Genomic DNA, 284,104 nt, shown 5'->3' with positions numbered 1-284,104 from the left:
GAGGAAAGCATACTACCACCTCTATATGTTTGGAATGTTATTGTTTTTAATAAGAAAAAAGTCAATGTTTAGATTTTCATTATGTACAAAGGTGAAATGTAACAATAAAACAAAAAATCTCCCCTGTTCACACCACTGATGATAATTGCATGGTTCATTATGATATTTTTAAATTTTACTATTTTCCTTTTCAATAAGCATTTGACTCTGAATCTTTTAAGATTAAAATAGGACTCTGCTGAAGATTACTTCTGTCAAATCTAAAATTTTTCCTCTAGAGTCAGATCCTGTTTGTAGGTGATCCCAGAAATGAAAAACAAAAAAATTCCTTCCATGTAATTTAAACCCACATCAACTCATTTGTTTACCTACTATACTTATACCAACAAATCACTAATTATATTATTATAGAAAGTTTGTAATTAATATTTTAAGAGAAAAAATCAAACAAGAAATTAAGAAAAGTGTGTATCATATTTCTAATGCTTTTCTTTATAGGTTAGAAAACAGTATATATACATATAGCTGTTCTTTTTAATGCTTTTATTTACCAAGTTTTTTGTTGTCTTGATCAGTTTTTATTGAGCATCTACTAACACAAGTTATTTGCTCTAGTTAGCATAAAAATATAAAATATGGTCCCTTCAGAATTTGCAATTTGGTTTTATTATTATACATAAAATAGGTTTTTTCCATTTTTATTTTATGCCAGCTTCCTCAGAGCAAGGGCATTCTGTTCTGATGTTTATGTAATGTAACTTATTTTTTACAGTATATTTACCATAAACTTAATGGAAATATAATCCAAGTATTTAACATACTAAAGTATATTTAATATATTTAAGTAAGAATTTAATATATATTTCCCACTTTTTAAAAAAAAGTCATATTCCATTTTAATTGGTGATATTTGAAAGTATTTTTCTGTCATACGTTAAAGTGGTATGTATAGGAAAACAGTCATTTGTTACTCTATCCAGAAAATTCCTCCATGTCCAGGAGTAAGAAACTTCCAGGGAAGTTTAAAAAGAGTGCTGTGAATACTTAGATTCCCTCACTAACCTCTCTTTGTGAGCTACTCTATGTCATAAAGAAATAAATGGACTCTCTCCGACAAATCTCTTTACTGCAAATGTCTTTGGTTTCCATGTATCATACTTTTTACACATATGCTTATTTTAAAACAAAAATTTAACAACTCTTGTAACAGAAAACTGATGAGAATTTTAAGTTTATCCCTAATACTTTCAGCAATATAAATTCTGTAATGCCATTCCTATTCTAAAATTAATAATACCTTTTGAGGTTATGTCAGAAATAAATGTTTTATTTTGTTTTTCTACTTCTGAATATTAGGGTCTTGTTGAAAAAATTCAGGCTTCCAAGGAATCATGAATGTAAGTTGCATTTGCGTGTTTTTACTACTTTGAAGCTAACGAATTTAATAATTGTTTATTTAGACATATTCTAAATTTAGACAGTTATTGTCCAGACAGTCTGAAAACTGTAACACAGTTTGTTACATTTAAGACAGTTGGAACATTTTTCTTCCTATTTACCAAAAAAATGTAACTTTATATGCCATTTCACATTAAAAAGCACTTAATAAAAAATGAGGTGAAATAATGGCCAGGTTTTCAGTAGAAAAACTTTCCCTCATGAATTCTAAGCAAGAATTTACAGTAGTTTCTGTATCTAAATTTATTTTAATTATGAGAAAAATGACAAATGTAATTTTTCAGGTCCCAGAAATAGTTGACATGATATATAATTTCATTTAAAAATGTTTACTGACAAGTTTTTAATGCAAAAAATATATGTATTTTACAGTTAAATAGTTTTTATGTCAGTACCTACATTGAGTTTAAAGTCAGGCATATGACATTTTTTATAATTTTCAATTTGAAATTTAATTTAAAATTAAATTCTAGAGTCCTCAAAAATAAAAGAGAAAGAAAAATAATTCTATCACAGGTTATTTCGATTTATACATTTTATAATAAAGATGCTATCATTATGGAAATGTTTCCTGCAAAGATTTATTTAACCTATACTAGATTCATCTAAGAACTGCAAAGGCATTTAACATTTATTAATAAATGTTTATAATATTCATAAAGAATTAAAGTGATAATCAGTCTTCAATTTTTTTTCAATTCAATTCAGGTTATTGGTTCTGTTTAGGCAACTATTATATAAGTACAAGCACAGTTGACATTTAAAAATCCTACTAGATAATAAATTAATATTAGTGTTTCATAGGGATTTTTCTTTTGTATTCTTCTCTCTACCCATTTTCTTAGAAACATCTCATATTTTCTGTCTCCACCTGTTACCTCTGTAACAGTGATTTCCACATCTCATCAGCAGACCAGTATTTCCAGCTGCCTTCTGAGCACCACAATTTTGGAGGTCCCGCAGGCATTTGGAATAGTAAATTCCCCCCGATATGTGCTCTCCTGTTGTATTCCCTATCTCACATATTGGCTTTCCTTTTACTTTAGTCTCCAAAGCTAGAAACCTTGGCTTTTTCCTTTCTCATCCTCTTCTCTCATAAACAAATCCTGTTTATGTTACATCCTACCTACTTCTCAACAGTGATTTTTCTTCCCCATCCTCATTCTTACCTTTGTTCAACCTTCATCAGCCCTTAGTACTGTTCTTTGTAGCCTCCATTTCCAGCATCTGCACTTTGTTGCTTTCTCCTTCACATTGTAGACAAAAGGTTATTTCTGAAATGTCACCTACTCTGTACTTCATCCTCTCTCCCAATCCCTTCATACACAATAATTAGGTTGGATGAGTTCATGGATATTGTTTTCTTCTCTATTTCTCCATTGTATACACCTGAAGTTAAATGGTCATATCTCTTCAAAGTCTTAGTTATTATCTACACTATTTTCCATATCATTTTCACAAGCTTCTATACTAGGGCTACCCAACAGAAATATAATGTGAACCACATATGTAATTTTCTGCTAACATATTATAGAAAGTAAAAATAAACAGGAAAATTAGTTTTAATAACATATTTTAATTTAACCCAATACATCAAAATATCATGTCAGCATGTAATCAATATAAAAATTATGATATTTTAATGTTTTTTCATACTGCCTTCAAAATCTAGTGTGTATTTTACATTTACAATGCATCTCACCTCAGACACTATATTTTCATTGGAAATGCTTGATCTGCATTTAGACATCGTAAAATATTCAGTTGAAAAATAAATTCATATAATACCCAAATTGTTATAAACGTAAATTTTCCAGAAACTATAGATTATCTGTTTTCCATTGAAATTTAAATAAGACAAAATTTAAAATTCAATTTTCAGTCACACTATCCACATTTCAGGTGCTCAGCAGCCACATATGGCTGATGGTTACCATATTGAACAGTGCAGCTCTACCCAATTACATTCAACAAATATTTATTGTACTGCATATTAGTCAGGAATTCTACTAGGTGATTTTTTTAATAAATTGAATCATATGAATTGCCAATATTTTTTCATCTACAAAAATAGCAATTTCATATGGATCAATCTAATACTTTATATCATATTATCCTTTGTGCTCTTGAAGGCAGAAACCACATCTTATTCTTATTATAAATATCCCTATTTTATTAGGAAATTTAGTAGGAAATTTTTTGTTTAAATTTGATCCTATATATTAATTTTGAAAAATTATATTTCCTACTAAAATAAAATATTTTTTATACCTCATATTTAAAAGACGTTTTAGCTACTCAACATTGAGAAAATCCTTTGTGCACAAATATTCAAAGAAAGTATAAGTCTCAATAATGTTGAAATTTATCATTTAAATGAAAGTTTGAAAATAAAGTAATTCAAAGAAAGCTATAAACAATTATTCAATAATATTATGTAAAGTGTGTACATAAGTGTGGAGAAGAAGGTATTGAAGCAGAAGCATTTTGAACATCATTCATAGATTCTTTTCTAAAACAAATCTGGAAACAATTATTTGTGCCCTAGTGTTGCATACAAGAAACCTGAGACTCTCTTTTATTTTTGAAGACCTATAAAGATGATTACGTAGGAATTTTTTATAAAGATATCAGTTTTTGAACACTGAATATTATTTTCCATCACCCAACAAATGCTTCCCAGTAAAACCTAGCTTTATTACCTAATGTTTTTTCCTAAATACAATGTCTAGTAAATGCCATCTTGTCCTTTTCTCAATTAAATATTTATGGATAAAATAAAAACTGCATTTTAGGAAAATTTTTAAAATCCCCACCACAAAGATATAATAAACTTTTTATTTTCTATTTTCTTTTTTGACCTTGTATTTATGTATACCTAATAGTCTGTGGGAATTCTGTGTTCTGCTTTTGTCACACACTGTTACTTTATTTCAGTGCTATGTAGTCTCTCTCATTCAAGTCATCAGTGAATGTTAAATAAACTATGATATACCATGTTAGTGTATGGTATATCATAATTTATTTAACATTCTTCCATTTGAGGCATTTAATTTACTTCTGACTACCTGTTATATTCTTTGTAAATGAAACTTTTTCTCCTCTCAATTATTTCTGTAGCCTGAAGTCTCATTAACTGGATCTTGCAGTAAAACTATTATTTTTTTACTGAGATATAATTGACATATAAGATTATATTAGTTTTGGGTGTACAACATAATGATTCAGTGTAAGTATATATTGCAAAATGATCAACACAATTAATCCAGTTAACATCCACTACCACACATAGTTACAATTTTTTTTTCTTGAGATGAGAATTTTTAAGATTTATTCTTTTAGCAACCTTCAAATATGCAGCAGAGTACTATTAACTATAGTCACCATACTGTACATTATGTCCCCATGACTTACTTATTTTATAAGTGGAAGTCTGTTCCTTTTGACCACCTTCAGCCATTTCTCCTACCTCCTAGCCGTCCCCTGGCCCAACATCTGGCAACCATCAATCTGTTCTCTGTATCTGTGAGTTTGAGTTTTTTTTCCTTTTTTTAAGTATTAATATTTTTATGTCTGTCACCCATAGGTATTGCTTTATAGCAATACTTTTGCTGATTTATGATTTCAGCAATTTTAGCTTTGCTTTTTGGATTCATGTTTTAGGCATATTTAACCATATTACTTAAGCATAAAATGGAAGACATTAACAGCATATTTAAGTCTCCAAAGAAAATAAAGATACATGGAAATATTTTGAAAAGCTAATAATATTTCTATAATATTAGAAAAAAAGACTAAGTCACACAAAGTGGGAAAAAATAACAGATACAAAGTTGATAGTAATCTATTCATTCCTAGTAAATTAAGTAACTTTTTCAAATAAAAAGAGAAAATAACATAAGGCAAACAAGATGTAACATTCTATTTATTTATTACCTTTTATTTAGATTTATTCTGTGTCTGCACCTCATTTTGATTTTAACTCATTTTCTTTTGATATTAATGAAATTGAACATCTTTTGACTTTAATATTTGTACTACATGTGTAAATTAAACTTCGGCTATTTATTTATTGGGATAAAACTACACACTCTTCCTAAATATAGGGATTACCCCTCTTTGCAAATGTTTTTCTAATGTCATAATTCTTTTTTATATGGTTTCATTAAATTTTTTTTATATATATGTATATGGATTTTTGTGTGTTGCTAAATCTGACCATTTTTACTTTTTATATGTGTTGTTTTGATACTTTGAAAGTTGTCTATCTTCCATAGTATTTTAGAGATTTTTTTTTTCTGCTAGCTTTTCTATTTTATTTTTATTCTTCTTTATAGCATCCATGTGTAGTTGTATTGATATAAATTAGAGGTTGGTATTTGGTTTGAAGTAATTAAATTTTCTCCATATTTCTACCTAGTGATCTCAATAACAGCTATTAAATAGTGCTTTTCATCCTTGTTTCATAATTTTTATAGTGAGTTTTGTTTTTTTATAATACATTATGATATCTGATAAGGTTAGCTGTCTTGCTCTCCTTTATGAAAGAATATTCTTTTATAGTCTCATACATTAATTTTTCCAAATTAATTTCAGAAGAGTTTGTTTCTCCCTTTTATTCTCCAATTCATGTTATACCACAAAGAACAGTTTGTAGCCAACTCCTCTTATGAAATTTTATGTTTCAGTATTTCTGCTGCTCTAGAGAATCTTTATCCCCCAAAGCACAATCTTTTGTTCTTCATTTTCCTCCTCATTTTTTTAGGGAGCAGATTTTGCTGTGTCTCTGTGACAAATAGCCCTCATCCTCCAAAGTAATGGTTAATTGAAGTATGATATCCTCCCACATTCCACCTGCCATGCCACCTCAGACAAGGAACAGAGATTTCTGTATTGAAATGTAACTGTGATGTTTTCAGTATTGTTAATGTTTATTTGATAATCTTTTTAGGGGAAATGGAGCTTTTCATTATCTTACAAATGATTTTTTAATCTCTATGTATTAAAGAATATATAAAATGAATAGAACTTAAGGGGACCAATAACACCTGGCATTTAAATTATGTTAAGAAGAGGGAAAGAGGAGGGGCATGGGAATGGGCCAGAGAAAAAGGGAATCTAAGATGCCTGGATCAAAACTATATGCACTTAGTACACCATTTCTTATAAGGACAGCAGGATGGAGAAAATTCAGAATTCAAAGACTGGGTATCCCAAATGTATAGGCAATATAGTTCCTAACAGATTGTCCTGAGGAATACTGACCAAATCTATGAAGAATGTGGCTACCGAGACACTTGTAGAGACGTAAAACTAAGGAAAATAGGCGCAACTGTGTCTTGCTCTCTCATTATCTATTTACTAATTTATTCATCTAACAAATGTTAATTACACTAACCACTCGAATCTCTCTTCTCCTTTCTGTATTTATGCCCATTTCTTTTAATACTCCTGTATGATGATAAGTATTTGTTTATGAACAAGAGAACAGATAAAAATGTAAGAGATGATTATAGCACCAATCCAAGGAGGAACACTGTCTTATAATTAATCTGAAACCTTTATAATGCACTGGTTACACTGACTCTTTTCAGTAACAGGAAAACAAGAGATAACTTCTATTCTTTTTATAAATGACTCTTTTCTGACCTTTTGGCTCTGAAAGGAATACGATGAGTGGTAAATGTCAGTGTAATAATTCAACCAAACTTTCTGATATTCGGGAAAAAAATGCTAATTTTCTGCCTAAGTTGTTTCTTTGTCTCCAATTTGCCACTGAATTTTAATACTTTGGAATTTATCATTAGCTGCTTTGCAATTAGGTCTTGTGGAAAGAGAAATCAGCGACTTGCTTCGAGGGATACATCGAGTTCAAACTCCCCAACAAGGAAGGAACAATGAAAATGCACAGATTGAAGAAGATGGTTACATTAAACAGAAGGAAATTAGTTCAGATGATATATGCTCTATTTGTCAAGAAGTACTTTTAGAGAAAAAGGTTCCTGTCACCTTTTGCAGGTGACATGATTTTTCTTTGGATTCTAGAAACTTAGGAAAAAATTCTAATTTAATATATTTGTAATATGTTATGAAACGTTGATAGAAAAATAATACATATTTAAACAATTATACTTAATTGGCCACCTTTTATTTCCTAACATGTTGTGAGAGGTCTTGTTCTAACTCTAAATATTTCTGGGCTACATTTTAAAGGGTGAAAGTTAAAAAATAACTCCACTTTATTTACTTTTTCACTTTAAGTTATTAAAGTAGATAATTTTCATGTTTCTGTTTTATACACATGAATAAATGCCACGGCTTAGAGTAGTTACAAACAGTTTTTCTGAAAGTGAAGATTATTTTATTTTAAAATGATAAAAATTCTCTTCAGCTTTTCTAAATTTTATCTTTAAAACTAAATAATTCAAAATATCACTTATACATAAATGTTTATTGAGAGTATTGTACTTAACTATGCTTCAAAGGCACTGTAAATTTGGACTTGGAAAATTTGGGCAACCATTTGGTATTGAACTTTTCAGTTCTTTTTTTTTCCTGATTATTTACCAAAATTTTCATCCACATTGTATTTTTTTCACATAGCTGCTTCTTTTGCATATTTTAAAGTTACTATTTCCCAAAATATTATTTCTCTCAGCAGATATTTATTGGATACAACCACATTCATATTGTGTGATTTCTAGAAAAATAAGGTGACACCCCTGCTCTCAGTGATGCTTTTTATTTAAAAATAATAATTATTGTTATACTTTTCCTTTTTGTTAAGACTATATGCATTCTCACTTTAAAAATGAAAAATATTATAATGATGCAAAATCTTTTACCATCATTTCATTGAAATGGGAAAGATTTTGTTTGGAATTCTGATGTACTAAATTAAATATGATAGATTAGATTAGATAGATAAAATAGTGTTTATGTGTGTAATCAAGCTATATCTGGATAATCAGTTCAGAATCTATTTTTATAGGAAATAAAGATGGTAGCACAGAAAACATTTTATATATATATGTATAACTTTGCTGTACACAAATGGTAAACTTGGATTTTATTTCTAACAGGTTTGGCTGTGGCAATAGTGTTCATATAAAATGCATAAAGATCTTAGCTAATTATCAGGATAAGGTATCACACACTTCCATGTTGAAATGTCCCTTGTGTAGGAAAGACTTTGCACCATTAAAACTTATTTTAGAGGAATTCAAAAACTCTAGCAAACTTGTGGCTACAGCTGAGAAAGAGCGACTAGACAAACACCTTGGAATTCCCTGTAATAACTGTCGACAGTTTCCAGTTGAGGGGAGGTGTTATAAGTAAGTATCAATCAGTAATATTATAAATTTGTAGTCTAACTTTTTTTTTAATTTTAGGAAACTTTGAACATTAGAGTACTAGTCATTTAGCCTTCTTCTTTTCCTCCTTTATATAGTGTGTTAGCCTTAAAGATGGCTACGTATTTAGGATTTTCAGACTAGTGATCTGTGTCAGCCCAGTACCTTAAGAATTTCAGTAATTTTATTTTCTTTACTCACACAGAGTATTGGCTTTGTATTCCAGTCTAGATTGAGAGTCTGAAGTAGCATCCTTTCTTGGAAGCTCTGAACACAGGCTTGGTAGTTTGGCCTAAATGAGTTTCCAAGCTCAGAGCCCTGCTAGATAGACCTCTCACCCCCTGTAACTTTCTTTGAACCACCAATGAGGTCATTGCCAAAAACTCCTAGGACTGAGCCAGAGGGATATTGACTAGATCAACTGAACTTGAGTTCCCCAACTCCAAACTGCAATGATGCGTGTTTTGTTTTCTTTCACATCTTATACCTTAACAACAACAAGATACTTATTAGAGAAAGAAATTTTCATTACTTTTTGAGTATTCCTCAAACTTTCCCACAATTCCACAATAAAACATCAATTAATTGCTATGCTTGGGATATTGTGCTTTCTTAATTGAAATCTTAATTGTATGTTAAGAAGAAAATATTTTGCTTCAGTCTTTGTTAAAATTTTTTCTAAAATGCATCAGTTTACTTTTCAGTCTTCCTGGAATTACATTATGATGAGTCTAATTAATATTTTTAAAACCCTCTCATAAAACCGTAAAACTGTTTTTAATCACCCCCAAAGGTGAATGATACCTTTCTCCTTTAAACTGTTTTAGTCCTTTGTTTTCTCAATGTGTCACATAGAAGTAAATCAACTAGAGCACCATTAGCAAAAGTCTTTATTGAAAACAGCAAGCCTCAGAAAGCTCACTTGAGGAAGAAGGGCAGAATTTTTATAAAGTTTAGTAGGAGGTGTTCAGCTAGTTTCAGGAATGTTGGTTAAAGAGAGTTCTAGAAAAAGGAAAGACTTGATATTTGGCATTAGCAGCCATTTTGGGGGCAATCTGAATTTTTTCAAAAGGGGTGGGTAAGAACAATAAGGGGCTAAGGTAACGTGTGGAAAGGTGGGTTGGGAGGAACAGCTGGGGGTGACAAGGACAGGTGAAAGCCACTGTGTAAAATTTTCAGTTTTTATAGTGATGTATTCCTCAAATTGTTAATGCGTGGGTGGCTTTGGTAAATTATCTCAAATCTTGCTTTTAAGTATTTTGTTAATGACAGTGCTCTCCTCTGTCCCTCTGACTGCTTTCTGTCCCCAAGGGTGATTCTTCCTACTACCCCTCAATACAGGCATTCTCCACTGTTCTGCTTCCTGCCTGCTGCTCTGCACTCTCCTTTCAGAATAACTTCTCTATGCATTTGGCTCACAATTATTCACATCCATATCTCCTGCCACTCCCTCAAATGCTAGCATTTCAGCCGTTAGCCTGAAAAAACTATTTCTGGTAGTTTTAGTAATGGTTTGAGTAGGAGATAAGGTAAACTAGAAAGCTTTTCAGTTCCTCTTCATTAAAGTTTCATAATATAGCTACTTACCTTTTAAGAAGTTAATTCCAAAACTATCATATATATATATTAAAATATAGAGATACTTAACTTTTTGAAGCCCAGCACAATTTGATGTATTGAATAAACTGCACCATTGCTTTGATTGGTTGATGTTAATTATTAAGAATCTTCCCTGTTTGTATAAACAATAATAATGAATAAATTAATACTTGCTGCTTCTAAGATGTCTGAAGGATATATTTTCCCAGATTTCTCTTAGAAATAGTCTTCTAATTCTTTGATAACTTGAGTAAGAAAATAACTTTATTTGCTTGAAATGTTATTTTTGGTGAATATTGCTGAAAGTAAATTAAAATTCTCTGCTTGTGGCAAAATTTTTATAAGTGATACATGTTTAGATTGAGCTTTGTGGAAAATGAAGTTTTTTAGTATATCAATGATTTTTATTGCAAACTTTTTATACATATACCTTTTTCTATTTTGTGAGGACAGAGAAGGAATATAGTGCAATTCCTGTTTTCAAGAAGTATTCTGCTAAGTATAACTCTAGCATTCATGAAATAATAGGAAAACACTGGGTAATCAAATGATAGAATGTCCAATAGGCTGTACATCCTAAAGGAACTTAGAAAAAGAGATAAATGAAAGATAAAGCATTCCAGGAAGACATCATGGTAGGGATATGTGGTAGGCAAAATAATGCCCTCCCAAATATATCCACATCCCCATGCCCAGAACCTGTATGTTAGGTTACATGTTGTAGGGGGATTAAGGTTGCAGATGAAATTCAGGTTGCTAATCACCTGACCTTGAAATAAGGAGGTTATCTTGGATTGCCTGGGCTCAGTGTATAATCACAAGAGTTCTTAAAAGTGGAAGAGGGCAGCAAAGAAGAGAGTCAAAGGGATATGTGAATATGGAAGAAAGGCACAGAGAGATGCTGCATTGCTTGCTTTGAAGATGGAGGAAAGTGCCACAAGCTAAGCTAAGGAATGTGGGCAGCCTCTAGAAGAAAGGGCAAAGAAACAGATCTCTATAGCCTCCAAAAAGAAATGCCATTCTGTGGACCCCTTGATTTTAAACCCATTGAGACCCATGTCAGACTTCTGACGTACAAAACCGTAAGATAATAAAGTGTTGTTTAAGCTGCTAAATTTGTTGTAATTTGTTTCAGTAGCAACAGGAAGCTAATATGGGGTGAGATTTAAGATGGGCCTTGTCATATCTGCATAGTTCCCAGGAAATCTTGGCCAGAATTTTTCACCAAAAACAATCAAAATAATTGGATTTTTTCTTGTATGTTTTGGTGTTTTGCATTTTTAGGTGTACCAAATGTATAGAATATCACTTATGCCAGAATTGTTTTGATAGCTGCTGCCATCTTTCTCACTCATTTACATTTCGTGAGGTACAGTATCCATCTTGAATTTCGTATAGTGTTTGTATTTTCCTATTGTAAATCTAAGTAAAATCTAAGAATAGGTAACTCTCTGGAATAGAGCTGACTGTGTTTGAATAAAAACCAAAGACCATAATTTTTGGAGAACTCTTTTTCATAAGGATTTATAAGCAATCAATTCTTACATTGGTAATTTATAAAATCCAACACAATAACAAATATGTAATGATATCATACATAAATCTTAAGGACAGAAATTACAGCCATCAAGCTTGAAAATTCATTTTAAAAAAAGATCTCAACACTACAAAATGACTTATAATGCTACTGACAACCATTTACAGTTTTAAAATTTCTTACATCATGGAATTTTATTGCTATCATTTGAATCTAACAAGTAAATAAGTATCTCCTGATGTTGAATAATAACGCTACCTTCTATTTACTACACAAGATAAAACATCCACAATTACCATTATTGATTAATAGATAAATATTTTTACCTTAAAAAGTAACTGTTATAGTAGCTGTGCAACAGTATATTAGACTCACTAATAATTTGCAAATTCTTTAATGTGTTAAAAAGCTATCTTTTAAAATGATTAGTCTTTATTTACATTATTATGTTATTGGTACACAGCCTACTGATTTAATGCACAAGATAAAAGCTTCCACAATTTACAAAGTAACATTCACCTTTTACCTATTACAGAAGAGAAATCAAAAATGGAGATCGTTGGAAAAAAGATCAGATGAAACTGTAAAATATATAGATATTAAAGATGAGATAGAAAAGATGCCACATTTTCAAGAAAAGCAAGGGTGAGATTCTCAGTGAAATTTATATTTCTTAGGATATTTAAACAATTTTTCAGTTCAGATAAGTTTTATTCATTTCTTTATTCAATAAATATGTATTGAGTACTTATGATATATACTAGGTGACATAGTATTCAAGCGAAGAGCAAGGCTCTGGAGTCAGAATGCTTAAATCCAATCCTAGTACAACCATAAGTTGGCTATGCAACTTTTGGGCTAGTTACTTCACATCTCCTTGCCACATTTTTATCTTTAAAATGGGGATAATTATAAAACCAGTCTCATAGTAATGTTGTGCATATGAGATGAATTAATACACACAGTAAATATTCAAATAATGCTGTCTATTATTATTATTAATTCTACCAGAGATTGTACTAGGTATTAGGGATATCTAGTTTCCTCAGCAATTAAGTGATCATCTAAATAAATGTAAAATTAAAACTGATACATGTTATGTAAAGAAAAAATACAGGGAGCTTTGAGATTTGCTTTGAAGTAAATGACCTCTATGGGAAGGAAGTCTTTCTTTCCTTATTGCCCTCTATTCCACCCCCAGGGAAGGAGAGTGCTAAGGGTATTGGTTGTATTTCAAAACCCTGACTAGTGGACAGTCGTCCAGACCTTTTGCCATACTTCGTATCAATTAAAGAAAATTAAACGCACTGTGTATAATTAACATATTAGGTACACTATAAAATATATACAAAGCTCATTTTAATAGGATGGGATAAAATTGAAATATTTTTTAAAGGACCATTTCAATGAATTAACCAAACAAAAATTGTGCTTGTTTATACATATATATGTGTGTATATATGTATTTCTATCCCACATATATATAGTAGTTAGATAGATAGATAGATTTCTATCCAACCCAGTGGATATCTAGCCCATGCCCTGTGGGTGCTCCACACACTTCAGAGACCACAACTCTTGTGGAGCATAAAATGCTTTGTGGGTATGAAAGGAGCCTATACAAAGGCTCTCCATCTCCATTTCCCTTGGCCCTGGCTGGGTATCACACTTCAACCTATTAGAATGATAAATTGTATAACTAATTGTTTAGGAGATATTGTAGGGGGAGACAAGAGAATATTAGGGGTAGAAGGACATTCTAGGCAGAGAAAATGGAATAAATAAAAGGAGAGAGTTTCAAGATTTTTTTTAAAAAGTGATTAACAACCTGAAATAATAGAAACACGCAGATTTTTTTTAGTTGACAATTAAATGACCTTGGTAAAAGCAATTTTTGTAGCATTATGACAGTTTATCTGAAGAGTAATGAGAAGTATAAAGTTGTCTAAAGAATATATTTGAACTTTATTCTGAATGACTTTTGAATAATAGGAATGCATCTAACCTTTTAACCAAGATTTTGTTTTTAAATATTTGTTTTACGTGTTTTATCAGTTGCTAGTGGCATCAAATTTACATTGTGTAATCTTAGTTATGTTTGTTGGTACTTTTGGTACAAAAATGGGGTTTGTATCTTTAGAGTTCATTAACATGGTCTAACAATACAAAAGTAATAAGCATATACCCCAAGTGAAATAAGTCTTCTCATAGATTATGACCTACCAGTTTATAATAGTAGCCTGGAATATTTAATATGGTTTACCACGCATCTTACTTCCTACCAGATGACAGAGTGAATTGGGTTGTATTTTTCTAAACACAAGCCTGTGTGTTGGCTCAGTCTGAAATAATTTGAGTATATGGTTCTCAAAATTATGTTCTGGTTTCATTGATGCTAAAAAGTGCAAATAATTTGAGTATATGGTTCATTGATGTTAAAAAGTGCAAATAATTTGAGTATATCGTTCTCAAAATTATGTTCTGGTTTCACTGATGTTAAAAAGTGCAAATCAAAAAAATTCAGGTTAGTATTTTTATTTGAAATGACTAAATTAAATTTTGTTCCTTATGAAGTTGATGTTGAAGTTGGATCCATCTTGTTCAAGATCAATACAATAGATTTTGTAACTTTATAATGTACGAGATTTATTATCTTCAGTTCTAGAAAGCACTGGGTTCATTTGCATTATTTATTTGGAGGTTATTACCTGTACTATTGATTACTTCCTTATCTACGATCACATATGACCATTCATGTCTCTCTGTTTATTCTCATTTAGCCAAGTTTACACACCAAAACACGTGGTAAGGTCACTGCCTCTCTTACTGATCACAAAAAATAGTAAGCTGCTTGCTCCAGGCTACCAGTGTCGACTTTGTTTGAAGGCATTTTGTCCTGGTCAGCATACAAGATTGCTACCATGTACTCACAAGGTAGAAGTCACATCATTTTAGTTTGACTTTCCCTGTAGGGCCAGTTTTCACAAATGAAGTGGCAATTTAAGTCTCTCCTTTTACTTTTTAGTTGAATTATGAGCAGAGATGTTCAAATTGAACAGTGTGTGCAGAAAGCTAGAGCAGAGACTATTGAGAAGGCAGCTCTGCCCCCCAAGGATGGATTCCTATTAATTAGGATTCATTTGTGTATAAACTATTGAGGAAAGATAAAATGGCACTTTAAGTTAGATTCTTTTATCTACTTTAGTTACCTGTAAAAGGAAAAGGCTTATAGAATACTAACTTTTTAATGTTATTTTTATGATTTTTTAGATGAAACAGAAATGCTTAATTTGACATAGTTTATTATTATTTCAAATGAACTTACTGGAATCAGTCTAAAGTTGCTGAATCACTGTGTAGTGGTAACCAGGTTTTTTCTGAGATAAAGTTGTTTTAATAAATAAACTTTTATAGCTTTAGAGTCACCCTTACTTATAATGACTGATAATTTGTTTTCTTCCCTAGAAGGTGATTTGTCACATTATGTCTTACCATCATCATATCAATTTTCAACTCTAGTTGGCTATGACATTTTTATTAATAATTTTCATTCATTAGAAAGCAACAGTGAAATTAATGGCTTGAATAAGTAGTGAGTTTTTAATGAAATTGAAAAAATGACATCCATAGAAGGCTTTTCATTTTAATGTGGAAAATGAAGATCAGTCTCTAACCAATTACATTTTTAAGAGAACTTCAAAATATTTCCATAAAACTTGATGAATTTTATTACCTTCCAATATTAAGAAACAGTGTTAAAAGTAACACAATAATGAAAGTGGGGAAATTTTACGTAGATAGTATACATTATAAACAAGATAATATATCTCTGATTAACTTATAACTTTTTTTTAAGTTTCATAGGAAATGTATTGACAGTTGGTTACTCCACAAGTGCAATGCATGCCCTGTTGATGGACAAGTTATATATAACCCTTTAATCTGGAAAGATAGAGTAGTGAATGGACATGCACATCAATCTGTTTCAAACACAAACATCATTCATCTGTCAAAACAGGAAGAACCAGAACTTTTTATTCCTGGTACTGGATTAGTATTAAAACAAAATGGACTTGGAATTTTACCTATCATACCTCAGCGTAATTCTGAAAAGTTGAATGCACCTCAAAGTCCAATAGATACTTATCAGAATATAACAATAGATGATCTGTATTCTGTCAAAGTAGATGATTCAAATTTAAGAAAATCAATCTATGAATATAAAATTAGCCAACATTTCCCCAACTATCTCCAAGATTTACCCACTGGATCCTTTGGAAAAATATCATCTCAAACTTTTTTTCCTTCTATTGATCACAAGAATATTATATATCCAACTGGAGCGGAAAAGCCATGTATCAGTAAAAAACACCATGCCAGTCAAAGCCAGAAGATAAACAAAGACTGTAAACGTGTTAACCACAATTCAAAGAAGACTCTTGGTAATAAAATAAGAGAGGACAACACGAGACCAAATACTTTGCTTCCAGAAGATTTAAATCTTATTGTCAATTGGGGTACAGCTAAGCTTAGTTTGTCTAAGAGGTATAATAAGTGTATGGGGAAAATTAGACCAAAATGTAGTGATTTATCCAGAAGGCCTATATCTCACCCTTTAAGTACAAAACGTACTGAGCTATCTTTAATATTGGAAGGAGTTCAGTTATAAAAATGTATTTTATTAAAATCAGAAAATATTTGAATATTGAACATAAAATTTTTTTTTGTAGAACATAAAAACACTATATACTCTTGACAAATATTCTCTGTTGTTATTTTGCCTACTTGTCTATGAATAATGACCTACAGCTAAAGGAAATGGTCTCATTCCTTATAAGACTTAAAGAATTAGGTATCTTAATGAGTATGTTCAGTATGTTATGAATTATAAATAATTTTTAGAACTTTCACATATGACTTTACACTAATTAAAATAATTGTTTTTAATTAAGGAAATAGATTTTCCATGCCCTGAGTCACTATTTTCAAACATTTCACTTGATGACATGTAACATACAGGGATTCTTTCCAGGTATTTTTACATTTTCTTGCACTAATAATCACCACAAACCTATAGGAAAATCCAGATGGTGGTTTTCTTTTTTACTTTATTCCTTAAAGGAGGTTTCTTGTCTAGGAAATGAAATAAAATATCCTTACAATGCTATAAGCTATGCCACATTTATAGTGGTTTTACTGGGTTTTTTTTTTCATCAAGAAATATATAAGTACTACCAAAGTCCCCCTTTTATTGAAGTATAGTTGATTTATAATATTGTGTTAGTTTCAGGTGTACAGCATAGTGATTCAATATTTTTGCAGATTATATTCCAGAATAGGTTGTTATAAGATAATGAGTATAATTCCCTGTGCTATTCCATTATAGATTATTACAAGATAATGGGTATAACTCCCAAGTATAACCTTGTTGCTTATCTATTTTATATATAGTAATTTGTATTTGTTACTCCTACATCCCTAATTTGTCCCTCCCTGCTTCCTCCCCACTTTGGCCACCACAGTTTGTTTTCTATATCTGTGAGTCTGTTTCTATTTTGTATATATATTCATTTTATTAGTTTTTAGATTCCACATACAAGTGATATCATGTAGTATTTCTCTTCTCTAACTTATTTCACTAAGCATAATATTCTCTAGGTCCATCCACATTGCTGCAAATGGCAGTATTTCATTCTTTTTTATGGCTGAGTAATATTGCATTATATATATATATATATATACACACATATACACACACACACACACACACACACACACACACAAACACATACCACCTCTTATTTATCCAGTCATCTGTTGATGGGCACTTAGACTGCTTCCATGTCTTAGCTATTGTACATAGTGCTAGTCTGAACATTGGGAAGCATGTATCTTTTCAAATTAGTGTTTTAATTTTTTCTGGATATATACCTAAGAGTGGGATTGCTGGATCATATGGTAGTTCTATTTTTAGTTTTTTAAGGAATCTCTTCCACAGTGGCAGCACCAATTTACATTCCACCAAGTGTACAAGTGTTCCCTTTTCTCCACATCCTCTCCAACATTTGTTGTTTGTAGACTTTTTGATGACAGCCATTCTGAAAGGTCTGAGGTGATACCTAATTGTGGTTTTGATTTGTATTTCTCTAATAATTAGCAATGTTGAGCATCTTTTCATGTGCCTGTTATCCATCCGTATGTCTTCTTTGGAAAAAATGTCTATTCAAGTCTTCTGCAGATTTTCTGATTGGATTATTGTTTTGTTGATACTGAGTTGTATGAGCTATTTACATATTTGGATATTAACCCCTTGTTAGTCATATCATTTGCAAATATTTTCTCATTCCTTAGGTTGTCTTTTCGTTCAGTCAGTAGTTTTCTTTGCCATGCAAAAGCTTTTAAGTTTAGTTGGGTCACATTTGTTTGTTTGTTCTTGGCTTTTTTGGATTGATGAATTGAATTTTATTTTGTTGGAGTAAAAAACTTTCCTTTGAGAGCATTTGTTTTTGTTCAACATGTATTTGTCAAGTTTTCTTTTAATGTAAGATGTTGGAGTAGAAGGACTTGAGCTCACCTCCTTCCATGAAAACAACAAAATCACAACTAACTGCTGAACAACCGAACAACCACGAATAAAAATGACTGGAACCTGCCAGAAAAGATGTTCTACATCCAAAGACAAAGAAGAAGCTACAACGAGACAGTAGGAGAGGCCCATTTGCAATAAAATCAAATCCCATAGCTGCTGGGTGGGCAACGCACAAACTGGAAAATAATTATATTGCAGAGGTTCTCCCACAGGAGTAAGAGTTCTGAGCCCCACATCAGGCTCCCCAGCCTGGGTGTCTGGCATTGGAAGGAGGAGGAGAATCCTGAGCATTGGGCTTTGAAGGCAAGTGGGGCTTGATCACAGGAACTCCACAGGACTGGGGGAAACAGAAACTCCATGCTTGGAGTGTGCACACAAGGACTTGTGTGCACTGGGACCCAGAGAAAAAGCAGTGACTTCATAGGAGCCTGGGCCAGACCCACCTGCTGCTCTTGGAGGGTCTCCTGGGGAGGCAGGGGCAGCTATGGCTCATTGTGGGGACAAGGACACTGGTGGTGGAGGTACCAGGGAGTACTCATTGGCGTGAGCTCTCCTGGGGGCCACGATTTTGACACCAAGACCTGGCCCCACCCAATAGCCTGTAGGCTCCAGTGCTGGGACACTTCAGGCCAAACAACCAATAGGGTGGGAAAAGAGCCCCACCCTTCAGCAGACAGGCTGCCTAAAATCTTCCTGAGTCCACATCCATCTCTAAGCACACCCCTTGACACGGCCCTGCCCACCAGAAGGATAAGACCCAGATCCACCCATAAGGGGACAGATACCAGAAGCAAGAGGAGCTATAACCTCCGAAATGGAAACCACAATCACAGAAGGTTAGACAAAATGAGATGGCAGAGGAATATGTTCCAGATAAAGGAACAAGATAAAACCCCAAATGAACAAGTAATGAAGTAGAAATAGGCAATCTACCTGAAAAATAATTCAGAGTAATAATAGTAAATGATCAAAGATCTCAGAAAAAGAATGGAGTCATGGACCAAGAAAATACAAGAAATGTTTAACAAAGAGCTAGAACATATAAAGAACAAACAGAGATGAACAATATAATAATTAAAATGAAAAAATACAGTAAAAGGAATTAAAAGCAGAATAAATGAGGAAGAAGAATGGATAAGTGAGCTGGAAGACAGAATGGTAGAAATGACTGCCATGGAACAGAATAAAGAAAACAGAATAAAAAGAAATGAGGGCCGTTTAACAGACCTCTGGGACAACATTAAACACACCAACATTCGCATTATAAGGGTTCCAGAAGGAGAAGAGAGAGAGAAAGGGCCTGAGAAAATATTCAAAGAGATAATAGCTGAAAACCTCCCTAACATGGGAAAGGAAACAGTCACTCAAGTCCAGGAAGTGCAGAGAGTCCCATACAGGATAAACCCAAGGAGGAACATGGTGAGACACATAGTAATCAAACTGACAAAAATTAAAGACAAAGAGAAAGGACTTTCCTGGTGGTGCAGTGGTTAAGAGTCTGCCTGCCAATGAAGGGGACATGGGTTCGATCCCGGTCCAAGAAAATCCCACAATGCCACGGAGCAACTAAGCCCATGCACCACAGCTACTGAGCTTGCGCTCTAGAGCCCACAAGCCATAACTACTGAGCCTGAATGCCACAACTACTGAAACTTGCACGCCTAGAGCCCATGCTCCACAACAAGAGAAGCCACTGCAATAAGAAGCCCACACACCGCAACAGAGTAGCCTCTGCTCGCTGCAACTAGAGAAAGCCCACACACAGCAACAAAGACCCAGTGCAGCCAAAAAATAAATAAATGAATGAATAAAATTTTTAAATGCCAATCAAAATATTTTTTTAAAAAAAGACAGAAAATATTAAAAGCAACAAGGGAAAAGCAACAAATAACATAAAAGGAAATCCCCATAACGTTATCAGCTGATTTTTCAGCAGAAACTCTGTAGACCAGAAGGGAGTGGCACAATATATTTAAAGTGATGAAACGGAAAAACCTACAACCAAGAATACTCTACCCAGCAAGGCTCTTGTTCAGGTTCAACAGAGAAATCAAAAGCTTTAAAGACAAGCAAAAGCTAAGAGAATTCAGCCCCACCAAACCAGCTTTACAACAAACGCTAAGGAAACTTCTCTAGGCAGAAAAGAAAAGCCCACAACTAGAAACAAAAAAATTACAAATGTGAAAGCTCACCAGTAAAAGCAACCATACAGTAAAGGTAGGAAATCATCCACACACAAATATGATATCAAACCTAGCAATTGTGAGAAGAGGAGGGTACAAATGCAGAATATTAGAAATTCATTTGAAATTAAAAGACCAGCAACTTAAAATAATCTTGTATATATATAGACTGCTATATCAAAACCTCATGGTAACTGCAAACTGAAAATCTACAATTTATACACACCAAAAAAAGAAAAAGGAATCCAAACACAACCTATTTGTTTGTTTTTGCTTTTATTTCTTATGCCTTAGGAGACTGATCCAAGAAAAGTTTGCTACAATGTATGTCAAAGAATGTTCCACCTATGTTCTCTTCTAGGAGTTTTATGGTTTCACATCTTAAATTTAGGACTTTAAACCATTTTGAGCTTATTTGTGTATATGGTGTGAGGAAATATTCTAATCTCATTGTTTTACATGTAGCTGTCCAGTTTTCCCAGCATGACTTATTCAAGAAACTGTCTTTTCTCCACTGTATATTCTTGCCCCCTTTATCATAGATTAATTGACTGTAAATGCATGGATATATTTATGGGCTCTCCATTCTGTTCCAATGATCTGTGTGTCTGTTTTTATGCCAATATCATGCTGTTTTGATTGCTCTAGCTTTGTAGTATAGTCTGAAGTCTGGGCGTTATGCCTCCAGCTTTGTTTTTTTTTCCCCCCCTCAGGATTGCTTTGGCAATTTGGGTTCTTTTGTGGGTTCCATAGAAATTTTAGGATTACTTGTTCTAGTTCTGTGAAAAATGTCATGGGTATTTTGATTGGGATTGCATGAAATCTGTAGATGACTTTGGATAGTATGGCCATTTTAATAATATTAATACTTCCAATCCAAGAGTACAGGATATCTTTCCATTTCTTTGAATCATTTTCAATTTCCTTCATCAATGTTTTATAGTTTTCAGAGTATAGGTCTTCCATCTTCTTGGTTAAGTTTATTCAAAGGTTTCTTTTATATGATTTTAAATAGTATTTTTTTTTACTTCCTGATATTTCATTATTAGTGTATAGAGATTTCTTGTATACTGCAACCTTGCTGAATTCATTTATTCTAATAGTTTGGGGTTGGAGAATTTAGGATTCTCTATATAGAGTATCATGTCATCTGCAAATAGTGACAGTTTTACTTCTTTCCAATTTGGATACCTTTTATTTCTTTTTCTTGTCTGACTGCTGTGACTAGGACTTCCAGTACTATGTTAAATAGAAGTGGTGAGAGTGGGCATCCTTGTCTTATTCCTGAATTTAGTGAGAAGGTTTTCAGCTTTTCACCATTGAGCATTATGTTGGCTGTGGGTTTGTCCCAAGTGGCCTTTATTATGTTGAGATATGTTCTCTCTATACCCACTTTGATGAGAGTTTTTATCATAAATGGATTTGAATTTTGTCAAATGCTTTTTCTTCATCTATTGAGATGATCATGTGACTTTTATCCTTTCTTTTGTTAATGTGGTGTGTCCACTTTGATTGATTTGAGTATGTTGAATCACCCTTGTGACACTGGAATAAATCCAAGTTGATCCTGGTGTATGATCCTATAGTTGAATTAAGTTTACTTATAGTTTGTTGAAGATTTTTGCATCCATATTCATCAGAGACACTGGCCTGTAATTTTCTTTTTTTTTGTAGTGTCTTTGTCTGGTATCACGGTACTGGTGGTCTTGTAGAATGAATCTGGGAGTATTCCCCCCTCTACAGTTTTTTGGAATAGTTTGAGAAGGATAGGTATAAGCTATTCTTTATATGTTTGGTCAAATGCCTCTGTGGAGCTGTCCAGTCCTGGACTTTAGTTTTCTGGGATTTTTAAAAATTACAAATTCAATTTCACTTCTAGTGATTGGTCTGTTCAAATCGTCTTTTCTTCTAGACTCAGTCTTGGCAGGCTATCTTTTCCTAGAAATTTGTCTATTTCTTCTAGGTTGTTCAATTCATTGGCATATAACTGTTCATAGTATTCTTATGATTTTTTTGTATCTCTGTGGTATCAGTTATTATTGCTCCTCTTTCATTTCTTATTTTGTTTATTTGGGCCCTCTGTCTTCTTCATAAACCTGGTTAAAAGTTTATCAGTTTTATCTTTTTTAAAAAGCAGCTTTTGGTTTCATTGATCTTTTCTGTTTTTTATCTCTATTTTATTTATTTCCTCTCTCATCTTTATTATTTCCTTCCTTCTGCTGACTTTGGGCTTTGTTTGTTCTTCTTTTTCCAATTCTTTTAGGTGGTAGAGTAGGTTGTTTATTTGATATTTTTCTTGTTTCTTGAGTATCACTATGAACTTGCCTCTTCTATGCTTTTGCTGCATCCCATAGATTTTGGAAAGTTATGTTTTCATTTTTATTTCTCTTGAGGTATTTTCTGATTCCCTTTTTGATTTCATTGTTGATCCATTGATTTTCTAGTAGCATGATGTTTAGTCTCCACTTTTCTGTTCTTTTCCCATTTTTCTTTCTGTAGTTGATTTCTAGTTCATACAGTTGTAGTTAAGAAAAATGCTTGATATAATTTCTATCCTCTTAAGTTTGTTGAGGATGGTTTTGTGACCTAGAATGTGGCTTATCCTGAAGAACATTCCATGTGCACTTGAAAAGAATGTGTATCCTAGTTTTTTGTTTGCTTGTTTGTTTGTTTGTGTGGATGTAATGTCCTGTAGATATCTATTAACTTGAACTGGTCTATTGTGTCATCTAAGAACACTGTTCTCTTACTGATTTTCTGTCTGGATGATCTATTATTGATGTCAGTGGAGTATTAAATTAAGTCTCCCACCACTATTATTGTGTTATTATCAGTTTCTCCTTTTATGCCTGTTTGTATTTGCTTCATGTATTTAGGTGCTCCTGTGTTGGGTATGTGTATGTTAATGAGTATAGTATCCTCTTCTTATATTGATCCCTTTATCATTATAGAATGCCCTTCTTTGTCTTTTGTTATAGCTTTCATTTTAAAGTCTGTTTTCTCTGATATAAGTATTGCTACCCATGCTTTATTTTGTTGTTTCCACAGGTTTTTGATTGGTGGTTACCATGTTGTTCACATATGCTAACCCATAATTATATCAACTTGCTTTAAACTGATAATCATTTAAGTTCAAACACATTCTAAAAGATCTACATGTTTTACTCCCCTCCAGCACATTTTGTGTTTTTGATGTATCTTACATTTTCATGCTTATCCCTTTACTGTTTATTGTAGTTATAGTTGCTTTGCTATTTTTTTTTTTAATCTATGTACTGGCTTATTTAAGTGACCTCAATCCTTACTATGTATTTGCCTTTCCCATTAGGATTTTTCCCTTTCCTGTAGATTCTTACTTCTTTTCCATTTAGAGAAGACTCTTCAACATTTCTTTTAGCATAGGCTTAGTATTGCTGAATTCTTTTAGTTTTTGCTTCTCTGGGAAATTCTTTATCATTCCTTCTATTCTAAATGATAATTTTGTTGGGTAAAATATTCTAGGTTGCAGGGTTTTCCCTTTCAGGACTTTGAATATATCATGTCACTCCCTTCTGGCCTTTAAAGTTTCTACAGAGAAATCTGCTGATAGCCTTATGGGGTTCCCTTGTATATAGCTCTTTGTTTTTCTCTTGCTGCCTTTATCTTTAACTTTTGCCATTTTAATTACATGTCTTGGTGTGGGTCTGTTTAGGTTCATATTGTTTGGGACCCTCTGTACTTCCAGTACCTAGATATCTCTTTCCTTCTTTAGGTTTGGGAAGTTTTCAGCCACAATTTCTTCAAAAATATTTTTGATTCCCTTTTCTCTGTATTCTCCTTCTGGAACCCCTATATTGTGAATGTTGGCATGTTTTATGTTATTACATAAATCTTCTCTGTTTCTTGTGCTTTTTTTTCATTTGTATTTGTCTGCTGTTCTGATTGAGTGATTTCCATTATTCTATCTTCCAGATCACATGTGCATTCTTCTGTGTCATTTAGTCTGCTATTAATTGCTTCTAGAGTGCTTTCTATCTCAGAAATTGAATTATCTATTTTTAATTAGGTCTTCTTTATAGTCTCTTATTCCTTGTCAAAATGGTCTGTGCTTCGATTCTCTTTCTTAATTGTTGACATTTTTATTACCAAATTTTTAAACTCACTGTCTGGTAGGCTGATTATCTCTTTCATTATTTTTTTTTCAGAGTTTTTCTATTGCTCTTTCAATTGAAAAGGCAGGTAGTTCCTCTGCCTCTTCATTTTACTTAACTTTATCTGCCTTTATGAATTTAGGTGAAACAGTTATTTATTTTGGTCCTGAAAGAGTTTTTATGTGGTAGCATTCCTCTGTAGACTGCTTGTGATTAATGACATTGGTGTGAGGGTTGGATTTGACATTGATGCCAGCCATGTCGTTTCTCAAGGTGTACTGTCCACTATCACCTTGATAGGAGGTGTGGCTGGTGTTAGAGGAGCTGGAGTGTGTTCAGGGTCTCAGGAGGGACTTCCTCTCTGGTCAGTGACATTTGCCACCCTGTCAGAAGTGGGGTCTGCTCCCAAGTTGCTGGAATGGAAGCCCTGAGGGTCAGGCTTGAGCTGACTCTATTCCCTTTAAGTGTATGTTTTTCCTTCTCCCCACATTGGGACATTTGCTGGAAAGGAGGGGAGTGCTGAAACAAGTGGGGCTTGTGCACTACAGAGTTCCAATGTACTGCCTGTATAGGCATCTTCAGCTCCACTCAGATGCAGCCCAAAGTTGCATCTTTTCCTGTTGTTGTCATCTGACATCAAGTGTGAGGTTGCAGTGTAGAGTGGGTAGAGCCCAAGGATTTGCTCAGCTGAAGGTGGGATCATGGTGTGTTGGTCACAAGAGTTCAAGCAGCCATGCTGCTTCAGAAGTCTGGGCTGCTTCTGAGGCACAGTCTGAGAAAGTGTCAACAATGGCCACAGCTGCCCCACCTGGACCACTCCCTGGGCCCCCAGGTTGCCTCTGCATCCCTAGATCAAGTCTTTTCTCAGGTCTGGCTGCCCTAGATCCAGTGCCAAGCTGTGCTGTGGAGTAAGTGGGGCCCGGGTATTTGCTCAGCTCAGATTGGGGAGTGCAGCAAAGTGGCAGCCACTAAGGCAGACCTCTCTCTGCCATATCTGGTGGCAAGCCAGCACTCACACACTTCTCACAAGTGGAGTCTAGACTTCTCCAGCCTTTCTCTCTGTCCCAGCGGTTCCCCAAGCAGCCGAGGGTGCTTTTCTCCTCAGCATAGGGCCCCAGGACTGGGACTTGACCCACTCACTCCCAGGGTGAGTGTCTACCCATGTGATCACCCTTTTCCTCTTAGTTCCCTTGCAGGGACACAAGTCCTGACCCAGTGCTTTTCTTCCCATCCTACACAATTATGTGGGAATCTTTCTTGCAACCTTGGTTGTATAGGAGTTCTTTTGCCAGTTTCCAGTTAGTTTTCCATGAGAATTGTTCCACATGTAGATGTATTTTTGATGTGTTTGTCAGGGGAGGTGAGCTCCATGTCCTCTTACTCTACCGTCTTGATCCCCCCCCAAAAAAATTTCTTATTATACAATCACTATTAAAGGATCTGTTTTTTTTTTAACTGGCTCTATTTCCAAAATAATTAACCATTGTTTCAAAATGTTCATTTGAAAAATATAAGCCTTAGATTCTTACTTTTTCATTTTTAAATTCTGTGGCTCCGTAGCTTTTTAATTTTATTATTTTTTTAAATTGATGATTTCATTGATTTTATTATCTATAGCAAAGGAAAAAAACCTCACATAATATTTGTCATGATGGTAATGGAATACATAGTTCTATGAAACAAATCTTGAAGAGATCAGAAAGGGAAAGTTCTTTGAAAACAGCATTTGAATTTAAAGAAATGATTGATTAAATTGAGGTTAATTACAAACAAAAAGTAATTACTAAAATGTAGTTAGTCACAGTAACTAACTCTAATTAACAAGAGTTAATTAGAGCATGAGCAGAATTTTACAAACAAATGGAAAGTTTGACTTGTTTCTGATATATAAAAGTAGGGCCAAAAATATACATTGTAAGAGTTCTTTCTCACCACTGTCTCTTGAAGCCACTAGTGAGGCTACAGGGCAGTTGGCCCTCCATCCTCAATTTGTACCCACATATTCAGCCAAACCATCCAGAAACAAAGCCCAGATTTTTTCTCTTTCAGCTGGTCATAGATATTAGCCAAAGGAGGGGCACTGGTCCAACATTATCTAACATTGCTGGCTAAAATGGAGGTCTGGGCCCTCTGTCATGCAGCTTGCCTTCTGATACTGCTCATGCCGTCTGGGGTACCACTTCCATCTTATGCTGGATTGCTGCTAGGCCTAACCAACTTTATGACATGATGAATCTGACCCACCCCAGCTCATGATTGGCTTTTGTGGATACATGATCCATCTATTGGTATCTCATGGTCAGGGGCTCCATCTCTATCAGGGCATGCTGTGAGTTGTTTTCCAAAAGGCAAATTTCATGGCCTTGCTCCAAAAACCTCAGGAACCCACATATGATTCCCCCATGTGGGCTTGCCATAAGTTCCATAGCTCATCTGTATCATCACCAATACCTCTAACACCTCGAGACTGCGTGGCCTTAGCAGCAGAACTGCTTACATTATACTCTAGACCTGTAGCAGAAGTCCTTCCTGCTCTAGGTCCCACCAAAGCTGGTAGCCATTAGTGTCATCCAGCATATGGGCCACCAGCAGTATTCTCAGGTTTGGAATAGTGGAATATGCTGCCTCCATAACTCAAAGATACTGACCAGGTTAGTTAAGCTTCCTTTTTTGTTGTGCAAAGTGCAACACATGATAATTTGTCTTTTATTTTGGAGTGGATATCCTGGCATGCCTCTGTCCATAGGAACCCTAAATGAGAAGGCTTTGAATCTCTTTCAGTTTATCTCCCATCCTCTAGAACACATATATCTTACCAAGGAGCATGATAGCAACATCTTGCTTATCTTCCCCAATTAATGTAATGGCATCGATGTAGTGAATCAACTAGTAATGTTCTGCAGGATGTTCAAATGGTGCAGAAGGCAGGAGAACTAACATAGCCCTAGAGCAAAAGAAGAAATGTATATTATTACCTATTCCATGTGAATGAGAAGTCCTTCTGATCCTTTTTTCTCTCTGGAAGAGAAAGGATGCATTCACCATATCAATGCCTTTATATCATGAACCTGAGGACATATTGATCTTCTCTACCAAAAATATCACATCTTGGCATGGCCATGCAATTGGGATTATGACTTTGTTGAGTTTGCGGTGGCCTGCTGTCATCTTTCCAAGATTCTTCCAGTTTTGGCAAGGGTCATAATGGTGAATTAAATGGAAATTTGATAGGGACCAACACCCCTGCATCCTCTAGATTCTTAAGGTTGACACTAATTTCCACCATCCCCCTTGGGATGTAACATTGTTTTTGTTTTATTATCTCAGCTGAGTTTGGGGAGCAGTTTTAGAAGCCTCTGCTTGGGTGTAATTATCCTTATCCCATAGACCAAGAACTCAAAGTGGAGCTTGTGCTAATTATTTAGTATGTTATTCTCAATTATACTGTCAGGGACTGAGGAAAATAACTGCTGGATAGATCTGAAGAAATAATGGACCCATCACAAGCCAGATGTTTTTCAGGACTCAATTAATTACCTGACCCCCACGTGCCCTCACTCTAATAGAAGGACCATAATAGGGCTTCAAGCTTCCGGGTATCACTGTCAGTTCAGACTGTGTCCAACAGTTCTTGAAATATTGGCTATTCCCCTTTCTGCAACATATAGTACTGAAGTGACCAGCTCATCCCAGCTTGCTCAGGACTTTTCCCAATTAAAAAAAAAAAATGTTCAATGTCCCAAGAAACCCCTGAATTCTGGGAAATCTGTGATTGTTAGCCACTGTAACAGTCACCCAAGTATACAATTTGGGGGCAATAGTGGGGAAATCATTACTGAGCATATTTTCTGTGCTATTGCAATTTCCTTCCTATTAGGGACTTGGCCTCCTCTTCAGTAGAGGGGTTCTGCGTCTGAAAACAACCTCAGATCCAGAAACTTGGCACTAGATTGTAACTTGTAATTAAGGCAATTGCCCTTGGCCTCCTGGTCATCTGTTCTTCATTTCTTATGATACTGCAAGCTGATTAGGATACCTTTGTTGGATTCCCATCTATTTTGCCCCTAGTGACAAAACAGACATTTAATCTGATTAACCATCTCCAACTATTGTGTCAGGCCTCCTGGCTGCTACTTTGATGCTACCAGTTATTACAATATTTTTATCCACCTGGATTTTGGCGGTTAAGTGCTACCACCTGGCCTTTATTTGGGTCCAATCATCCCCATTGGTATAAGTGATCCTAATAGTAGGAGCCTATCCTACCATCAGCCTTGGGTTATAGAAGAGAACCACCACTGAACTCTTAGTGATCCTAGTGCCCCACACCAACACATTATTTATGGCTTTGGTAAATAATGTATTGCCTTCCCATAGAACATAACCATCTGGTAGGGTTCCTAGACTTACAAAGTATATTCATTCCAGCATGCTGGCTTCCATGGGTTTTTTAATCCCCTATTCTATTGTCTACTACGGCATTCTGGCATAGCAACTTCAATTAGCTTTAGCCATTGCTTTTTCTAGGCCTCTAGGAGTCATCTCAGTAGTGAGTATGCACCATCAGCTGGAGTCCTCACCAAACTGTTCAATCCAATATCAGTAGAAAGCTCCTAAGTAAATAAGCTCTCTTGACCAATCTTATTGTCTAGTCCACTTAATTAAGCACTCTTAGAATTCAGACCCACAGGTTCTCCTCCAGCACCTGACAATACACAATGGCTAAATTTTGTTTCTTCTTTAGGTTATTAGGTATAATTAACACCAGTGTATCAATGGCTGAGTTATGCTATGACTTAACCCTAATTATATACACTAACGGCCATAACAGAAGGTAAAGGCAAATCCTGAAAGGCAGGAGGCACATGATATTTCTTGGGGAGAGAACTCTGCTTTGCCTTCAAGCAAGGCGGGGTGGGGCAGGCTAGCCCTCAAGACAAAGGAAGGAAGGGTGGCTCAGTTCTGCATTACAGAGTTCAGAAGAGTCTGGAGGTTCAAAATGTTCAGGATCATCCACCCAGATGTTCTCTTTCCAAATGTCAGGATCCCATTTTATCCCAGCCAAGCCCTGATCTTGTCATAACCAACCTGCCTTGATTGGGCATTTAATCTTATCTGAAGCTCTACCACTCCATTAACTCCTGGTCTTCAGCTTCTTCTGCCTTCCTGCTGCAGGAGACTGTTTTTGTAAGCTATCAGGAAGGTGACTGCGTTGACTTTCACACTTGGTGATCAATTGCCCACACCTTTCCACGATCTTTTTCTAGGGTATCAATGGGCTTAACAATAGACATTCATTCCCATTATTTTTAAAGTTTGTTTCCCAGTTCTTCTCAGAGGTCTGATACTTTACACAAGCTAATGCATACTCCCCTCCCCCAGTGGTATACATCATAATTCACCAATGGAGAGAGTTTTAATAACTGGACATCCACCTTATGTCCGGACATGTCTGTGTTCCCCTTACCAATGACAGGTTCCTCATCGCCAGCTGGGCTGAAAGTGATCTTACTCCCAACCCTCATCTTATCATCTGTTTTCAGACACCTCCCATTACCAACTGGCATAAGTTATTTCTTCCAAAAACAGATGCTTAAATAGAATTTGATGTACAAGCTATTTATTAAGCATTAACACCTGTGGGAAGGAGGCGCCTGATTCTGTTTTTATTTAAAACATTGTTGTTTTGTTCATCATCTTTCCTCACCCTAGTCCCTTCCCTGGGGAAAGAAAACCAGATTTGTTGGAGAAAGAAGTAGAACTGTAAAGCCTTGGTCATACTCCTGCGACAATCAATCATGGGATGTTGCCATAGCAGGAAGGGTGTGATCTTGGCCTAGGTAATACTCTGCAGCTGAGGCAGATTCGGGAGATGCTGACAGCTGCAGGCTGTCTTCTAACTGCAATCCCAGCAGCCCAGGCAACAAGTCCTTCTGGGAAGGCCGATTTGTGGGCAGTGCATCTCCTGTTTACTGTAAGTATAGATGGAGAAATTACTGAATTAAAGAAACATTTAGAGGTTGTTGGCAAGGGAAAGGAGGAAAAAGAAGTCTAAAATAATTCTTTTTGTGGTAGATATTACTCATGCTCATCAATATCTGGTTCCTTTCTGGGCCTTTGGGAAACCACACTCCCCAGCCCCATTGTAGTCAGGTAGAGCTCTGTGACTAGCTCAGGACGAATGAAATGTGAGAAAAGCTGAAGTACATCACTGCCAACCAGAGATAGTCTCACCATCCAGTCTCTCTTCCCCAGCTACGGTATTTGGGAAGCCACATATTCCATGTGGTACAGCAACGAAAGAGTGGATCCTCCAGCAGCCTGCATCCTTGAGGGAAGCACTTAAATGTAAGTTTGGAGCTCAGAAGAGGTCTGGGTTGAGATTTTAAATTTAGGCGTTATAGGCATGTAGACGAAAATTGTAAATTGTGTGACATCTAGTGTGTCAGAATCAGCTATCAGCTAAGGAGTGAATACAGAGTAAACAGAGGGCATTGGACAGAGCTCTAGAGAGCTCCAACATTTAAAACTCAGGAGAAGGGCTTCCCTGGTGGCGCAGTGTTTGAGAGTCCACCTCCCGATGCAGGGGACGCGGGTTCGTGCCCCGGTCTGGGAAGATCCCACATGCCGTGGAGCGGCTGGGCCCGTGAGCCATGGCCGCTGAGCCTGCACATCCGGAGCCTGTGCTCCGCAACGGGAGAGGCCACAGCAGTGAGAGGCCCGCGTACCACAAAAAAAAAAAAAGAAAAAAACTCAGGAGAAGACTGTAGCAAAGGAGGCTGAGAAAGAGTGAGAAATACTTTAATCTGGGATCTAATATAACTATTCTACTATTTTCATAACACTTTTGAAGGCTATATGACATTACTTAATCTCTCCTCCCTTAAAATATAAGGTACTTAGGGGCAAGGGCCTGGTTGTTTTCGCTGTTAACATGCTCAACATACATGCTTGACATACATGGATATTCTATAATATTTGTTGAACTATTGAATTATAAAGAAAAATGGCCAGATAAGAAGTGGAGGGGAAAGTAAAAATATATGGTATTAGAAAACCAAAGAAAGAAAGTGTAGTCAGCTAGCAGGGACTGGTCAATAAGAACAGCACTGAGGGATGCAGTTTTGCTTTAGCCATTAAGAGGGCATTTCTGATCCTGGCTAGGAGACTTTTAGTGGAGTGGTGGGAGCAAAGTCCAGGCTGGGTTGGGGTGAAGACAGAATGGCAGGTGTGGACACAGAACAGGATGTATAGGTAACTATCATTATGAATAAAGGGATAAAAGTAACTGGAAGAGGGTGTTTGTTTCAGGGGTTTTTTAAAACTAAGACTCAAACGTTTGAGTCACTGAAGATACAGCTGGTGATAATTGATACTAATGAGGATCTAGAGCACAGGTGCTGGGTTAGCCTATGGTAGGATGCAGGGACGTATCCCCTATAACAGAAGGAAGATGGGGGGCAGGGGGAGGGTATTACAGATGTAGGCAGGTTTGGATATTTGCTGGCAGGAGGTGGTAAAGTTGTAATCTAGGTCAACAGAGAGTGAGTAAAGAATGAAGAGGTTCACAGTCATCGAAAAAGATTAAAGAAGCTTTTACTTTCCCCAGAGAAATAGAAAGTGAACTGACTACTGACCCATGACAGAAATTCACGCGATTTTAAAGTCCTTTTAAGTTTGTTGGCTATGAATTTATATAGTTACCAATCTGACTTCCTTGCAAGACTTTTAGCTGCCGAAACAATCTTTGTGCAAGCACAGAGAAGTTGAAGAGTTGGAGTCACTCACAGTTGCAGTTTTGGTAGGCAGTTGGAATGAAAGGAAAATGGACAAGAAAGTTTGGGGCCTCAACAAGGGTGTGATTGAAAAGAGAGACTCAAAATCTAAACTGGATTAGAAGAGAACCCAGAAGAAGGCTGACCCATAGGTAAAATAAATGAGCAAATGAATCAGAGGACAAAGATTGGTCAAAAAAGAGTGCTTAGGCCGGCAAGCTGCAAAAATAGGAAGTTTGGATCAGAGAAGGTAATGCCTGAAGAAGAGGTTTCAGAGGTGGGGCAGGTTTGAGTGAGGTCCCAGGTGTGGCCATGGGTTGGGGGAGGTAACAGAGAGGGCTGCAGGGGTGAAAACACAAAGGAAACTGAGCAGCAATGGCGATAACTGGGTCAGCCTCTTGGACATTACATCCTTCTTGATAACAGGAGTTAGGGAGGAAAGAAAGTTTGTAAACAAGTTGCCAAAAATCCTCAGTGATGGAATGTCTATAATGTCTACAGATGAGGGGATATAAAGGGAGAGTAAAAAATGGTAAACCCCTCAAAGGAACTGGCTTTTTTCTTTTTTTCTATTTTTTCTTTTTGCGGTACGCGGGCCTCTCACTGTTGTGGCCCCTCCCGTTGCGGGGCACAGGCTCCGGACGCGCAGGCTCAGCGGCCATGGCTCACGGGCACAGCCACTCCGCGGCATGTGGGATCTTCCCGGACCGGGGCACGAACCTGTGTCCCCTGCATCGTCAGGCGGACTCTCAACCACTGGGCCGCCAGGGAAGCCCAGAACTGGCATTTTTATAAGAATGTCTGGAGCTGTGATCTGAAATAAGAGGAAAGAAGATGGGACTTAACTTGAGAAGTGACAGAGAAATGGGAATTTGAGGCAGAGAGAACAGGTCATTTCAATGATTATTAAGAGTTTTAGCCCCTGCTGGGTTGTGGCTAGGTGGAGAGATCCACAGGTGGATGTGAGCTTTAGCACTGTATGCTCCTGACCCTCAGTCTGTCGGCAGCAAATATGAGGCCCAATTGTGTTGCCAAGTGTTACGGCAGAAAAACATATAGAGAGACAGCAGGAGCCTAAGTGAACAGGAGGCTGGTGGTCAGCAGAGCTGAGCAACGGTAAAAAGGTCCAAGAGGGGATCACAGTAGGAGACTTGGGTGAAAGAAGACTGGAGGCCAGCGTCTGGCTCAAACCCTTTTCTGTGGTCTCCTGATTTCCCTTAGCCTTTCGCCAGAGTCACAAAGTTTAAGAGCTGAAAGAATTTTTGGAAATCCTGTTTTCTTTATGAGGAAAATGAAGTTTAAAGGGCTTTAATATTTTACCCAAGATAAGTAGCCAAAACTATACCCCAAAAATCCACATTTCCTTGCTCCTAGTTTGATGTTCTCTCTCTCTCAACTTTTTCCTTCTCCCTCTTTCAATCTCTCTCAGCTTTAAATTGAGGGAGTGTTGTATTATCCCATTTTAAACTAATCTTTCTTATTATGGCTAGATAATGTTTTCTGGAGTTTGTAAAGGCAAAATTTTGCTCTTAACAGTGGTGTGTAGTTAACTTTTATAGAGTCAGTTTTATAGTGAATAAATACCTTCATTATCATGATTCGTATACATATATATGCTTGTACATATGGTAATAAATATTTTATTCAAATAAGCCATTATAATGAAATATTCAGCGACATGATTGCAGGAACATTTCAAAAAAGCAATTAGAGGATCAAAACTGAGGGAAATGCTTTTTTCTAAGTGATGAGTACTGTGAAACAAGTTCTTTTAATGTGCTCTTTAAAGAAGATGACCAATTTCTTTTAAGTTAAAATGTCATTATTATTGGGTGAGTGACTGATCTCCCTGGAGTAGAGGAAGCATTTTCAAATTTGAGTAGAAAACACTGATTCATCTAAAAGACAATTTGGCCTACCACAGAGGTTTAAATCACTGAAAAGGCTCTCGTGTTTAAAAGCTGGATTTCAGTTTCTAAATAAATTATACTGTTTTGCGGCCATCTGTTTCATAATTAAAATACATTTCCAAAATGTATGCTTGTTCAAACATTAAAATCCTCAGAATAAGGACTAGAAGATGTAATACTAAGGATGAAATTGTGCTTCAGATACAACTTTAATTTAGTAGTTGTGTACTAGTATATTATTCTTATAGTATAAAGGAGCAAGATAAGAAAGAAAATGTAAATTTTTTAAAGTAGTTGCTTTTATTGGAAAAATATCAACCATGGACTAGAGGTATGTTTCAATGATATTTCAGTAATATCTGAGTAAAACAATCAAAGTATACTAATAAAAATTCCTCTCTCCAAAAAAATACTACTATATGAGTTACAAATTTAGGAGAAACATGTTCAAGCTAGAAATAATAACATATGTTCCTTTTATACCTTATAAAAACACTAGACTATAATAGTTAATTTTCCAAAAATTTACATGCCTGTCACTGGTTAATTAAAACAAATAATTTGCTTATTAGTTTTTTCTCATTATGAATAATTAATAACTTTAAAATGCTAAAATTCTGAATGTTCATTACAGAAGAAAAATAGAATAAGAATCTAATAGTCAAAGTTTTCAAACACAAAATTTCAAAAATCAGTTATTTTGAACAAAAGAAGATTATTAAAATGACTAGATGCTCATTATTTCAATTTGTAGTACTAATTATATAATTACTTTAAAATAAAATAATAAAACCATTATAAATATGACACAGATTTTGAAAATAAAATATGGAAACAGCACTAATTTGTATACTTTTGTTTATAAGAAAACTTTAAACAAATGTAATTTAAAAAATCGCAGTTCCTGATTTTACTGTACACTGTAGACTGCTAAGGGATCGTGCGTAAAAAAAAAAACAACAAAAAAGAATATGATCATGATAATTCTCAAATGTAATATTTTTAACCTTCCATTGATTATTTTGGCACTAGGGAGTTTTAAAATGTATTATTTTTTTGAAATATAGTCGATTGATTTACAATATTATATCAGTTTCAGATGTACAACAAAGTGATTCAATATTTTTACAGATTATAAACCTTTTAAAGTTATTATAAAATATTGGCTATGTTCCCTGTGCTATACAATATATCCTTGTAGCTTATTTATTTTATACATAGTAATTTGTACTTCTTAATCCTCTGTCCTTATCATGCCTGTCCCCCGCTTTCCTCTCCCCACTGGTAACTACTAGTTTATTCTCTATATCTGTGAGTTTTTTTCTGTTTTGTTATATTCATTCATTTGTTTTGTTTTTTAGATTCCACATATAAGTGATAACATACAGTATTTTTTTTGTCTTTCTCTGTCTGACATATTTCACTAAGTGTAATACCCTCCAGGTATTATGTGGATGGCCACATTGTTGCAAATGGCAAAATTTCATTCTTTTTTATGGCTAAGTTGTATTCTATTGTGTACATGTGTTATGTGCCATGTGGTATGTGTATCTTTATCCATTTATCTGTTGGACACTGAGGTTATTTCCATATCTTAGCTTGGCTATTGTAAATAATGCTGCTACGAATATTGAGATGTATGTATCTTTTCAAATTAGTGTTTTCATTTTATTCAGGTGTATATCCAGGAGTGAAATCCAGGAGTGAAACAAAAACAAACCTATTTTTAGGTTTCTGAGGAATATCCGTAATGTTTTCTACACTGGCTGTACCAATTTATATTCCCACCAACAGTGTACTAGGGTTCCCTTTTCTCCACATCCTTGCCAACATTCATTATTTGTGTTCCTCTTGATGATAGCCGTGTGAAGTGATATCTCATTGTGGTTTGATTTGAATTTCTCTGATGATTAGCAGTGTTGAGCATTTTTCATGTGCCTTTTAGCCATCTGTATGTCTTCTTTGGAAAAATGTCTAGTCAGGTCTTCTGCCCATTTTTTGATTGTTTATTTGATATTGAGTTGTGTGAGTTGTTTATATATCAAGGATATTAACACTATATTAGTTATATCATTTGCAAATCTTTTCTCCCATTCAGTAGGTTGTCTTCTCATTTTGTTGATGGTTCCCTTTGCCATGCAAGCTTTTTTCAAAATTTTTATTGAAATATAGTTGATTTACAATGTCGTATTAGTTTCAAGTGTACAGTAAAGTGATCCAGTTATACAAATATATATTAATATATACTCTTCTACATTCTCTTTCATTATAGTTTGTTACAAGATATTGAATATAGTTCCCTGTGCTATACAGTAGGTCCTTTGTTGATTATCCATTTTATAGATAGTGTGTATATTTTAATCCCAAACTCCTAATTTAACACCCCATTTTTGTAACCATAAGTTTGTTTTCTATGTCTGTGAGTTCTTCACAACTATATGATTTATAATCTATCATTTTATAATCTGACCTTAAACTACTTGTTCTGCCTACATTCCCGTCACTCATTTTCTCAATCAGCCTTTATTCCACTCCTGTTTAACATCTTATTATTTCCAAATATTCATTGTTCATGTTTTAGCATGTGCTACTCTCCAGGGTTTTCACTGCCCCTTTTGTTTTGTGTGTATATTTTAATCCCAAACTCCTAATTTAACACTTTCTACCTCCCCTTTCGTAACCACAGTTTGTTTCTGTCTTTGAGTCTATTTCTGTTTTGTAAATAAGTTCATTTGTATCCTTTTTTTAGATTCCACATATAAGTGATATCATATGATATTTGTTTTTCTCTGTCTGGCTTACTTCACTTAGTGTGATAATCTCTAGGTCCATCCGTGTTGCTGCAAATGGCATAATTTCATTCCTTTTTATGGCTGAGTAATATTCCACTGTATATCTATATATACCACATCTCCTTTATCCATTCATCTGTCGATGAACACTTATGTTGCTTCTGTGTCTTGCCTATTGTAAATAGTGTTGCTATGAACATTGGGGTGCATGTATCTTTTCAAATTATGGTTTCCTCCTGATATATGCCCAGGAGTGGGATTCCTAGATCATATGGTAGCTCTATTTTGACTTTTTTAAGGAACATCCATAGGGTTCTCCATAGTGGCTGCACCAATGTACATTCCCACCAAGAGTGTAGGGGGGTTCCTTTTTCTCTGCACCCTCTCCAGCACCTACTGTTTGTAGACTTTTTGATGATGGCCATCCTGTCTGGTGTAAGGTGATACCTCATTATAGTTTTTTGTTTTGTTTTGTTTTAATTTTTATTTATTTTTGTCTGTGTTGGGTCTTCACTGCTGCACGCAGGCTTTCTCTAGTTGCAGCGAGCAAGGCTACTCTTCATTGCCATGTGCAGGCTTCTCATTGCAGTGGCTTCTCTTGTGGCAGAGCATGGGCTCTAGGCATGCAAGCTTCAGTAGTTGTGGCTCATGGGCTCTAGAGTTCAGGCTCAGTAGTTGTGGCACACAGACCTAGTTGCTCTGCGACACGTGGGATCTTCCCAGACCAGGGATCAAACCCATGTTCCCTGCCTTGGCAGGCAGATTCCTATCCACTGCGCCACCAGGGAAGCCCCTCATTATAGTTTTGATTTGCGTTTCTCTAATAATTAATGATGATGAGCATATTTTCATGTGCTTTTGGCCATCTGTATGTCTTCTTTGGAGAAATGTCTTTTTAGATCTTCTCCCCATTTTTTGACTGGGTTGTTTTTTCTTTTTTATATTGAGCTGTATGAGCTGTTTGCAATTTTGGAGATCAACCCCTTGTTAGTTGCATTGTTTGCAAATATTTTCTCCCATTCTGTAGGGTGTCTTTTTGTTTATGGTTCCCTTTACTGTGCAAAAGCTTTTAAGTTTAATTAGATCCCATTTGTTTATTTTTGTTTTTGTTTCCTTTGCCTCAGGATACAGGTCCAAAAAAAAAAAATTGCTGCAATTTATGTCAAAGAGTGTTCTGCCTATGTTTTCTTCTAGGAGTTTTATGGTTTCCGATCTTATGTTTAGGCCTTTAATCCATTTTGAGTTTATTTTTGTATATGATTGAGCAAATATTCTAACTTCGTTCTTTTACATGCAGCTTTCCAGTTTTCCCAGCACCACTTGTTGAAGAGACTATCTTTGCTCCATTGTATATTCTTGACTCCTTTTTCATAGATTAATTCACCATAAGTACCTGGGGTTATTTCTGAGATGTCTTTTCTGTTCCACTGATCTATGTGTCTGTTTTTGTGCCAGTACCATGCTGATTTGATTACTGTAGCTTTGTAGTATAGTCTGAAGTCAGGGAGCATGATACCTCCAGCTTTGTTCTTTTTTCTCAAGATTGCTTTGGCAATTTGGGGTATTTTGTGGTTTCATATAAATTTTAGAATTGTTTGTTCTATTTCTGTTAAAAATGTCTTGGGTATTTTGATAGGGATTGATTGCATTACATCTATAGATTGCTTTGGGTAGTATGGACATTTTAGCAATATTAATTCTTCAAATCCATAAACACAGGATATCTTTTCATTTCTTTGTATCATCTTCAATTTCCTTCACCAGTGTTTTATAGTTTTCAGAATATAAGCCCTTCACCTCCTTGATTAAGTTTATTACCAGATATTTTATTCTTTTTGATGCAATTTTAAACAGGATTGTTTTCTTGTTTTCTCTTTCTGATATTTCATTATTAGTGTATAGAAAAGCAACACATTTCTGTATATTAATTTTGTATCCTGAAACTTTACTGAGTTCATTTATTAATTCTAATAGTTTTGAGGTGGAGACATTAGAGTTTTCTATATATAGTATCATGTCATCGGCAAATAGTGACAATTTTACTTCTTCCCTTCCAATTTAGATGCCTTTTATTTCTTTTTCTTTTCTGATTGCTGTGACTAGGACTTCCGATACTATGTTAAATAGAAGTGGTGAGAGTGGTTATCCTTGCTTTTTCCTGATTTAAGAGGAAAAGCTTTCAGCTTTTAACCATTATGATGTTAGCTGTGAGTTTGCCATACATGGCCTTTATCATGTTGAGATATGTTCCCTCTATACCCACTTTGATGAGAGTTTTTATCACGAATGGATGTTGAATTTTGTCAAAAGCTTTTTCTTCATCTATTGAGGGGATCATGTGATCTTCATCATTCCTTTTGTTAATGCAGTGTATCACATTGATTGATTTAAGTATACTGAACTATCCTTGCATCCCTGAGATAAATCCCGCTTGAATATAGTGTATGATCCTTTTTATATATTGTTGAATTAGGCTTACTAATATTTTGTTGAGGATTTTTTGCATCTAAATTCATCAGAGATATTGGCCTATAATTCTTTTTTGTAGTGTCTTTGTCTAGTTTTGGTAACAGGGTAATTGTGGCCTCATAGAATGAATTTGGGAGTCTTCCCTCCTCTTCAGTTGTTTAGAATAGTATGAGAAGGGTAAGTATAAGCTCTTCTTTATATGTTTTGTAGAATTCACCTGTGAATCCATCCAGTCCAGGCCTTTTGTTTACTGGGAAATTTTTTATTACTAATTCAATTTCACTACTAGTGATTGGTCTGTTCATATTATCTGTTTCTTCCTGATTCATTCTTGAAAGGTTGTATATTCTAGAAACTTGTCCATGTCTTCTAGTCTGTCCAGTTTGTTGGCATATAACTGTTTGTTTTATTCTCTTATGATTTTTTGTATCTCTGTGATATAAGTTATTATTTCTCCTCCTTCATTTCTTATTTTGTTTATTTTGGGCCTCTCTTTTCTTCTTGATGATCCTGGTTAAAGGCTTATCAGTTTTGTTTATCTTTTCAAAAATCAGCTCTTGGTTTCATTGATCTTTTCTATTGTTGGTTTTTTTTTGGGGGGGTACCTATTTTGTTCATTTCCTCTTTAATCTTTATCATTTCCTTCCTTCTGCTGACTTTGGGCTTTGTTTATTCTTTTTCTAATTCCTTTAGATTTTATGTTAGGTTGTTTATTTGACATTTTTCTTGTTTCTTGAGAAAGGCCTGTATCATTGTAAACTTCCCTCTTAGAACTGATTTTTTTCACATACCATAGATTTTGGAAAGTTGTGTTCTTATTTTCATTGTCTCAAGTTATTTTTTGATTTCTTTATTAACCCATCAGTTTTTTAGTGGCATATTGTTTAGTCTCAACATGTTTGTGTTTTTCCCACTTTTTTTTCTGTAATTGATTTCTAGTTTCATATCATTGTGGGTTAAAAAAAATGCTTGATATAATTTCTATCCTCTTAAATTTATTGAGACTTGTTTTGTGGCCTAGCATGTGATCTGTCCTGCAGAATGTTCCATGTACACTTGAAAAGAGTGTGTATTCTGTTGTTTTGGGGTGGGATGTCATGTAGATATCTTTAAGTCCAACTGGTTTAATGTGTCATTTAAGACTATTGTTTCCTTGAATGTAAATTGATGCAGACACTATGGAGAACAGTACGGAGGTTCCTTAAAAAAACTAAAAATAGAATTACCATATGATCCAGCAATCCCACTACTGGGCATATATCCAGAGAAAACCATAATTCAAAAAGACACATGCACTCCAATATTCATTGCAGCACTATTTACAATAGCTAGGTCATGGAAACCATCTAAATGCCTATTGACAGAGGAATGGATAAAGAAGATGTGGTACATATATACAATGGAATATTACTCAGCCATAAAAAGGAACTAACTGGGTCATTTGTAGAGACATGGATGGACCTAGAGACTGTCATACAGAGTGAAGTAAGTCAGAAAGAGAAAAATGAATATCATATATTAATGCATATATGTGGAATCTAGAAAAATGGTACAGATGAACTGGTTTGCAAGGCAGAAATAGAGACACAAATGTAGAGAACAAACATATGGACATTAAGGGGGGAAGGCAGGGGGGTGGTGTGGTGGGATGAATTGGGAGATTGGGATTGACATATATACACTAATAAGTATAAAATAGATAACTAATAAGAACCTGCTGTATAAAAAATTAAATTTAAAAAAAAGATATCTACAGATCACTTATGTGCTTTTTTGTGTCACCTAGTCTGCTGTTTATTCCTTCTGGTGTGTTTTTCATTTTGGTCATTGTATTCTTTAGCTCTGACTGATTCTTTTTCATATTTTCTAGTTCCTTATTAAAATTCTCACTGTATTTATCTATTCTTTTCCCTGGTTCAGTTAGCATTCTTATTACTAATGCTTTGAACTCTTTATCTGGTAAATTATCTCTGTTTCATTAGTTGTTTTTCAGGGGGTTTTTTTCTTTTTCTTTTATTTGAAACAAACTCCTTTGTCTTCTCTTTTTTTTTCCACCTTCTCTCTCTCCATGAGATTAGGTGAAACAGTTACCTATCCCAGTCTCAAAAGGATGTCCTTGTGTGGGTACATCCCTATACAGTCTGAAAGTGCCCAGTGTCTTTGGTGGAAGAGCTGGATCTGAAGTGAGCAAGACATGTCTTCCCCCAGGGTGTGCTAGTGGCTATCACCTTGCTGGGAAGTGGGGCTGGAGATGGAGGGGCTAGAGCTAGAACCAGGTGTGAGTCAGGACTTCTCCTATGCTTAGTGGCTGACACCATCCTACTGGAGACAAGGTCAGGTCCCAAGGTGCTGAAGCAGAAGCCCTGAGGCTCAGGGGCTGGCTCTGTTCCCTCTGTGTGCTCTCCCCCATCCCAGCATTGGCACCTTTGCCCCAGAAGAGAGCAACATCTGGAGAAAGAGAGGCTGGATTGGGCACCCAGTGCATGCTACTACACATGCTGGGGTGGCCCCAGCACACCAGTCAGAATTCCAGGCTGCTCCTGATCTGCTGCCTCCTAGCATGCCAGCAGTGGCCACCCCTGCCCCCTTCAGATGTACTGCCAGGTCCTAGACAGCACTATCCCTCACAACTGAGCACTCTCATCAGCAGTGACAACCTTCACCCTAGTGGGGAGCTGCATCATGGAGCAGGAGGGGCAAGACTGAGCACTTGACATGGGCAAGAGCATGCGCTGGGGCTATCACAGGAAACTGGCCAGAGTCCCAGGCACTCTCAACCTGCTTCCTCTACCTTGTTTTGGGAACAAGCAACCATGTGTATGCTCTTTATGAATGAAGTTCATGTTGCTCAAGCACCCCTGACAATCCCACTAGTTGTCAAACTAGCCAAGGGGACTAGTTTCCTAGTGTTGAACCCCAGGACTTGGGTACCCCATATGTGTTTCAAACTGCTTACTCCCCAGGGAGGATATCTGAACCTGTGTAATCCCCCATTTCTGTGTCCCCTCCTAGAGGTGCATAGCCCTACATGATCACTTCTCTTCCCTTCCTACCTGACTCCAAGTGGATATTTCTTTACAGCTTTCTTTGTATAAGAGTCTTTCTCCCAGTTTCCAGTTTGCTTTCAGTAAGAATTGCTACATATGTAGATATATTTTTGATGTGTTCATGGGGGAAGGTAAGCTCAGCATCCTCCTACTCTGCCATCTTAATCTCCTCCCCTAAAATATATTAACTTTATGTTGTAACCAGTGTAAATTCACTCATATTACCTCTAGAAAATTAGTATTTTATCTGATGTTTAAAGCATTTTAAAAAATTAAATCTGAAATGCATCATATCTGCATGTATTCTCTAACTATCCAAATGCCTTCAGTATTTTTGAAGGATGGTATAAAAATGACAATACCTGATTTCCTAGAAGCCAGGGAGTCCTGGACTTTAATGAGAGAGTATTATATAATTTAATGGGAAAAATGTTGTCTAGAGAAAAATATAACCAAAGGAATATTCAAGAACATATCTTTAATATTCTATATGAGAATTTAGCTATACAATTCCTAGTAGTTCTCCACATAATTCACTAAAGATTAACTTTATTTTTTCAGCTTTATTGAGATATAATTAACAAGTAAAATTGTAAGATATTTAAAGTGTACATCATATGTTTGTCAAGGTATATGTATTGACAGACATATATATTGTGAAAGGATTCCTCCCATCTAGTAATACATACATATATATGTATGTGTACATATATATATATACACTTATGTGTATTTACATATACACATACATATATAAACATTTAAGTTTTACTCTCTTAGCAAATTTCAATTATATGATACAGAGTTATCAACTATAGTCACCATAACATGTTATTTTTGAGGAACCTCCAAACTGTTTGCATAGGGACTGCACCCGTTTAATCCGAAAACAGTGCACAAGGGTTCCCTTTCTGCCACAACCTTGCTAACACTTGTTCTCTTTTTGGTGATAGCCATTCTAATAGGTGTGAGGTGATCTCTCATTATGACATTGATTTGCATTTTCCCTGATGATTATTGATGTTGAGTCCCTTTTCATGTACCTATTGCCCATCTGTATGTATTCTTTGGAAAAATGTCTATTCAGATCCTCTGCCCATTTTTTAATCATATATTTTGTTTTACTCTTGAGTTTTGTGAGTTCTTTATATATTTTGAATATTAACCCCTTATCAGATATATGATTTGCAAATATTTTCTCCCCTTTAATAGGTTGCCTTTTCATTTTATTGCTGGTTTCCTTTGGTGTGCAGAAGCATTTAGTTTGATGTAATCCCACTTGTTTATTTTTGCTTTTGTTGTCTTGTCTTTGGTATCAAATGCAAAAAACTCATTACGAAGATCGATGTCAAGGAGCTTACCACCTATGGTTTCTTCTAGACATTTTATGGATTCAGGTCTTACATTCAGGACTTTAGTCTATTTTTGAGTTGATTTTTGTGTATGGTGAAATATGGTGTAACATAGTAGTCGAGTTTCATTCTTTTTCCCAACACCACTGATTGGAGACACTGTTATTTCCCCATTGTGTATCCTTGCCTCCTTTGTCATAAATTAATTGACAATATATGAGTAGGTTTATTTCTGGGCTCTCTGTTCTGTTCCACTTATCTATGTGTCTCTTTGTATGCCAATAACAAACTGTTTTGATTGCTATAGCTTTGTATATACTTTGAAATAAGGAAGTGTGATACTCCATATTTGTTGTTCTTTCTCAATATTGCTTTGGCTCTTCAGGGTTTTTACTGGTTTTATACAAGTTTTACAGTTATTAGTTTTATTTCTGTGGAAAAAAATGCCGTTTAATTTTTATAGGGATTGCATTGATTCTGTAGAATATTTTGGGTAGTATGGACATTTTAACAATATCCTTCCAATCCATTTGCCTTATCTTCAGTTTCTTTCATCAACATCTTATAGTTTTCAACATACAGGCCTTTCACCTCCTTGGTTAAATTCATTCCTAGGTATTTTATTCATTTTGATGCAATTGTAAATGGGATTGTTTTCTTAATTTCTTCTGACAGATTGTTATTAGTGTATAGAAATGCAACTGATTTTTGTATATTGATTTTGTATCCTACAACTTTACTCAATTTGGTTATTAGTTCTAACAGTTTTCCGGTGGAGTCCTTAGAGTGTTTATACATAATATCATTTCATTTGCAAACTATGACAGTTTTGTTGCTTCCTTTCTGATTTTGATGCCTTTTATTTCTTGCTTAATTGCTCTGGCTAGAACTTATAATACTGTACTGAATAAAAGTGTTGAGAGTGGGCATCCTTGTCTTGTTCCTGATCTTGGAGGAAAAACTTTCAGCTTTGCATCAATGAGTACAATGATAGTTGTGGGCTTGTCATATATGGACTTTATGTTGAGGTATGTTGCCTATGTATCCACTTTGTTGAGAGTTTTAATTGTAAAGAATGTTGAATCTGATCAAAAGGTTTTTCTGTGTCTATTGATATGATCATATGATTTTTATCCTTCATTTTATTAATGTGATGCATCACATTGATTTTGTGGATATTGAACCAATCTTACACCCCTGGAATAAACCCACTTGATCATGGTATATCATCCTTCTAATGTATTGTTGAATTCAGTTTCTTAATATTTGGTTGAGGAATTTGTATGCCTTTTGTCCAGTTTTATTGAGATATAATTGACATACAACACTGTATAAGTTTAAGGTGTACAGCATAATGATTTGACTTACATACATGGTGAAATGATTACCACAATAAATTTTGATAACATTCATCATCTCAGATACAATAAAGGAAAGAAAAAGAAAAAATATTTTGTGCCTTGTGATGACAACTCAGAATTTACTCTCTTAACATTTTTCATATATACCATACAACAGGGTTAACTTTAGTCATCATGTTGTACATTATATCTCTAGTACTTTTTAATCTTATAACTGGAAATTTGTACCTTTTGACACCTTTCATCCAGTTTCCCCTCCTCTCACCTCTGGTAACCACAGGTCAGATCTCTTTTTATGAGTTTTGTTTTTGTTTGATTATACACATAAGTGAGATGACACAGTATTTGTCTCTTTTAGACTTGTTTCATTTGGCATAATGCCCTCTATGTCCATCCATGCTGTCACAAATTGCAGGATTTTCTCTTTTATTCATGTTGGATTAATATTCTGTCATATATATATATATATATATATGTCTCACAATCTCTTTATCCATTCATTTGTCAAAACACTTAGGATGGTTTCATATCTTGAAAATTGGAAAGAATTTTCCTATAAACATGGAGGTGCAGATATCTCTTCAACATAGTGTTTTTCTTTCCTTTCAGTATATTTGCAGAAATAGAATTGCTTGATCATATGGTAGTTCTACTTTTAGTGTTTTAAGTAACGTCCATGCTGTTTTCTATATTGGCTGGGATTGGCCACTTTGCAATCCCTCCAACAGGCATAAGGGTTCCCTTTCTTCCCCATCCCCACCAGCCATGTTATCTCTTGTTTGTTTGATGTTATCCATTCTAGCAGGTATTAGGTGATATCTCACTGTGGTTTTGATTTGCATTTCCCTAATTTTCAGTAATGTTGAGCATCTTTTCATGTACCTGTTGGCCATTCATATATCTTATTTGGAAAAATATCAATTCATGTCCTTTGCCCATTTTAAAATTGGATTATTTGGGGGGGCTTTGCTATTGAGTTATATAAGTTCTTTTTATATTTTAGATATTAAGCCCTTATCAGATATAGGCATACCCCAGAGATATTGCAGATTTGGTTCCAGACCACTGCAATAAGGCAAATATCACAATAAAGCAAATCACACAAATTTTTTCGTTTCCCAATACATATAAAAGTTATGATTATTATCCAGTAATCCCACTCCTGGGCATATACCTGGAGAAGAACATGGTTCAAAAGGATACATGTCCCCCAATATTCACTGCAGCACTATTTACAATAGCCAAAACATGGAAGCAACCTAAATGCCCATCGACAAAGGAATAAATAAAGAAGATGTGGTACATATATACAATGGAATGCTACTCAGCCATAAAAAAGAATGAAATAATGCCATTTGCAGCAGCATGAATGGAATTATCATACTAAGTGAAGTGAGTCAGACAGAAAAAGACAAATATCATATGATATCACTCACATGAGGAATCTAATTTTTTAAAAAATGATACAAGTGAACTTATTTACAAAAGAGGAAGCAGATTTACAGATATCGAAAACAAACTTATGGTTACCAAAAGGGAAATGTGTGGGGTAAGTGTGACTCAGGAGCTTAGGATGAACATACTCACACTACTATGTATATGATAGATAACAAACAAGGATCTACTGTACACCACAGGGAACTCTACTCAATATTCTGTGACAACCTATATGAGAAAAGAATCTGAAAAAGAATGGATATATGTATATGTATAATTGAATCACTTTGCTGTACACCTAAAATTAACACAACATTGTAGATCAACTATAGTCCAATAAAATTTTTTAAGTTATGTTTACACTATATTGTAGTCTATTAAGTGTACAATACCATAATGTCTAAAAAAAGTATATACCTTAATTTAAAGATATCTTGCTAAAAAGTACTAATCATCATGTTAGAATACAGGGTTGCCACAAACCTTCAATTTGTAAAAAAAAAATCCATATCTCCTAAGCATAACAATGTGGAGTGCAATACAATAAGATATGTATGTACATGGGTTGCAAATATTTTCTCGCATTCCATAGGATGTCTTTTCATTTTGCTGATTGTTTCTTTTGCAGTGCAGAGGCTGTTTGATGTATTTCCAGTTCTTCATTTTTTATTTTGTTACTTGTGCTTTATATGTTATGTCTAAATTATCATTGCCAAAACTAATGTCAAGGAGCTTTTCTTCTTTTCTTTTTCTTTTTTTTTTCTTTTTTCTTCTTTTCTACATTTTCTTCTAGGACCTTCATAGTTTTTCATCTAACATTTAAGACTATAATCCATTTTGAGTTAATTTTTGTAAATGGTGTACAATAGGGGTCTATTCTATTTCTTACATGTGAATATCCAGATTTCCCAGCATCATCTATTGAAGAGACTTCTACTGAGTATTCTTGGCTCCCCTGTCAAATATTAGTTCACCATGTATACATGGTCAACTAATATTGACTAATATTATTTCTGTGCTCTTAATTCTATTTAATTGGTCTATGTATCTGGTTTTGTACCATTACCATATTGTTTTAAAAACTGTTTAAAAATTGTTTAAAAACTATGTTATAAAACTGTAGTTTTATAATATAGTTGGAAATAAGGAAGCATGATGCCTCCAGCTTTGTCTTTTCTTAGTATTGCTTTGGCTATTCAGGGACTTTTGTGATTCCATACAAGTATTAGAATTGTTTGTTCTATTTCTGTGAAAAAAATATTGGAATCTTCACAGGGATTGTATTGAATATATAGATGGCTTTGTGTAGTATGAACATTTTAACAATATTAATTCTTCCAATCCATGAACATGGGGTAAATTTTTGTCTTCTTTGATTTCTTTCATCAATGTCTTGTAGTTCTCAGTGTAAAGTTTTCACATTCTTGGTTAAATTTATTCCTAAGTATTTTATTATTTTTGATGCTCTTTTAAATGGGATCATTTTCTTTATTTTTTTATCAGATTATGTATTGTTATTGTATAGAAGTGCTAATGATTTGTTTTGCTAATACTGTATCCAACAACTTTACTGAAATCACTGGGTAGATATAATATTTTTTCTGTGGAGTCCTTAGAATTTTCTCTAATAAAAATCATGTTGTCTGCACATAGACACAATTTTACTTTTTTCTTTCAAATTCTGACCTTTTTTAATTTCTTACCTGATTACTCTGGCAAGGGCTTCTACTACTATGTTGAATAGGGGAGAGTAGGCACCCATGTCTTGTTCCTGATCTTTGCAGAAAGGCTTTCCTACTTTCACCACTAAATATGTTAGCTGTTGGCTTGTCGCATGTGGCTTTTGTTATGTTGAGGTACATTTCTTCTATACATAATTTTTAAGAGTTTTTACATTAACTGATCTTGAATTTTGTGAAATTTTTCTTCTGCATCTATTGAGATGATTATATAATTTTTTTCATTCATTTCATTAATGTGATATCACATTGATTTTGTGAATGTTGAATCATCCTTACATTCCAGGGATAAATCCCACTTGATCATGTTGAATGATCTTTTAAATGTGTTGCTAAATTTGGTTTGCTAGTATTTTATTGACAATTTCGCATCTATATCCATCAGGGATACTGGCCTGTAGTTTTCTTTTCTGGTAGTGTCTTTGTCTACTTTTGGTATCAGCTTGCCTTGTAAAATCAGTTTTGGTGTATTCCTTCCTCTTGGTGTTTTTCTATGTCTATGAGTCTGTTTCTGTTTTGTAATTAGGTTCGTTTGTATCATTTGTTTTAGATACCACATATAAGCAATATCATATGATTTTTGTCTTTCTCTATCTGACTTACTTCACTTAGTATGATCATCTCTAGCTCCATCCATATTGCTGCAAATGGCATTATTTCATTCTTTTTTAATGGCTGAGTAATATTCCATTGTATGTATATGTATGTATGTATGTGTATATATATATATATATACCACATCTCCTTTATCCATTCCTCTGTCAGTGGACATTTAGGTTGCTCTCATGTCTTGGCTATTATAAATAGTGCTGCAGTGAACATTAGGGTGTATGTTTCCTTTCTTTTTTAAAAAAATATTTATTTATTTATTTGGCTGTGCTGGGTCTTAGTTGTGGCATGCAGGATCTTTACTTTTGGCATGCAGGATCTTTTCTTGCAGCATGCAGGATCTTTAGTTGTGGTGTGTGGGCTCTTTTAGTTGTGACATGTGGGATCTAGTTCCCTGACCACAGATCAAACCTGGGCCCCCTGCATTGGGAGCACGAAGTCCTAACCAGTGGACCACAAGGGAAGACCCACATGTATCCTTTCGAACCATGTTCTCCTCTGGATATATGTCCAGGAGTGGGATTGCTGGATTATACAATAGCTCTGTTTTTAGTTTCTTAAGGAACACCCATACTGTTCTCCATAGTGGCTATACTAATTTACATTCCCACCAACAGTGTAGGAGGGTTCCTTTTTCTCCACACCCTCTCCAGCATTTATTATTTGTAGACTTTTTGATGTTAGTCATTCTGACCAGAATGAGGTGATACTTCATTGTAGTTTTGATTTGCATTTCTCTAATAATTAGTGATGTTGAGCATCTTTTTATGTGTCTGTTATCCATCTGTATGTCTTCTGTGGAGAAATGTCTATTTAGGTCTTCTGCCCATTTTCTGATTGGGTTGTTTGTTTTTTTAATATTGAGCCACAAGAGCTGTTTGTAAATTTTGGAGACTAATCCCTTGTCAGTCACATCATTTGCAAATATTTTTTCCCATTCTGTGGGTTGTCTTTTTGTTTTGTTTGTGCTTTCTTTTGATGTGCAAAAGCTTTTAAGTTTAATTAGGTCCCATTTGTATATTTTTATTTCAATTAATCTAGGAGACGGCTCAGAAAAGATACTGATGTGATTTACGTCAAAGAGTGTTCTGCCTATGTTTTCCTCTAAGAGTTTTATAGTATCCAGTCTTACATCTAGGTCTTTAATCCATTTTGAGTTTATTTTTGTGTATGGTGTTAAAGAATGTTCTATTTGGTTTTTTACATGTAGCTGTCCAGTTTTCCCAACACCATTTATTAAAAGAGACTATCTTTCCTCCATTGCATAGTCTTGCCTCCTTTGTCATAGATTAATTGACCATAGGTGACTGGGTTTATTTCTGGGCATTCTATCCTGTTCCATTTATCTGTATTTCTGTTTTTGTGCAGTACCATACTGTTTTGATGACTGTAGCTTTGTAGTATAGTCTAAAGTCAGGGAGCCTGATTCCTGCAGTTCTGTCTTTCTTTCTCAAGATTCATTTGGCTATTTGGGGTCTTCTGTGCCTCCATACAAAGTTTAAGATTTTTGTTCTAGTTGTGTGAAAAATGCCATTGGTAATTTGATAGGGACTGCATTGAATCTCTAGATTGCCTTGGGTAGTACAGTCATTTTCACAATATTGATTCTTCCAATACAAGAACATGGTATATCTTTCCATCTGTTTGCAGCATCTTGGATTTCTTTTATCAGCATCCTATAGTTTTCAGAGTACAGGTCTTTTCCCTCCTTAGGTAGGTTTATTCCTAGGTATTTTATTCTTTTTTATGTGATGGTAAATAGGATTTTGTTTTCTTTAATTCCTCTTTCTGATCTTTCATTGTTAGTGTGTAGAAATGCAATAGATTTCTGTGTATTAATTTTGTATCATGCAACTTTTCTGAATTCATTGATGAGCTCTAATAGTTTTCTGGTAGCATCTTTAGGATTTTCTATGTATAGTATCATGTCATCTGCAAACAGTGACAGTTTTACATCTTCCTTTCCAATTTAGATTACTTTTATTTCTTTTTCTTCTCTGATTGCCGTGACTAGACTTCCAAAACTATGTTGAATAAAAGTGGCAAGAGTGGACATCCTTATCTTGTTCCTGATCATAGAGGAAATGCTTTCAGCTTTTCACTGCTGAGTATGATGTTAGCTGTGGATTTGTCATATATGGCCTGTATTATGTTGAGATATGTTCCCTCTATGCCCAAATTCTGGAGAATTTTTACCATAAATGGTGTTGAACTTTGTCAGAAGCTTTTTCTGCATCTATTGAGATGATCATATGGTTTTTATTCTTCAATTTGTTGATGTGGTGTATCACACTGATTGCTTTGCAGATATTGCAAAATCCTTGCATCCCTGAGATAAATCCCGCTTGATCATGGAGTATGATCCTTTTAACATATTGTTGGATTTGGATTGCTAGTATTTTGTTGAGGATTTTTACATCTACGTTTATCAGTGATATTGGCCTATAATTTTCTTTTTTTGTGGTATGTTTGTCTGGTTTTTGTATCAAGATGATGGTGGCCTAATAGAATGAGTTTGGGAGTATTCCTTCCTCTGAAATTTTTTGGAATAATTTCAGAAAGAGAGGTGTTAACTCTTCTCTAAATGTTTGATAGAATTTACCTATGAAACCATCTGGTCCTGGACTTTTGTCTGTTTGGAGTTTTTTATCACAGTTTCAGTTTCAGTACTTGTGATTGGTCTGTTCATATTTTCTATTTCTTCCTGGTTCAGTCTTGGAAGGTTATATACCTTTCTAAGAATTTGTCCATTTCTTCCAGATTGTCCATTTTATTGGCATGTAGTTACGTGTAGTATTCTCTCATGATCCTTTGTATTTCTGTGGTGTCAGTTGTAACTTCTTTTTCATTTCTAATCTTATTGATTTGAGCTCTCTTGCTTTTTTTCTTGATGAGTCTGGCTAAAGGTTTATCAATTTTGTTTATCTTTTCAACGAACCAGGTTTTAGTTTCATTGATCTTTGCTACTGTTTTATTTGTCTCTATTTCATTTATTTCTGCTCTGATCTTTATGACTTCTTTCCTTCTATAATACTAACTTTGGGTTTTGTTTGTTCTTCCTCTAGTTACTTTAGGTGTAAGGTTAGGTTGTTTGTATGTGATTTTTCTTGTTTCCTGAGATAAGATTGTATTCCTAAAAACTTTCCTCTTCAAACTGCTTTTGCCATGTCCCATAGGTTTCAGATTGTCATCCTTTCATTTTCATTTGTCTCTAGGTATTTTTTGATTTCCTCTTTGACTTCTACAGTGATCCATTGGTTTTTTAGTAGCATATTGTTTAGTTTCCACATGTTTGGTTTTTTTACAGTTTTTTTCTTGTAGTTGATTTCTAATATCATAGTGTTGTAGTAGGAAAAGATGCTTGACATTTCAGTTTTCTTAAATGTACCGAGGCTCGCTTTGAGGCCTGGCAAGTGCTCAATAGTGGAGAATGTTCCATGTGCACTTGAGAAGAATGTTTTTTTGGATGGAATACTCTATAAATATCAATTAAGTTGATCTGGTCCAATTTGTTATTTAAGGCCTGTGTTTCCTTAGTGATCTTCTACCTGGTTCATCTGTCCATTGATTAAAGTGTGGTGTTAAATTCCCCCACTATTATTGTGTTACAGTCTATGTCTCCTTTTATGGCTGTTAGTATTTGCCTTATATATTGTGGTGCTCCTATGTTGGGTGTATATATATTTACACTTGTTATATCTTCTTGGATTGATTCCTTGATCATTATGTTGTGTCCTTCTTTGTCTCTTGTAACAGTCTTTATTTTAAAGTCTACTTTGTCTGATATGAGTATTACTACTCCAGCTTTCTTTTGATTTCCATTTGCATGGGATACCTTTTTCCATCCCCTCACTTTCAGTCTGGATGTGTCCCTAGATCTGAAGTGGGTCTCTTGTAGACAGCATATATATGGGCCTTGTTTTTGTATCCATTCAGCCAGTCTATGTCTTTTGGTTGAAGCATTTAATCCATTTACATTTAAGGTAATTATCGATATGTATGTTCCTATTACCATTTTCTAAATTGTTTTGGATTGTTTTTTGTAGGTCTTTTTTCTTCCCTTCCTCTTTTGTTCTCTTCTCTTGTGACTTGACAACTAACATTAGTGTTGTGTTTGGATTCCTTTTTCTTTTTGTGTGTGAATATTTATTGTAGATTTTCAGTTTGTGGTTACCATGAGGTTTTGATATAGCAGTCTGTATATAAACAAGATTATTTTAAGTTGCTGGTCTTTTAATTTCAAATGAATTTCCAGTATCCTGAATTTATGCTCTCCTCACAGTTGCTGATTTTGATTTATTTTTGTGAAGATGATTTCCTACCTTTACTTTATGTTTGCCTTTACCAGTGAGCTTTTCCATTCATAATTTTCTTGTTTCTAGTTCTGGCCTTTCCTTTTCCACTTGAAGTTGCTTTAGCATTTGTTGCAAAGCTGGTCTGGTGGTGCTCAATTCTCTTAGCTTTTGCTTGTCTGTAATGCTTTTGATTTCTCTGCTGAATCTGAATGAGAGCCTTGCTGGGTAGAGTATTCTTGGTTGTAGGTTCTTCCCTTTCATCACTTTAAAAATATTGTGCCACTCCCTTCTGGCCTACAGAGTTTCTGCTGAGAAATCAGCTGATAACATTATGTGAGTTCCCTTGTATGTTACTTGTTGCTTTTCCTTTGTTGCTTTTAATATATTTTCTTTGTCTTTAATTTTTGTCAGTTTGTTTACTGTGTGTCTTGCTGTGTTCCTCCATGTGTTATCCTGTATGGGACTCTGCTCTTCCTGGACTTCAGTGACTGTTTCCTTTCCCATGGTAGAGAAGTTTTCAGCTATTATCTCTTCAAATATTTTCTCAGGTCCTTTCTCTCTCTCTTGTCCTTCTGGAACCCCTATAATGTGAATATTGGTGCATTTAATGTTGTCCCAAAGGTCCCTTAGACCAGCAGCCCCTAACCTTTTTGGCACCAGGGACTGGATTCGTGGAAGACAATTTTTCCACGGACCAGGGCAGGAGGAATGGTTTTGAGATGATTCAAGTGCATTACATTTATTGTGTACTTTATTTCTATTATTACTACATTGTAATATATAATGAAATAATTATACAACTCACAATAATGCAGAATCAGTGGGAGCCCTGAGCTTGTTTTCACTTTCCACTCACTGATAGGGTTTTTATGTGAGTCTGCAAGCAATTGATTTATTATGGTCACTATGCAGTCAAACCTCTCTGCTAATGATAATCTGTATGTGCAGCCACTCCCCAGCACCAGCATCACTGCCTCAGCTCCACCTCAGATCATCAGGCGTTAGATTCTCATAAGGAGCATGCAACCTAGATCCCCTGCATGCACTGTTTACAGTAGGGTTTGTGCTTCTATGATAATCTAATGCCACCACTGATCTGACAGGAGGTGGAGCTCAAGCGGTAACACGAGTGATGGGGAGAGGCTGTAAATACAGATGAAACTTCACTCACTCGCCCACTGCTCACCTCCTGTTTTGCAGCCTGGTTCCAAACAGGCCACGGACTGGTACTGGTCCGTGGCCCAGGGGTTAGTGACCCCTACCTTAGACTGTCTTCATTTCTTTTCATTCTTTATTCTGTTCCATGACAGTGACTTCCACAATTCTTTCAGCTCATTTATCTATTCTTCTGCCTCAGTTACTCTGCTATTGATTCCTTCTAGTATATTCTTCATTTCAGTTACTGTATTGTTCATCTCTGTTAGTTTTTTCTTTAGTTCTTCTAGGTCTTTTTAAAATGTTTCTTGCATCTTCTCAATCTGTGCCTCCATTCTTTTTCCAAGATCTTGCATCATCTTCACTATCATTACTCTGAATTATTTTTATGATAGATTGCCTATCTCCACTTCATTTAGTTGTTCTTCTCAGGTTTTATCTTGTTTCTTCAACTGGGACCTATTCCTCTGCCATCTCATTTTGTCTAACTTTCTGTGATTGCATCTTGCATTCAGTAGACTGCAGGATTGTATTCTTCTTGCTTCTGCTGTCTGCCCTCTGGTGGATGAGGCTGTCTAAGAGGCTTGTGTAGGCTTCCTGGTTGAAGAGTTCCTCCCCACTGGTGGGTGTGGCTGGGTCTTGTCCCTTTGGTGGGCAGGGCCATGCTCAGGAAGACTTTAAGGAGCCTGTCTGATGATGGGTGGGGCTGTGTTCTCACCCTGTTGGTTGTTTTGCTTGAGGCACCCCAGCACTGGAGCCTACAGGCTATTGGGTGGAGCTAGATCTTGGGAAGGAGATGGCAGCCTCCAGAGGGCTCATGCCAATGAGTACTCACCAGAACTGCTATTGCCAGTATCTTTGTCCCCACAATGAGCCACAGTCACCCCCCACCTCCACAGGAGACCCTTCAATACTAGGAGGTGGGTCTGGCCCAGTCTCTTATGAGGTCACTGCTTTTTTCCCTGGGTCTTGGTGTGCATGGGACCTTGTATGCACCCTCCAAGAGTGGAGTTTCTGTTGCCCCCAGTCCTATGGAATTCTTGCAGTCAAACCCAGCTGGCCTTCAAAGCCAGCTTCTCTGGGGTCTCTTACTCCTGTTGCCAGAACCCCAGTCTGGGAAGCCTGATGTGGGGCTTAAGACTTTCACTCCTATGGGAGAACTTCTGTGGTATAAATATTTTCCAGTTTGTGGGTTGCTCACCCAGTGGGTATGGGATTTGATTTTATCATGGTTGTGCCCCTCATACCATCTCAGTGTGGCTTCTTCTTTGTCTTTGCATGTAGGGTATCTTTTTTGGTAGGTTCCAGCATTTTGTTGTTATTGTTGTTGATGGTTGTTCAGCAGTTAGTTGTGATCTTGGTATTTTTGTAAGAAGGGGTGATCTCACGTCCTTCTACTCCATCATCTTGCTGGCCACTGTAGCACATCTTCTTTATCCATTATGTGTTGATGTATATTTAGGTTGTTTCCATGTCTTGGCTATTGTAAATAGTGCTTCTATGAACATAAGGGTGCATGTATCTTTTTGAGTTACAGTTTGGTCCAGGTCTATGCCCATGAGTGGGATTGCTGGATCATATGGTAGCTCTATTTTTAGTTTTCTGCGGAACCTCCAAACTGTTTTTCATAGTGGCTGTACCAACTTACATTCTCCACACCCTCTCCAGCATTTGTTATTTGTAGACGCTTAATGATGGTCATTCTGACCAGTGTGAGGTGGTATCTCATTGTAGTTTTGATTGCATTTCTCTAATAATTAGTGATGTTGAGCATATTTTCATGTACCTACTGGCCCTCTGTATGTCTTCTTTGGGGAAATGTGTCTTTATGTCTTCTGCCCATTTTTCGATTGGGTTTTGTTTTTTGTTGTTGAATTGTATGAGCTGTTTGTATATTTTGGAAATTAAGCCTCACTGGCTGCATCATTTGCAAATATTTTCTCCCATCCCATAGGTTTTTGGTTTTTTTAATTGTTTCTTTTGCTGTGCAAAACTTGTAAGTTTTATTAGGTCCCATTTGTTTGTTTTGGTTTTATTTATATTGCTTTGGGAGCAATTCCTAAGAAAACATTCATACAATTTATGTCAGAGAATATTTTGCCTATGCTCTCTTCTAGGGGTTTTATGGTGTCATGTCTTACGTTTAAGCCTTGAAACCATTTTGAATTTATTTTTGTGCATGGTGTGAGGGTGTGTTCTAACTTCATTGGTTTACATGCAGCTGTCCAACTTTCCCAGCACCACTTGCTGAAGATAATGTCTTTTTTCCATTTTATATTTTTGCTTCCTTTGTCAAAGATTAATTTACTGTAAGTGTGTGGGTTTATTTCTGGGTTCTCTATTGTGTTCCATTGATCCTGTGTCTGTTTTTGTACCAGTACCACACTGTTTTGATTACTGTAGCTTTGCAGTATTGTCTGAAGTCTGGGAGATATATGCCTCCTGCTTTGTTGTTGTTGTTTTCTTTCAGGATTGTTTTGGCAATTCTGGGTCTTTTATGGTTCCATAAGAATTGGGGGATTATTTGTTTTAGTTCTGTGTAAAATGTCATGGGTAATTTGATAGGGATCACATTAACTCTACAGATTGCTTTGGATAATATTGCCATTTTAACAATATTAATTCTTCTAGTCCCAAGAGCGTGGGATATCTTTCCATTTCTTTGCACCCTCTTTAATTTCCTTCATTAATATTTTACAGTTCTCAGCATATAAGTCTTACCTCCTTGGTCAGGTTTATTTCTAGTTTTTTGTTTTGTTTTTGGTGCAGTTTTAAAAGGTGTTGTCTTTTTACATTGCCTTTCTGATATTTCATTGTTAGTGTAAAGAAATGCAACTGATTTCTGAATATTAATCTTCTATCCTGCTACTTTGCTGAATTCATTTATCAGCTCTAGTAGTTTTTGTGTGGAACCCTTAGGCTTTTCTATATATAGCATCATGTCATTGGCATATAATGAAAATTTTACCTCTTCTCTTCCAATTTGGATATCTTTTGTTTCTTTTTCTTGTCTGATTGCTGTGGCTAGGACTTCCAATACTATGTTAACTAGAAATGGTGAGTGTGGGCATCCTTGTCCTGTTCCAGATTTTAGTGGGAAGCCTTTCAGCCTTTCACCAGAGTATTATATTGGCTGTGGGTTTGTCATAAATGGCTCTTATTATGTTGAGATATGTTCCCTCTATACCCACTATGGTTAAGAGTTTTTATCATAAATGCATGTTGAATGTTGTCAAATGCTTTTTTCTGCATCTATTGAGGTGATCATGTGGTTTTTGACTTTTCTTTTTTAATGCGGTGTATTACATTGATTGATTTGCTTTTTTTTTTTTTTTTTTGGTGGTATGTGAGCCTCTCACTGTTGTGGCCTCTCCCGTTGTGGAGCACAGGCTCCAGACGCGCAGGCTCAGCGGCCATTGCTCACGGGTCCAGCTGCTCCACAGCATGTGGAATCTTCCCAGACCAGGGCATGAACCTGTGTCCCCTGCATCGGCAAGCGGACTCTCAACCACTGCGCCAACAAGGAAGCCCCTGATTTGCATATTTTGAACCATCCTTGTGAACTTAGGATGAATCCCACTTGGCTGTGGTGTATGATCTTTTTTATGTGCTGTTGGATTCAGTTTGCTAATATTTTGCTGAGAATTTTTGCATCTATATTCATAAAAGATAATGGCCTGTAATTTCCTTTTTTAGTGGTATCTTTGTCTGGTTTTGGTATCAGGGTGATGCTGGCTTCATAAAATGTCTTTGGGTGTGTTCCCACCTCTTCAACCTTTTGGAAGAGTTTCAAAAGGATTGGTATACATTCTTCTTTGTATGTTTTGTAGAATTAGACTGTGAAGCCATCTTGTCCTGGACTTTTGTTTGTAAGGAGTTTTTTTGTTTGTTTATTACAGATTCTGTTTCACTTCTACTGATTGGTGTGTTCAAATTATCTATTTCTTTTTTATTCCGTTTTGGTGGGCCGTATGTTTCTAGGAAGTTGTCCATTTCTTCCAGGTTGTCAAATTTGTTGGCTCATAATTGTTCATAGTATTCTTTTATGGTCTTGTATTTCTGTGGTATCAGTTGAGATTTTTCCTTTTTCATTTCATTTATTCATTTTCATTTATTTTGTTTATTTGGATTCTCTCTCTTTTCTTCTTGGTGAGCCTGACCAGAGTTTTGTCAATTTGTTTACCCTTTCAAAGAACCAGCTCTTTGATTTTTTTTATCTTTTTCTTTTTTTTTTACTCTCTATTTTATTTATTTCCTCTCTGATCTTATTATTTCTTTCCTTCTGCTGAATTTAGGTTTTATTTATTCTTCTTCTTCTAATTCTTTAAGGTGGTAGGTCAGATTGTTTATTTGAGATTTTTCTTCTTTTTGAGGAAGGCCTGTATCGTTATTAACTTCCCTGTACAAACTGCTTTTGCTGCATCCCATAGATTATGTACGGTTGTGTTTTCATTGTCATTTGTCTGAAGGTATTATTTAATTTCCTTTTTGATTTCCTCCTTGAACCATTGGTTTCCTTTTTTTAACATCTTTATTGGAGTATAATTACTTTACAATGGTGTGTTAGTTTCTGCTTTATAACAAAGTGAATCAGTTATACATATACATATGTTCCCATATCTCTTCCCTCTTGAGTCTCCCTCCCTCCCACCCTCCCTATCCCACCACTCTACGTGGTCACAAAGCACCAAGCTGATCTCCCTGTGCCATGTGGCTGCTTCCCACTAGCTATCTATTTTACGTTTGGTAGTGTATATATGTCCATGCCACTCTCTCACTTTGTCACAGCTTACCCATCCCCCTCCCCGTATCCTCAAGTCCATTCTTTAGTAGGTCTGTGTCTTTATTTCCGTCTTACTCCTAGGTTCTTCATGACTTTTTTTTTCCCTTAGATTGCTTATATATGAGTTAGCATATGGTACTTGTTTTTCTCTTTCTGACTTACTTCACTCTGTATGACAAACTCTAGGTCCATCCACCTCACTACAAATAACTCAATTTCGTTTCTTTTTATGGCTGAGTAATGTTCCATTGTACATATGTGCCACATATTCTTTATCCATTTGTCTGATGATGGACACTTAGGTTACTTCCATCTCCTGGCTATTGTAAATAGAGCTGCGATGAACATTTTGGTACATGACCCTTTTTGAATTATGATTTTCTCAGGGTATATGCCCAGTAGTGGGATTGCTAGGTCATATGGTCATTCTATTTGTAGTTTTTTAAGGAACCTCCATACTGTTCTCTATAGTGACTGTATCAATTTACATTCCCACCAACAGTGCAAGAGTGTTCCCTTTTCTCCACACCCTGACCAGCATTTATTTTTTCTAGATTGTTTGATGATGGCCATTCTGACTGGTGTGAGATGATATCTCATTGTAGTTTTGATTTGCATTTCTCTAATGATTAATGATGCTGAGAATTCTTTCATGTGTTTGTTGGCAGTCTGTATATCTTCTTTGGAGAAATGTCTATTTAGGTCTCCTGCCCATTTTTGGATTGGGTTGTTTGTTTTTTTATTATTGAGCTGCATGAGCTGCTTGTAAATTTTGGAGATTAATCCTTTGTCAGTTGCTTCATTTGCAAATATTTTCTCCCATCCTGAGGGTTGTCTTTTGGTCTTCTTTATGGTTTCCTTTCTTGTGAAGAAGGTTTTAAGTTTCATTAGGTCCCATTTGTTTATTTTTGGTTTTATTTCCATTTCTCTAGGAGGTCGGTCAAAAAGGATCTTGCTGTGATTTATGTTTCAGATTGTTCTACCTATGTTTTCCTCTAAGAGTTTTATAGTTTCTGGTCTTGCATTTCGATCTTTAATCCATTTTGTGTTTATTTTTGTGTATGGTGTTAGGGAGTGTTCAAATCTCATACGTTTACATGTACCCGTCCAGTTTTCCCAGCACCACTTATTGAAGAGGCTGTCTTTTCTCCACTGTATATTCTTGCCTCCTTTATCAAAGATAAGGTGACCATATGTGTGTGGGTTTATCTCTGGGCTTTCTATCCTGTTCCATTGATCTATATTTCTGTTTTTGTGCCAGTACAATACTGTCTCGATTACTGTAGCTTTGTAGTATAGTCTGAAGTCAGGGAGCCTGATTCCTCCAGCTCCATTTTTCGTTCTCAAGATTGCTTTGGCTATTCGGGGTCTTTTGTGTTTCCATACAGATTGTGCAATTTTTTGTTCTAGTTCTGTGAAAAATGCCAGTGGTAGTTTAATAGGGATTGCATTGAATCTGTAGATTGCTTTGGGTAGTAGAGTCATTTTCACAATGTTGATTCTTCCAATCCAAGAACATGGTATATCTCTCCATCTATTTGTATCATCTTTAATTTCTTTCATCAGTGTCTTATAATTTTCTGCATACAGGTCTTTTGTCTCCTTAGGTAGGTTTATTCCTAGGTATTTTATTCTTTTTGTTGCGATGGTAAATGGGAGTGTTTTCTTAATTTCATTTTCAGATTTTTCATCATTAGTGTATAGGAATGCAGAAAATTTCTGTGCATTAATTTTGTATCCTGCTACTTTACTAAATTTATTGATTAGCTCTAGTAGTTTTCTGGCAGCATCTTTGGGGTTCTCTGTGTATAGTATCATGTCTTCTGCAAACAGTGACAGCTTTACTTCTTCTTTTTCAATTTGTATTCCTTTTATTTCTTTTTCTTCTCTGATTGCTGTGGCTAAACCTTCCAAAACTATATTGAATAAGAGGGGTGAGAGTGGACAACCTTGTATTCTTCCTGATCTTAGAGGAAATGGTTTCGATTTTTCACCACTGAGGACAATGTTGGCTGTGGGTTTGTCATATATGGCCTTTATTATGTTGAGGAAACTTCCCTCTATGCCTACTTTCTGGAGAGTTTTTATCACAAATGGGTGTTGAATTCTGTCAAAAGCTTTCTCTAGATCTATTGAGATGATCATATGGTTTTTCTCCTTCAATTTGTTAATATGGTGTATCATGCTGATTGATTTGCGTATATTGAAGAATCCTTGCATTCCTAGAATAAAACTCACTTGATCATGTTGTGTGATCCTTTTAATATGCTGTTGGACTCTGTTTGCTGGTATTTTGTTGAGGATTTTTGCATCTATGTTCATCAGTGCTATTGGCCTATAGTTTTCTTTCTTTGTGACATCCGTTTCTGGTTTTGGTATCAGGGTGATGGTGGCCTCGTAGAATGAGTTTGGGAGTGTTCCTCCCTCTGCTATATTTTGGAAGAGTTTGAGAAGGATAGGTGTTAGCTCTTCTCTAAATGTTTGATAGAATTCGCCTGTGAAGCCATCTGGTCCTGGGCTTTTGTTTGTTGGAAGATTTTTAATCAGAGTCTCAATTTCAGTGCTTGTGATTGGTCTGTTCATATTTTCTATTTCTTCTTGGTTCAATCTTGGCAGGTGGTGCATTTCTAAGAATTTGTCCATTTCTTCCAGGTTGTCCATTTTATTGGCATAGAGTTGCTTGTAGTAATCTCTCATGATCCTTTGTATTTCTGCAGTGTCAGTTGTTACTTCTCCTTTTTCATTTCTAATTCTATTGATTTGAGTCTTCTCCCTTTGTTTCTTGATGAATCTGGCTAATTGTTTATCAATATTGTTTATCTTCTCAAAGAACCAGCTTTTAGTTTTATTGATCTTTGCTACTGTTTCCTTTATTTCTTTTTCATTCATTTCTGATCTGATCTTTGTGATTTCTTTCCTTCTGCTAACTTTGGGGTTTTTTTGTTCTTCTTTCTCTAATTGCTTTAGGTGCAAGGTTCAGTTGTTTATTTGAGATGTTTCCTGTTTCTTAAGGTAGGATTGTATTGCTATAAACTTCCCTCTTAGAAGTGCTTTTGCTGCATCCCATAGGTTTTGTGTCGTCGTGTCTCCATTGTCATTTGTTTCTAGATATTTTTTGATTTCCTCTTTGATTTCTTCAGTGATCACTTCGTTATCAAATATTGTATTACTTAGCCTCTATGTGTTTGTATTTCTTACAGATCTTTTCCTGTAATTGATATCTACTCGCATAGCGTTGTGGTCGGAAAAGATACTTGATACGATTTCAATTTTCTTAAATTTACCAGGGCTTGATTTGTGACCCAAGATATGATCTATCCTGGAGCATGTTCCATGAGTACTTGAGAAAAATGTGTATTCTGTTCTTTTTGGATGGAATGTCCTATAAATATCAGTTAAGTCCATCTTGTTTAATGTATCATTGAAAGCTTGTGTTTCCTTATTTATTTTCATTTTGGATGATCTGTCCATTGGTGAAAGTGGGGTGTTAAAGTCCCCTACTATGAATGTGTTACTGTTGATTTCCCCTTTTATGGATGTTAGTATTTGCCTTATGTATTGAGGAGCTCCTATGTTGGGTGCATAAATATTTACAATTGTTATATCTTCTTCTTGGATCGATCCCTTGATCATTAGTAGTGTCTTTCTTTGTCTCTTGTAATAGTCTTTATTTTAAAGTCTATTTTGTCTGATATGAGAATTGCTACTCCAGCTTTCTTTAGATTTCCATTTGCATGGAATATCTTTTTCCATCCCCTCACTTTCAGTCTGTATGTGTCCCTACGTCTGAAGTGGGTCTCTTGTAGACAGCATATATATGGGTCTTGTTTTTGTATCCATTCAGCCAGTCTGTGTCTTTTGGTGGGAGCATTTAATCCATCTATATTTAAGGTAATTATCGATATGTATGTTCCTATTCCCATTTTCTTAATTGTTTTGGGTTTGTTATTGTAGGTCTTTTCCTTCTCTTGTGTTTCTTGCCTAGAGAAGTTCCTTTAGCATTTGTTGTAAAGCTGGTTTGGTGGTGCTGAACTCTCTCAGCTTTTGCTTGTCTGTAAAGGTTTTGATTTCTCCATCAAATGTGAATGAGATCCTTGCTGGGTAGAGTAATCTTGGTTGTAGGTTTTTCTCCTTCATCATTTTAAGTAAGTCCTGCCAGTCCCTTCTGGCTTGCAGAGTTTCTATTGAAAGATCAGCTGTTAACCTTATGGGGATTCCCTTGTGTGTTATTTGTTGTTTTTCCCTTGCTGCTTTTAATATGTTTTCTTTGTATTTAATTTTTGACAGTTTGATTAATATGTGTCTTGGCATGTTTCTCCTTGGATTTATCCTGTATATGACTCTCCGTGCTTCCTGGACTTGATTAACTATTTCCTTGCCCATATTAGGGAAGTTTTCAACTATAATGTCTTCAAATATTTTCTCAGTCCATTTCTTTTTCTCTTCTTCTTCTGGAACCCGTATAATTCAAATGTTGTTGTGTTTCATGTTTTCCCAGAGGTCTCTGAGACTGTCCTCAGTTCTTTTCATTCTTTTTTCTTCATTCTGCTCTGCAGTAGTTATTTCCACTATTTTATCTTCCAGGTCACTTATCCGTTCTTCTGCCTCAGTTATTCTGCTATTGATCCCTTCTAGAGTATTTTTAATTTCATATACTGCGTTGTTCATCATTGCTTGTTTCCTCTTTAGTTCTTCTAGGACATTGTTAAATGTTTCTTGCATTTTCTCTATTCTATTTCCAAGATTTTGGATCATCTTTACTATAATTATTCTGAATTCTTTTTCAGGTAGACTGCCTATTTCCTCTTCATTTGTTAGGTCTGGTGGGTTTTTATCTTGCTCCTTCATCTGCTGTGTGTTTTTCTGTCTTCTCATTTTGCTTATCTTTCTTTGTTTGGGGTCTCCTTTTTGCAGGCTGTAGGTTTGTAGTTCCTGTTGTTTTTGGTGTCTGTACCCAGTGGCTAAAGTTAGTTCAGTTGGTTGTGTAGGCTTCCTGGTGGAGGGGACTAGTGCCTGTGTTCTGGTGGATAAGGCTGGATCTTGTCTTTCTGGTGGGCAGGTCCACGTCTGGTGGTGTGTTTTGGGGTGTCTGTGAACTTATGATTTTAGCCTGCCTCTCTGCTAATGGGTGGGGTTGTGTTCCTGTCTTGCTAGTTGTTTGGCATAGGGTGTCCAGCACTGTAGCTTGCTGGTCATTGTGTGAAGCTGGGTGTTGGTTTTGAGATGGAGGTCTCAGGGAGATTTTCGCCATTTGGTATTACGTGGAGCTGGGAGGTCTCTTGTCGACCAGTGTCCTGAAGTTGGCTCTCTCACCTCAGAGGCACAGCACTGACTCCTGGCTGCAGCACCAAGAGGCTTTCATCCACACGGCTCAGAATAAAAGGGAGAAAAAGTAGAAAGAAAGAAAGAGCCTAAAATAAAATAAAATAAAGATATTAAAATAAAAAATAATTTAAAAAATTTCTTTTAAGTAAAACAAAACAAACAAAAAAAACGGATGGACAGAACCCTAGGACAAATGGTGAAAGCAAAGCTATACAGACAAAATCTCACACAGAAGCATACACATACACACTCACATAAAGAGGAAAAGGGGAAAAAATAATATATCTTGCTGTCCTCCTCCTCAGTTTGGAATGGTTCGTTGTCTATTCAGGTATTCCACAGATGCAGGGTATATCAAGTTGATTGTGGAGATTTAATCCGCTGCTCCTGAGGCTGCTGGGAGAGATTTCCCTTTCTCTTCTTTGTTCGCACAGCTCCCGGGGTTCAGCTTTGGATTTGGCCCCGCCTCTGCATGTAGGTCGCCGGAGGGCGTCTGTTCTTTGCTCATACAGGACGGGGTTAAAGGAGCCGCTGATTCGGGGGCTCTGGCTCACTCAGGCCAGGGGAGGGAGGGGCACAGAGTGCGGGGCGAGCCTGCGGCGGCAGAGGCCGGCGTGACGTTGCAGCAGCCTGAGGCGCACCGTGCATTCTCCCAGGGAAGTTGTCCCTGGATCCTGGGACCCTGGCAGTGGCGGGCTGCACAGGCTCCACGGAAGGTAGGTGTGGATAGTGACCTGTGCTCGCACACAGGCTTCTTGGTGGCGGCAGCAGCAGCCTTAGCGTCTCATGCCCGTCTCTGGGGTCCGCGCTGTTAGCCGCAGCTCGCACCCGTTTCTGGAGCTCCTTTAAGCAGCGCTCTTAATCCCCTCTCCTCGCGCACCAGGGAACAAAGAGGGAAGAAAAAGTCTCTTGCCACTTCGGCAGGTCCAGAGTTTTCCCCGGACTCCCTCCCGGCTAGCTGTGGCGCACTAGCCCCCTTCAGGCTGTGTTCACGCCACCAACCCCAGTCCTCTCCCTGCGATCCGATCGAAGCCCGAGCCTCAACTCACAGCCTCGCCCGGCCCGGCGGGTGAGCACACAAGCCTCTCAGGCTGGTGAGTGCTGGTCGGCACTGATCCTCTGTGCGGCAGTCTCTCCTCTTTGCCCTCCCCACCCCTGTTGCTGTGCTGTCCTCCGTGGGTCTGAAACTCCCCCCTCCGCCACCCGTAGTCTCCGCCCGCGAAGGGGCTTCCTAGTGTGTGGAAACCTTTCCTCCTTCACAGCGCCCTCCCACTGGTGCAGGTCCTGTCCCTATTCTTTTGTCTCTGTTTATTCATTTTTCTTTTGCCCTACCCAGGTACGTGGGGAGTTTCTTGCCTTTTGGGAGGTCTGAGGTCTTCTACCAGCGTTCAGTGGGTATTTTGTATGAGTTGTTCCACGTGTAGATGTATTTCTGATGTATCTGTGGGGAGGAAGGTGAGCTCTGCATCTTACTCTTCCACCATCTGCCCCCTCTCCCATCCCCATTGGTTTTTTAGTAGCATGTTGTTTAGCCTCCATGTAATCGTTTTTTCTCATTTCTTTTCCTGTGGTTGATTTCCAGTTTCATGCCGTTGTGGTCAGAGAAGTTGTTTAAAATAATTTTATACTCTTAAATGTGTTGAGGTTAGTTTTGTGCCCTAGTATGTGGTCAATCCTAGAGAATGTTCCATGTGCACTTGAAAAGAATGTGTATTCTGTGGTTTGTTTCAATGTAATGTTGTGAAAATATCAATTAAGTATAACTGTTCTGTTGTATCATTTAGGATCTCTGTTGCCTTATTGATTTTCCATCTAGAAGATCTTTCCATTGATGTGAGTGGGGTGTTAGTCCCCTACTGTTATTGTATTCCCATCAATTTCTCCCTTTTTGTCTGTTAGTATTTGTTTTATGTATTTGGGTGATCCTCTATTAGGTTCATATATGTTGACAAGTGTAAAATCCTCTTATTTATCCTTTTATCATTATATGGTGTATTTCTTTATGGCCTTTGTTTTAAAGTCTATTTTGTTTTAAAATCTATTTTGTCTGTTATGAGTATTGCAACTCCCACTTTATTTTCATATCCATTTGTATGAAATATCTTTTACCATCCCTCATGTCCAATCTATGTGTGTCCTTTGCCCTAAGATGCGTCTCCTGTGGGCAGCATATTGCAGCCTCTTTTTTTATTGTCAGCCAGTCTGTCTTTTTTTTTTTTTTTTTTTTTTTTTTGGCTGTGCCACGTGGTTTGTGGGATCTTAGATCACTGACCAGGGAGTGAACCCATGCCCACTGCAGTGGAAGCGCAGAGTCATAACCACTGGACTGCCATGGAATTCCCCACTCTATGTCTTTTGATTGAAGCATTCAGTCCATTGACATTTAAGGTAATTATTGATACATATTTATTTATTGCCATTTCAAACCTTGTTTTCCAGTTGATTGTATGTTTATTCTTTGTTTCTTTTTCTTTGTTTCTTTTTGTGGTTTGATGATTTCCTTTTATTTAATGCTTGTGTTCTCTTATTTTTGGTTTTTGTGAATCTATTGCATGTTTTTGATTTGTGGTTGCCCTGTTTTTCAAGTATGTTAACCCCTTCCTATATCTCCTTGCTTTAGACTGATAGTCATATAGGCTCAAACACATTCTTAAAAATAAGAATCTATATTTTCATACTCTCCTTCCCCACAGTTTATGATTTTGATGTCATTTTTTACTTCTTTATATTAATTCTTTTGCTGTTCCTTGTGATTATCATCGCTTTCCAAATTTTTTTTTTTTTTTTTTTCTGATCTATATACGGGCTTATTCAAGTGATTTACTTTCCAAGTGTGATTTCCTCCTTCCTGTATCTTCTTCTTTTCTATTTAAAGAAGACATTTCAATATTTCAACACTAAACCTATTAGGATAGGTTTAGTATTGTTGTATTTTTTTAGTTTTTGCTTGCCAGAGAAATTCTTTATTTCTCCTCCTATCCTATTCTAAATGATAATCTTGCTGGGTAGAGTATTCTAAGTTGAAGATTTTTCCCTTTCAAGACTTAGAATATATTTTGCCATTCCCTTCTGGCCTGCAGAGTTTCCATAGAGAAATCAGCTGATCACCTTATGGGGGTTCCCTTGTAATTAACTCTTTGTTTTTCTCTTGCTGCCTTTAGAGTCATCTATCCTTAACTTTTGCCATTTTTATTATATGTCTAGGTGTAGGTCTTTTTGGGTTCATCTTGATTGGGACTCTCTGTGCTTCCTGTATCTGGATATCTGTTTCCTTCTTTAAGTTTGGGTAGTTTTCAGCCAAAATTTCTTCAAATACATTTTAAATCCCATTTTCTCTTTCTTCTCCTTCTGGAATCCCTGTTATGCATAGATTGGCATGCTTTATGTTATCCCATAGGTCTCATATTGCTTTCCTTTTTTTTTTTTTTTCATTTGGCTTTCTGTCTGCTGTTTTGATTGGGTAATTATTCTATCTTACGGATCACTTATTTCTTCTGCATTATTCATTCTGCTATTCATTGCCTTTAGCTCGGCTTTCGTCTCAGCAAATGAATTTTCTAATTTTTCTTGGCTCCTCCTTTTAGTTTCTAGTTCCTTTTTACATTTCTGTTGATAGCCTTTCTTAATTTCTTCAGTATTTTCATTACCTCCTTTTCGAAATCAGTGTCTGTTAGATTGAAGAGGTCTGTTTCACCGTTTGTTCCTCCAGGGGAATTTTCTTGGTCTTTCATCTGGGAGTGGTTCCTCTGCTTCTTCATTTTGCTTATATTTCTTTTACTCTGTGAGCTTAGGAGAGACAATTATCTACTGTAGTCTTGTGGGGCTATTTATATGTGGGAGCGTCCCTGCCTAGCTTGTGTGGGTTTAATATTTTTTTCACATGAGGGCTGTTTTTGGTTTGGATGCTGGCTGTCTCTTTCCTTAGCATGTGCTGGCCATTATTCCCTTGATAGGGGCTGTGCAGGTGAGTGGCCTGTGCCTGCCCCCGGGAAGGTGGGGGCAGCAAGTGACACCTACTCGCAGGACCCTTGGCAGTGACAACAGTCTGCACCCACCTCTGGAGTCTGAGATGGCAGCAGCGTCTTGCACGCACCCCTGGAGCTTGTGTAGGCAGTGCCCTCCTGCCTGAGAGTGCACACACGCAGAAAAAGAAACTCTTATGGTGGTCCCGCCCCTCTCCTTGCACACCCTCCTCTCCTTGCCTCTCTGGCGGGCCCAGGCTTCTTCCCATACTCCCTTGGTTGGGGCGCACCATACCCCAGGCCCCTCAGGCTGTCTCCACACAGCCAACCCCAGTCCTTTCCCCAGGTCTGACCTCCACAGCCCGAGCTTCAACACCCAGTCCCCACCCACCACAGTAGATGAGCAAGCATCTCAGGCCAGGGAGTGCCAGGCGGTGACACAGACCGTCTCTGCAAGTCTCTCTCCCCTTTGCCTTCTGCAAACTGGTTGCTGCACCCTCCTCTGAAGCTCCAAAGCTCCCCCTCTGTCCTGGCTGATCTCCCCACCAGTGAGGCAACTTCTCAGTGTGCAGAAACCTTTCCTCTTTCACAGCTCCCCTCCAGGGGTGCAGGTCCCATCACAATTCCTTTCTTTTTTTTTTTTTTTTCTTTTGTGCTACCCAGTTTCATGAAGATTTTCTTGCCCTTTCAGAAGTCTGAGGTCTTTTGCCAGCATTCAGTAGATGTTCTGTGAGAATTGTTCCACATGTAGATGTATTTTTGATGTATTTGTGGGAGAAGGTGAGCTCCATGTCCCACTCCTCTGCCATCTTGATCTGATCCAAAAAAGAAATAATTCTTATTCCCACCTGGTGGCATCACAATGCCATCTCCCACAGTACTTTCCCCCCACTTTCACTAGGACAGGACAGCAATCCAATCATAGAAAGAGATGTCTGTGTCCCCTTATTGTAGATACCCCCAAACTTCACTGGTGATCCTCTTGTCCCCCCACTGAAACTTCTTGGAGGAGTACCAGTAAAGTGCTCCTTTCACCACCACAGGGGATGAGGTGAGGGGTAGCTCCCTTCAGTGACAACTCTCCCCAGAAAGGGCACTTCTCTGCTTCCCCATCTTCCTCTTGCATTAATGAAATGGGGTGGGGGGTGAAGTTAGCACCAATTCTGCAAAAAAGCTGCTCTCAACAGACACTTTGAAGAGATGGTTGACCTGATAACTGAGGGTTCTCTGGACTGAAAACACATGTGTTTTATTCTTCTTCTATGGACTTGATTCTTCAGGCTACCAGGAAATCTACTCAATGTTTTGGTCCATTTTTTACAAGTTTTAGAATACATTAAAAATATCAGTGAAGAGATCAAGAAAAAGTTTTCTAGAAACGATCTGTTTCTGAAGGAAACTGTATAATTAAATACTTCTAGTTTGTATAACATATATTTCAGATTAATAAAAATGTAGGAGAAAACTACTAGGGTGAGGATGTTTAGAAATAACTCAGGTTCCTTTGATTCATGAATCACTGAATAATGGTGATTTTTTTATGCCCCTTTGATGGTTGTTGCTAAATCATTCTAGATAGCTGAGCAGTTATTGAGTTATATGAGACAATATGAAGTATGGGAGGCAGGATATGCATGAGAGCCGTACCCCAATTTATCAAATTCCCTAAATAATTTGAGTGGTTCTCTTCTTTCCCCAATTCCTAATGGTCCTAAGTGAAAAAGCACAATAGTGGCTGTAAGGAGAACTCTGGCATCTGGAGGCTACACTCTGATAATTAGCTATCAGTGATATAGGTGTTAGTGTGCAGTGATAATCAGCTCTTAATTGGAGATAATCCTATTGGTTAAAAAGGATTGAATCACAAAAGTGACCCCTTGTAATTTGTAAATTCATCAAACGTAGTGCCATAGGTCAATAACTAATATTTGCCAGGTCTGTGCTTTTCCTTTGTACCACCTTCAGTCTTACAATATTACTGTTCTGAACATTGTCAGAGCCAGGTAACATGAGGAAACTGAAGTTTACTAGAAATGTGAAGTGTCATGGCTTGAACCCAGATCTCCTAACGTTTGCTCCATTACTTGTAAAATATTTATTGAAAATCTACATTGTGAAAATGCAAGATAGAAAAAAAGAACAAATTTAGTAATGAAGAAATTGACTTATCTGCCACTTATTTTTAAATAAGATTCTACTTACAAAAATTAAAATTATATTCAACTTGAGATGTAAAGTGAAAGTCGTATCTATGAAATATAAAAGGAGATGCTGAAGTCACTGTCTTTTTTACTTTCAACTTAAATATATACACATCAGTTTGTTTGTAAAACCAATATTCTTAAATAGAATTGATATTTTACTTATATTTTTAAGTTTTTTACATAAATAATTTAATGACATCAGTGGGAGTCTTTTCTCACCATACATACTCTTTCTTGACCATCTCACCTTCGCCTGTAGCTTCAAACAACCATCTGAAATTCTCCAAATCTCTACTGCCTGCATATCTAACATCTGATGTGACCCTAATAGCTAACCCAAGATGGATTCAAAGGTGCACAGGAAATCTCCTAGATACCACACTGATCCTTTTAACTTGGAATATCCAAAAGAAAGTGACAGATCTCCTCTCAAGCCTTCCTGCAGTCACCTAGTTACCCAAATAATCAGTAACAAACACCAAATTAAAAAATTAATAATGAGAATATATGTAAAAGTACATGTTAATAATTAAACATTTCTGTATTTAATGGACACAAGTCTTTCAGCAGTTATCTAAGTTAGAACTCAGGGTTTCAAGATAGTATTTATTTCAGAATGCTGGATATTAGAGATAAATTTAAGCTGAATAAACTTACTTTAAAAATATTTTCTACATAAAACCAAAAAAATCTTTATTTTCCAGACTGAAATATGGGGATATATAAAATAAAAATTATTTTGAAAAAATATATATCTACTGCACATTACTTAATAGCTACAATTCTACTTTTCAATACAGTATTTAGGAAATGTTCTTAAACAAGATGTTCAAGTGTAATAAGGCCAGAGACTCCTGGGAATGTAATTATCTGGTTTGTTTTGAATTAGAATGTCTGCAGTTAGCCTAGTGTTTTAATACGGTCTATAGGGATTAAAACCAGTCAACATATGAATTATGAAACTTCTAGTCAACCTGAAGAATATAAGTAGAAAAAAATAGACTAAATCATTTGGGAAACTGGAGTATCCCTACCGGACTGTGGAATATTATTTACAATTGTAACAAGTGTAGGTTTGAAAACCAGGAAATATAGGGTTCAACCAAGAAAAGTTTTGCCACCAAAGGTTAAAAAAAATACCATATGCTTCTTCTCAACACGTGAACTTTCCCAACAGAAACAGGCAGATATTCATCTACTATAGCAAACACAAAGTGGAGAAAAGTTTTACTGCAGTGTTTTGACAAACACCACAGGTAATTTTAAAATGTGATCTTTAAGCTTAGCTATCTTAGGAAGAAAGTAATTTATCAAGAAAAAGAGTTATTTTTCCCTTAAGAAATTTTTCATATATATCTGATGAAAATGTTTCTCCATCATTTGTAATTGAGTTAACTTTTGGTATTTAACATTATAAATTGTGATTGTCTAGAAATCAATTTTTTTTTAATTTTATTTATTTTTGGCTGCATTGGGTCTTCATTGCTGCACGTGGGCTTTCTCTAGTTGCAGCAAGCAGGGGCTACTCTTCGTTGCAATGTGGGCTTCTCATTGTGGTGGCGTCTCTTGTTGCAGAGCATGGGCTCTAGGCACATGGGCTTCAGTAGTTGCAGCACACGGGCTCAGTAGTTGTGGCTCATGGGCTCTAGAGCTCTGCCTCAGTACTTGTGGTGCACGGGCTTAGTTGCTCCATGGCATGTGGGATCTTCCCGGACCAGGGATGGAACCCGTGTCCCCTGCATTGGCAGGTGGATTCTTAACCACTGCACCACGAGGGAAGTCCTAGAAATCAATTTTTCTCTAGTCAAACTGAAAATGTTTTTATAACGAGAAAATACTAAGTCAATGGTGAGAAGTGCACAGTCCCAAATTAGAGGCCCAAAATAAAGGAAAAAGATAAGAAAACAAGTCAAAGGAAAAATATTTATTTATTTATATAAATTTATTTATTTTTGGCTGCGTTGGATCTTCATTGCTGCATGTGGGCTTTCTCTAGTTGCGGCGAGCGGGGGCTACTCTTCGTAGTGGAGCACGGGCTCTAGGCACATGGGCTTCAGTAGTTGTGGCTCGCGGGCTCTAGAGTGCAGGCTCAGTAGTTGTGGCTCATGGGCTTAGTTGCTCCGCGGCATGTGGGATCTTCCTGGATCAAGGCTCGAACCTGTGTCCCCTGCATTGGCAGGCGGATTCTTAACCACTGTGCCACCAGGGAAGCCCAAAAAGTATTTATTTTGATGGAGAAAACATATCCAAATCTAAGACAATAGGGCTGATTTTGCAAAAGAAATTAACTCAATTTATTTAGAGAGAGCTTACTGTTGGAATCAAGCTATCTCACTGTAGCTTATGATAAAGAAATCCACCTATAAAAAGGCCAAAAGATGATTTTATGAAGTCTAGATAAAGCAACACTACCATATAGTTTAACATTTTTCCAGCATGTAGTTCAAAGGAAGGGTCCCTGATTAGCTGTCACAATTATCAAGAACTGATGAGTGAAGACTTTTGATAAACTTTTAAAAATACCTACTAACTCCATTCACTTTTTTTCCTGTAGTTCCTACATATCCGTCTTCCCATATTAATTTCCCTTGAGAATGTGATGAACAGTTCATGAACTTCAGTCTGTTTGGAAGCTAAATTTCTGATTGTGATTTATGAAATCTCTTTTCTGTTACAACCAATTCCATGTGAGGTTGGGTCCTGCATGACTCTTCCAGGGGCTGCATCATTTCTATTAAGACTCCACACTCTCCTAGATGGAGACCAGGCCCTGAAAAAGGTGGCCATAGCTGGCTTGCACTTGGGGATCCAAGCGGAAGTGTCTATTTCAACACCAATGTTGAGGGTCATAATCTCCACTGTGTTTGTGAGTAGATTCAGAGCCCAATTCCCATTAGAACTGACCACAGGTATTTCTAGTACCATATTTATTTAAGTTGTACAAAATGTCTAAAAACATGAAGTCAGGATAATCATCCTAAAAGATCTAAAGCCCCAAAATACAGACGGCATGAACTTGGGCATTGTTCAATTAACTGAGCAGAAAGGTCTTGAAGGAGATCTAACTCTCTAAGTGTAAACAGCCTTTGTGTCATCATTTAGTCTTTGGTTTAAAGTCAAAAGAAATTTTTTTGCAGGGGCTGTGGGAGGGTGTATTGTATCATTTCTCCTTTAGAATATAAAACTGCAACTACCTAAATATCTATCAGATTATCTTGAAAAGTATTCTCATGAATGGAAAAATAATGTCTATACTCAGCTTTAGTAGTAAAAATGTGAACCTTGGAGAACGTGAAATACAAAGAGAAATGAAGTTCATTATATAAACAAAGGGTATTCAAATATGTTTATTTTACTATAGGGAGTGTAATAAAGAAAAAATAATTGAATATCCGCTATATTAAACAACAGTTTGGGAAGGAATGTTTCATAGTTTACCCAAAATAAAACAATGCATCAAGTACATTTTTAGATTTATTTTATTATCTTTACCGAACTATGTTTAACATTTTTCAAATCTTCAGATTGTTAACAGTTTTCAGCAGTAAATATCCTAGTAATGGCACTAAGTACACTGAAATGTGAGATTCCTCTGATGAAAAAATACAAAAGATAGAAACACTTGGAAACAAGAGAGCAAAATGTCAACTCTAGGTCTGAGATGGAAATTAACATAGTCAAATTCTTTACAACTCTAGTACATGGAGAAATGAGTCTTCATTCCCTATAAATGAATACGTAACTTTGAGCTTCACCTTCCTGGGAAGTTTTGAGGGACACAATTTGACCCACAGACCCCTAAAACTCTATACTATGTATTGATACCAGAGGATTCAAACACATAGAAAGTGATCTGAAAATGACTGCCAAAGCAAAGAAGTGCTTTTATTCCTCAATACTGGTGACCTTCGTGGTATACTGTGTATTATAAAAGGGCGTAATCCCTATACAACTGCATAAATGTCATAAAAATGGATTTTATAAATTCAAGATCATAATATGTATTCAAAAATACATATAGCTGTGCTTTAGTAAATGAACCCATCAGTTAATTAAGGGATAATTTTGCCTTTAAGATATATCCAAAGTATATATAAAGGATCCACAGATGTTAACATTTGTGACCAAAATTCTCAAGGTTTTCATTTGCAAAAAACTGTTGGTTTTCAATTTAAAAATTTTAAGAAAGTTGTGAATATTGCAGGTTTATTATCACTTGGGTTAAGAAAAAGTAGATGGCTTCAGCTTTTTAACAGGAAATCTGTGAACTACTCACATTTTGTTTGGATCATTAGAAAAGATAAATTGCCTATACTTCCCAATTGAGAACAGAATGTGCAGTGTATAAAAAAATAAGACTTTATTCTGAAACCAAAAAAAGTATTTCTAGAAAAGCCCTTGGGGATACATCTTCTCATTTCCTTTACACAAGAATGAGTAAGTGGCATACCTGAATGGTATACCCTTATATAAATGTGTGTATTCCATTACCAAGATAAGAGATTAAACATTTTTAAGGGTGGGGAAAATATACACTTAAAATATTGAAGTGCAATATATTACTATATAGTTTCTAACTTCATTCCAACATAAACAATGTATCAATATAAACTGGATTCAAAAAATAATTAAACACACAAAGAGATGTCACTGGCATGCAAAATTCATTGTTCCAACGTGAAACACGAGGTCTATATTTTTAATTAATAAAAACGGCACATCTGTTTAATTTGGCTAACAGAAAGAAAATGCACATTTAAGAAAGATGTTATCATATCCTTCTAATAAAGCAAGTCTATATCAAAGGCACTTCAGCAGAGCACTAACTCCTTAACCTTTTCCAAATCATTTTCATTTATGCCGCTTTTACTACATCTTTCTGTGTAAACCAGTAAGAAGCCGCTTCTAATTTTGGACCTTATCACCCCCCCCAAAAAAAGTAAATCTAGGTATTATCCAAAACATTTATCTCTTTCATGGATTGGGGTAGAATATAGCAAACTTTTGCCTAGGTCTTAAATTCTTCGGGTTAATACAGAAAGGTAAGAGTGTTATCTGACATGTTAGATGCTTCAGAAATGGTTGCAGGAAAAAACTGGCTGAAGTCTACTGTCTTGGGGAAAATGCTGTTGCCTTTTGTTGTATATCTATATAATTTGACTGAAGCTAATGTGGCTAATTTTAGTTCTTTAAACTTGTTTATGTGCCTTGGGTCTCTATGTTGCTTCCAAGTTAATTAGTAGGGCATGAGAAATAAAGCAATTTAGTTTCATTTTTTCCCCAGGGGAAAGGGGAAGCTGCTTCAGACATCTGTCTTTATGGAAATTAAGAAAAATGGGATGAGCTGATTTTAATTAACAAAGAGCTTCATTTTTAGGACATAGGAATGATAATTTGGAGTTGAAAACACATAATTAAAAAGAGCTGTTGAATGTGTTCACACTGAATTCTTTGCTATGATGAAAAGAATATGAATATATGACTTCCAAACTTGGAAAAAATGTTATATAACTTAAAGCATTTAAGTGATTTAAGAAAAATCTTTTACTTTTCCCATGAAATTGAAACTTTTTCCCAAACATTTTTTATGAATGTCAACTGAAAAAAAAGATCTGGATATACACCTAGTATCATGAAGGTATTTTTGAGTCTCAGGGAAATGGCATTTTTTTTTCTGCTTGACATTTCAGAAAATATTGAAATATTTACTTCCTTTAGCTCCACATATTTTAATTTTGAGTGTTCATAAGAAACTTTCAATTCATTGATTTTTTAAATCAAGTTTAATAGTGTTTAAGTGACTAAATTTTTTTAAATAGAAGAAATACCTTATAACTGATTTTAGCCTACATGTATCAGTGAGTCTTAAACTAAAAATTGGGGAGGGAGAGGAATGTTTGGGTTTTTTTTTTTTTTTTTAGATTGGTAAAAAGTTTTCCTTGACAGCTAAGTTCACTTCACTTTTGGTGATGGGGAAGGGGTAAGAAATTTTTAAATAAAAATTCAGTATCAGGGCATTCATTTCTCAGATTTCTAAATAAACTAACACCTTTTTATTCTGTGACGTTGTATCCAAAAACAGCCAAAGAGCTGGCATTTCCCTCTCTAACAACCAAGTACCTTCTTGCCCATCTTATGTGAGTATGGAATTTACTTTTGGGTTGATAACAATACACATGCTGTTTAAAAAAAGAAAGAAAATGAGGTTTGGCCTTTGAACTCTAGAATAACATCAATCCAGAATATTTATCAAGTTATTTTCAAGTATAGGCAGTGGAGAACATAATAGTAACATTTCACAAGAATATGATGCCTGAAGAATACAGTTTCATTTCTAAACATTTCACAGGGGTAGTCATCAAAGCAGAAGCAACATTTTTGGAAGCAACTTTAGGAGTACACTTTTCACTGTTATTCTTCAGAGTCAGGACTCAACTTGCTGACTGAGCAACATTTTTGGATAACTAACATCTTGAAGCTATTTCACATTTTGAACTCTTGGATACTTCAAATTCATCACCCAAAAATAACTGAAAAGAATAGGCCAGAAAAAGCATTCCTTGGTATCTTTCTCTCACTACTGAATTACCATTTTACTATTTACTCTGCTTGAGACATGTCCAGGGACCATGAGATTTGCTCAGTCTCAACTTCTGCAGAAGTTCATACGGCAGTTTACAACAAGCAAGAATAAACAGCACGAGACAGCAGAGACACAACCACTCTTGCTGTTAATTGATGGGAATCAGTGGGCGTTCCTCTCGCTTCTTCCAGATATTAGTCTTGCTATCTTTTTTGACTAGTGGTGGTCTTCCCCTTTTTTTAGTGGGGGATATATTGGCTTCAAAATCTTCAACGGTGCTTTTTCTTCCTGGGGACTCTTCCCCAGGGTGCTCCATGATAGCTCCACTCCCTCCATCTAGGAAGTGCCTTAAAGCTGGGTCCTCGGGGGAGCAGACAGTGGTTCCACTCTCACTACTGCTCAGGTCTAAATCTTCTAAGTAAAGGATCTTAGGCTGATGCATACTTTTGATGAACGTTTTTTCCCTCTCCAGTTTTCTACTTGAGTGGTGCTCATTCATGTCTACCCCAGAGTCCAGACTCGTGTCGTTGCTCTGGGCTCTCTTGCCCTTTTTCAGGTCTATGAAGGAATGCCTCACTTGTGCGACTGGCTTTCCATCAAGAGACACAAACCAGGCTCTGGGATGGGGGGAGGGCTTTCCTTTGGACAGTTCTAGGAGGGTCTGTTCTGAAATTCCTTGAAGTTCTGATGAAAAGGGAGTCATTACAACAGCTTCATTTAGTGTTCCAGGAACAGAAACAGATTCTAGTAGGCTGTTTGAATACCGGCTCCAATCTGAAGTTTGGGATGGCAAGCTCTGTTGACCTTCGAGTGGGATATTCTCTTCCCTGGCATCTGGAGGCTGTACATGAGAATGCATTGGCATTTTGGGCAATGTCTGCGTAAAGTTCTCTCTATTTACTGGTTCCATCAATTGGCCATAGACTAACTGTCCCTTTCTTGGCAAAGTAGCTGACTTAGCAGTATGTAACTGCTCTGGAGTGGAGAAGAGGTCAGATGTCTGAAGGATGGCAATGGGCTGGCTGTAGATATGCATAAGCTGTTCTGGAATGTGAGAATGCCCATACACATCTTCACTACCTGTGAGATACCTCTTTTCCTCTTGAGCATCACCTAGAGATGAAGATATATTGTTGTTAATATGTTTAGGTTGTTTGGACCCTACATTGGGCTCCAAAGACTGAGCTGGGTTTCTTGAGTAATTATTTTGATTGACTGACAGAAATGAAACATCTTCATTGTAGATTTTTAAACTGTCCCGAGTTTTTACCATGGAAACTCTTTCTTCTGCTTCTACCTTTGATGGTTCCTTTTTCTGAGGGTTGTACGAGGAGCTTTTGGCACTGAATAACTGTGACTTGTCCTCGGTTTTTAATGCAACTTTGACTGAACTGATGTGATTTATGTGAGTTGTTGAAGTTGTCTGGTCTCTCTTGAGGACCTCAAGTTTAGTGATATTTCTTTCTCTTTTCTGTGGAGTACCACACTTATCCCTAGAGTAGAAGAGAAGGCAAAAAAATGTTTAAAACTTATCTAGAAGGTTTCATTTTAAAAAATCGTCTCATAATATGTTTATTAATATATGCAATGCTACTCTAAGAATATTTTTATTTTAATCTACATATTTTAAAGATCAAACCATTGATTTCTACTAACATTGTAATACACAGAACTGACATGATGCTATAGTCTGATAGTTTCTGTGTTCATACACATTAATATTGTTCTTACCTGCAATAACAAAGAAGTACAGCAAAAAATCCAATGACAATAACTATTGTTCCTCCTAATATGGCTGAAAGAAACACTGTGTGGTAGGCAGTTATGTCCTTTGAATCTCCATTTATACCTGACCCTAAATGGTTCAAAATAAACAAAGAGAAAATATATTATTTTAGGTCAAATTTTCAATGTCCTATCTTGGGCAAGGCAGACTAAATATGTGTATACACAGTTGTATTTATTTGCTCCCCTCCCATGGCAGGCTTCCCTGTGGGTGGAGATTACTTTCCCTACCCCCTTTGGGCTTAATCAATTGACTTGCTCTGCCCAGTGAAATGTGAGCATCTTAAATGAGGCCGCCTGAATGGCCTGTCCTCTTGCTAAGGCCCTCTATTATGTGAATAGTATATCCCAAAGTTTTGCTGTTCCTTCAACCTAGGTTCTGGAACGAGAAAAAATGTTGAGCTGAACCAAGCCAAGCCCAACAGTCATGAAGTGAAAGCAACAAACAAGTGTTTGCCATCGTTAGCTGCTGAGATAACAGGTTTATTTGTTACTTATGGCTGAGTATTGCAGAAAGTGGCAGCGAGATGCTGAAGTGCTGCTATGACAAAACCTAAAATGTGTGACACTGGCTTCCAAGCCAGGCAGTGAGGAAACTGTTGCAGGAGGCAATAAAAATGGCGGCCCAAGCCATGTGGTAGCAAAATAACTGGGAGAAAATATTTCTAACGAGAGCTTTGTGCAAAGAGGTTTTGAGATAGAATGTAGTGAGTGTTGACTATGATTAGCTGCATTTGATTAAAAAAGAAATTTTAAAGATAAATTCAAAAAGAATTTGCCAAAGTAAGCAGGGATGAAAAGGACCAAAGAGAATGCAAAAACTGGGGGACCTGAAGAATTAAAAGTTGCGACTTTTAATTGCAGGCTGGACTCCAGAACAAGACGACGCTATGATCCCAGCAAGCTAAGCCCAGCAGCGGCACAGGTGAGCCATTATTCTTCTTCATGAGCACATATATACAATGAGCACACATATACAGTGCTGTTGTAATTAGCTTAACTGCAGTAAAAGCAGACTAAGCACTGGGATGATCAGGGCAGGCTATGAATATTCTGCATGAAAATAAATGCAACTTATCTTGAGGTAATGTTTCAACATCACTAAGACCTAATTTTGCTCAAAAATGTATGTAACAACAACTCTACAGATCAGTATCAACTGGATTTTAATATGTATTCAAGGTGATGAGACACCCGATTTTCTGGTCATCTTGACCATGAGAAGATGTCCAGCGTGAAGCCTTCAGCTTCACCAAGGACACTGGAAAGACTAAGGATCATGAGGCTTTAACTTTTGCATCATCTAAGTTGATTAAAGTAATAGTAATATTAAAGGATTTGGAGAAGCAGTGTTGTGGTTATGCATTCAGACTTTAGAGCCAGAATACCTGAACTGGAATCCTGGCCTCACCCTTTCTTCCTGTGAGGTATTGGGCAGGCTTCATTTACTTGTGTCTCAGTCCATAACTGTCATACCTCACCCATGTGGGTTGTTACCAAGATTAAATGGGTCAATATGTATAAATATTTACGACAGTGCTTAGCACATGATAAGCACTCAGTAAGTGTTAGCTGTATTATACCACTGTTGTTAAATGAAACATCAAGGTTATAGAAGAACAGGCACTTCAGTATTGACCATGCTTTCCTATATGGTAACTGATAACAAAATGTTTATCATATTGGATAGGCAACCAAGCACAGCATTGCACAATATGAAATTTCTTCAAACAAAAAAGAGATAAGAGTAACAATTCTACCTACAGATTCTTATTCAGGATCCAGAGCTGCAACAGAGTAAAGTTCGGCTATTCACTGGGTGAAATTCAACTTCTTCTCCAAAAGAATATTGAATATATATTTCCACAATAGAGTAATGCTAACAATTTTCACTCCACAGAATTCCAACAGAACTCACTTTTGGAATTAAGAGGCTGACATTGTTGCATTTGTCCCAAATCTTATATGTATGACAATAGCAAAAAAGCATACATCTGCATGTGTGTGTGGGCGCACTGGGTGTATATGCGCATGCCCAAAAGGGGTTAGAAAGGTAGAAAATTACAATATATTTTCATTCAAATATACCTGAAAATGCATATTTAAAAAAAGTAATGGTACTTGTTTAATAAATTCTATACTCAGCCACCTATTTACCTGTAGCAATCTGTGAAAAACCAATTGATTTTAATTTCTTGCACTTAAACAGATTTCTAGAATTCCTTGAAAAAATATTAAGATTTACTTTAAAAACAGATTTAGTATATTATTAACCAAATTATAACTAAAGTAGCTCTAGCACACCAGACACTAACTGGCCCATCATAGGACCAATTTTGAGTTTACTGTAACACTCGCATCCTAAAATGTTTAGGGACATTAGTGATCCTCATATCCAACTCCCGCAATTTAGAAAAGAGAAAACGAATACTCAGATGGGTAAGTACCTATTTCAAGCTTACCCTGTTAATTACTGTCAAAGCCAGAACTACAGTCAAGTTATCAAGTTATCCATATTTCTCATATGGATTTTTCAAAACCATCACTAGAAGGTATCTAATTCAAACTGAACGGGAATCCCACACTTCTGTGTTAGTACTCTGATTCACACAAAATCGTTCCTGACATACAAGCTAAAACAAAACTTCCACCTATTTTAGAAAATTATTTCAGCTTTTAGAATTCATAGTCATCTTGTATAGATTGGTTGCTTCAGGTATATTTTCAGTGGAAAGCACACTTCTCTATAAAACTCAAGTGCCCCTTAGGTCATTTTTATTAGAAATGAAAGAACTTGGATTTAGCTGAAGTATTAAATATTGTTCTTTTTCATCTTTTCATCATTTTATAGTGGCAAATCTAGAATGGGATATGGTCAGATAGCTGGCAAGACTGCATGATACTTTGCACCATGAAAAACAAAAGTAATCACCCTCTGGTTTCTGAATAAATCTTATAAGCACTAAGTTCAAACAAAAACAGAACATCCTCTTGATCGTAATGGTTAATATTAATAGCTCATATTTCTTCTATTGAAATACTAAATTTTAGCTTCAATGAAAAAAAGTCTTGTTACCTTGCATGGTTTAAAATTCAAAGGTTGTCAAATGTAAAATGAAAATATCAAACTATTTTTTAAATTGCAGAAAAAAATCAACGCCTAACAAAGTTAGCAGATAAATTGCTAACAAAGTTAGCAGATAAACTGCTACAGAGAAATGTATGTAAAATATCGTCCACATCCTGGATCAGGGTGTGCACTGGGACTATTCCTGAACAGCATGAAATAGCCAGGTTGCAGCTGCCTTTCAGCTGGGAACCAAGACACTAGATAAACCAAAAGAATTTTCTCTGACACATGATTAAAGATGAAGGAATGACATGTGCATTCGGCTTTCACACTTTCCCTAAACTTTACTAAAATGACACTGAAAGCTTTGTTTTGTTTTTTTTTATATTATTTTATTTTTTTCATCTTGGAGTACACTTGCTTTACCATGCTGTGTTAGTTTCTGCTGTATAACAAAGTGAATCAGCTATATGTATCCATATATCCCCATATCCCCTCCCTCTTGCATCTCCCTCCCACCCTCCCTATCCCACCCCTCTAGGTGGTCACAAAGCACCGAGCTGATCTCCCTGTGCTATGCAGCTGCTTCCCACTAGTTATCTACCTTATGTTTGGTAGTGTATATATGTCCATGCCTCTCTCTCGCTTTGTCACAGCTTACCCTTCCCCCTCCCTGTGTCCTCAAGTCCATTCTCTACGTCTGCATCTTTATTCCTGTCCTGCCCCTAGGTTCTTCAGAACCTTTTTTTTTTTTTTAGATTCCATATATGTGTGTTTGCATACAGTATTTGTTTTTCTCTTTCTGACTGACTTCACTCTGTATGACAGACTCTAGGTCCATCTGCCTTGCTACAAATAACCCAATTTCATTTCTTTTTATGGCTGAGTAATATTCCATTGTATATCGGTGCCACATCTTCTTTATCCATTCATCTGTTGATGGATGCTGAGGTTGCTTCCATGTCCTGGCTATTGTAAATAGAACTGCAATGAATACTGTGGTACATGACTCTTTTTGAATTATGGTTTTCTCAGGGTATATGCCCAGTAGTGGGATTGCTGGGTCGTATGGTCATTCTATTTTTAGTTTTTTAAGGAACCTCCATACTGTTCTCCATAATGGCTGTATCTATTTACATTCCCACCAACAGTGCAAGAGGGTTCCCTTTTCTCCACACCCTCTCCAGCATTTATTGTTTGTAGACTTTTTGATGATGTTTTGTTTTTATAAATAGACAAAAACCCATAGGTTAAGGCAGACTGAGATAAGAGACAAGAGCAACAAGATGCTGACTGCTGGAAAGTTGACTTAGCAGAGCTGGCAGCAGGGAAAGCCAAGAATTTATACGAGTGAACACCCAGATGCCCTAGAAAGTGGTAGCAGGTCCATGATGCAACCAGTCTACACTACAGTAGGTTAGAGTATTTCTTTTTTTAAGATGAATTAATGGAGTAAACATGCAATGTTTGAGTATTTTGAGATAGAAATCCTACATCTTGAGTTGTGTTTAAGTACAAAGTAAATAGATAATTTGATACCATGTTAAATCTAGGAAAAATGAAATACTTATTTCTCCTAGAATATGAATAGGCCATTCCTAGCAGATAGCTCTTGGTTTTTGTCCACCTTCTGTGCATATGTCAGGCCACTCTCCATTTGAGCTATCACTTGTCTTATCTCGGAAACAGTCTGGGGACACTATTATTCAACAGCCCCTCCTCCTCCCCACCACAGCCCCACCAAGGAGAATGCTCACGACCTAAGTCTGGGCCCATCTAAATTCCACATCTCTAGAAAGATCAGGAACAGTATGAGGAAAGGACTGCAAAGGGTTAGTATCAGCTGTTATGAAGCAGCAGTCTTCCAAAGACAGTCAAGTTGGTCTGCTAACTGGGCCCTCTAGGATTCCTGCCTTTTATAATCTGCTTCTTCAGCTTTCCCTAGGATCCTGCAAACTCCCTATATCCTAACACATTTTTTTAATTATCTAAAATCTATTCCTGTTTTTTGCAACCAAAAACTCTAACTGATCTGGGTAGAATTTATTCATAAAAAGTAAACTAAGGAAATTCTTGATTTGAATACACTTCATACTTCAGATTCATCAGATATTACAGCTATAAAGGACCTTCGAGTTCATGGAATTTAATCTTTCCTGATACACATGGAAAAAATAAAATAAAGCTGAGATCAAGAGACTAAAAGCTTTTTCCAGTGTCATACAGTAAGTAGCAATGCTCAGAATAAAATAGGAATCTCCTAATATCAATTTCAGCATGACTATTTGGACTTTTTAAAATTTACTCTTTGTTTCATTTTTACCATACCTCTAGTTCCTGGAAGTGGAGCTGCTATCCAGTAGCCCAAATGAGGTGCCTCGTATGTCCAAATTAAATGATTGTTATATTCCTTGACCATTCCCCGGCCATGATTTACCCAAGCACCTACAAAGGAAGGCAAGTAAAAAATACTAATCAATTAGTTTATATATCTTTAATGCTGATAGGAGTTTGCTGATAGTCATGTATAGAATACTTTGCAAGACTTTTTCAAAGATTATGAAAACTGTGGCAATATATTATCATGGGATAATATATATATTACATCATAATACAGTACATATTATAATATATTAAATAGAATAATTTGATTTGTTAAGACTAAAGGAAATAAAATCAATACTAATAAACTAAGGATATAGATCTATTTAGGGAAATCATGACTCCAAATAATGTCTACATTGTGCATATTGAGATATGTCTTAATAAGAATGTGAGTAATTAAATCCAAATTTATCAACAGGTGGTTGTTACCTATTCTGGGATTCTGATTAAACACTTATAGTCTATGTTTTATGGCCTTATTATTTATTAAATACTGTTTTGTTCTAGTACTGCTGGCATAGCTCTTTTAGAGCTCAATTTTTTAAAACTTTAAAAAATGCTATTTGGATTCAATTAAATGTTATCCACAGAAAAAAGCATTCAGTAAAGCCAGTATCTTTTATGAAGTCCAGCATAACAAAGCTATTTATAAGTTTGGTGTATAGTTGTATTTGGTTTATTGATTCCTTGTAATGATGTATATCTATAACATGTAAAACAGTGTTTTTAATAAGGTAGACAAACTTGGAATTATCAGAATAAGTCAACCTACTGCTTTTTAAATAGTCACATTAAAACTAAGCATTACATATGTGACAAATTAATTCAAAAATTTTGCCACTGGAAGGTACATTAGAGACAAAAGCCTTTTTCAGGAGAAACAATCAGAAAGCAGAACTCAAAGCAGATATTCTTCTTTAAAGTGTCTTAAAACAATTCTCTCATCCAACAAATTAGGAAATTGAGGCCGGAGTAAATTAAGTGATTTGTTCAAAATCACACTGCTGGTAAATGGACCAGAATCCAGGTCTTAGAGCTCTTAATCCAATGTTTAACAGTAGTATACCACTGTGACATTGTGATTTATAATAAGAAATATATATGTGGTTTTAATCCCCAGTCCTGGCACAGAGCTCCTAAAACCTCGGAATTTCCTATGTGATAAGGTCCAAAAAGGTGGAGACTGTCTTTTGTTGTTCATAACAAGCTGCTTTCAATGACACCTGAGTTTATGTTAATGAGATGAATGTTGGAAAGTCCCTGTGGCTAGGAGGCTGGTTGCCGGAGGAGCCAACCACGTGATCAGAGAGTTGGACCTTTCATCCCCACCCCTATGCACCCCTGTAGAGGAGGAAGAGGGGCTGGAGCTTGAACTCAATCACCAGTGTTCAACGATTTAATCAAGCATGCCTACATAATAAGGCCTCCATAAAAATCCCTGAACTCCAGGGTTTAGAGAGCAGAGTTGGTGAACACGTGGAGGTGCTGGGAGGGTGGAGCACCCAGAGGAGAGAGCACTGAAGCTCCAGGCCCTTTCTCCCATACCTTGCCCTGTGCATCTCCTCCATCTGGCTATTACCAAGTCGTACCCTTCTATAACAAACTGATAATTTAGTTGGTAAACTGTCTTCCTGTGAGCTGTTCTAGCAAGTTATCAAACTCGAGGAGAGGGTCATGGGAACCTCCAATTTATAGCCAGCTGGGCAGAAGCATGGGTGACAAGCTGGACTTGCAACTGGCCTCTTGAGTTGGGGGCTGCAGGACCGAGTCCTTAACCTGTAGGATCTGACACTAACTCCAGGTAGAGAGTGTCTAAATTGAATGAAATTTTAGGACACTTATTAGCTCGTGTTAAGAGTCCTGCTTGGTACAGAAAAAACACCCTCACATTTGGTGACCAGAAGTGAAGTTTTGAGTGTAGAATAGAGTTGAGAGAAGAAGAGTTTGTCCCTTACAACTACCATTGTTACTTATATAGTTTCCAGTCTTTCTTAAACAATAATATATCCATGTTTTTATCTTCTATAGTGAACATGTGTGTGTTTGTGCCTCACTACCTACCCTTCCAGTTATAGTGAAACCTCATTCCAAATCTCTTTTGAGGATCTACTGCTCCCTATTCTCAGTCCACATGACTAGTTTAGGGCTCCAATCCCAGTTCCAACACATGACTTAAGCCTAAGTAAATTTGTGCAATCTATTTGCAGACCACAAAAATTGGTTCCAAGATGGGCATGCAAACCCCATTCTACAAATGCAGTGAATCCAAGGGCTTAGGTAATAGCTACTAGGAAAAGAATTTCTCTTTCCGTTGGACTTTAACCTGGGTAGTATAAAGTGAGAGCACCTACAGCCTTCTTGATACTCAGAAGGGAAATCCTATTCCAGAAAGGTATTAACACAGGAAACAGATGAGAAAGAAATGAAGTCCTGCAAAACTGTCTAGGTTGTGTAACATGACTTAACCCAAGACAGTTCTACCCCTGGACCCAGTTTTGGACTGATCATCTTTTCTTGTTTTTGTTTTTTGGTAAAGATTCCCACCTTATTTACATGGAAACACAAGAAAACCAAGAGAAGCAGAAGGAAAAAAAGTGCATCCATCTGCTGTTTAGGAGGCTAAACTCAGGGAACAAAATTGGTACGAAAGATTTTTTTTTGGAAAATAATCTCTCTACTCTCTCTCTTTCTCCCTCTCTCTCTCTATAAATATAATACACATACATATATACACACACATACATATAAAAAACAGTGTTATTTTCATGAAATTAGCATATATTTATCAATTGCTTTAGCCAAGCTTTTATATATAACTTCATATTTCCTATCAAAACAAAAATAAACTCATAAGAGCAGAAATAATTTTAAAAATTTTATTTATGCTCAAAATATAAAAACATGGGAATGTGAGTAAATAATGCTATCTTAAAATGTAACAGTGATATCCTTTTCCCCACAATTGTATTATATTAATCAAAGTAGGGTCACTTTTCATCATTAACAAAGTGCTTAAAATTATAATATTACTGATTTAATACTCTACTAAAGATAAAACATTCAAATATAAATATTTTAATGTTTTAAATAATGCATATTAAAATTTAATATTGTGTATAAAATATAGAAAGTTTATTTGTCAATTATACCTTAATAAAGATGAAAATTTTAAATAAAAATATAGAAACATATTTCTAAAATATTCAGAACCTTTTCACCTAGCTCACATACCTGTGTTCATATCAAATGTCCAGGCAGGTATGTGATCCCCTGCACTTATACCATTTGTACGTAGAAGTGGGAGAGAAATTTGAATAGAGCCATCCACCTTTAATTCTTTTCCTCCAGAATATATTTTCACACATATTGCTGCAAGAGGAGTCAGTTCATTGCCTTCAAAACCTAAAAACAGAAGACAGTTCATTAAAATCATATGTAAAACACAAACTGTAGTTGTGTATTAACAACAGACTAATATGGACCTAAAATATCTAGTTCCTCTATTTCACCCAGGGTTATCCATTTTAATATCAAAAAGATACTGGATTCTACTTAAGGATTTTTAAAGTATATAATATATCATAAATAAATGCTATACTTATGTAACATTGACAAATCAGTATGAGCCTAAAGATCAAATTCTCTCTGAGTCCTCTGATTTAAGGTCACTGGAATCTAATTCAATGTTTTTAAAAACCTACAAAACCAACAGGAAGGCTGCCTCTCTGAAGGGGAGACATTTGAGCAGTGGCCAAATGAGAAGGTGCCATCCATGCAGAGACCTCAGAGAAGAGCCTTCCAGGCAGAAGAAACCAGCACAAAGCTCCCAAATCGGAAGTGATCTCGGCATGTGTAAGAAAGAAAGAAGCCTGGAGGTCAGAGAGAGATGGAAATAGCATAGCGCCTTGGAGGCCATCGAAAGGAATCCTTATTATCGCTGCCACCGAATCTGGTATATGTCTTCAGTTATCAGACAGGGCAACCACTGGCTTATTGGAAAATTTCTGTTAAATGTAAGAGAATTAACCTTTGCAAACGTCCTGAAACTCTAACCATAAGGTAAGCAAAATAATGCCATACATATTCTGTAGACTGGTTGCACTGGTCAGTAATGCACTGTAAAAAGTACTATGTAATCTGTAAGTAATTATAATCTCTTCTATCAAACTATTTATAAAGCCAGCTGGCTTTCTTAACTCCACCCCTCAGTTCTATACAGTCGGTGGCTTCACATAGTGAATGCAGCTGAAACTGATGAAATCAGCATCCCACCATTTGGGATAAGGCCAACTCAAAGAAGAAAGAAAAAAGAGTCTGAAAAACAATGAGAAGGAAACGTTCACAAAGAATTTTCATACTCGTAGAGCTCTAGAACTGTACAATCCAGTAGAGTAGGCAGAAGCGCATGTAGCAATTTAAATTTAAATGAAATGAGCAATACAGTTTCTCAGTGCACTGGTTATGTGTCAAGAGCTCAACAGCCACATGTGGCTCAGCAGCTACCAGACTGGGCAGAGCAGAACATTCCCATTTGTCAGCACAGCTCTAGAACTTTGAAAATGTTAGCAGCATTCTCAGGACAATTGAAATGTTTAATGAATAATCTCAAAAGCAGGGGGTAGAGGAATGCTGAAGGGCACAGCATTATGACTCCTTCCCACTGAATCTAATGAGTGTTGTTGTTCATAAAAACCCTCCAATGCACCATGAGCTTCATTTGCAATAGTGTATATATTGGTACCGTTCTTGTGATGTTTTTATTTTGAAAGCATCCTGTAACTTACAACTGGAAAACTTTGGCAGGTATCTTAGATTGGCTTCCTCAAGAAGCAAACCCTGAAATAACAATATGGAGGAAGCACCCACCACTGAGGGAATGGAGGAGTAACACAGAAGAAGGAAGCCAACACAGGATGTGTTAATGAACAGGTGTGTATGCGTTATGTGCTCTTTATCTGTCATTGGTTGAGAGCTTGCCCCTTGTGAGGGCCAAATCTGCATCCTGGACCAGGGAATGCCCTTAGGCAGAGTCGCAGTAGGAAACATAGGCTTGTAACAGAAGACAAGGTCATCTGGCTGGGGTATCAACAGCATCAGCTACAGCAAGTTAGGAAAAAAAAGAAAAAAAAAGCCTATCTAACCATAACATCTATATGCTTATTACTCTAATTTCTGACTACTCCCCAAACGATATGGACCAAAAATTTGACTCAAGGGAAACCATAAAAATTACATATTGTCTGAGGTGATTTTAAAAACAGTGGAATAAACAGAAGTTAAGTTAAAAAAAAATAATTGCCAGGGGACGTTCAAGATGGCGGAGGAGTTAAGATGTGGAGATCACCTTCCTCCCCACAAATACATCAAAAATACATCTACATGTATGTAACAACTCGTACAGAACACCTACTGAATGCTGGCAGAAGACCTCAGACTTCCCAAAAGGCAAGAAACTGCCCACGTACCTGGCCGTGTAGCTAACAGGGTCTTGGTGATCTGTCCAGGTGTCAGGCCTGAGCCTCTGAGGTGGGAGAGCCAAGCTCAGGACATTGGTCCACCAGAGACCTCCTGGCCCAGCCTCATGTAATATCAATCAGCAAGCGCTCTCCCAGAGATCTCCATCTTAATGCTAAGACCCAGCTCCACTCAATGACCAGCAAGCTCCAGTGCTGAACTCCCCATGCCAAACAACTAGCCAGACAGAAACACAACCACACCCATTAGCAGAGATGCTGCCTAAAATCATAATAAGTTCACAGACACCCCATAACACACCACCGGATGCAGTCTTGCCCACCAGAAAGACAAGATCCAGCCTCATCCACCAGAACACAGGCACCAGTCCCCTCCACCAGGAAGCCTACACAACCCACTGAACCAACCTTACCCACGGGGGGAAGACACCAAAAATAATGGGAACTACAAACCTGCAGCCTGTGAAAAGGAGACCCCAAACACAGTAAGATAAGCAAAAGGAGAAGACAGAGAAATACACAGCAGATGAAGGAGCAAGGTTAAAACCCACCAGACCAAACAAATGAAGATGAAATAGGCAGTCTACCTGAAAAAGAATACAGAGTAATGACAGTAAAGATGATCCAAAATCTTGGAAGTAGAATGGAGAAAATACAAGAAACGTTTAACAAGGACCTAGAAGAACTAAAGAGCAAACAAACAGTGATGAACAACACAATAAATGAAATTAAAAATTCTCTAGAAGGAATCAATAGCAGAATAACTGAGGCAGAAGAATGGATAAGTGACTTGGAAGATAAAATAGTGGAAATAACTACCACAGAGAAGAATAAAGAATAAAGAATGAAAAGAATTGAGGACAGTCTCAGAGACCTCTGGGACAACAATAAATGCACCAACATTCGAATTATAGGGGTCCCAGAAGAAGAGAAAAAGAAAGGGACTGAGAAAATATTTGAAGAGATTATGGTTGAAAACTTCCCTAATATAGGAAAGAAAATAGTCAATCAAGTCCAGGAAGCACAGAGAGTCCCATACAGGATAAATCCAAGGAGAAATGCACCAAGAGACATATTAATCAAACTATCAAAAAATTAATACACAGAAAAAATATTAAATGCAGCAAGGGAAAAACAACAAATAACATACAAGGGAATCCCCATAAGGTTAACAGCTGAGCTTTCAGCAGAAACTCTGCAAGCCAGAAGGGAGTGGCAGGACGTATTTAAAGTGATGAAAGGGAAAAACCTACAACCAAGATTACTCTACCCAGCAAGGATCTCATTCAGATGAGAAATGAGAAATTAAATGAGAAATGGAAATCAAAAGAAAGCTGGAGTCGCAATTCTCATATCAGACAAAACAGACTTTAAAACAAAGACTATTACAAGAGACTTTAAAACAAAGACTATTACAAGAGACAAAGAAGGACACTGCATAATGATCAAGGGATCAATCCAGGAAGAAGATATAACAATTGTAAATATTTATGCACCCAACATAGGAGCACCTCAATATATAAGGCAAATACTAACAGCCATAAAAGGGGAAATTGACAGTAACACAATCATAGTAGGGGACTTTAACACCCCACTTTCACCAACGGATAGACCATCCAAAATGAAAATAAATAAGGAAACACAAGCTTTAAATGATATATTAAACAAGATGGACTTAACTGATATTTATAGGACATTCTATCCAAAAACAACAGAATACACTTTCTTCTCAAGTGCTCATGGGACATTCTCCAGGGTAGATCATATCTTGGGTCACAAATCAAGCCTTGGTAAATTTAAGAAAATTGAAATTGTATCAAGTATCTTTTCTGACCACAATGCTATGAGACTAGATATCAATTACAGGAAAAAATCTGTAAAAAATATAAACACATGGAGGCTAAACAATACGTTATTAAATAACCAAGAGCTCACAGAAGAAATCCAAGAGGAAATCAAAACATACCTAGAAACAAATGACAATAAAAACATGATGACCGAAAACCTATGGGATGGAGCAAAAGCAGGTCTAAGAGGGAAGTTTATAGCAATACAATCCAACCTCAAGAAACAAGAAAAATCTCAAATAAACAACCTAACCTTACACCTAAAGCAAGTACAGAAAGAAGAACAAAAAAGCCCAAAGTTAATAGAAGGAAAGAAATCATAAAGATCATATCATAAATAAATGAAAAAGAAATGAAGGAAACGATAGCAAAGATCAATAAAACTAAAAGCTGGTTCTTTGAGAAGATAAACAAAATTGATAAACCATTAGCCAGACTCATCAAGGAAAAAAGGGAGAAGACTCAAATCAACAGAATTAGAAATGAAAAGGAGAACAACTGACACTGCACAAATACAAAGGATCATGAGAGATTAATGCACGCAACTAATTATATGCCAATAAAATAGACAACCTGGAAGAAATGGACAAATTCTTAGAAAAGCACAACCTTCCAAGACTGAATCAGGAAGAAATAGAAAATATAAACAGACTAATCACAAGCACTGAAATTGAAACTGTGATTAAAAATCTTCCAACAAACAAAAGCCCAGGACCAGATGGCTTCACAGGGGAATTCTATCAAACATCATAGAAGAGTTAACACCTGTTCTTCTCAAACTTTTTCAAAATATAGCAGAGGGAGGAACACTCCCAAACTCATTCTGCGAGGCCACCATCACCCTGATACCAAAACCAGACAAGGATGTCACAAAGAAAGAAAACTACAGGCCAATATCACTGATGAACATAGATGCAAAAATCCTCAACAAAATACTAGCAAACAGAATACAACAGCACATTAAAAGGATCATACACCATGATCAAGTGGGGTTTATCCCAGGAATGCAAGGATTCTTCAATATATGCAAATCAATCAATGTGATAAACCATATTAACAAACTGAAGGAGAAAAACCATATGATCATCTCAGTAGATGCAGAGAAAGCTTTCAACAAAATTCAACACCGATTTATGATAAAAACCCTCCAGAAAGTAGGCATAGAGGGAACTTACCTCAACATAATAAAGGCCATATATGACAAACCCACAGCCAACATCGTTCTCAATGGTGAAAAACTGAAAGCATTTCCACTAAGATCAGGAACAAGACAAGGTTGCCCACTCTCACTACTATTATTCAACATAGTTTTGGAAGTTCAAGCCACAGCAACCAGAGAAGAAAAAGAGATGAAAGGACTACAAATCGGAAAGGAAGAAGTAAAACTGTCACTGTTTGCAGATGACATGATACTATACATAGAGAATCCCAAAGATGCTACCAGAAAACTACTAGAGCTAATCAATGAATTTGGTAAAGTAGCAGGATACAAAATTAATGCACAGAAATCTCTGGCATTCCTATACACTAATGATGAAAAATCTGAAAGAGAAATTAAGGAAACACTCCCATTTACCACTGCAACAAAATACCTAGGAATAAGCCTACCTAAGTAAACAAAAGACCTGTATGCAGAAAACTATGAGACACTGATGAAAGAAATTAAAGATGATACCAACAAATGGAGAGATATACCATGTTCTTGGATTGGAAGAGTCAACATTGTGAAAATGACTCTACTACCCAAAGCAATCTACAGATTCAATGCAATCCCTATCAAACTACCACTGGCATTTTTCACAGAACTAGAACAAAAAATTTCACAATTTGTATGGAAATACAAAAGACCCCCAATAGCCAAAGCAATCTTGAGAAAGAGTATCAGAGCTGGAGGATTCAGGCTCCCTGACTTCAGACTATACTACAAAGCTACAGTAATCAGGATAGTATGGTACTGGCACAGAAACAGAAAGATAGATCAATGGAACAGGATAGAAAGCCCAGAGATAAAGCCACGCACATATGGTCACCTTATCTCTGATAAAGGAGGCAAGAATATACAATGGAGATAGACAACCTCTTCAATAAGTGGTGCTGGGAAAACTGGACAGCTACATGTAAAAGAATGAAATTAGAACACTCCCTAACACCATACACAAAAATAAACTCAAAATGGATTAAAGACCTAAATGTAAGGCCAGACACTATCAAACTCTTAAGAGGAAAACATAGGCAGAACACTCCATGACATAAATCACAGCAAGGTCCTTTTTGACCCACCTCCTAGAGAAATGGAAATAAAAACAAAAATAAATGGGACCTAATGAAACTTAAAAGCTTTTTCACAGCAAAGGAAAGCATAAACAAGACCAAAAGACAACCCTCAGAATGGGAGAAAATATTTGCAAATGAAGTAACTGACAAAGGATTATTCCCCAAAATTTACAAGCAGCTCATGCAGCTCAATATCAAAAAAACAAACAACCCAATCCAAAAATGGGCTGAAGACCTAAATAAACATTTCTCCAAAGAAGATATACAGATTGCCAACAAACACATGAAAGGATGCTCAACATCACTAATCATGAGAGAAATGCATATCAAAACTACAATGAAGTTTCAGCTCACACCGGTCAGAATGCCCATCATCAAAAAATCTACAAATGATATATGCTGGAGAGAGTGTGGAGAAAAAGTAACCCTCTTGCACTGTTGGTGGGAATGTAAATTGATACAGCCACTGTGGAGAACAGTATGGAGGTTCCTTAAAAAACTAAAAATAGAACTACCATACAACCCAGCAATCCCACTACTGGGCATATACCCTGAGAAAACCATAATTCAAAAAGAGTCATGTAGCACAGTGTTCACTGCAGCACTATTTACAATAGCCAGGACATGGAAGCAACCTAAGTGTTCATTGACAGATGAATGGATAAAGATGATGTGGTGCATATATACAATGGAATATTACTCAGCCATAGAAAGAAATGAAATTGAGTTATTTGTAGTGAGGTGGATGGACCTAGAGACTGTCATACAGAGTGAAGTAAGTCAGAAAGAGTAGAACAAATATTGTATGCTAACACATATATATGGAATCTAAAAAAAAAAAAAAAGGTTCTGAAGAACCTAGGGGCAGGACAGAAATAAAGACACAGACGTAGAGAATGGACTGAGGACATGGGGAGGGGGAAGGGCCAAGTGAGAGAGTGGCATGGACATATATACACTACCAAAGGTAAAAGAGATAGCTAGTGGGAAGCAGTCGCATAGCACAGGGAGATCAGCTCAGTGCTTTGTGTCCACTTAGAGGGGTGGGATAGGGAGGGTGGGAGGGAGAAGCAAGAGGGAGGGGATATGGGGATATATGTATATGTATAGCTGATTCACTTTGTTGTGCAGCAGAAACTAGCAAACCATTGTGAAGCAATTATACTCCAATAAAGATGTTAAAAAAATAACCTTGTAAAGTTTTAGCAAAATACACTGTAACTCAAAGTGAAAAAATAATAATAAAAAAATAAAAACAGTGGAGTTTTTAATTGCAACAACTGGTAGAAATGGTAGAACAAGTGTGGATGTACAGAGGGAAGATACAGTTTTTACAGGTGTCATTCATAAGTTAATTGTTAAATAAAGTGTAAGATTCCATCATCTTCATAATGTAGGTCATGACAGCCTTATGTAAGTGTACTAGTGCTGCTGAATATAAAAGGTACTTTTCAATATTACCGTTTTACTCAGAGTATATCAAATATATTTGAAAAGAAAAATCTCCAGTTGCTTACTCTAATCTATAAACTTTTTTATATCTAACAATTATTAACACTGCTGATCAATTTGATAAGAATGAATAGGTCAAATTATAATATATATGTAAACTTCTTAATCAAATTTCCACTTTCAATATTTTTTAATTTGCAAAATTATACAATAATCATTACTATTTCCTATACCTTGATTCCCTCCTTTGGATAAAAATATCCTGTAAATTAAACTCTCTATTAATTTGAAATAATGTATGCAGAAGACTGGTATAATCTTTCATTGGATCAAAGGGACTGCCTATAAACACTTTAATAACTATATTTATGTTTCAAAAGTGACATGTCTCCTCCAAAGCTTAAATGAATTTCAGACATCTAAATAAATAGTACTTGATGAGAGATTTATGTACTGTTTTTATAAATAGATTAGATTATAAAAAATTAGAAAATACCTGACTTATTGAGAGTAATTCCAGTCGTATACAGAAAATTATCCACTTTCAAAAACTGTTGTAGGACTGTAAGGTAGCCTGTAACGTTGCTAATGTGATGGCTGTTGGGTAGTCTAATTAAGGCTTTTGAAAACTGAACACTTGGTTGAGATTTGGCATCTGGAAAAAGGAAACCTCATTAGCAAATAGACAAAACAAATGCATATTAAGCACAGCACTATTGGTCAGGACATTTTACTCTAAGTGAACCAGTTATTTCTAAAACATTACTGACATCTCCTAATTATAATTATTATTTTATATTCAGATCTGAATAAATAAGAAATGCCCCTTTCTTTAGATCATACAAGGCACCTTTAGCCTAGAGAGTGCTTGATTCGCTTGCCCAGAATTTCTTCACCCTTTGAGTTTCACTTCTAGGGAACCACACACTGACCCATGTGGTTCACTTGGGGTTTCATTTCTGTAACAAGAGTAGAGGTAATGGTGCATGCCAGAATGGGCTGAAACCAATCAAAAGCATCTCATTATCCTGTTGGCCACAGTGATTTGTTGAACTATGGGACTTGTGACAACCACAGTTAATGAGATGCAATGTGAGTTTTGCTTGGACTTCTAGGGGAAAAGACCTTCTATTCCCCACTAGATTTTATGTGAGCAGATATATGTCTGGGAGTTGCAAAAGCCATCTTGTGACCAAAAATGAGAGCTCCTTTGAAAATGAGACAATATTTAAGGACCGGAGAGTTGAGAAACAGAAAGAGTAAAACTAGTTCTCAATTATTTCAACTGAAGCCCTGATCAAGCCATGTCTAAAGGTGGTCCCATTCCTACACTTATCAATCATTTGAGCAATAAATAAGTGCTTCCTTTGGGCTTAAACTAGTTTCGGGTTGGGTTTTCAGCAACTTGCAACAGAAAGTATCTTTGATGATAAGCCATATACTTAAGTGGGTAGGTTTCTGCATCAGGCAATTAAACATGCATTAAAAGTTTTTCAAATGCCAGGCATTCAATTTATAAATATTATCTCATGTAAATAACTTTGAATTGACTATCCTCTAATTTATCGAGAACCCAGGGACAATATTGATTTTTTTCTGTATTCAGCAGATCTTTAACAATTCAAGGGTCAACTCATATCATTAAAACTAAAAATTATCAGAAACAATCAGTTAAGTTCTTAGGATGAAAAAAGTATCCATTTTTAAAGAGTTACATGACAATAAAAAATAAACTATACACTGACTGAGAATTATCTTACATTGTTTTATTTATCATTTATGTATGAAGCTAGAAAAATGGTACCTGGAAAATAAACAGTTAAGGGATATAAAGAAAAAAAAACAACACATCTATATTATCCTTGTTAAATTGCTTTGAGGGAACAATGTAATACCTTTTGATCCCTTATAGGTACTATCTACAACTTACTTTTTTAAAATGTGTGGCTTAATTATGATGAAAATCCAAACTTCTTTACAACTGAAAACATGTACACTAAAGGAAATGTCTAACTGAACTTCTCTAAGGTTTTACACGTTCCTGAAGTTCCCAATTTTTGCTGCTCCTTTTACTACAAATATATTTACACACAGGCCTAACACATTTTTCACTACACAAAATGAACAACTTCCTGATAAAATCTTAGAAGGAAAAATATTAACGTTTTCTGGAAGTTAAGAAGTGAGGATGCGTACTTTCCTAAAGAAAGATTTAACATCATCAGAAACATCCATCCTTTCTTGGTTGGCCTCACCAGTAGGTCAACTCTTAGGGAAATGAGGCAGTAAAAGGAATTCCAGAGGGCTCACAGTGTTCTCACAGAGATGGGCACGTGGCATGTGCAGTGCCACCCAGACAGACGAGAGCTCACCACTGCTTCGTACAGTGGCAAAGGAGTGGTACATGAACGTGCTCACGCTGACCCTTTTCATATAACCCAGCAGAAATTACAATTTGTGATGGGGTTTGAAGAATCCAGGAAGGAGTAGGATGTGTCAAGATAAAACCAAAACAAACAAATGAAGCAGGACTGTGGAGAACCTGATTTCACTAAGGTCCCAGCAGTGTACAATGTGGCCTCTCTCTGCAAACATGTAGTTCCTATTTACTTTCCACCTTTCATACTCAACGCTACATCCACCCATTCTGCCATGCACCGGCAAACTCAGTGCAAGAGTAAGAGATTCTACTGCCTTGCTCAGTAAATTACTCTAAGATTAATCAAGCCCTAGTTAATTTTTTCCAAATGATAGTGTTAGGCTTTCTTTTTTAATACATTAGGACTAAATAAGATAAGCTTCTGAAGATGAAGAGAACTTCAAAAACAGTTCTTTTTACCATGACTCTTGTATTGGACTTTGAGGTTTTCTGCCTTTACCAGTCATTCTTATTATGCTTTAGTTCTCAACATTAATTTCCCAAAAGAAACAAAAAAGCCAATTATTGTCATTTATAGAGGTTTTACATAATATGCAGTTAAGAGTCACAAAATGCTGGGACTAGTTAAGGGGGTAAGGAGGTGAGGTAACGATAAAACTGTCATCTTCGTGGTTGGTAAAGCAGAGCTGGAGGACACAGCTTGAATCAGACCCCAAATCACGCTTCCCGTATTCCTGCCCTTGGGATATGTGAGTGGGGCAAATCATGTCTGCCAAGCAGATACTTAACTCCCCAGCCTCAGACCCTTCCCACACAGGCAGCAAGATCAATGTCAGAGGCAGGAATGAAGGTGACCTGCAAACTAGAAAGCCCCAGAGATCTGAGTCCTTTTCCCAATTTCACCAACCACTAAAGCTCAGTGAGAGACGTGATTTGGAAAGCAGTTCAGGGACTCTTTCCAGTACTTCTGCAAGTCAGATGTTCTACTGGGGGTGGCTAAAATGGTAAAAGAGAGAATGATTCCCACTACACACACACACACAAATGCTATAGTTTGATAGTGAAATAAGAATCAGTTCAGATCAACTTATAGTCAGTACTAATCATCCCCGATCAACTTAGATTTTTCCCACCTTATAATCAACACTGATCCACTGGTGAAGAAGTACAGTTATACAATATAGTCACAATATAGTCTCTTTACTTACTAGCTAAGTAAGAAGTGGTGTACTTACCAGCTAATTTTCCAGTAATTAAAACAGTGTCTTCAAATAGCCATATATTTGCTTGGCTTTGCGGGAACAGTGAAAGTGTAACTGATGAATATACTGTGAAATATAGCATAATTAGGATATTTTATTAGACATGGGGGGAAAACTGGGACAAATATAGTTCTGCTCTGGCAGGTCCTAAAATTGTGGGGAAAAAGAAGTTCTGTGATGGGAAAAGCAATTCAAAACAAAGGAAGAATGCATGTATAATATGATGGAGGAAAAAAGGAACATAATAAAGTGAGACGATTTGGCATCACTATTTTACTAATTTTTTAAAATTTTATAAGTAGTTTGTACCAAGGTGACTAATAATGTTCTCTAACTAACCCCAGATATATTTGGTCAAGTTAAATGCTTAAACAACCCTCTGCTATTTTCTCTATATAATCGTTACTTATTTCCTTCTTATACTGAATAATTTTTAAGCCGTTTTTTCCTGGCCCCATGATTCAAGGTTCTCTCAGATGGGGAGTATATCCACTCTTCTTTTTTAACTCCCCATACAAAGGTGCAGTGCTCTTCTTCACAGTGTGGTTCGCCAAACAGACTGTGCTTTGCCAAAGGAAGAAACAGTTTAACACATAAAATGATCCAGAGGCAACCTTTAGTAGTAGGGAGGATGGGGCTGGACCCGCCTACAAGAGTAGGCACCTGAAATGCCTGGTGGGATGAGTAGTAAGTGCAGATCCCCTGAAAGATAACTAAATTCTTTCAAGATCAGGAACAAGAGGCAGGGACAAAAGACCATCGTTTTATAAGCAAGACCAAATCAAACAAGCTGATCAATCCTGCAAAAGAAAAATAAGTTCTGAGGCATCACCTAGAGTTCAAGTTCTCACTGATCTCTCTCCTCCATGCAATGCAAGTAAATATCAACAGAAATGATACAATACCCCTAAATCACTTAAGAAAGGATAAAACACACTTGCATGAGAATACTTTTAAAATTTGGAGATATTTCAAAGAGCTGTAAAGGAAATACGGAAAAGACAGGATAAAATATTAAAAGTATACAATGATGTATGGGTGGATGTAAAATAATATACTTTTTTCTTAAGTAGGAATAGAGGACTACCAAATGAAAGTAATTTTAATTGAGAATACACTAACATTTAGATGGATTGTTAGACGTATTAGATTGGAGAGGAGGTGGTTAGGGTAGTAGCTTGGACCCGAGATGATTGTATCCCATATTTGGATACTTTCTCAGTCCCAGGTAGGTTAAAAAGGGCTTTTCTATTAAACCTGAGGAGAATCTTTCAGAAAGTCACTTAAACTTGGATTCAGATTTCCTTTGACTTTAAAAAATGTTTCTGATTATAAACGGGATATATATCCACTCTGGAAAAGTTGAGAAATACAGAAAAGGAAAGAAGAAAATGATGGTCATCACAATACCACCACAGAGACAACCACTATTAGTATTTCAGTGTAGCTCTTTCTGGATTTTTCCTGTGATTTTGTTTTTAAAAAGAGGGAGTATGATATTGTATACAGAATATTTTCACCCTGCTTTTTCACTTAAAATAATATTGTAAGCATTTCTGGTCCTCAATAGAAACTTTCATAACATTTTCAAGGTCACCTGTTTCTTAAAGTATCAAGATTCACTTAACCACTACACTGTACAATACTGTATATTTAGATTGTTTCCATTTTCACTATTACAAAATAATATTTGACTTAACATCCTGTGCACAGATATCTGTCCACTTTATTTGTATGTTTGTTTTTAGGATATATTCCCAGCAGTCAATGATGATGAAGATTTCGAAGACACTGACACACACATTTCAAAGTTGTTATCCAGATAACACTGCCGACTTCTCCCACCAGCAGTGTTTGAGGATGGCCGTCTTGCCCAGCTTGTCAATACTGAGTATGTTCACTTTTTAAAAATGTTTCTAAAGTGAAAAAATCTAAGAAATGTGTATTTTGGAGGCATACATGGATTATTAGGAAGGTAAGATATTTTATCGTATTTACTAATCATTTGTATTTCCTGTTTTGAAAACTAAGTCATGATTTTATCCATTCACCTTATTTAGGCAGGGCCTTGGTTTTTTACTGATGTGTATGAATTCTTAACACATTAAGGATATCATTCCTTATTATTTCATATATTTTTTTACTACTTTTTAAAATTATGGGGAAATCTACCTTTTATGACATCTTTCATTGCTTTTCGGTTTAAAAAGACCATCCTAAAAAAATAAGATAGTTTATTAAATTTAATATAATTTAATTTTCCATATTTTAACTTTTTGAGCAATATATTTTGGAATATGGATTCAAATTAATTTACTCCAAATAGTTAACCAAAGTATCCCAATATAACATATTGAATATTCAGCTTTTTCCTCAATGATTTATGATTCCTATCATAGATTATATTTTTTATGCCTATTAGTATCTGATTTGTACCACATTACAAATCATAGTACAATATCACTTAATTCTGTAGCTATATATTTTAGTTATCTGGAATGGCAAATTGCCTCTAGTAAATCGTCTTTTAAAACAAGATTTCAGGTATTTTGACACATCTGTTCTTTAAGGGTTATTTTGCCAAGTGTTCTGTTAATGCATTAAATCTATAAATTAATCTGGGAAGAATTCAAATCTTTACAATATTCAAGCTAAGAAAAAATATTTTTCCAGTTTCTGGTGTTTTAGTTGATTTGGTTTTTTTTTTTTTAGGTCTATCAATAACATTTGGTAGTTTTATTTTCCCTCCCCACAGTTACTTCACTTTCTTTTGTAGGTTTCCCTGCATATTTTGTTTGTTCTTGTTGTTCTGAGAGGGATTTCTTTTCATTATTTTTCCTAATTGGTTATTACTTCTGGTATATAAGAACATGTATTGATTTGTAGCAATACTAATTTGTAGTTTTCCAGGAATATGATCATAACCAGAAAAAATGGTTTTGATTCTTCCTTCCTAATAGCTATTCCCTTTTTTTATCTGTTAATATCTTTTTGCTCTGATAATAACTTCTACTACAATGTAAAATAATATAGACATCTGTGTTCAGTTTCTTATTTTAGTAGGATCACCTCTAATATTTTACAGTTAAGTATGATTTTGAGATACCTAAGGATATCTTTGTGGTCCTAGTTTTTAAAGAATGTGTTCTTGGTTAGGCATGAATGGTGAACTTATAAAATGCATTTCAGGCAACATTTCAGGCAATTGTTGATATTATCACATATTAGTTCTAATTTGTTCTACTAATATGATACATAAAATTAATGAAGTTTGACATCCTTATAGTTCTGCAAAGAAGAAAAATCCTACTTGGTCTTGACAGTATCCTATATTTAAATAATGGTGAAATTCTTTTCTGTATTGTTTAGGAATTTTACATTTAGAGTTATAAGTATGACTGGTCAATAGAGAGGTGTGTGTATATGAGAGACAGTATGCACACATGAGGGCATTTAATTTTGTATTACCTTTGTTAGGTCTCAGAATCAAGGCTGTACTGATTTGGTAAAATGATCTGGGGCACTTTTCCTTATACCCTTTGAAGTTATTTTTACCCAGAACATTTTACCCATGGTTATTAATCTACCTCATCTAAAATCAATATACCATTTATATTATCACAAAATTGTTTGCTTTATTGGATTTTTAAGATTATTGCCAAATTTTTTGATAATTTTTATGATTTTTAAAGCTTTTATGTATTTTTATCTTTTATTTCCCTCATTTTTGTTTAAATTAGCTAGATGTATGTATAATTTACTTCAAAGAACTAACACTTTGTCAATTATTTCTTTATATTTTTCTAATATATGCCAATCTAGTTCAATCTTTTTATTTCCTTTTTCCCATTTTAGTTGGTTTCTTCTTTCATTATTTTTCTCACTTTTGTTGAATGAATAGTTGTACTTAATTTCTGTCTTTAAAAAAATTTAAAGCATTTGAGACCATGAAATCATCTCAAATACATCCTTATCTGGATTTTCCAGCCATTTTATTACAATTTTATTCACATGAGTCTTATTAAATTATCTAATTCATTTTTCATTTTCTTTCTCATTCTAAATTTAAATAGTTCAAGAATTCAAATGTTTCCATTATGAAACTAAATAAAATATCTAAAACCTAACAACAAGAACCACCACAATAAAAAATAAAATTTTTAGAAAGATTGACTACCTAATGTATCATCCTTCCAGTCAATCAGACTTGTATTCTGGTACCTTGTATGGCCAATTTTCCCAGTATTCAATTAGTTATAATCACTCCTACCAATTTTTTTCCAGCTTTATTGAAATATAATTGACAGCTAACATCATGTAAGTTTAAGGTGTACAATGTGATGATTTGATATATGTTTTTATATTGTGAAATGATTGCCACAATAATTAATAATTCTTTCTCCAGTATGCCTCTTGTACTCTCACCTCTCCTTTCCATTTCCTTTCTTACATCAGGCTACTGTCCAGCAGCACAACCACAGCTTCATAGCCAGGCTCCCTGAATCCATTTTAGCCCTGCTGTTGCCCTGTTCTTTATACACTGTAAATTCAGTTTCTAAACAACTTACTTTCATGTGCTCAAGAATCTACAAGAACTGTTTTATTATTCGTCACGTAAATCTAAACTGTTCATCTTATCTTTTGAGACTGTCCTTTAATTATCTGGCCCTTTACTTTACTTTGGGCCAGATAATTTACTTTACTTTACTATCTTGCTTCTAACTAATTCTTTGGGCATGCCACACCCCTCTCCGCCACCTGCAGACAAGCTTTGTGCCAGAGCAGAGCTGTAGCTCGGGATTCCTTCAAGCTTCTGTAGAAGGAAAAAGACCTTCATGTTTTCTTCAAACTGGCACGCCTTTCTAACCTCCTTATATTGGCTTCACATAGTCTCATTTTCGGTTTATCAGAACAAGAGAAAAAAATCATTTACATTTAGTGAAAGCAAAACATTGTTTAACTGCTTACTTGGCATTCTTCCAGTCTTCCAAGGCAGAGGTGTCAACACATAGCCATCTTTGTAAGCAATAATGGTTAGGCTGAGTCCTAACTTGTAGGGTACTCTTATCAACACTGCTCCATTGTTTCTAGTTACTGTGGAATTTGTCTTCGTGTAGTTTACAAACACTTCTACAACTGCTTGACTCAGGTACTGACGACTGATGATGTCATTCACCTGGACCTTCAGCATAAATACAGACACTGGAAGAGAAAAAGAAAATCGCAGCACGTTATATCCTAGAAAGCGTATGTCACTATACTTTAAAATGTCATTTAAGGCACCTGAACCAACAGTACAAAACTGTTGAAAAATTTAGGAAATACATACACATGGATGGATAGGAAGAGATGTTAAACATTCCAACAAATTCATTATTCTCCCTAAAACTGAATAAATTTGAATTTATTATTAATACGGCGCAGGATTATCACTCCATTTTCTCTGCCATTTAGAAGAAGAAGGGAGAACAGTGAATAATGGAAAGAGTTTCTGGCTTTAGGAAAATAATTTTTACTTTATGTTACTAATTTCTAATATTATCAAGTTATATAGATTTAATACTAATTTAAAATACAGTCAAAGGTCTTAGAATAAAATGCCATCTCACCAAACCCATTAGTGCATGGCTAGCTCCTTTATTTTGTTCTGTTGTCTGGAAAGCAGGGGATGTGTTTTAGTTCCAAATTACAAAATATCAAAACAGAATCTCAGATGCACCTAGAGAATATTATGCTTAGTGAAATAAGTCAGAAAGATAAATACTGTGATGTCACTTATATGTGGAATCTAAAAAATAACACTAATGTATATGCAAAACAAACACATTCACAGACATAGAAAATAAACTTAAGGTAATCAAAAGGGAGAGGGAAGGGGGAGGGACAAATTAGGGGTATAGGGTTAACAGATACAAACTACTATCTATAAAATAGATAAGCAACAAGAAGGTATTGTATAGCATAAGGAATTATAGCCGTTACTTTGTAATAACCTATAATGGAACATAATCTGCAAAAATACTGAATCACTATGCTGTATACCTGAAACTAATATTGTAGATCAACTATACTTAAGTTAAAAAAAACCCTTTTTCTAAAATATAAAAAAACATGATCCATTAAATATATAGATACAACATGTGAAAATAATAAAGTCAAGAAAATAAGAATTAAAGCTTTTTCTACTTAAACCTCCAGCCTTATAGATCTTGACAATGTGTCCATGCATTTACCAATGATAATGTCTGGCTACAAAAGAACTTTTACCATCATGGAAATGCCTTTGCAAAGCCTGTATCATAACACCTTTGCTAAAGATGCCTTATCTTCTACCATAATGGGCTCTGCAGCCAGTCAAGGTCCATCTCTGCCATTCCCTAGACATGTGACTTTGGGTGAGTTACTCACCTCTCGGTCCATTTGCTCATCTGTAAAAGCAGGAGATAGCAACTATTTTGAGCTAGTAAAATAAAACAATGCAAATAATGTGCTCAGTACAGTGTTTGGTTGTCACATCTAATGTTAGTATCGTTATTTATAACAAAAATTATTACTTCACAACTGGAGACCACTTCATAAACATGAGTACTTCAATAAGAAACATCTCATAAGGATTAATTATGCTGTTATGCATTTGTGTAAACAAACCCATTTTTTAAAAAGAATTTTTAGCAAGAACATCACGTCAGGTAAAAAATCCTAGTCAACAATGATTGAGTTGCAATATTGCTACAAAACTGTTGTCACACCATATCTATTTTTTGTTAAGATAAGCTAGACTTTAAATTGCTTTTGACCATACAAAGACATTTTAAATACAAATAGAACCACTGTAACTGCCCAGTCCTAGGAAAGGTACCATTCAGCAAGTTATAAAATAGTCCTTATCCTTTTAAGAATCAAAAAATGAGGTTAAATGTTATCCAAACACAATTCTTTACATATTCAGACACAAACATATTTTTCATATATTTCCTCATACATGATAATAATTAACTCTAATAAGAACTAAAATGTGTTGGCGGTTAATGAACCAGGCATTGTGTTAATTTTTAAGTGCATCATTCCATTTTCTCTTCAAGACATCCCCATTAGATAGATACGACTGTCTTCATTTCATATATTGGTAACTGCAGGTTAGCACGGTTTGTAAGTTGGCCATGGAGGAAACCAGACACAAACTTGCCACAGTCTCTCCTCAAAGCTTGTGCTCTTATTGCACTACAATTGCCTGATTATACCCTTAAAAGCTACTCTAGTCCCACTTTAGAGCATGGAAATGGGAAGAACTGGGGGAAAAAATGACTCCTGTAGAGTCACACCTTAAAATGAGGTTCCATTAGTATATCTGAAAAATGGTTAATTTCCAAAACAACTTTGTATATATTCAAATGTAAATATGGAGAATAGATTACAAGGAAAAATATAGATAACTGATGTTCATCTACACCTCTACTTTCTCGGCATTTTTAATAATAAAAAGCCTTTGTGGGAGGTTAAATTATTTGTGAGCAGTCATTACTATCATCACTTTTAATAGAAAATTCAGGAGCATCTGGTACTAAAAGGTCAACTAAGTCTTGGGCTGTAACTCCAAGCTTTCCTCAAATTATTTAATTACCTCCCCATCATATAAATTCACACTAAAATAAATCATGTTGCTAACAATTTAAAATCAAAATATGAAAAAGGGCTAGGAATAAATACATGTTCCTGTTGCCAAGCCTTGTGTGTATATTATCAAAAAAATCTCAATATACCTTTGTAAAATATATAATATCAAGTCCATTTTACTGATGAAGAAGTGAGATTTCAGACATTCAGGCAGCTATGCAAACTGCCTCAAATCTCACAGTCATTAAGAAGCTGTGTCAATACAGCAGAAACTAACACAATATTGTAAAGCAATTATACTCCAATAAAGATGCTAAAAGAAAAAAAAAAGAAGCTGTGTCAGCCTTCAAGTGTCCCCCCCATGAATGACTCTAAAGCCATCTTTACATCATGTTATAGTGAGTCCTGGGGTCACATTACTCAAGTTAATTCAAGGAATGTATGATTGCAATCATCACTGAGAACTTAAATCCTTATACAACATCAATTAAAAAGAAAAAAGTAATCATACATACATGCTGATGCCAAACCATGGCTTCAAATTCAAATGGGAAATACAACTCTTAGGCAAAAAAGTAAAAGGTTGCCATATGTAAACAGGGCATGATGGGCTTCTAAACCAATGTCCTTGAATAGAGCCACCGAGTACAAAACACTAGTTATGTGTAGAGGACAAGTAGCTGCTGCTCAATTCAAAGTAATTCCCCCAGTCACTTGCCGCTAATCCCCTAGACAAAATTTATTGAGCCACTGGCATAAAGCGTCTAACTAATGCAGGCCAGACAGTCTGTCAGGCCCTCAAAATGTGAATAAAGATACACAGAGGCTAACAGTTGCTGGAGCTGAATCATCTGAGAGTCTCTGAACTCCTACTCTCTGTGATTTCCAGTGCTTACATGTCCCTCTCCTTCCAGAAGCTGGGTTGTACTGTCCCTCTGTTGATCTGTGAGCTATATCAAAATCCCTCCCCCGAATCTTGTAGCCAGAGTTGGGTTCTGTTGCTTGCTTCCAAAGCAAGTACCTTAAATGACATGGGATACAACTGTAAATATATGATATTTTATTTAATAGGCTACCCTATCTTTTATAAGAGAAGGCAAAGGAGGGAAGGCTAATGTACCAAAAATATGAGAAACCACATAAGAGGGAGACTGCACATAACTAGAAGATAAGAGAATTAACATTCCCTATTAAAATTTGGTAATGGGTTTTATTCAAATCAAATGTACCTACAGTGGTTCCTTCAACAGCATTTTCAGGAATGGGACTCAACAGGGAATTTTTATTAATTTGTTTGCTCCAAAGATTTTAGAAATTCTCAGAGCCTTTGGATTTATAGACAAAGTCCAATGTGTAGTAAGATCTTAAGCTAAACTCATTAAAAAAAAAACCTCTGCATATTCCATATGTTTCATCTTTGTAAAAGTACAGTTGCCAAAATAAGACACCCTAAAGCCTCCTGGCATTCTGAAGCTGGGTTTGATTCATAAAATGTTTTCTAATCCAGAATGGACGATTTTTTTCCACATGTGCTAATAATGTTAATGTAATAAATTTGATGAGAAAATGAGTATCAAATTCAGAAAAAACAATTTGCAAAGGTCAAATCTTGGCTATCAAACTCATAGCCTCTCTGTCTGTGGAGATCCCCTATGTCTGTACCTTAGATTGCCTAACAGACTTAAGACATACTGTAGGCCTGACCAGCACTGTCCTCTCTAGCTCAAATGGGAAAAACTAGTTATTTGTATAATACACACACATTCACACACACACCCTGCTCCCTCAGGCCCAGTTCTAGAAACTTTACACATGTTGTCCAATTTCATCCTAATACAAACCTGCAAAACTTCCCCCTTTTAAGGCAAGGAAATCGAGGCTAAAGTTGAGCAGCTAATAAATTACAGGCAGGATTAACAGGTTCATTTTACTCCAAGTTCCATGTGTTTTACTCCACATTCTCTCTCATTGAAAAGCCTTAGGAATTTGGTTTCCATCATATTCACTAGCTCACTTATTTCCTCCCAACCAGTGCAGAGAAGGAAGTGCTCATTTGCTGATTCTCTGACCTGCTCATCCCCTCTCTCAGCCTGGTTTTTCTGGCCCCGACATAAGCAGCAGCAAAAATAGCATTAAAATAAAAAAAAAACCGAAAAACAAAATCTTGGCTGAAAGCCTGGTTACAGCAATTAAAGAGGCACAAACAACTCTTTTTCCTTCAAATAAAAAGTTATAAAGAATTACCTGCCATTGACTTAAACAGGATGCCTCTGACTTCTGTGATGTCAAGTTTGACCAGGCAAACAGCACTGGCAGCCAGAAGTAATATATATCCATAATAATCCCCCTCACTAGCTCTCTTCTCCAACAAAAATACTCTGGCATTTAGACGGGGCAGATTGTGTGATTAAATATATGATTTTCAACCAGAGGTGCTTTTGTCTCCATAATCTACCTACTCTTCTCCATTGTATTTTTCAGCTTTCCATGCCCATGTTATTTTCTCTGTCATGTAATTATAATCATTATGTCTTGCCCACATAATTTTCTTTTCAGTATGTCACCATTGGTTTAAAAATGGTTCAATATCAAATGATTTCAACTGCACCCTAAGAAAACATATAATCTAAATGTTGAGAGAAACAAGGAAAAATAAAATACACACCCATGAGCGAGGTCTGAGGTTGCTGACAAAGATTTAACTATTTAGCACATGATTAGAAGCATTAAGGAATGAGAATCACAAATTCAAAAGACTACTAAATAGGTATAAAAGAAATGTTCTTGCAAAAGCATATTAGAATCAACACTGTATTATGGTTTTGCTACAGGATATAGATAGGTAAATCAAAGTCCAAAATAGCTATTTAGGGTTTCCCTGGTGGCGCAGTGGTTGAGAGTCCGCCTGCCGATGCAGGGGACACGGGTTCGTGCCCCGGTCTGGGAAGATCCCATATGCCGCGGAGCGGCTGGGCCCGTGAGCCATGGCCGCTGAGCCTGTGCGTCCGGAGCCTGTGCTCCACAACGGGAGAGGCCACAGCAGTGAGAGGCCCGCGTATCGCAAAAAAATAAAAATAAAAAAATAAAAAAAACAACAAAAAAAAAACAAAATAGCTATTTATTTGACGACATCTGAAGTGGGGTGCGCTGAGAAATTACAACCCCACTTCTTTTCAAGAGAATCTGACATCATCTTATTATGTTGTTACTATTATGTAGGTTACAACTATACCCATGGAGAAACTATTTCAGATTTCTCCAGTACAAAAACAAGCCTACTTCTTTTCAATTATGTTTCAAGCATCTACAATAATTTAATATACAACTTTTTTCCTCTCTAGGAATATAGTGCTAAAAATATACTAGGTAGATAAAGTTTTTATAAACAGATCACAGATAAAATTTAATAAAATATTTTAACAATGAAAATTTTAAAGCTTTGAGGTTTATGCATTCTAAATGAGAGCTATAAAAAAATAAAGAACACAAAAATATAGTGAAATTAAATAATTGGTTGGGAACAATTAGAAATGTTTACCTACATTGATTCATTCAACAAATATTTATTGACTGCCTGACTTTGGCCAGATCCGCACTAGCTAGGTAATGGGGCTGCAAACATTAATAGGATACATTCTTACCTTGAGGAAGATTCTAAGGAAACGTGAAAAAACAGTACTGCAGAATTATCTGATATTACTATAGAGGAAGTTTTAAAAAGGCAATATTGAAACCAAGAACAACTTTCTATAGTACCTAATACAATCTTCTATGAAATTATGTAGAAATTCAGAATCAACATGTGTCACTATTCCTATAAGTATCAGTCTCAAAGAGAGATGCCTGCACTCCCATGTTCACTGCAGCATTATTCCCAATAGCCAAGATATGGAAACAATCTAAACGGCCATCAGCAGATGAACAGATAAAGAAAACTCGTATATACATGCAATGAGATATTATTCAGCCTTTAAAAAAAAAAGGAAATCCTGCCACTTGCAACAACATGGATGGAGCTGGAGGACATTATGCTAAGTGGAATAAGCCAGACACAGGAAGAAGATAATGTATGATCTCACTTATATGTGGAAACTAAATACTCAAACTCATAGAAGCAGAGATTAGAATGGTAATTGCCAGGGGCTGAGAGGAGGGGGAAATGGGGAGGTGATGGTCAAAGGGTGTGAAGTCTCAGTTATGCAAGATAAATAACACTAGAGATTTAGTATACAGCACAGTGCCTATTGCTAACAATACTGTACTATATATTTAACATTTCCTAAGAGGATTGATCTTACTTTAAGTGTTCTTACCACAAAATAATAATAATAATAGGGGCAGGAAGAAACTTTGGGAAGTGATGGATATGTCTATGGTTTTGATGGTAGCGATGTTTTCACAGGTGTATAGTTATCCCCAAACTCATTAAGTTACATACATTAAATATCTACAGCCTTTACATGTCAACCATGCCTCAATAAAATGGTTTTTAAAAAATGTGGATCTCATATCTATTTTGGAATCAGTTCACATTATCATTTCTTGAACAGGGAAACTGTGGACATTTTGAGCTCAGATCTCCAAAGGGCCTGCCCATTCATTCTCTCCTGTTTTCCATGATCTGACTTTTTGGTCCATTCCAGTGGAGACTTTATATTATGACTCAAAGACGTTATGACTCAAATCAAACTTTACTGGGGGCATTCAGAGGCCTAGAGTTTGTTCTCCACCCACCATTTTCATACAAAATATTCAGTCAGAGAAACCTTGGAATAGAGCTAGCTATACAGATATCTTAGGATGTAAATAAAAAACATCTGGTTCCACATTTAAATGTTAAGGTATTTAAAGCCTTTAGTAGAGACATCATCATGGTTTCACTAAAGAGCGTTTCAATTAATTCCCAAGCCTTTAGCCTAGCATTCAAAAGCTGACATCTGGCTACCACCTTCCATTCCAGCCTTATTTCCCACTAACCACTCTTTTATGGGGATTAGCAAACTACAGCCTGCAGGCCAACTCTGACCTGCAGCCTGTTTTTGTAAATAAAGTTTTATTGGAACACTGCCAATATACTCATTTATGGATTACCTATGGCTGCTTTTGCTTCAACAGCACAGGCCATATGGTCTACGAAGAAATTATTTGCTCTCTGGCACTTTACAGAAAAAGTTTGCAGAACTCTGCTTTATATCGTCAGATGAATGGGTCACTAGTCACTATCCAAGACCAACCCACTCTCCTGCTATATCATTCCTTTCTTCTATCTGAAAAAAATCTTAATTTTAATCCCTACCCATCAAAAATCCTAAGCTATCCTTCGAAGTTTAGGTCAAACGACACTCTTCAAATAAATGTGGCCTTATCCCAGTTAGATGGGCTCTTTTCTTCTGTACTGATTCGTCTGATAGCACATAGTATTTATGGTGTATGTTTTACTTTCTGTGCATTTGTCTTCTCTGTGAGAACAATCTCCTTGACAGCCGATACTGTTTCAAACTCAGCCTTGTGTTTCACCAGAGTTTAGCATGTAGATTCTAGATGAATGCAACAGGGGTGGGGAGGAAGGGAGGGAAGATGAGAAGAGCAGGAAAGAGAAGAAATGAAGGAAGAGAGGAAGAGATGATCAGAAGTGACCACGAACTGGGGAAAGAATGATAATTATAGGATTTCTACAGAAGCCACTTGAAATTACAGCCAGCTTTCCGGCCCCAGTATTTGGTGAAATTTTGAGCTTAATCCCACAGTTGCCAATAAGAAACATTTTACATTATTACAATAATCACAAAAACAAATATTAAGATTCCTTTTCCTTTTGGAAATTAATACGACTTTTCCTTCTTTCTAAGAATATTTAACTTGGAAATTTTGACTAGAGAACACGTAAGTAGCAAAACTTGCTAAATAAATATAATGCAATTGTATTACATCAAAGATTAACTTTACTTTCACTATTACAAAACAATACCAACAAAGTAGTTTTAAAATTCTTTCTCCCGGGTACCAGCACAATTTCCATATTTAATTGGAAGGAGGGCCGAAAGTTTAGGAAAGAGTGAGGACAACAAAGGGGCTTGTGAAAGAAAGGAACATATTATTCCACATTCTGTAAAGCAGGGTGGAAAGGGCTTCAACAGTTTAATCTTTACAGCATTTCAAATATGGACACACAGCCTCCTTCTTTTAAAGGAACAAAAGGGAGCTGAATTAAAGAAAAAGTTCAATAAATTAGAAAAGCCTCCTTTTCATTGCTTAAGCATCAGATTGTATCCAAAATTCTTACTGGCTGTGGAGTTTAAGAGAAAAAAAATCTGTGCCTGTTTGAAGCAAAAACAAATTTATTGTACTAATATTCATTACAGAGAAAATGTCAAATCTAAGAAGAAATTACAGAGATAGAATAAGGACATGATCTCCAAAGGTGAAAAATGTTATAGACCAAGTAAAATGCACATTTTCTCCATTAGGACCAGAATCTTAAATGAGTGTGATTCACCAAAACTAATGAAATGAATGACATAAAAAAGAGTCCTTATAACTTAAGAACAAGCACATTGCAGATGACTGAATAGGGAACAAATGAGAAAGTGAACCATTAGTACTTGGACTCAGTTCCTTCTTGCCTACCCAAAGGGCCCCTTCCCTCAGTAGAAATAAATCAGTCTGATAAATAAACAAATCAAAATCCTAAAACATATTGCCCAAGCTCACTCCACAGGCATTTCTCATCCTAACTTTTATCTTGTCTTCTCAATTTTTCATCCTGCCTCAGAATCACAATTATTCATTCACTCACAAATTTCGCCCAACATGCATTAATTACGTACACTATATACGAAGGTGCTAAGTATGGAGTGACAGAAGAACTGACAGCCCAATGGCATCACAGATGAAAAGACTGAGAGAAAGAGAGATTTCTTTTCCTGAGAAAAATCAGCAAAAAAAATTTTTAAGACTGAGGAAAGAACAATGAGGTTAAACAGAATATGTGAAGTCTCCACCAAAGACAAATGATTGAGCTAAGAAAACGTGAGAAGCAGATATTCCTCCTTAGAGGAAAGATGGGAATTTACTGACTTACCCAGCAAGCATATGCTGACTGACATCATCCCCTTCCCTCAAGAAGGTCCTTGCCTGAGATGACGTGTCCCACTGAGTCTTTGAGCTTAATCCTCGCCACTCCATCCTCACTCCTCTGATCCACATCGGCCCCTTGCACTTCCTTGAGCCAGGCAAGTGCCCACCTTTGGGTCTTTGCACAGGCTGTTCCTTCTGCCTAGAGTTCTCTCTCCCACCCCCCGCCCCCTCCCACATATCCAAATGTCTTAACTCTCACCTCCTTAAAGTCTGTGTCAAAATTATACTTCTCATGAGTCCTACCCTCCCAGTCCTTCTTGCTCTATGTCTCAGGGGTCCCAAGACCACTTTCACGTTCAGTGATTCAGCAGAAGGCAAAAGGTACCACTTACTGGCAGGTCACACTCACAACTAAGATTTGTAACAGCAAAAGGATAAAGAGTAAAAAACAACATGAAAAATAAACGCATCAGCCATGCCCAGAGAGGTCAACTTAATAACTGCAAGGGAGGATGCAAGTGTGTGATATGAAGTACATAAGTCTTGCAGTGGAGGGAGGGGCTAGGAGATAATGTGTAAACAACCATTTCTGTGCAGAGAACATTCATAAGTTATGTACTTTAAGCAAAGTACAGATTCTTTGATTCTTTACCAGTTGTTCTTTCAATAACTTCTTCAACAGATATGTTCACTCTTGTGATGTTGAGAAAGAACTTTACAAAACAAGATTAGGGCAACCATTGTGGCTTTTCCTTAGAAAAGCAATTAAATGACGATTAAGTTCTACCAATTATTGCCCAATTCTAAATAATTAATTGGAAAAATCTCTGTAGCAGATCATCAAGGAGCCAAAATTGAAGTTGACAATAAAAATGGAAACAAGTAATATGGGTGAAAACAAGAGACTGCTATAAGGGAAAAAAACCCATTTGGGAAAATAATTGAATTTAAAAATATAAAGTTGTTACAAAATCTATTTCACACAGACTTAGATTTCTTAATAAAACGCTATTTAAAAGGAAAAGTCCATTAGGAATCTGTGAGTGGTAAATGTTTTTCCCTTAGGTATTTCAAATATATTAATGATCGTATATAGGAGAGAAGACCTTTAGAGAACCAACAATCAATGAATGTTCCCTCTCGTGAATGTAACAATGGAAATCGGGTTAGCTGGTGTACAATACCCACTTGGGAATGAATTAAGTATGAACTCTTTGAACTAAATACAGAGTACTCTAGCCTCCTTTGCAACTTAATGACTCAATTTCCTTAAGTATCCCTAATTTAGTAAAATTGATGGATGAAGTCTGGAAAGGACTATGTCGTCCAGGCCAAAAGGAGAATCAAGCTATTGCTATTTATATAATTAATATCCTGAAAAAGATTTAGCGTACCAAACTAAAAATGCCTCCCTCAAATTATTCCCCCAAAATATTCCCCACCAAGTTCCCAGAAAGGATGTAATACTCCAAAGAGCAAATAATTGTAAAGTGGGATTATTATTTTGGGCTGCACAACTCCAAGCCAGGGGACCTGGCATAAGAGAGAACTCATTCCTGGAGCCCGCATTAGCACATTTCTCCAGAATGGGCTTTCAGGTAGGGTCACGGTCCATCCCAACTGGAATGGCCAGCACCCTCCACCTCCTGCCAAGAGAACAGTCAAGCACTGCCCAAAGACCACCATCTCTAAGCCCAACACAACAGGACAGACAGCCTATTCCTCTCTGTCCTGCATCAGGGAAGTTTTGTGAGATCGTTCAATTTCAAAAACATGATAGAATCAAAGAATATGATACTATAAAGTACTTATTAGTACAGTGCCTTGAATCCAAGTGCTTTTTCTAAGTATCTATTTTTAGTGGTTCCACATCTTAATGCTATAAAAAAGAAAGACTATGATTAGTCTTCTGTTAGAATGTACGCGTAGGCTTAGCAATTGGATATCTAAAGCAAACAACATAAGCAACAAAAACTTAGTAGACAAATCCTCTGTCATGCCTATAACAGAAAAACATCAGAAGCCCCAGATTTGGGGCCACAAAAACCTAAACTATGCTCGAAGCCACCAAAGGTGACACAACAAACTCAGAGGTGTCAGAAGATATTTTAAATTTTCATGAAAGCAAACTAATTTGAGAGTCCATAATTCAACATTCTATACTCAAATCAATGACATGAGATCTTTGAGAAGTTGAGTGCTCAGTGATTGTTCTGCTAAAAAGTAAACACTGCATGAAAACCAATGTTGAACAGAAATGAGGATGGCAGTGTTCCATCTCACTCCAGGGTCAGAGAAGTTGTGCAGTGTCTAACAGACAAGTACATCCCATTAAGTAATTAGCAAATATGGATTATTTTTTTCAAATGACTACTAAGTTGTTAGAAGTTGCTGTCTGGCCACAAAAAAAAAAAAAAAAATTACTGAGGCACTAAAAGGACTGTGAACCAAGAAAGTTCCAGAGTCTGGGTTTGAGCAGTCATTTTATGCTACACATGCACCTACAATATGCATGATCTGTACTAGTCACTGTGAGAGATGCAAAGAAATTAGTTGCCTTCAAATATCTACCTGAGAGAATCAAATGAAAAGAGTGATAGTGCCAAAAAAAGTGCACATGAGATGTTTGAGTTAAGAGAATTGTATGATTAAATTATTCTGGTTAACAATGTTAGGCAAGAAACGAGTCACATGTGAACTCTTAGCATCCATCTTTCTAAAAGTGCCTGTTCACTTTGTCTTAGTAAGAACATTCCAGAAAACAACTGTTCTTTGGAAAAAAAACATTTAGAATTGTAAACATGCATGTGTCTACTCAATTATTTTCTGAATGTGTGACTGATTGCTTGAATAAACAAATACATGAAATATTAAATGAAAATCTAACAAAACCTCAAAATTATCCATTTGCATGATGTGTTACTATTGTTACCTTTTCCAGCACCGTGCAACTCTCTTGGCCTAGGACAGTGGTTCTCAACCCTGTGTAGATATCAAAATTACCCGGGGAACCTTTAGTATATTCCCAGGCCCCACCCCAGTCCAATTAAGTCAGAATCATTGCAGATGCAGTCCAGGGAATCAAATTTTCATAAGGTCCCAGATGGTTCTAATGCACAGCCAAGGTTGAGAACCACTGACCTAAACAATAAGTATATCCCAAGGGGATAGGGTCATGACCTAAAGCCATCCTCTTCAAGTATTCTGTTTCTTTTACTACAAAAGAATTTAAACTTATCTTTGAAACGGGCATGCTCATTTATTCCATGGCTTGCATAAGCACCCCAGGGAATCAAGAGACGTGGGATACTGACATGAAAGAAAGCTGACCTTGGTGGCTACCTCTACTAATAGTTATTGTTGGTGGTTTTGGGTATTTTTTAAATCACTGATATCTGCTATTTTTTAATCATTTATCTCTGTGTCCTTCTCACATTCAAAATACCTGGTTAACTCAGGTATGGCTTCACTCAGTGTTTTTTTTAATGTTCTATATAGATAATTTGGAAAATACAGAAAAGTAAAAAAAATTTCCTAATCCAATTTCTTAGAAATAACTTGGATTCCATCCAAGTTACTTATAGATTTTAAAAGTACTGGATTCCATACAGTACTGGATTTCACCCAGTACTTTAAAAATCTATAAATAGATTTATAAAATTAAAAACATATTGTATATATGTATATAATTGTGTATATGTTTATATAAGCATGAAGTAAGGTGTGAAGGAAACTGACCAAATTGTTAACACTATTATTATTATTATTATTATTTTTTTTTTTTGCGATACGCGGGCCTCTCACTGTTGTGGCCTCTCCCGTTGTGGAGCACAGGCTCCGGACGCGCAGGCTCAGCGGCCATGGCTCACGGGCCCAGCCGCTCTGTGGCATGTGGGATCCTCCCGGACCAGGGCACGAACCCGTGTCCCCTGGATCGGCAGGCGGACCCTCAACCACTGTACCACCAGGGAAGCCCAACACTGACTATTATTAATTGGGTCATGGGGTGATACTATCTGACTTACTACATACAACATGTGATGTGACTTACTACAGTGAGCATGCATTATAGTAAGAAGAAAAAAGAAAATAGATAAAGAATGTTATATGCTGTGTTTTTCAGTTAAGATTGTGTTGTGAACATATATCCATGCTATTAAATATTTTTCAAAATTACCATATTCATTAGTGAAGAATATTCTATGGGTTGTTATTCATTTACCTATTCTCCCATTAGTGTATGTTTAGTCATTTATAATTTTTCGCATTTGCAAACAATGCTTTAATTAAAATCCATGTACATATATCTCCATCTGAATTTTCAATTATTTCCTTGGGAGGAAAAATAATAGGCCAAAATGTATAAACTGTTTAAAGCTTCTTGATATGTATTATTAAACTGCTTTCCAGAATATGATACCAATTTATAGTGTAAACAGAAGAGTATTCATATTTTATTTTGCTTTAGTCAATATATCAATATGACTGCTCCTGTCTCCCCAGGGAGTTACCATGAAAACTATTCAGTAAAGTTTTGAAATCATTTATTCTATTTTCGTTTTACTTTAAATTTCATTCCTAACACTGTTAGTTGTTGTTTTTTTTCCTTCACACCCTCTTGATAGGTTGAGAGAGCTTTCTTATGAACAAAACTAAATAGACAAACAATAGCCTGACAAAGAGCCCAGCATATACTATGTATTTTGTTGTTCTGGGATGGCATTGGTGAATTTATAAACTTTATTCACGGGAAAATAAAGTGGAAAGGACTTAATAAAACATCCATTTTCCCTTTTTCAGAAGACATTCTCCTTGTTCTCTCCTTGTTCTTTCTACATGCAAAATATGTCTAAATCAGTACAGAGAAAATGGAACTTATTTAGAACCTGCCAGATACATGCTTCAGCATGGCCTTTTTAAAAGGGTCTTAAACTTACTGTCAGCATTTCGTTTAAGCAGATGAGACCCACCCTGTGGGGAGAGTGGTTAGATTTAAACAGAATGAGTACCAGAATTTTCTCCAATGCTCCTCTGACAACTTAGTAAAATGTAGTAATTTCCCTTTAATTAGACATCTGAAAGGAATACTGACCAGTAAACAGAAATTCAGGTGTTTGAAGAACGAGTGCCTAAAGCATGACCATAGCATGACTACTACAGCCTGAATGGGATACAGTTTACAGTATTAGCAGAGAGGCAATATACTGGCCTGGAAATTTCAAGCAGAACAAATCATTAATTTCTTTTTTCAGTGAAAAAAATAACATGAAATCAAAAGATCTTAAAACGTAAAGCAGTATGCATTTTGTATGAAAGAAAGGTCCATAGGTAGCGTCACAATATTTTCAAAACTCCAGATGAAATTCACTTGAGTAACCAGTTATTGAATATTGACCAGGCATCAGGTTAAATGCCAGATCCAGTGGAGCACATATCATAACTTTTATTTATTCAACACCATCTTTGTATCAGAAACTATGCTCTGCTAAATTTTTATGTTATTCTATTTAATAGTACCTAGTTTCAGGTCTGAAACAGTTCAAAATCTAGCAGGAAAGGCATACAAAAATGATATGAACAAAGTATTATAGGTATGCAGAAAAGGGAAATATGAATTCTAAGTGAGAATGTGAGGTATTTTCAAGTAGGAATTAACTGAGGCTAAACTCGAAAGAGTAGCTAAATTTTAAAATACAGACTTGACGCAAGGTCACTTCAGGAAGAAGGACTAGCATGAGAAAGGGCACCAAAGTTAGGGGCCTTCAGTTTCACAGAATTGGTTTGCAACTCCTTTAACCAATCAAACATTGACAAGTTGCCTCAGTGAACGCCCCTCTGTAAGGCAACCACTCAGCGATCAACACTCCTAAGCATCAGCCTATCGGGAGCAGACTCACTCCAACGACTGTGCCTCTGCCCTGCCACCCAAACAGCAAAAGCCTCACCGGAGAAGCCAGATTCCACTGCCAACGTCATCCCACAACACCTCTGAAAGCCCGTCCATCCCAGAACTCAACACTTCCTCAAAAACCTCCATGTAAGGTCAGTTTCCTGCTCTACTGAGAAAAACTGTGCCCGACCAACGTAGCTCCCCCTATCAAGCATGCAACAAATTCAGCATTTTGCTTTTGTCTCAGATATCGAATGGTGGTCTCATCCTTCGACACAAAGCATGCTGTGTCAGGCCTAAGCAAACATCGAAAGTAATATTTACCACATTAAAAAATAATTTTGCTAACACCCTTCCAAGGCTAAGACCGCATCCTTCACACCAATACTAGGTATGACATGAATCGTTTTCCTTATGAATTGCTTTCATTTTGAATGCTTTGAAAGCAGTATTACTTCATAAAGAGAACAGAATACATATTTAAATAATTATTATGCACCAAATACAAATAACTGTACATATTGAATAAAAAGTATAGGTGCTTTTTAAATTTTCTCATATTTCTTGAAGCTTATTGAAAACTGAAAAAACACTAGATAAAATCTAACTGCCCATCAGTGTAGCTTTTTTATACAATGGGATATTATGTAGCAATTAAGCTGAATTAATGAGATGTTAATGTATCAACAATGAACATGATATTGAGTAAAAAAAAAATCAAACTGCTAAAGGATATGTATAATATGTATGCACATCTGTTCCAGTTTTTGAAACAGATTAACACCAGTTTCAGGATAGTGATGAATTCTGGATAATGAGGGAAAGGGGATGAAAGTGGGGCTTGATTTGACCCTTAATTTTTATTTCCTAAAAAAAGACGGAGAGAGAAATCTGAAACAAATAGAGCAAAAGGCTAATATTTGATTAATTTCAGTGATGAAACTATATAGACTATATTTCTATGTTTGAAGTCTTTTTTAATTAAGATGAAATTGTAAAAAATAAAAACAGAATAGAAGTGGGAAAATGTATTCCTACAGTGAATAGGTGAGTAAATATAAAAACACAAACCAAAATCTTAGTTTCTATTTCCTCCTTCTACCATCTGGCCTTCTACTGAGAGACAATCAGCACAAAAAACATTCTCCTTATTGCTTTCGAGCCACCCCCTGTAATGTAGGCTCTAAAACTGTGGTGACGAAAAAGCAGGTAATTAAACCATAAGCAGTTGGGAAATCAGTCCCTTAATGATTGAAAGTTTGTCTCTCCTTTCCTTAGGTTCCCACAGCACTTTGAAACTCATAATGGGGCATATTATGGCAATTTATGTTAAATTATATTTACATATGTTTATGCCCTCTCCATCAATTAAATGTTAAGTATCTTGAGAGCAAAAACCTTACTTTTCAAAGTTCCTTCAAAAAGTCAAAGAGACTTTGCATAATAAATGTTCACCTGCAGTTGCTATATTGACTTTGAGTGTTAGACTATACGCCCATCTCTCTATCTGACTGAATAATTTTCCATCTTAGAACTTCAGTATATCATTTAATTTTTAACTGTTGGACTTAATAGATTAAGAAACTACCACTTCTAAACTAAGTGCTTCTAATTCTTTCTCATGACAATGCCTGAGAAGATAGCAAAAGCTGCTTTAGGTTAAGAACTGAGCAGTAGAGATCAAATCTTATATTTAGCCAGCCATCACTTTAGACACAGCTGCCTTATTAGCCTTTGCCACACCGGTCAATCAATTCCACCTAACCCATCAGGAAGCATACATTTATCCACTGATCCAACCATTCAGGAAGCTATTACTGTGAACCCAACACAAGTCCAGGGTTGATAATGCCTTCCTGCCAGTTGCCAGGCTCTGAAAGTACAGAGAAAAAAAAAAAAAATCAGTCTGACATAGCTGAATCCTTTGTTTCCATGTACGTTCAAAGTGGACTAAAAATAATTCCTAAACTACTTGCTCTGATTTATTTTTGTCCTACGAACTTTGTAAACCTTCATCTGGTTTACTACTTAAATTTGAACACAACCATATCATCATGACTAGGAATTTTCAGTAAACTCCTGATGAATCCTATTTGGCCTTTACAGTTCATGACTGTCTCCTGCTTCCTACTTATAGAGAGAAGAATGGCAAATAATTTCAGAATCCTTTTCTCTTAATGTGTAGTTTATAATAATTCTATTTCATTCTTTCATCCCATCTTTTAATGAAGACTCCTTAAAATGTTGTTTTACTTGTGAATGTTGTTAACATTAGAAAATTTTAAACTGGTTAGATGCAACTGCCATACCAATCGAGAATTCAATCAGCCTTGAATTTTACAGAACACAATCTTCCAGATCTAATCAATATCCTTAATCAGTCAGCTGGCTCCACTAGGATGTCAATGCCCTTCTCTGCTGTGGGGTAGTAACCGCAATACTACAAAGAAACATAATTTACTACTCCTCTGAGACACGTATTCAAAACTAAATTAAGATTTCATCTGCTTTGCAGAATTCTTTTCTAAAGAGAATGTTTCAAGACACACCATTTTAATGGACAGATCTGACTCCCCAGCACAATGCCAAGGCTAGCAAAAAGAGAAAGGAGGCGAGCTGCAAAACATTCCTGTTTGTTCCATAAAGAAGAAACACTACCTTTTCCATACAAAGTTTTCCAAAGGACCACAGCCAGTATCCGTTGGCTTATTTGTATGCTGAGAATATTCCAGCTCATGTTAAGATTTTCTAGACAGAAAAAAGAATAATAAAAACTACTGTTTGAATTCAGCCTTTCTTAAGAGCCAATTTGTCTTCTCAGCAAAACAAAAGGAATCAATATAGTAGTGAAAACATGAAGCTCACAGATGAATACCTTCCCTCTGATTTTTGGCTTTCAAATATATTTTGCTTGCTTGCTTGAGGTAACGTTCCAAAGACAATGTTGTTTCTAGGTCGCTTTAAAGGAAAAACAGAAATTTTATTCCACGATATGTTTTAATACTTCTTACTATATAAACGTATTCTCTTTAGAGTCAATTTATAGGAAACGCAATAAAGCAATGAAAAGAAATCCAGCCTCATTTACTAGAAAGTGGTAAAACTGACACGTTACCTTTTCTGTCTACTTATTCAATCCTTACCACCATAGAATATAAATCAAGACAGAATATTCATATTTCTGAAATATTTAATTTACTAAAAATCATCTCTAATACTAGCAGTAATTGATAGGTATCTTTAAGTTCTAGGTATTTCACATACATCAACTCTAATACTTAACAATGCTGCAAGGTAAGTATCATTATCTCTGTCTCAGAGAAAGTTTAATTAGTTTGCCCAAGAGCATACCTAAGAAGAGGCAGAGCAGATTTTGAACTCCAGTTGCTCAAACTCCAAAGGCCATGGTCTAGCCACCAAACCACGCACCCTAGAAGGATTCCTCTTCTGGTAAAGACATCAACCACAGAAGCAAGTAGGAGTGCACGGAAGCCAATGTGCTGCCATAACCAACCATACCTGCATCCCTTTACCACCCCACCCCCCCACCCTCTCATCTCACTCTCCCCAGGGCAGCCACACAGGCCTTCTTCCACAGCTCAAACTCACCAAGGCCTTTCCTCTCCAAAATTACAATCATGAACCGCAATTCAGTTAGTCGCCCAGTTTTTTAAAGTGCCAAAAAATAATCTTTAACGACTACCCTCATTTATTATGCTTTTTGTGACACAGAACTTTTATTTGATAATTATTGAGGACTAGATTAATTAAATGTACTTCTTTGCAATGTAGATTTAGAAATTTGCTTCTGTGAGTCAGAGGCCTGAGGGCAATATTCGGAGAAAATAAGATCCCTTTATGGAAACCTAAGGACATCTAAATTAGTACTGTGAAGTGAGGGGGAAATGTAAGTGAGAAAAAATGGGAAGCGGGAGTGAGAGGCATGATGTTTTTTCATCATGGACCAGAAAGTGACAAAACTAAGTGCTAATGAGAGATAAAAAATAAAGGTAGAAGTAAAAGGAAACAAAAATATAGAAAAGGGAAAGAAAATGGCTCTGACCAAGTACTCTTGGTTTAAGAACTGTACATGGTTGACTGACAGTTCACAATCTTAAAGCATCATAAAGTATTATTCAAATCATCATCCTCAAATTCATTTTAATATCATCAGCATTTACCCCAAACTCATAAATCTAAGAACAAATATTTTTTCATTAACATGAATTTTAAAGCACCTACCCTGTGTCTAGCACCGTGATAGGCATGAGGAGTAAATGAATAATATGAATAACAAAAGATCCTTGGTTCTTAGATAGTTCTCTTAATATATACTATCATAGCATGTTATGAATCAACATGCCATGCTTTTATTGAGCACTTACTGAGTGTTAGGTATTCTGGAATGTAAAAACGAATGAAGGAATATATCTATGCTCTAAAGGAATTCAGAAGTGCAAGAAAGACAAAATAAACACACCAGAAACAATTAGGGACTAATTCTAAACACCATATTATCAAGTACTGAATCACCAAATAGAGACTGACTGATGTAGTAAGAGAAAATAATTGTGGACTGAAAAAGCTTCATGAGAAAAGTAGAGCTGGGCTTCCCTGGTGGCGCAGTGGTTGAGAGTCCGCCTGCCGATGCAGGGGACACGGGTTCGTGCCCCGGTCCGGCCCACATGCCGCGCAGCGACTGGGCCCGTGAGCCATGGCCGCTGAGCCTGTGCATCACAACAGGAGAGGCCACAACAGTGAGAGACCCACGTACCGCCAAACAAACAAACAAACAAACAAACAAAAAAACCAAAAGGAGAGCTAAGTTGGTTTCTGGTGGAGTTAGAGATAAAAAGAGGTAGGGCAGTGCCAGTGGGGAGGGAAAAGAGTCAAAGGATTTAAAATTTCCTTGGAGCTAGGACTTAGCTCGGGAAATAACATATTAAGCTATTAAGCTAGTTACGACTTTTTCGACTAAAGTTATAGAAATCCAACCAGAGTTTCCTGAGGCAAAATGGAAATTTATCAACTGATGGATACTAGAAAGGGTTGTACAAGAAAACCACAGGGATGGCAACTATCCAGCCGATCTGGAGAATGACTGGGACCAGGAACTCCAACTCTGAATACTGGCTTCATCATTTCCTTTCATAGGCTTTCTCCACATGGTGGGCAGCATGGCTGATGACAACTCTCAGGTTTTACGTCTTACCATTTCCAACATCAAATGTGGATGGATAAGGGCGGCATAAGCAGAAGAAAGGGGAAGATAGGTACCAGACAGACAGTTCTATATACGTCCACCATAAAAGTTACAAGTAAAAATTTGATTAATGGGAATTGATCCTAGATTGGTGGGAAATGACCAAAAAACAAAGTAACTTGAAAGCCTGGCAGAACCTCCCATTTTGTAGCATAATGTAGCTAAATTGCTACCTTTATACAAAACTCAGTCTTATCACAACCTGGTGGATGTGTAATGTGTTATTTGCACAAATATAACAAGCCAAAGTGAAACCTTCTTAAAAATTCCATATACAATCTATAAGATTCATTTACTCATTCATTCTTTACTTGAAGCTCTATACCTTTTCTTCATTGATGTTATACAGTTCAATTAAAAGTTTTTAATAATTGTTTTACCATTTCAAAAAAAGTGTTACTTGCCCACTGAATGTTCCCCAGATCTTAAGAGAAGCATGCTAAAGCTTTTAGGGATGAGAAGTCAGGATGTATAAATTTAAGTTTCAATTGGTTCTGCAATACTGTGTGTGTGTGTGTGTGTGTGTGTGTGTGTAAAGACAGATAATAATAGAGATAAAGCAAAAATGACAAATGTTAACAATTGTTGCATCTTGGAGGATATATGGATACCCATTACACTAACTGAATTTTTCAGTATACAGTATTTCAAAGTATTCATTATAAAAATTTGGAGGGAAGTAGAAGCCTGACAGAAGACTTCAAATTTTAAATGACAATATAATGAAAGCATAAAAAATGAAAGTAGTGTTTCTGGAAGATAATGTAGAAAGGGTATGGTTTGAATTAGAAGTAGTAAAAAATAGAGAGACCTAAGAGATTACTGTATAAGTCCAAACAGATGGGGGGCGGGGCAGCAATGGGCTGGACTGAGAAGGAGGCTGTGAAAATGAAACAGAAGGAATGGATACTAAAGACTGTGATGAATACTTAAAAGAACCAGTGAGTGACAGGTGAGTGTGGGAGAGAGAGAAGACAGAATCAATGATGATCTCTGGTTCCCCAAGTCAAATGATTAGGGAAGGGATAGAAATAGATAAGGTCTAAAGCAGGGAACAGATTTGTCGGGTTAAGACAATGTCTTTCATTAAATATGTTAATATATTGCCTCTTCCATGTAAATATAGTTCATATCCTGACTATGTGGTATAATCTCCTCCTATAGTCTGTGAAAACCCAAAGACAACGTACCACACAAGCACCCTAAGAACGAGAGGCAGACACACTGGGCTAGAGCCTGGGGGAAAACAGCCAGAGTCAGCCCATATGCTCCCCCTGTTAAGCCACCTGTTTCAGTGTCTCAGTTCCCCTAGCCTGGAAGATTTACAGAATTTCAGGGATTTTTTAAAAATGCAAAAACTGCATGATAGGGTGCTTTAAAGTGGTAAGAGCAAACTTCGACTGTATCCACAAAAATACCTCAATGTATATAGCTTCAAGTAAATGTGAGAACTTTTCTCATGCATTGGTAATTTCAGCTAAATGGCCTCTTGCTATGAGTACACCTCTAGATTAACCTTAATGGAGAAAAAGTTCATGAATATATAAAATTCCTATCTATTATTTTTCATATACTTTCTGATTTAGCAGAAAACCAGGCAACTGCTATGTGCAATTACATTTTTTTAAAGTCTCAATTCGGATGGTGCAAACACAATCATTAACAAAATAAATCTTAAATCACTCACTGCCTTGTGGTGGGGTGTGGAAATAAAATTTGGGGTCACTGAGGAGGAAAGAAGAGAAGCCAAGTTGTTCCCATGATAGGGTGGGGAAATGGCCAACAGGCTGGCCCAGATGGGAGAGAGAGGCTACAGGAGACGTCAAGACACAGCTTTCTGTGCTGTGTTCATGTGGAGAACTGAGATGTTAAGAAAACAGCACAATTTGGTCAAGGTGGTGATACCGCACTGTTAAAGGCAGGGGAGAGTTATTTCTGCTATATATCAATGTAAAGGCAAGATACAGTCACTGCTAATTCACAGCAGACCTAAATTGATAGAAATGGGGCTTATCTTTGAATCCTGAATTCAATTCCTTTGTTTAGAAAGGAGAGGGCACATCTGGTGTCTTCAAGAAATGAGGAAACGGTGGAAGAACTATCTTATTTTTTTCTAACAGCATGGAATGATGAGCGGTAAAAGTATGAAATAAAGAGAAATTAAAGAAAAAAGAATTCTAGAGGATACTAAAGATAAAAGGAACAGAATTATTATACTGTTAATCACAAAAGAAATGGAAAAAATAGATCTAAATCAAAAATAATAAATAATTTCCTTTTGCTTTTCTATATCACTTTGGGACAGACTTTAAATGTGCATTCTTCCAAGAAACAGGCCAAATTATTTCCCCTCAAACCTGTGTTCCCACTGTCCCCTATATACTCCTCGAACAAAGCACTTATCACACTCTGTTATGATTTGTGGTCTCTCTTTGTCTCCACCAAGTGTTCTCTGCAATTAGTGAGATTTAAAAAAAAAAAAAAAAAGAAGAAAAAAATGAAATCATTTACTGTATGAATCTTTATGTTATCTCTAGCCCCACATATAAACCAACATATGATGTGTTAACTCCAAATAAATACCAGTTCCTCTTTCAGTATATTTTTTTCAAATCATGGAATTGCTCTTGATATAAAACCTGCATACTTTGGCCACTCATTCTGCATGTCTTACAGTCTTTTCCCTATATAATATTCTTTTCATACATATACTCTCTAGAGAAGTCCACTCAAGCTTGGGGATGAAAGAAGATAATCAACTGCACAAATATCTATCTCTATTCAGTCATTCATTTATTCACTCAACAACTATTTATACAGGAATACAATTCCCAACCAAAACAGTTATTGCACCTGGCTTCATCTTGCTTCCAATCTAGAGGTGAAGACAAATATGGAATTATGGAATAGATGCCTAGCTACAGATCAACTACAGACCATGAGTGATTAGGAAGTGCTTACAAGAGCACATTAACAGAGGAACCTAGCTCAGATTGGAAAGCTAAAGAAAATCTGTTTAAACGAAGTGGCACTTAAGCTAATACCTGAAGTTTAAATGAATTTAGCCAGGACAGAGAGAGAGAGTGAGTGTGCGTGTGTGTGTGTGTGTGTGTGTGTGTGTGTGTGTGTGTGTGTGTGTGTGTGTGTGTGTGTGTGTGTGTGTGCGTGCGTTGGATGGATCAGGGAAGTACTGCAAGCAGAGATACAGAGGAACAACCTGTACAAAGGCCCTGAGGTACAAAACCTGTCACACTCAAGGCACAGAGAACTGGAGCTGAGACTGGGGTGGGAAAGCATGCAGGCCCTTATAGGTCACTGGTTCTCAATGTCATGGGAAGCCTGATAAAACTTGTTCTTAAAAATAAACACTATTTGTAGGGTGTTGGGGGAGGATTCCCATAACTGGAGTATGGATTTTTAGAGCACCAAGAATGGAACAAGGAGGCCAGTTAATATGCTAACCTGAACTAGAGTGTTAAGAGTGACCTGGGCTAGAGCAGGGGCAGTGAAGATGAAGAGAAGTTAACAGATGAGGAATATTTAGGAGACAGACTTGGTGGGTTTGGTGAGGGACTAGGAGAGGAAGGTAGAGGAAGCGGCAAGGACAGCACCCTCCACTCTCCTTATTGGCCAGAGGGGCACTTTAATAACAGTGGAGTTTTTAGTAACAAAAGGAAGGATGAATGGTGAAGGTGGTCGAAAGCTGAAAACTGCCAGTTATAAGTTCTGGAAGGTAATGTACAGCATGATGACCCTAGTTTAAAAAAAATAAGAAGGGGACTTTTTTTTTTATCCTGGAAGGTCTGGTGAGAAATGAAGAGTCCAGACTTAGACATGCTTAAACTGAAATACCTGTGATCTATCCACATAAAGATGTCAAAATAATTGGTGGGTATATTCAGGAGTGCACTCTGGGAAGTCTTAGCATATAGGTGGTATTTAAAGCAACTAGAGTGGATGAGATCACCTTGTGAGAGAGGAGAATGAGAAGAGAGAATGTTAAATTAAATGGAAAAAAATTTTTTCTACTTTTAGAATATAAAGATATTTTAATTACCTACATATTACACTATCAAATATTTTATGCCTATAATACTTAAGTATAATTTTACAATATAATGTAATTATTGCATAGCAAATTATTTAACAGTTACAGACTTGAGACTGTATTACTGACAAAGGATATTGATAGGGAAGAAAGGGGAGTAAATTGGGTCACCATATTTTCATCTTCCTTTGTCAGATCTATCTCTAAGCTGCTGGATCCATGAAGGGCCCCATATACAGTCCCTGCATACAGTTCCAGTCTGTGAGCCAGTCCTTACATACAGGAAACACAAAGGCCACAGTAAGATGGATTTGTCAGGGGAAGCTTATGTCTTTTTTGACCTCCCTGTCTGTGCCCCCGTGCCATTCTCTGAAGCTGTAGCTTTCCAAGTCTCAGCACATGCTATTATTTATCTTTGGAACATCAGAATGTGTTGAAATACAAATTTTTCCATTTGGACTTTCAAATGAAAGAAAAATTTTGCAATATAAATCCATTCCTCAAAACAAGGAATCGCTCTGCTATTCACTCTTCCTAGCATCTAGCTTTTCCAATGTAGTCAGTTATTAGTGAAACCAGGAGAGGTGTGAATCAAAAAAAGTAAATAAGGAAAACATGAGTTTCAATGAGTTTAGAGATGATATTAATTCTGAAAGTCGAGAAGAGCACTGGTGATGAAAAGAGCAAGTTCGATCACAGACGTAAATCACAGTAGCCTGAAATTACTATTTTGACCCCCAAACTGTTAAAAAACCAAAGATTAATACTTGCTTCAGCAGGTGGGAAATGGCTTAGGTTTTTACAAATGCCTTCTCTGAAGGCTAATAACAACCAGGGCAGGCCCTCATCTGCTAAAATGCATTGAAGTTTATAATCAGGCCTGAGGGACTGGATGAATCACAAAGTAATCAGAGCCCTTATTAAGATTATTAACTTAGTCTTAGTGACCCTATCCTTCAGTGCAAGAGCCAGGAGCCAAGATGCAGAGAGTTTCTGGGTTGACTGCCAAAAATTCTGAACAGAGGGTTTTTTCAGGTATAAGATATCCCACTAGGTTATTATATAATGAAACCTGGATATAAAACAATTCAGAGTCATATGGTTTATCAAAAGATAATTATTGCATTTTGGTAGACATTATACAAACAGAATGGAAAAGCCAAAGGTTGAAAGAAAAGCCAAAGGTTGAAAGAATCGACCAAGGTACGTGCATCCCACACAATCAGTTTCTTCAAGGGTTAAGGCCTTCTGGCAGGACGGGTTATGTTGCTGTCACGCTTACTAATTTTACCCATCACATGTACACAATAACAGAAACCTCACATGTTAAGAAAACACAAAAATGTTATTTGAGTCTGAACGTTACCTTTGTTCTTTTCTTATTGAGTCCACTTACAAAGGTCTAATCAACCATGGCAGGTTTTCTTAACCTTTTGGGGGTGGTCAAGGATTCCTTTGAAAATCTTACAGATGATCTCAACGCTAGATAACTGAGATTGTATAATTAATTTCAGGGTGCTCATAAACCCTCTACACCCTTCCACTGGTTCCCTAGAACCTCTGCCATATAGGGTATAAGGGACAGTGAGTCCCTTATACAAACAGGGGAGAAGAAGATTCACCATTTGTGAGTACTTTCTCTCCCTATGAATTTACTTGACCTCCCCTCAAACTTGTCACAGTGAATTATATCACCTCTCTCTTCTTTTCTTATGAGCCTCCAAAATCTTCACCTTTTACATCTTGACACCCTATATCTACCAAACTTTATGGATTCACAAGACTTCTTTCCTATTTGAAATACTATGGCACAGAAGCAATTTAAAAAGGCACATTCTTTTGACTATTCTGATTCACAAAATTGAATCCATTGGTAGGGAAAAACTATTAAAAAGCTCACTTATCTTAGTTATATTTGCTATGAAGAAAATCATCAAATTATCCTTAAGTAACAGTTTTATCAGAATCTGTAACTGCCAGGTGGTACCACAATTTCTTTTAAGATGTGAATGTGGCACCTAGAGATTATCATACTAATTGAAGTAAGTCAGAGAGACAAATATCGTATATCACTTATATGTGGAATCTAAAAAAATGATACAATGAACTTATTTACAGAACAGAAATAGACTCACAGACATAGAAAACAAACATAGTTACGAAAGGGGAAAGGCGGGGGGAGGGATAAATTAGAAATTTGGGAATAACATATAGAAATTTAGGAGTAGCACATAAAAAACAAGGACCTAATGCATAGCACTGGAACTATATTCAATATCTTGTTAAGAAACTATAATGGAAAAAATCTGAAAAAATATATATATATATTCAATATATGTGTATGTATAAATGAATCACTTTGCTGTACACGAGAAACTAACACAACATCGTAAAGCAACTATACTTCAATAAAAATTTTTAAATAAAAATAAAACAAATAGTACTTCAGATATAGAGAACAAACTAGTGTTTACAGGGATGGGGGAAGACAGGGGTAGGGGATTAAGAGGTACAAACTACTATGTATGAGATAAATAAGCTACAAGGATATATTGTACAGCACAGAGAAGATAGCCAATATTTAATAATTATTATAAATGGTGTATAATAACCTTTAAGAATTGTGAATCATTATGTTGTATATCTGAAATTAATATAACATTGTAAATCAGTGACACTTCAATAAAAAATAAAATGTCTTTAAAAAAAAGAAAATTTACAAATTACCAGATTAAAAAAAAAGAAAAGACGTGGATGTGTTCCAGCTTATGTTATATACTTTTAAAACACTGCCAGAGCAAAGCACTTAGGAGAAGGTCATTTCTACCTCATCCCAATTCCAAGAGCCTATGATTCCAAGTCTTATTTTAATCTATGAAGTGAAAACTTTTCATTTTTTTAAATTACTGCATATTTTAATTGATATTAGACATCATTTCGTTATAAATAGCATTAGAAGATCAGATTAGTTGTTTCAAACATTAGTACAGAGATACTTTTCTTGCATATGATTATGAATGAGACTTAAATTCTGATTACTTTAAAGAAACACTGGAATTTGGGGAATTATTAAATCATAGCTTTTCTGCTAAAAGTCCAGAATCTAACAGCACAAAAATATTGTAAAATATATTTTGGAAAGTACTTATTTTATGAGGAGAAGTAATTTGTTTTTAAATGCAAATATTTGGAATACACCAATTCATTTAAAAGTAAGTGACCAGATAGATTTTTTTTAACTTCAGGCACACAAACTGAATTAATCATAATCTGTGCTTCATGACACACTTATTGATCCATGCATGGTTCATTTTACTTAGTAAAATAATTAAATAAGTCGTACGATACCCATTATCCTTGGTGACATTTTTCCCCTTACGCAAAAAGTGTGGCCTCCCTCTACTTCATTTTTACAGTAAATGGATATTCTTTTGGTAATCCTGTCTCAGTCACCCAGACATTATAAACAAATCCTACTCATACAAATATGAAAACATTAGCAGCATGTTTAAAGTTTTGAAGAAACATAATCCATTTAACTATATAGAGCCATATTTTGACAGCTTAATTTCTATCATTTTCAAAAACACTGGCAGTTGGGGGCAGGGGTGGGAAACAGGCAAGGGTGGAATGGGTCACAAAATCCAGGACCTTTGCAGGTTCTATTCAACTCCTGGTTATAGTTAACCCATTAGAAAAAACAAATAATCCATCTACCCATCCTGTTTCTGTTTGTGTCACATTCCTATTACAAAAAAGTGGCAGGACAGGTAGGTGTGAATAAAACCATGGACACTGGTCTTATTTTATTTTAGAAAGAACAATGAATATGGAATTCTACAACATCCCTGGAGCACCTACCCCCGAGGTAAGCCAAAGGCCTTACAGCATGAGCCCCAGGTGAGGCTGGACATTTCTACGAGTTTCCAATTGATCAAGTGGTCACTGAAAGCCCAACTAGTATTTAGGTCCACAGATATGAACTGCTAATGGCTTAGCTATATATGTGTTCTAAATTTTAGCAGAGCTGACAAGTGAACTAAAACTATATAGTTTCTAAGTGCTGTTTCTCTAGGAATAGGAACAAAACTAAACTAAGTACAATAACTGATAATACTGGCAAATGTTTAATTTTAAATTAGACCCTCGTGTCATGATATAGAAACCTACTTGAGAAAAAAAACCACATTAAATAACAATTGAAATCTGTCACATATAAATAAAATTAATTTTAAATCTTGGTTTTTGTGCAAGACACAGAAACTGAACATGGAGAAATTAACAGGCATTATCAACTCAAGGCTTCAGAGAAGCCCAAGACGTTGCTGAGACATTTTACAGTCTAGGTTCACTAGGTCACAGATTTGACACGTTATTAACATGGAAAGCAATTGCCATTTCCTTGACACCCTCTACCCTACATGAAAGGGCACCCAGAAACCATTCCTCATTTCAGGCCCAAGTGAACTGGCCTAATTATACTCCGAGACATTATCAACAAGTAGTTAAGAATACTGCCTAGTCCTCATAACATAGACAGTCATAAAAAAAAAAAAATTTAAAGGTTTCCCTGGTGGCGCAGTGGTTGAGAGTCCGCCTGCCGATGCAGGGGACACGGGTTCGTGCCCTGGTCTGGGAAGATCCCACGTGCCGCGGAGCGGCTGGGCCCGTGAGCCATGGCCGCTGAGCCTGCGCGTCCGGAGCCTGTGCTCCGCAACGGGAGAGGCCACAACAGTGAGAGGCCCGCGTACCGAAAAAAAAAAAAAAAAAAATTTAAGAGGCACAGAATCTGATATGCCTTGGACATATGGATTGTGCTTACACAAAAGGGCAATTAGAGAGACATCTCCAAACAGAATCTTCAAAGCAAACAGAAGCTGTTTTCTTAAGCCTATGATGTATTTCACTACAATGCATAGCTTTCATAGTTTTAGAATTTTCCAGGTAACTATTCCAAAGCATACTTTTTATCAATAGCAGATGGAAAATATTATGTCCATTTCCTAGCTAAGGCAACTTGGAGGAAAGGAAATTAAGACACATTACACTAAGCCAGGTCAATGAATGACAACAATACTGCAGCTAGTACCTAGTCAGAATGCTGAAAGAGAATGAAGTTCAATATTTATATACTTAGGGGGAAGAGTTCTGTTTCAGAAAAATATTTGGTTGTTTCTGTTCAGGCACATTAAGAACACTGAAAAACCACCACTAAAACAAACTGGACTGAAATTCAACACAATGGCATGTGTTTTTCCACCTGTAATCAACACCAAGAAATAGCTCCCTTTGGTTATTAAAATCCTGGAAAGAAATCATAATTACCCCATCTGGGAATACGGCCTTCAAAGCATGAATACTTTAGATAAAACAGCCAATGTCTAGTCCCACTCTATTGATTTTCAAATTCCTTGAACGGAAAAAAACTAAACAAATGCTTTCATGGATAGGAGATTTTCAATCAGGTTTGCTTAAATCAAAGTTTAAATCAAGTTATTTGAATTTAATAAAAAGTATACAGTAATACTCTATACTGAATTTCAGTATTTTTAAATTTTGTTAAGTAGGTCCCAGCTACATAGAATATGAAAAAAATCTTTAACTTTAAAAGTACAAGAATGTAGCAGCTTCATTTACAATAGCTAAAACTGGAAATAACCCAAATATCCATCAGAAGTGATAAACCAAACTGCAGTAATTGATACAATGGAATACTGCTCAGCAGTAAAAAGGAATAAACTACTGAACATCCATGCAACAACATGGATGAAACCTATGGAAATTAGACTGAGCTGAAGAAGCTAGACACAAAAAAGTACATGCTATATGGTTCTATTTTATGAAGGTCTAGAAAACACAAAATTAATCAGTGACGAAAACAATCAGAACAGTTGTCAATGGGTCAGGAGCAAAGATTGCCTGGGGGCATGAGGGAACTTTCTAAGGTGATATAAATGTTCTATATCTTGATATGGTAATGGTTACAAAGGTATATCCATTTGTCAAGAGAATACAGTTTATGTTAATACCAGAATCTGAAGTATGGACATCCATTAAGTAGCTTTTACAGCTTTTTTTCATTTTATGACTTTTGATATTTTTAAACCAATACTTACAAAATGTATATAATCATAAGCTCACTTGAAAATTACTTTTGAATATTTTTGTAAGGCAAACATAGAGTGATAATAAAATTCTAACATCAATTAAAAGATATATATTTTGGGCTTCCCTGGTGGCGCAGTGGTTGAGAGTCCGCCTGCCGATTCAGGGGACATGGGTTCGTGCCCCGGTCCGGGAAGATCCCACATGCCACGGAGCGGCTGGGCCCGTGAGCCATGGCCGCTGAGCCTGCGCATCCGGACGGCAACGGGAGAGGCCACAACAGTGAGAGGCCCATGTACCGCAAAAAAAAAAAAAAAAAAAGATAGATATATATATATATATGTTTTTAATATTTAAAAACATATATATATAATGTGGCAACTCTGTAAATCAAGCACCACTTTCCCCACCCAATAAACTATAGTTTATTGTTAAAAAAAAAAAAAAGGAGTACAGTTTAGGTATGTACATTTTAATGTATGTACATTTTACCTCCCCGCTCCCCCCAAAAATCCCACATAATGGAAATGGATGGAGGTGTGAGTGAAATAGTCACAGCAGAATTTGATCATTGTTAAAGCTGGGTAATGGGTATGGGCCGTTTTTAATACTATCCTGTTTACTTTCTATATAGTTGACGTTTTCCAAGGTAAAAGGTTTAAAAATATAGATCAGTGAAACGTACAATCAAAAATGTTTATACTGTGAAAATATATCCCTCAAGGGGCTTTCTCTGTATTCAGAAGACTTTTATAAAAATCCACGGAGATGCCCAGTGTCTGTGCTTCGCATGGAGAATTTGAAATGGAGCTTGTTATTTTCTCCAGCTCCCCTTGCCCCCATCCCCAGCATGCCTCCCATCTAATGGGCCATCAGACTGAATATGATATGGTTGTCTCCGCTACCACCAACCCCCAAATTAATTCTTCCCTCATCCCTCGAATATTTATTTCTAACAAATACTGGTGCAGATGGAGAAATCAGAGCTGCTGCAGACACCGGAGAAAACAGATCTCAACCTTAGTCTTTATTCTCATTACTCTCTGAGGATGGTGTTTTAGAAGTTAATGAGAAAATGAAAATTTACTTTTTTTACATCCTGATTTTTTAAAATCTCATATTCAACTTCTTTTAACCTCACTTTCTTATTTCTCAGCAATATGAAGAGACATAAATTTTCAAAATAATAAAATCCAGAGTAACCAGAGTCAGCAGTCAGTTTCTCTACTACGGACTTATGAGGCTCAATCATGTATTAGTCACTAAACAAGTCTTATTAGTTTTCTAAATATTGCCTGAGAAAAGTCCTATAGCTTTTCACAAAACATGTCCAAAGAATCAGAAGCACCACACAGAGGCAAAGAATGAATTAAAGCTCAGTCAGAGCTATTTAAAGGTATGTTAATACCCTCCTAGAGCTATCTAAAGGTATGTTAATACCCATAAGAGGATTATAAGTGCACCTGGGTAAAGAATCTTCTTGACAGAACCTAAAAAGTGGACTTAAGTATTGTATCTAGCAGTTCTCTGTAGTGAACACAAGATAAACACTGAAATTAGCTAAAATTAAAAGTCCAAAATATATATACTTTATAACCTCCACTTACAAATATTTCTACCTAACATTTCTTTATGTTTATATGACCCTGCTAAATTCCAATGAAGAATTTCACAAGATGTGAAATAACAAATACTCATAAAGTAAAGGAGATCCTTGATGCCAGCATTTTTGTTCATTCATTCATTCATTCAAAAATATGTGTTCCTATGAGTAGCAAGTGCTCTTCTAGGTGCTAGACATATATGTAATAATTCAATGTAATAACGAACAAAGCAAAGTTCATGCCCTCAGAGAGTTTACATTCTAGTAAGGGGAGACAGGCTTACAAGAAGGGCTGAGGATAGTAAGTGCCATGGAGGAGAATCAGTAGGAAAGAGCATGCAGATGGCTATTTAATACAGCTGTCAGGAAAGGCTTCTGTTAGCGTGATTGGAGCAAACCTGAAGAATCGAAGGTCCAGAATTCCAGGCAGAGAAAATGACAAGTGCAAAGGCCCCACACCACAGCCCACTTGCAAACTGAAGAAACAAAGAGCCAGTGTGGCCCCAGCGCTGAATTAGTGTCAGAGCTGAGGGAGACGGGAGTGAGAGGGCCGCAGAGGATCTCAGCCTCTGTGGGCCATTTTCAGGGTCTGGGCATCTAGTGTGAGGGAGATGGGAAGCTATGGGAGGGCTGTGAGCAGAAATGATCCTATTTAATGTTTTTAAAAAGATCACTAGGAAAAAAAAAATCACTAGGGCTTCCCTGGTGGCGCAGTGGTTGAGAGTCCGCCTGCCGATGCAGGGGACACGGGTTCGTGCCCCGGTCCGGGAAGATCCCACATGCCGCGAAGCCGCTGGGTCCGTGAGCCATGGCCGCTGAGCCTGTGCGTCCGGAGCTTGTGCTCGGCAACGGGAGAGGCCACAACAGTGAGAGGCCCGCGTACCGCGCAAAAAAAAAAAAAAAAAAATTCACTAACTGTGTGAGGAGAACAGACAGAGGAGCAAAGGTTGAAGCAGGAAGACCAGTTCAACCTAGAGATCACAATGTGCTCAGAGGAACTTTTTTTTTTTTTTTTTTTTTTTTTTTTTGCGGTATGCGGGCCTCTCACTGTTGTGGCCTCTCCCTTTGCGGAACACAGGCTTCGGACGCGCAGGCTCAGCAGCCATGGCTCACGGGCCCAGCCGCTCCGCGGCATGTGGGATCCTCCCGGACCGGGACACGAACCCGTGTCCCCTGCATTGGCAGGCGGACTCTCAACCACTGCGCCACCAGGGAAGCCCCTCAGAGGAACATTTTAAGTTCATTTGTTTATAGGTTATGTTTCATTATACAACCCAAATACTCCTGTAACTAAAACAGCAGTCAATTGAATTGCTCTCGTTTGCCACTGGCTTGGAGGGTTAGAGTTTTTGAGGGAAATGCAAGAGTCATCTTATGTTACTTTTCAGGCTGTAGTTTGATCTGTTGGCTAATGGTTCCTTTATCTCCATTAATCTAATAGGTAAATAAGACAAAAACTGCTAGTTTCCCCCAAAATAACCCTTTTCAAAAATATTACATCACAAATATCAGAAAACAAATATTTTCACACGTACGCTGGATACAGATGTTTCTCATATTATTTCCGTTATTCGTAACCTTCATCACAACCTATCTATATGGTAGTAGCCAAAACCCATTTAACTAATATTCCTGAAAGACGATAAATCGAAATAAAAATATACTGCAAATCATAAAATCCATCACCACTCTGACTTCTGTTTCATCATTTATGAAATCCCTCCCATAATGAAGACAGGCTCTCGATCACTCTCCTATCTCTCATTTCCTTAAGTTTACCCAACAGCATATCTAATCGCTGCCTCGCCGTACCCTGTGGTTAGCGCTTTCAGTTATAAAAAGCCAGGTAGGAAAACCACCACACACAGCACATCTTTCAGGAGTTTCAGCCATGCTCAAGTGTTATTAAATGGTTTGAGAGGGTGTCAGAAACACATGCTTTCCGGCACACTTTGGTGATTTCATCCTACGCTCAGAGCACTCTGATAAATTAAATCATTCTGGCTGTGTCAGGAATCGCAGCTGGTGTACCTGAGTATTGCTCTTTGATGATGAGCAAACAGTACAAAATAAGATACCGAACCCTACTCTTTAAAATCTCATTTTCGGCATCTCGTATAACGTTACTAGGCAGGATTTTAAAGCGAAAACAAATGTTATAATTCACTTTGGTTTTGCAGAAACCTAAGCCCACTTGCCAAAAAAAACTGATGGCTTTTTTTCTTTCCAAAGAGCAGGCAGCTTCTACAGTAGGGAAGGGGACTGGGGTTGGGGGGTAGGGAGAAGCTATTAATATGGATAATCCAGCTTTTTGCTTACCGATGTAGCTTTAATGGAGGGGAACCAGGCAGGAACTGAGGGACTGTTACAGCCACGTATACCAAAAGGGCTTTCCTCACCCTCAGCTGAATAGTGTGGAGAATCTGCCTCATTACCTTCTACTAACAAGTAAGGAGATTCCCCTCTCTGGGGGCAGGCTTTGCTGTACTAACATCCGCTACAGACTTCACCTCATCCAGCCCCCTCTCCTTTTCCCTTTCCTTCAGCCACAAGCTCCTATTTCTTTTTTGGTTTGTTTCATCTTATTATACTGAAGGCATTCTTGCAAACTGCCTTCAACCATTCCCGGGATAAGAAGAGACAGAAATAAATAATAAAATAAATTAAGATTTCTTTTCTCCAGAGCTAAATTTAAATATATAGGCGGAGCGAGATGGTGAAAAGGGGTGTGTGGGTGTCTACTGCAAGATTTTTCAGTCTCTAGGAGAGAAAAGGATAAAGAACAGAAGGCTAAAAGGATTTGAGAGTGTGTGTGTGTGTGTGTGTGTGTGTGTGTGTGTGTGTACAATCATTCGCAGGGCGGAGGGAAAAATTCAGGAAGGGAGGGAGAAGAAAAAATCAATCCAGGCAGTCACTCACTCCCATCCCTCCCGACCCCTCCCCACCTCACTGCAGTGCTCTGCGCTTCCCAGAAAGCTCACCACCCAAAGGGCAGATTCCCAAAACCAAAGCAGAGCCCGAATCCGGGTCACGCAGGCAGGCGTTTGGGGGGGTGGGGGTGGGGGGGGTGTAGAGGCAGGCGATGGGAAACCATCTGGCTAGGGAAGCGGCGAGGAGGCCAGCAAGACCAGAGGAGGAAAGGCAGGGCCGGGCTGCCGGGACCTACCGGGAGCAGTGACGGTAGAGGATGCCCCGGGCACCTCTGGCCTCTCCTCCTCAGCTTCCTCCCGCTGCCGTTGCTGCTGCTGCTGCTGCTGCTGGATGAGGCTGAGGTCGGAGCGGCTGAGCTCAGCTCTGGCGGCCGCAGGGACCAGCCTCGCCTTCAGCAGCACCGCGGCCAGGCCGAGGAGCAGGGTGCAAGGGACGCGCCGGCTGAGCCTCGCCATGGCCGAGAGCCAGAGGGCCGCGGCGGCATATTGCGGCGGAGGTCCGGGCGGCGGCGGCGGGCGCCAGGGCTGCGGGCTCTGGCAGCGCCCGCCCGCTCGGTCCCCCTCGCTCGGTCTGCCTCGCGCACCCTCACCAGAAGGAGAAGGCTGTGGCGGCGGAGACGCCGGGGGAGGAGGAGGAGGGGGAAGTTAGCATCCTCGCGCACGTGACGCGCGGGGCGGGGTGGGGCGAGCCCCACGCCCGGCGCCGCGTCTACGCTCTCACCCCGGGCTCAGCTGCTCCGGACGCGCGCGCTCGGCGGGGTGCTGGGGCGCAGTGCTGGTGGTGGCTTCCTAGGGTAAACGAAAAAGGAGAGCCTTTCTGGAGGCTGGTAGACCTTCAGATCCTCTAGCCCCTACCGAGACACCGGGAAATTTTGCAGAAAGTGGAATAAAATTCCCTCCACCTGACCGCAAAGTAGAAGAGAAGGTGGTGTATTGATTACGCTCCCACAACACTTAACGCAGCACCAGCGGATCAAAAAGCCAGGCTCTCTTAACCATGTGGGCTTTGGGGCATCACAGCCATCACTGGTTAGCTAGAAATTAAACTGCGTCTTTCCAGATTTTGATTAAATTCCTCTTTCTGCCCAAATTGGAATTTCTTTCAATATCGTAAAATATTCTTAATTACGTTTTGTCTAATTATAGTCTATACTTTTCATTTGCTCAAAAAATATTTTTCTAAATGCCTGCTAGGTGCTTACCACGTGCCAGTATTTAGTCAGGTGCTTGGAATAAGCAACATACAATCCCTGCGTTCTAGGAGCTCATTACCTGTTAGGACAGAGGAACATATAAACAAATTATAATCCAGGGTGGTGCCTGCCACTGGAGAAACACTACAGCATGCAGAGATTGCACTGAATTGGAAGAAATTAACAATGTGGTATATGGATGGGGGCTATGAAACACTAGGAAAGGTGGGGTTTAAAGAAGAATAAGAGTTCCACACATAAGTGGGTGTAACCAGGTCATCTAAAAAGTGTAGCTGTGTGTGTGTATGCCCGTGCACACGCACCTAGAGGTGTGTAACAGCACAGTGTGCTTGGAAAATTGTCAGCAATGATTGTGACAGAGTGACAGTGTTTTAGATTGAAAAGGAGAGTGGAGATCAGGTCATTAAAAAAATAATAGCAGGGACTTTCCTGGTGCCGCAGTGGTTAAGAATCTCCCTGCCAATGCAGGGGACATGGGCTCGGGCCCTGGTCCAGGAAGATCCCATATGCCGCGGAGCAAATAAGCCCGTGTGCCACAACTACTGAGCCAGCAGGCCACAACTACTAAACCTGCACACCTGGAGCCGGTGCTCCGCAACAAGAGAAGCCACCCAATGAGAAGCCCGCGCACCGCAACGAAGAGTAGCCCCCACTCTCTGCAACTAGAGAAAGCCCGTGTATGGCAACGCAGACCCAACGCAGCCAAAATTAAATAAAATTTTAAAAAAAATAAATAACGGCAAACACTTCTATAGTACTTACTGTGCCCAGGCACTGTTCAAGCACTTTATATACATTAACTCCTGTAATAACCTTGGATGCTATACAAGGAAACTGAAATTTACATTGCAAGTGATTATGAAATAGTGAAAGAAATTAATCAGGGAAGGGACTTGCTACCAGTCTGTGTTTTCACTTTGCTATCGGTATGGAAGAGGAAGAGGGATAGATTGGCGGAGAGGAGGCCAGTTTAGTGGTGTCTGCAAAAGCCAGTGAGGAGATACCAAAGGCTTGTGAGACCAGAAAGGAGAAAAAAGGAGTGGGAGATTCAGTATGTAGGGCTAGAATCAGCAAAAATGGTTGATTGTTTGGGTGAGGAAGAGAAAAGGAGAAAGATGGGCATGTCTAGTATGACACTTAAATTGCCAGATTGAGATCTTGGGTGGCTGCTTATGACATTATCAAGATTAGCTGGTACTACTGACTACAGAATAAGTGATAAGCCATGGCTTGTTCAGTTGTAGTCTCTTTGTATTTGGAATGTCTGTGGGACATCTCATAATATATGTAAAATGTGATCTGTGACATCACATCCTTTACCATCATAGTTGATTCAGATGATTTGGCTGATTGGACAGTCCCTTTCCACACTCACCACTCTTTTGTGTGTTCGTCCCAATGTTTCCAACATGCTGGAAAAGAACAAATTTCTCACTAGTGGAAAGTTATTCTTTGGTCAAGGATGTGAAACTAGTGCCTATATAACCATAACTATATAGTTATAACTATAGTTGTATAGTTATATAGTTATAACTATAACTAATAATAATAATAGGCATTTTACATACATTATCTCGTATCCTCAAAGCAGTCCTACAAATTAGCTCTCATTATTCTGTTTAGCAAATGGAAACACTGAAGATCAGAGAGGCAACTGTCTTGCCCAAGGCTACACTAATAAGAAGTGACTTTACCTTTCAGCACTGTTTGAAACTTTCGCCATGAGCTTGCATTGTTTTTTAGTGATTTTTAGATGAAAATAAACTACATAATATAGGCTACATAATTTTTTGAAGAGAGATGCCAAAGTGAGGTCCCTCACACAAAACACCACTATTCCATCATGGCTTTGCCTCACCTGTGTGAGCAGGAATTATTGGGGGGGGGGGAGGCTGAATGCAGAGAGTCTTCATTAGTTTCATCAAGCTGTTTTTGTTGCATTTTCCTCCAATTTACCTCCGCTCCTGGAGAGAAGAAAGGAGAAAATGGAAATGGCTCCAGAATCCTGACTGGCAGATCAGAAGGAAAGGAATGCTGCCAGGATTTCTGTCATCCTGCCTTACGGTGGCCAAGTCATCTTTAATATATTAGAAGCTGACCTTCCAGAGGCAAAGTTGCTGATTTCACAGCCCTCAGTGGAGGGTAGACGTGAAATCCTTCAATACTACAGACTGTTTAAAGAAATAAGCTTTGCTAATCAAGATGGGTTTTAGATGGTTTTTAACTGCTCCATTACTCATATAGTTTATGCTTAATTTCTGGGCAATATACAAAAGCCATATTATTGGATGCAATCAGGACTAGTAGTTGGTGAATCAAAAAAGCAGGTCAAGAGACAAAAAAAATCAATATATTTTAAATATATTTTATGCTGCTTATTTTATCTTAAAATAGGCAAATATATATTCATTTACCAATCTTTTGACGTAGGGCCAATAATTTTTTTTAAATCTAACCACATCCTAGGGTTTGAAGTAGTAAACCACAATTACAATGCATCCCTATTATTAATTGCAGTTTTCGATTAAGTGGAAGGAGTTCTTAAAAACTCTTGACAAACAATTCGAATGCCAAATCCTTCTATTTTCAATTTTTCCCCAATTTTACCATTTTCTCACCCACTTAGTATTAAACTTAGTTTTCATAGAAAAATATACTTCATTTAAATTTATATTTCATCCATACCTTATAACACATAGAACTGCCAAAAACAACTGTGTAAACAAACATAACTGACTTTCGGCACAGACACAGACCAACTGGTGGGGGCAAAACCAAGCAGATGTTCAGGAAAGGGTATCCTGCTAATTTCATGTACTTTACATGTCAGCCAGTGTGTTTTACAAAGGAATGGAAGATGCCGGTTGATCTAGGAAGTTATTTTCAGGTTCCTAATTCATGATACTGTTCATGCTTAATACAATGTAATCATTAATGTTAGAATGTCTTCATTTTTATAAATAAACTGCAAGAGCCATCGGAAAGCAGATTGTAATATCATACATATATAATAATTCTTCCCTGCTTAAGATCTACTGGTACCTCCTCATTGCTCTTAGCATAACGTCCAAAATCCCCAACAGATTTACAAAGCCCTTCACAATATATCCTCTGACTATGCAGGCTCACCTTTTAATATTTCCTACATAAACACAGAGATGGTGGTTGGTGGGGGGAGGGAAGGGAAGGGAAAGGAAGGATTTCTTTTATTCCCTTGAACTAGACTTATTTAGGTTGCACATACTGATTTCCTCGCCTGGAACTCTACTCCCTCATCTCTAACTGACAGGCTCCCATAGAGCCTCAAGGTTAGCTTAGGTATTACTTCCTCTAGGGTACTTTCCCTGACACCCTTGGCTTTGATTAGGAGCCCTTGCTATGAACTTTCATGACCCTTGTATTTCCCCTTAGGACTCTGTTACTTAAAGTGGATATTTTCTTGCCTGTATCCTCACCAGTGTAGGCTCCACAAGGGTCAGGGCCATCACGTTCACAGCTGTATCCCCAGCTCCTGCCACAATGCCCAACAGTGGTTGTCTGATTACTTGGTTGATTAAATCAACAAATCGATTTTAAAGCGGCAGAACTGTTAGTTAATGGAGAAGAGCCCGGAGTCAGACGGCTCTGGTATCCACCCCTCACAGCTATGTGATTTACAGAAGATTCTCGGGCTCAGTTTTCTCAACTGTATAGTGGGAGAAATAAAAGAGCCTAAAGGAGATAACAAAATAAGATAACATATAAATACTTAGAGCTTCTTGCTATAGGAACTGTTCAGTAAATGTCAGCCACTACTTCTTTTATTAATGTTATGTAGTATTGTTCTGTTTCATTTGTATATTTTTATAATGTATATAAAATTTTATACGTAATCAATTCTTATTTTTCTTGTTATATTTTATATAGTCACTGCAAACACTCAATTAGCAAATACTGAACCATTGTTCCTAGAGGAACAGAGTGAGTTAGATTTAATAACATATTAAACATATTAGATATATATTTATGTAAGGGGTAAGAACGTTTACCTTTTTGGAAATATGATTTGCAAGGTTTAGTAACTGACTGTTTCCTTAAATTATGACTCTTCCTCCAACACTGCTGCCTTCATTTGATAGTGAGCCATTTAATTTGAGTTTGAAAACCAAAGGACTAACTGTTAAAGAGGGTTGCACAAAGTTCAAATTTGTATTTCTTTGACTAAGAACCATTTATCTGGGTAGGGTTATCCATAGAGATAGGGACAGTTTGGGATTATTAACCAAAGTGGGTCATATGGTTCAAATAGTCACTAAACTCTGGGTTTAGAGGTCCTTCTCAGGTACAGGCATGTAAATCATTAAGACTCTCTGGGGTCAGCATGCATGGATTACCTGCTGTGCAATTTTATCCATGGCATTTCAGGTACTTTCCACCCTCACCCCCAACAAGGTTGCTCCAAATATGGTGGCTCGGTAGAAGAGTTCATTAGGCACTACGGCTAGGACGGCCCAATGTGTAGTGGGAAGTGATGGAGCCAGCTCAAACTAGATTAAAAGGCTCAAGCCAGAGTTTACTTCAAGACCAGATCTAGATTTTCAAAAGCTTGGATTGTTTCAGGGACAAGATTGTTGAGGGCCTATGTGCCAAGCCCTCTGACCCCACTCTTGTGTGTCTTGACCTTAACTATCTAAATTCATTAAATAGATATGAATCTTTAAAAAAGAGAACCCAGGAAGCCAGGACTTTATGATTTGGGAACTTTTCAACACATCCAGATTGCAGAAGATGCTAAAATTAAGAGATTTATATATTTAGAGAGTTTGCTCTAGAAAGAACACAGAGACTGTACAAACATTTGCTAATATCTCAGAAATTTTTCTTTGAAGAGATTAAGTGTGTGACTCATAGATTCTCCTCACACAACCCAACAGAAGCCAAAAATAGAGATGAGATTATTTAGGAAAGCTCTGTGGAGTAGCCTCTGGTCTAATGGAGTGAAATATCCTTGACATACACAGGCGATCCGTAAGGTTCCTGTGAATTTTATATCAGCAGAAACACTGCCAGCTTAGTCTAAAGGGATAGTGTACAAAATGAAAAAGCATACTGAACCCACACAGTCTTATCAGCAGGAAGAAAATGATAACAATACTCAGCTGTAAACATTTGCTACATTTCATGAGGGGAGAAACGATGACTCATAAGGTGAAGCCATGAGCCACAGAGTTTGAGAACCACATAGTTTGAAACCACAGAAATTCATAGACTTTGAAACCAAATATAGATTGCTCAGCTGGATTTTGGAATTGCTTGAGACCAGTGACTTCTTTTATTTTCCTTCTATTTCTTCCCTTTTTTAAACCAGAATGTCTATAATTGTTATCATATGCTTGTCTTACTGTGATATGTTGGGAGCAGAAAACTTGTTTCTTTAGTTTCACATGTTCACATACAGAGACAAATTGTACCCCTGGATGGATCATACCCAAGCCTTGCCCATAATTTAGATGATGAGATTTGGGACATTTGAGCTGCTGAGATTAAGAAGTCGTTTTGGACTTTGAGTTGATGTTGCAGTGGTTTGACTTTGGGGGACTTTAGGAATGGGTTGAATGTATTTTGCTTGTGAGATTGATGTGAATCTTTGAGGGCCAGACCATGGACCGTGGTAGACATAATAATGCCCTCCAAAAGATGTTCATGATCTAATGCCGGATTCCGTGAATATGTTACCTATCATGGCAAAGAGACTGCAATAATTTAAAACTAATTCACTATCCAAGGCATGAGGTCACCAGCCTCATGCAATGACCAAGTCTGCGTGGATCTAGGAAAGGATATGGAGTAGATAAAGTTAAGAACTGGGGGCTTCCCTGGTGGCGCAGTGGTTGAGAGTCCGCCTGCCGATGCAGGGGACGCGGGTTCATGCCCCGGTCCGGGAAGATCCCACATGCTGCGGAACGGCTGGGCCTGTGAGCCATGGCCGCTGAGCCTGCGTGTCCGGAGCCTGTGCTCCGCAACGGGAGAGGCCACAACAGTGAGAGTCCCGCGTACCGCCAAAAAAAAAAAAGTTAAGAACTGGATTTGGAGAATTAGAGGTGAGAAGAGGGAACTATTTCTGTACAGTGTGTAAACCAGATTCTCAGCTCTGTTATTAAATCACTCCTATACTGCCGCTATTTTAGGGTTCCCTTGAGAGGCTAGGACTGTTCAGTGGGAATATGGTAAAATTAGTTTCTGTTCTGTCATCTCTATTACTTGGTAATCACTGAATACCTACCTGTGTAGTGATTGAGAAAAGAAACTTCAGGTTCAATTTTTGCTAGTAATTTAGTACCACATGATAGTGAAGTGCTTCGCTCTGGTTTAGTAGTAAAGGTTCGTCAGAAAGTCAAAACTGGCATTACTAAGAAGTAGGAAATTTGCTTATTCTTTAATAAACTCTTCCCTTTTATTTCCTCACTAAGGTGTACTGAAAAATTCAAAATCATTCACTTGTCTGCCAATCAGGTGATGATATTTCTGAATTTTAAAGGGGTTTATGTCACTTACAATCTCAAAAAAGAACTTTAACTGCACTGTTGAAAGATGAGAAAATTTATAAGCCACCAGAACTTTCTTGCTTTCTATGGTAAACTTACCATGACCCTATCCAAAATCAAGAATCACTTCTATTACTCAAGTGGAGAGCATAATTCTCCAAATTAAATACTGCTACATTTGTACATTACTTAGTGCTTTTTTGTGAATACCTTTGTAACAAGTAATTAATATTCTGACTACAAGATTGACTAAAAAGTAATCCCTAAAGATTCCATTTCAACACTCTAATATCTGAGAAATGATGTAGAAGAACTTTGAGAATTACTTTGAAAAAAAATTAGGTTAATAACATGAAGGTAAGTTACTGTGTGAAGTTCAAAATCTAAGTCCTCCTTCTATTAAAAGAACACCAATTTATGTATTTGCTATGCTTCAGGAAGTGAGGTTGACAAGGAAAGTGAACCTGAGTGTAAAAGCGAACCTAACTATATAACTCTCTAGGCAATTCAGGACAGTTTAGAAAATGAGTAAAAATATTCCGGTTGACCCTTGAACACAGGGGTAAGGGGCTACGACTCTCTGCGAAAATCAAGTATAATTTACAGTCAGTGCTCTGTATCTGAGGTTCCTCCATATCCAAAGTTCCACATTTGGGGATTCAACCAACCAAGGATCAGGCAGTACAACAGTATTTACTATTGAAAATATCCATGTATAGGTGGAACCATGCAGTTCAAATCCTGTTGCTCAAGAGTCAACTGTAATCGGAAAAGCACTGGTGGTACATCAATTGATATTCAGGCATCCCAACCTATCCCCTAGATAGTAACAAATCTATTTTATAAACTGTGACTAGTAGTTCAGGCAGTGTTGCACAGCAGAATGCATAACGTACTAGGTGTTTGAATATGCAAGCTTTAGTCCCAATCCTGCCGGTAACTTCTTTAGACAAGTAATGAACCCTCTGGGCATGGTTAACAGTACGAAGGGAGTGAGGTAACTCCTTCCAATGTGTGCTTTTTAACAATCTGACCATGACCTGCATAGATGGTGTTATCTGCAATTGTCCTGTTTAGGGTTTGTTGAGCTTCCAGAATTGCAGGTTGCTCTTTCTGATGAAATTTGGAAACTTTTTGGCTTCGAATATTTTGTCTGTCCCATTTTTCTCTCTCCTAAGACTCCTTTTGCACCTAGATTTGTCCCACAGATCACTGTTTTTTGTTTGTTTTTTGGGTTTTTTTGCCATCTGTGCTTCAGTTTGGGTAAGTCCTATTGATCTATCTCTAAGTTCATTGATCCTTTCCTTTGTCCTACCCAATCTACTTGTAATCCCCCTCCAATGAATTTCTGACTTCAGATATATTTTTTCAGTCTAAAGATTTCCACTTGAGTCTCTTTTGTTAGTTTCCAAACCTCTCTTGAAATGCCTGTCTTTTCATCCATAATGTTCATGTGTTCCTATAGACTCTTTAACATATTTATCATAGTTATTTAAAGTCATACCTGCTAAATTGTTTGTGGGTCTGTTTCTATTGACTATTTCTTCTCAAAGCCAAGCATCACATTTTGCTTTCTTCCCATTTACACACACACACGACCTTATGAATGATACACTGCAGTCTTTTGGTTGTGTTACCTTCCTCTGAAAGTAACTCCCTTTATGAGCAGACAATTAAATTTCAGGTGGGTCACCTTAAACTTGTGGAAGCTTGGTTTCATGCTTTGTTAGGGTGGGACACTGGTTTTACCCTTTATCCTAGGGTGAATCAATCAATCTTGGGATGTAGTATTTATTCCCAAGGAATAGATCCTCTGGGGTTTCAATGGAAAGACTGGGGGTGTTTCCAAGGCTCTGTCACTGGGTAAGACTTGAACTACAGTCTCTTGTTTCTCCTGCATTGGACAGTAGCTGGAATAACTGCTCAGTTCTTTCAAACTTCCATCTGCTGTTTTCCTTTTGGGGCCTCACTAGAGCAGAGTCAGGGTCAGCCAAGGCTTTGAGGGGAAAATGTTCCCCTTTCCCACAATGTGGCTTCTCCCTCCCCCCATCCCTCAATTTCTAGCCATGATGGCAGTCCCATCATTCTAGGAAATGAGGGGGCACTTTTCTGCTTGCATTCCATCCACACAACAGAGAGTAAACTCAGGGAAAAGTGTGGTTCCCTTCCTTGAGACCAATTCCCTCCAGTTTCTGCCTGCTTTTAGTATCTGCAGTGTCTTTAAAAGTTTCTTTTTTGCTTCTTATTCCTCATTTCATTCATTGTTATCTGATACAAGCTACTTTGCCATTACTGAAATTGGAAGCCCCTTTAAAATTTTAAATGTCTATGATACTATGATTTGTAATTGGTGTATTTTAACATTAGTTTCCTTTTGCTCTGTTTGTGACACCTTTTTTCAAATAACTAACACTCTTAAGAATGTGGACTTTTAAAGAGGTATGTCACCTCTTTGAGGTCATCCTTTTAGTGCACTACTGCTAGCTCATGTGATTAAAAAACAAAACAACATAATAGAAGGAAAACATAAAGTCCTTGCACATAAGTGGCACCATATGCTCAAGTTTATTGAACAGACACAAGTTACACACTGGAGACTAATAAGCAGAACACTGTACCAGTTTTCACTAACTCAAATCAAGTTAGCAAATGACAAATTTTAGAAGACAGTCATTTTATGTCTCACCCAATGTGGGTGATCACAAGAGAGCTAAATAAAGAAAATTACTTTCTATGTTACTTAGGTAGGAAATTAATTGATATACACAGCTTCCAAGTTACTTTAAGATATTGCAAAGTGTTTCAAAACTAGTGGGGAATAGTTCATGTCCAGCCTGAAATAAAGTGTAAAATGGACCTTTTAGGGGTAAATAACTTCATTCGTATATCCATCTCAGAATCATTCCTTCTTGCTAACAAAAATACTAATAAATCTCCATTTAGATTAGGTTTACTAAGTTAATAATGACTTTGAAATATCTAGGTTTGGTTACATTGTTATATTGCACTTGAGAAGAATGACAAGAAAAATCAAAGATTCAGTACCTCTCCCAAGAAATTCATTATATATCAGAAATTACAATGAAATACAAGCATATATGCATGCTACATGTCCACAGGTTCATCGTTCAAACCAGCCTACCAACAGGTTAAAAGAAATACTCTCCAAAACACTGAGTATTAAGTCATTTCATTCACCATTTTGGATCCTATATTCAATTTTCAAATTTTACATTTTTTTCTTATTAATCAAACTATCACATATACAAGCTATCCAAGAGCACTAACACAGTGACACTGAGATAAGCAACAGTCATACACAAGTATTCCACGAATGACTTATTCTTTGCCAAGCTCAACACTACATTCTGTAACACAGGAACATCAATCAACTTACAGTTGTTTGCCTTATAAAAAACCAGCGGATCTATTTATTATATACTATACTTTTGCCACATACATCTCTCTTAGGGTCATGATTCACTATGAAAAATCTTTCACATCCTCTTGAGGAAGCCAGTATAGTCTCTAATACTTGAATTTTCTCTTTATATAAAGTATCAATGAGAATTGACTATGACTAAGTAGTTTCATAACAGGTAGAACTGTGGCACTAATATTTTGATTGTTTTACAATTCAGTATTAAGAACTTAATCAGAATTACAATAATCACCAATTACAAGAAAAAGGTAAAGGGAAGAAAAGGAAAGCGCCTCCCTCACACAAATATTTCTCAAAATATCAAGTCTGAAATAAATGCCTATTTAAGGAATCAACAACAGCATCAATATTTCTTACCAATATCAAATGTTTTAAATATTCTCAACCCCAACCATGTGTATTTTCTTAAACTGGATCAGATTATAAGAATTTTACACTCAAAATGGCTTTCAATTCTCAATAAATCACAAACACAGCAGTGATTATTTTTTGACATTTTATCTAAAACATTCACATGCTACTTTAGGGTAAAAAGAAACTCAACATTTCCCAAATATTTTCCTCAAGGACTAGGTTTTTAAATTATACTCCTACCATATTTTTGTACAGATATAAATCTTCATTTTTCTTAAAGAAAATACTATTGCTTTAAACTACATTCCATAAGAGCAATTTAAAGCATCATGTTAATTTCCACGACAACACCCTTCAATCTCCTCCAGTCTCAGGCTCTCCCAACTGAGCTATTTTGGCTCCTCCTTCAATCTCTGGTAGAAGATTATACCTTGAGATAAGAGGCCATAAAAGCAATAGACTGTGCAAAATCAAACAGTAACATTTTTTTAAAAGAGTGACTTTCTATCCAAAAGATAGTTTCAGGAATGACTGCTATTAGGTGGGAAAACAGGTAAGGTGAACATTGTTCTAGACCAATTCAGTGACTGTCTGGTGGCAGGCCCTAGGATAAAAATATTTTTTTCTTAAAAAACTTTAAATTTATTGGTAATAAAAATACTTACTGCATATGACTAAGATCTTTTGAGCTACTAATAAAATCTATATTACAACACCTATTAATTTTAAAAATCACTAAAGCTAAATATAGGGTCCTGTCAACGTTCTAACTTGTATAACTCACCTACATATGCCTCTGTTTTATGAATATAGTCTAGCGTAGGCACTTGTTAGGGAGTTATAACACAAGACATGGCAAGATAAATTTCAATTATTTTTAAAACATAGAAAAATATTCAGTTATTTAAGTGAAATATTTATCATTGCCTAATGAAGACAGTAGTTAAAAAGCTATCAAACTCTCAATTTCTAATGTACAACATGATGTAATTGCACAAAAATAGGTATAGCTAATAGTCATCCCCAGGCCTGGAGGAACTGTGAATAATTCACATATTCCTCTAGAAGATTCATCACCCTACGGACTTATAAAACTACAACTTGCCACCTGTGCAGCTTTTATTTAAAAATCCTAGAAAAGTAATTTATATTAATAAACCTAAAAAAGTTTAAAAAGGTTTCCAATAACTTGAATTGCTTATAAAATAACCTCTAAGAAGTCATTTTGATAGCTGAGACTGGTTTTACATGTTACACCTGGCTTCAACTGAAGTAATATCCATCTGAGCAGTACTACACTATTGCTAGAAGTAAACCAGTGAGCTACTTTAAGAATTTCAATTCCAAGCATTTCTTGTAGGGTTGGGAGGTTGAGTGCAGGCTCCTCTAAGTTGTAAAGATTCCTCATTGATCTTGACACATTCTCAGTAACAGTTTTGGAAATGGAAGGAAAAATACATAAATAGGAGGAAAATAAATTAATCCCAACTAAAAACTCTTGCTTTAATCTAAGAACAAACTATTAATAAGCAACTCTGTCAAAGAACTACAAACATAGTCTTTTAATTTAAATGCTCCTTTTTCTTTTTTTTGTACTGTATTGTATATAGCCAGACTAATGCAATGGAATAAATGTACTTTGGAAATGATTTCCAACTCCATATGGCTTCAAGCATCATGATGTTTAGCAGAAATTAAATGACTACACAAAAGGGGCATTTTTGATTATAAAACTAATTTTTAGTATAAGTTGACTTAAAGGATTTGAAATAGAACTTAAACTTATACAAAATAAAATGTAATCAAATGGACTGTGGATAAAAATATAAATAAAAATTTAATAGCATGTATTCAATTTTCAGATTAAAACAAAAAACTGTACCTTTGCTATTACAGGAAAGAGTTTTGATGGGATCATGCATTTTCCTTTTTTAAAAGTTCTACCATATAGGTAATATTAAAATCCAAGTTTATGCAGTTATAAAGTTAGCTTGAAAACTCAACTGTAGTGTAATGTGTATTAACAGTAGGTATCTCTACAAAAGATGTGGATCCTAAGGTCCAAATTTGGATTGCTTTAAAACAACAAAAACAACAACAAACAAAATCCAACATACAAAATCAGAAACAATAATTGTAGGAGGTACTATTTTAGATAAAGTGGTAACTCAGGCACTACCTGTCTTATGTACATTGAAGAAGATCTATCCTTAAAATGTTATTATTTAAATACCTAAAAATACAAGTCAGTGGATGTGTATTAAATGTATGTCTGAACTTAATTATAATGAAAAGGTTGACAAATATTGCTCTCACTTTGTGGTTAATACCAATGGGTACCATCAGCAGTAGAGTCTTGGAACTTTATTCCTCATGAAGGAAATTTTAAAATCTATATTGAAGTTGGTACTTCTAATGGGACAGGATGTAGCACAACTTAAAAATCACAGTTAAGTTTCTGAGTTTCCTTCACCATTTTCATGAGGTTGAAGCTGTTCCCTTTCTTGTTCTTCTTGAGGTGGCCGGACACGTTTAAAGAAGCCCATCTGCCAGTTGAAAAAAAAAACACCTCACATTACTGCACATCACTGAAGAATACTGAAAGTAAGAAAATTTAAATGGCACTTAGTTGAATTTTTCTTCCTTCAAATGATAAGGACTGCTCATCATGCATCATCATTAAAGGTCCCTTTCTTCTTTCCCTCCCTTCTTTTGCTCCCTTCCTTCTCCTTTTCTTCTGCTTCCCCTCCCTCCCTCTCTTCCTAAGTCCATCACTTACCCTGTACATTACAAATACCAAAACAGCCAGTAACAACAATCCTGCTAGAACTGCTAAAATGATCACCCACACAGGTACAGGCATGGGTGCTGGCTGAATGCCCCAGGTGACATTAGTGGTAACCTGTTGGGGGAAAAAGTTCTTGAGTTTTGAAAATAGTTCACTGAATCATTCAACAAATATCTGAATGTCTACTATATTTTATGTCAATGTTACTCACATTATTTTCTTTTCTAGTACATGATAATTTATGATTACACATTTGGTATCAATAGCATACACACACACACACACACACACACACACACACACAACTCTCAACAGGTTAACCTCTGACTGACTCTGAAATGATTTTTAAATAATCCAACCCAGTTTACGATGTGTTGGTCCCATTTTAATCCTCAAATTAAAGATTTATAAAATGCCCTCACTTAACTGCAGTTAATTTCCAACTTTCTAACTCTGTGGGGAGAAATTCCCAAAATTTTCCCTCATGAAATTTATTGATGCTAAGTAGCTTACATAGGACAAGATGCTAAAGTAAAAGGTCTACCTTTAATAATTCTGGGATGGGGGGGAGGAAAATAGTAATATTAAACTAGTTTATACTAGGTTATAATCCATTCAAATAACTCAAGTTACTTTAAATTATCAAAATAATTAACTGTCATTATTTAAAATAAAATAAAAATATCTATGGTATTGAACTGAGTGCATTTATTCCATTTCCCCAAATCAATGACTTACCAATGTGGAGTTGAAGATGTCCTCAATTAGAAGGTTCTTATACGGAAACTCTATAACATTAAATGAAGCAGATGACTTCAGAGAATATGAATGATTCTGGTTTTCCTTCTATATGGGAATAACAATAAAATGATTTTCTATATGTCAGGCCTTTTTTATTTCTTTGAAAAAATGGGTAAGTTCGCTGAATGCTGCATCTGCCCACTTACATTCATAAAGGTCTCAGTCCACAGCAGAGACTTTACATACAGGATTGCACTCTTTCCTCTGTCTAGTCGCCCCACCTGGCAGACAATCTTCAAGCATTCAGCAATTCCACAACCCTGCCAAAAAATTACTTACTTAAAAGAAAAGATCATTCTATCATCTCTTCAACATATGAAAAGTAGACAATTGACTTGTTTTATGTGAAGGCTAAAGAGATGATCTAGATTCTTTTGCCTTAATAGCAGTAACATTTAAAATGAGTAGGCTAACAGTTGAATCTATGAATGCTTCTTGTTATGAAGGGGTTGGTTTTAATGTGATTTGTTATGGAAGGATAAGTGCTATAATATTAAAATATTTATTGTTATAGCTAGAACTCAACATTCTTTAGGCAAACCCAGAGCATGGTGATTTTAGTAAGACATGAAAATCAGATCACAATAGGCCTGTGGAAAAGAAAAAGAAACAGAGTGAATCTTTAATAGCTATTCCACATCAGACCTGTAGAAATCAAGTGGCATGAGTGTTTTTATCAGTAACCTGAAGGCAGACAGTCAAAAGTAATAAATATTCACCACCTTCTACGTGCTGGTCAAACTGCATTAGACATGTCATATGCATATACCTCACAACGGTGTTATCCAGTAAGGACACCTCCAGTTGATGAATAGGAATAGAAGTGAACTCCCTTGACCTGGTAAAGGGCATCTATGAAAAGCCCACAGCTAACATCATACTTACTGGTGAAAGAATGGATGCTTTTCCCCTAAGATCAGGAACTGGACAACAGTGCCCACTCATGACACTTCTATTCTACATTGTTCAGAAGGTTCTAGCCAGTGCAATGAAGCAAGAAAAAAATTAAATAAACGGTATCCAGATTGGAAAGAAAGAAGTAAAGCTATCTCTATTCAAAGATGATAGAATTTTACTTACAGAAAACTTTAAAGAATCCACAATAAAACTATTAAAGCTAATAAACAAGTACAGAAAAGGTACAGAATACAAGATCAGTATACAAATATGAATTGGTTTTCTATACATTAGCAATGAAAAATATGAAAATGAATTTAAAAAAAACAATTCTATTTTAAATAGCATTTAACAAGAATAAAATATGTAACTAAGGAAGTGCACGACTTGTGCACTGAAAACTACAAAATGTTTTTGAAAGAAATTAAAGAAGACCTAAATAAACAGAAGACAGCTCATGTTCAAGGACTGAAAGACTTAATATTAAGATGGCAATATTACCAAAATGATAGACAGATCCAATAAAATTGCTATCAAAATTCCAAAAAAAAAAAAATTCCAACTACCATTTTTGTAGAAATGGACAAGTTAATCCTAAAATTCATATGGAATTGCCAGGAACCCCAACTAGCCAAAACAATTTTGAAAAAGATGAAAACACTGCAGGGCTCACACTCCCCAATTTCAAAACTTACTGCAGAAGGACAATAATCAAAAAAATTAGGATGCATGTATAGATCAATGGAATAGAATTGAGAGTCCAGAAACAAACTCATACATTCACAGTCAATTCATTTTCAACAAGGGAGCCAAGACCATTTAAAGGGAAGAGACAGGTCTTTCCAACAAATGATGCAGGGAGAACTAGAAAACCACATGCAAAAGAATGAATCTGGGCCTCTACTTCACACCATATACAAAAATTAACTCTATATGGATCAGAGATATAAAAGTAAGAGCTAAAAGTATAAAACTTAGAAAACCAGGGACTTCCCTGGTGGTCCAGTAGTTAAGACTCCATGCTCCCAACACAGGGGGCCTGGGGTTTGATCTCTGGTCAGGGAACTAGAGCCCGCATGCCATAACTAAAGATCCTGCATGCCACAACTAAAGATCCCACATGGCACAACTAAAAGATCCTGCATGCAGCAATGAAGATCCCGCACGCAGCAACAAAGATCCCGCGTGCACAACTAAGACCCGGCCTAGCCAAATAAATAAATAAATTTTTTAAAAAAAAAACAACAACAACAACTTAGAAAAACAGAAAACTTGTGTGTAAATCTCCAGGACTTTGGGTTAGGCAATGGTTTTTAAAATATGACAGTAAAAATATAAGCAACACAAGGAGAGATAGACTTGAGAAAAGAAATTTGGACTTCTTTAAATTTAAAACCTTTTTTCCATCAACAAATACTATCAAGAAAGTAAAAAAGACAACTTACAGAATGAAAGAAAATATGTGCAGTAACAGCTCTGATAAGGGTAGTATCCAGAATATAGAAAGAACTCCTCATGACACAACAACAAAAGGCAAACGACCCAATTTAAATATGGGCAAAAGGTTTGAATAGAGATTTTTCGAAAGAAGATATACAAATGAAAAGGTGCTCAGCATCATTAGTCATTAGGGAAATACAAATAAAACTACAATGAGATGCTACTTCACTCCGATGAGGATGACTACAAAAAAAACCCCAGGCTTTGCAGTCTCTGGTTTTCTCTCTGAGTTAGACAGGAAGACACTGGAGTGACATGACCTGACCTACTTTTAAAAGGATCATTATGGCTTCTATGTGGCAAATAGACTGTCGTGGTGACAGGGGCAGGAATATGGAGTCCAACTGGAGGTTTGGCAATAGTTCAAGTGAGAGAGGAAGGTGGTCTAGGTTAGGTTGTGGCAGTGGTAGAGATGGCAAGAAGGGGCCACATTCTGGCTATTTTGAAAGTAGATAATGATAGAATTTGCTGATATGTAGGATTATGAAGTTTGAGAGAAAGAGGAGAGTCAAGCCCCATGCCAAAGTTTGGGACAGAGAACAGAGTTGACATTTACTAAAATGAGGAACACCATAGAAAGATCAGAGTTGAGAAAACTCAAGGATATGTTCTTAGAATTAAGTTTAAGATTCCTATTAAATATTTAAGAGGAGTTCCAGAGGATAATGGAGTCTGGAGTTCAATGCAGAGGATCGGGTTGGAAATATTAATCAAAGTCATCTACATAGAAATGGTACTTACCAGCCATACGAATGATTAAGATCATCTCATATGGCACTGTCAGATAGAACCTTCTACAATGACAGAAATCATCAGTGTGGAGATACCTGTGCTTCCCGAAGTGGTAGCCACTAGCCACATGTGGCTACTGAACACTTGAAATGTAGCTGGTGTCTACAACACTGGACTGCACAGATCTAATGAATGACTGTAGGTGGAGCAGACAAGAACTCTGAGATCTGAGCCCTGGAATACTCTCTAGAGCTTAAAGGTCTGGAAATGGAGATTGAGACAAAGTAGCCAGTTGTGGTAGGTGGACAACCAAGAGAGTAGTGCCCAAGAAGTGAGAGAGGAGTGTTTCACAAAAGAGGAAGTGATTAATTGTGCCAAAAAGTCACTGTGCAGTTGAACCGAATGAGAACTAAGAAGAACCATGGCCTCTGGAGATGTGAAAGTAACTGGTGATCACTAATGAACATAAACACTATACCAGGTTCTCTGTTAGCTGATGGTTTGCAGATCTGTTAAATTTTAAAAACTTAAGTGACAAACCTCTTTATAACATTATAGTCATTAGATAGGCTGACTCAACAAAAGTTGATCATAATGCTAATTATTCTTATATTTCTGTTGAGCCCTTCTGTTTTTTTCTGCAATATTGAACATAAGTTTCAAAGATTAGGGTGAGACTGAGAAAGAGGTCAGTTAAAGGAGTGCAGTCAGAGAAATAAGTTAGAACATAAAATATTTTTATTAGTAATCTACACAAAGACAGATCATTTGAAGAAAATGTGGCATTAATTCAGTTAGGAACAAGGAAAGTAAGAGAAGTGAATGGTATAAAAATATACGGAGTTCTTTCCAGCACAGCTGTTGTTACTTTTGAAATGTTCTTTGGTATCAGTTCTATAATCACATATTTTAAAATATTTAAAGGGCTTGTTGTTGAAATGCCACTTACCAAAGTGTGCGCATCTCCTTCACTGAGGGTGAGATCCCGCTTAGTGATGAGATGGTTCCGGTCACCTTGCCCACCAATTGTGTCATTCTTTTCAGTTGTTTGCGAATTTGAGATCTAGGATTACATGAATAAACTGGTGGTAAATAACAATGGAAAATATTTTGCACTGACATTTTGGCATAAACTGTTATACATGATTAAAATATAGTGACTAAAAATTTGGTATGACAGAAAATTCACCACTTAATATATGGCTAAAACTAAGCAAAGGAAATAAAGATTAGAGTCCTTAATATGCGGGAAAAAAATTACCTCTACCTAGCCATCATTTTCTCCCCTTGCATAGCTAGAGGGGAAACTGATAAAATACTTAGAAACAGCTTGAAATTTCACAGTGTACATCTGTGATGTATGTCAATCATGAGTATACATTTTTTGCTTTGCTTTCTTAACTTTCCTTACTCTGACCTGTGAATAGCTTCTTATCCAAACATATGTGCTAGGATGGAGAAGACTATATCCAAATAGAATTCCATAAAATGACATTTTTCTAGGTCAAGTCAAAAGAGCCAAGAGTAAAATGTTGTATCTTATCCCAAAGACAAAAATTTCAACATCCAAACACCCTTGACACATATTACATGTGGATAAACCACTCTGCAATAAAACCAAAGTCAAATTGGGTCACTTAAGAATAACTCCGGATGGGAATTCCCTGGCGGTCCAGTGGTTAGGACTCCGCACTTTCACTGCCGAGAGCGTGGGTTCAATCCCTGGTCAGGGAACTAAGAACCCGCAAGCTGCGAGACACGGCCAAAAAAAAAACAAAGAGTATCTCCAGAGGCTCACTAAACACTACATAAATAAATGGTTTACTAGGACTTCACAAAATTCATCCTTACTCATTACACAAATAAACAATTTAATTCATAGTATACTGGTTATGAGCTAAAATATTTTCGCAGAATAGATTTATTATTAAAACAATTGTTTATTTCATGCATTTCTTTTATAGATTTAGAAAGAAAAGCAATAAAATATCATCATAATAAATAGCTGCTATTAAGTACATTACCTTAATTCTCAAAGGGTTGATCTCCATATCTGAAGTGCAGTTCATTGGCCCATCAATATCATATTGAAGGATGTACAACAAAGTGTTATTGTTATATTTGTAAGGCCACTGAAGATTTAGCATTGCCTTGCTGAATGAACTCGGACCGTTATTTCTCAGCTAATGAGGAGAAGGAAATGTAAATACTTAGGGCAAAAATCTATTCTATAATCCTTCCCCTACAGCAACTTTAGGAATCATTAAGCAACAGGATTTGAATAACAGTTTGAATAACAGTTTCCATAGTTACTCTAATATTACAACATGATCATTATTATGCAAAAGAATCAAACTCAACATCTGCCTCTGCGTAGGGCAGTATAAATCAGGATGAATATATAAACAAAAGAGGAAAATGTGAAAAAGTTACTGATAAGTGGCATAGAAAATTTTCTTCCTACAGAACCAAAATTTTACTCAGTGACCTATTCTTTTTACTCAAGTAGAACTAACTGGTTTTATTTTATTATTAAAATAATAATAATAAAATATTACTTTTAATAATTTTTATTATTTTTTTTTTACTAATTGGTTTTAAACAACAATTTGTATAAACAGCTTTCTTTTACTACTGGAAGCTACTTGTCTAATAAAAATGAACTTAAGAATAGGGAAAAAATTCAAAGAAATCTCTGGTACATACTTAAACTATGCAGAGTTTACGTAAAAGTTAAATAGACTTGTTTTTTAAAAAGAGCCTATCTATTCCTCTCTTTGTTGGCTGTCTACCAGGTATCAGTTAAATCCAACAGCTGCAAACCTCGTAGATGTGCTGAACAACTGGCCCAACATCTTCTTCAGTCTCAGGGTTCTCCTTGTGCTCCCAATTTGGAATCGGAAGAAAGATATGATCAGGACTTGAGACTCTAAACAATGACCAAAGAAAACCTACCATGAATATCAAAATGATATGGTCAGTTCATTTCCAAAAGTACCTAGTGTCCAAATGAATAAAATCAGAATTAATTTAAAAAAAAAAAAACCTTTAACAGACAAAACAAAAACAGAAACTATACTTGTATGTGTACATGCACAGATGGACATACAAACTACTCTTTATTGAATCTAATGTAACAGGTGAATTGATAACAGGTGAACTTTTGCATAAAAGTTCAATAAATTTATTTTGTGCCACTTTTGCCATGTCTGGTTTATTTCCAAAGGATTATCAAATAAATATTTGGGGCTTTGGAATACACCCAGGACCTTCTTCTTTCTACAGAAGCTACGGCTCTAGTAAAACGACACTGAAACATGGAGTGTCTACTATCCAAAAGAAGCTAGGGGCCCTAGGACTTACTTTTAAGAAGTAACTACTTTTAAAGTAGTTTAAATCATGAGAATGAGATACTCAACTGGGTAATCATACTGACCCTCTTATCTCAACAGCAGCTAAAACAGCAAGGTCAACTTTGTAAGATACAACCGGGCTTACTTTGTCAAAAAGATTGGAGCTGAAAAAGAAAAAAATATATTTAGGACTGACTAGAGCATAATCGTCATCAATAGCATACAGAGGCAAATGCAGTGAAACTAAAAGTAAACAAATTAAAAGCAGTAAAGAAATGACAAACTACAAATAAAATAATTACTTTCATTAGCATTTAATTCCAAGAAGATGAATTTTAGTTAACTTTTAGTTTTGTTTTACAAACTCAAAAGCAACATAAATTATTCTTATGATGTAAATATTGATTTTAAAATGCTATAATTAAGTACTAAAATTTTAGTCTATCCTATTCCAGAATATTTAAGTATACTGCATAATATATTTATAACAAATAATATTTGCTCCATAGTTATTATAAACGGAAAAAAGTTGTTTTCATACCTTTGGATTTGTAAGTCAAATTTCACGGAAGTATCCATCTCTGATTGCTGGTGCACACTGAAACGAAGACCAGCTAGGAGCTGAAGGAGGCGGGAAAGATGGCAATGTTAGTTAGAACAGTGTCAAATTAGTGAAATTCCAAATCCACCGTCCAAAGAAAAAAGAATAGTGTTTCTCTGAACTTACAATAAAACTGAAAGTACTCTAGCAAAGGTAATTAAGTCTGATCTTCTATCAAATCTCTATTATTTCAGATACTTGGGCCAATCCATAATGGAGCCTGTTTAACAATGATTAACCATAATTATATCTCCTTATAATATTAACTAATTATCTCCTTATTATATTAACTAATATTAACCTTCTGAAAAATGCAAGAGGAATTGCTTGTTGACCCAATGACAGTATAGTAGTTATGCACAATAATTTGGTGACAGGAAGCTAACACATGAACTTGTGTTAATGGAGCAGGAAGGAAGAAACAGATGGCTTACAAGAGTGAGAGAACTTGGCTAAAAAGGACAGATGTAGGGCCAGAAGCAGAATTTCTCCACGTCACCCACAACTCCATCAATAACGAACATCTTAACTTCTGCAGGAGGAAAATTGTTATTTTAAAGAAAAAACTGAGCTACAAGGTAAGGGAAAGCAGCCTTCTTGGGGGGGTCACATAAATGACATCTAAAAATGGCCCTTCTAGGGGACCTTGTGAAACTGCCTCCCACTTTACAAAGCTTGGAACCAGCCACAAGAATCAACCTGGAATTATCTATACTGAGTGAGCAGTGAGTGAGAAGGATAGAGAGAACGAGAATATAAGAAAATAAAAAGCATCCTCACTTGTTAATGAAACACTGTAGTTAAACACTGTGTTAAATACATGTGAAAAAATGCAACTCTGGGTACTTTGTTCAAGCCCTTTTCCCTAAGAGACCTTATATCTAGAAATAATAATGACTTTTAATGGAAAATATATTTAAAGAAATATGAAATATTTATTTTTATTGAAATATATTTGACATATAACACTGTAAATTTAAGGTTGATTTGATACATTTATACACTGTTATATGATTGCCACTGTGGCAATAATTGCACCTCTGTCACATTACATAATTATCATTTCCTTTTTCTGGTTGGAATTATTAAGACCTAGTCTCTTGCAAGTTTGATGATTATAATACGTTACTGTTGTCTATAATCACTATGCTGCACATTAGAGCTTTAGACTTACTTGCAAGTCTGTACCCTTAAACAACATCCAATAGGAGAGATGTTGTTTATATGGGTAGATATGGAATATTCAGCCCCATAATATCATAGATCTTCAAATTACCAATATCTATGTGCTTATTAAATTAAATTCTATTGAAAAGGTAACATGAAATATACTGCTGTTTTTTTTTTTCATTGATAATAGGAATTCTACAAGGTATATTTTTGTTTCCTTTTTAGAGGATTTGGGAAGCAACTCACTGAGTGCTTCTTCTCAAGCTCCTGGGCTCCCTTCTCCAACCCCTGATCCAACCACTGTGCTCTTTGATCCTAGTGGGATGACCATATAGGTTTCAAGTTAATGAGATCATTCTAACTCACTTAAGAATGACAGTCTTGGTATTTGTCAGAGTAGCTTTGAGGATGCATTAAAGTGTTAGTTTAAAATATCAAAGTTACAATCTCAGTCCTTAGTTTCAACCATGTTCTCATCCATTTACCAAATTGAAGGTGAAGAGCAGCTTACTGAATACAGGTAATAACATAACCCATTACTTTAGTATCTTAATCAAAACTAAACTCTGATAATCATTACATTCTAAATCAAAGCCAGTTTATACACTATTTTGAAGTGCTTATAAAAAAATTACTATGGACAAACCCACAGAAAAATATGCTATTCTCTATAAAAGAAAAAACAATCCATTTAATTAAAATGCCTTACTTGAGTTCCAGCCTTCATTGGGTTTCCAAGGTCACATACCACCTGGCGGGTTTGGTTTTCTGTCTTAAAGGCACAGGAAAGTCTTGCTAAAGCCTTTGACAGACAAAGAAAAAGGATTGAAAGGAAAATAAATTAATGACCAAAAAAATGCAGAAGCCATAATAAGACTTTAAAGTTCCTAGACAATACCATGCAGTTGGATGATTAGGTTTCTGGCTTTACAAAGCAAATGCATCTATTTGAGCAATGAGGGGTACAGGGGAAAGCAGAATTGTGTACAAGTACCACATATAAAGTCAGAGTGTTTCTGAATGATCCCTAGAGGATATAGATACATAACCATATTACCTCTGAAAAATTATTTGATGGCCAGGCTTAGACACTTTATCCATCTGACCCTGTTTCAGGCACTTAGCTAGCAGTTTTGTAAACGTCCTATCAATGCATTATGCAAAGTTATTAGGCTTGAAAGGAATTATGTAAGATAGGCACTCTATTGTCTAGCAATTTAGCCTTAGGTAGAAAGGCTAAGCTTGTAGTACACTAAATAGGGGAGCAGCTCATTAATGTTAATGTGAACTATGAATGCATTTCAATTTTTAAAGGGGCAGCTTGCTTACTTCACTGTTGCGGACCACCCCGATGAAATCGGCCTGCGGTGGGATGGAAACGATGAGCTCAGCTTCATAGGCACCTTCCCCCTGATTCTGAGCCTTAACAATCAAGGTCAGAGGGTTGTCGTCCCCAATATAGATCTTCTTTTGATCACTACGAGTTAATACAAATCTAGACAATGAAAAAAGACTGCACGGCGAGAGCATGACTATTCAAAGCACTGACATGTTCAACAGTGTCTCGAGATTTTTTAAGACTACTCTACAGCTCAACAGAAAACTGGAAATAGCACACTGGGTGCAAATCCAATGCTTCTCCCAGTAAAAGAACACTGATGCCTTTAGCATATCACTATCACTCATATGTATTACGGAAGTAATTTTATATCTCTTTGTACTTATTAATCCCCTGATTTTTTTTCTAAAGGTTGAATTAATCATTTGTCATGATACTCACAATATTCGCTATAATTTGTACATCGTATAAAATGGTAATGAGTCCTTTAGTTAAGAGTATCTTTAAGAGGATATAATGTTACTTTGTGACACTACTCCATGCTGAATAGGAAGAGATCTGCTAACCTAGGTAGCCAGTGAAAACATAGCATCTATTTTTTTAAAGCTCAATATTTATAGCTTTACTGAAAACCATGCATTATCCTCCAACATAACTAATTCTCATTACTATTACTTTAATAGAAAAATGTGTTCTTTCATTTAAATTTCTTATTATACAGTCTATAATTTGGAGCAAAACTTACCTATCTACAGAAACTTCCAGTTTGGGTTTACAGACATTGTCTTCACCACAGTCAAGCAGAATATGAGCCTAGAAAAAAATTTTATTTTTCTCTACATGAAAAAATACCAGTACAGGTCACATATGCAGTGTATACCAATATATGTGTGGATGTACATGAATATACATTTATGCACACATGTATATATTTATATATACTCTACTTGTATATATACCTGAATTCAAAAGGGATCATGGCTGCCTGTTTTTAAATAGGTCAGTCTTAGCTAGTAAGAATGAAAAGGAAGAAAAAGATTTATAGGGTATAATACAACTAGTTGGAACCTTTTAGTTCTACCTCAAATTAAGCTGTTAAGATTTTGGAATGAAGTATAGAAGAGAAAGTAATATTCAAGAAATGAGGGTTCTACTTTACTCAGCTGCTGCTAGCCAAGTTGTGTGACCTTAGAGGGATCAAGAGGGATCTTAAAGGGAAAAAACAGTGACAGGCTTTCTTAAAAAACAAAACAAAAACTGTATGTTTCCAAGTCACAAGGGAGGCACAGCTCCCCAGAATAGAATTGTATGGTAGAGATCTTAACTGTCAGTTTAATTGGGATGAAACCCAACAGTACATGTAAACTAATTCAATGACCTAGATGTAAACAGCTGCTATGCACTTCAAGAAGATGGGGGGAAAGGCCAGGACCAGTAGAAGAAACTTGAGGTGACTCCATAAGTGATACCAAATACAATCACTGCTAATTTAGTTCATGAACAAAGAACGGATTTAATGATATGTGATATGGTGTGTATTAAAAGTCCCAGTTAGAATGATGAGTATCTGAAGTTTGGAATGAAAAGTATTATGAAATATTTTTTTCAACATCTTTATTGGAGTATAATTGCTTTACAATGGTGTGTTAGTTTCTGCTGTATAACAAAGTGAATCAGCTATACATAAACATATATCCCCATATCTCCTCCCTCTGTGTCTCCCTCCCACCCTCCCTATCCCACCCTTCTAGGTGAACACAAATCACTGAGCTTTTGTGTATATAAGTCAATACAACTCTCTCACTTCCTCCCAGCTTACCCTTTATTATGAAATACTAATAAACTATGGTAAAGGGATATTTGGCTAACTACCATTCTACATTGAAGAGAGAGGATTAAACTGGCATTGGTGCAGCTATAGCCTTAAAATATGCTGTCAGGAAAGATAGTTTCAGAGATGGAAAAGACAAAGCAATGTCTTCCATTCACAGAGAACTAAATCTCTACGGTTACATACTTAATATCTTGTACAGAGTAAGAACTTAATACATATTTGAATGAATAAATGGAGGGTAGGAAAAACAAAACTCTCTTTCTGCAGGAAGCATGAAATCTCTAATTCCAAAGGATTAGGGTACAGAAAGGGAAACTCAAAAGCTGCCCTGTCTGATATAGTAGCCACTAGTGAGCCACATGTGGCTTTTGAGCACTTGAAATGTATCTAACGCTACTGGGGAATTGAGTTTTATATTTCATTTAATATTAATTAATTTAAATTTAAAACTGATACTTGATTCTGCTACTGAAAAACTTTTAGTATGTTTAGAACAACTTGGCTATGTGAATCTACTTTTTCAATTATAAATTATATGAGTTCTAAATACAGAAAAAATATTTCTGATGAAGCTTTAGCATCTGAATTGAGATGTGTTGTAAGTATATAATACACTCTGGATTTTGAAGACCGTAAAAAACAGAACTTAAAAAATTTCACAGAAAATATGACTATTTGAAAATATGGTCTTAAAGAAGTAATTAAGTTAAAATGACATCATTAGGGCGGGCCCTAATCCAATATGACTGACGCTTTATAAGGAGATCAGGACATAGACACAGAGGGGAAATGATGTGAAGACACAGGGAGAAGGTGACCACCTACAAGCCAATGGGAGAGGCCTCAGAGGAAACCAACCCTGCAGACACCTTCATCTCAGACTTTAAGCCTCCAGAATTGTGAGAAAATAAATTTCTATTATTTAAGCCACCCATTCTGTAGTATTTTGTTATGGCAGTCCTAGTAAACTAATACAGATATATTATTAAAATTAATGTCACCAGTTTTCTATGTTTTTTTTTAATGTTACTGACCAGTATATTTAAAATTACAAATGTGGCTAACATTATATTTCTAACAGACAGCAGTACTTCGTAGAGAGAGTACAGTAAAAAAGTTTGTAATATGATCAGTGAAATAAAGGGCCATTTTAGAGAGAAGTAAATAAGAATGATGGGATAGGTAATTAACATCGAAATGAGAGTACATAATAAAGCTAAGAATACAGAAGAAAAGATGCCTAAGAGTAGGTAATGTCGTGCTGAAACAAATGTAGAACACAAAGGAAACAAAGATTCAAATAATGAAGAAAGTGGGGTGGGGACAGGGAAGAAAACCAAATATTACTGAAGTTATTATTCCCTCAAAGTGGTTTCAAAAGTTAACCAATTTGATTAGTTGGCTTTAAACTGTATTGGTATTAAAGAGATTGGTGATCTCAGTAAACTAAACAAAAGTAATGTTAACACTGATAAACAGTTTCCAAAAAATTATAAAGAGAAAATAATCATAACTCCTATAACAAAACACATAATGTAAAAGGACAAACAATGATTAACTTTTCTAAAAAATGTAAAATTGAATGACAGACTCTAAGAGGCTCAGCTGTTCATTATTAAATTATTAATATAATAATGTATATCCCCTAAAAATAAAAATTGTAAGAAATATGAACACAGAACTATGTTTTAAAGTTCTATATTAATGGGTAGTAGAAACTAGCATGTATACTATTCATGTGCAAAATGAAATATAAAATAAATCGTTAAAATATAAAAATTACAAAAAACTTAAAAAAATTTTAATTTGCCTTATGCTGCTGTCATGTATATATAGTCTTCTCAAATTATGAAAAAAAAATAGTTTATGAGATCTTAACAAGTTAGACAAAGAAGTAACAACCTAAATTTAGGGTAAAGCATTCTATGAGAGCAGAAATATTAATCTAAAAATATGAATATGTAATAAAAGAGGAAAAAATAGTAAATACAATAACATTTGAATGTATGGGTTTTACATAGGATTTTCTAAAAATATTTTAATATAGTCTTTATAAAATTTTATGTTGCTATATTTGGTTTTATGAAAAGAATGATTTATGTACTATATATGCATATATGTGTGTACATACACTATTTTTTACAATTAAAATATAAATCAAAGGTAATATAAATAAACTTGTTTAGCAAAATATAAAATACTATGTAAGTAAATTGGCATTTTGTTGTTTTCCTTGAACTATTTTACTGTTTTATGTGTATGAAATGTGACCCTGTCTTCCTCTGCATACCTCTAAGTTCTGAGTGGCTTTAAATGTCTTTGACCTGAAAATCCAGATTCCTTCTCCTGACTTCTCTGACTAAAACCCAACATTATAAAAGCAATCCCTTATGCTACTTAACAATATGAACTATAAGACTTTAAAAAGACAAAAGTATAAAATTAATGATAAATTAATAAAGTACAGTACCTGTCGACTAATATTGGCAGGAGTGAATTGGTTAAGAATAGGCTGCAAGCCTGTCGCATCAGCAGCTGTTCTATAATCCAACCGATACTCCATAAAAATAGTAATTGGAGTGAGTTTGTCTCTAAATTCAGATTCATCCTAAAAATGGAAAAGCTCTGAATTAATGATGACATCAACCTATGACATCAAGCTATCTGGAGAAATCCATAAGTACACAATACAAAGCCAGCTGTATTCACTCACCCCTTGATCAAATTCTACAAAAACTCTTTGAAAAACTACACTTACATAAGAATAGAATATCCAAAAAGAAGATTATCATTATCCAGTGAGAACACTTAATCAACTTTGTTTTATAATGTAATACTTGATTCACACAAAAATATATGAGGTATGTTAATAAAATGAGCACTCAAATACACACCCAATAATAATAACTAGGACATAACCTATATTGCTAAAGCTACCCACATGCTCTTTTCTCTTTTCATCCCTTTGTCTTCCTTCCAGAGGTAACCATTCCCTTGTTTGCTTTCAGCAGTTTTACTCTAGTGTGTGTGTCCTTGAACAATATGTTCTTCAGATTGCTTTTCCTTTTTATTTTAAAATGAGACCATACGTATTCTTCTGTCATTTGCTCTCTGTTCAACACTTTTTAAGATTAATTCATGCTGTTACATGTAGCGAGGTTAATTTTTACTGTTGAGTAATACTTATCATATAATAATTTATTTACAATTTATTTATCAATTCTTCTGTCAAAGGTTACTTGGACTGCTTTGGGTTTTTGGTTTGTTTTTGCTATTACAAAAAAAAATGTTGTAATGTATTGTTCTACATAGTGGCAAGGAGAGTGGGCTTCCCTGGTGGCGCAGTGGTTGAGAGTCCGCCTGCCGATGCTAGGGGACATGGGTTCGTGCCCTGGTCCGGGAAGATCCCACATGCCGCGGAGCGGCTGGGCCCGTGAGCCATGGCCGCTGAGCCTGCGCGTCCAGAGCCTGTGCTCCGCAACGGGAGAGGCCACAACAGTGAGAGGCCCGCGTACCGCCAAAAAAAAAAACAACTTAGCCATAGTGGCAAGGAGATTTATCAGCTCTGTAAGATACAATATTATTTTCCAAATTCTTCATATTGGCAACTTACACTGCCACGAGCAATGTGTAAGAATTCTGATTAACTCACATCTTGACCAAGCAATAGGTACTGGCAGACTTTGAGTGTAAAATGGTATTTCTTCATAATTGTAACGAGGTATTTGTCTTGTTTGCTCACATCATGAATAGTTATTTAATTTCATCAAAAACCTTTCCCTGCACTTAAGTAAGATGGCCATGTTTTCAGTCTATTCATGTGTAAAGTTACATTTCTATACTTTCAATGTTAACCCAACCTAGGATACATCCAAGTTGGTCTGTTTTTTAATCTTTTTTTATAAACTTCTAGGATTTAGTTTGCTTATATTTGGTTAGTAACTTTACATCTATGTCTTTGTATAACACTGTCATGAATTCTCCTTGCTTATACTAGCCTCGGTCAGTCTGGGTATCAGTTACACTACCTTCACAGAATAAGCTGGAAATATATTTTATTTTTCTATTCTAAGAGTTTAACATTGGAATGTCTCATTCTTGACAGTTTGTTAGATATTGCCTATAAAACCATCTAGGTCTTGTGATTCCTTTGTGTAAAGATTTTTAACTGCCAGTTCAATTTTTTTTAATGGCTTATATGGTTAAATGAATTGTTCGGGTTCTTCAAATGACAGCTGTGTTGTGTTTTTCTAAGAATGTCTGCTTTCTCTCAGTTTTTCTATGTCTTAGCAGAAGGCTATTCATAATATTTTATTAATTCCTCCATTATCTATAGGTACATCCTTTTTCAATTCCTATTTTTGTAGAGGCTTTTGGGGGTTTGTTTTTCCTTCATCTTTTTCTCAATCTTTCATTTAAATTAAATATCATTTAAAGCTATACATTTACCTTTACATTCTGCTTCTGGGATATCCTACACATTTTGATATGTAGTATTTTCATTATAATTTACTTCTAAGTAAATTCCTAATATGATCTCTTTTTTGATCCATAAGTTACTTAAAAATCACAATTCCTAATTCCCAATTTATCTTTGCTATTGATTTCTAAAGATTGCACTGTAATCAAATAGCATATTTTCCATGATTCCAATTGTTTCATATTTGTTCAGACTTCCTTTATATGTATATATGGGGAAATTTTATATTCTCTAATTGTTGGATGTCAAGTTCTATATAGGTATATAGGTCTACTAAATCTAACTTGTTAATTATGCTGAGTCTTCTAAATCTTTACTGATGTTTTTGTCTTTTTTTTTGGCCATACCATGGGGCATGCAGGATCTTAGTTCCCCAACCAGGGATTGAACTTGCGCCCCATGCAGTGGAAGCATGAAATGTTAACCACTGGACCACCAGAGAAGTCCTGATGTTTTTGTCTTTTAAAAAAAATTTCATCCTTTATTTCATTAAACATTTTATACACACTTATATTTTGTAACTGATAATTCTAACATCTCAAGTTTTTGCAGGACTAAGATTTATTTCCTGTGTCTTCTAATGGCTTATTTCCTGGTGTTTTTAGTACTTTTTTTAGAAATGAATTCCTATTTGATTGAACTTAACCTATAGGACCCATACTAGATTGCTCCAGTGAGACCTTGTATTTACTCTTGCAGAAGTCAGGGCGCATCTTTGTTTTGGGAACACTTTAGCCTTGTGGAAGACTCTGGACCTAATGCAGGAGGCTCAGGTCAGACCCCTGGTTTGCAGAAGGCCCCAGGCGAGCCTGAACCCCTGTGCTGGTGTCTGCAAGTACAGCTCACCCTCCGCCCAGGCTCCATCCCTCCCTCCCTAGCCATCCTGGCTCACACACTTGCTTACAACTCGTAAGTCAGGTTTAGCCAATGTAGTTTTTTCATTGATTGCTTATGGTGGGGGGCGGGGGGGTGGGGTGGATTTCTTTTACTGTCTTGAGAGTCCAGCAATATTTAAGAAATATGTTTGTCATAATTTACTCAGTAGCATTGTTGTGGAAAGGCCACATGCAATATCCAGAGTGACAAGCGTAGAAGTCCATTACTCAAGTTTGACTCTTTAAAAAGCCCAATTTCCTCAAATGCGTTTTTCTGTCTTCTTTTTGATTTACTACCAAAAAAATTTACAGAAAGTGAAAATCATTTAGATGAAAAGAAAAAATAATAAGTAGAAAGAAGAGATAATGGATAATCTCTTACCCGCAGATATGCTATTAGTTCTTCACATTGCATCTGTCCCCCCCTTGAGATGGTCATGTTCTTGGAGTGACCCGGGGACCTGTTATGGAGAAATAGTGCTCGTCGAATTGCTCCTTTTTGCTTGAGTTTATCCAAAAGAAGCTCCACCTGGAAGTCTATACAAACCAAAGGATTTATAACCAACATAATCTTTATGGACACCTATCTGTCCTAAATATCTCAAGTTTTCATTTAAACAGAGATATTTATCCCTTAAGAAGTAATCTGCTTCTAACTCATTAAAAATGTCTATACATTGCAATGAGATGACAACATATTAATTCTGAATATTTAATAATTAACTGATCCAACTATCCCCAAATTAATGTCATCTATTAAATTGAGACAATAGATAATGATGGTAATAAAACAACTATCAGATAGAGGGGAAATTTTTTCTTTTAATTTAAGCTGAGAGGAGGAAGTTCAGAAATAAAATATATGAATTAAGACTTTTATCACTAATGCAGGTAGCAGGACTCTTGCTGACTGTGATTAAGAAATGTTTACTAATATGCACCCATACCCCATACCATTACATTCACCATTATGATGAATGAGCAGTTTGCATCACTTGCAACTCCTACTTCTAATGAAGCTATTGTATCAAACTATCAGGTAAATATGTTCCTCGTGAAGCAAATAACCAAATATGGCTGACTGGGTCAAGAATCATCTTAAAATGAATGTGCAGCCAGTGAACAGTCTGAAGCACAGTTGCTAGACTACTGTCTTCTAAACTCAGTTCTTCTTTAAATAGTTTCTTCAAAGGAGATAAGAGTGCAGATCTTTAAAACCACAAGTCTCTTTCTAAGTTTCTCTAAATGTTGAACTTCATGTCAAATCTGAGTGAAAAGCCAGGGTCATTTTGCTTCTCGTTCTGTTCCACCCACCCTGTGAGAAATAGCAAGCTCCTGCTTCTGGCCTCTTGAAATTGCCATTTCGCCTGTGCAAAATACTCCTCCAGACGTCGCTTAGCTCCTTCATTTCCTTCAGGTCTTTACTGAAAAGTTACCTTCCAGAGAGACCCATTCTTGCTACTCTATGTGAACTTTCACGCACAAACACACCCCCAACAGACTCAGTCCTCTATCCGGAGCTTTACTGTTATTCCTTAGCACATATACCGACAAATCTCCACAACAGTTACTTAACTCTCCTACCCTGCTCTCAGAATCACATAAACCATTTTTTGGACCGGAAGAGTCAAGTTAGAATTTGCTGTGTGGGCTAAATTTAGTGGTCTAACTTTTTTTCCTTCTCTCTGTTTCTAAACCACCTCTACTCTGGAGATGACTGGGGCTTCTCTAAGACATAAAGTATAAACTTTTCAGTAGGTCACTGACTTATAAACAATGATACTTATTTCTCCTAGAGTTCATTTGTCTCATAATGATAACTGTTTAACTTTGTGAAGGCCATATTTACCACTAACTGTTCACAATGTCAATAAATGTATTATTTCTGAATTGGCTTAAGAGTTGCCAAACAAAATAATTATGTTGCAATATTAAATGTCTTTAAGCATAAACATTCAAATAAAAAAGCAATAACAACTATTTGAATAGCTATTCAAATGTCCTAAAACATTTTTTAAGTGCTATGTATGCAGCGTCATTAAAATAATATAATTTTTCCATAGAACACTTACTAAGTTTCGTGGGAAGTGCTCCTTTGCCATCTGCCTTTAAGCAGAACCTGACGTTAAAACTGTAGAAAAATAAAAAATACATACAAATCCCATAATCCAGGTTAGACATTTTTCCCATTTATATAGCATTACTTATTTGTTTGTTTATTTATTTATCTTGGAATTGGAATTACAATTCAAACTTTAAAATACCAAAAAGTCACAATGCCTACAATTAATTTTTATAAAAAGACAGTAAAAGAGATTATCTATGCCTCTCTTATTCTCTTATTTATTATTTGAAAAACTCACTATAGGTGACATAATCTGATATTACCATGTAACAGTTTCCCCCTTTCCCCCCAAAATACACAAAGTAGGTGAAATTATAGTATATTGCTTAAAAAATTAAATATTTACACTATGCCAGTTTAGGATACCTAATACCCTCTCATTCTTCATAATAACCTATTAGATAAGCTATCATCCCTATATTACAGATTGAAAACTGAGGCTTGGATGTTATTAATTTTCCCATTTTCATGGAACACATATTGAACAGAATTCGAATACAAACTCTAGTCTGTACGATTCTAAAACTTTTGTTGTTGTTACACTTTTGTTACACTGATAATATTTATTTTTTGTTGTTGTTGTTATACTTTTGTTACACTGATAATATTTACTTAGCTAGACATTTTTTTATTATGACCCAAATCTCACATTTTTTTTTAAATCTCATATTTCTAATACTTAGTTCACATTGTGAAGCCTTGTATCTTTCTTTATGTCTTAATGTTATTTTTAAAACATGAAGCTATACAGAATAATCTAATTCATCCTTCAGTAATTTAGGCATGTTTCCTTTCATGGAAAGGAATGAGACAAAAAAAAGAGAGAAAGAAAAGAATTTCCTAACCTCCTGTCAAGCTTATAGAATCTGTTGATAAATTTAAATGAGGGAAATGACAGTCCAGATTTAAAATAAATGTCTCACTTATGAAAAAGCCCCATAAAGCTCCCTTTAATTAGCAAGCTCCTCTAGAACAGTATTTTCACAATTTATTACTAGGTTATGACATCAGTTTAATGGGTGTGTCCAGCATCTTAAAAAAAGGAATATGTAAAATTGAGTTAAGTATCAAGGGTGAGATTTCATGAAACTTTTGTTTTAATTACATGCATGTGTTTACTGGATTATGATGTAAAATGTATTTCATCCTACACGTCATATTCGAAAACATATGAAAGCTACTGGTCTAGTTAGTGTATTCGAAGCCTTCACCTTGTTGCCATAATCATAAGCATATCATCAGCAATGTGCAGCAACTTCACCAGGACACAAAGGGTGAGTGAAGGGATGAAAGTCAGTAAAACTTACAAAATCTTGAAAACAACTTCACTGCCAGTCAATGAAAATGAAGACTAAATATTACTGAATTTTTAATGCAATCCAATGAAAGAAATAAAAATTTTATTATATACTGTTTATTTATTTAATATATTTTATTATAAACAAAATTTTGAAAAATGATTTTAATAACAATAACACATAATTCAAAAACAGAAAAAATATCTTTTCTTTTTTTTTTTTAAATATCTTTTCATTAGCTCTTCTGAAGGAAAATTTTCCCAGCTTCCAATCATTTTACCCTTCTTCTGTAAGTTCTCTCTGATTTTTCTATGTGAGCAAGGAACATGAAGTGAACAGTGTTTCCCAAAGTGGAGTACTCATGGTGAGGTTTTTTTTTTTCCTTTGGCCGTGCCATGCGGCTTGCGGGATCTTAGTTCCCCGAGCAGGGATTGAACCAGGGCCCGTGGCAGTGAAAGTGCAGAGTCCTAACCACTGGACCACCAGGGAATTCCCCATGGTGAGTTTATATATGGGTCAAGACTTTTCATTATTAATTTTATGTTTATTTTGACATGTATGAGAAAGACACTGGTTTCTCTATTTTATTTTAATATGTTTTAAAGTAAATCATGAGTCAGTTTAAAGAAAAAAGCCTTAAGAAAATTATAAATACAGGCAGAATGAAAACATAGCAAAAAAATCATACAACATAGAGAAAAGTAACATACAAATAATGGAAACTTAAGAAATACTGGACTAGAGAAGAATTCAGACATGAAGCTTACAAAAATATATTTTTCTTTAGAAACTAGTAAAAGAACAAATAGAAGACCAATACATTAAAACAAACTATTTTTTCGTACAGCTAGTCACAGATATTAAATCTGAAAAAGATCATTAGTTTTTAAAAATTAAAATGTTCACAGGCTTGTTTAGCATTAAATATGAGTTCTGAAATCTTATTGGCTTTATTTTTTAATATATTCACTGAGCATGCATAATTTTTTAAAATTAGTTTTATACTAGTTTATAGCATATTTCTAGAGCCTTCTACATATCTTCTTTGGAACAATATTTCTATAATTCAATCTATGACAAGAAAATAGAAATGACAAGACAAATCTATGACAAGAAAGCAGAAACTGCTTTAGCAATATTTCAGCCTCCCCCTCCATTTTCAGTTGTTTTTATAATGACTGAACCAATAATCACAATAATAACTATTACTAAACAAACATCCTTACCAGGAAACTTTGAGATCTGTCCCAGGCAGTGGGCAGGTTTTATTGTCTTGATTTAAAATGCTAGGATACACTTCAAGGCCAGCGTTTACAGTGATAACTGGTCTGGCCCTGGTTTAAAAGAAAAGAAAAGAGAAAAAAAGCCCTTATTTAAAATGTTAGATTGATATAAGCATTTCAGGTTCACATTCATTGCATATACAGTGTGATGTTCACTAAAGCAGTGTTTATAATAGCAAAAAGAATGGAAACAGCCTAAACTTAGCATGACCAAATATTCCAGTTTGCCCAGGACTGTCTTGACTTTATCAGTGAAAGTCCCATGACCTGGTAAATCCCCCTCAGTTCTAGGCAAAGCAGGACCACTGGTCACAACCTATCTGAATGCAGCCCATTAAAGCAAGATGGTTAAACAAGTTGTGGGATATCTACCTAATGCAGTGCAATACAGTGGGGGAAATGAGTGCTATAAAGCCATCTGTGCTAATATGGGATGATAATAGCCAAGACATAATGAGAGGAAAAAAACACCATGTACAAAGGATGCATACACACACACACACACACACACACACAATTTTTTAATGCACAGAATACTTCTGATAGGATATACTAATAAAACTAGTAACTGGTGTGAGAGGAAGTATATTTCTCTTATTGTATGCCCTTTTTACATTGCTTGAATTTTTACCACATGTACGTATTACTTTGTTAATAGCAATTTAAAAAACTGAAACAATAAATTAAAATACAGTTTCCAACGTTCAGATGCACAGGTTTACGCTCTGTACAAAAATACAGCAGCCTCGGGCTTCCCTGGTGGCGCAGTGGTTGAGAGTCCGCCTGCCGATGCAGGGGACACGGGTTCGTGCCCCGGTCCGGGAAGATCCCACATGCCGCAGAGCGGCTGAGCCCATGAGCCATGGCCTCTGAGCCTGCGCGTCCCGAGCCTGTGCTCCACAACGGGAGAGCCCACAACAGTGAGAGGCCCGCGTACAGCAAAAAAAAAAAAAAAAAAAAAAAAAAATACAGCAGCCTCAAGGCAGTGTATCTGTCTCAATCATGATAAATCCTGGAATCTGTACAGACACAAGCTGCCCCGACAAGCACAATCAAGTTGACCCATCACAACCTCCACTACACAGTACCAGTGTTAGTTTTCCTGCCATGTATAAGCACAGTCCATAGAGGAGTAAACATCTTAATCTACTTGGGATGCTAGTTGATATTGTAAGGCACGAGAAATTGATGAAATTCAGAGAAATACTGGGAATATGTATGAAGCTGGGAAATGGAGATATGTGGATTTATACATATTGCTCTAATAAAAATATTCATTTGGGGAATCATTACATACTGCCCTTGTGGTCACAGAATGCTATGGCACAAACACCAAGTTAAGTTCTTGTCTTTTAGAGGAAAATGTAAACTCCTATAATTTTAAACTCATATAATCTAAAACACAGGAGAACACCTTTGAACATAATTTAAAGAACAAAAAGGGAAAATTCTGAATGCTTTCCTAAATAAAAAAATCTAGGGCTTCCCTGGTGGCGCAAGTGGTTGAGAGTCCATCTGCCGATGCAGGGGACACGGGTTTGTGCCCCGGTCCGGGAAGATCCCACATGCCGCGGAGCAGCTAGGCCCGTAAGCCATGGCCGCTGAGCCTGCGCGTCCGGAGCCTGTGCTCCGCAACGGGAGAGGCCACAACAGTGAGAGGCCCGTGTACCACCAAAAAAAAAAAAAAAAAATCTATAGCTTTCTCTACTTTGGGATCTCCTTGTATCATTACTACTTGCCTGAAGCAAATCTTAAATAGAAAGAACAAATTTTATCATTACTTCAAGAAAATTAAACTGAAATTCAAACACTGGTGCTTAACTATAAAACTTTCATATAATTCATAATATTCCTATATTACCAGATATGGAAATGCTTACCTGTATAATACAGCTCTATCTACACCAAAAGCTCCTACAATTAAGTCTTAAAAGAGAGCAGAAAAATATGTTAATAATGATTTTTTTTAATTCACATATCATTCCATAAAGCTCTCAATGCATATAATAAAGATACAGACATAGTCTCAAAACTATTCTTCATTAAGTGGTTGTAAGACAACATCTAAAAGGCTAAAATGTATATGAAAACTTTAAATATGCTATCATCAATGGCAAACACTCATCATAAAACTAATTTTTTCATCCATCCAGGTAGACAAGAATCTTTTTAATGGATACGTAGTAAAATTCAGCAACAATAAGGAAGTGTATACCACACAAACACACACATCCCCAAAAGAAAAAGTTTATAGATGCCTGTGGATTTTACAATTTCATTGTAAAATTTCTCTTTTTCATTTACTTATTTTGTTTCAAAAACAAAACAAAACCAAAAAAGCACAATACATATACACTTGATCCTTGAACAACATAGATCTGAACTGCGCGGGTCTAGAACTGCGCGGGTCTACTTATAAGTGGACCTTTCCCACTGAAAAAAGTCCACTTTTTGTTCCACATACTATAGCACTACACAACCTAAGGTTGGCTGAATCTGCAGAGGTGGAACTGTGGATACAGAGGGCCGAGTGTACAGTTAGTTATATGTGGATTTTTGACTGTGCAGAAGGTTGGCACCCCTAACACTCACGTTGTTCAAGGGTCAACTGTACCTAGAATGCTTAGAATGACAGCAGATAGCATCCAAATCAAAAAGAATAGAATGCATTAGTTTTTATAAGTAGCTGGTACCACTGGTTCACAATTAGGAAAAAATGAAATCAGAACTCTCTCTCAGTATACCCAAGCTAAATTTGACGAAGCCCTTTCTAAGCAGAAAAGTACATGAGAAACCATAAAGACAGGTACAATGGATTACATAAAAATTAAGAATTTCTTTATGCCCCCAAAGAAAACATGACAAAACTGAGAAATATATGTAAGAGTTAAGGAGTTAAAACCTTCAATATTTAAGGAACAGCCAGAAGTTTTAAAAAAATGAGTGAAAGAAAAGAAAAACAACATTCCAATAGAAATGGAGAAAAAAAGATGTAGAAAGGAAATTCACAAAAGTAAATATATATATGCAAGTAAACAAAAATGCTTATTACCCTGACTAATAATCCAAAACTGTAGATTAAAACAAAGTAACATTTTCCACCTATCATATAAAGTTATTTTAAAAAGAAATAAAAGATGACCACCAGTGTGGGCACAAATGTGGGAAAATAACTCACTTACTGCTGGTAAGTGCTTAAAAAAGTTGCAAAACCTTCTTTAGAGGGATTAGGATTGTAATTTGACAAGGTGTATCAACAGCCTTAAAAAAAAAAGTGCCTAATCTTTGACATAGCAATTCTAGAATTTTGTCCTAAGGAAATAATCAGAGGAATGCACCGGAATTATATATAAGGATACAAATGCCCCCAAATAAAGTTAAATAAGATATGATACAAATATTTGATAGAATGGAAAACATAAATTCATGCTTCAGAAGAATAATAACATGGGGAAATATCTAATACTTTAAGTGAATAAAATATGCTAATAACAGTGCATAATTGTATTTTGTTAAAAAAATTGTGTGAATGCACTGGAAAAAAGAAAGCATATTGAATGATATGCTTTGCTATATTTTCTAAAAGTTCTATAATAAATATATTACATTTATAACAAAAAATTCTTGAAATAACAGTAACATAGATAAGAATCAACTTCATGTCCTGTTTCTAAAAGCACTTCAACATATTATATATTGAGCTCATTAACTGTTTGAACAGCAAAGTAATTAAATTTTCCGCATTATATTTCACTTAAAGAGTATATCCGTTATGATCCTAGATCCATTAAAATATTCCAAAGTATATAAGAGCCAGATAAAGGCCTCACTTCTTGTACCGGCACAAACCAGTGGGCAAGCTTGGGCAAATTACCTTTCTCAGTCCTTTTTCTCATCCAGAAAATGACATAATAATGAGCTGAGCTACCTCATATTCCTCACCAGCCTTATTGTGAGAAGTTACTGAGATAATATATTTCATAAAAATCACGATGATTAGTCAAGTCCATAAAACTGCTAGACCATTAAAAACAAAAAGAGATGGCTGACATTTGAAAACTTAGACTAAGCTTTTGTTTATAGCTTCCACATTCTGACATTTCATTACAGACTTCAAGACAATAAAAGAAGTACGTGCTTTATATTGGAAGCTCCCAGGAAACAGCTGTCTGTGCTTTGTATGCCCTCAGTAACGAGAACAGTGCCTTGAGCAACGGCAAGGGCTTGAACAGTAGTTGAAATACTGAATTTAAATGATTTATAACAGAAATCAAGAGAGCAGTAACTAATACTACTTGCTATTAGGACCGAAAAATCTAAGATGCTCTTTGTATTTCTAGGAAAGCACCTGGATATCCATTCTTGTCTATATCCGTGGCTCCTTTCATTGAATAGCCGAAGCTTGGTGGCATGCTCCGAGCAGCCCACTTCCCTTCAAGGATCTGAGATGGTATCGCATTCAAGCCTGTGGGTCTTCCATTGAAAATATAAACAATTCCTTTTTTATCTTCACCCCCATATGGAGCAGCAATTGCAATATCTGAGGGGGAAAAGGAAGAGGGGAAGAGGGAGGAGAGGGAAAAGAGGGAGGGGAGAAGGCGAGGAAGAAAGGAGGAAAGGAGAGTGGGAGGGAGGACGGCAAGGATGGAGAGAAGGAAGTCTTAGTACTCATCATTATTTCTGTGGAAAAGATCTTAACATCTTTAGAACCCATGTATCATGTTTATCGATTCAAAGTTCAGTAGGGTACTCTTTTTTTTTTTTTTTAAACCAATGCCATAAAACCTTTATTTCCACTGGGATCGCATGTACAATTCTCTTCTCTTTCTGGGAAAGAACTTTTCCCATTCCCCATGCCAGGACACATCCTGGCCATTCTCCCCTCTCCCTTTGGCTGGGCTACCCCATGGGACCTAGGAGACTTCCTGCGGCCGGGAGTTGCACAGGAAGCAGAGGCAGCTGTGGTCCCACGGCACCCTCATGTGGTGATGTCCAAGATAACAACCTACTACTCAAAGTAGGAAGCCCTCGAAGAAGGAATGAGTCCTCTGGGCAGCCAGGCTCTCTACTTCAGGCAGAGCAGCCATGCGTGGTGGCAGTAGGGTACTCTTAATTCAAAAGCAACAACCAAATTCAAGGAGATTCAAGCAAAACTGTATGGAAATGACATTAATTTGGAGCCAGATATTCCAGGTCTGTCCGGGTTTGTCCAAGCTTAATTAATCACTTGGACAAATCGCTTAACCAGATATTCCGGGTCTGACCTTGGACAAATAGCTTAACCATTCTGGACCTCAAATGCCTCATCCTTAAAATAGAGGGGAAGGGACATGTAAAAAGATTCCTCTAAGGTTCATTCTAGCTCTTAAAATTCTAGTTAATTTAGTTGGGCATGGTTTTCAGGTTTTTTGAGAAGTCAACCTGACTCAGAAAGTTGAAAGTTATGATTTCGTCTCTATCTTGCTCAACTTATACTGAAATGAAATAAACAATAAAAAGTTTGAAATGCTTTAAAAACAAAACAGTACACCAAATAGTCACTATGACCTTTCCTCACTCTAGAATATATTACAAATAACTATGCCCACTTCCCTCTATCTTTGCTGGTCCCACCCTGGACAAGCCATTCTCATTCTTTGCCTGGACCCCTAAAGCAGCCTAAGTGGCCTCCCACTTCTACTCTTGCCCCTATAATCCATTCTCTTCAAAACTGCCAAATGTTAATATCATGTTATCTTCCTTCTTAAAATCCTTATTTCCCAAAGCATTTACGTGTTACCTGGTTTGTCCATTCATCACCCCACTCCCAACCCCAAGTCTACCCTCACTCACTCTTCCTACCAATCTCGGCCCTTTTCTCTGTTTCTTAAACTCAGCAAGCTAGTCCCCATCTCTGGATTTATACTTGCTGTTCCCTCTGCCTTAACAGTTCTTGCTCCAGAGCTTTTCAAGCTTTGCTCCTCCTGTTTGTCCAAATCACAGTTCAAATGTCATCTTGTCAGAGAGGCTGGCCATGCTATGGAGCAATGCACTCTCCCCTCTCCATCTAGGTACTCTATCACGTTACCTTGCCTTTTTCTGTTTAAACCCACAGCCTTTATCACTATCCGAATTTCCCCTTTAAGTGTTTACTCTATGGCTCCTCCACAAAACATAAATTTCATGAGAGCAAGGATGTGTCCATCTTGCCTATGATAGCCCCTATGTACCAGCCATTCCGAACTGACTCTATTTACTTAATATACCTGAAATGTTTTCAGCCCCCTCAATGCTGCAACCCCTGAGACATCAAAGACACCTTGGTCACTCGTCTTTTCTGTAAGACCATCATGCCCAAGAATATCTCAAACACTGTGATGACTACATTCCAGTGTTTACTTGTTCACATTAAACTTGCTCCTACTGATGCTAAATTCCTTAAGGACATGGATGGGCTCTAATTTATCCTCTCATTTTTAGCAGTTAGAACAGTGCTTGGCCTGCAGTAAGCACCAACTAAGAATTTGTTATCCTTAAATAAAAAGTAGTATTTAAATTATGTAAGAGTCCTTCCTTATCTTTTTCAAGTTTCAAAAGATAAATATAACTTCTAAATTGACACGTGCATTAAGAAAGTTTTAATTAAAATACAATTTTCCAAAAGAATATGGCTCTACTGTTGAGAGATGGTTTTTAAAAATTCTCCTTACCTTTTCTAAACCTTTCATTATTTTGTACATTCTAATCATCTTTTCTCTTGGCTGGTATCTGTCTAGTCTGGAGAGCCCTACTTTTTCATGTCATCAGTCTCTTCCTTTGATCATTTTAGTTTCTCTTTTCTGTGTTTTTTCCCTCTGCCTTTCTGGAGAAGTATTGACAAAAACTCCACATAATTGTGGAACATAATTTTATTGTTTTGTTTTCGGCAACCCTCTTGATGATACCTAGGGTTTTTCCAGTGGGTGTAAGTGGAAAGGGAGGAAAACAGCAGCAAAGACATAACAAAGAGTCAATGTCATCAGGTCTGAACAAGGAAAAGATCCAGGTTACAACTAATCCTTCATTATATGTATATATAAACTATATATACATATAAACTACAAATACATATATATATACACATATAAACTATATAAATATAGTTGCATAAATAACAGCTCAGATCATTTTCTCCTGAAGACACTGTCAGTCACAATCTACTCTTTGGGACAATAAGACCCCCAGGAGACACTTTGGGAGAATAAAATCATCCTCTATGGTATCTATCTCTAAAAGTAAAATCTCTTTGTAAAATCGTTGTAAACCTCGATATTTTTTAGCTGTCATTGCTTATAATTTTTGTGTTCACAGATAATATATTTTAATAGAAATAGGGAAAACAGGATGAGATGTTGTCTGGATCCTGATATTAAAGAAACATTCTTTAAAGTGTGTGGAATATCCTCAAGACAAGATGACAGCAAACACGTCCAGGCTCTACCAAAACACCTGGAGACAGGCCCAGCTATAGCAAAGAACTCAGGTGTGTTCAAGGTAGAACCTCGAATCTGGCCCTGTGTTTTCTAGGTAGTCTTTGTTATCAATAAGTAATGATTTGGTCTGTTCTATAGTATTCTTTTACAGTTCTATGTTGAACTTTATACCAGAATTCCATTTGATTTATGTTAAGTTCTCTTGGTGGTAAAAAATCTTTAAGACTATTTTAGGAAGCAAAATGTCCCCCTGAGTAGTTTTTCACTAACAATGAAAACTTCTAGGGTGAGAGATGACACTTCTAGTGTGACATAAAACTACCCACAAGGCAGGCGTGGGGTCTTGAGGCCAAACAAACATTTCCCTTTTCTACTACTAACTGGGAGATTTGAGAGTCATCTGCATTTTTGAAGCTTTCATCTTAATTTATAACTTTCTTTACATTTTCAGGGGCATATCCCTATATATTGTTGATTATATAAACAAACCAACAGTTCAATTCTTCATTTTGTGACCTCTAGAAAGGTTTTTAGCAGTATTCTTTTTAAAAAAAAAAAAACTTGGTAATTTGGAATCTATATTTTACTCTATAGTAGATGCCAACTTTGATTTTTAAAGATATCTACAGCTATTAATTAAATTTTTAAATGGGACTATTATAAAACACTGAGCTTATACCTTTTTACTTGTCCCCATGAAGGGAGATATAACCTCCCTCAGAATATTCTGGACAGCTACAACAATAAAATATTAGTGGCAAATAATACCTTTGAGGGATGCATATTAGGGTCAGCATTGCCTTGACAATATGCCTGGGAGCATTTTTTACACTTGTATCCAAATGGACAGCAGAGGGCACTGCTGCTAAGCAGGACAGAGACACAGAAAATCACCAGCTCACACTGGGCTCCCTGGGAATGCAAGCTCCTTTCTAAAATGAACCACTTTGATAAACTGGGAGATTGGGATTGACATATATACACTACTATATATATAACAGATAACTAATAAGGACCTACTATGTAGCACAGGGAACTCTACTCAATACTCTGTAATGACCTATACAGGATCTAAAAAAGAATGCATATATGTATAACTGATCCACTTTGCTGTACAGCAGAAATTAACACAACATTGTAAATCAACTATACTCCAATAAAAATCTTTTTTAAAATTAAGCACTCTAGGGCTTCCCTGGTGGCGCAGTGGTTGAGAGTCCGCCTGCCGATGCAGGGGACACGGGTTCGTGCCCCGGTCCGGGAAGATCCCACATGCTGCGGAGCGGCTGGGCCTGTGAGCCATGGCCGCTGAGCCTGCGCATCCGGAGCCTGTGCTCCGCAACGGGAGAGGCCACAACAGTGAGAGGCCCGTGTACCGCAAGAAAACAAAACAAACAAACAAAAAATTAAGCACTCTAACGCTCTAATTTGAGGCTGCATGAATAATAACTCATGAGAATCAATTTTTGAAAATTTTGCTCTGATTTTTAAGGAAAACGAGCAACTTGTCATAGAACCTCGTGTGTCACTCAAATCCTTCTTTCCAGGAAGGAGGTTTGCTCAAGTGAACTTCTACGGGTGGGGTACAGGACTTTTCCAGGTGGACACAGAAAATCAGGACACACAGCTGTTATAAACTTTGACCTTACCATTGAAGCCGTCCTGGTCCAGATCTCCCAAAGGGGCTATGGCACTGCCGAACCTTGCAAAGACCTCAAACCCATTCAGTTTGGTTGTCTGGAAGTCTCCCGAAGCTCTTTGCAGAGACACTGAGACCTGCCCCACCTCCTGGAGTTTGCCATCGGAACCACGATCCATGAAGAGAGGCGCTCCAATAAATACGTCTGCGTAACTAAAAAACATAATCTTTTTCACCAAAAGCAAGATCAAATTCCATGTGACTACTAATAATCATTTTCTTTCTTATTAAAACTCAAGTTTTCCTCTTTCTACAGCTCGTATAGCCACATTTGAAATGATCATTTCTAATTCAAGCCTTCCTTCAGCTCTTTTAAGAAACTATGAGTAATTCATAAAGTTACTTTATTCCTTCATATTATAAAAGCTATTGAAAGAAATTATTAACAACATAAAGGTTTTCTAGTATTTGTGATTAAGGTTGCTTCAAATCGGTTCCTTAAATAGAAAGATTAGCAGGAAGGGGACAGAGAAACAGAAGAAAAAATGTTTAGTTTTAGTAAAGCGTTCATAAACACAGAGGAAAACTGTTTCTGGAAACATTTTTTTAAACTTACTCATCCCCATTAATGTCAGTGGCAGCGACAGAAAATCCAAAATATGCAGCCATCTGGATAATAAGATGAAAATGAAATGTTTACATTTCATCCAACTAGCTTAGACAGTTAATATTTGTTGTATATTTATGAAATAGAAAGGGTTATTTTTTTCTCTGCATATAGTGCTTCAATCTAAATTTCTTCTTTCGTTTATCCTACCAAAACAATGACAATCAGTTAATGAGGCTTGCATACTCTCCTAGATTTACTGGCAAGACATAGCACATGTATATCATTTTGGTGTCTTCAGCACATGCCATTTAAGTCCAAATACAATCAAGCCTCCTTCCAAGGCCCCACCTACTGTCTCCCTTCCTCTCCACTTACCCAAAGCACACCAGACAAACACACTACCAGAAAGAGAGACAGTCACAAACAGACGTTTCAACTGAACCCAAGAAGTTATAAATGACGCCTATGCAGTAAAAATAATAATTATTAATAGGTCATAAATGGTTCTTCCTACGTGAAACCACTACAACTCTAAAGAAATTACTGTTCGGAAAGATAGAGACTGGAATTCATTTTTGTTTCACATCTCAATCAACTATGTGCCAGTGGTTTTGCTTTTGAATTACACACAGTACAAATGTACTTGGTTTTATCATGGGCTTGTTTTGCAGAGGGAGAAAGAATGTCCTCTCCCCACCACAGGAGACTGCTGGCCATCACAGACAGAGCAGCCTGGCTGGAAATACATGTGAAAAAGGAAAGTTCTAAAGAGACTCCGACATACAAAACTAGGAGAGGTGACAGATTAAAGACAAACTAAAATGAAGGATGAGTCAACAAACCAAAAAAACGTAAAGTTAGCAAAGCTTCCAAAATTTGATTAGCTGAGCTATCAGGAGGGAATGATATGGGAGATTAATATGTTAATCTATTTTGAATTTATACAGTGTAATTGAGAAAATGAAAAGTGCAATCTGTGTTCAATCACAAGGTAATAAAGTGCATTGTATTTGGGGTACCATGATGAAGTGCTGACTGGAATTTAACAGAATACTATTCTTGGGCCTTGGTCTCTCAGGGCATCAGGCCTGAAACTGTAAAGAAAGGATGGCATTTACTGAGACAAGTCCTGGCCTGGGTATTATCACTAAAATATTTTCCTTTGATTCTCACCACAACCCCATGAGCAAGTTACCAGTATCCCTATTTTTATACATGAGCCACCAGATTTACAGTGGGAAACACCCTGCCCAATGTAGTAGTGAGTAGTGAGAGCCCACGTCTGTCCTAATGGAAAGCCCGTGCTTTCCCCCACAAAAGAGCTGAGGAAGAACAGAGAAAGCATCAAGGATCAAGTACAACAAGAGCCAGAGACACACGTGGTCATCGGACAGGAGAAGCTGCTTGAGGTGAAGAAGTCACAACAGCACAAAGGGACAGCCACCCCTACCACAAGCCTAATGGCTGTCAACTGCAGGTGTCAACCCTGACCACCACACAAACGGAAAGAGGTTACTGGGGACCTCGGGTCTAGTTTCCCATCCTATCAATCCTCTCACAAAGCCCAACAGAGTCAACTGAACAAGAAGTGGGCTTAAATCCCAGATCTGCAAACTAGGAGACGTTTTTTCTCCACCTATTGATTAATTTTTCCTTTATCATTACAGGCGTACCTCGGAGACATTGCAGGTTCAGTTCCAGACCACCACAACAAATCAAATAGCCTAATAAACTGAGTCACACAAATATTTTGGTTTCCCATACATATAAAATTTACATTTACACTATACTATATAGTCTATTAAGTGTGCAATAGCATGATGTCTAAAAAAAACAATGTACATATCTTAATTTAAAAATACTTTATTGCTAAAAAATACTAACCATCATCTGACAACTCAGGGTTGCCACAAACCTTCAATTTGTAAAAAACGCAGAATCTATGAAGCATAATAAAACAAAACACAATAAAACAAGGTATGTCTGTACTAACTTACCACTTCAGTCTTTGAGTCATACAATACAGAATATTATAAAACGCCTGTAATTGTAGAGAATGTCTAGTACTAAGTTTTAACTGAAGAATGTTTTATTTCTTGTAGCACAAATGAAGTTTACTTGTAATATCTATAGTAAACACATCTGGGCCATGCTTTGTTTTACATCTAATAAAATTAAAAGGCAGAGATCATTCTTTAAAAGATAATTTAATGTCATCAGCAAGGAAAAAGGAATTTTTTGGTTTTGTATGTGTGCAATTAGATTCTGCACTTCCTTTGAAAAAAAAAAGCTATTAGGGCAATTACAAGTCTTTACTTAAACAAATCACTTTGGTTAAAACAAAGGAGAAATATTTAAAGCTTATTTTATATCTATAATATCAAATATTAAACAGTTACTATATATTGAATATTAAACCATCAGAATATTACTAAGAAAAGTTTTAAAGACATTGGGAAGTGCTGGTGTTAAAATGTTAAGTGAGAAAAAAAATAAAACAAAACACAACACTTTAAAAGCATACCTGTTCACCAGTAAAATTGTGTAAGGAGGACATATTTTTCCCATCATAAATATAAACCTGTGCAGGAAAAACAAAAGCATATGAAATAGAGTAAAATATAAAACAACCCAGATATTTTTAGAAAACACCTTTTAACTTTCCTACCATTCCCAAAGTCCTTGCTGCTCTTGGAACTCCTGAAACAAAGTCTGAAAAGAAAAAACTTAATTACTCATTTTTAAGGCCAGTATTGGCAACTGCAGGAATAAGTGGTTATGTCAGAAAGCTTTAAGTATTATTTCAGTAGACAATGAGTAAGAGATTTTAAAAACTTGGTACTCCATAATAAATGACCCCAGCATTTTTTAACCACAAAATCAAATCTTTAAGAAATATGGAAAGATTCTTGAGAACCTCAAATAAATGCATGTGTGCCCTCAAGGTATTCACAGTCTTGTGAAAGAGAAGAGACAAGAGCAAAGGGCTTAAGAATGAAGAAAAGCTAAACATACAGTAATGAAAGATAATTCAGAGCAAAGTGAAACAGGGTAGAGGTGGCAGTGGCACAGAAATGTGATCAAAATCAGGTAGAGCCTAGGATCCTCAGATTGAGCTCTGAAGATGAACAGAGAGAGGATGGGGTAACAGCCTTACTGACAGAGCTTGGAAGGTTACAAATTACGGGCCTGAAGAAAGAAGAAACTATTAAACTATGCCTCTCCAAGAGAACTGAATCTGCTGAAATCAAGAATGAAGGAGCTGAAGAAATAACTGAAGTGCTGGGGGCTGGAAAGGAGCAGACAAGAGGTCACTGAGGCCCTCAGCCCCCTTGGCTGCTAGAGAAAGTTTACCAGAGACCAAGCTCAATTTCAAAACTCTTTAATTGCTGAAATTTTTCTATGCCACTTGTTTCAAATGCTTAGCCTCATTTTTTTAAAGAGGATTAAATATAGTTCAAGTGCATCATACCATCTATGCCATCACCGTTGAAATCTCCGACGGCCACTGAGTAACCTAAAGGGGAACCAAAGGTAAGACACCATCAGGGCAGGACTGGTTATCTTCAGCGTACTTGCTGACTAAGCTTTCCTGGAAAATATCTTCAAGTAATTCCTTTAATTATGTAATATTTTGTCCTCTAGGAGTAATAGATTCATATGTATATGATAAATATATCTTAAAGAAAATAATGGAGTTAAATACTTAAACAGTATATCTCTGTTAGAAATATAAACCTGTTTTATCAACTTTACAAAGGAGTCAGTTAAAAACAGGGTAAATCTGCATCATAAAGAAGCGAAAACAGGTTTTCTCAATCAGCAAAATACTATTTCTGTCATGTATTATTTGGTTTAATGAATATGAGAAATTTAAAGAGAGAGAACAAAAGTTAATAAATCCTAAACCAAAACTGTAGTTTAACATAGTGAATAAAAGTTCAGGAGTCAGACTGCCTGGGTTGGAATCTCAGAAAAGCAAGTTACAAGTGAGGGGCTTTAGGCAAATTATTTTGCCTCTCTGTGCCTGTTTCTTTATCTATAAAATGGGAGTAAAACATTAGGACACTTTCATAGACCTGTTGTGAGGACTAAATGAGTTAATACAAGTAAGCACTTAGAACAATGCCCAGGATGGGCCAAGCATATCTTAAAGGTTATCTATTATTATTATCATTGTGTTAATAATCATGCTCTTAAATTTCAGTTACTGACATACAATATAACCTAAGTATTCATAACAAATATGTTCCCTATATTTTAAGAAAATCTTAATCTATTTCACATAAAAGATTTTCCTACTGAAAGCAGCATATGTAAATACAGGACAAATCCACCACAACACCAGAAAATAAATCCATATTTTGATTTTACCTACCCAAGTAACTGTCATCAAAAATAGCTTGTGCAGTCCGAGTTGCTAACTGGTTATTATACTTGATGCTATAAACTTTGGGGTCATATTTAGATACAATTTCTGCTATTTGATCTGAAATGAGCTGACCTGAAATAAATACATAAAATAAATTATAATTTGAAATGTGTGGACCTGAAAAAAATATATAAAATAAATGACAAGTTTCTAATGGGAACTTTATGACACAGATGATGGATAGCACCTGCATGAAAGAAAATAGATTAGATATGTCTTTCTAATTATCAGCCTTAAATAACTCTTCTTCATAATACTAAATCTGAAATTTGATTATTTTTTAAGTCACAATTATTTCTATTCAAGCTAGTACTTAAAATTAGTCTCTGCTAAAAAACAAAAATTTATAAATGCAGAATTAGTTTTAATTCACTAAAAAAAATCAATGTTAAATAAATGGAATCATAAAATCAAAGGTTGTTTCCAAACCAAATTTCAAGTTAGAACTTGAAAAACCTACTGAAATAATTACTTTTACCTTCATAATAATTTGTTAAACTGATTTTTTAACAAGTTATTTGGACACTTTTATGAAAGCAGCCTGAATGAGTGAGTTCACTTTTCTTCCCAACCTTAAGTTATTAAGTACACAAGAAATCCAGACAACTACATAAAAATCGACTGCCTCCCTGCCCCAAGAAAGGTTGTTTGATTTATCAAATGCCATCTCCATAACATATGAAAAATAATCTCTTCATTTCTGCTATTTCAGAAAGAAAATCATAATAGCTAAAGATATTAATCTTGTTTCAATTTTTCCAGTCACATAAGCTGAGTTTGTAGGGCAGAAACACTTTCTGTCTGGGTCACTACTTTACCCTCTGTGCCTAAACAGTACCAAACACATAGGAGGGATTCATTAAATATTTCTTGAATCAAAGAACACAGGAAAATTTATCATGTCTTTGGAATAAAACACCATTATCATTTTCTCTATTCTTACAGAGACAATTCTGAGATCTATAGAAAAATTCATCCTAATATCTTACCTATTCACAGTGAAACGTGCTGATTTTAATCTTATTAAAACAAAATATTCTCCGCCCAGTCACTGAGTTTTCAGTTACATATTATATACCATTTATAATAAATCTCTAGTGAATATAATATTAATAGTATCTGTCCTAATTTATAACAAACAGGAATGCATACATTGTGCATGCTCAAGGTATTAAAAGAACAAGTCATTTAAACATGTTCACAGCTGTGTCTCTTAAAAAGGCAGAGTTAACAAAGAGTCCTGACTGAGAATCACAAAATCTATCTTTGGTTTCCTCACATGCTCATCAGACACTTCCCTCCCTTCCACTGAATGACATACCTAGCAGTAAAGAAGAAAAATAAATCCATGTTTTATAGCTAATTAGAAAGCATTAATATCTATTTTCTTACATAGAGTCAGAGCTGCTATTTTAATTTTTATTGTAAAACTGTAAAACTCAAGTATAATTTTCCTAAATCATTTCATTTTCCAATAGAGGTACAATTCATAGAAATTCAAATTTTTCAGTTTTAGTATGTTTCTCATACTGATCCTCTTTGCCTGATTTTTCTTTTTCTCCTTTGCCATCCCTTCCAATTTTTCACTTATTCCCATTTCTCATTCCTTCTTATTTTCCTTCCATCCTGTTTTCCTTCAGCAAATCTCTTTTAGTTTCCCTTTCTATAAAGCAAAAGCACGGGTTTTCCTACAAGGAAGCAAGTAAAGAAAGCAGAGTGCAGAATACAGAAGTAAAATTCAGAATCAGAAAGTACTTGCAAATCAATATAGTCATAGATTTTCCAGTTCTTCCAAATATTGACAATGCTTGAATAACAGAATCTGGTAAATGGCACTTTTTAGCAGAAAATAAACATGTGACTATATTGACTAAATAAATGTGTCTCTAATGATAAATGAATCATAAGCTAAGAAAATAAGCAGATATAGTTACCTATTTTCAAACTGTCAGAAAATAATGATCTGTTATACATTTGTTCAAATGGTAATTTTATTAGTCCTCAGAAAATGACTAAAGAATGTAGTGTTTTATCTTTACATCAATCGTCAATGCCAGTTTAATATATTCTTTTGAAACTTAATAAGATCCTCTATTTAAAAAACTCCCCAAACACAAAGAAATCATTCTTGATGTCAGCGATTAATGAGAAAATAACCATTTAAATATTTTAATGTGCAAATTCAAATTAAGTTTAAAACCATGAGCTTTTGGAAGGCCACAATTTACCTATTACAAATCAGTTCCACACACTTTCTAATGCTTAATTACATCATTTCCTCTGAAGTACAGAGATGAAAAAGTACATATCATAAACAATAAAAATAAATTATTTTATTAATTTACTTTATAATTTACTTTTAAAATATTCAGTTTATTTTCTACTAGGAATATATATAATATACGTTATATATTATGTTATATATTTATATATTTTACATACACCTTATATGATGTTATAGTCCTTTTTAAAAAAAATTGTACACAATTTTTATACAATTTATACAAAGATAGCGATTATACATTTAAATTTTATTTTTCCATTTCTTTGTTTAAAATAATTTGAAAGGTCTCATAGGCACATGATAAGCCAGATGAGTCTGAAACACAGTCATTATTGGGTAGTTTTTGAAAGATTAACCTACCTTGCCAATAAAAGCTACCAGGACCACCAAGAAGTACTCTGTCAGCCTAGATTAAATCAAACAAAAAGATACATATTTTAAAACAGGTAGCTTTAAAAATGTAGAGCAATGTAATAAACATAAAAGCTACATATACAAGTATATATGTATATATGACATATATATGCAAATATATGCATATATTAAACATGTATATATTAAAGCAAACAAAATCATAAGTCTTAAACTCATCTAATTCAGTAATTTTCACTATACTTTTTCTAAAACACAATGCAATAAATATCAAAAAGGAAACTTATAATATATTCACTTAATATGTGAAAATATACAAACATATATATACATGTAGATTCGTAGATCTTGGCTGCTTCACACACGTGGTATGACGTGCCATCAGCATAGTATTATTGGTTACAGTAAGAAAAAAGTCACTCCTTAATTCTGTATATTACCTTTGTGACTACATAGGCAAATTTCCTTTCTAATAATCATTAAAAATTTTTCAGCTAAAGGAAAAATTTTAGTGTCTTGCATATCTAAACAAGAGTGAGGTTAGAGGGTAAATTTTTCAGGGTATATTATATATACAAATTATACCTGACTAGCATTTCTTACATCTGTAACAAATTATAAGTATCTAATTCAAGGTAGTTAGTGTTTGAACATAGTATTTTTAAAATTTCCTCTTGCTGGAGGTTAAGAGAAAATTTTTCTCTCTCCAAATGGACATATAGCCTTTCAAGCTTTCAACAACCTCTGGCCATGGCTATGTAAAAGATATTTCTAAGTTGTCTGCTTTAAAATGACACCATTTTTCAGAAATGAGTTGAAGAAAGCAAACAGTTAATATAGCAATGACTGTTCATAGTATGGGAATATTTCTGGGGTTATAGTTGTACTGGCATAAGTACAGAAAATAAGGACACTTTTTGCTTTAATACAACACCTATTTGAAAACACATCATATGAGTTGAAACCTAATATGCATTAATATACTTTATCTCTCTTTGTTTTGCTTCCTTAAATTTTAAATTATAAGTAATTATGAATAAGTTTTGAATTATGAATTTCAAATTGAGTGAATTAAAATCAATTACTTAATAAGGAGAGTCAACTATAATTACCAGTATCTAATCTAGAAAAAAATTTTAATACAGATAAAATACAAATTAAAAAAAATAAGAAAATGCTTTATTAGTTTTTCTGAATCATGATTATAGTTTCTGTTGTTTTAATAAATTTAAGGCACTTCTGTTTGCATTTTCTAAGAAAGCCATATTAAGCTTTCTAAGGAAGCTCTACTTTTAACCAAGCAATGTATTTTTGAGACTTCTCTAGGAGTAATTAATAGTCTCAATTTGATATTCAAAATGTTCATATATCCCACAAAAAAAAAAACCCACACACAAAAGAAAATTACATAAAGAGAAGTACTTAAGAAAAATTTCCTTTGAAAATATAAATGGAATTCTTATTTTTAAAAAATAGCTTAAAAACTATCAACTCTAGAGAGCACATCAGCTTAGCTAAAAATACATAGAGCCCTGTATATGAGATTTCTTACAATAATTAAATTGCTTCAACTTTACTTGTTGCCTGTAGGCACATAATAGATGGTAAATAAGCATGCTTTTCAACTTTTATGTAACTAAACTCTGATTTTGTAAGAAAGCTCCCATTGCTAGCTTTTACAAAAACTCAATTTCAGTCAAAAATAGAAAGGTTTAATAGTCTATCAATTTATCCAACTGGAAATTGTAATATTAATATTAAGTCATAACAGCTATCTATCTTCTACTCAGGAGATTTTCTACTGTCCTTCATTCCATTTTGATGTCTATTTCAAACAAGCAATGTCTCCTAGGGAGAGAATAATATAAAGCAACGGATATCAAAATGCATGGGTCATTTTTATTAGCTGTTTTCATAAAACAGGTAATAGTTACAGAGAATCTGAAGTATTAACCAGTTAATTTTTAACCATGGCTTAGATAATAAGGTAGATCTGAATCTCACTCAGTCTTAAATGAGAACTTACTTTAGTAAAATCAATGCTGAATCCTCCTTGACAAAATCCCTGTCCATCAGCATCAATATTTTCTAAAATAAAAAGATTGGAAATATACACAAACCCCAAAACAAACAACACAAAACAAAACATGAGAAGAATCTGATATCACTCTAACTGTAAGATAATGTACTAGTCTCTGAGAGTGTTCATTCACTCAGGCACTTAATGAGTTATTAACACATTCTAAACAAGTTAGTATGGGGCTTCCCTGGTGACGCAGTTTTTGGGAGTCCGTCTGCCGATGCAGGGGACACGGGTTTGTGCCCCGGTCCGGGAGGATCCCACATGCCGCGGAGCGGCTGGACCCGTGAGCCATGGCCGCTGAGCCTGCGCGTCTGGAGCCTGTGCTCCGCAACGGGAGAGGCCACGGTGGTGAGAGGCCCGCATACCACACACACACACAAAAAGTTAGTATGCATGTTTACCAGCACCCATTAATCAGAAATGGCAACAGAGAGAGATGAAAGTACCTGGACCAGTCAGCAGGGGACAGAAAGATCACCTAAGATGGTGGATTTCAAACTTTTTATTTTTAACCACAACCCACAAGATTATAGTTTATATCATAGCCCACACAACCCAACATACACACATTATATTTCATTCCATTTTTTAAAAATTACTGGTTATGACTCATACTTTGATTTCATAAAACAATGATGAGTTGTAATCTTTGAGTTAAAAACTCCAATCTGAAACTTCTATTTCTTACTATTATTCTCCTACAGTTGTTAGGTCTTCACTAAGTTATTATGAATACTTAAAGGAGATACCTACATTCCTGATACATTTCCTATATATACACTTATATCCAACAACAACAACAAACCTGAAAAAAAGTAGTTCAGAATCTGGGGAGATGGCCAGACCCTAATTTAATATTCTGCAATGAGCAAAATACGAAAACTACTCCTACTCTCACAACACATTTAGAAAGTCAACTTTTTTAAACATGACACTTTTAAGTATTCTCCAAATGATAAGAGACTCAACTGTTTTACTCCTTTATACTCAATTATTAAATTGGCCAATAATAATTAACTCTAATTAATAATAAATTAACTCTAATCATGAGTAATACTGTACCTAGAAGTAACAGTGAGCCTGAAAACTCTTCCTTGTTTTATTTTGAGGATAATAAGCAACAATGAAAAACAGCTGCTCTTCAGTCATCAAGGAATTCTTGTAGTCAATGTCACAATATCTAAATAATTTTGCTATAGTATTCCTGTATTTGCCACCCAAATACAGGAACCAAAAATATCTACTTTCAGTCATGAGGACAACTTGCAAGAATTTTTGTCAAATACTCCCATCTAAAATTTTGAACCCATTTTAAAACCTGGGAACTGCCCCAAGATTACACACTTAATATCTAAATTTAGAATTTTTTTTAGAAAATAGCCTCAAGAGTATAATGCTACCCCAATGTAAATTTTTCTAACCAAGAGGCAATGGGAAAATGCAGGGCTGGGGCTTCCAGTGTCTAGTGAATCATACTAAGGAATTCTGCTCTGACCTCAAGTCAGCCGTTTATTTCCTTTATTCAAGTTGCATCTGGGGAACTATTTCAAGCTATTTATAAAGACATCCTTTTTTGATTATCATACTGTACAATTATCTACTTTATTTGGTTTCCCAGAACATCCAGCTAGAAACATAACCGTCCTTTAAAATTTTAACAGGTACCTATTAAACAGTGCGAATGTAAAGAATTTTATGTTGACTATAATCTATTTCAGTGAAGGCTTTTGTTTTTATTTCTATGGACAATTAATATTTCTGCTATTTGTTAAGCCTGACAATATTATAAATAATGTTATTGGTTATGATAGTAAGAGCAGCTAATGTTTATCAAGCCCTTAATTTCTGTGAGCCCAGTACCGTACTAAAGCATTTAAAATCTTTTAAAATCTATACAGCAATTCTATGAGAGATACTATTATTAGTCACAATTTACATATAAGAAAACTGAGGCTCACAGAAATTAAGGAACTTGACTATGGTAAACCACCTAGTAAATAAAAGAGCATGGATCTGCGGTGAGGAGTGTCTACACCACTAGGCTGCACTATCTCAAGCCAGCAGTGCATTTATAATTCCCTAAGCAACCATCAAGGGGAAGAAAAAACAAACTAGAAATCACAACTGAGAAAAATCTATATGCAAATAACATTATCATCAGAAAGTAGACAGAAAGAACAAAGACTCAGTCTGAGCATGGAGATGAAAGAGTATTTAAATCATATGATTTGTGGTTCAGGCACTTTTAGAACAGAAAGACATTTAGCCTATTGTATAATGCCAAGAATGGTCATAGATACAGTAATGAGAAGCCAAAAGCAAACATAATCAGTAATAAGGTAAACTTTTATAGAGTGACGTTCCACAGATCCATATAGGTCACATTAAAAACAAAAGCATGAAAAAAAAAAAAAAAAAAAAACAAAAGCATGAGGTGGATGGACCCAGAGTCTGTCATACAGAGTGAAGTAAGTCAGAAAGAGAAAAACAAATACCGTATGCTAACACATATATATGGAATCTAAAAAAAAAAAATTGGTTATGAAGAACCTAGGGGCAGGACAGGAATTAAGACACAGACGTAGAGAATGGGCTTGAGGACACGGGGAGGGTTAAGGGTAAGCTGAGACGAAATGAGAGAGTGGCATGGACTTATATATACTACTAAATGTAAAATAGATAGCTAGTGGGAAGCAGCTGCATAGCACAGGAAGATCAGCTCAGTGCTCTGTGACCACCTAGAGCGATTGGGAGGGTGGGAGGGAGACGCAAGAGGGAGGAGATATGGGGATATATGTATATGTATATGTATAGCTGATTCATTTTGTTATAAAGCAGAACCTAACACACCATTGTAAAGCAATTATACTCCAATAAAGGTGTTAAAAAAAAGAAAGCAAACAACAAACAAATGAACAAACAACAAAACCCACAAACTACCACCACCAAAACAAGCAGTTATCAAGAAGTTGGCAATGTAGCCCTACAAAACTGGCAGCCTCGTGTAAAATCAGCCATTGGGTTACACAATTTATTGAAGTATGAAAAAGACATAAAATACAAAAACTGCATCTCTGAAGTCTTTTGCCTAAATCAGCGTTTTACCAGTGATGAATCACCCATGACTATAGATATACAGGTTGTTGGCAGAGTGCAAGAATATAACCCAAGTTCTGAGATTCCCACTCTTGAGCGTTTTTCTCTGGGCAGGTTGCCCCTTGCACTGTGGGCTGCAGGTAGCTTAATACTTCAAAGGTTGAGCCCTAAAGTACATACAATGATCAAGAGATATTGAAAGCCAGCTTATTAAGAAGAAAGGCATTCACTTTGATATTTTTAAGATTGTTCTCTCTGCTTTTTCTAATATTTGAGGTATTACTATTGAGATCGGGGATCAGCAAACATCTTCTGTAAAGGGCCAGATAATAAATGTTTTAGGCTTAGGGGCTATACAGTCTCTGTGGCAAGGACTCAACTCTCCCTTTATAGATAACATGTAAACAAATGGGTGTGGCTATGTTCCAATAAAACTTTATTTACAAAAACAGACTCACAAGCCATAGTTTGCTGATCTGATTTGGATGTTAAATACTTCAGAAAATAAGGTTAAAATGTCTGTGCTTAAACCAAATAAGTGAAAGCATTTTGAGCAGCTACATCACGCAGTCTTAATCCTTTAAATACATGTTAAGAAGAGAACTGGTCGTTACTGAAGAGGCATAATGATGAAAAATACTAGCTGAACATGGCAGTATATCCTCAAGGGATCATCGTTAGAATGCTTGTTTTCAGAAGGGTTCTTGTCCTCTTACATCAGGAATTATCCAAACCTGCACTTTTTTTTTTTTTTGTTTCCCTTGTAATGTTTAGCAATTTTCATGACATGTGAATAGTATTCTAAGCTGTTAAATGGTAGAATGGGAGCTGCCTTGTCCTGTGACTATTATTTTTTTTTAAATAAATAAATTTATTTATTTATTTTTGTCTGTGTTGGGTCTTCGTTTCTGTGCGAGGGCTTTCTCTACTTGCGGCGGGCGGGGGCCAGTCTTCATCGCGGTGCGCGGGCCTCTCACTATCTCGGCCTCTCTTGTTGCGGAGCACAGGCTCCAGACGCGCAGGCTCAGTAGTTGTGGCTCAAGGGCCCAGTTGCTCCGCGGCATGTGGGATCTTCCCAGACCAGGGCTCGAACCTGTGTCCCCTGCATTGGCAGGCAGATTCTCAACCACTGCACCACCAGGGAAGCCCCAAACCTGCACTTTTGAAAGCAGTATTCTCTGTAGAAAAGTTGTGCTTAATACAGAGGAAATAGAAATGGAATACATTTTCTATTGTTAGTAATACAGGGAAAAGATTCCTTTGGAATAAGACAGACCTGGGTTAAAATCCTCATTAGATCACTCACTACCATAAGATGTAGGAAAAAAATGACTTCAACTGTCTGAATCTCAGTTCCCACATGTATCAGAAAAGAATAAAGGAGATTTTACAGGTGTGTCCATCACATAAACAATAGGTTACAAGCCTGGCACACAAGGGTTAGCTCATCCTTCAGAGCTACGAAATTATCTTCTCACCATAGGAACATTTTTGCAATACAGAAATTAAAAACACAAATTTAGTCCTCACATTTTCCACATGCCACCAAAGACAACAGTACTATGACCAAAACACCAATAGAAGGTGGTGTAGTCAGACACTGAGGATACATCTGCCCACCTCCTCCATTCTCGCAGGGTGTGCTTTCTGACCTACTCTAATAAAGCGGTTATGGGTATGTATCATTCTTTTCATGTTTACCTCCCACTTACAACAAGTAGGGCCAGGGCAGTGGGCTAAAAATAAGTGTTTCATGAAATCATTCTGCAATTTCTCAGAGGTTCAACTGCTTAGAATTTTGAAGACTAAATAGATACTTTGGTGTCACAAGTTACCTAACATGGAAAAAAAGTCTAGCAATAAGAGTCTTACATGTTGTACTTTTGTTATTAATTCTCTTTACTACACTACTTGGTGACCAGTGGAACAGAAAAAGTAATGGCCTAAAAAGTGGTCCAGGTATAAACACCACACTGCATTTCAAGAAGCTATTTTTATGTTTCTGATATAAAGAGGATCTGGAGTGGTGGCCAATTCAACAATAGTGGAGAAGCAAAAGGACTGCAACCTCCAAGAAGGAAAAAGTATACAGAGTTTGGAAAAGCATAATCAGAATTACAAGTGCTCAAAATCATCTTTAGCCACAATATAAATTTCATTGGAAATTTCAAATAATATTAGAGAACAGGGTGAGATCTTTTAGATCAAGAGGAGTGAGCTTAGTCGACAGACTGACAAAGAGACTGATTAAAAGCAAGGAAATTCAGACTCCGGCTCCTGACCCCAATGTTTCACCTTCTTATAAAAACTCTGGCTCCTTATGACAATTATTTTTTACTTTTAACATCATTATTAATATAGAGCTGCAGTTCTCAAATTTTGGTATCCATCAGAATTACCTTGTAGAGTCTGTTAAAAATGAAGGTGGCTAGGCCTGACCCAGACCTGCTGAATCAGAATCGTTAGCTGTGGGGTCTGCATCTCTGTTAGAGAAGCTCAAGGGAGCACCTTTTGACTAATAGTGACTAAAAATGCAGATTTCCAAAATCAAATATTAATTATTACTGACCAAGGAAGATGAAAACTAGTTCTTAGGGAGAAAGATAAGCCTGTTGACTGCATATTCTAAATTTCTTTACATTAATAAAATTGCCTTCATTTTGCTGTCATCAAACAGCACGGTATGTCTACAAATTTTAACACACACACACACACACACACACACACACTTTTTTAACAGCCTAGGCTTCCCAAACCTCTTTGTAAAAGCTGGTCAATTTCCTATACATACTTGATCTGCATGGAGCATACTCAACAGTCTTTGTACCATCCTGAAGAAAGCATGTTCCAACAGGCTCTCTCTCCTGTTTCATTTCAGTCCTCCAGTGGTACAGTGGGGCACAGGCCTGAAATCAAAGGGGGTAGTCCACACATAAAAATTCTCTGAAAAAAATTAGTGTTTCATATAATCTATACTACCTCAGATTACAATATACCTTTATAAGCATTTATAAAAATTAATCAAACCTATCCTTTACCTTAAATTCCTTATCACAGTAGTGGATAAAGATTTTTAAAGTACTCTTCTCATATGCTTCTAAAGGCCATATTTGGAGTCTAGGTATTTTTTTTTTCAAAATAGCAAAATCATTATTTTGAGTAGCACCTTTCTTGACGTTAGGTGCTAAACTGAAGGGCACAGACCAAATGAATATTTAACTAAATAACACTCTCATGTGTGTAGAATATATCCCTAAGTTATAAAGCAAATAATTTATCAAGTAAGAAGAGAGTAAAAGAATTTGCAGTGCTTATTTTATTTACTTTCCAAATAAACTATGACCTTTTTGCTTTCAGATTTATAGACTTCAACACCATGTAAAAGTGGTAGAATGCATGTTTTTTAACAGCATAGTAATCTACCCAAGTATAACAATTTAATTTGCTGGAAAAAATTCAATGAATTTTCTATAATATCCTTTGAAGCAAAACATTTTAATACAAACACTACAGATAACACTGGGCTATTTTATATTTACCCTAAAAACTTAAAGTAAGAAATCACTGCCACTTCTCTCCATGTACCTGATGTTCGAGAGTGGAGTATTTGCCACTTCTGCATATTTTTGCTTCTTTGTACCTCCTTCTGCCTAGAATGCCACCATTCTCAACCTCTCCTTTCACCTCCAATTGCTAAAATTTGACACATCCTTTGAAGCTCTGCCGAAATTTCACTTCCTAAACAAATCCTTCCCTCATGCCCCACAATCTGATGGAAAAAAGAAGAAAATAATAAATACTATGCAAGTAGTTAAAATAGGGAAGGGCTCTCTGAGGAAATGAAAGTAGAGCTGAAATCAGAATGAGAAGGAGCCAGCCCAAGTGAAAAGCAGTAAGATGAGCATAAGATAGGCAGAGGGACAAACACTAAGGATCTAACTGAAATGACTTGGTATGGAAGGAATAAAAAGACTAGTATAGCTACACATGTGAGGTGGAGTGAGATGATACCAAAGAGTCAGCAGCTGGTGACTGGATTACGCAGATGCTTATAAAAACCAGGATGAGCATGAGATTTTTACCCTGAGAGGGATGAAAAGCTGCTTGACTGTTTGAATCAGGCAGGTGAAATGCTCTGGTTCACTCTGGTCCTTCTATAAAGAATGGGTTGTAGCTGGGGCAAGAGAGGAAGCAGAGGGATGAGAACAGCCACTGCACTGACCCAGGTGAGGAACGACGGTGGCTTGGTACAGGGTAGAAATAGTGGAGATGATGATTTACTGAGGGCCGTGGGATATATTCCGGAAGCTGGAGACAGAACTGACAGGGCTTGCTGGTGGATGGGGTAGAGAGTCCTGCCTCTAAGATGGGGAAGTTTATATGGAAATACTTATTTTTGTGGTTTTTTCCTTTATGATGGAGGGTAACAGTTCCATTTTGGTCCACATTCATTTTGAATAATATATGAGATATACAAATGAAAATGTCAAATTGGTAGTTTGGAAATACAACTTCTAAAGATCCAAGGAGAATTAAGAGCTAGAGCTATAGATTTGGGGATTATGATATATAGATTGTATTCAGAGCCACAGGATAGGATAGGAGCAGCTAGGTAAAAGGTGTAGTTGAAGAAGACAAGGGCCCAGAACAAAGCTCAGAGACACCTCAACATTTAGAAGCTGAGCTGAAGTAGAGCTATTAAAGGAGATGGCAAAAGAGTGACCAGCAGTAAAGGGGAAAACCAGAAAAGTACAGAGTCCCAGGAGCCAAGGAAATAAAAGTATTTCAAAAAGCATGGGTCAAATGACCTTGTTGAATGGTTTTGAGGGGGCAAGAAAAGTATTCTTGACCTGCAAGTCAAGGATGACCTTGCCCATGCCTACCTGAGCCTGACAGGAGGGGTTGGGAAGAGGATGGGAAGTGAGGAAGTGGAGATGGTTACTACAGAAACCACTTTCAACAAGTCTTTGAAAAGGGGAGCAAAGGAAGGGGACTGTAGCAGAGGGGACGATGAGGCAAAGGCAGGGGTGTTTTATTCGTAAGGAGAGGAGGTACTAGGGCATTTGATTAATCAACGGCACACTATTCCTAAACCTGGCTGGATAGAAACAAACTGATGGGAACCATCGAGTAGGGCAAAAAAAATGAACAATGTAGGAATGAAGGTGAAAGTAGCAAAAGCCAAGTCTGTGAAGGGTGAGAGAGAGGGTATCCTTAGAAGGGGTGGCCTTTGATCAGAGCTAAGTGATCTGATTAAACTCTCTGCCCTTTAGCACACTGAATTTTACTATCAGCTTTCAAGCATAAAACTTCCTGTGTTCCCACATAAATTGACTAAAGTTAACTTATTAAATATCTAAAACACTTACCAAAATTTTATCCTGTTTTGACCTCACAGATGCTCCAAACCACTGATGAGACTTAAACTCCAACGGATCATCCTTGGCATAATCTCTATTGCCTAAAATAAAATTAAATTAAGTTAAAAAATAATTTAAAAAAAAAACTGTGAGGGGTGAGAAACAAAATATTCTTACTTAGTATAACATAGTTTCTTTCAATCCAACCAGGTTTATGACTAGTGTGCCTTTGATTAATCAAATAGTACACTGGCTATTTATCTCATATACTTTACACACGTTGGGGATTTTCAACTAATTAGAAAAAATAAAACACAGGATGACTTAGAAGTGTCTCAGATTTGTTATTAATCCTACCAATTATCACAATGCAGATTTGTTATTAATCCTACCAATTATCATAATGCAGAAGTGAAAAAGTAACAGCATGTGAAATTTTCCAGTTGCTAAATTGTAAGGAAATTAACTATTAAACAAACACTTATGATTACCTTCTGTACTCCCAGAACTTCTTTCTGTGGCATGAAGATATTTACAAAAATAGAAGGCTATGAAACACCTTTATAGAACACTAGCTAACACTTAGTCAAAGACTAAAGACTTAGTAAAACACTTAGCTAACACTACAGTAACACTTAGTAAAAGACTAAGATCTTACCAATGACATTATAATGTGAGTCAGAATCCAGAACACATGATTTGGCTGGTTGGAAAAAGAATTCGATTTGGCACACTACATGCAAACACTTATTTTTCAGCCTACATTATTGAGGAAATTATTCCTGATATAACAGGCACTCATGTAAAGCACTGTAGATTTAAAAAGATAAAGATAAAAATCTTTTCCATGAGAAAGCTCTTGATCTGGTCAATGAAAAAATTACAGAAATATATGCATAAAGTATTTGGGGAAGGAGAGACTGTTTTTAAAGTCCAGTCTGTTCCTCTTAAAATCTGTTTATAATAATCATTCCTTATAAACATATATTTCAATAACTGTATTGGACAAATACATCAGACAAGTGTCAATTTTAAGAATGCCAGCCAACATGTTAATATCATCAAAAGGTTTGGTTAAATCTACTCCCTAAACCCCACCCATCTAAGGTAGTGCTTATGGTTATTCAATTCCATTCTGAGGACTTAAGACCAATTGAAGACTTATACATAATTAATGATCATTTCAATAATGCCAGATGTCATCTAGGCAAGGTGTTAACATATTAGTTGTACTATTCTTTGAACATTTTCATTGTTTTGCAAAAAAAAATTTTAATGTGTCAATTTCCAAAGTCCTCTATCTGTAGTCTAAACACCACTCACTGTTTTTTGTCAGTGGTCACAAAGGCACCATTTACTAGTAAAGGGAGGGAGGAAGGAGGAACAAACTAGCTAGTACATGCCTTTTACCATATGAATCAAAGTTTCCCAACAGTAGCTGGCTTGCCTTTGAAGCCTATGTTCACATGCCGACCTCACACATCAGTGACCTATAGATCACCTAACAGTTCACGTGCTCCCTTACATTTCCCATCCTCCCATAGTTAGGTTAAAGCCGCATAACTCATTTTTATCAATAAAATGAGTTCTGCTAAGAGCAGAAGTGGCATGTGTCCCTTCCAATTCAAGTCAGTTAAGAGTGGATATGAGTTCAGTAGTCATCAAGGAAATGCAAATCAAAACCACAATCAGATATCATCTCATATCAATTAAGGCGGCTATTATCAGAAGATGTGGAGAAAAGGGAACCCTGATACACTGTTGGCTGGTAATGTAAATTGGTGCAGCCATTATGGAAAACAGTAGGGAGGCTACTCAAGAAATTACAGACAGAACTATTGTATGATCCAGCAATCCCACTCCAGGTATATATCTGAAGGAAATGATACCACTACCTTGAAGAGACCTCTGTACTCCCATGTTCACTGAAGCATTATTCACAAGAGTCAAGGTGTGAAGCAACCTAAATGTCTATGGTCAAGTGAATGAAAAAAAGAAAATGTGGTATATAATTAAAATGGAATATTATTCAACCTTAAGAGAAGAAATCCTACCATGTGCACCAACATGGATGGACCTAGAAGACATTATGATAAGTGAAATAAGCCAGACACAGAAAGACAAACACTTCATTATATCACTTATATGTGAAATCTCAAATTGTCATTTCATTTTAAAAAACAAAATAAAACAAAAACAGTGGATAGGTATTCTCCATGTTTTCTTTCTCCCAGCCATGAGGCTGAAAGAATAGATGGTGTGGAATCCCTTAATGGAAGCAGCCTCAGTCCAAGTTTCTAAACCACCAAGAATAGCCAAATGACCTACACAAGATGATGACATGAGCAAGAAATTATCCTTTTTTAAGTGATTGAGATCTGGGATTTGTTTGTATATTAAAAAACAAAACCAAACCATGTTGCTACTGCAGTATAGCCTAGCACAGTTTGAGTAATATATGTTCTAAAAACAAAATGCTATATCCAAAATGGACTAACCTACAACTACAAAGAAGCTCAGCCCTCGGAAGAATTGGATTCAATTAATAGTTTTTTCAAGGATTTTAGCCATAAAATATATGCTTACAAGTTATTTAATAGAATTTAAAAAAAATTCCACTGCAAGCTAACTGTGTTCTCTCACTGTATTACTGGATTTCTATTCTATTCTTTTCTACAAAGGAAATAAAGGCATTTTCCCCCCTTACATTAATGAAGCAGGAGAAATACAGTATGACAGTGAAACAGTCGGTGCTTGGAGGGATTCACTTCTATTCATTGTCCCTTGAGACCATAAGCATCATGATAAACTCAGGTAAGCTTAGCCTGAGGGAACTGACTTTATGATCTAATGTATCTGAACAAAAAGTACAGCATTATCACAACTGCTACCTCCTGCTTCTGCTTTCATTTAAAACAGCCTTTTCAGCAAGACCCTAAAGATGTTAAAGCAGAAGCAAAACTTTTCTATATTAGAGGAAACCTTCCATGAACGAAAGTACCATATTAGAGAGGTGGTACTCAAATTAATTTAAGACTCCATGTATTTCCTCATACTCTAAAACTTCGATTCAGAAAAAAAAGAGAGAGATGTAGGGACTTCCCTGGTGGCGCAGTGGTTAAGAATCCACCTGCCAATGCAGGGGACACGGGTTCGATCCCTGGTCTGGGAAGATCCCACATGCCATGGAGCAACTAAGCCCATACGCCACAACTACTGAGCCTGTGCTCTAGAGCCCACGTGCCGCAACTACTGAGCCCGCATGGTGCAACTACTGAAGCCCATGCACCTGGAGCCCGTGCTCCACAACAAGGGAAGCCACCACAGTGAGAAGCCCATGCACCACAACGAAGAGTAGCCCCCGCTTGCCGCAACTAGAGAAAGCCCGTGCACAGCAACGAAGACGCAACACAGCCAAAAATAAATAAATAAATAAATTTATTTGTTTAAAAAAAAAAAAAAAAGACATGCAGACCCAACATCACTATATTCTTGCCAATACAATATTCCTGCCTACAAGACACCTGGTAAAGTTTCCTCAAAAATGTCAATGTCATGAAAGACAAAAAAAGTAAGATTCACGATTAAAAGAGAACAATCTATGGCAACCCAATGCAAGATGTGATCCTTGATTGAATCTTGTGTCTGAAGAAATTTTTCAAGTTACAATGGACTTTATTACATAACAGTATTGTAATAATGACATATTTCTAGTATGTGATGATGATGACAGTACTGTGGTTATATAAGGGGAAGTCCCAGTTATGAGGAACTGCCTGCTGAAGTGTTTTGAGGTAAAGTTTCACAATGTCTGCAAGAATCCTTGAATCTAGGTGAAGGGTATATTGTTCATTGTATTACAGTTTCAAATTTTCTGTAAGTTTAAAATTTTTCAAAATAAAAGTACAGCAGTTAGCAAGTACAGATATTATGTACTATAAGGCCAACAACAGAATATCTTCTATTTCTCTTTATTTGTACTCTTTATTATATGTACTCTAATAATAATCATTAAAAATATTACAAAACAAATGAAAACATAAAACACAAAATAAAGCCATATGTAAAGATGAATCTAAATACCACCATCCCACCATAAAGAAATATCCTCTGATCACATTTTAGTGTCTATTCTTAAACACTTGTTTTAGGAATACATGCATATCCTTTTATGCAAAGTAGATATTAAGCCAATATTAAAAAAAATTCAAGCTGTTACTATATATGTAAATGTATATACTTTCTTCCCTGTAACAATATGTCAATAAGAGTAGACCTACAGCACCGTTTTCATTGTTGTTGAGTACAACATTATACAGCTGTACAGCAGTTTATTTAATCAACCCCCTGTATCTCCTTCAGTTTCAAGTTTAGGAATATTTCTATTTTGATTTAAGAGACTTACATATTCCCTCAAAGTCACATCTACTTACTCTTCCAATATACACGGAAGTTCATTATAAGCTATCTGAGCATGAGCTCTTTGCTAAATGAAGATGATAAACCTTTTGGAAAATGGTATGTAATATAGAGTATTATTCTAATGGCTAAATTTTAATCAAGGTTCCAAGATAAACTTATTTCTATATGTAAGAGTTCCCTTACCCTGAGTCCCCAGTCCCTTACACAAGCCCTGTAGGCCTCTGTACCCAAGGGCCTCTGACCTAGAAAACCTTATTGCTTCCATGTTTGATCCAAGCCCTAACTGAAAAGTCAGGTGTAGCTGTCCATGACCCTAACGCATGATGAAATGGTAGTCTGCCCCTGAAGGAAATATCTGATACAAGGGACAGTCATGGGAACAAGTAATTACAGTGGAGCAATGGTAGAGGACTGTGTAAAGAGTAATGGGAAAAGGGTGGCAGAGTACAAGTGAGGGAATGCTTTCTGGGCCAAGAGAAGATCCTACGCAAAGAAACAAAGGAGTGGATATTCTTGGATTTTTTAGAGACTTGTGAGTTGTTCACTGTGACTAGAGAAAAGGGTCTAGAGGGGAACAGTGGTCAAGAGCTTTCATGCAACGCTAAGAGTGGACTTCATGGCATTTCTGAATTGCCCTCTATGCTAAGCAATTTTTCTTCAATTATGTTTCTGAAAGGCGGAAGAGAAGTTTCCTCTGTAAAATGTTATCCCATTCTCTTCCTACTACTTTGAAAAACTGCTTCCATAGATTTTAGTTTTCCTAAACAAATGGACTTTTCTCTAAATTTGTAAGTGGTGGCATAGGACACTGCTATGCATGGTCAGGTATTATGTGCTTCTCATTGCTACCATGTTCTATGTCCTGTTTTTTTAAAAAAAGCATCAAAAACATCCCCTACCATTATGATTATGGTTATCTGCCTTTGTGGACATCAGGTTTAGCTTGAGCTAAAAAAATGTCCTGGAAAATAAGTAGAAATTTTACATATATTTTGTATATATATTTTTATACACAAAAATCCATAGTTCTTTCCAATATGGCAAGCAATTTACCCACAGCATTTAAGAAAAATGAAGCAGCACCAGTCAAAGGTGAAAAAGCACCAGGCAATATGGCTCTTTTTGATTAAAAAGTATATTTGAAAAACCAAGACAACAGCCGTATCTTATAGCATCCAGTGATTAAAGGTGTTTTCAATTACATTAACAAACACAAGAAGTCAAATGTATTTGGCTATAACGCATTGGCATATATTGGCAGCCAAAACTTGGTCAACAGTTTTCCAAAAAAATATGTTATCACCCATTGCTTTGAACGCCTTCAGCTTCAACAGGGTCACAACCTCAAATTACCATCTTTTTAAGAAGTTTGCTCAATGGGAAGTTCTTCTTTACCAATCAGAACTTTTTTATCCAGAGACCAAGTCTTAAAATACCCAATTCAACCTCAGGCAGAAGTTTCACTCAGAGGAAGTGTGAATAGAGGTGGGTGGGGAGAAAGAAAAGGAAAGCCTGTTCTCCAAACACACTGACAAGAAGTTCATTCATGACCTGGCTGAAACTGGCAGCTAATCCAGGGCACATGACGGAAGTAAATATTTTGAGTCACAGCCCTGAGTCACCATTTCGAGTGATGCCGGAACTCCCCAGGCTGCTTGGACCATGCCACCAACCTTGAAAGGGATACAGAGTACAGACAACTGCAGAAATTCCAGTGCTGAAGGAAATGCTTCCTCAGGGAACAGTCGAGAAAGAACAATGATTTCTGTCCATAATTCTGTAAAACACCTTGAAATATTAGCTCTGATCTCCCAAGTAAATTAAAAGGAAAAAGAGTGTCTCACACAATGGCAAAAATGAGAAGAAATTGCCCCGTATTATGTAAATTAACAAAGGACTCCATACTATCACTTTCGGAAATTCATAGAAGGAAATGCTGCTAGAGAATCTTAAAGTTAATTAGCAAGTACATCACCAGAGACTTGAAAATTTAACACCTATTTTGGTCAGCTTTTAAACTTGCCAGTTGCACTTTATCAGACTCCTGTGATTGAAGACTTCAGGACAGAAGCATATTGGATGATGCAAACTGTCATAGCTTTAGACTCTGCCCGCTGATTAGTAACCAACTCCTCTCATTTTTTTCTCATTTCCTCCAACGGTTTGAAAAGACACTGTCGAACATTTAACTTGCTGGAGAATTACAGGAGATGCTTATTTTTAAGACAAAGTTACTTTATCACCCTAAAGCTACATTTTTTTGTTTCTTCTTTTCATGCCTAAAGAATATCCTTCGGAACAACAAGACTACATCACCTTTTTTGAAAAGGCCAAAGGCCAGAAGAATGCCAAAACATTAGAAAAGCAAAACAGTAAACTTTTATTTGGAAGTGACCTGTGTATTTAGTCATTCAGCTCCCATTTGTTACTTTACAAATAATGATGTAGGTCCTCAGAGGGCTTATATTTTGCCCCAAAAAAGTGGCTATTAAAACGATGTAATGTACAGCATGGTGACTATAGTTAATAATACTGTGCTGCATATTTGAAAGTGGCTAAGAGAGCAGATCTCAAAAGTTCTCACCACAAGAAAAAAATATTTTGTAACTATGAATGGTGATAGATGTTAATTGACTTATTGTGCTCATCATATTGCAATATATATAAATATCAAATCATGATGTTGTATACCTGAAACTAGTATGTCAATTATACCTCAATTAAAAAAAAATGCCATCCCATATTCACCCTTTAATAAAATAGACAATTTGCAGTCTTCCTTAAGCAGCTTTTTACTTCAAACATCACTTTTGCTCAGTCACACTTCCTATAACAAATTTGCCTGAAAGAAAAATCTCCCAATATGGTTTACTTATTTATGTGAAAATTAACAGGACAGAGAAAGAAATCTCTTTGATCATTCAGTTAAATAAATAAATCACGGGTAACTCCTATGTCTAAATGAATGGAATATAGCAGTTAAATGAGACAGATAAGGTCCCTGCTTTCAAGGGAAAGAAATAATAAAGAATTACATAAAATATTTTCAGAGTTACAAATACTATAAAAGAAACATGAGAGAAAATGAAAAAGTAGCCAGACAGCAGCTAGTATCATGTATTTGTAACATAATGCTATTGTGAAATAATGTATTTCATTGACTCAGAGCTGCAAATATTCAGATATCAACAGCTTTGAAATATGAATGTGTATTACAGTCAATGGTAACATAATTATAACTAGCAGCATTTTTCAGTAGTACCTAAATAGCACATTTTAACATCAGTGGGGGTGTAATTGGGCAGTGGCTGGCATTGAACATGAGGTTTCTTTTTAGAGAGTGATAGAAATGCTCTGAAATTAGATTATAATAATATCTGCAAAACTCTATAATTATGTACCCTTAAAACAGGTGAATATTATGATAAATTATATCTCAATAAAACTGTTTTTAAAAGATGACAAACTTGTCAGGTAGAAAAGCAGCTGCCACATGACAGAAATGCATGTATATAATAAAGACTTTTTCAAAATTAACAAAAAAAACAAACAGATGTATTCAGAAGGGAAATAGACCAAGAATACAAATAGACAATACAAAACAAAAACACAGAAAGAGCTAATAAACATATGAGAAAAGACTTAACCTCATTAGAAATCAGAAATGCAAGTTAAAACAAGATAAATGTTTCACCCACCAAACTAAGAAAGATTATATCAAGTTTGGTTCAGAGATAGGTTGTATCGATGTTTTCCTACTTCGCAAATATCTATCAAATGTACGTTAAAAAACACATCCCTTTGACTTCCAAATTTCATTTTTAGAAATTAATCCTAATAATTTAAAATATGAACAAACACTTAATAAACATGCTCAAAGCACTGTTATAATAGATTTTAAAAACAGCAAAAAAATCTATCTCCAACACAATAGGACATAAATTGAGTAAATTATAATTTTACATATTTATACACACAGACACACACACACACACAGTATATACAAAGGCCACAAGGTACATGCACAAACATGTTATACACACCCATCCAAATATATCCTATGGCCATTGATTTCCTGGGTGATGGGACTTGGGAGATTTTTATTTCCTTTCGGCCCCTCGAAGTTTTCTCATTTTTTTCAGTCAATGAATATGCATTATTTCCATGTTTTAAAAGGTTAAAAAAAAAAAAGTAGTGTGGATACGTATCCAATAATCTTCACATACAAAAGCTTAGTTACAAGCTTCCACATCCCCTCTTAATTAACTTTGTTTACATTTTCATCTCCCACACATAAAAGTTTTAGTTCATGAAATTCAAGAACACTTAAATTGAGCAAGCTCCTCCTAGCAATTTTTATAAGCATTATTCTTCCTATATTCAATAAGCATTATACTTCCTAGTACTCAAACTACTAGAGTAGAATACTGTGAAAAATAATTCATTAAAAAAATCAAAATTCCAGATATTACTGAAGATCAAAATGGAGGTTAATAACTTCTTTGACTTAGTAAGAAAATACAGTTTCTTAATTTACAAAACTCTGAAAGACAATATGCAGTGGTTAGGTATCAGTATTAATGCAATGATGATTTGCTGTATAACTTTAAAGTGTCTTTAAATGTCTCTAGAAGCATAATTGCATTGACTTAAAATAACAAGAGATAAAGGTCTCTAAATCCAGTGTTTGGGTCCACAGACTATTGAAAAACTAATCACCTGTGAATGTAAAAATAAGTTCTGAAATCACAGTCTATGAACATGAGAAAGTGATACTAATTTACCTAGAGCTATCCAAAAACATCTTTTATATAAAATTAGATATAACTGTTTTCTAAAAGCAAACAAGAAGAGTCAGAAAAGTAGAGCCAGAAAAAAATATGATGAAGCTCATTTCACTGGGGACTGGCATTTATTTATTTATTGAATTATTACCACCACGGGGAACAGAGAATCAAAATCTCCCTCTCCTTCCGTGAGCAATTCTGATGCTTCTCATGGAGCAAGCACAAAGAATACAGGCCCTTTGAAAACACCCACTGCTCCATCAATGCTGGTTTGTTTCCTCCTAGTGATGAGAAGGAAATGATCCTGAAAGCATCTAACATTTTAAAACAAAAACTCTTTACTAAAGTTAAAAAAAAAAAAGAAACCCAAGTCAATGTTAAGTCTTAAAATAATGGGTGTGAGTCAGGTCAAAATGAGCCAGGAAGAGGATAAGTTTAAAGGAATACATGAACTCAGTTTTGGTAAAACATTTAAAATGTTAAAATACCAACTAACTGCATGAGTTAAAATAACAACTAACTAGTAATAAAGGAATTGGATTAATTGATTTCTAGGTTGCCTGCCAGTTCTCCAATTGTATAATTCTCTACTGGGGAACAACAGATTATATCAGGAGAAACAGTTTCATTAAAAAACACACACATATATATAATTCTTTAGTATAAATTTATTTTGTATTAACAAAGGGAAGGGAGACTATTTTTCTCTGTGTTCTTTAACTTTCTAATTTGCAGGACTGTTGCAACTGGACAGATATCTAGACACCACTCTGAAAGACAGAAAATTCACCTAGAGGACAAAAGCAAACTTCGGAGGCTGTTTTTGAGATGGCCTGATTGTTTTAATTGCAATGAGCTGGCAACTGTACGGCAGAGAGGCCAGAGAGCAGCTAAGTTTTCTATTTTCTATTAAATACAAAGCGCTGTAATATCCAGAAAATACTCCACAGCATCTTTCTTGACTGGAAAATTGGCATGGCCAGGGTTTGCCCAGCCTACGGCCAAGCCCTTAGGGGAACAGGTAATAAGTGTTCCAGCAAGCCATTTGGGTGGCAGGGCAGTGATCTGACTTCTGACCTTCTATAGAACAGATATTGTTGGTGAGAGGTGACATCCATTCACTGAATTTGGAACATAAACATAGGCGCTTCTCCTTTTATTAAGGGACGTATTTAACAATCATGCAGGCAAGCCCATCTTTCTACACAAAGAGACTTTGACCGTGCCAGGTGCTACATGTTCTCCTCTGTCAGTGCACATCATCAGTCTATCTTTTGAGAAAAGACTTACTATTAAGAAAACTGGGCAATGGTCAGTCTGTTAGTAACATCTGCTTCCTAAAAATGGAAAGCATGCTGCAAGGAGATTTTCCCAAATGCCACCATAACAGAGGTTACAACACAAACCAAGATATAATCCATTTAAGAATATCCACAATTATCTTTAGTTTTTTTCCTTTTCCATAATCATTCACTTCCCCACAACTGTAGTATGGGCATGATGTAAACTATCCTTTCTTCATTTGTACACTGCTTCATCGCTTATAAAGTACCTTCATAGACATTATCTCATTAAATGCACATGACAAACTTGAAGGGTAGGTATTATGCTTATTTGACAGATGGGAAAAAGTGAGGCTGGCAAACTTAAATCACTTGCCCAAGGTCGCATCTAGTGCGTGTCAGAGCTTGAATCTGAGCCTTCACCTTCTAGTTTGCATTCCCCATAACCACAGAACCAAAGCAAAAACAACGAGAGGGAACAAGGCCGACTTACATACGCATGGCTGTGCCTAAAGTAGCTTATAGTATAACCAACATGAAACAAAATATTTAAAAGGGCACTGTGGTAACAGAATAATCCCCCCCCACCCCGCCACCCAAAGATGTCCAAGTCCTAACCCCTGGAAACTTACATTTGAATATGTGACCTTACATGGCAAGAGGGACATTGCAGGTGTGATTAAATTAAGGGGCTTGAAATGGAAGGTTACTCCAGATTTTCTCGGTAGGTCTGATATAGTCACAACCGGGAGGCAGAAGAGTCAGTGTCAGAGTGGTGTAGCCTGAGAAAGATTCAACCAGCTACTGCTGGCTTTAACAACGGAGGAAGGGGCTACAAGCCAAGGAAGGTGGGTGGCCTCTAGAAGTTAGAAAAGGCATGAAAACAGATTCTTCCCTAGAGCCCCCAAGAGGAATGCAGCACTGCAGACATCTTGATTTTGGCCCAATGAGACAGCTGACCTTCAGAACTGAAGATAATAAATTTGTGTTGTTTTTAAGCCTCCAAGATTATAGTAACTTGTTATGACAACAATAAGAAATTAATTGAGGCATGAAGACAAAATTGAGATAACAGACTACCCCTAGCCTGCTACATAAATATTCTTGATATTGTTTTGTATACCAACATAATACAGTTTTAGAATATTTTTACTTCCTAAAATACATAGATCATTAATCCTTAAACTAAAGCAGATTTGCTTAAGTTCTACTTTTCCACATCTACATTCAGATAAATTGTGTTTTCTACATGACAATCATCTTTTTTTTTAGGAGTAGGGGAATAAGATACAACCTACTATGTATAAAATAAATAAGCTATAAGGATATATGGTACAGCATGGTGAATATTGCCAATATTTTATAATAACTATAAATGGAGTATGATCTTTAAAAATTGTGAATCACTGTTATACATCCAAAATGTATATAATATTGTAAATCAACTATACCTTAATTTTTTTAAAAAAATCATCTTAGTACAAAACAAACAAATCATACTCCAAAATGACCTTTTAATTTTCACTAATTCAACAATGTTCCCAAGTTCAGATTATTCTGTCAATTTAGGGGAAAATCAGTTTTCAGCCATTATGCAAACCTTGGTTAAAACCTACAAATTTTGGGCTTCCCTGGTGGCACAGTGGTTGAGAGTCCGCCTGCCGATGCAGGGGACACGGGTTCGTGCCCCGGTCCGGGAGGATCCCACATGCCGCGGAGCGGCTGGGCCCGTGAGCCATAGCCGCTGAGCCTGCGCGTCCGGAGCCTGAGCTCCGCAGTGGGAGAGGCCACAGCAGTGAGAGGCCCACGTACCGCAAAAAAACAACAACAAAAAAAAAACCTACAAATTTTGTGGAGTCACTAGATGAAGGGGTTTAAAAATCCAAGTGGGCAACTAGTATTTTGAAGCAAGGTATAATATTTCAATCACCATACAGGCATGTAAAATAAGACACTAGGTTTTCCTTTTTAACACTGTAGTTGTGGTTTTCTTTACATATTACATCAAGGAAATCAGCAGGAAAAAGAAAAAGAAGACAAGTCACACAAAAGGACACAACTAGAAATGTAATAAAGTTCATGTTTAGAAGTTAACAAAATAAAACAAAAAAGCAAAAGTCAAAAGCTTGAAAGAAAAAACAGAGAGCATGTTTGGGAACTAAGTTTCACAAATCCATGAAATAAGAAATTTTAGACTGAGGTTTCCTTTTATTCCTGCAGACTCAGTAATGCACAAATACCATTCAAAAATCAAAGCACTAAGTAAGCTTACCATCTTGGATTGAATTTTCTGCTAAATCAAACTGTTCATCGCAGAACCCTACATTTTCCCTTAATTTTTTAAAAGGCATGTCTACAATATTTTGGAGATATCCACATGATAATATTCATTATTTCATGTAACTTGTATAATTCTACCAAAAATAATGACTAAGAAAATTAATAGAATGGGTACTGAAAGTGTTACTTTCTCTGTAATGGTCACATCAAATCTACTTAGCATGGCAAGGAACCAAGATCTACCCATCGAGCTCTAGATCCTTTTATTTTTAATACAATGCTCTTATGTGTGTTAGGCTTGATGGTGAATTTATTTCATTGGACTGCTGGTTTAGAATATCTTTTTAAAGTTCATTTAGATCCTCCCTCAGTTTACTTCCAGCTTCATTTCTCAACATGCTCTCAACTCTCTCACATTGCACATATAAATCTTATAGATAGATGCATATACGCGGGTCACATAGAATTGTTGATTTTCCTTCATAAACATCTTTTACTAATCTATGCATATATTGTTTCCTCTGCCTGGAACCCTCTTCCACATCTGGTGAATTCTACCTCATCTTTTATTAGCTACCTAAAATATCACCAACCGATCTGGGAAGCCTTCCTCAAAGGCCCCAAGCAGAATTAGATACTTTCCAGGTATGCCTCATTTATTTTGGTATAAATCTATTTGTGTCTACTTCTCAGAGTTAAAATGAAGTAAATTTAGATTGGTCTTCCAAACATATTTCTGAAATCTTCCTTCCTCTCCCTCTACCCAAAATCATGCCTGGAGTAAGAAGAAAAGCACACTGAAAGTATTCATATTTCCTCTTTAAGAGCTAAGAAACTAAGTGTTACACTATCCTAATACCAAAATCCAGACTTTCTTCCTTAGCTACTACTACATGTCTTAATGCATGTGACGACCCACAATAAAATAGCCTAATAAATTATACATCGTCTAATATCTAGGTACATCTTTGGTAAACAGAACATAAAATTGGTCCATGAATTATTGATCAGTAACAGATACACACTGGATTTGTAAAGGATGTTTTCTGACTAGTATCTTTTTTTCCAGCCCAAAAGAGAAAAAGGTACTCTCTTACTACTATTCTTTTTCTTCTTTTGAAGGACCCTAAGTTTTAGTTCTCTAAACAAGCTCTAATCTATCATGTCTTAGCTGTGCCAGATAAGATAGACTTTTTCTGACTTTCATAGGCATATGGCTTAGACTCAGTCAGATACTACCATAAAAGCTTTGAATCTCTAGCAAGTGATGCAGAGAGCCAGGGATGGGTAAGAAATTATTCCCATGGTGTTGCCCCACAGTCAGTAAGAGCAATTCCAATAGCAATAAAACCCTACACTACTGGTTCCTCTGTTAGCTTCTCTTGCTCATTTTTCAGAAAGCTACAAGTTACCAATATCCTGCCAATAAATTCCTATTCAGCAAAATTCAGCCAAAGTCAATTTTTATTGCTTTGCACGAAGAACCCAACACCTGCATGCAATAAACACACATATACAACCTACCATATGCCAGACACTTCTCCATATACTAGCACACAATGGTGAGCAGAAACACATCTGTTCCCTCTCTGGAGAGTTTACAGTCTAATCAGGAAAACAAACACATCATAAGATAACCAGAAAAAAAAAGAAAAGAAAAGAAAACAAGTATAAATTTCAGCTAAATGAAGAAAAAGGGCTGTACTTAGTGCACTGACAGCCTGTATAGAAGAACCTGATCTAAAAGGAAGAAGAAGGAAATGGGAAAGGACATTGATAATATACTATTTAACGCCAAGCATTTATAGTATCTCCAAAAAGTACCTTACTCTAAAAAATTTTATGGTGATCCTGGAGCTAGCTGAAGTTTGTTCTTTTTACAGGAAGGGATAAAGTCATTATTCTGTTTTTTCTAAAGAGAAATAGCCCAAGAAACAAATGAGCCTAGAGCAGTACTTCAAACAGTTACAAACTTCAAATGTTGATGCAACAACTATCAGGAAGTCTTCTCGGGGCTCAGCTAAACTTTCAGACTCACAAAACTACCAAAGGCCACACACAGCACCAATCTATTTAGAGGCTATAGTACAGAACCAGGCATAACCTCCCCGATGAGAGTCCTTACATGAACTTCCCTGTGCAGCAGTACACACAGCTGTCCAGAGCTCTTCTCTTTGCCTCATCAGGAGACAGCTCAGGTATGAAGAAACTAGATGTGGTGGGTACAGCAGCTACCCATGCTTCAAAGCCTCCTGCCCCATAGGAATGGTATCTCTTGTAATGCCCCATAGCCAGAGCTTCCAGAGTTCCCGCAAAGGACATGCCAGTTGTAAGAGTCACTGAACTCAGGGAACTCCAAAGCTATGGCTTCCCCATCAGGTATTTATTAGTCTATTTACAGTTTCTCCCAGTCTAAATGCAATATACCAACCAGGGGCTTATTCTTAGCATAAGCAATGATACCTAGTCACTTAGCCACTCAGGACCCAGTAAAACAGAACAAGAAACTTAACAGAAGATCGAGTTGGCATACAGAATAGGAAAGAGTTTTAATGACCATTTTCCAAAAGCTGACTACTGATAATTTTACTCAACTTTAATATCCCTACGTGTATTATTCAGTTAGGCTGCATTACACTATAGTAACAAGCATCCCCAATATCTATTAGTCAAAAATAACAAAGGATTATTTTATACACATACATTGTGGGTCAGTAAGAGTCTAACCTTTATGTCTTCCTCACTCAGAGACCCAGGCTGAGGGAGGTTCTATTATTTACACTATCACTACTCACTATGGCATCTGGTAAGAGAAGAAGCAGAACAATGCCCCAACTCCTAAACACCTCCACCCATCAATGACACACTTCTGCTCATGTTTCATTGGCTAGCAAAAGTCACAGGGGCTTACCGAAATTCGAGGTTATTCCCAGAAATATGATACTAATGAATAGTTGTAATATCTACCATATCATGTAAGAGATAATTTAAATAAAATAATTTTATAAATTTTACTTCCCAAATATTAAAAACATGAGGATGGAGCTCTTTTAAGCACTAAAGTCTCCTCTGGATTCAGAAACACAATAAAGTAGAGAAAATAAGCTAACTAATTGAAACTTTTCATGATCACCCTGGGAATGTAGTACAGCTGTGGAAAGGTAGGTAATTTTCCCAAGGTAACACTGGAAGAATGGCAGAGTCTGGATTTGAACCCAGGCCTGTGTGACTCCATGGCCTATTTCTTTTTCATGACACAACAATGTATAGCAAATATGGATGGAGTGAATGAAGAAAGAAGAGTTAAAGGGTAAACTCCACAAGGGTATCAAGAAGGTTAGGAGGCAGGGAACTATATTCAATATCCTGTGACAAACCATAATGGAAAAGAATATGAAAAAGAATACATACATATGTATAACTGGGTCACTTTGCTGTACAGAAGAAATTAACACAATATTGTAAATCAACTATACTTCAATAAAATTTTTTTAAAAAGGTTAGGAGGAGTAAGGGGACAAGATATCAATAGTTTCAGACAGGCAAAGAGTGGAGACATTAAATATGGAAGGAATGAAGAGTGAGGTGAATTATAAGAGAGAGGTTCAATAAGATGAGGGATCAAGTCTCCACTGAAGGAGGCTGCCACCAGCGATTGCAGTTCGGGCCACTGCTGGGCTGGGCTTAGGGAGCTGCCAGATTGAAATGGCTGAGCATGGGAAGTGATGAAGAGAGGCACCGTGTTCAATACCCTGCTTGTGAAGAAAAGGAGAAAGGAAAATGGCTACAAGAAGACACATGCTCAAGGGAAAGCTGTTTTGATTAGTTTTCCAGGTAGGAAAAAATTAACCATGTTTGAAAGTTCAAAAAAAAAAGAAGGGAGCAGGGGAAGAGCAGGAACATAGAGTTAAATGAGAAGGTTCCTGAGAAGGGAGAAGTAATAAAAATATAAAACAGCTTGGGCTTCCCTGGTGGCGCAGTGGTTGAGAGTCCGCCTGCCAATGCAGGGGACACGGGTTCGTGCCCCGGTCCGGGAAGATCCCACATGCCGCGGAGTGGCTGGGCCCATGGGCCATGGCCGCTGGGCCTGCGCATCCGGAGCCTGTCATCCGCAATGGGAGAGGCTGCAGCAGTGAGAGGCCCGCGTACCGCAAAAAAAAACAAGAAACAAAACAAAAAAAAAACCCAGTTTATACTAAGTGAGCCATGATAGTGTGCCCAGTCCCTACACTAAGCACTTTACATGTCTTAACACATGTAAATCAACTCATTCCATTTAATGCATTCCTATGGAGCAGGGTTGATGCCTCAGTCAGGGAGAGGGTAGTAACCTGTCAGTAACTTGTGCAAGTTAAACCGCTGTAAACGACAGGGCTGGGGCTTGAGTCCCAGGCAGTTTGCCTTCAGAAACCACATTTATCCACTCAGCTACTGTCTCCCAACACAAGACAGGGGCGAGGGAGAGAAAGAGGGAAAAGCCACTATTCTACCTCGAGATAACAGAGAAGATAAAAGGCATCAGTGGGGCAGAGATGTTTGTGTTTGGGCTCAGATGGGACAGAGGTGTGAGAAAAGTTCAGGTGGATTCTGTAAGTTGTAAGCATTTCTTCCACAGTCAAGACACAGTCTAATGGTGCTGTGTCCAGATATATGTACATGTTCATGACTAGATTATTGAAAACTATATTCTCCTTTTTTCTTAAATTCAAACACTATTTGGATAAAAATTCCAATGTAAAAAATGCAGTCAATTTGTATATTCTTTTCATAAGAGAAGTCTCAGAGGTTATACAAAATGATTAAGAGAAATATCATAAGCAAGGACAAAAAGAGAATAGAACAAAAAATCCGTATTTGTAAACATATAACGAAAGGACTTTAGTTATTTCCTCACTATAGAAAAAGCTCTTATGATTCATTCATCCATCTATTCAATTTATTGGGTACCACTTGTGCCAGGCACCAGGCATTGTTCTAGGCCCTGGGATTTCAGCAGTGAACAAAACAGATAAAAACTATCCTGGTGGAATACATATCCTAATTGAAAGAAAGAGGCATTAACTAAAAATAAATAACTTCTATAGCAATGTGAGTACTAAGGAAAAAATAAAGCTGAAAAGTGGATGGAAGTACAAAGTGGGAAAGGGGGAACTGGCATTTTAAATAAGCTGGTCAGAGCATTACTAAGAAGATGACACTTGAGCAATTCCCACAGGAGGTGGTGGAGGGGCACCCAATGTACACTGGAGGGATCAATGCTCCAGGCAGCGGGAACAGTCCAGGGGAAGGTGAGGTGGAAATGTGCCTACTGTTCACAAGCCACTGCAAGGAGCTCCAGTGAGGCTGGAAGAGCATGAAGAAGGGGAGAACACTAGAAGATGAAGGTAAAGATAGAAATGGTGGGCTGGAATACTCAGTCCTCTCGGCTACTGCAGGACAGATGGGGAGACATTAGTGGAATCTGAATGGGAGTGTCATAATCTGAATATTTTAAAAGAATCACTCTGGCTGCTCTAGAGAACAAACAGCAAGGGGTACCCAGGGCAGAATCGGGGAGAACTGCGAGGGGGGTGCCGGCTCTCTTCCCTCTGCCCCTCCGGGTCTCCTCTCCACCGTTTCCCACCCTGCTCTTTGCCCACGACGCTGACCAGCGTGAACTCATGGGCAGCCGGGCACGCTGGCTCCCACTTGGATTCAGCCAGTGGGAAGCACGCACAGAGATGAAAGGGAGGAAGGAGAGTGAGGCCAAGGTTTTATTCCCGTGTTCTTTCCAGTCACCTTGGGCTGGCTACTGTCCTCTGACAAAAGCCACAGTTCCCTCACGTGGCTCGCCCCACTGCCTGGATTCTGGTAACTGCTCCCTTCCCTTTCTCCCTTCAGGCTTAGAGGCCAAATTTTAACTAGTGCCCACTTACTTTGTAAATAGTCCCCTTAATAAAAGCTCCTCAAACTATCCCAATTTAAGTGTGCCATCTCTTTCCTTTACTAATTCAGGAGCCCAGGGCAACAGTCCAGGTGAAAGACAATTGTGGCTTGAACTAGGATGTTAGCAGCAGAAGGACAAAGAAGCAGTTAGACTATGACTTGCTGAGATTTTATGTCAAGCATGACTCCAAATTTTGGCCTAACTAACCAAAAGGATGGAGTGCCATCAACTGAGATTCATTTTTTTTAATCCACTAATCAACAGAAAATATGTGCAAATATATTAAAAGTGGCTCAGAGGAAAAGGAATACTATGGCTTACAGACAAATGCAAAGGTGATTAGTCTTACTGTTAATTAAAGGAATACAAATTAATATAATATAAAATAATATAATAATATATTACATATATAAATTATACATATATAATACATAGAATAATGATATATATAATATAAAATTGACAAAGATAAAAAATATGGTGATAAATGGTATTGGCATGGATGTCAGAAAACACTGGAGGGGTGTAAACTTCTGTGAAAAATAATTTGCAATTTCTATCAAAACAATACATATACTTTTTTTTCATTGAAGTATAGCTGATTTACAATGTTGTGCCAATCTCTACTATACAGCAAAGTGACTCAGTTCTACACATGTAGACATTCCTTTTTTTATATTCTTTCCCATTATGGTTTATCACAGGATAACGAATACAGTTCCCTGTGTTATACAGTAGGGCCTTGTTGTTTATACATCCTATATATAACAGTTTACACCTGCTAATCCCACACTCCCAGTCCTTCCCTCCCCCAGCCCCCTCGGCAACCACAAGTCTGTTCTCTATGTCTATGAGTCTGTTTCTGTTTTGTAGATAGGTTCATTTGTGCCATATTTTAAATTCCACCTAAAAGTGACATCATATGGTGTTGGTCTTTCTCCTTCTGACTTACTTCACTTAGTATCATAATCTCTAGTTGCATCCATGTTGCTGCAAATGTTATTATTTCATTCTTTTTCATGGCTGAGTAGTATTCCATTGCATATATGTACCACATCTTCTTTATCCATTCATCTGTTGATGGACATTTAGGTTGTTTCCATGTTTTGGCTATTGAGAATAGTACTGCTATGCACGTGGGGGGTTGTATCTTTTTGAATTAAAGTTTTGTCCAGGTATATGCCCAGCAGTGGGATTGCTGGATCATATGGTAATTCAATTTTTAGTTTTCTGAGGAACCTCCACACTGCTTTCCATAGTGGCTGCACCAACTTACATTCCCACCATCAGTGTAGGAGGTTTCCCTTTTCTCCACAGCCTCTCCACCATTTGTTATTTGTAGACTTTTTAATGATGGCCAATCTGACCAGTGTGAGGTGGTACCTCATTGCAGTTTTGATTTGCATTTCTCTAATAATTAGTAATATTGAGCATCTTTTCATGTGCCCACTGGCCATCTGTATATCTTCTCTGGAGAAATGTCTATTAAGGTCTTCTGTCCATTTTTCAATTGGGTTGTTTTTATTGTTGTTTTTGAGCTGTATGAGCCGTTTGTATATTTTGGAGATTAGGCTCTTGTCGTCACATCATTTGCAAATATTCTCTCCCATTCCGTAGGTTGTCTTTTTGTTTTTTTTATGGTTTCCTTTGCTATGCAAAAGCTTGTAAGTTTGATTACGTCCCATTTGTTTATTTTTGTTTTTATCTATATTGCCTTGGGAGACTGACCTAAGAAAACACTGATACGATTTACGTAAGAGAATGTTTTGCCTATGCTCTCTTCTAGGGGTTTTATGGTGTCATGTCTTATGTTTAAGTCTTTAAGCCATTTTGAGTTTATTTTTGTGCACGGTTTGAGGGTGTGTTTTAACTTCATTGATTTACATGCAGCTGTCCAACTTTCTCAGCACGACTTGCTAAAGAGACTGTCTTTTTCCCATTTTACATTCTTGCCACCTTTGTCGAAGATTAATTGACTGTAGGTGTGTGGGTTTATTTCTGGGCTCTCTATTCTGTTCCATTGATCCATGTCTGTTTTTGTACCAATACCACACTGTTTTGATTACTGTAGCTTTGTAGTATTAAAACAATACACATACTTTGATCTAAAAATCCTGCTAGGACTTTATCATACATATTCACACACTTGCACAAATACCTGTGTATAAGATTTTCACTATAGCAGTGTTTAAAATTACAAAAAAAACAGAAACAATCTAAATGTCCATCAACAGGAAATATGAGTTAAATAATTTAGGCTATATATACTATAAAACAGAATACTATCAGTGGTTTTCAAAGAATGAGGTAAATCTATATATGTCTACGAGAGATTATATTGGGCAGGGAGGGGCGGGGGGCTGAGTCAGGTAGCTAATAGTAATATTTAGTATATTCCTATTTGTGAGTTGTTTTTTTTTAAGGATATACAGATATATAGGAATAAGAAAATTCTAGGAAGATCAAAGAAACTATTTAAAGTGATTGCCTCTAAGCAGGCTAATGTGAGCAAGTCCTATTTTTTCACTTTCTACCCTCTTGGACTGTCTGAAATTTTTTCAATAAAAATAATACTAAAGCCAAATTTCAAGAAAGACCAGTAATAAATTATCTGGCACTGCACAAAACCTGTGGTGTTGAATACAGAAATATATCTGAACAGTTCAACATTTTTTTATTAGTGTTCACATGTTGTTAGAAGATATAAATGCCCTGACCCATAATATCCTGAATCCCAGGTATATTTCTCCATTTGTGGTAAAACTGAGCCTACTTACATACTCTTGGGGTTTTCCAAATGCCAGTCATACATGGAAAAAACAACAAAGTTTAATGTAGATAGTTTCAAATGGAAAAAAGCAAACATGTGACCCAATCCCTATGAAGAACTGGCTTAACGACACTCATTTTGGTACTGGTCATGATATCAAATGTAACAGTCCACAACATGATTTCTGTTTCACTGGTATTATAATTCCCAGAATGAATATGTTTTAGAACCAGCAAGAAATAACAATATGGAAAAAAATATTAATTTTCTTCAGGCTTATCTTAAAATATTTTGTCAAAGCCAGCAAATCAAAACTGGTAAAAAATTTTGCAGAAGTATTGTACCAGAAGAATGTCACACTATTTCTTTGAGGAGTCTCTAAACTTTCACATATGTGGATAAATATATCAATACAAATGTATACAGGATTATGTATAGTTTATTTTACTGATGTAAATGTAAAACTTATTTCTTATTTGTCATCTTCCTTATGCTATTTTCCTCCTTACCACCACAATCTGACACTGGAATTTGTCTCTGTTAGATAAAAATTTAATGTTATCAGAACCATAACATATTATTTTCCCAATAAATTTTGGATAAGAATTTGTTTTTTAAGTCAACCAAATCTACTTGAATACAAAATATTCCTCAACTGGTTTTGACAGCACAACCCAAGACTTTAGATTATTTCACGATTAAGGAGTCAGTGAGTCAATTTTGCTGACAAGAGAAAGGACAAAAGCCTTTCTCAGAAGAGGTGCAAAAACATTTTAACAGATTTTCCCCAGACTTCTGCAGATTGACATTATCAGGGAAGTTGAAGACATCCAAAGCAGTGTGGAAACACAATATATTTTTAAGGCTTTTATATGCCACAAAACTGTACAAAAAAATCATATAATAAGTCATTTGTCTTTATATAACTTTCTCTGGGGATCTGAAGTGCTTATACATATTATTTCACTAAATTGTTACATTTAAGCTAAAGCAAGTACTTTCAAAAATTAAATCATGTTTTGAAACATATCAAATGGGGAGGGACTTCCCTGGTGGTGCAGTGGTTAACAATCTGCCTGCCAATGCAGGGGACACGGGTTCGAGCCCTGGTCTGGGAAGATCCCACATGCTGCGGAGCGACTAAGCCTGTGCGCCACAACTACTGAGCCTGTGCTCTAGAGCCCACGTGCCACAACTACTGAGCCCACGTGCCACAACTACTGAGCCCACGTGCCACAACTACTGAAGCCCACAAGCCTAGAGCCTGTGCTCCACAACAAGAGAAGCCACTGCAATGAGAAGCCCGCGCACCGCACCACAACGAAGACCCAACACAGCCAAAAATAAATAAATAAATAAGTTTATTAAAAATATAAAATTCTATTCAAATGGGGAGAGGCAAAGGTAGGCGGAAAATATCAAATAACAGAAATTAAGAAAAGGGACCACTGCATCAACATTTACCTGTTGCATCAAATTCAATTGGCTGGCACCCACGGTGAGAAGACCAGTCACACTTGAGGACTTGCCCTCCTTCCACGATCCCAGGCTGGGTAGTGTTTGCTTTGGGAGCTCCCACCAGAAGAAACATCCTGCTAAAATACAAAAGGCAAGACAAGACTTTAAGTGGCAAAAGCATAAATAATATCTTATGACTTAGGAAGAGCAATCATTCTCTTGATTTTATCCACAAATATTCTTTAAAAACCACTCACTGAGAGCATAATCCACCTTCATTATTCATTTGGTGCTCTTTTACATACATACATTATTCAATATAGTTTACTCATCCTAGTAACACATTATAAGGCAACTTCAGGGTTATATGTCATTTAAAAATTTATGCTGGCCAAACTGTACACTTTGAATAGGTACAGTTTATTATATGTCAATTATAGCTCAATTAATTTGTTTAAAATATATGCTGGCTAGAGACACGGACATTTGTCTTGATTTTTGTTTTTTTTGTGTGTGATTTTCTGTACACTTTCCATATCCTGAATAATGAACAAAAAAAATAAATGATTCTAAATAAATGGTTCTAAAGTATGGTAATTTTAAATATTATCATTTTTCCATTGGGAAAACTTATCTTGTTTTAAAACTACATATTTCAATTTTTTTTTTTAATAGTGACTAACGGATGTCTTTTTTCACTGGATTAATCTAATGAATTCCTGGTCAAAGAATAGAAGCACTATTCAATTTCTTAACAGGATAAAATTAGCAAAAGACAAAATAATCAGGAGTCAGATTTTTAAGTAAAAGAGATCTTTTCTTTAGTTGTTTCTATTCATTCAGAAAAAAAATATGGATTGAGTGTCTCCTCTACTAAGGCACAGATATGGGCACTAGAGAAACGAGGATGAATAAGACAATCTTGGTTCCTGCTCTCAGTGGAGCTTACATTCCCTTTGGGAAGAAATCCAGAAACTTGCCAAAAAAATTAGTCACTGTTACAAGTGCTACGAAAGAACCAACAATTGGCTGAGAGGTATTATTTGGGAACAAGGAGAGGAGACCTTCTTTAGATTAAGGGAAGTTACCTCTAAGGAATGGAGGGGAGACACTTCCTTTGGATAAAGGGATGTCTAAGGAAGTTATCTTTAAAGAACAGGGAGAAGAGACCTCTTTCAGATAAAGCAGCAAAGGGATTTACCTCTAAGTAAATTGAGATGTACGGGATTAGAAGAAGGTCGCCAAGGAGTGTCTGTGTGTTGGGAGCGAGGGGCTAAGTGAGTGGGATGGAGAGGTGGATGGGAGGGCCCCAGGCAGAGGTACAAAGACTCAAGGCAGGAAAGAGCTTAGTCTCCAAGAGTTACAAGGAAAGAGGTGTGGCTAAAGGAGAGCAAGCTGGGAATGGCACAAGATAAAACTGCGGAGCTTGGCAAGAGCTAAATCACACAAGGTCCTTTAGCCAGGTAAAACTTTTGGATTTTATCATAAGGTCCACGTGAAGCTTCTGAATGTTTTTTAAAGCAAGGGAATGACATAATCTAATAAAGAAAATGAAATGTGGCACCTTATCGGGAAAGTATTAAGGGGGAGGGGGGGCAAAAATGGAACAAGAAAAGCGAGAGACTTTGAGCACCTGAGGGAGGAGGTGACGGTAAACTAGGCTGGGAGGACAGATGGAGAAGGAGATGGACGGGCAGATTTGGGAAATATCTGGAGTAGAATGAACGGGAACAGCTGGAGGCTTGAATGTGGTAGAAAGGGAAGATTAGAATAAAGCACGTCACCTAGGTTTCTTTCTGGAGTGCAGGGATGGGAGAACCACTTACTGTGCTAGAAAAGCCCAGAGAGTAGGGAAGCAGAAGGCAGACTAAGTACTTACAGGAAAACCAAGAGTTCAGTTCCTAACATGTTACCTTGAAATACCTGTGAGACACCTAATTGGTGGTCTGTTGCTCTGAGGAGAGTTCTGCCCTTAGAGATAACGTGTTGAGAATGTCAACTTGGAACGGATGGGTTCACACAGGGAGAGGCTTCAGAGAGAAGAGGAAAGAGAGGAAGCAACAACATTTAAGTCAGAGAAAGAGGATAGAGTAAAAGAGGCTGAGAAGAAGCTAACTGAAATATAGGAGAAGAAAACAGGATACAGATAGACAAAGAAGGCCCTCAATAAATGCTGCCACCATTATCATTTCATTTCCTTGTTAAACACTAAGCCACTTACATTCTTCTGGCAAAGAAAATACTCATAATTGCTTTTCACTTTTTTGTGAAGTTATGAACAAACCTACATCTTAAATATGGAATACTTTCATTTTAACTTTTATTTATCAATTTCATTTCTTCTGGATGTATCTGCTAAATCATATTTAGACCAGTCAAAAGATGGCTGCATGAAATGCTGGAACCCCGTTTTCGTACACTTATCTTAAAACTCCATACTCAAGATAAAGACAAAACTCCCAACCAAACCACACCCTGTTTAATAAAGCTTTATGCAGTCATAGTTGGCATCAGTAAAACACCAATGCTGGCTCTTTCTCCTCATAGCCAACTTAGTTTTCATTCAGCAAGAAATATTATAAAGCTGACTAAGATAGCCCTCAGCTCCCATGAATAGGAGAGCAGCTAAGTATCATTATGCCCTCCTTTTCTACAGCAGAGCTGGTTAACAGCTAAATTATACACACACACACACATATGAAATTTACCTTTTTCAACAGGTCAAAAATTTGGCCACAAAATCACAAAACTGCCCCTCCCCATCCGGATTAAATGATGTTTTAGTACATGATAGGCAAAAAAAAATATTTCAGATAAGTATACTTTTCAGGTCTACATCTGAAGAGGCATAGGCTCATTCCTGCAATAGCCCTAATAAGGGTAATACGAGCACAGGTATGTGTATGATTTTCATATTGTGGATAATGGCCAGTTCCAGGAGATCAGGACAGGAGCTGATTCTCAGAATTTGCCTAGAAACCTACAAGCAAACTCATTTCTGGACTGTCCTCACATGGCACACTACAGAATCTTTAATACTTTTTTATCAAAGCACTTCTTCCTACCTTATGATAAACTGCTTCCTTGAATGGAGGGGACCCTCAGTCATCTTTGTGCTGCCACATAACAAGCACTCAAGAAAAGCTTTTTAAATTGACAACTGAGTAGCAAGTAAATTTGATAGTTATAAGTCTCAATCAAAACAGCCATACATAAAAAGCCATCTCCACTATCACCAACCCCTGTAGAATGCAGAAATCATCCTCTAATAAACATCTGATTATTTAAATTATCCTTAAAATAATTTCTTTCTGTAACGTTTCTCTTCTTAATTTTGGATTTCAGATACTTTCTTTACTTGGCACTAAAGACAGAGAGGGCTGGAAACTTATTAGGGGACACAGACTTCAGCAAAGACAGAAAAAAGGGCGTCGAGGAGAGTTCTGAATGGAAACTGCACTCACTATTGGCAGCACAGAGCTCTAGTTCCTTGGATAGGATCAGGAACAAGACTGCTGCTTTTCATCAGACCATTTGCACATTATAGGCATGAAATGATGGTAATTAGATGTACTAATATGGGTGTTCATCAAGTTTTCCTAAGCATACCTTCATGTGCAGTCTTGCACATTGGTGAAATGCCACAGAAATGGTAGAATAATATAAAAGGAATGTGTGAGCATTCTCAGTTTCTAAGTGCTAGGTTAATGAGGGGAAAAAGCTGAGGAATAAAGTTCTTTGTGCAAAGTGTCAACATGATATTTAAGTTCCTTTTAAGAGTGTTATAGAAAGTTTTAAAAGAGAAAAATGGAGAGATAAAGACAGTAGGACTGCCTTAGACAAATGTTAAGTCCTAAGAGGAAGGTGTGGAGAGAAAAATTAAGTATTTGTAGAGATTAAAGGGTACCGAATGGTGAAAGATGCTATATGAGAAAATTAAGGACTATAAAAGCAACACATATTACAAAAAACAAAAGCCTGTTAATGTGTCGGGAGGGTGAATTTTATGTCTTGTGTCTTTCTGCCACAATAACAAAAAACAGCCTGTTAATGAAACGCCTTACAAAAATATTAAATCATTACGACTTGAAGTTCATCTAGGAATGTCTAATGAATGTCTACAACAGCTTAATTAAAGTAAAAGAAGTGACAGACCAGAAAAAATTTCGCAATATAAGCAGCATCGTCTAATGGGCAGTTTGGGGCTAAAGGTTCCAGTCACCATATAAATCAATTGAGAAAGTCACTTTAAATCTCTGAGCCTCAGTTTCCTGTTCTATTGAATGGAAATAACAATGCCCACTATAATTACTTAAAAAAGAAAATTTCTGAATGTGGATAGTTTAGATAAAAGTAAACTTAGAAAATGTGAACGCATCATAAAAATACAAGATGATGACAGCAGAACTAAAAACAATAAAATACTCCTTAATAAAGTAGGAATAAAAGTTAAAATCTGTTTTCAAGGGCCATTAATTAACCCAAACGCAAGCTCTCAAGAGAGAGAAAAAAAAAAGGATAGGTAATAGTTGGCTTGCAACATTTCCTGACAATGGTGGAGAGTTGGGGAAGATACACAGAGTTAGCTGAGGCTGACAGAGATTTCTCTGGTAAGCAGCAAAAATCTGAAGCTGAGCAACTTAGTTTCATATGCTTGCAACTTCCTCCTGACAGAATCCATCTCCCTTCCAAAAAGTTTGCCCAAGAACAGTATCAGGATCCCCATCCTCACCATTCTTTTTATTATTTATTTATTTATTTATTTTTGCGGTACTAGGGCCTCTCACTGCTGTGGCCTCTCCCGTTGCGGAGCACAGGCTCTGGACGCGCAGGCTCAGCGGCCATGGCTCACGGGCCCAGCCGCTCCGCGGCGTGTGGGATCTTCCTGGACCGGGGCACGAACCCGTGTCCCCTGCATCGGCAGGCGGACTCTCAACCACTGCGCCACCAGGGAAGCCCCTCACCATTCTTTTTAAATGACTCGAATCATTTTCATTAAATGACTTTAAAATTAAGGTTTACATATATGAGCAAGCCATTAATATCATGCCAAGAAATTCTGAAAGATAAAGAGTAGCAATGTGTGTTTGGGGGAAGAGGGGTAAGAGAAGAAGAAAGAGGGAGGGAGGGAAAGTGGGGGAGAAGGGAGAGAGGGAGGGACAGAATGATGGAGGGAGGAGAGGTAGCGGAGCAAGGGCAAGGGAGGGAGAAGGAGAGAAGAAAGGGGAGGTAGTAACGGAGAGGGGGAGGAAGGGGAAGAGGATGGGAGAGACAAGAGGATTCGAGAAGCCAACCAGGAGGATGCCCTTCGGATGCACTTTCAATCCAAAGTGTACTTTAAGGGCAGCTGCTTCAGGGAACATGACCTTGACTACCAAGGAGAGACAACCAGCCAAACAATGACAAGTACATTTTTTAAACTCTCCAAATGAACTAAGTTATTTGGCTGCTTTCAGCACTGACTTTTCCAAGATAAAGCATGGTTAATATATTTTGGCTGACTCTGGCTGACCAGTGAGGCTTCACCAAAAGGAACTTCTGAAAAATTATCATATACGTATATAGAAAGAAACGTGTTACTGAATGTTACTTAAGAGCTATAATTCCAGTCTCATTTACCTTTCACTAAAAAAAAAAAAGGTACAGTCAACATTTATGTGATGTAAAACAGATGCATTAACTATAAATCCTATACATTTTCCCTTCTCTTCTATAATATCCTATAAACCTTGGGCCTTAAGCAGGAGAAATCAACATAGGATTTGCCTTCTAAGTATATAATGATGATAGAATCTATGCACATATATTATTTATGATAAGAAAAAAGAACCAGGGGCTTCCCTGGTGGTGCAGTGGTTAAGAATCCACATGCCAATGCAGGGGACACAGGTTCGAGCCCTGGTCCCTGGTCCGGGAAGAACCCACATGCCGCGGAGCAACTAAGCCTGTGCGCCACAACTACTGAGCCTGCGCTCTAGAGCCTGCGAGCCACAACTACTGAGCCCACGAGCCACAACTACTGAAGCCCGTGCGCCTTGACCCCGTGCTCCACAACAAGAGAAGCCACCACAATGAGAAGCCCGGCACCGCAACTAAGAGAAGCCCCCGCTCTCCACAACTTGAGAAAGCCCGCGCGTAGCAAAGAAGACCCAATGCAGGCAAAAACAAATAAATAAATTTTTTTAAAAAAAAAAGAAGAACCAATATAGCCAGAGCCACAGTAAAATAAGCTGGTGTCGCTTTGTAAAGGGTTGTGAAGATGGTTACAAAGGTGAAGAGAGAAACGGGACATAAGCTTTTAAAAGTAGATGCAGACTGGGAAAGACTGAAAGGGGCCTTCATTCAGTTTAAGCAGTTTGGACTTTATCTCTGGACATGAGAACATTTTCGAGGAAATTTTAGCAGCAGAATACCAGGATCAAAAGATGCTTCAGAAAGATAAAACTATTAGAAACATGTAAGACGTTTTGCAGGTCTGAGAGCTAAATGATGGGCAGAGGGGTGATGACCTGAGTGCCACAGACCACGCTTGTAACGACTGGTCAAACTACAAGTGGAAAGCAGAGATGGATGCAAGAAACATTAACAAGGGCTTCCCTGGTGGCACAGTGGTTAAGAATTTGCCTGCCAGTGCAGGGGACACGGGTTCGAGCCCTGGTCCGGAAGATCCCACATGCCGCGGATCAACTAAGCCCGTGCGCCACAACTACTGAGCCTGCCCTCTAGAGCCCACGAGCCACAACTACTGAAGCCTGCAATGAGAAGCCCGCGCACCGCAAGGAAGAGTAGCCCCCGCTCGCTGCAACTAGAAAAAGCCGCACCCAGCAACAAAGCCCCAATGCAGCCAAAAATAAATAATAAATAAATTAATAATAATAAAAAAAGGAAACATTAACAAGGAAGAATTTCTAGGATCTTCTGCCTGGTGACTAATCACTGACTAATATTAGGGGTGTCCAGTAGGAGAGACAAAGAAAAATAGAAAATGAGAGGGAGGAATATGAAATTATTTGCAGGGCGACAGAGAAAATGATGGTACCATTAATAGAAACAGAGGTACAACTGACATCACTTGGTGAAAAAGAGTTCATTTTTTGTAAAATTCTTTCTACTCAAGAAGGAATGATCCACAGGCTGTTGAATATAAAGTTAGAGCTCTGCTTTTAGATGGAAGATGAAGCCAGGGCAGCAGTATGGTTTTAAAAGCTCTCTAAGTGTTGCAAATAGGAAGTTAGGATTAAGAACCATTGTATGTTCTGTGGGACCTTCTGCGACCAGGGTACACTCACCCACACCTTGTCTTTGGGGTCATAGGACATGAAGTAACTGTAAATAAGGCTCCAACAGTGTTTAACGGGAAAAAGCAAGTCCTGTAATCCGGTGTTGCTCACTATAGCATTATTTTAAAATAAATATATATGTAAAATGAGAACTGTATAACATATCTTAAAAGTAAGAAAATTATTCATTTTCTTCTTAAAATTTGCATACAAAAAATTAAATGTAATTTGAATTTCATTTCCTCTGCGTTTTGTTCCCATCTTTTCCCTTACCCCACACCATCCCACTCAAACAGCTAAAGGCTGCAAACTCTTCCGGCTTCAGTTTCCTGTTCTGTAAGAGTGAATTTATCTGCTTCCCTATTTCCCCTGGTGGTCTATGGTGTAGAGTAGAATGAGATATCACAAGTAAAAGTGCTTTGTAAATTATAAAATAGGTCAAGCAATGTAAGATATCATTATTATAACTAAGCCTAGGGTGTAATTTTTAATTTCTCCAATTATTCTCCACAAGAAAAACATGCCTTTACTTCTTGGCCTGTATACAGTATTTAAATTTTACGTTAAGTTTGGCAATATAGTCACCATAAATTAATTCATACAGGAAAAATAATAGGGAGTGCTAATGTTTTATTTTTCACAATTTTTTTCCTTTTTTAAGTATAGCTAATTTACAGTGTTGTGTTAGTTTCTGGTGTACAGCAAAGTGATTCAGTTATACACACATATTCATATAATATATATGTTCTTTTTCATATTCTTTTCCATTATAGTTTATTACAGGATATTGAATATAGTTTCCTGTGCTATACAGTAAATCCTTGTTGTTTATTTATTTTATATATAGTAGTTTGTATCTTCTAATCTCCAAATCCTAATTTATCCCCCCCCACACCTTTCCTCTTTGGTAACCATAAGTTTGTTTTCTATATTTTTCAAATCATAATTTTTGTGACTTTTCACTTCAAACCTAAGACTCATTTCTGGAGGAATTTTATTGTGGAGTCACCTTAATGTTTTTGCTTAGTACTTTCTTTTTCCTTCTTTTTAATTAACATTGATTCATTAGTTTTCACAACAATATGGAGATAATTCAATAACAATTTTCTGTAACAAGAAACAAGAAAAATGAGACAGAAAACAGTTCTATAGCTTGCCAGAGGTATTTAGACACCTATAGAAACCGGAAGCAGCAGGAGACCTCATTACCCTTGCTTCCTCATTAATACTAGCACTCTTCCTTCAGAAGAAAGGAAACTTTAATTAGCACTTTTCTATTATGTGAATTTTTTTTCCCTTTAGAAGTTTATTATCACACCAAATAACAACAATAAATGCAGCTGGTAATATTGTAAATGGCATCCTCATGCACCCTGGATTCCAATGCTTGTTAACTTTAAAAGTACCCTTTTACAAAATTAAGCATAAGTTTGCATTAATCTTTGTTAAACCTGAAAAGCACAGAAGTAGAAACCTTTGTTTACATATATTTTGGGGTTTTTTAATCTCAAAGTTGATTTATATTTTTTATTTAGGCTATACCTAGACCTCACTAGTCTATCAGTAACAAAGTCACTGAAGAAAGTTTCAAAATGTTATATGAAACCAAACCAAGTTCAATTTTACCTTACCATTAAAGGCCCACGTGGGAGGTCATGTAAACAAACCTGTGAGGTCATAGTATATTCAACAACTACAATGACTAATCACAAATTAGCCATCCAGCCTCGCAACCAAAAATAGGAAATATGCTAACAGTTCAGTATTACTGCATTTTCCATAGTAAAAACACTTAAAGTTTATCATTTTGTCATGTGTCTTTACACTACAGAACTCAGAGGGTTGCCACCGAATCAAGAGCAACATTTGCAAACCACTCCATCAATTTTTAAGTATTTAAGTGCTAACTCTGGCTACTCTAAGTACCAACTCTTGACAAAAGACAATATATATTTTCAAAATTATTAGAATTTCTGTAGAAATTAAATCCAAAACAGCACCCTTGGAAGCAACTAAAATCCTCTGCACTATAAAAGCATACATCCTGACGAATGTTGTAAGAGTCATGGAAAAATATTTAGATCATCCTCAAATTAGGCATGTATGAATAGGAAAAATAGTACTAAAAAGTAATGACCATTACAATTATCCTCCCTCTCCCCCCAAAAAAACCATACTTTAAAGTATAGAAAAAAATTAAGAACAAAAATACGTTGTTACAATTTCTAAGAGCTTAGAAAGAACTCTAAGAACAGTTCTCCCTCTTGGAAACAAGATTTAAACATCAGAAGACATCCAGGGAACACATTACATCAGTATTTCTAACGCTAAAAAAGGGGGTGGTGTGGTGAGAATGACGTCAGCGTTCGGTAAGGTCAGACACAACTTTTAATCCAATAATGACAATAACTCTGTTCCAAATCCTGTGCAACGCGAAACGCTGGCAATTTGAAACATAACTGAATTCTTAAATACTACAGTATTCAAATGACCTTTAGTGAGTGAAAACTCATCAAACATGCTTGTTCTTTCTGAACAATGACCTAAATAATGAATCACTATAAAAAGAACAGATGACACATCCAATTCATCTGTTCACCCTCAAATGTGCAAAGGTTTGACAGTCTCAGAGATAAGACACAATGAATTTACTACGACAGAATGGTCATTTTAGTCATCAGAATGTCTGGAAAAGGAGATGAGGAGAAACAGAATCAGACTGAGAGGAGTAAAGAATTGGGAAGGGCTTGTTTAGGAAGAGCGAAAAACACGGGTGTTTAAGTCTGTGAAGCCAAAAAACAAAAAGACTCCAGGGAAGGCTAACTAGTACGGGAGAAAAAGAAGTTCGGAAATGAAATTGACCAAGTCCCGGACACCGGCAAAGGCGGCGCGGTGTCCAGCCATACCAGCCTTTGTTGATTTCCGACTTTCCCCTAATTTCAAGCACAGGTCTGCTTCAAAGCGCTCCCTCTGAGGAGAGGAGAAGGGGGAACTGGGTGGTGGGAGGTGCGCGGGTTCACCTCCCCCAAGCATTTCATCCACCCAGAACCTAAATCGCCCAGTGGGGGGAGGGAGGGTTAGAGGAAACGGATAGAAGGGCGCCGGGATCTCTTGCAGAGATCTCTCCCTGTGGGAAATCGCAGGGTGGGTGCGCGCGATGGGGGAGGGGGCCGACTCCCCTTCCAAGTGCGGCCACTTACGAAGACGCGCTGGGTACGAAGAAATCAACCGCGAAGCCGAAGTAACTTCCCTCGGGGCCAGAGTACTCCGCAGGACTGTCCACATCTAGATTGAAGGCGCCGCAAAGAGGCAGCAGGAATCCGGGGAGAAGGAGAAGGAGGCGGCGGGGGCGAAGGCGCAGCCGCCGCCGCGGCAGGGAAGCCATCGCCGAAGTGCGCGCGGGGCGCCGAGCCCGGAGACGCGGCCACCCCGCCCGGAGCGCACGGTGCCCGCGGCCCGCCGCCTGCGCGCGCCGAAACTTGCCAGCTGCTCGCTTCCCGGCGAGTCCCGGACAGCGCCGGGGGAAGCAGGAGGGCTGAGCTCCCGAGCGGCCGCCCGGGAAGTGGGGCGCAGGGCGCGCGGGGCGGGGATAGCAGCGCGGGCGGCCCCTCGCCTCCCTCTCGCTCGGCCGCTCAGCGCCGCGCCTCGGGCTCGGGACTGCTGGTCTGGGCGCCGCACCCCCAGCCAGAGCGCTGCCGCGGCCTGTGGGAGGAGGCAGAGCAGGAGGAGGAGCCGCCCCGGAGGCTGAGCCAACGCGCAGGAGGAAGTGGGGGAAGAGAGTCGGCCTCGGCCTGGGACAAGTCGAGCGCACTTCCGCGCGCGCTGTCGTCTCCTGTCCCGAGAACAGAGCTCCTGTACCGAGGCCCCAGACGCTCAGAGCCCTCTGGGAGCACTCCTGGACTAGGGCCTCAGACCCAGGACCGGGAGGAGGGAGGTGGCGGGGTCGGGGGAGATGCTCAAGCGTCCCCACCCGCCCGCGTCCAACAGAGCGCCAAGGGCACCCGAATGCCGCCGGCAACTCCTGTGCGACTTTTATTTAAAAGTGAGGAAAGCTTTATCCGTTTCTCGTGTTTCTGCTACTTAAAAGCCTCGCAGGCACTCACAACCGAAACTCTATAATTATGGTCGTTTTCCTCCCCACTCGAGCCCACACGCAAACACTGAACTTAATTATAAACTTTCAGAATGCTAGCACAGCCTCTTCCAGGCAAGTTGTATTAAAGCTGAACTTCAGCCGTCCACGAAAGGTTGGGCAAGGCAAAGAATCAGCAGAAATCGTTTTAAATCACATCAGATTAGTCGAAACCTTATTCCTAGTTTATTAGGGGAAGTCGCATGATTCGGATAACTAACTGGTTGATTTAGGACATTTGGGTAGAAATACGATTTTAGAGTTGGAAGAAGGAATATGCACCTTGGGGTCCCTTGGGGCTTGCTTGCTGCTGGTGTTTTCCATCCAGGCCCCCGCCAGCGGGACTGAGGAAGGAACCTTGACCTTCTCCTTTATATTCACAAGTCCTAGCACCTTGCCAGGCAGACAGTAAGCAATCACTAAAATGTTGAATGAATGAATGAATGGAGATGAAATGATGAGTAAACTTTGCCCAGAGAAGTGACTTCCCCATATTCTGTATCACGTGCTAAAGAATTTGGTGAACAAAACAGTATAAATAGCACTTTTTGGATCTTAAAAACTTACAAGTATTAGAACAGTAATTTCAAATGTAACTATTAACACTCAATTACAATGCACATTAATTGAGTTTAATCCTGTGAAGGGATATGTATGTAAATTGAAGTCTCTAATTTGAATATATAGTACTTCATTGCATCATATATTTTGATTTTTAAATGTGACTAAAAGATATGCAGCAAAACCTCAGGCATGTTTTACAAGATACGGTCCAGCACTTGCCTAAAGGAAATTACCATGTGAGACAGGCAATCCTACACAAATACTTACACATAAATACAAATGTACCTTTCTCCTCACCATGTTCTGTGGTACACAGAGAGGCCACGGGTATGTACACACAAACCCAAAGGGTCATTTATGCCTTAAAAGCCTGAGAACCAATCCCCTTGGAAATCCACCCAGATAGGGAGGGGAGAAGAGTGTTTGAACGCTGACTGGACCCAGTAAGCTCTCTCACTCCTCAACATCTGATGCAGGACAGAGGTCCAACAGACCAGAGGTGTGGAGGGAAGAAATGAGAAAACCAGGAAAAGGAAAAAGCCAAAGCCATGGCAACATGCATGTGCCCCCTGAAACTTGAGTGAATGAGGACCACATTTCTATGAGGAGACTGTGAACCAGGATAAGCCAGTATCTTAAGGCACCCAGGGTTGTAAATGCAGGCATTTTTGTAACAGAGTAGTCAGGCTTGAGCGGTCATCTATCCAGCAACTTGCAAATTGAGGGAGTTTATTACAGTACATATCAATTCAGCCAGCGCTTATTCAGAATCCACAATGTGCTGGGTACTGTATGTATAGGAGAGGGAAAGAGTGTATTTTATGCTACAGATGAAAACCTATGCCCCTCCCCCATTCCCATGGCACTCTTTAAACTACATTATAACAATTTTCCAATTTAAGACAACTATATATTGACATTAAGTATAATCACTTTTTTACAGAGAAAATAAAATAGTAAATAGTAAAAGGATTTTGACTTTGAATTTTACCCCCTACTGCTTTATCCTATGATTAAAATCTTGATTCTACTGATTTCTATAAATTCAAATGCCTGAGTTCAATTAGTTTTGTGAGCCTAGGCAAATGACTCCAATCATTATGTGCCTCAGTTTTCTTATCAAAGGAGCTCAGTCCAGTTACCATAAAATAATTTAAGAGGAATTTCAAATTTTTATTTTTCAGCTGACATCAAGGAGGATTCAGTTCATAATCCACAGAAACCCTTTTGAAATCCCCTTTTTCCACTCTCCATTTCTCTACAGCCCTTAATCCACTAAACCCAACAGACCCTACAGTGTTTGTTGCATTGCTTTTTTGTCCAACTCTCGCTTGCCTCTCCTCTCCCAGCTATTTATTAGGGAGATTTACTTGGCCACATCACCCCCAGTACTGCCTTTCTTTTTTATATTTATTTTTATTGAGATAACATTGGTTTATTACATTATATAACTTTCATGGGTACAGCATTATATTTCCACTTCTATGTACCCTACAGAGAGCTGCCTTTTCCTCTCTGTATCACAAAAGATCCCTGCCAGCCCTTGGGTGTGTGGAAGAGGAGAGAAGGAAGGCAGAAAACTTGTCTCCTTTCTGGGCTTTGTTTCCTAATCTGCTCCTTCAATGTTAGGGTTGTCCTGGTGTCTGTGTTTGATTCACTGCATTTCTCATCCGACACATCCCCAGCATGATCTTACTCACTGTCATACCCTTACCACTCCCCACCTCACAAAGTACTTTTAGCCATATTAAATCAATTACATATTAAATTATTTACGGTGTCCCCAGAATGCCATCTTTGTTCACAGGTCTCTATCTTCCTAGAAAACATTAGCCCTCCTCCTCAATCAGCCTTCATCCTTCTGCCACATACAAACCTACACAATGCCCTCTACCTGGCTATTTCTTACTCTCCTTTCAAGATGTGTATCAGGCATCATCATGTCCTCTAGGAAGCCGCCTATCAGGAACCATGCCTTTTGCTTTTGTATCCTCTGAGCTCAACACTGAGCACAACAATGGAATTAATTCCATTGTTCAGAGACAATAATAACTAACATTTTTATTAAGTATATTCATTATGTACTGGGAACTGTGCTAAGTATTTTGTGTATATATTAAGTCATTTGTTAGGTAGTTTCTATTAATATGCCCAATTTAAAGACGAAGAAACTGATTCTCTACTAGATCAAATAATTTTTCCAAGGTCACAAAGGTAGTGTGGCAGAGGCAGATTTTGAATGCATGATGGTCAGACTCCAAGCTCACACCCATTAGCACTAAGTTGCCTCTTGCGGTATAAAGATACATAATATAACAATACAAGGGTAACAAAGATAAAAGAGTAATATATTCAAAGTGATCTGAAAGTTTACTTAAATTATCTTTACCCTTAATCCATGCTGTAGCATGTTTACCAATAAAATATTTTAATGAAACTTTATTATTGGTTGTATTCATCACTAACTTGGCAAGGTTTGTCTAAGAAGAAATTATAAAAGAGTAACTGAACAATGGTAGTAAAGACTAGAAATCGTCTTAACCTACTAAAGTTTTATTATGAAGAAAATAGTTGTAAGTGAATTTTTTGTGATGTTAATATGAAAGAGAAGAGACAATTTCGTATGTATATTCCATCTTCTAATCTCTTCACATCTTCTGACCTCCATATCCTTGTGGTCAAGGAAGGGCACTGGTGATGATCTCCAAGGTCCTCCCCACCCCTGAGAACCTGGGGCCTCAGTGACCTCCCCAGAGTAACTAGGGTGGTTGTTGACAGCCCCCATGGAACAAAGTCATCTGGTCTCATTCATATCTCCTTCCCCCACACTAGGCAGAATAATGATGTCCACTAAGGAGAAATTGGCTCACATCCATGAATATCAAGGAGGAGAATTGTTTTTCATCCTCATCTATAAGTAATATATTTATATTTTCATAACAGTAGGAAATCAATTATTTGTGGCATTTAGAACACTTTTTCCACGTACTAGGAAAAGTTAGTTACAAACTTGAGAAGTCTGAGATAAATGCTGGGAAAAATGTGGAAATATCTTCATTCCCTTGTTTAAAGAACGAGACATGGATAACTAATCTTTCGAAGTTTCAAAAACAAAAATGCAGCTTTTCTCTAAACTCTTTTTTTTTTAATGGATTTAACTTAAATGGACTATTGCTTAATAGAAATATTTACTATCCAGGAAACTTCTTTGGATTTTTTCCACTCAGGACTGAGTATGTTGGTAAGCCAAAGAAAACATGTATTGTCAAAAGATTAAGATCTGGCCTGATTAATAGGTAACATTTCACCATCTATATATTTCTTTTCTCTCCAACATGCATTTAGTTTATTCATCTCATACAATCTGGTTTTTAAATTTTCATCTTTTCTCTTTAATATCATGGGACTTAAAGGTCAAACTGAAAAGACCATATTGATTACTTTTGTATAAAAATCCTAAGAATGTACATGTATGAATGCCAAAATTGAAAATAATGACATCACTACATAATCTCAAGTGTGAAGAGAAAGTTAGTGAATGGATTAAGAAACTATACATAAAACATATGGTTTCTATTAGATTCAAACTTAGATTTAAAATATCCAGCCATATTTCCTCCTGAAAATGCATATTTATTGAGCATCTTTTTCCTGGTTCTATTGCCTTAAGAGTCCTTTCTCAAACAACTTTCAGGGTTTGAATAACCTATGATAGAAGATATCCTAGAAAATTGAGATTCAAAGCACCAAAATCGAAATCACAAAACAGGTAACTTTCATGCCTGTGAACAGAACAAGCTCTTGTTCTGTGCCTGAAGGAAACAGAGCACTTTGGGCAGGAAGCTTCAGTACCAGTACGGTCGGTAAGCACCTGTGCAGATCTCCTCCAGTCTTATAAATATGCCGCACTCACCCCTTCCTCTGTGCCTCTGTTCCTGAGGTTCTTTTTTCCTCACCCTGGAATATCATTCTTTCACCTGCTCTCCGATCAGCAATTCCACCCAAACTTCAGCATTCAGCGCAAGACTTCTCCAGGGAGATTTACATGGCTTCATTGTCTCCCTTTTCTTTAAAATGGCTTGTATTTCCAAGTCTAATCCACTCACAACTTAGCATTTAATTATTCCTGTGTTAACTTCCTGGTGTTTTTGACAGTATTTGAATATAATTCTATTTAATATTAATTCTTGATATATTCAGGTATCTTAGATTCTTCCTAGTGAAATTATCAGTTCCTTAAAAATAGCTATGTTTTCATAATTTATATATTCTTCCATAACATTGAATACAGTGCTGAATTTATATTTCAAAAAATCACAAAGAACCTGTTGATGAATTTTGTCTGTAAATTCCATGGGAGAAGCGGACATGTTGATCTTTTCCCCCCAGCTTTATTTTGAGGTATACTTGACAAATAAAATTGCAATGACTGTGTTGATCTTACCCATCATTAAATGCCCAGTGCCCAGCACAGTTCTTTTTGAATAGCAAGAAACCAAGAAGTATTTGTTGAAGGATAAATGAATGAAAGTGTGAATTAAAAAGGAATTGTGACCTTAAATTGAACACACGAAGGTAACAAGTCAATAAATAGTCTTGCATAAATGAATGAATGATGTACTTTTCAAGAAGTAGGAAAGTCCAAGGATATCTAATAGATTCATTTTATAAGTAGCAAGGAAATGGGATTAAGCTACTAACTTCATCTAGAAGAGTAGCTGTTTTCCATTCCTTGTTGCAATTTGGGATTAGGATATGGAGCTTATGAAGGATATAAAAATTAATCATGAATAGCAAGAAACATCCTGTGCCCTCTTGGAGTTCTCTGCATCTCTTTGTGAAAAACCATTTTACTTTCATGATAGGCATTCTTTACTCCAAGGACACGCCTGATGGTTTTCAGAATTTCCCTTCAAATGATCAACATGTAAAAATGTAAAAGGAAGATCATGCATATTATTCCATTTAAACTAATTAAATATTACAGACTCCTCTTACATTATAACTACTTAAGGGGATTTAATTTTTTTTTAAAGGCTTAAAGTGTTGATGTGTACTCTGATGTGTGCTAAGAAATAGATCACACTTCTCAGTACAGCACATATAATACAAGAAAAAAAATCCATGTGTGGAAGAGGGTAATGCTGTCTGCTACTCTTCAATCATTGGAAAGTCAAATTAGAGGCTTAGATATAGAGAGCAAAGTGTTTGTAGTATATTCAGAATTAGCAAACATATTTTTTAAAAATAATACATAAAAACCATAGAATTTTTTATAAATCACTGTTTTTTTTAATGCCATGAGTCATAGAAGGAATCGTGGTATAAGTTTAAATGTTTTTGGCCCTTGATAGATGATTGCTAATGCCTTCCTCCTACTAATCATTTAGTATAAATGTAGCCTTACTTTTACTGGAGATTATAAACCAAAACCTCTAATTCCTTTTTTTTTTTTTTTTTTTTTGGGCTGTGCCATGCAGCTTGTGGGATCATGGTTCCCCGACCAGGGATTGAATCAGGGCCCGCCGGGGAATTCCCAAAACCTCTAATTCTTTTTTCCATCAGATTTATGATAAATTTAAACACTCATAATCAGAAGATCTTTAAAAAATAAATTCTACAGAGTCATGCATATGTTTATTTCTTGGAAAAAATGGCAAGAATGACAAAACACAGTATTTGTATAATACATATGTATGTATAGGTCCTGAAATTCTTTTCCTTAGATACATGATTTAATCCTACTATTGTTTAGTAATGTCATCTAAATGATTGTTATTTTCTTATTAAAAATTATCTCCAAAAAAACGAAAAAAAAATCATCTCCATGTCGCTAAAAGACATAGCTAGACATATGTCTACATAACACAATTTTGCAGAAGACACTTTAATATCAAAAACATAAGAAGGTAATCCTACAATAGCATTTTTTGTTTTTAACTTTTTAATATTTTTTTTTTGGCCACACCACACAGCTTGTGGGATCTTAGTTCCCCGACCAGGGATCGAACCCGGGCCCACGGCAGTGAAAGCACCAAGTCTTAACCACTGGACTGCCAGGGAACTCCCACTACAATAGCATTTTATATTAGTGAATAATATTAAAATTATGTAACAGTATACACTACATTAGTATGCACTTTTTCATGTTCTATTATATAAACAGCTGTGAAAATCTGATTTTTAACACAAATAAAACATAAATTCATTCACATGACTATTGAATTTTCTTTCCACTTTCAGAAACATTCCACTTAACTAGTCTTATTAAAGACTAGTGAATCATTCATTTATTCATCAAATATTTACTATTAAGTGCCCTCTATATGCCCAACACTGCAATTGGAGTTTGAATTACCAAAACAAAACAGACATGAACCCCCCTGCCAGGAACCTACAGTTTAATTAGGCAAATACTCAAGTAAAAAAAATTAGCTAACAATTAAGGGACATATTTCACAACTTGCCAAGCGCTGTATTAAAATGTTTTATATGGATTACACCTCTTCATAACAATACGATTACTGCATGTGGGTAATTTTAGCCCATTTTACAGAGGAAAACAAGTGTGGCAATGTTAAAGTATGTTTCCCTTCAGGAGGTGGAGCCTAATACCCCATCCTTGAGTGTGGTCTGAATCTTGTGAATTGTTTTCAATGAATAGGATAAAAAAAAAAAGTGACCATGAAACTTTGTTGACTAGGTCATAAAGGGTGTCCTTTTGCTCTTCCAGATGGGAAGCCAGATGCCTTGTGGTGGGAACTTACAAGTTGCCCTATGGAGAAGACCACATGGTGAGAACCTGAGGCCTCTTCCCAACAGCCATGTGAGTGAGTCACCTTCAAAGTGGCTGCTTCTTCCCAGTCAAGTCCTTCAGATGCTAGCAGCCCCTGCCAACATCTAACCTGAAGAGAGACCCTGAGCCAGAAACTATCCATCTAAGCTGTGGTATAATTACTAACCCACAGAAACTGTGAGATAATAAATATTTGCTGCTTTAAGCCAATACATTTGTTACTCAGCAATAGATAACTAAGACACAGAGTTTAGAGGAGTTATGTAATTTGCTAAGGTCACAGAGCTAGGAAGTGTTAGAGGTGTTTCAGCCAGTCAGTTATAGCTAAAGTAATCATATAATTTATTGTCCAACAGGGACACTTTTTAGAGAGCAATGGGGATAGTGATAATAATTATAGTGGTTCAACAGCTATGCACCAGAACTATCTAGGGCAAACTGGGACACAGGATCAGTCTAGTCACAGTCTATGCTCTTTACTGCAACACAACTGTCTCCTATATAAATAATTGGATAAAGTGTGACCTATCCAACAATGGAAGTATAGCACAGGGAAGGGATAAACCACCTGCTCCAGCAGAGACCACTATCTACCTACCAAATATTCATTGTCCCCTTTGGTAATACTCCTATGTTGTGTGATGGCAATAATGTGTCTAACTGGGAAAAACAAAGACAAAAAAACCTGCATTTCCCACCTCCCTTATAGATGACCAGAAGATGTCAGTAGAAGTTGTCATGGGGGGCTACTAGGAAACCTCTTAGAAGAGGGCTAGCTTAACTATCAGGAGCCCTTTTTCCTCTACAGTTTCTTTACAGCTGATGCCTGGGACATGGGTGTGCTGGTTGGAGCTGCAGCAGCCTCACTGCAAACAAGAGGAGGTATATTTGGTAATGAAGGTCATGATTTAAGAATTACAGCAGAAAGTCTGGGTTTCTGATAACCACAGACCCATCATTTCTGTCTTAGAGAGTAAACCTCTCTATTACGTGAGAGAAAAAATATGCCTCTATCTTTGTTTAAATAGATATTACAAGGGTTTTCAGTTATACTGTGATTAACCTAATCCTAACTGATATACCCACCTTAATTCCTCAAACAACAGATTTAAATTTTGAGTACCAAACATTTGGATTCTTACCCTATTTTGACAGAAATTGTTCTAGATATATTGACCACTCTTCCTACTTTCTAAAGTAACTAAAACAAAAGCATTGACAGCTTTCTTGATGATACAAGGTTATTATTATTTACAGAAAGCAGGGTTGGTTCACTTTTTTAGTGCCTCATAGAGTTTTGTATGCCCTGTGGAAGCTCGTTCAACTGTTGGTATTAATAAAACAAGTATGAATTAAGTTCTTGTGAGCAATACTCTTTTAGATAGGCTGGTGCCCTCACCTATTTTGTTCCTTTTAAATGAGTCATTTGAGGGTTTTTCTAAACTCTCCACTCATACTTCCTCTAAAAACTTGAAGACTAATTAAAGATTTCCACCTTTCAGTCATTACGGAAATGTGCCAGGGGATTTTCATGAAATGTTAAATATCTGGATTTAATAGGAAATGATTGCATTCAGAAAGGAGTTAGATGCAGAGCTCTTAATCACATAATTGTATTAGGTTTAGCTCATAGAAACATAAAAGAATTAAATAAAAGCTTTGGTACATGTTCAGCATTTTTGTGAAGCATAAAGGCATTTCCGTAGTTAGTTTTTCTTTTGAGTTTCGAAAAAATAAACTACTATTATGGAGATAGTTACAACAATGCTACTCTTTAAGCAGAAATGAGATTCTTTAAGAAACTGAGTTAACTTTTTTATTCTAAATATTTCAGGTTATTCTATTTCAGTTCAGAATATCCTTATCATTAACAAAAAATTTGAAGTTATTGTAATAAAATGCTTCCTATAGAGAATAAATATTTTCATACGTGTAAAATATCTAGGATAAATATATGGAAGAAAACTTCAAGGACAACCTAACAATTACGTCTGACCCAAAATGCAATAGTGAATGACATTCGTAAAAAGAACTTAAGCTAAGGCTGGATGATCATTTGATAGGGATATAATAGACCTTTCTGCAATTATGGAAATATTCGACCTTTCTGCAATTATGGAAATATTCTGTATCTCTACTGCCTCAAATACTTACATTAGCCACATGTGACTACTGAACGCTTGAAATGTGGCTAGTATGACTGAGAAGTTAAATTTCAAATTTTATTTAATTTTAATAGTCACATGTGGCTAATGGCTCCTGAATTGGATAGTATAGTTATAGATGGTATTCATGGAGGTGAAAGAATTGAATTTGATGGATTCTAAACTCCCTTCCAACTTTATATCGCCATAGCTGCAAAAATGAGCAGTTAAACTTTATTTCTTCTCAGTTTTCTTCTCCATTCTGCACCGAAATTTCCCTCTTTCTAATACCTGGAATTAACCAAGGCATTAATTTAGTCATTGCAGAACTACAATGTGCCAAATGCAGTGGAAAAAAAAACTGGATCTGCTCTGGCATTAATATTTCCAACCTTTTTTTTTTTTTTTTGCAGTATGCAGGCCTCTCACTGCTGTGGTCTCTCCCGTTGCGGAGTACAGGCTCTGGACACGCAGGCTCAGTGGCCATGGCTCACAGACCCAGCCGCTCCGCAGCAAGTGGGATCTTCCCAGACCGGGGCACGAACCCGCATCCCCTGGCAGACTCTCAACCACTGAGCCACCAGGGAAGCCCTCCAACCTTCTTGATTTTCCTCTTACTACCTTCAATAACCTTTCCCTTCTGGGACACCTCTCTCATCTTCAAATATGATGTCTAGGTAGCAGGCTGTGGAGACCGTACCTAAATGCTGGAACTTCCAGATTCACCAGAGATCTCTCTGCTTGGATGGAGCAAAGCCACAGGAATTGATGGTGTCATGCAGGAGAAATAAGGGTTCTGAATCAGATTCAAGTCGATTTTAAAGTAAAATGATATTACTTGCACATGTGAGATGTGCATCTGGTGAGCTATAAGTAATTCCTACTATTGCCAGCCTCTTTCCCAATGTTTCCCAGGATTCTCAAAGGAGCTTCAGCCTATATGGAATTCTCAGTCTCACTTGTACCTCAGTCCTGCATCTGGTCTGTTCATTCAACCCTGCATATACACGCAAACACGGAACACAGTCCCTTTTACATTGATTCCACAAAGCAACCTAAATGCAAGGTAGTTACATGTAGCAGAATTCTGTAGAAAGTTGGAGGGTAATAGTGGAAGGGGCTGTGTTACAGGTGAACATTAAATAACCCTGTTCTTTAAAGACATCAGAATTCCTACTGTGGCTTCTTCGTACCTGTGTCCCTTTCTCAGATTCCCAACCTCCCATCATGTTCGCACCCACCTCCACCAGGCCCTCTTCTTTCTCTTCGCCTCATTCCCAAACCCCCATTTCTTCACTCTGGGTCAAGGCCATGTCTAAATCTCCCTCATTTTTTCATTCTGAGCAGTTCAGTCTTCTCTGTTTTGCCCTAATTTTTCAGATGTTTGGGACTTATATTGCCAGACTCAAAATTTCAAATAAAAAAGTAAGTATAAAAAACTTCTTACCCTAAAAAAGGATTCTACTTCCACATTTTGAAGTAAAATTTTCTCTTTTTCATATAACTACATATGCTATATAACTGTATATTACTATAAAGTAGTTTCAGAAAAGACTTGGCCATGGTCGTAAAATTAATAAAAGGTGTTACGGCGACTAGAAGACAAAACTCTTGAGAATTTATCCTTCCATTAAATTATAGCCATAAACAATATGGGTTAAATAAGATTTTATAAACATGTATGAGAATCTCACAACCACTTACAATGTGGTCTCCAATTGGAAAAGTTCATGAGCACTAGAAAATGGCATGACAGATGCAGACATCTGGGGGGGGAATTATATAAAAATGAAAGCTGTACAGATTTTAAAAGTGATTGAAAATAGCTTGATATATATATATATATATATATATATACACACATACATACACATATATAGAGAGAGGGAGAGAGAGACCGACCATACTTATGCTATTTCCCATGGGTACATTAATTAAGAATTCAAGATATATGTATATGTATAACTGATGCACTTTGCCATACGCCTGAAACTAACACAACATTGTAAATCAACTATACTCCAATAAAAATTAAAAAAAAAAAAAGAATTCAGTTACACTGTGAGGATCCAATGTTACACCAAGGAAATGGAACTTTAAAGAAGAAAATAATTTTTTTTCTTGAAGTTGAGTTAAAGAAGCAAGTAGACAACAATAATTATTTTCACAAAATTGTGTGATGGCACCTACCACACCTTTCAATGATGCCGGAAGATAGATTCATCTATGCTTTCACTGAGTTAAAACCTTTACTGACTCAGCACTGTATGTAAAATACCATGGCCACATGGCAGATCCTACAGGGCTTCTAAAAATGAAGTGTTTGTCAGGACCATTTCAATTGCAAGTGACAATAACCCAGCTCACATGACCCAAAGCAGAAAGAAAATGGATTGGTTCACATAACAGGAAGCTCAGGGTCGGTTCTGGCTTGAAACACAACACAATTCCCAGGGAATGTGGTATTTTCCCCGCACCCCATCCTCCCTTTTTTCTGCCTCTTCCTTTTCCAGCTCTACTTCCTTCTTTGTTTTAGTCTTCTCCTCTCCTACTGCTTCAGGCTCCCCAGTTGATGAGGGAAGATAGTTACCCACGATCTCAGACTATGTGTCATAGTTTAGCAATACCATCCTAGCTAAAAATACTGCCTACTTCTCAAACCAGTATATCAACTCCAGGCAATGATTCTTATTGGCTCTGTTTATAATAATTACTTACCCCTGAACCAATCACTGTGTTCAGAGGAGTGAGATATTAGGATCGGCCATGCCTGGGTCACGTAATCACTCCTGTAGCAAGGATGTGGCACAGCACTGTAGTAGATAGGATGTTCTTAATGATTCAGGATGGAGGAAGGGTAGTTCTGCAAAGAAAGGGATACAACCAAGCATATAAATACATCTGCCCACTGTGGATTGATAAGTAACAAGTCTTGTCCTCAAGGAGTTTGTCCCATATAAATCTTAGTATTTATATATGGGAAAATATCCCCACATGTGCACCCAATTTTTAATTCCAATATTAATCAGTTATCTCAATTATAAAATTTAAATATTCCCCCAGTCCTTATTGTTATATAAATCTGGTTTTGTTAGTTTTAAACTACATGTGAAAATTACTTGATCATTGGCGTAATATTTTTGTGGTGGTCAAAGGCAATGTTGGTTTAAAACTTTTTCTTTATATGATAAATGACAAATTTGTCTTTAGACACTGTGAAAACTATGTCAATCTAACAAGTCATTTCCTCAGTTAATCTTAGTTTTGTGGCTATGATGGCTTGAAAATTGTTTCTTGTCCTCACCACACATTGGTTGCAACTATATTTAGAGACAATTTGTTTTAGCCTTGACAGAAAAACTTACCATTATTTTCATAGGCATTTTATTGGCTAGAAAGCATAATTTGTGTTATTTTCTACTCATGCTATCTTGGTATATAGAAAGAAATTAAAAACCTGATGTTTCTTTCATATTTTTACTAAATGTGTCTCATGCAATAGAGTGAAATACAAGCTTTTGCTGGGTTAAGTCACTGAGATTTCTGAGTTAATTTGATACTGAAATATATCCTAGCCAATCCTGATAAATGCAGATGTGTTAAGTTGCAAGTTATCATACTTTATAAACAAAAAGATTCTCACTGTAATTACACAAATACTATATATTTTCCCTTATTACAATATGTATAATTTATGTTCTAGGCAAACACACACGTATGTTTATGTGATTTCCTAAGAGTGACAGCTAATTCTACTTTTTTCCCAAGAGAAAGGGGGAAAAAATCATAATTTGGTGAGTGTCAGAGAGCCTTCGAGCCCGTAAAAAGCCAGGGAGGATCTTCAATGACAACTTTCTGTACGTATCTATGATTTTTTTCTTACTCTATTTCAGCCACTTAAGTTTCACAAACAGCTCCTAAAAAGGGAGACTTCTGAGGAGAAGTTATGTTACTATACAAGAAATTGGGGTTTTCACCACAAGTTATTTCACTTTCACTGTGGCAAAGAAAATGCAGGTTGAACTCACCACAGGACCCGGGGACATGGCAGTTGTTGAAGGTTTTATGAGTTCCCATCACCTCCTGAGAACAAAAGAGAATCATAAGAAGACTGAATTTGACTATATCTGCCACTGAGAAGCAGTGATGTCAGAAACTAAAATATCACTGGTCTGATCATCTTTCTCTTCAATTAAATAACATTGCCTTCATGCTTTAACTCCTTGGTTTTCAAATGTTTCCTGGCAGTGGAACCCTTTCTTCCAATGGCACGTTAGCAGAAATCACATGTATGAGACGGATAAAAGCAGGACCCAGACGCTCCGAGGATCACCATCATCCAGCACAACCGAATAAAGCTAAGGCTTTAAAGACTCACGCCTGCTAGGGTTCATGATGCACCCATCGCGGCACGTACACATAAGTAAAAGACTCAGCTGTTTCTATCTAGCAGATGTGCCTTTGTCTTTCTAGAGCAGCTTCAGGATATTCACCTGCAGTTGGTCTTGCCCCTCACTCCGATAAACCTCCGTGAGCATCTGTCTTTCCTATTCTCCTGCCTCCTCCTTTCACGACGCTCTAAGAAACCTGCACACTCTTTTTCTCTTTCTGCCTCAACTCTGCTGCTTTTTAAAAAATACCTACCCTCTCTTACTTCCAGACTTTAGCCCATATCAATTTCATTCAAAAATCTCCCACTTGGGCTTCCCTGGTGGCGCGGTGGTTGAGAGTCCGCCTGCCGGTGCAGGGGACACGGGTTCGTGCCCCGGTCCGGGAAGATCTCACATGCTGCGGAGCGGCTGGGCCCGTGAGCCATGGCCACTGAGCCTGCGCGTCCGGAGCCTGTGCTCCGCAACGGGAGAGGCCACGGCATTGGGAGGCCCGTGTACCGCAAAACAAACAAACAAACAAAAAAAAACTCCCACTAAATTTTTGTTCCCCCAGGAGGTCTGTGCTATTACTGCTTCCCTATTCAACCCCCTCCTCAATCAATCCATATTAGGCAAATGGGGAAGCTTAAAAATAACATTTTTGATTCTATTTTATGTTATATATATATAACAAATATATGTATATATAGTCATATATATACAGTCTATCTTTTTATGCAAACATTAAAAAAAAGTTTCTATCTGTACCTGGCCATTGCATGTGTTGATGTAAATGTACACTGCACAAATGCAAGAGCACCATTTGCAGGGCTGATGCACAATTATGCGGCCACCTGCCTCAGGCCTGCTCTGTGCTGAAGAAAATCTCACTAAGACATTCTCTCAAAGGCTGGTCTGAGGATCGCCTCCATGGGGTCCTCGTGTGAAAAGTGTGATCAGAATCCCAAGCCAGGCCTACTGAATCAGAATTTCTGGAAAGGAGACCTGGGATGTGCCTTTTTAACAATTTCCTTTGGGAGTTTTACTTACTGTTAAGTAGCAATCCTCCCCCTACCCCCCAAACATAGTGGATTAAAGCAATGACTTATTACTTCTCGTGATTCTATGTGCATTGACCAGCAGTTTCTCCTGGGCTCACTCATGCAACATCACTCTAGCCTGGAAGGTCCAAAATGGCCTCACTCACATATTTGTCAGTTGGCGCTGGCTGTCAGTGGGGTGCCTCAGTTCTCTTTTCCTGTGGCTCCTCAAACTAGGGGTGGCTTCTTTACATGGCATTCTCAAGGCAGTGTTCCAAGAGGGCACAAGCTGCAAGCTCTCCTGAGGCCTAGGCTTTCCTGGCACATCATTTCTGCCACTTCTATTAGTCAAAGCAAGTTACAAGGCCAGACCAGGTTCAAAGCATGGGAAATTGATTTCATTTTTTGACAGAAGAGTTGCAAAGCATTTATAGCTATACTCCCCAACACACCATAGTGTATTGCTAAGTAAGTATGAGGTACTTAATACTTTCAGCCTTCATCATCATGTCTGCAGAGATTGAAACTTCTAGAATATGTTATTCGTGGGCTTTGCTTTTAAATGAAAGTTTCTGCCTGCATTTGCTAGAAAAAAGTTGATTTGCTTTCAGGTCCTGAAACTAGGATTGTCAAAAAAAAGTGTTGGTATCTACACTCACGTTTTCAACCTACTCAAAATCAACTATGGAATTATTTTTAAAAAATCATTAATATTGCATACTTTTCACAGCTATTTTATTCAGACTTTTCTGATCAAAAATTTTCCAAATTAAAAACCAAAAGGTCAGAATTGGCTAACGTAAATTTAGTTTCCTCTTCTACCAAAGCTAGTCTTTCAGTGATTTTGATAACAAGTGGTCTTAATTTAAAACAGTAAAATTGTAGGACAGAATAGAGAAGGATTAAAGACAACCTGAGAAATTAGGTACAGAGTGTAAAACTAAATAATCATTCCAGGAGGAAGGACTGAGATATCAGCTTTGCCTATAGTTGCAAAGCCTGTTGTGAGTCAGTGACAAAGGGAGGGTAGCCATCAAATCCACACCCCCATCTCTGCTCAAAAATGTGCTACTTTATTTGAAAACTACATGCAGTATTGAGAAAACGGATCTAACATGTATTCTTGGAGAGTGGCCACTGAGGGTGCTTAAGTAGCAGTAATTCTAAAGAAAAATACCAAACTCTGAGTGCAATGGTGGAACAAACCATGAAAATATCTTTTAGTCAACTAATGGAAAACATGCTATTACAAGTCCTTGAATTTGCTGCTGCCTCAAGTTAAAGTGTTTTATATATTGTACTGTATTTAACATTTGCTTTGGAAATCTTTTTCTTTTGGTTTAGGCTGAAGGAAAAGTTTGCCAAGTTTTATGTCTTCCTGAATCAGCAAGTAAATTTCCCATTACTCTCCCAGTTGGGTGAGTCATCAGTCCAGTTTAGGGATGTCACAGTCCTGGCTGGGCGGGATGAGAAACAACATTACAGTCAATCAGTCTAGACAGCCACTTGGCCATTTATGGTATCATTTCCCCTTTATTACTGAGAGCCTAGAGAGCAAAGAAACGCTCCTGGGAATATATGTAGGGTTACCAGATTTAGCAAACAAAAATACAGGATGCCCGGTTAAATTTGAAATTCAGATAAACAATGAATACTTTTTTTAGTATATGTATATTCCATGCAATATTCGTAACCCACTTTCCCTTGAAAAAAAAACATTGCTTATCTGAAATTCACGTTTAACTAGGCATCCTATATTTTATCTGGCAACCCTACAAACATGGATCTTACTTCATATCATCCACATTTTATTATCTGCAGAATGTCAGAGATATGAAAGTCTGTTTCCTGAGTTTTTGAGAAGAAAAGTTGAACCATTTTTCTTTCATCTTTTATTAATCATGTAATTACTGTCTAACATTATAGAAAGCAAAAAATTATCAAAGACAAGAATTCCTTCGAGCATTGATTCTAAGACTTTAATGTACATTTAGGTCACGTGGGGATCTTGGTAAAATTCAGATTCTAGTTCAGCAGCCTGAGGTGGGCCTGATGTTCTGCATTTCTAACAAGCTCCCAGATGATAGCAATGCTGCTGGTCCCTGGGCCCACAGTGGCAAAGTTTTCAGTGTTTCTCAAACATTGCTGCACATTAGAATCAGCTGAGGAGATTTTAAAACTCTTGATACCCAATCTGTATCCCATCCAAGTTAAATCCGAATTGTGGCTGGTGGGAGCCACGTGTCAGTATTTTTTAAAGCTCCTCAGTTGCTTCCAGTGTGCAGCCAGTGTTGAGAACCACTGTCTTTGATGCATCCACTTTGATGTTGGTTAATGTTTATTATCAACTACCTGGGAGGCAAAGCTTTTTTTTGTTTTAAATTGACATGGTGCTTTGTTACACATTAACTGTAATCTTGAGAGACTGATGTGTGGAAGGATTGTCACCACAGTCTTTTCAATGTGTCCACTTTCAATTACGCTTTCTAAGTAACTGAGGAGAGCAACAGATTTTATTATTTTAACTATTAGATCACCAAATATTTTCCAAATTTGGAAATTTTATATCTGTAACACACATTTTCCCATGAGTCCAAAATAATTTATTTCTCTTAATGTTTCTAATGGAAACCAAACAGCCACCACCTCAGAGTCAGTCTGGCTTGGAAAAAACTGGAATTTATAGTCCATTACTCTTTGTGAGGCTTGGCTAGAGTCAGGAAATGTGACTTAGGGAAGAAAATCAAATCTTTAAGTTCTTGTTGTTTTTCACACAAAGATGTCAACAAAAATAAAAGCATGCCTTCAAAGCTACTACTAAGAATATAGCATGGATATAACACATGTTTACACAAAACAGACAGGTGCTGACATAAAGTTAGCTGTGGGAAATGTCTATAAAAAGCCTTGCTTCTTAACCAAACACCCTCCTCTTTTTTCTTCTAATTATGTCATTTAAGTGTCATCAATTTTTATGCCATCTTCCTTAAATCACGATCTTTTCTGCAGTATTGTTTAGATCCAAGAATGCTTTTTGGGTTTCTTGTACCTTACACTGAATTTTTTACTGAAAGATTTTTTTTTTTCTTTTTAAAACTTTATCCTGGTGGGTGTTTTTGTTTTTGTTGTTGTTGTTGGGTTTTTTTGGTTCATTTGATTCATCATGCATTCTTTTCTCTTGTTCATGCCTAGCTTACACCCTCCATCACTTCTCTGCTCCATTCCTTCCCTTGGGCCCAAACATTCTAGAATCTGTGAACAGACCTTTAATTGACCTGCATCCCTCACCAGCTCCAGCAGTCATCACCATGCCCTGGGAAACAACCTTAAGAAGCCCACACATGCCCATGACCCTGGGTGGGCCCATTTGCCAAGATGAAAAGTTGGCTCAGAAGAAGTACAACAAGACAGTTATCGAGTGGGTGGCAAATTGCCGTGCAAACATTTAACTGTGGGTTCTTGGTGTGCCCTTTCAGAGAACTTTTGCCTGGGGAGGGAAAGGTGGAAAGTGGCTCTAGGCAGCAGAAGTCTCCCATGAAGAGGAGGAAATTAACCTGATCTGTCCTGCATACAAAGTAGCTACCTAAAAATGTATTTGTTCTAAATTATGGTAATTTACTCTTCCTGCCATGAAAGGCTTATATACATTTTCTTACGGAGCCCACAGTATAGCATTGCACTGTACAATATAATAATAACTAAGCTAACATTTATTAAGCACTCACTATGTGTTTTTATATGCATTAGACCTTTAAAGCTTTGTAACCACCCCAACAAATACTATCACTACTCCAATTTTAAAGATAAAGAAACTGAAGCTTAGAGAACAATGATTTGTCCATGGTCACACAGATAATTGGTAGTAAAGCCAGGATATGAAGCCAAACAAATCAAATTAGAGGTGAAACCCTGCATATACCTTAGCTACCACGTATTTAAATATATCCAGGGACTCCACTATGTGATACTGCCTCTTATGTGATACTTGCAGGGAATAATAGAATCCTAAAGGACCTTAATTTTAAGTATTAATGGTAGTAAATGCATTCACTGTAGTAGTTTTCTCCAAACTAAACCAATGGTTAAAGAGATTATTTGAAGTGTTAGCTAAGTGAATCACAGTAAGAATTTTACTCTCTTTTCAATTTTCTTTCAGTCTTTCTGATTGTAACAAAAGTTAAGTCTCAGATTGGTGCTAATTTGTATTAATCTTCCTTTATTAACAAAGAAGGCAGGCCTTGGACTAGGGGAGACAACAGTATCTACTGAGAATTTAGTAACATTGCTTTGTATTCATTTCTAATGTTGCCTTCTACTTATGGCAAGTGATTCTGTTTTCTTTCCTTTTGTTTTCCATTTATGGTAGGGATATATATCCTCTTAAAATAAAATTTAAATACTGTTATAAAAAAGTATGTAGGGGGCTTCCCTGGTGACGCAGTGGTTGGGAGTCCGCCTGCCGATGCAGGGGACACGGGTTGGTGCCCCAGTCCGGGAGGATCCCACATGCCGTGGAGCGGCTGGGCCCGTGAGCCATGGCCACTGGGCCTGCACGTCCGGAGCCTGTGCTCCGCGGCAGGAGAGGCCACAGCAGTGAGAGGCCCGCGTACCGCAAAAAAAAAAAAAAAGTACGTAGTAGAGTTGATATGCAGATATGTCAAAAATCATGGCATTAGTACTGTGATGGCTAAAGTCTAGAATACTTTAAACAAAACAACAAGAAAAAAACCAAAAAGACTCTGCAGTCTTATTTCCATTAGCTGCATGAAAATGTCTGAATTAAGGAAGAAATGAAAAGTCTAACCCTAAAGAAAACAATGTTAACTGCTTTTGAATTCCCCTAGGCTCTAGATTCTAGAGTTCCAGACTACGGAAAAATTAATTATTCCTCATTCCATGCTATGAGGGTGTATTATATTGTAGAAAGAGCTCTTGATTCACTTTCAGAGGCTCCCGGTTTGATCCAACCTCTGCCACTCACCTTATGCAGGTCCTAATACCTTCCTTGAATTCAGTTTCTCCATCAAGAAATAAAAGATCAAATTAAGTTGTTTCTTCTAGCTCTTTTATTCTAGCTTTCTTCAATGTATCTGAAATGGTCTGCACATTTATTTGCCTTTCTTCCAAAGTGCTTATCTAGGTGAAGCTTTGTGTAGCCTGTACAACTCACATGTTTTTTGAGAGAATATAAGCCATGTTAATGCTTTATTTTGTAAAGCTTCTGTTTTTGTTACGAAAGGTTACCTAACTTAAAGGCTCATTTGGGGGTGGGGGGGAGGGCACTATTACAGGTCAGCTGCCTGTTATAACTTGATATCATTCTGGAAGAAATCGAGGCTTCCACTTCCTTTGCACCATTTAAAGAAACTATTCTGAATTCCAAGAATGCCCGTGGCATTTACCAGACACTGCGCTTTCTCCTGTATGTGTCTATTTTTACACTGGGCACAAAGTACAATTAATTACCACTGGTCACTGGAATAGAATGTAATTATGGCCTGAAAGGGTGACCAAACTGCCTTCTCTAGTTGATGACTAACTTCAGACATTCTTCCAGAGCTGCTTATCTGTGTGATCAGCTTCACGCTGACGGCCCAGCTTAAGCTAGTGCCCTTAACTCTCCCAGGTCTGGTTCCCTGACAAAAAGTAAAATCAAATCACACACTCAAAACACAAAAAGCAGAAAACGCAAGGCCAGTCCTTGTTAGCTGTGTAAGATCACTTAAACCCCTAGGTGCATAATTCAGATTTTAATAAACACCTTTTCAGAGGTTCTAGCATATTTGGAAGAGAGGAGACACAATTTGCCCTCTAATCAGGATTAGTTAGAAAGACAGATATAGCACGTTCATTTCACTACAGTTTAGCATATGGCATCAACCACATAACTCTCACATTCTATTCTTCTTTGTGTTTGCTGACATTTTAAGCACTTTATGCATGAGATGGCTTTCATGAGACATAACAAAAATTGGGGAAGGAACAATATGAGTATAGCTGCATTGAGATCCTGGGAATGCAGAGATAAATACCTGCAAAATAATGCTAATCTACAAGAAGGGCAAAATGATAAGTTTTTATTAACAATAACCTTTATAGATCCTTACACTGGAGACTGTATTACCGGAAGACAATGAAGTATTTGTTAAATGTCCAATACAACAAACCTCATAAGAGAAGTTTGATATAAAAAAATCTAGCTCCTTGACCTGGATATGGCACAGAGTAACAGTGTTTCCGTAATCTGGTTATGGACAGTCCTCTAGAGCAATAAACCTGAGCAAACTCTCAGTTGTCATTGTTGTTCAGTTTGGGGTAATCATCTACAAAGCGCCTGTTTGTCAGGATTGGTGGAATAGTTAGGGAGGAGAAGAAGAGAGCCGACTGTAGCAGAATCTGAATAATGTAAACCTTTATTGGCTGAATGCTATCACTGGTATTGTCAGGATTCACCTGGGATTGATCTCTGACATGACCATTGACACTTCATGACAGCAACAATTTGACAGGACTACTGCAAATCACCAAATTACCTTGGTGATTCTCTCCCTGCTAGATGCAATAGCAGCTTTGGTTGTCATGGTTGGCTCCTAGCAAACTAGAGAGACCCAGGGGTTGGGATCTACCAATATACCTCTCCCCCGTAAAGGTGGCAAATTGACAGCAAGGAAGCTAATCCTAAGGGAAGGAGGGGAATTAGTAAAAAGCTAGCAAGATTGGTGGTAAACTAGGACAGGTTTTCAGTTTCCAGGATAAAGGGTCAAATATCATAGGCTAAATTTGGATATTGCAAATTCAGTCTCATGAAGCCCGGGTATGCAAAGTCCAAATCAAAGTCATAGTTTAGAGGAATGGAAAGAAGCTTTCAAAGTACAGAGCATAAATGATGGTCAAATAGGACACAGAGTCCAAATATTCTAGAAATGTCATCTGGAAACAAGGCAAAGCAGAGTGTGAAAAGAGGCCAGCCCCTGGAAAGTAGTTTTGAGCAACCAGAACAAGTAGAATATGGCTCTGCAGCCAACAGGAAAACAGTGAAACTATCCCCCAAATATCATGCTTGGTGTCAAAGGCCTGAGAGTCTGGAAAATTCAAGTATGGGAGACACTTGAACAAAATTCATCCAAGTAAGTAAAACATACTACAGGAGTTCTCAGGGAGATTACCTGATGTTATACCTGGAATGGCCCATGTTGGACACAGGAGTGGGCTGAGACTGGCACCCAGGCTGTAGGAAATGCAGCAGACAGAGATACAGCGTCTAAAGAAAAATGAAAATCCAGGCAGATAGTGCAAATGAGGTGTCATCAGAAGAGATCTGGCAAATAGACAAAATCTAGTCATCAAGCAAAAGTCTGGAATCAGGAATACTAGAGCAGAAGGTTTGAAATAGCACCCAGGTAGTAGATCACAGAGAGATGCACTGAGTGGCTGTTGGAGTAGAATGCAGTTGCTTTTAATAGGGTACCCAAGTTCTCATCCCTTAGCAGGTGGAGAGGGCGCCTCTCAGTGCCCTACATTTATTCAGACCCAATTTAACTTTCTTCATGAAATAGCCTGGTGTGACAAAACTGAAAACATGAAAACTGTGAGTATTGGTAGGTTATGACATGTGTAATAATCATACTTGAACGTAGGATACTTTTCTAAGTATGGATTAGAATGGCAAGTAAATGAAAGAAAAAGTTGTGAACATCTGAAAATGGGGCCCTGTATATTTAAATCATGCTGCACCTATGCAATGAACTATGATGCTGGCATTAACAACAATAATCACAAAGAGTTTTCAATAACTTAAAAATGTTTTCCCTCTCCCACAATACCTCACTCTCTTCCTTTCCAACCTGGGCCCGGAGAATGGCTCAGGCAAAGAAGAATGGTTCTGCCGTCAAGGAGGTAGAGACCAGAAGATACATCCTTGACATTCACCAGCTCATCCACGAAGTGAGTTTCAAGAAGTGGGGCCCTCAGGCACTCAGAGAGATCTGGAAATTTGCCATGAAGGAGATGGGAACTCCAGATGTGCACTTTCACACCAGGCTCAACAAAGCTGTCTGGGCCAAAGGAATCAGAATGTCCCATACTGTTTCCAGGTGTGGTTGTCCAGAAAGTGTAACGAGGATGAAGATTCACCAAACAAGCAAGCTCTATATGTTGATTATCTACGTACTTATCACTACTGTCAAAGATCTACAGCCAATGTGGATGAGGGCTAACAGCTGATTATAAAATAAAGTTGTAAAACCACAAAAAAGAAAGCTTTTAACCATTATTCAAAAAGACACGTGCGCCCCAATGTTCACTGCAGCACTATTTACAATAGCCAGGACATGGAAACAACCTAAATGGCCATCAACAGATGAATGGATAAAGAAGATGTGGTACATATATACAATGGAATATTACTCAGCCATAAAAAGGAACAAAACTGGGTCAGTTGTGGAGATGTGGATGGACCTAGAGACTGCCATACAGAGTGAAGTAAGTCAGAAAAAGAAAAACAAATATTGTATATTAACGCATACATGTGGAATCTAGAAAAATGGTACAGATGAGCCTGTTTGCAAGGAAGAAATAGAGACACAGACATAGGGAACATACAGGGAACAAACATAGGGAACAAACATATGGACACCAAGGGAGTAAAGGTGGGTGGGATGAATTGGGAGATTGGGATTGACATATATACACTACTATGTATAAAATAGATAACTGAGGAGAACTTGCTGTATAGCACAGGGAACTCTACTTAATGCTCTGTGGTGACCTAAATGGGAAGGAAATCCAAAAAAGAGGGGATATATGTATACACATAGCTGATTCACTTTGCTGTACAGCAGAAACTAACACAACATAAGCAACTATACCCCAGTTAAAAAAAATAGACATTAAAAAAAAAAGGAAACGAAAGCTTTTGCTGTGTTAGGTGGATACAGGAGATACTTTATAGAATTGCAGATTTTATGTTATAAATTGTATTCAGCTGCTAGAGTACTAAAGAACTGAAATACTAGTGCTCAAGCAAGAGAGAATTTTGTATTCCTCTCACAGAAAATAAGTCCAGAGCTGGCAAGGTAGTTCCAGTCATCGGGCACCCTGTCTCTTTCTATTTATCATCTTCAGAGTTGGCTAAAATAGCTGTCAATGCTTTGGCTCTGGTGTCCACGTTCCAGGCAAGAAGTAGAAGTGAAGAAGAGCAAAAAAGCTGCATGCTAACGATATGTCCTCTTTTAAGGGGTATTCCTAGAAGTGTAACAGATGTGCATAACAACAGTGGCTTAAACATGATCAGAGTTTTTTTCCTTAGGGAGCTACACAGCCTAAGGTCATTACAAAAACCCTCATCCAAAACACCCTCAAAAATTCAGTCTCCTTTTTTTCTTGTTGGATATCTCCTAGCAACTTCCATTCCAAGATCACCTCAAGGATCAAAATAGCTGCTCAAGCTCCAGCCACCATGTGATATTGTGATTCATAATAAGAAATATATATATTTGGTCTTCTTCCTGGTTTCTGGCACAGAGCTCCTAAACCTTTGGAATTTCCTAAGTGATCAGAGAGATAAAGGTATCTTTGGTTATTCATAACAAGCACCTTTCAACTACATCAGAGCTTATATTAACGTGGTGACTTTGGAAAACCCATAACGATGGGAGCTGGTTGCCAGGGTAACCAACCCTGACTAGGTGCTGGGAGAGTGGCCTTTCCAGAGAAGGCATGGAAGCTCTTCGCCCCTTCCTACATACCTGTCCTGTGCATCTCTTCCACCTGGCTGTTCCTGCAGTGTTTCCTTTTATAATAAACTGATAATTTAGTAGTATACTATTTGTCTGAGTTCTGTGAGTCACTCTAGAAAATTAATTGAACGCATGGAGGGGGTTGTGGGAACCTCTGATTTATAGCTGTCTGTCAGAAGCACAGATGACAACCTGGGCTTGCGACTGGCATCAGTGGGGGTGTGGGAGTGGCAGTCTGTGGGACTGAACCCTTAACCTGTGGGATGTGACGCTATCTCCAGGTAGTGTCAGAACTGAGTTATATTTTAGAACACACAGCTGGTGTCACAGAACCGATCGGCATGTGGAAAACCCACACATCTGGTGTTACAAGTGTTAAGTGTTCCTAAGTAGAGCATTGAGAGTTGAGAGACACAGAAAGAGTAATAGGAGTGTGTTTTTTCAAAAATTTTACTTACCGTATCAATAATCTAGCCAGCTAAAAAAGAGAAAGAGATAGGAAAGAAGGAGAGGCAAAACAGCCTACACTTGCTGCCTTTTCAGGAAGTCTTCTGGGAGCTTTCATGTAACCTTTCTGCTTATATCTCCTTTGCTAGAACTTAGTCGTATGGCCACACCTAGCTTCAAGGGAGGTTGAGAAATACAGTATTTTCAGGTAGGCACATTAATAAATCAAATAAAGTAAAAATTCTAATACTAAAGAAGAAGACACCAGCAAACATTGGCCAGGCAGTTGGCAGCCTTTGCCACATCTGTACAATGATTTTAAAACATAACCACATGATTTTAAAACAGAAAAAGCCTTGGGGAATGGGACAAAGACATAAAGACATACATTTTGATTGGGACCAAGGTGGGAGACTTGGAGCTTGGGAAAGGGTATGGAAAGGCAGGCACTGTGAGTGTGGGGTTGTGGGAAAGTGTGGACATTCAGTGCAGAGGATGTAAAAGTGTTAAGAAGTTAAGAATAAGATGGGCTTCCCTGGTGGCGCAGTGGTTGAGAGTCTGCCTGCCAATGCAGGGGACACGGGTTCGTGCCCCAGTCCGGGAAGATCCCACATGCTGCGGAGCGGCTGGGCCCGTGAGCCATGGCCGCTAAGCCTGCGCGTCCGGAGCCTGTGCTCCGCAACGGGAGAGGCCACAATAGTGAGAGGCCAACATACCAAAAAAAAAAGAAGTTAAGGATAAGAAAGAAAGTAATGAAGGGGAGTGTCTCAACTCAAACCAACGTGAGGACTAAGAGCCTGAACAAATGTCCTCCAAATATATATCTTTTATTTTTTTCTTTCTCTTTTGCTTGGCCTTCTTCACTGGGCGCATCTCCTATCCTAGGCTCTCGTAGATGTGACCATCTGTCTCTCTTTCGTAAGCTTACACCTATTTGTATAATATATAGATTGACAGTGTAGCTCCATTAACTCAGGCACACTAACCCTTTTTTGCCAGAGATTGTATCCCCATGCCTGGCGTGGTGCCTGGTATGTAATAAACAAGCAACAAACATTTGCTGAGCTGGAATAAATATGTAAGGACACAGTGATAGGAAAAGAATGTTGACAGAGCACATAACAAGGTAAGGTTTCCAGAAAGGTGCCTTTCAAAGATAAAAGATACATGAATTTGTGAGGCATCACATCTTTCCAGAATAGTCTTTACTATGAACAATTACAAATTGGAAGTTATTCCATTATTATTGAAATGTTATTTCCATTATTATTCTGTTCTTTTCCACCCCAGAAAGATCTTACATATATTCTTTTACTTTATCTCTACTTAATTGAATCATCTTGTCTCTGTCTGACCCTGGGCTCCTTCTTCCACATCCCCTTCCAGTCCTGTTGACGTACATGAATTACCAGTATCTGGGTGGAGTCCAGAAAAGCACAGCAAGATTCACAAGAGGATGTGATATTCCTTCCCATTTTATGCTTACTGGTTGTGTGACCTTGCAAAATTTATTTAACTAATCTATGCCTCCACTTGCCGACCTGTAAAGTGGGAATAATAAACTGACAGGTCAGGGTTGTTGAAAGGATTATGTAAAACTTTTAGCAGTCATGGTCTCTAATGTGCATTCAACATATGTTAACAATTACTACTTGTCCACAGAACAGAATGTTAGGAGATGATGCTCACATTTTCCATGGGGAGGCAAGACAGTTCCTCAACTATCAGTGCTGAGAGGAAGGACTCCAGCAGGGGTGGCAGTGAGAGAGGAGAAGGGGGAGGCAAAGAGAGGGTTTTCCAAGGTCCCACAACAAGTAAGGGGCAGTACCATGAGGTGGGAAGGTGGGAGAAGGTGATAGAATCCCACCTATACTGGCTCTTGGGGAACTTCCAAGGTCAGGTGGGTGGTAAAGAAAATCTGACTTGAAATTTCCTCTCAGGGGGAGCAACGACCTTGGCTGCAGCCATGTGAGTCATGGGTTCTGGAGAAGAAACAGCACTGACTCAGTGGATTTGAGACAAAGGGAGTTTCCTTAAGGACTAGCTCCTGAATCAGCCACTGTTTGCCTAAGAGAAAATAAACCACACTTGCCAGTTGCATTAGGTAAAACCAAAACACAATATTCTCAAACACAAACTAACTAAGAAAGGAGTTTACTGGCTTGCATAACTGAAAAACCCAGGAGAAGGAAGCTCTTGGCTTCTGTCTTTTTAATCTCCATATGAAGATTCATGTGTGACATGGTCATGTTCCATTCTAAGTCTCCCCTTGGTGACAAGAGAGCTGCAGCAGCCCCGGTCTCACAACGCTTCTAGTTGGAGTCCAGCAGGAAAGAAGTCTGCCACCTTGATGGCTCCAACAAAAGTCCTGGAGTCTCATTAGCATGATTGACCTGCTTGTGAATTAGTAACTTGGCTCAGGCCAAGTATGGGTCACGTAACACCCTCCAGAGTTGAAAGTGGAATTATCTGCACAGGAACCACATGGACTGAGCGGGGAGGGGAGGTCAATCCCCAAACATAAATTGTGGGCTGTTATCAGAAGTAGGGTAAATAGATGTGCATAGCCAGAAAAAAATGTTTACTACACTACCCATTATTTTCTCTTGCCATGTGTTGTAGGCACTGTTGAAATGCTACTGTATTATACACAGTGGGAACCCTGAGAAACATACCCTTGCTTTGGCATTAAGTGTGAAACTTCCTTAGAGGCTAAAGGGCACTAGTAATTGTTCCACACTCCAGTTTAGAGAGTCTTAGCAGTACTGAGCGATCCTACTCATTGGATATAATTCAAACTACTTTTTAGTGTCAATGATGTTGTTGATATCAACGCATTTGTCTCCCCGTTACCCCACAAGCTGCTAGAAGGCAGGGGTCTAGCTGATTGCCCCACATAATGTCAGTATTAATAAATGATTTATTTACTGATTCATTCACTTAAGGGCTCTGTTTCCAGTCAGATCCGAAACAGTCAGAAGCGTTTGAGCTTCCACTGGCTTCAAAACAGGAATTATAATTCTTTTTGGCAAGTGTGAAATCATTGTAACTCGTGTTCTTTAGAAACACATTTGAACAACATCCTGCTGACTGGAAAAATGTATACAATCCTTCAACAGAACAATTGCTCATTCACCACTCCCATTTTAAATAGAAACAAAATTTCTAGTAATTAATTTTAATCATTTACCAGTCTGTTTTTTAGCAGATAGGCCCATACTATTATTCTTTTGGGCACAGACAATTTTTTCCAGAGAAGGACAGAGAATTTTTTTCCCTTTCAACTAGAACTAAGGTGTAAAGTCATCAATTTAAAGGTTGAGAAGTATCCATTTAAATCTGAGGCACTGAACTTGAGCTCTGATCCTCTGGCAGGAGCCTGTGTGTGTATTTGAGAGACAGAGAGAGAGAGATGGAGGGACGTATGGAAATTGACCAATTGTCTGGGAAACATGGAGGTCAGGGTGATACAAGACAATGCCAGGAAGCAAAATCAGAGTCCAGGGGCCTTCCTGGTGGCGCAGTGGTTGAGAGTCCGCCTGCCGATGCAGGGGACACGGGTTCGTGCCCCGGTCCAGGAGGATCCCACATGCCGCGGAGCGGCTGGGCCCGTGAGCCATGGCCGCTGAGCCTGCGCGTCCGGAGCCTGTGCTCCGCAACGGGAGAGGCCACAACAGTGAGAGGCCCGCGTACCGCAAAAAAAAAAAAAAAAAAAAAAATCAGAGTCCAAACAAGATATAAATCTAAGAGGAATAAGCAGAGAAGCTGAATTCTCTGAAGCTTGAATAGGCAAGAAGCAATAGGAAATAATAATAATAAAAAATATCAGTGTAGCACTGACTATGAGGTAAGGACTTTCTAAGTGCTTTACACAGGAATGTGTATTCCCCTCTAGTCTAGACTACAGATTTCATGAAGGTAGGGACTGTGTTATTTTATTTCCTTCCTTGCTCAATAAATATTATTGAATACTAATGACACTGTATATGCCAAAACAAAGCCAGTGGGATAAAGCATGGAAGGTCGGAGGCAGATACTGAAACATTCCCTAAGCAGCTAAGTGAAACTGTCACTCTTCCTAAGGGGTGTCCAAGGCCTCGACTATGGTTTAGGAAGGGCTGTTCAAAGACAGTGGGGCATATCAGTTTCTACCCAGCTTTTGTCTACGTTCCAAAGATAATTTAAACCTTGCTTTTCATTAAAGCAGCCATCAAAAGGCAATGCAATGACTGTGGCACTATAAAAATCAGTCCAGGGGCTTCCCTGGTGGCACAGTGGTTGAGAGTCCGCCTGCCGATGCAGGGGACACGGGTTCGTGCCCCGGTCCGGGAAGATCCCACATGCCGTGGAGTGGCTGGGCCCGTGAGCCATGGCCGCTGAGCCTGTGCGTCCAGAGCCTGTGCTCCACAATGGGAGAGGCCACAGCAGTGAGAGGCCCGCGTACTGAAAAAAAAAAAAATCAGTCCAGGTGTGTTGCTCTCTTCACCTTATCCTGATTCCCCTCCCTACCCCATCCTACTCAGGCATCCTAGGGTATTCTGGGACTTCTCAAGTGGAGGCAGTCACATCCCTGCTTGCAGTAATGCTGGGCACCGTTTGTTATCTGGTGTTAGGCTTGTGTGCCAGTGTCTTTCTGGAGTTTCATACTGGTTGCAGCATAGGCGGCAACTGACCTCAATAACTGGGAGCTGTGGATACCTACTTCTTTTCATAGCACATTGCTCTTGAGTAGTGCTAACTCAGCAAGTCCCAAGAGACAATCAGTCTAGCCTGTCAGTTCTGCATGTAATCAGCAAGGAATTTTTCATTCCCGGGCTAATGCCTACATGCCATACAGTCTCTATCATGTGTTCTTAGTTAAGCGAAGTATCTTAGTAGTAAACTGAACTTCTAAAAACCCAACACATTCATGTGCTGGAGAATGGGAGTGAGGGTAAAGAGGAGGCATCTCCAGACAAGAGATTTTATCACTTAAAGACACATTTTACAATGGAAAACCAGGGCAGTAAAAAAATAGAATGATTGGAGGATGCCTTTTGCTACTTGAAGGGCATCTAGATTCTGGAAACCAATCTGGGGTTTCTTTATTGATGTAACCGTTTAACGGTTTGATCACACAATAACAGACATTCTTCATTTGCAGACTCCCAAACCAATGATAACCTAACTGTGACAAAGAGAAACTTCGAGTTATTGGAATTGCTGGGGGTAGGGAAGTGGCGTATGAGCTGGGGAGGTTTAGTTAGCACAGCAATATGAAAAGCGTTGTTAATATTTCTCGGCTTATAAACAGTTGGGTTCTAGAGGGAGACTGTGTTTGAATCCCAGCTTTACTACTTACTGGATGTGTGAGCTTGGACAAATTTTTAAACCTCTCTATATCCCAGTTTCTTTGTCTGTAGAGGGGAGATAACATTAGTACATTCTTTCTAGAGGAATATTAGTACATTCTTTCTAGAGGCTTGGAACAATGTCCTAAGTCATTGTAAAATTCAGCATATATTGCCCCCCAGCCCTCTCATTATTATTACTTTCATGTACCTCTCTAAGTTTCTCTATATTAAATCATTTTTCTTCTATTCCTTATTGCATAAATCTGGTTAATCTGGTTGGGTGTTAGTTGAAGATAGACTGTCCTTTCAGTTTTCATCATTTCATCAAGGCCAATCCTCAAGTTGTCATGTGGAGGGACTTCAACTGCCAAATACCTCAGGTTTCTGCCTTGTCACTCACTTCTCACCCTAGAGGGTTTGGGAAAAGGACCTGGGCTGTGTGGTCAGTGGATCTGTCATTGTGTCGACCAGATACATTCTGGTGTGGCTCTCCACCAACAGGCCTGGCCCTGTGGGGAAGATTTGAGTTTGTCTAGCTCTTCCATGACAAGGTAGATGATAAGTGTACTATTTTAGAGCTATGATATCCATTATTTGGACCTATTTTCCAATCTACTTTTTAGCAGTAACAAAGCTTATATTTCTCCACCATATGACTAGGATGTCTTTTTCTCAGTTGGTTTTGACTCAGAGGGAGAATAATATTTTATTTATTGGGTCCCCAAATTCTCAAAACCTACTATGTGTAAGGTTCGCAGAGGTTTCTGTAGGTGATACATTAATGTCTAAGGTAACTTCTTTTCCTCGGGGAGCTTGAAATCTAGTAAAAAGAATGATAACTTTTCATAAGTAACTATAACACAGGATGAATAATTAAAATAAGAAAAGCAAATTTTGGGGACTTCCCTGGTGCTGCAGTGGTTAAGAATCGCCTGCCAATGGCAGGGGACACGGGTTTGATCCCTGGTCCGGGAAGATCCCACATGCCACGGAGCAACTAAGCCCGTGCACCACAACTACTGAGCCCATGTGCCACAACTACTGAAGCCCACACGCCTAGAGACCGTGAGCCGCAACAAGAAGCCACTGCAATGAGAAGCCCGCGCACGGCAACGAAGAGTAGCCCCCACTCGCTACAACTAGAGAAAGCTCGCATGCAGTAGCGAAGACTCAATGCAGCCCAAAATAAATAAATAAATACATAAAATAAAAAAGAAAAGCAAATTTTGTGGGCAATTCAAAGGAGGGAGAAATCACTTCCTTCTGGAGGCATCAGGAAAAAAAAAAACTCATGGAAGAGATAGTATTTAATGTGGTTATTACTTTGACAGATTGAATGGGGGAGGGAGAGAGCATTTTAAACACACAGCAATACCATAAAGGCAGAAAAGCATGAGTATGTGTGTCAGGAGAGGGAGGGTGGCAAGGAGATATCTGTGGAGAAACAACAAGTAATTCATTCTGGCTGAAACTTAGAGTATAAGTAAGTTGGGGAAGAGGCTGGACAGGCTTTGACCATACTGTGGAAACACATGGAAAATTTTTGCACAAGGTACTCACTTTAGAGTTGCTTTTAAAGAAGATGAATCAGGCAGTGATACATAAGGCAGTTTCAATTCAGAGATAAGGGAATGGGAATAACTGAGATGGAATTGAGATTCAATTCCCTATTTGTATGATTCTAAGCCTTGACTTATCTGATTAAAGCAAATAAAAAACAATTTGTGTTAGAAGGATAAAACAATGAGCTCAGACTTAGATACTAAGTTTGAGATGTTACTGGGACATTCACGTGAATAATTCTAGTCACTTCTGGCTCCATTCTGTCCTTCAATTGGTAGGGAAATAGACTCCACCTCCAATTCTGCAACGAATTTGTTGCCACCTTGAATGTACTACACCAATTTTACAATGTATTAGCCCTGTAACCTAGGGCTTTTACCTTAATCCTTCTCAGCCTTAGTTTCCTAACATCGCAAAAGGAAAACCTATGTCATAGACTTCCGAAGTTAGATAACATATGTACCTACCTTGCACAGGTCCTAACATGTAGTTGGTGCTAAGAAACGATAGCGATCACCATCATCATCACCCTTACAGAGTCAGGTCCAAATACTGGCTCTGTCATTTACTAGCTGTGTGATTAATCTTTTTAAACCTTCGTTTGCTCATCTTTAAAATGGGGGATAATAAGAATAACTACAACAACTATGGTTGTTGTAAAGACTTATGAGATGATCTATGCATAGAACTTCTTAAGAGGATAGCACTTGTAGCTCCCAAACAGAGCTCTTGTGAAGATTCAACAAGTTCTTGAATGTATTCAGCATACAGTCAAGATTCTAAATGTTAGGTATTATTATTATAATTACATTGCTACTACTACTACTACAACTACATTGCATTAGGTAGATATTTGGTTGTTACCTCTCTATTAATTGTGGGTTCTTTAAAGAATTTTCTCAATATGTAGTTTACTTAGAAAATAGATAGATAGATAGATGGATGTTTTAAAATATAAATTGAAGATATCTAGAGGGCACTTTGCTCTGTTTATTGGGAACTTAGGGTTTGGGGTCTTAAGGTATGGATTTTAGAATACATGCATAGAGATAATAATTGAGAACCTTGAGGGAGTATAGGGAATAAGGAGGCCTGATGAACCTTACCAGGTGTTTGCTCATTGAAGATGGGAGGAGGAAGAGAGGCCAAGAAGGGATTCATAAGAAAAGATGAGTGATGCAGAAGTAGAATGACAGCCGTCACAGTCCCAAGAAAGGAGGACACTGCAGGAAGGACAGGGATGTTCAACATTGCTAAATGGTACATAAAAGCTTGAGAAAAACTGTAGGCTTTGCCAATTATGGGGTAATTGGTGACCTTGAGAGAACAGTTTTAGAAAGAGAATCAAGAGTAGAATCCAGGGCTTCCCTGGTGGCGCAGTGTTTGAGAGTCCGCCTGCCGATGCAGGGGACGCGGGTTCGTGCCCCGGTCCGGGAGGATCCCACATGCCACGGAGTGGCTGGCCCGGTGAGCCATGGCCACTGAGCCTGTGCGTCCGGAGCCTGTGCTCCACAACGGGAGAGGCCACAACAGTGAGAGGCCCGCATACCGCAAAAAAAAAAAAAAAGAGAGGTCCTTGGTGGAATAGGGACCCAGAGGAAACAGGGAAGAATAGGAATAGAGGCTAGGTTGAACTTTGTAAAAGCAGAGACATGAGCCTCTCTTGGAGGCCAGAGTAAAGCAAAGGAGTAGGCAGATTAAAATTACCAAGAGATACTAAGATGGAGCAAATGGAATTGCAAGAGGTCTCCAACAGCTATCTTGGATCTTACTGGTAAACAAGAAAGTGACTACAGTATTCTGAGAGATTGCCAGAAGTGGGTGGGAACTGAAGGACAAAGAAAGCCGTATGGAAAGGCTGCTGTGCAGAGCTGACTGTAGCTGAATTCAATAATTTCTGGGGCAGTAGAGAGCTTAGCTGAAATTAGATAATTAGTTTAGTGCCATTGGTTTAATGATATCCTGTAGACCCAATCTATTGACTTTCCCTAGAAATGATCAATCTTCAGGAGGAAGGTAGGGAAAGCATATTTTGCATTATATTAAACTTGATAATGCTGAGGCAGAAATGAGGGAACATAAAAATGGCAAGAGATGCCATGTGGTAATTAACAGTAAGTTACTAACATGGCTTGGTATATACCTGACATAACAAATGAACCCAGAACAGAGAGAATATATTGAAGAAAAGAGAGAGTTCAAGACACATATGGATACCATTAGGATTAAAAACAGGTTAGGTGATCATGAAGATATGGAAGGAATTGAAGTTGAGATTAGAATGTAGATTCTCAGGGGTTTTAAGATCTTAGAAGTGGAGCAACACCAAGTGAGATGAAGTCTAGAGGGGCCGTGTCAGGGGGGTCACCTCGTGGAGTGGAGCTCAGCTTCCAAAGTCCAGAAAGCAGTGAGGAAAGGTTGTGTAGGAATACGATCCAGTGGGTCAGTCAGAGTGGTCTGGGTTCTAAGCCCCAGCTCTATCACTCTTCAGTTGGGTGACCCTGTGCAAGTTACTAAACCTTTCCACATCTCTTTTCTCATCTGTAAAATGGAGGTCATATTGCTTCCCAACTTTTAGAATTGTTGGGAGGACTAAATGGGATAATATATGTAAAGTATCTCACATCTGACATCTGATAAGGGCTCAGAACATACTCTTATTAATATTTAGTGTTAGCTTTCAGTATTTTCATGAATCATACCTTAGTGTCTATCCTTGCGAGGATGACAGAGCTTAAAGTGGAGAGGAAGACTGTGGATGGAATACTAAAGTCAGTGAAAAAGATACTGTATCAGGTTTTAGAGGTTAGTGGATGATTGGGTAAGGACTGTTAGAAAGCCTAACTAAAAATGCCTTCAACAATACTGACTACCTCAAAACAACAAATCCCCAGGTAGAACTGCTCCAAAGTTTAGTGCCATTGGCTTAATGATATCTTGAAAGACCCAGATGCTTTCTCTGCTTGTTGGCTTGTCCCCTTGGACTATTTCTCAACATGGCCCCAATATCATGGCTGAAGCTTCAGGTACCGTTAGGCACTGAGTTTGACGGATCCTTAGTGGATCTCTCTACAGTGTGAGAGGGCTAGCACCTATTGATTTCAGTTTGGGGAATAAGACAACAGAGAAATACCATTTAACATTTTGTTGCACAAATGATGCTGCAATGAGCACGCTTGTAGATGCCTCATTATGCATATGTGAAGTATTTTGTAGGATGAATGGGGAGATGTCAAATTGTTTCCACAGACGGCAACATTTAAGTGTTGCAGAATCTTACAAATGCCATTACCACTTTACACACTAATTAGTAGTACAAAAAAAAATTTCCTTACTTCCTATCCAAAGTTTGATAAGATTAAACTTTTAAATATTTGTTAATCTGGCAGATGAAAAACTTATCACATTGCTTTTTCAGTGTGCATTTTCTTGGTTACAAATGAAGTTGACTAGCTTCTCAAATGTTTGGATTATTTGCACTAAATTTTCTATGAGTTTCCTGTTTACAACTTTTGCTTGCTTTTCTATTAGGTTGTTCATATTTTCTTCACTTATAGAAATTCCTCATATAGTCTAGATACTATATAACAATCCTTTGATTGCCATTTATGTCTATCTTTTGTCTTTTAGCTTTGTTTAAGGTGTCTATTGTAGGAAGCAACTTTTAATTTGCACAAATTTTTTGTACTCTTAAGGTTCTTAGGTTGTTCTACTGGCAGTAACTATGCAGTTGTTTAATCTCCAGGTCAACCCTGCCCAAAGTCAAGTACAGGAAGCTGTCTACACAGTGTCATTTAAATGATAAGGAGAGAAAGGCTCAACTGCTCAAATATATTTCAATCCATGAGTCTGATGCCATGTCTGAATTTTCCCACCTGAGTCATTCCCAGGGGACTTTCTGGGAACTTGGATTTTAACTGTGTGAAGGATGTTATTATCTTGTTGAGACAGGATATTAGCCTATTAACAATAATTGTGCTCTCTGATTAAATTTTGCCTTTTTTTTGCAGTACGCGGGTCTCTCACTGTTGTGGCCTCCCGTGTTGCAGAGCACAGGCTCCGGACGCGCAGGCTCAGCGGCCATGGCTCACGGGCCTAGCCGCTCCGCGGCATGTGGGATCTTCCCGGACCGGGGCACGAACCCGTGTCTCCTGCATCGGCAGGCGGACGCTCAACCACTGCGCCACCAGGGAAGCCCGCCATTTATTTTTATCAGAGGGAATGAGATGTACAGGGAAAGTAAAGAATGTTTGAAACAGTGCATGGCTCATGTGCTTGAAGAAATTTTATGGAAGGATTCGGGTGGCAAGGAGGTAGCTTCAAGACAACTTTTCTTTCTCAGGAAGGAAGAAAAGGGAAAGATGAAAAGGGAAATACACTCAAAACAAACCTTGATTTTTTTTTTTCTCCCCTTAGGCTAGAGTCCTCTAACATTTGGGTTACTTGCTAGGTCAATATCAAAATGTGATAACTTTCCACTGAAAGTAGATGCTACTTTGATTATTTCCTTAATTAAAGCAAACTTAAATAAGCAGTTCCACAGTTATGATTCAATAAATCCTTTCAAACATTCCTCACGAAAGAGTCCTGTGATAAAGTCATTTCAGATGGAAAACAAGGGAATTAAAAAAGAAAAATGGCATAAAAGACTTCTCTTTTGCCATGTGTTAAGTTGGGGGAATTTTTTCTATCCTTGTAAGCGGTTTTTAGTCTCTGAGGAAAAAAATACTTAAAGAAAGCAGATGTTGATGAGTCACATTTAAGCTCTTATAGTTCGAAACATATTTTTTATTTGTGTATGAAGCTGTGGTCTGGAAGATAACTGGCTAAAGTCCTTGACTTTAGGGTTTTAACCCTATGTTGTCAATACCAAAGAAGTTGGACTAGAAAAGCTCTACGAATACTCCCAACTCTTGTATTCTACACTTTTTAATGAACTTTATGCTTTTTTTGCCTTTGCCCCAATTATGTAGCCACAAGATGATATAGCCCCCAGCCCCTTTTCTCCTCTGGCTATTTCTTTAAGTCACTGTCCAAGAATGAACAGTGAAGGAATTAGGAAGAAGGAGAAAACTTTCAAAGTGTGAGAATGGGAGCAGCGGTCAGTCACTGTTCAGTAGATTTTTACAGATTGCTAACCACAAGTAGACAGACTAACCAAATGATCACAAGCGTGATTACAGCTGAAGATAAGTCTCTTTATAACAAAGGACTGAAGACCTAACTGCGAAGTCAAAAAAACCCACTTCTCTCAGGAAGAACCAACACCTGAGCAGAGATCTGAAGGAGGAAGAGGGGTGACAAAGTGAAAGAGGGGTGGGTTGCCTGTGGTAAGAGCATGCCAGGCAGAAACAACTAGCACCTACAGGGTCCTGCAGCAGGGGGCACAGTGTGTTCAGGGAAGTTGGAGGTAAGGGGATGTATCCCCAAGGTAGTTAAGGGAAAACAGACAGGATTTAGAATTGATTTGGATCACTGGAGCTAGTTCTCCCTCAGAGTCCTTGCTACTCTCTTCCTCCTCTTTCTCTCCTAGCAGATAAAAAAAACACTTGAGCTAGGCATTGTTTTAAGCACTTTACACATATGAACTCAACTCTAACTCAACAATAACCCAATGAGTATATGGTAGAATATATGAACTCATGACCCTACCTGAAAATCTCTGCTTCACCTTTTTCTTCCATATATATATATATATATATATATATATATATATATATATATCTTTAAGATAGCAGACTTTTTTTTTTTTTGCTAGGGACAAGCTCGGGGTTATTTGAGAAAAGAAAACAAAAAACAAAAAAACGATGGGAGTATTCAAATGCGGTTTGGACATGCTCAATCCCAAGGCATGGGACTTAAGAAGAAAATTACAGAAAACTACAGTCCATTCCTGTGTAATTTATTTAATTGAAATATATAATATCTATTGAGTGCATATTGCATCCAATACTATTCTGAACATTTTATATATTAGTTTATCTTCACACCTAACTCTATTGTGATGCCCATTTTACAAATGAGAACACCAAGGGAAATCTCCAAGAATGTACAGCTGATAGTAGTGAAGAGAGGTGGGTGCTGATCCTGGGCAGTCTGTCTTCAGAGGCCACACTCTTAAGCACTAAACATCACTTGCTCATCTGTATGAGTGCCCAATGCCTTGCTACCTCCTAAAATGGTTCTCTTCTTTCTTCTCCACTAGACTCCCTTATGATATATTAGGAAACAGAGGTCCTCATGACAAACATGATATAGTCATTGAATTAACAGAAAATAAAGAAACTGGTGGAACTCTATAAGGACAACTACCAAGACTGCTTTTTCTTCGACAAATGAGAATATGGAAGTTATTTTGTGGCCAATGAACATGAAATACTTAAGATATGAGGCAAGCCGCCATGTAACTCTAGATTCCTGAAACTGGTAGTATAAAAACTGCTCTAAGGCTGCTTTTGAGCAGGGATTATAGTCAATCCTACACCACTAAAGTAATTACAGCAGAAAAAAGAAAGACCATTTTCAACAAAGCTGCAGAATTTCTCTGATTTGCATTAAGAATTTGTCATTTTCTTGGCACATGTTTCTCCTTTCATTATTGAACTCTATCAGAGATCATGTGTTTCAAGTCTGCCTCACTTTCATTTAGGCTCAAATCAAATTCCAGAATGTTCTTTTGGATGAAGGGGTTTCCCTAAAGCTAACTGGAGTTTCCTGCACTTTTGTTGAGATCTAAACTAGCAAGATTTCAGTACCTCAGTCGTCACTCATCACTTTAATCGTTCAGTTGTATATATCCTCAGCTTTCTTGCTACTTTATTCCTCCATCTTACCCTCTTAGAAGATAATAAAGCACTTCTGTTGTGTTTTCTCTGTGCCCTTCCCCTCTCCTCCCCTCCCTTCCCCTTGCCTCCTCTTCTTTCAGTGCTTAGAACTGTCCATCTATTCACTCAACAATACCCTCTGAGTATACGGCAGAGTACGTGGGCCCAGATGCAGGTAGGGTGAGAGACAGGGTGGTGGAAGCATGTAAAAGATCTCCTCTAAATGCTCCTAGTTTCTCTGTAAATGGGAAACAGACTATACTCATTTTACAGGTGAGGAATCTGAAGCACAGAGAGAATAAGCAGTTTGTTCAAGACCACCTAGCTTCCAAGTGGCCGAACCATGATTTAAATCTAATCAGTCTGACTCCAGAGTGTATACTCTTCGCCTTCATGCACTGCTACCAAACTCCTCTCTGGTTAAATTCAACTCTGTACTTCCCTGCCTGACCCACCAGGGTCCTTCTGACACTGCTCTAACAGCCCTCCTCTGCACTCCCACCTGACACACTAGGTGCTATAGGCGCTAATTCAAGGAATTTCCTAACTTCTTGCTTCTTTCTGAAAGACAAACAGTTGGTAACTTTTGTGAATTAGGCTGTAACTACTTTATAACTAACATGTCCTGCCCATCATCTGTCAGCTGCAAGGTACTCTGGTGAGCCACCACTTGAGAGCTTTACTCATTTTAACAGATTTCATTGGCATAGCTCTGGGTGGCAATCCAGTTTTTTGAAAATGCGCTCAGCCATAAAGGCCCAAGTCCACGCAACTGTGGCAAAGTTACAGTTCTGTGGTTTCACGTTAGTTACCTTATAGTTACTGTGTAATTAGCACCGCTTAATGTATATTACCAAAATAAATATATCTACCCCAGGAAAAAAAAAAAAAAAAGCTGAACATAGCTGAAGACTAATGACCATGCTGATTATTCTCCCTTCAGATTCATGCTTTGGCACAGCCCTGAAAGCCTACTCTACTTTCCCAGTCAGTTCATTTCTTAATTACTTTACCTCTTACCTCTTTTCAAACTTTTGTTGCCACTTCTCCAGTCTTCACTCTGTAATGACTTGTTTCCCATTTCATTGAGAAAATGGAAGCAGTCAGAAGAGAACTTCCACATACTCCCCACACCACATCTACTGACCTACTTGCATTGGGCCCCATGTACTCTGCCTGACCTTTCACCATGGATGAATGTCTGTGTGCTTACCTAAATCCAGTAGCTCCTTATTGAGCACTGGATCCCATCCCCTCACCTTCTCCAGGATCTCTCTCTTTCAAATATACCCTCTCTTCTGTATCATCAGTTTTCCTACCCCCATAAGTCATTTCCCATCAGTAGACACATATTCTGTAATATTCCTATCTTAAAAACAAAAACAGACTTCTGGTTTCTGATCTGGCCTGTAAGGAGCTTGGCAATTGTCATTCTGTCTTGACAGCAAGTAAAAAGCTGAACAAATCGAAAAATCAACAATTTTTCTTAGCTCCATCAGAGAAGTGAGGTCATGGGCAAACCACTACCTCCCAAACTGGAGAGACAGGTAAATACAGAGAATCACAACTTACTGGAGCAGAAACCTTCATGAGAACCGGTGCTGGGATATGAAAACCTGAACTGTAATTGACAAATTGCTGGAGGCTCAGTGTGCACAAGCCTGAGAGTTAAAAACTCCAGGGGGACCCAGTCATCAGCAGGTCCCCACAATTTTGTGAGTTTTATCTCCAGGAGCTTGACCTGGTTCTTGCAGTGAATATCAGAGGAAAATTTGCTTGGGTTTCTGGAAGGAGGAGGAGAAAAGAAATCATTTTGAAATATGTAAGAGCATTTTTTTCTTAACAAGTCCTGCCCATAAGGGAAACTATTTTACAGAGCCTAAACTACTGAGATTTTATCAGAAGGGAAATACCCAAGTCTAGCCCATTCTAGCTTTCCAGGTGGGAGAAAGGAAATACCCAATCCCAATCCCTTTTAGCCTTCCATGTGAGAGAAGGGAAGTAGCTAACTCCATCTCCCTCTAGCCATTCTGTCCCACCTGGGGGGAAACACTGAGACACGCTCGTGAAGTTCACAGTTCAGAGGCACAGGCTCTCTGAAAGACTGAGACCTGAGAACACTTTCCCTTCCCCCACACCTTACTACCACATTACTAAAGGTCTATTTACCACAGTGCCTTTTAACCAATATATTATGTCTGGTTATAAAGGCAAAACATGCAGTTTGAAGAGAGAGCAAGCACTAGAACTAGACTCAGATATTGCAGGGATGTTGGAATAATCAGACCAGGAATTTAAAACAACTATGATTAATATGCTAATTAAGGGCTCTAACAAATAAAGTAGACAGCATGCAAGAACAGATGGACAATGTAAGCAGAGAGATGGAAATTCTAAGAAAGAATAAAAAGGAAATACTAGAGATAAAAAAGCTGTAATGGAAATGAGGAGTGCCTTTGATGGGCTTATGGGTAGACAGGACACAGCTCAGAAAAGGATCTCTGTGCTTGAGCATATGTTAATAGAAATCTCCAAAACTGAAAAGGAAACAGAAGACTTTAAAAAAAGACAAAAAAACCCAGAACAGAATATCCAAGAACTGTGGGACAATGATAAAAGGGGTAACATACACATAATGGGAATACTAGGAGGAGAAGAAAGAAAGAATTGAAAGACGGGACATCACAAAATATCCCATGAACATTTTAAGGATAATTATGCCCTTCACAAAAATTAATTCAAAATGTATCATATAGAAATGTAAAATACAAAAATTATAAAACTCCTAGAAGATAACATAGCAGAAAACCTAGATGACCTCTGATATGGCAATTACTTTTTAGATGTAACACCAAAGGCATGATCCATGAAAGAAAGAATTATAAGGTAGAGTTCATTAAAATTAAAAGCTTCTGCTCTGCAAAAGACAATGTCAAGAAAATGAGAAGACAAGCCTTAGAGTGGGAGAAAATATTTCCAAAAGACATATCTATAAAGGACGGTTTTCCAAAATATACAAAGAACTCTTAAAACTCAACAATGAGAAAATCAACAACTGCATTGAAAAATGAGCCAAAGACCTGAACAGACACTCTATCAAAGAATACATACGGATGGCAAATAAGCATATAAAAAGATGCTCAACATCATATGTCATATGTCATTAGAGAAGTGCAAATTAAAATAACAATGAGATACCACTATACACCTATTAGTTGGGGCCAAAATCCAAAACACTAACAACACCAAATGCTAGTGAAGATGTGGAGCAATAGGAACTGTCATTGCTGGTGGGAATGCAATATGGTACAGCCACTTTGGCAGACAGTTTGGCAATTTCTGTCAAAACTAAACATGTCTCACCATAAGATCCAACAATTGCACTCCTTGGTATTTACTCAAATGAAATGAAGAGTTGTATCCACACAAAACCTTGCACATAAAGATGTTTACAGCAGCTTGATTCATAGTTGCCAAAACATGGAAGCAACCAAGATGTCCTTCAGTAAGTGAATGGATAAATAAACTGTGGTACATTCAGACAATTGACTATATTCAGTGCTAAAAAGAAATAAATTATCAAGCCGTGAAAAGACATGGAGGAATCTTAAATGCATATTACTAAGTGAAAGAAGCCAATCTGAAGAGGCTACATATTGTATGATTCTAACTATATGCCATTCTAGAATAGGCAAAACTATAGAGACCATAAAAAGATCAGTTGTTGCAAGGGTGGGGTGGGGGTGAGGATATGAATAGGCAGAGCACTGAGGAGTTTTAGAGAATTTGGTTCTGGAAAAGGCAAAACTATGGAGAAGGTAAAAGGATCAGTGGTGCTAGGGTTTGGGGGAGGGAGGGATGAATAGGTGGAACACAGGATTTTTAGGGCAGTGAAACTACTAGGTATAATACTATAGTGGTGGATACATATTATACATATGTCAAAACCCAAAGAATGTAAAACACCAAGAGTGAACCCTAACGTGAACTATGGACTTTGGGTGATACTGATGTGTCAATACAGGTTCATCAATTGTAACAAATACAGCACTCTTGTGTGGGACTTTGATGGTGGGCGAGGCTGTATATACATGTATGCTCAGTAGACATGTGGGAAACATCTCTATCTTCTGCTCAATTTTGCTGTGCACTAAAACTGCTCTAAAAATAAAGTCAATTTAAAATCAAAACAAAACAGAAACAAAATAAAAAAACCTTCCTGGACCTACATTTGCTTCCAGCTGCCACCTTATTTCTCTGCTCCCTTTAGAGAAAAATTCCTCCAAAGAGTTGCCTGTACTTGCTAGCTGTCTCTATTTCCCCTCTTCCCATCTCTCTTGGATCTATTCCCACCAAGATTTTGCCCTCACTATTCCACTGAAATGTGGTCAATTCTCAGTCCTCATGTTACCTGAAATATGAGCAGCTGTAGACACAGTGATAATTTCATCTTTTTCAATAGACTGACTTCACTTGGTTCCTGGGACGTCCATCTTTAATGTCCCCCTTCTCCCCTGTGGGCCACTCTTCCTTAATCTCCTTCGCTGGTTTCCCCTCATATCTCTAAATACTAAACATTGGAGTGTACTGAGCTCAGTCTTTGGTCTTCTTTGCTGTATCTACACTTACTTTCTTGGTGGTCTCATCCAGACTCATGGCTTTAAATACTATTGATAACCGAGGATGCCTAAAAAAGACAAAAAAAAAACACCAATTCATGGGGTTGTAATGAGGATTAAATGAGTTAATGCACACAGGCACTTAAAACTGTCTAGAACACAGTAAGTACTTTATATAATCAGCTAAAAACATGCTGGCTATTAGGTATCACAAACATCACATGTTTAAAACCAAATTTCCCATTTTTCTCCCTTAAGTTCTCGCTCCTGTAGACCTTCCTAACATCTTTAACTCCTTGCTTCCTATCATATTCCCCATTTAGACTATGAGAAAATCCGGGGGGTTCTACCTTCAAAATATATTCAGAATTCAAACTTTCCCAGTATTTCATCACTATATCCTTGTCCAAGGTACTATTATCTTCTACCTGCTCTATTGAAAATTTGCTGATCTGTCTCCCGGGCTTTCTCTTATTTCCCTTTAGCCTAGTTCAACACAGCAACCAGAGTGAACCTTTTAAAATGTAGGTCAGATCGTGCCATTCCTTTATTCTAAATCCTCCAATGGCTGTGCATCTTACTCAGAGCAAAAGCCAATATCTGTGCAATGGCCTGGGAGGCCCTAGATTAATTGGCTGCTTGCTGCTTCTCTGATTTCATCGCTTACCACTCTGTAGTTCACTCTGCTTCAGCACACTAGCTTCCTTGCTCTTTCTCCAGATATACCAAATACACGCCTTTCGCCATTAATTTTGCATTTGATTTCCCTCTGCCTGGAGTGTCCTTCCACCCGGCAACCTGCTCAATGTCTCTGCTCGTCCCCTCTTGCCTTCTCCAGTATCTCTCTCAAAGAATTTCCCTCTCTCGCATCATCAGGGCCACTAGGGGAGGACCTAGCCTGTATATTATGTAAAAACTTCAAAACCAAGTTCTTGATGACATCCTTTGAGCATCTAGATCAAGCCTGGCCTAATGATAGCCCTACTCCTGAGCTGTTATATGAGGCAACCATGCCCTTTAGAGCTTATTACAATATGTGGCAAATAACTTGGAAGGTGTTGTACGTAAAAAATATCATCATCATTATTATATTTTAATCATAATTTATTGTTCATATTTTAATTGGTAGAATTGTATAATGAGTATTAGCAGAAGGAAAACTTTAATTTGTCTAAATAAAGGATGGAGAAATGTATTGCTGGATCTTTTCTTCTGGAGTCATTATTATGTTGTACAACATGAAGAGAAGAGAAAAGAGAGGGGAAGGAGCTGACAGTTATAAACTGCCAGGCTTTGTGCTAAGTGCTTCACATGCATTTTATTCTTCAAAAACTCAGCGTCCCCAGGACAAATCTTTTTCTCCACATTTTACAAATGAGGAATGTTAGAAGGTCAAGGTCATCTAGCTATTAAGGGGAATAGTCAGGATTTGTGACTAGGGCTGTGTTACTCCAAAATCTATTCTCTTGCCATTTTCACCATGCTGGGTTTGGTCTTTAAATTTTTCTCCAATAAATAAGTCCTGTTTATTGAGTCAGTGAGTGAAGCCAGAAACCAAGTGGAAAAAAGAATTCTCTTCAGTCTGCAAATGTCAAGGGTGATAATATGTAGCTGTGTTTTTACCATTGAGCTTAAAATCTTGCAACTCAGGCTTTGTAGAAATATGAGGAAGAAATTACCCATCAGCACTTCTAATGAATTAGAGAATGATAAAATGTTACTGCACAAAGTGACAACATCCTACTTATCTCCTGGAACCCATTCAATGATGGAGAAGGATATGAATCAACTATAAATAGAATATATCGGCTCATCTGTTCTTACCGGATGCAGTGAAATTTAGTATCTAGGGCAAGGGTTGGTTTAAGGGTGCCTCTGAGCTTGCTTTTCAGTGAGCAAGTTTTTCTTGAATAGCATACGTTTAATAAATTACGATTAGTGGACTTCCCTGGTGGTGCAGTGGTTAAGAATCTGCCTGCCAATGCAGGGGACAGGGGTTCAAGCCCTGGTCCGGGAAGATCCCACATGCGGCGGAGCAACTAAGCCCGTGTGCCACAACTACTGAACCCACGTGCCACAATTACTGAAGCCCGCGTGCCTAGAGCCTGTGCTCTGCAACAAGAGAAGCCACCGCAATGAGAAGCCTGCGCACCACAACAAAGAGTAGCCCCCCGCTCGCCACAACTAGAGAAAGCCCACGTGCAGCAATGAAGACCCAACACAGGCATAAATAAATAAATAAAATTATGATTATTTACTTTTACACTGTGATTTAAATAGTATAACA

The 284,104-nt window shown here is 37.0% G+C and overlaps 3 protein-coding genes across 6 annotated transcripts in view; 1 reads left to right on the top strand and 2 right to left on the bottom strand.

The window, feature by feature from the left end:
- ZSWIM2 (zinc finger SWIM-type containing 2) overlaps positions 1–16,742 on the top strand; it is an 18,367-nt gene extending 1,625 nt beyond the window's left edge. The window contains exons 3-9 of the mRNA XM_004276918.2: positions 1,357–1,397; positions 7,266–7,476; positions 8,541–8,792; positions 11,694–11,778; positions 12,482–12,591; positions 14,727–14,880; positions 15,803–16,742. Coding sequence (XP_004276966.2) covers positions 1,357–1,397; positions 7,266–7,476; positions 8,541–8,792; positions 11,694–11,778; positions 12,482–12,591; positions 14,727–14,880; positions 15,803–16,615 — 1,666 coding nt within the window. The 3' untranslated portion in view covers positions 16,616–16,742. The remainder of the gene's footprint in view (positions 1–1,356; positions 1,398–7,265; positions 7,477–8,540; positions 8,793–11,693; positions 11,779–12,481; positions 12,592–14,726; positions 14,881–15,802) is intronic.
- Positions 16,743–76,959: 60,217 nt separating this feature from the next.
- On the bottom strand, positions 76,960–140,868 carry FAM171B (family with sequence similarity 171 member B). The gene is made up of 8 exons (XM_004276917.3): positions 140,342–140,868; positions 104,544–104,777; positions 99,549–99,641; positions 96,430–96,588; positions 88,118–88,288; positions 84,830–84,946; positions 79,378–79,501; positions 76,960–79,139 (listed from the first exon to the last, which is right to left on the bottom strand). The coding sequence occupies exons 1-8, from the start codon at positions 140,559–140,561 to the stop codon at positions 77,795–77,797; spliced, it is 2,463 nt and encodes an 820-aa protein (XP_004276965.1). The 5' UTR covers positions 140,562–140,868; the 3' UTR covers positions 76,960–77,794.
- Positions 140,869–150,385: 9,517 nt separating this feature from the next.
- ITGAV (integrin subunit alpha V) lies at positions 150,386–237,930 on the bottom strand. 4 transcript variants are annotated; one of them, XM_012535620.3, is made up of 30 exons: positions 237,449–237,930; positions 226,975–227,102; positions 204,052–204,143; positions 201,474–201,588; positions 195,530–195,591; positions 193,492–193,537; positions 190,794–190,919; positions 189,888–189,932; positions 189,084–189,127; positions 188,940–188,996; positions 186,422–186,474; positions 185,816–186,018; positions 181,064–181,255; positions 178,596–178,641; positions 176,659–176,766; positions 174,082–174,140; positions 172,392–172,546; positions 169,125–169,262; positions 165,566–165,633; positions 164,811–164,958; positions 164,191–164,283; positions 162,252–162,331; positions 161,794–161,874; positions 161,181–161,286; positions 160,382–160,540; positions 159,307–159,420; positions 155,375–155,488; positions 155,166–155,273; positions 154,419–154,541; positions 150,386–154,185 (listed from the first exon to the last, which is right to left on the bottom strand). In XM_012535620.3, exons 1-30 carry the CDS (start codon positions 237,631–237,633, stop codon positions 154,090–154,092), a joined length of 3,144 nt encoding a protein of 1,047 aa, XP_012391074.2. In that variant the 5' UTR covers positions 237,634–237,930; the 3' UTR covers positions 150,386–154,089. The 4 variants fall into 4 exon arrangements, with proteins under 4 accessions (XP_012391074.2, XP_004276963.2, XP_049568200.1 ...); XM_004276915.3 differs by having other exon boundaries at positions 226,975–227,105; positions 237,449–237,929; XM_049712243.1 differs by lacking the exons at positions 195,530–195,591; positions 201,474–201,588; positions 204,052–204,143 and having other exon boundaries at positions 226,975–227,105; positions 237,449–237,674.
- Between the last annotated feature and the right edge of the window lie 46,174 nt (positions 237,931–284,104).

This window comes from Orcinus orca, chromosome 7, assembly GCF_937001465.1.
Source record: "Orcinus orca chromosome 7, mOrcOrc1.1, whole genome shotgun sequence".
NCBI classification, from domain to species: domain Eukaryota; kingdom Metazoa; phylum Chordata; class Mammalia; order Artiodactyla; family Delphinidae; genus Orcinus; species Orcinus orca.
This window is presented reverse-complemented; position numbering and strand designations above follow the sequence as displayed.

What these genes read in the sequence shown, in the direction of transcription:
- ITGAV (XM_004276915.3), bottom strand. Translation starts at nt 237,633, where the DNA reads ATGGCTTCCCTGCCGCGGCGGCGGCTGCGCCTTCGCCCCCGCCGCCTC. An exon ending in AATTGAATTTGATGCAACAG is followed by an intron (nt 204,144 to 226,974) that starts GTAAATGTTGAT and finishes ATTTTATTTTAG; the next exon opens with GCAATAGAGATTATGCCAAG. An exon ending in TCAGCATTGATTTTACTAAA is followed by an intron (nt 193,538 to 195,529) that starts GTAAGTTCTCAT and finishes GATTTAATCTAG; the next exon opens with GCTGACAGAGTACTTCTTGG.
- FAM171B (XM_004276917.3), bottom strand. Translation starts at nt 140,561, where the DNA reads ATGGCGAGGCTCAGCCGGCGCGTCCCTTGCACCCTGCTCCTCGGCCTG. An exon ending in GAAGACTGGAAGAATGCCAA is followed by an intron (nt 99,642 to 104,543) that starts GTAAGCAGTTAA and finishes TATATTTCACAG; the next exon opens with TATATTCATCAGTTACACTT. An exon ending in GTACTTCTTTGTTATTGCAG is followed by an intron (nt 79,140 to 79,377) that starts GTAAGAACAATA and finishes CTTCTACTCTAG; the next exon opens with GGATAAGTGTGGTACTCCAC.